Raw genomic sequence first — 243,793 nt, forward strand, 5'->3', positions numbered from 1 at the left:
GGGAACTTAAGGAGGAACTTCTGACTTACCATAAAAAGATTTAAACTGGACAGATTGCTCAGTATTCTACATAAGTATCTAATAATCCTGTGATTGTCTAATAATTATTATTGCATTTTACAGATAAGGAAACTAAGACTAAAAAGAGTTAAGAAATTTGTTCATAGTTGGGTAGCTAGGAAATGCTGGATCTGCAATGCTAACCTTTCTACAATGTCCACATTATAACATAGGATATCAGACAGTGTGCTGGTTTTGTCAGTGATTCCATTTCAGTCCCATAGGTTGCCCAGCCTGGGCATGATGTATGTGACCAGGTGATTCAGATCACTGGGCTGATGAGGAAGAGAGTCATTTACTGATTCAGCACAAATATTACTGAGCAACTACTATGTGTCAGGCACTGTTCTAGATGCTAGAGATATAGTAGTGAATAAATAGACAAAATCCCTTTCCTCACTGAGTTTACATTCTACTGAGGGGAAACAGACAAACAAGTACATGATGTCAGGAAGTGATAAGCACTATGAAGGAAAAGAAGGATAGGAGAAAAGAGAAAACTTCAGTGGGGGTGCCCATCAAGTTAGATGGTCAGGGAAGTGCTCTCTGATAAGAAGACATTTGAGGAAAGTCTGAAGGATATGAGGGGAGGGAGTAAAAAGTGAATCATGTCAGATGTGGGGAAAGAGCATTTCAGACAGAGGGAACACAAAGTGAAGGGTCTAACTAAGCAGGATGCTCCGTACATTTAGGGGAAAGCACCGAAGATCCCAGCGTGGCTGCAGCAGAGTTAGCAAAGAGAGTTGAAAGAGATGAGGTGGAATGGGTGGCAAGGAGGGAGACAACCATGAAAGGCCCTTTGGATCCTATAAACATTTTGGGTTTTACTCCATGTGAGATGGGAAGTCTTTGGGAGGTTTGCGGCACAGTGACATACTGGCTTATGTTTTAAGAAAATCACTCTTAATTAGCCAGTTGACTTGGATGCCTCTAGTCAGCAAGACCCCAAACTATAAACAGAATGAGTGGTAGAACAGTAGTGCAAAGAACACGAGCTTTGGAATTAGATCTGTGTCCAAACCTCAGCCTCCATCACTAGCTGGTTCTATTAACCTTGCACTAGTTACTTAACCTCTTTGAACCTCCGTTTCCTCAACTGCAAAAGGAGAATAATATAACCTACTCCACAATTATTAATTATATGAGATATGTGTGAAGCACCTAAAATATTACTATATTTTAACAGTCCTAAAAAATAAAAATAACCAGCCATTGTATTTAATTTAGTGATTAATTATTGAATTATTTCATCATTATTAAAAATAGTACAGGCAAGACCTACACTGGATAATATTTCTTCTCTGCTTCTAGAATAATAACAATAGAAAATTTTTTAAAAACTTTGTATTTTTGGAAACTTTCAAAGATACACAAAACTAATACAAGTAATCTAATGAAAGTCATGTATACGATTTCAATACTGAGCATTTATCCAATCTTATTTCACCTTATTTTTCTGGAATATTTTAAAGCAAATCCCAAATATATTATCATTTTCAACTATAAATACTTCAGTTTGCATCTCTAACAGAAAAGAATTTTTTTTAACATAACCCAATACAATGAACATATCTAATGAAACTAGCAATCATTTCTTAATATCCTCTGGAATCCAGTCCATGGTCAAATTTTTCAGCTACCTCTAAAGTATCTGTTTTACAAATGTTTTGCTCAAATCAGGATCTAAACCAAGTCCATAGATTGCCCTTGGCTGATAAGGCTCTCAAGTCTCCTTTTATCTGCGACAGTTTCTCCTTCTATTTTTCCCCCCATGATTTTGGATTTGGAAGAAATTTTCATTTGAAAGATATGCTCTATTAATGGCAGGTTAGTAATATTCCCTCCATATGCAAAGAACATCAAACCTACATTTTGCACTATAGCATTCCAAGTGCTTTCAGAGAGGAGAAGAATGTTTTCTGCTTCCAAGAGAGGAACTTAACACTATCAACTCTTGTAGAGAAAATGCCTTAATATGGTAAGGAGCTGGCCTTAGATTCTTTAACATGGACGGACATAAAGGACTATCATGAAATGGATCATAAGACCTGAGGGCTTTCTTCCAGTCCTAGATTTCTCTGGGACCTATCATTAGATGGGTATTTAGATGTTCAACATAGCAAAATGACCAACAGAATTTCCCATTTTGTTAAAGAGCAACCAAAAATTCTTCTTTGGGGTGCTGCGTGGCTCAATCAGTTAAGCGTCTGGCTCTTGATTTGGGTCCAGGTCATGATTTCGCAGTTCATGGGTTGGAGCCCCACATTGGGCTCTGTGCTGACAGCATGGAGCCTGCTTGGGATTCTCTCACTCCCTCTCTTTCTCTCTGCCCCTCCTCTGTTCATTAGCTCTCCCTCTGTCTCTCCAAATAAATAAATAATAAAAACATTAAAAAAATTTTTTTTAACCTAAAAAAAAAGTTCTTCTTTGTTGATAAGAAATGACAAGAGTATTTCTTGACCTAGTTAAAGGAGACAGGTCAGTTATTACTATGAAAGCCTATACTGCCCTTAAAACTGATGGCCCAAATGGGTTTGGCTAAATTCAACTCTGAGGTCCTAACTAGAATTAGTTGGCTTTCATCAATTCTTTCAGGTAATTCAATAGAATAATACCCAAAATAATTAAAGGGACACTGATAAATTCTGAATGAGCATAAGAGATTTTCTGAGATAAGAGGGAAAAAAAAAAACAAGGTAAATGTAGCCCCTGTTGATTCTGTATCATGGTATGAATAGGTTTTGTCAAAGGATCGCTTGAAGAAATAACTACCAAGGAGATAAACTTTCAAGATCTTAACCAAGAATTGACTTCTGGAAGCAAGTCAAAAACTTAAATTTAGATATTGGTTCCCATACGCATTATTTAGCCATCAAATATAACATTTTTTTATAGACTGTAATAAAAGGCCAAAATTATAAATGAGGTGTTTGTATTCATTACAAATTATTTTGGACTTGGGGATTCTTTTGAAATGTCCATGTGAGTCAACATGGAGTGGGAACTGGAAAAAGAAAGCACGGTCTCCCACTCATAGCTAATTCTGGCTCTGGTAATCAGGGAAACACAAGAGGCAGCCAAGTATGGACTGGCAACCCCAACTAGCTTGTTTTGTCATTTTGTCTTTCACTCAATAATCAACCTATCTTGGGCATTCATTAGAGTATGACCTCGTGCTAGGCCCACTGTGTTCTGAGTATAATAATTCTTCATCAAAATGTGAAGCCAGGGGTCTGTTTTAACACTGACATTCACTTTTAATTAATATGGATAATTCAGAAAGATGTTATTGTTGGCAAACAAACCACAAAAGGAAATTAGTGGTCTATTGAACACAAGGCAGGATGGTGGAGAGAAAAGAGAGTGACAAGAGAAGAAAACAGACAGGAGAAAGAAAATTTTTGTTTTGCTTTATTTTTAAATATCCCAAATATCTGATAAGAAGGAAAATAGAAGAAAGGGAAGAAAGAAAGGAAAGGAAATTATAGTGATTGTGTTATGTTCAAAGACATTTTTAAAAGTTGGCACATATAGGGACACCTGGGTGGCTCAGTCGGTTGAATGTCTGACTTTGGCTCAGGTCATGATCTCACAGTTCATGAGTTCAAGCCCCACGTCAGGCTCTGTGCTGACAACTCAGAACCTGGGGCCTGCTTCAGATTCTGTCTCCCTCTCTCTCTCTGCTTCTCCCCACTCATGCTCTGTCTCTCTCTCAAAAATAAATAAACTTAAAAAAAAAAAAAGTTAGCACATGTAAGACTGTGGGGTGCAGGGGGAAGCTCCAAATCTCCTACATGCTGGGTTGATTGTGGGGACGAGGGGAGAGATGAAGAGTATCCTAGTATGTGCTTCATCCATATGGATAGGAGGAGTGAAGGAGGCTCTGTCTTGGGTAAGGCCTTTCCTGCAGAAGCAAAAGGCTGAGCTGTTCCATTGGTCTTGGTCTTTGGGGTGTGGACAAGACAAGCCCAGTCCATTCAATCTACAAATGCTTTGTATAACTATTAGTGTTTGTTAAGGCCTAGAACTAAGAGAAAGCAGCACAATTTTTAATCCTTCAATTTCAAATCTCAAAAGACGGAATTTTGGTTAGATGCGATCCAGATTCTATAATAAGTTGCTTTAAAAGAAAAAAACCCTAAAAACCTGGCAACTGATAAGGGTTGTTCCTTGGAAGAAGGCATAATATATTGATTCTGTTTCCTCAAACTAGAATCATTTAGACCAGTGGGAAAGTACAAGAAGATAGATTTCAACTCAATACTCAAGCAAGAACATTTTTTAACACTTTTATCAACCCAATCATGAAACTCTTTGAACGGGTGAGATGCATGACACTGGAAATTGTCAAGAATAGATAACTTCCTATCAGAAAAACTGAACATGAGTGGTTTCAACCCTGGTAGGGCAATGAGGACCACTTTGAAGTTTAGTTATGACCCTCAGGTTAGCATTCATGCTCTTAGTATCCATTAAGAAACATGATGATTAATGCTACAGATCTGTCTATTTAAAAATCATTAAAATGGTAGGGGCGCCTGGGTGGCTCAGTCGGTTGAGCACCCGACTTGGGCTCAGGTCACGATCTCGCGGTCCGTGAGTTCGAGCCCCGCGTCGGGCTCTGGGCTGATGGCTCAGAGCCTGGAGCCTGTTTCCGATTCTGTGTCTCCCTCTCTCTCTGCCCCTCCCCCGTTCATGCTCTGTCTCTCTCTGTCTCAAAAATAAAAAATAAAAACGTTAAAAAAAAAATTAAATAAAAAAAATCATTAAAATGGTACATTTTATGTTATTTATGGTTTACCATAGTAAAAAACAAGAAACCATGATGACAAAATATTAATTTAGTAGTGCTTTTTATTTTTTAGTAGTGCTTTTTATTTAAAAAAAATTTTTTTTTAACGTTTATTTATTTTTGAGACAGAGAGAGACAGAGCATGAACGGGGGAGGGGCAGAGAGAGAGGGAGACACAGAATCGGAAGCAGGCTCCAGGCTCTGAGCCATCAGCCCAGAGCCCGATGCGGGGCTCAAACTCACCGACCGTGAGATCCTGACCTGAGCTGAAGTCGGAGGCTTAACCGACTGAGCCACCAGGCGCCCCTTTTTAGTAGTGCTTTTTAAATAAGTGTGTACTTTATTTATCATGACAGCATTCACATATATTAGAAAAATAATATTCATTATTCCCTTATTCATTTATTTATTTACAGAATGTCTAATGTGTCCCAGGCACTGAAGTGGGCACTGATGATACAAAAATGAGTGAAAACCAATATGGCGCCCAACCTTAGAAAGCACATATATATGCAAGACATGCTATTTATTGATCTACACACAGTGCTTTCACATGCTGATTAGAGAACCCTGTCTCTAGTTTCCCCAGTTTCTCAGGAGTCCTGAGCCCACAAGTTGAAAATTACTAGTATACAGCAACATTCTCCTTCTTTAATCTTCTTTAACTCTCTACTGTGTGACTATAAACAAAAACCCAAGTCAGGAATAATATTTGACTACAGGTAAGGTGGTAGAGTATGAAAACTTCATCCCATGCTGATTAGTCACAAGAAGACAGATTTAGGATCTTTTTCATGTAACCTAATATGCCCTTGACCAGAATAGGAAGGTGATTGATAACATGATGATTTGTCATTCCAGATTTGGACTTTTGCTCCTATTGTACAAAAAGGAAAAAAAAGCACTTTTAAAGTGTTTTTAAAAGGTCTTAGGAAGGAGTATTTAGGGGCATCTAAAATGGGACTATGAACCACTAGTTTAAAATAAAGAGGTTTTGCTTTAATATCACACTCAATTTTCCTCTTGTAAAAGAATAGTCAGATGGTTAACAATTTACCTGATATCTTGGGTGCCTGCCAAGGTACTTGCTGATTTCATTCTAAAATATGTCCTTCCAGGGGGTACAAAATGAGAGTGATTCCTCTAGTTTTGCATCTGTATTTGATATACGTTCTTCCAAGGACAGTCAGGGGAAAAGGGGGGATGTTTTATATTATTATATTTAGCTATACTATTTGACAACAGAGAGCCTCTGAATAATCAGAATTTTTTTTCTTCTCTACTTGGCCCCCAACTGAGCAGGTTGAAATCCTTTCCTACCTGGAGCACTGCAGGGGGTGTGACAAATGGAGATATTACTGGACATTTGCATTTAAAGAATTAATAAAAATTCCTCATTTGCCTGAAAGCCCCATGAAGTTTATGACCTTAACATTTTATAACCCCCTACACTGGTTTCTCTCCTGATATGGCCAAACAAACCAACATAAATCTGTATTTTAAAGAATGCAATTAGTAATGTGCTACTGGACTGCACACTGGAACTATGCAGTTCCCTGGCCACAGAATTTCACAAAAGGGAAACCAACAATACAAAACAGTGAAAAGCATTCCCTAAGCTATATTAACCTTTAGGTCACCCATATTAATGACAACTATTCCATGTGAACATTTCTTAACTCAAGCAAACAATCTATTGAGAACAAAAGGTCAAAACTGCCTTTCTTTGAGGTTAACACAGAAAAACTTCTTTTTACTTATTCTTGTTTAGAAATTGATATTTTTGGTGCTTCCTGGGGATGATTTTTGAGGTTTAGTCTGTAAATCTATCTTAAGGTTCTCTGAGATCCATCCCTAGACTAGTACCTGAGCCCAGTCTGTCTCTATGGTCCTGTACTTGAGGCAACACAGAAAGAGCTAATTAGGGCTGTTACCAAAGCCAACAGATCCCTGAGGATGTGCCAAGGGAAAGTGATGGGTTCTACTATCAACACCCTGCAGTGCAGGAAGAACACTGGGAAGGGGGTACCCATGGAAAATTCAAGAATGTTTCCTGAGCCAAGGGAGAGAAAGGGAAGCTGGCCCTGAGCCTGGCACTGAAGAATACAGAGAACACAGGACTGATTAGGACTCCACAGTCCTGCTCCTCTTGTGTAATCTTTAAAAAAGGAATTTCTTGGAAGAAAGTGGAATCCCTAACTGGTGAAGGCCATTCAGGACTTTGGTAGAGACCCAAGCGCCCTCTGGAGGTGACACTGAGGTTTCCAGTCACTGTGTTGCTTGAGGATGTTTGGGGAGGGGCGTGAGGGGTGGTTACCAAATACATAAACCTGAGAAAAGTCCCCAAGACCAGAAGTACCACTAGGAGCTACCAGGGAAGCCCTGGCTGATAGGAATGATTCCGAAGAGCAGCAGTGTCACACTCTGTCTTTTCTTCCTACTTGTCACCCTTGAGGGATACTGAAGTCAGTCTTTACTAGCTATTTAACATCTGGGTGTGGTATAGGGAAGGAAAAGGATTTCTTCTTTTGGAAGCCACTCTATGCTCTCAAGCCCTTTAACCCCAAACCATGTGGACCCTGACTACAAAATCATTTCCTGTTATTTTTTTTCCATGAAAAATTCTTGCAGACTTCAACCTTGCCACCTCCCCAGCAGCCTAAGTCCACTGCCTCCCATGATGTCCCTCATGAGACAGCTACTCTACTAAGCATGGCTTTCTTCAGCTTGGTCACCACCACTGCTCCTGCTGCTCTGGCCTTGGGGGTAAGGCATCACCCTCCCTTTTGCCACATCTTTTAAAGTATGTAACAGGCCCTTCTGGTATTCCATCACAGCAGACTAGCAGCTCTAACAAGACTTCAACCAAGGTTCAAAAGTAGCCAAATGGAAAGCAGCCTAAGATTATTTCCTAAAATGTGAACTAAATGCATTAGATTTATCTGGAATATTTGTTATAAACAAGGTTAAGGGCCCCACTTCACTCTTATTCAATTAGAATTTCTGGAAGTGGGTCTCAGATATCTGAGTCTATAAAAAGCTCCACAAGATATCTCTTGCACACCAATATCTGAATCACTGGCATGGGAAGTAATTTACAACTGCTATAAGTAATTTATAACTGCTATGGTTTCTCCCAGAACCTTCTGGACAGGGAGCCAACATTCACGGACCCTCAGGGTATCTCCTTGCCTAGATTTCAACCTGCCTAAATGTGGCAAGCTTTGGCTCACCCCCCACCACTGGCAGTGTACTGGCACATCTATACAAGAAAGCCTAGGCAAAATGCCAAAAGGTCCAGTGAGAGAAGAATTCTCTCTCTTGCCTTCAGTCTAAGGCTCACCCATGTCCTGCCTTTTTTTCCAGTCCCAGGAAATGCTTCTTCTGATAGGAGTGACAAGGGAATTCCCATTGTCATCATGGAAACCACTACTCCAACTCACAAAGGTATGCTCTTGCTCTGAGAGTCTCAAGGATAATCACTTCAATACATTTTCAAAAGTCTGGGTCATTCCTTTCCTAAATAACATCACAGCTTAGGAATTAACAGTCCAAACTCAGCATCACCAAGTCCAAGCAAGTTTTTTTAATAGTCTCTCCTCTGTTGTAAGATAAAGACAAGGCCTTGGGGCACCTGGGTGGCTCAATTGGTTAAGTGTCCAACTCTTGATTTCAGCTCAGCTCATGATCTCACCATTAGTGAGATTGAGCCCTGCCTCGGGCTCTGCACTGCCAGTGCAGAGCCTGCCTGGGATTCTCTCTCTCTCTCTCTCTCTCTCTCTCTCTCTCTCTCTCTCTCTCTCCCCACCCCCCAGCCTCGCCCTGCTCGCTCCCTTTCTCTCTTTCAAAATAAATAAATAAATAAACATTAAAAAAAAAAGCCTATACCCCTTTCCTGTAGTTCTCTGGGTCCTTAACAGCTCTTTCCAAGAAAAAGCAAGAGGTAGCAGACAGAGAAGTCTTGATCCATACCTGGTAAAGAGGCATTTCAAATTCTTTGATTCTAAAATGGCATCAGGGGCACCTGGGTGGCTCAGTCAGTTAAGCATCTGACTTCAGTTCAGTTCACGATCTCATCATTTGTGAGTTCCAGCCCTGTGTCGGGCTCTATGCTGACAGCTCAGAGCCTGTAATCTGCTTCAGATTCTGTGTCTCCCTCTCTCTGCCCCTCCTCTGCTTGCACTCTGTCTCTCTGTCTCTCTCAAAAAAATATATAAACATTAAAAACAGTAAGTAAGTAAATAAATAAATAAATGACATCAATTATCAGAGAGACCATCAATAATAATGCACTTTTTTAAAAAACCCAATATAGGAGTGTCTGGGTGGCTCAGTCAGGTGTCGCACTTCAGCTCAGGTCATGATCTCAGGGTTCTTGGGTTTGAGCCCCATGTCGGCTCTCTGCTGTCAGTGTGGAGCCCACTTCAGGTCCTCTGTCCTCCTCTCTTTCTGCCCCTTCCCCGCTCTCTCTCTAAAATAAATATTTTTAAAAAACTAAAAACTTAAAAACTCAGTATATTAAATGTACACAAAAATGTTTACTAAACATGTATTTATCCATACAATTACATTACGCTGTATTATGTAGTATTACAGTCAAAGTTAAAGACTTTTCCTATTCATATACTTCCAATTCACTTTTTACAGTGATCATGCCATGCACAATACATGGCATCAGTGACCTTGATTTGGCATAATACTTGCTGATCCTCTTTACCACTTTTAGGATTAACAGAATAATTTCAAAGCAGATTAATTAAAGAATACCAGGATGTGTTCTGCACTCTGCATTTGTTTTTATTTTCTTAGTTGGATGTTATCCAGAAAATTCAAGCTTCCCTTGAATATTATCCAGAAGATTTTGACATATATTTAGTGCCCAAGTCTTTCATGATATCTGAATCAGTCATACCAGTTTTTCCTATATATAGCAATTTCCACTGCCTGTAATTGCATTGCTAGGCCCACAATACATAATTCTTTTGCACACATCACTCACAAAATAAAACAAAGTATTTGTGGGTGGCTCCTTTTCTTAGAACCTGGAAAGCATGTGGTTTTTGCTAACCCAAGAAACTATGGACAGCAAGCCAATCTTAGAATGACAAACTTTTGTTCCCTGAAAAAACGTATATCCCATAGATCTATTTTCATGCCCTTCAAATACACACTAACTTTTCTTTTCAATGCCACATGAAAGTGTAATCTTTTTAAAATTATTTTAAGTGACACTAAGGGACCCAAATTTAAATTTAAATATTTATGGTATCATGCAAATAATTCAACCAAGTGACAATCCGATTATAGAAATTTGTATACATGGGTTAAGTTTCCATTTACATATAAAATGGTAACTATGTAAAAAATTATTTTTGATGCAGAGCTCTGATGGGTAGTTGGCAATTTCAGAATCACTAAAATATAAAAGGCGGGGGACTGCAAAGATACAACTCTACCGGTACTGTAAAGGATCTACTTTTTTATAGCTTTTTAAAAGGTTTATTTATTTTTGAAAGAGAATGAGTGGGATAGGGGCAGAGAGAGGGTGGTATAGAAGATCTGAATCAGGCTCTGCACTGACAGCAGAGAGCCCATTGCAGGACTTAAACTCATGAACCACGACATCATGACCTGAGCTGAAGTCGAATGCTTAACCGACCGAGCCACCCAAATGCCCCTAAAGGATCTACTTTTTAACACAAAGAACATGTATAAGTAGTTTTACATTTAGAAAAAATACAGCATACACACACACACACACACACACACACACACACACACACACACATACACAGTACAAATCAGTTCCAGGAAGTTTAAGAATTTAAATATGAAAAGCAAAACTTTAACACTCTTAGAAAAAAATATATAGGATTTTTTAAAATGATCAGTAAACGTATGAAGAGATGTTCATTCTTTTTTTTTTTTTTAATTTTTTTTTTTCAACGTTTATTTATTTTTGGGACAGAGAGAGACAGAGCATGAACGGGGGAGGGGCAGAGAGAGAGGGAGACACAGAATCAGAAACAGGCTCCAGGCTCTGAGCCATCAGCCCAGAGCCCGACGCGGGGCTCGAACTCACGGACTGCGAGATCGTGACCTGGCTGAAGTCGGACGCCTAACCGACTGCGCCACCCAGGCGCCCCGAAGAGATGTTCATTCTTGCTAGTTATCAGAGAAATGTAAATTTAAACAATGAATGAGATATAAGATTGGCATAAATTAAGAAATCTGATAATATCCAATGATATTGAAGAGGTGGAAAAAAATAGGAATTCTAAGGCACTATAATTTGTATAACAGCAATTTGGCAATAACTAACAAAATTAAAGCTACACCCCATTTCTTGATTTATACCATAGAAAAACTCCCACACATGTGCACAATGAAGCATATCAAGTAAAAACCTAAATATCCACCAACAGAAGACTAGATAAGTAAATTAAGGTATATTTAAGCAATAGAACACTATACAGCAGTTTTTTGTTCCATTATTACAGAAATTTAAATAAATGTATTGGAGCAACACCTGTCAACATGGATAAATCTTTTTATGTTAAGCAAAAAAGAAAAGTAATTGGAAGACTTTAGGTACAGTATACTGTTTATATAAAGTTTAAGGTCATGCAAACAATCCTACCTATTATTTATGGGTGCATAACTCATATAATAAAAAGAAGCGTAACAAAAAAATAAGCAAAAATAAAAACAAAAGCAAAAAAACAGGCATGGAATGATGAACACCAAATTCACAATAGTGGTTATCACAGGAGAGGGGCAGAGGAAGGCTATACAGGGTATTTCAGATATATATAGGTACTATATCTTACTTTTTGGTACTCTCATTCCAAAAAAATGAAACAAAAAGATACGAAAAAACTGTGGTAAGATGCTAAGACTTTTTAAAGCTGGACAGTGGGTATATATTACTTGTCATATGATTTTCTTTACCTTTTCTATATGCTTAAATTATTTTGTAAGTTTATAAAGGGGAAAGACTATATTATGAGATAGTAACAACAGAACTTAAAGACAACTGATGGACCAACTCCCACTGTTAGATGAGAGTTACTCCAAGTAGATAAATGCAAATAAGTCAAAAGTTTTCAGTGACATAGTACTTTAAAGAATCAGCACGTGTCAGTGGGTATTTTAAGTATATTGATCACTCCAACTGACTTGAATGATAATGGGAAGTAATTTTCTATTATTTTCATTTGACAATGAAGCCAAAAATTGGGAACAAGTAATAAAAGAAATTAGGTTTTCAAGAGTACTCTTCTCATTTTGAAAGTACTAGCCATTTCATGTCTTCAGAGATGCAGGAGAGAGAATGTTTTTAAATGATGTTTTTAGTGACTTAAACAGAGTTCCAAAAGGTGAACATATTGCCTTTTCAGTGCCAAATCAAGTCATCAAAATATTGGGGGGCGCCTGGGTGGCTCAGTCGGTTAAGCGGCCGACTTCGGCTCAGGTCGTGATCTCACGGTCCGTGGGTTGGAGCCCCGTGTCAGGCTCTGTGCTGACAGCTCAGAGCCTGGAGCCTGTTTCAGATTCTGTGTCTCCCTCTCTCTGACCCTCCCCCGTTCATGCTCTGTCTCTCTCTGTCTCAAAAATAAATAAATGTTAAAAAAAAAAAAATTAAAAAAAAAAAAATTGGAAGCAGCATGTTGTAACAAAAAGACCACAAAGGCAGAAATCAAGAAACAGAATCTTAAGGATGGTTTTGCTACTAACTAGATATAGGGAAAAGTATAGCCTCTTAATCAGTGCAATTTGGACATTGGATTAGTTAACCCCTAAATTCTCTCAATCCTGATTAAGAATATTTTCATTTATCTCCAACAGTAAAGTTAGATGGTGATTTAGTGAAAATAAAAAGTAAAATGTAACCTCCAAATGAAAGGCAAGCGTTTTAAAACTCCCAACCAGTGGCCTAACAGTCTAAATCCAGAGTACAATTTGCTAAGCGCCAAGTAATAATCAGATGGTCAATTGGATCGTGGAGGCATTTCTTTTTTTTTTTTTAATTTTTTTTACATTTATTTATTTTTGCTAGAGAAAGACAGAGCACAAGTGGGGGAGAGGCAGAGAGAGGAGACACAATCTGAAGCAGTCTCCAGGTTCCAAGCTGTCAGCACAGAGCCCAAAGCAGGGCTCAAACTGACAAACCACGAGATCATGACCTGAGCGGAAGTCGGACGCTTAACCCACTGAGCCACCCAGGTGCCCTGAGGCGTTTCTAATTTAACACTACCTGAATGATTTATTTGGGCTTTGAGGAAAATTCAGTAACTGAGAACTAAAACTATTAAAAGGAGAACGCTGTAATCAGTGGTTCTCAAACTTTCTTATGTATCAGAAGCACTCATATGTCCTGTGGCAAATACAGCTGCCTGGACTCCATCTGATTCAGGAAATCTAAAGTGGGACTCAGGTGTATTCTTCATAAGCCCCACTGATGATTTTAGTGTATAGAAACATTTAAGAATCAATGTTGTATGTGAACCATACCAACAGATTTACTGGTCATTTTACTTAGATATTAATTACAGAATTGTAACTATATGGTTACAATTGTATAATTATCATGTACCTTCTCACTTCAAAAAAAAAAAAAAACCTGGTGCAAACATGGTGATGATGATGATGATTATGATGACAATGACGATGATGGTGATGACCATGATGATGACAGCAACTAATATTTATCAAGCATATATTATCAGCCATACATCATGCTACATGCCCTACATATATAATCTCTTTAAAACCTTACAAAAACCCCAGAAGATAGGCATTATTATTATTATTATTATTATTATTATTATTATTACCATCACCCGGCCCAATATAACAGTTAATCAGTGGCAATGCCCGGATTCCGACTCAGGCAAATTGACTTCAGAGCCCAAACTATCAACCACTGCCTTATATTGCCTCTATAAATGGTACAATTCCCAACTATAGCTGCAATAACAATAGTTATCATTTTTTAAGTTTATTTATTTATTTTGAGAGGGAAAGAGAGAGAACAAGCAGGAGAGGGACAGAGAGAGAGAAAGAGAGAATCAAGAGTTGGATGCTTAACCAATTGAGCCACCCAGGTGCTCCACAATAGCTATCATTTATAGTGTACCTACTATGTGCTGAACTCTTTTAAATACATACATTATCTCATTTAATTCTCAAATCATTCCTGCCAGTTAAGTATCTCTATCCCTGTTTTACAGATGGGGAAAGTGGGACTGAGAGATAGGGTAACACAGCCGTGAGGTGGCAGAATTCAAAGATCAGATCTGCTGACTCTTAGCCTATTCTCTTTTGGCTATGTCATACTGCCTCTCAAGCTATCAGCAGCCAGAGCCCCAATTCCTATCCACTTCCTCCTTTTCCTGGCATTTTACCGTTGTCCTATCTGGATTGGCATTTTCGAAGATACCAATGACTCTAGAAGTATACTGTCCATTACATCTACTTCTGGAGGCCAACTTTCTTTTTGGATACCTGCCTCTTAAGGCTAAGTTTTAATTTTCCCTGCCTTATAAGGCAGTGGTTTCCAAATTTTGTTTTCACTGCTCAACCTTATCAGTAAAACATTTGAGCCTAAGTCCCACCATATGCATATTTATTTATAAATTATATAATACATACTTATATATTTCATAAAATACATGAAAAAGTAGAACATTTTAAATGAGATTTTTATTTTTTTTTTAAAATTTTTTTTTTCAACGTTTATTTATTTTTGGGACAGAGAGAGACAGAGCATGAACGGGGGAGGAGCAGAGAGAGAGGGAGACACAGAATCGGAAACAGGCTCCAGGCTCTGAGCCATCAGCCCAGAGCCCGATGCAGGGCTCGAACTCACGGACCGCGAGATCGTGACCTGGCTGAAGTCGGACGCTTAACCGACTGCGCCACGCAGGCGCCCCTTAAATGAGATTTTTAAAATATAAATATACAGGGGCCCCTGGGTGCCTCAGTCCATTGAGTGTCTGACTTCAGCTCAGATCATAATCTCACAGTTCCTGGGTTTGAGCCCCCGCATCAGGCTCTGTGCTGACAGCTCTGAGCCTGGAGACTGCTTCAGATTCTGTGTCTCCCTCTCTCTCTCTGCCCCTCCCCTGTCACACTGTCTCTCTGTCTCTCAAAAATACATATAAACATTTAAAATATATAATATATATTTTATATATTTATATTATTTATATATTTTATATATTTATATAAATGTTTATAAATATATAAACATTTAAAAATTTTAAATATAAATATATAAAATACTTCTAATATTTTCTTCTGACATCCCACTTTGGAGACTATCACTTTAAGAAACTCTCACTTAGGTCTGATGTCCAGCATCAGCAATCTCACAATTTAAAAGTTATAAAACTCCAAGACAGCAGCTCCTAATCTGACTGAGTTGAAAAACTTTTTTAAAAGATAGAATCTCAAGTCCCACTCCCCCAAATTCCAACTTAGAACATGTTAACACCCCAGTTGTGGCTGATGCTCAGATGTGGAAACCACTGCAGTAAGAGACCCAAGGCCTGCCCAGAGGGCCACAGGGTCAGTGAAAACAGTGATTACATCTGTTTGGTCCTAATATTATCACCTCTCCCTCTCTGTGCATTCATCCCTGACCATCTCATCCCTCTGATAAACTCTGACTCACAATGTTTCGATTATCCTTCTGATCTCTGTGTTAGAGAGGAGAAATTACTTATGCCTACTCTCTGGTTTCAGGTGGAAAAGAATAGTTTCAGAGGGATTTTTACCACTAGGGAAACTGTCCTAGGTAACAACAGACAACTTTCTTGGGTGGGCTGGTCCTCTATCTCTTAAAAAAAGAAAAAAAACTCCCCATTCTTCCCAAAGTAGCAATGCAAGAACAAAATAGCTTTTAGACCATCTCCCTGGGCTCAATGCAGAATGCCTTTGATTATTTCTTGTTCACTACCTTTGAGCTCAAAATACTACCACTTCTAAGATAAATGTTTTTATTTTTATTATTTTTTCAAAGTTTATTTTTGAAAGAGAGAGAGTGTGTGTACATGGATAGGAGAGGGGCAGAGAGAGAGGGAGAGAGAATCCTAAGTAGGCTCTATACTGTCAGCATGGAGCCCAATGCGGGGCTCCAACTCAAGAACCATAAGATCATGATCTGAGCTGAAATCAAGACTCAGAGCTCAACCAACTGAACCACCCAGGCACCACCCAGCAAAATAAATGCTTTTAATAATTAATTTTATTCACACAGCTACATTTTTGGGTATGTGTACATGCAGTGTGTGTGTGTGTGTGTGTGTGCTGTAAATGATTGAGGAAGAATACAACCATCCAATCTGTCTTAATGACTAAACTGTATCCACACTTGAGAATGGCTTATCAAATGTTTGTATAAGCCATTGTGTTTTGACGTATCAATAGGATGTTTTCACTAAGCCAGATGATTAGCATTCATTAAAACAGATTAAAGGGGCGCCTGGGTGGCTCAGTTGGTTGGGCGGCCGACTTCGGCTCAGATCATGATCTCGCGGTCTGTGAGTTCAAGCCCCGCGTCGGGCTCTGTGCTGACAACTCAGAGCCTGGAGCCTGTTTCAGATTCTGTGTCTCCCTCTCTCTGACCCTCTTCTGTTCATGCTCCATCTCTCTCTGTCTCAAAAATAAATAAACGTTAAAAAAAAATTTAAAACAGATTAAAGTATCTACTCTATTTCTCAGACCCACTCTGACCAACATCAGTTATTACCCTTTACTTATTATGTCTTTCTTGCCTGACTTGGTATTAATTCCTATCTATCTTTGGTCACCAGTCTTTGTCTCTTTCTCTACCCTCTAAACCCTTGCCCAAATGACATGAGTAATAATATCAGGTCTATAACTGCAAGTGGGTAGCTGTGAATGAAGCAATGGTGCATTCACAGCAGCAGGAGAAAACTCCATGCCAATTTGTCCCCCAAATATATTTACAATGCTTACAAAATCACAAACAAATGAAACTGATAATGTTTCATTTCTTGGACTACCCCAAAGAAACTTTCCTGTCTTAAAAGAAACAAAACTATTTTGTTAGACAATTCATTTCTCACACATAGAAGCTGAAAGGAACTATAAACTTGAAAATAACAAGTTTTTTCATTATTTCACCCATTAAAATTGAGGTGACCATAACATTGAACTCATTAATCTTAGATTTAGGAATTTATCCTAAGGAAATAAGATACATCTAAAATTTATGTTCCACTAGATTTATGTTCAACTGCTAGATGTTGTTATAAAATGGAAAAATTGAGGCCAATCTAAATGTCTAACAGTAGTAATTTGATTAAATTGTGGTATGTTCATTTGATTAAGCTTTAAGATCATGTTACCAAATAATATTTTAAGAAAGAATTAAATGTTGAAAATATATGGTGATAGGAAAAGCAAATAGTAAACACTGTTGGATTTATACAGACTTTGATATCAATTTTGTAGAAGAGAAAATGCTTGTGTGCATTTCTTTAGAAAGACTAGAAAGATTAAAAAAAATATTTGTAATGATCTCTGATACAATGTCAGGTGAAAATTTTCCACATTTTCTACAACAAGCATTCTCTTACTTATATACAGATACATACATATAGTTTGGTTTGTTGAAACACTGAGAAATGATTTTATTATGAAAGTATTCTTTGGTCCCTAAATCACTTTAATTTGAAAATCCATGTAAACAGAACTTTCCACATTTTTTTACAGAGACTACTAAGTGTATTTATATTATTATTCATATTACTAAATTATCATGTTTATTTAAGCCACATGCATTTACATACACATAAATAATATTCCTATGTTGTTTTTATTCTATCTGCCTTTCCTATTATTTGAAAACATGTGAAAATAATAAAGAGAAAAATATTCTCTGACATCCAGTACTAAAAAGTAATAATAGTAAACATTCAAAGGAGCTGGCTAATAATAATATTGCTTCTTCTATAGGAAAAGATAAATTTTAAGACAGTAAATCATAACCAACAGGTGGCCTTTGCTATGCAGTAATACAGCTCGGGTTTCCCATGATCCTGTATTATCTGTCTTTATAGTAAACAGTGTCATATAATTCTTTGGGCTATAAATTAGTAACTCTAAAAATGATCAAAAAGAGAGTTACAGCTTATTATATATAACTCCCCAAGTTCCTAAGTTTTTCAGAAACAGCAAAGAAGCAATAGAAATTTTCAAACATATTTTAAAGTGTTGACTTTTAGAATTCCTTAATGGCCCATCTCTTCATGGGATTTATGCCACTGAAAACACAGATAAATCACAGAAGAAAAGCACCATCCATATAATTATTCCAGTGAGGATGAGGCGGAGTAAGGGAGCTGAGAGCTTCCACCCAACAACCCAGATTTAAGCCTTCATGTGTTGTTGGGACATACAGCATGACCTGTTTTAATACAGCCACAAAACAGTATTCCTCTGACAAGGTGTTTAAAAGATTACTGACAGATATCAGAGGGAGGATGTAAGTGTGAAGGCTGAGTTTAGTTGGTTTCGTGTGGGTCTTTAAATTGAGCTATCATATAATAATAATATTTTTTCCAACTATGCAACATAGAACAAAAAGGGCAGGGAAGCTTAAAAGAGCTATTCATGAGAACAAAATCTGAGCTCTGAGTCAACTGTTTACACATCGCAAATGTATTTCATGAACTTTAACACAACACCACCCCTGGTGGTGATGCCTGCCAAGCTTCAGACTGTCTTCAGTTTAAGGACCCAAAGAAGTAGATCTTGGGCTTTAAATGTTCCCAAATGCACTGTTCTCCCAGGTGAAAAGGAAGCACTTGGATTTTGGACTAGCTCTTCTCAGAAATCTGCTATGATATATACTTCAAAATTGGAAGCTGTTCCTTCTACTTATACAGATGGTATCATAACTAGAAAGGGTTTCCCAGATAAAAAGCAAACATGATTCAAGGTTGAGACCTTATTAGCATTTCCAAAAGGCTGTGAAAAGCCTCTATTTCTCTCTCCCCTGCCAAGTAAATGTTGTTTTGCTGAGCTTTGGCACTGTTCCTCTGTTGTCATGGTGGGGCATTATTGTCACAGCTGTCTCAGGGGGCGCTGCCTTGAATATGTTTAGAAAATAACACACAAATAAGAAACATGACATTTGCACCACACCTACTGCTGCAAAACTCAAAGCTGGCAATATATGCATCACTTTGCACTTTTAAAACAATGGAGCCAAAAGATGAAATTAAGCAAATGAATGAAAGTAATTACTACTAAGAACATAAAGAGAGTAAACACAGATACCTTCACTAAAGAGAGAAAGCAAAACAGAGAAAGACAACTTTGAAGATCTACTTAAAAAAAATTTTTTTTCACGTTTATCTACTTGTTTTGAGACCATGAGTGAGTGGGGGTGTGGCGGGGGGGAAGGGGCAGAGAGTGAGGTAGAGAGAGAATCCCAAGCCGGCTCCTCACTGTCAGTGCAGAGCCTGATGCAGGAATCAATCCCACAAACCATGAGATCATGTCCTGAGCCGAAATCAAGTCAGCTGCTTAACCCACTGAGCCATGCAGGTGCCCCAAAGATCTACTTTTTAATATGAACAACTGATGGAAACTTTCTCAAAAATAATTATAAGCCATCCCGCAACTGCCTACTTCATTTAGTAATTTTGTTTTTCAAAATGACCAATTATTTTGTTTTGATTATCTTGCTCTTCAGAAAACAGTGGGCTGTCAGCAGCATGAAAAGAAGTATTGCAGTGTTCTCAATTTCATATTGATTATGAATAAAAAAATGTACTTAGAGAAGTTGATAATAGTACATACAATGCCTTGAATGATGGGTAAAATGTGAATATGTTATGCAACATACTGGAATTTCCTTTACAAGTATGCTGCCTTTAGGATATTTATGTTTAACCAGAATTGCAGGTAGGAACCTGCAACTAACATGCATTTAATGAAATGTTATTCATTCTACCTTTACTCGTAAATACATGGTTCAGCAGTCATTTAACATCTTCTAATCACTTTCGAAATGATTTTGGGTTAAAAACAAAAACAAAGAAACTTTATCTTAGTTGCTACTTCTAACGGACATCTTCAGAATCACGGGAAATGGGAGCATTTCCTCATACCATCACAGATTTGCCATGGGATTTTAAGAAAGTTACTTTTCCAATCATCACTTCTTTTTCTAGAAATAGATCGGTGATTAAAATAAAGTAATAATGCTTACAGTGGATCATTTAGGGATTTCTTCCAGTAAGATATAGTTGTATTAAGATATTGCTTTGAGCACCTTAATAGAATCCAACATAACAGTGACTTAAATAAGAATGAAGACTTATTGGGGCACCTGGGTGGCTTAGTTGGTTAAGCATCCAACTTGATTTCGGCTCATAGTCATGGGATTGAGTCCTGAGTCAGGCTCTGTGCTGAGTGTGGAGCCTGCTTGTTCTCTCTCCCTCTCTCCCTGCCCCTTCCCCTCTCACTCAAAAGAAGAAGGAAAGAAAGAGAGAGAGAAAGGAGGGAGGGAAGGAGGTAGGAGAGAGAAAAAGGAATGAAGGAATGAAGGAAGGAGGGAAGGAGGGAAGGAGGGAGGGAGGGAGGGAGAGAGAGTGAGAGAGAGAGAGAAATAAAGAAATAAAAAAAAGAAAGAGGGGCGCCTGGGTGGCTCAGTCGGTTAAGCGTCCGACTTCAGCTCAGGTCACGATCTCGTGGTCAGCGAGTTCCAGCCCCGCGTCGTGCTCTGGGCTGATGGCTCAGAGCCTGGAGCCTGCTTCCGATTCTGTGTCTCCCTCTCTCTCTGCCCCTCCACTGTTCATGCTCTGTCTCTCTCTCTCAAAAATAAATAAATGTTAAAAAAAATTAAAAAAAAATAAAGAAAGAAAAGGAAAGAAAGACTTATTTCTCCACATAAAAGTCTGAACTAGTAGATGAGGAAGAATGTAGGGTGGCTTTCTTCCATGAGGTCATCCAGGGACCTAGATTTCACCTATCTTATTGTTCCATCAAATCAGGGATAGAAAAATTATAGTTGGTAAGCTGGACACCTGTTTTTGTAAATAAAGTTTAATTGGAACATAACCATGTCCAATTGTATAAGTTTTATCTGTGGCTGCTTTTGAATTATGATGGCAGATTTGAGTAGTTATGACAGAGACTCTATGGCATTTAAGTCAAAGTATTTCCTATCAGCCCCTTTAAGAAAATTTGCCAGCCCCTGCAAAGAAAATTTACTAAATGAAGCTCCCAGCCACACAGTCAAATAATTTACTACCACATTGCAGGTTGTATGAAAGGGTAAAAGGAGAAGTGATGATATCTTCTTAAGGACATAGATCATCTCTTTTCACATCTCATTGGCCAGGACATAGCTTTATGGCCCACTTACATACAGCTAGAAAATGTTGTTTCTAGCTTGATAACCATGTGTCTAACTAAAATTTGAAAGTTCTATTCCTAAAAGGAAGATTGAGAGAATGGATATCATAGGCCAATTAGTAGGCTTTTCTACAAACCACTTCTCTGGCTGTCCAAATATTGATATATACTCTTTTGATATACAAGAACACATTCACCTCCATCCCAAGAGAACCAATATGACCTCCCACCAAGTTACCACACCCATCTCAGAGTCCAAGATCTCTGAGAATTAGTCCTCTCCATCAAGTTTGGATGTGGCTCCTTTTGGAAGAGTGACTCATAAACTAAGGCACCCAATATGCACTGGTGTGTGAGAAAGATATGATAACCATAATAAAAACTCCAAGTCAGAAAAGGAAAGAATGGGAAATATATAGTAGTCACTGGTCCACAGGAAATGCAAAGATTCCCTGCCCTGACAGAGAGTAAGTCTGCCCAATTCCCCGCCCTTCTGATCTACCCTGATTCTGCTATCTGGGAGGTTCTTTCATGCCCATTATCCTCTGTAACCACCTCTTAAATCAGTAATGAAGACTATGTCCTTCTTGGAGATTCAAAAATTTCTCAGCCTGGGGGTGCTTGTGTGGCTCAGTTGGTTGAGCATCTGACTCTTGATTTCAGCTCAGGTTATGATCTCACAGTTCATGAGATTGAGCTCCTCATTGGGTTCTGCACTGAAAGTGTGGAGAATGCTTGGGATTTTCTCTCTCTCTCTCTCTCTCTCTCTCTCTCGCTCTCTCTCCCTCTCTCTCTCTCTCTCTCTCTCTCTCAAAAATAAATAAATAGGGGCGCCTGGGTGGCGCAGTCGGTTGGGTGTCCGACTTCAGCCAGGTCACGATCTCACGGTCCGTGAGTTCGAGCCCCGCGTCGGGCTCTGGGCTGATGGCTCGGAGCCTGGAGCCTGTTTCTGATTCTGTGTCTCCCTCTCTCTCTGCCCCTCCCCCGTTCATGCTCTGTCTCTCTCTGTCCCAAAAATAAATAAACGTTGAAAAAAAAATTTTTTTTAAATAAATAAATAAATAAATAAATAAATAAACATTAAAAAAAAAGTTTCCTACTAGTGTGGGCTTGGACGCCCCAGAGGTTGTATTTGCAGTTACAAAATCATAGGTGTATAGCTTCTTGCAGACATTTAATAGGTTTCTGTGAATGATGCCCCTGGAGTGGTATAGTGCACAACCTGCAAGGCTGTTATGTGGTGACCCTGATTCTGACTAAGGTCAAATTACAGGATGGCAAGAGACCCATTAGAAGACAGGTAGAAAGAGTCTAGAAGGGTTTTCAAGAAAGGTTGTAAATCAGAGTGCTGCCCCTAGTACTTTGTAGGTAATATCAGAATCCATCCTGAACCAGTCACAACAGAGCTGTGAGTGTACCTGTGGGGGAAATGGCTTGGGGCTTATAAATTGAGTAGAGCTCTACCTTTTGGAATCCAGAGAGGTTTTTTTGTGCCAGAGTACAGCCCTGAAAGAGCATTATACAGAGAGAGGGACCATTTTCTCCTCTCTATCCCTCAACTTGCAGTTATATAAATATTGTACCCTCCCTCCAAGCAAAGTAAAAATGCCCCTTTTCCATGAGACCTTCTCAGTACAGGTCAGAATTATTCAATTCTTCCTCGGGGCTCCCGTAGCACTTACAAAGTATGGCCATTTAATGGCTGATCACTAGTTAATTTCCCTATGACCTACTTTCCTTATGGAAATAATAGTAAAGATTTCATAGAATTATTATGAGAATAAGATCTGTTAACATTTGGGAAGCATTTTGAACAACTCCTGTTACAGGGGAAGCACTTGATAAAATTTGGCTATGATTATTATCGTGAGCCAGTGAATTCCATTTTTGTATAAGCAGTTTGGATTGGGTTTCTATAACTTCTAACTTAAAGTGGCCTGATTCCAATTACTTTGTAAGAAACTGCTAAGAGACAAGAACCAATCCCTTCAACATAAGCTCATTTTTTTCACTTCTAATTTCACTGAACAGAAATTTGAGGGCATGTAAGATGGAGGAAAACTAAAATTTTAAATTGCATGCTGAACTTGTTTGCCTCTATGTTTAGCATGCGATGTGGACATTTTAGCTACCTAACCAGATCTATTATCTTCCTGACAGAACCCTGATTGGTTCAAGTATATATCCCCATCTGCCTTACACAAACCTGACTCACTCTTAGCTTAGGGAGTAATCCTAAATTATCTAAACAATAGCTTGCAGTCAGGATGATTTGCTTCCCAAGGGACATTTGGCAATGTTGGTTGGTTGGTTGTCACAACTGGTGGGAAGACGCTACTGGGTAAAAAAACAGGGATGCTGCTAAATATCCTACAATGCACGGATAGCCCTTCACAATTATGTGCAACTCTAATCCATGAAATATGGGAAAAGGTTTTGTAGGTGCTTTGGGGAAAACTTTCATCTCTCCTAAGAAGATCAGGAGTCCTGTACCCCCTCCCACCACCTCCTGCCACGTCACATGCCAAATTAGTATGCAGCCTAATCACTCCATCATCCATCCTCCAACCATAAGAGGAAACTGCCTGAGGATTAAAATAGAACAGAGCAGTATGAAGAACCTCTGGTTTTGATGATCTACTGAGACCATTGGATCTACCTTGCCACTGGAGTTCCTTTTATATAAAATAACACACTTCCTCATTTTTAAAGTCTGAGTTACATATTCCATGAGTTGCATCAACTTCAAGATTTTATTAAATGCCTACTATATCAAGGACAGTATTCAGCACTGAGAATATAAAAGTGAATAAGACAGCCAATTGGCCCATTGTAGAATTTTTATTCTAAAACAGGGCAGGTATCCCAAAAGAAATAATTATGATACATGTTATAATAGAGATAGGTACAATGTGAGCCTAATGGAAGAAGTATTAGTTCTGCTTGCCTGGGAAATCAAGTCTATCTCCCTCACTAGATTCCTTAAGGGCTAAGATTCAAATCATTTTAATCTTCTTGTTCTCAATATTTGGCATGACTCCTTGTACACAGGTGTTCAATATTTGGTTAATTTAATCTAAATACTTATCAAAAGAATCATTTTTACTAGATTCTCTGATGTGCCTAATGATTTTTATAGGATAAAAGTTCAAATGCAATACACATATCCATTAATATTTCTTCCTATTTGATAGAAGTCTCCACCCTTATCTAGTAATGTATGAGTGTGTATTTGCTGTACTTCCAAAATGTGTTTAAGGTACCTTGAAAATTAAAATACAGACATACCTGGGGCACCTGGGTGGCTCAGTTAGTTGGGCATTTGACTTCAGTTCAGGTCATGATCTTGCTGTTCGTGGGTTCTAGCCCCGCATTTGGCTCTGTGCTGACAGCTCAGAGGCTGGAGCCTGCTTTGGATTCTGTGTCTCCTTCTCTCTCTACCCCTTCCCCACTCATGCTCGCTCTCTCTCTCTCTCTCTCTCTCTCTCTCTCTCAAATATAAAAACATTAAAAAATTTTTTTTTAATTTTTTTTTAACATTTATTTATTTTTGAGACAGAGCATGAACGGGGGAGGGGCAGAGAGAGGGAGACACAGAATAAAAAAAATTTTTTTTTAATACAGACATACCTGAATAGATATTTTTCCAAAGAAAACATATAAATGGCCAACAGATATATGAGAAGACATTCAATATCACTAAACATCAGGAAAATGCAAAACCACAATGAGATAGCACCGCATACCTGTTAGAATGGCCATTATCAAAAAGTCAAAAGACAACAAATATGGGAAAGGACATGGAGAAAAGAGAACCCTTGTGCACTGTTGGTGAGAATATAAATTGGTGCCTCCATTATAAAAAACAATTTGGAAATTCCTCAAAAAATTAAAAACAGAACTACCATGTGAGCCAGCAAACCTACTTCTGGGTATATATCCAAAGGAAATAAAATCACTGTCTTGAGGAGATATCTGCATCCCTATGTTTACTGTTGCATTATTCCTAATAGCCAATGTGTGGAAACAACGTAAGTGCCCTTTGACAGATGAATGGATAAACAATGTGATGGAAAGACAGATATCATGGAATATTATATATACATATATATATATATATATATACATACATACATATATATTTCATTGCAATATTATAAAATATAGGACTCATAGAAACAGAGAAAAGAAAAATTGTTGCCAGGGGCTTTTTTTGGGAAATGTAAGTGACAGTTGTTAACATTTTAGAACAGAATTTTCATATAATTTCATACTTTTTCAGTAGGTGGAAGTGACTGCCTTAATCCAGACAGGTAGAGCCATGTTTGACAAGGATCTGCATCCTAATTTTTTTTCCAAAAAATATACTGCTACCCACTGGGAGGCTTTAGCCCAAGGAATATAGTTGTAGCTTCATTTTAGCCTGAAATATTAGGAATATAGGACCTAGAGAAATAAATGGAATTAACAAACCCTGGCCACCGTACCTCCTTAGGAATGCCTGTAGAGATAGGCAATATTGATTTTCAGTTGTGTTGATGATGTGATGAATGTGCTGAGCATGAGTTATTTTCTGATGGGTGTGTCAGGAACAGTGAAAAGGAGACTTCTAAGCCCAGATCAGTACACTTGTTTTTCATGCATCTCTAGCTGCCAGCTTTGAAATTACATATTTTTATCCTTACAAAGAAAACTAAAGTAATCCTTCAGAATTTTCAAAGTTTAAGACCATCTCCTCCTTCCTTCTACTACTTCCCTTCCCACCTTTTGGACTTGAATTTTATCTCCTCACTTTGATTAGTGATTTTCAGTTTAAACAATGTATTTTATTCATTCATTTTTTGATAAAAGTTGTAATATTTAAGTGTACAACATGATGTTTTGATACAAGTATACATTACAAATATGAAATGATTAGCACAATCAAGCTAATTAATGTATCCATTACCTCCCATAGTTGTGTGTGTGTGTGTGTGTGTGTGTGTGTGTGTGTGTGTGTGTAGTAAGAACACTTGAGATCTACTCTCAGTAAATTTCAAGTACACAATACATTATTATTAGCTATAATCACCATGCTGTACATTAGGTCTCCAGAACTTATTCATCTTATAACTGAAAGTCTGCACCCTTTTATCAATTATCTCCCCCTTTCCCCCACCCTTAGCCTCTGGTAATCACCATTCTACTCTGTTACTATGCGTTTGACCTTTTTTTTTTAGGATCCACATGTAAGTGATACCAGGCAATATTTGTCTTTTTCTGTCTGGCTTATTTTACTTAGTATAAAACCCCACCCAGGGTTCATCTATATTGGTGCTACATATATAACTTTCTTGATCCATTCATTTGTTGATCAATCAGTATCTTAGCTATTGTGAATAATGCTGCAGTGAACATGGGAGTATAAATATCTCTTCAAGAAAATGGTTTCATTTCTTTTTTTTTCTTTTTTTTAACGTTTATTTATTTTTGAGACAGAGAGAGACAGAGCATTAATGGGGGAGGGGCAGAGAGAGAGGGAGACACAGAATCGGAAGCAGGCTCCAGGCTCTGAGCCATCAGCCCAGAGCCCAACGTGGGGCTCGAACCCACGGACCGCGAGATCGTGACCTGAGCTGAAGTTGGACGCTTAACCGACTGAGCCACCCAGGTGCCCCATCATTTCTTTTGGGTATATATCCAGAAGTTGAATTGCTAGATAAGAAAGCTATTTTTATGGTTGCATAAATTTTCCTTAAGGAATAGGTTGCTATTAATTATTACTCTTGATTGCAAATGAGACTAACACAATTTAAATGAGTTTAAGCAAAAGAGCAAATGAGTAGATTGTCTGAAAGTTCAAATACAGCTGTATCCTGAGGCCAGACCAATATTGGCAACGTTTATTTTCTCTGTCTCCACCCTGCTCCCATTTGTTAGTTTTCTCCTAATATAAGACAGACTCCATGAGGTTTCAGAAAATTATCATGTGTGACTCCATGTTACATCCTAAGCTAGCAACTTCTGCAGAAGGAATCCTCTCTACCATCATTCAGCTATGGCCAGATGAGTGAGGCCCTTGTAATTGTAGCCCATGAGAATCATAGGAAGTGGAGGAGGAGGAGTTCCTGTAAAGAAGAGATGCTGGATTAAAAAAAAAAAGTTTAATGTCTAGTACAGTAGTAGAAAAACACAACATCAGGTAATACATATAGTCCCAGAAAGTTTTTAGACCTGCATATGGGGCCTTTGACAATTAGTACTCTTCAAAGGTTGAGAGGGTTGGTGGGAAGGGGAAACAGCAACCTTCTATCCTAGAACTAGTAACCTTGCATCATGGGAATTTGTATTGTGCCAACCTTACAGGCTACTTGTTCCACAGATCAACTCTTCTATTTTGCTGTTACCTCAGATAACATGTTTAGCTCTTATTCTGAGTATATCATGTATGAGACAGGATAAATGGGCCCTAATATGGCATGCAGTTCTTCTCTAAAGCACTCTGAAATCCTGGGAAGACTGGGGTTATAGCATATGCTCCAGTGAGCCTGTTAAGATTACTCATGATGACTCTAGGCTATGTTTGGAACTCTTTCTGAAGTGAATAAACAGATGGCTAGCAGTGGCTAAAATTGAAAGTAGTTTTTAAAATGCTGAGAATCAATTACTTTAATATTCTCCAAGCTTAAATATCCTTCAAAAATGAGTGGACAGTATTTACTAAGAAATATGTTCCTTCTGGAATGAATTCAACTCAAGGAGAGCAAATGTGCTGTAATATTCTTAGACATGAATTCAAAGTGATGTGAAAAAAAGAATTACTGGTTTCATACCCCTATCACAGAAGTCTTGAGGCATAATTAATTGATGATGATTGCTTCAGAAATATTCTGAGCCAAGACTCCACCAAAAAAAGAGTAGTACTTTTCTCATTAGCTTTCTAATAGCACATATTATTCACAAGAAATTCACAGGAATGGGCATGCTATGTCTTAGAAAAATGACCCATTTAGGGTATGCTTGAGCCAGAAACAGCAAAATGGTGGGAAAGGCAAGTTTATGAATCCTAGAAACTATGCCAGTAGGATTTTCTGAGGGCCAAAAAAAGATAATGAATCAGCCAGTCCAGCTGTGAGAATGCAGCTGTGAGACTGCTGAAGGAAATGATGAAGTAAAAGGCAAGCTCATGAAATGACATGCCACCAAGCTGAGAGCAGTGTTAGCATGCTGGAGGACAAAATAAGTTATTTCTAATGACTCTGGCAATTTAGAGATTTGGATCTAAGAAAAAAAATTCAACAAGACCAGTAACAAATTAGTATCAAATAAGCATCAATAAGGACCAACATAGGGCTGTAGGCAGAAGTTGAGCAGCAGTGGAGCAAAGTATACCACACTCTCTAATAGAGAGTTTATAGTATGTACAGAGTATCTTGTCCAACTAATTCACTTTGAACTAATGCACAGATTTAAAAAAATAAATAAATGAAAATAAAAACAAAGTCTTGCCCAGGGAGGATGTTTCCATTGTTTCTTGCTACTTAACAAATTACCCCCCAAAAATAGTGCCTTAAAATTGGTTATTTGCTCACAATTCTGTAAGTTGGACAAGCCTCAGCAAAGATAGCTTGTCACTGCTCCACATGGTGTCAGCTAGGGCAGAGCAACTATGACTAGATAATCTACTTCCAAGATGGCCTTACTCAGAAGCAGGCAAGTTGGTGTAGCTGTCGGTTAGAAGATCAGCTGGGCCTGTTGGCCAGGGTTTGGTTCTCCTCCTCATGGTCTCTCCATGTGGCTAGGTTGGGCTCATGGAGAGGCCATGTGGAAGACAACTGCTCACAGATGGCAGTTTCAGGGTAAACATATTACACAGCAGCTGGCTTTCCCCAGAAGGCTAGGTCTTCCTAAGGCTTAAGCCTGGAACAAGCACAGTGTCACTTCCTCTAAATTCTCTTGGTTAAAGTAGAGCCAGCCCAGATCCAACAGAACACCACACAGGTGATGAATACAGAAGCCATGGTTCAGTTTACCACAGAGGAGATGTGACTTATGCAAAGTTAACTATATGCTACTATTAATTAGAGGAAAAGTTGATGCTAATAAGCCTGTAAAATAAAGCATAGGGGAAAAGAGACAGACAGGCAGAGAGAGAGAGAGAGGGAGAGAGAGAACTGTTTTGTATGGCCAACATAGAAGAAAAAGAACAGAAAAAGAAGAAAAAAAAGACAAAGGAAAATAGGCAGAAAGAGTAAAATAATGATCCCATTATAAGGACCATGGTCAAATCACAGCTTCACAACTTAAAAGAAACCTAAAAATTTTAGAGATAAGTCAGAGGAGAGCAGTAATTAGGACTAGAGAATAGGAAAATAAAATTATGATGAAAACTTTTAAAAATAAAATTATATACCTGGAGAAAAGAGACTGGGGAGTGACTGAATAATGATCCTCAAAGCAGTCTATCAACATTCATCACCAATTTCTATGCTCCAAGAACAGAAAAAGAGGATGGCAGTTTAAAGTGATCATATAAGGGGTGCCTGGGTGGCTCCATTGGTTAAGTATCTGACTCTTGATATCAGCTCAGGTCATGACCTCACAGTTCATGGGATTGAGCCCCCAGTGAGATTCTGTGTTAAGAGTGTAGACCTTGCTTGGGATTCTCTCTCTCCCTCTCTCTCTGCCCCTCCCCTGCTTGCTCTCTCTCTCTCTCCCTCTCTCTGTCTCTGTCTGTCTGTCTGTCTCTCTCTCAAAATAAATACACACTTTTTAAATGTTAATAAATCAATCATATAAGATTTAGGTTGAAAGAATTTCCTGGAACAGATGATGGATTAGAAAAATGAGAAATAAAAATTTCTTTCCAAAAATCCTTGAGAGGCTACAATTAAATATATGAAAAAGGTTTTCTTCCCTGGAAAAAAGGAACCCTCCATGATGACCGTCTCCTATGAAACTGAAACTACTAGGGAATAGTGAAGTTCTCTATAGGTCACTTGTCTATACCTTTCCACCTGCATAACCCTTTTATGCCCCTGCTCTTGCTCCCTGCCCTATATCCCATCTAGACTGCAAATTTCTTGAGGGCAGGATTATGTCTTGATCTTTTCCCAGCATCTACAACTTGCTCTCAACGGAATATGTTCAATACAGAAAGTGTTTAGATACTTTTGCCCATGGCAACTGATTGTATGCTAAGCATGATGATTGAATAATTGTTCATTTATTCAATTCAACTGACATTTACTGTATATTGACTTTCTGCCAGACACTACACTACATGTAATGACATACTGAGATCAGTAAAACAAACATAGCTTTTGTCCTTATAGTATGGTAAGAAAATATAAATACAGGGGCGCCTGGGTGGCTCAGTCGGTTAAGCGGCCGACTTCGGCTCAGGTCACGATCTCACACTCCGTGAGTTCGAGCCCCGCGTCGGGCTCTGTGCTGACCGCTCAGAGCCTGGAGCCTGTTTCAGATTCTGTGTCTCCCTCTCTCTCTGACCCTCCCCCGTTCATGCTCTGTCTCTCTCTGTCTCAAAAATAAATAAACGTTAAAAAAAAAAAATTAAAAAAAAAAAGAATATAAATACATACATATGTATAGTTTTTGAAAAAAACTATAGGATGATATGAGAGATTAAAATAGGAGGACCACTGACCTGGGAGATAAAATAATGATTATGAGCACAGGCTCCAGAGTTGTACTCCCTGCAAGTTTCTTAAAAATGTAAACACTGGGGCGCCTGGGTGGCGCAGTCGGTTAAGCGTCCGACTTCAGCCAGGTCACGATCTCGCGGTCCGTGAGTTCGAGCCCCGCGTCGGGCTCTGGGCTGATGGCTCAGAGCCTGGAGCCTGTTTCCGATTCTGTGTCTCCCTCTCTCTCTGCCCCTCCCCCGTTCATGCTCTGTCTCTCTCTGTCCCAAAAATAAATAAACGTTGAAAAATAAAATTAAAAAAAAATGTAAACACTAAGTTTTTTGATCTGTAAATGGGGATAATAATAATACCTATATCATAAAATTGTTATAAAATTCAACTTGGTATAATGTCAGTGTCCACTGGACTCGTTTTTGGTTATTGATTTTCTTTTCTGCGCTGTTCTGTTTGTAAGGATTGATTTTTCTTTTTTTTTTTTTTTTTTTTTAATTTTTTTTTTTTTTTCAATGTTTATTTATTTTTGGGACAGAGAGAGACAGAGCATGAATGGGGGAGGGGCAGAGAGAGAGGGAGACACAGAATCGGAAACAGGCTCCAGGCTCTGAGCCATCAGCCCAGAGCCTGACGCGGGGCTCGAACTCACGGACCGCGAGATCGTGACCTGGCTGAAGTCGGACGCTTAACCGACTGCGCCACCCAGGCGCCCCAAGGGATTGATTTTTCATAGAGGTCTTCCTCAAATATTGACTTTTGTTTTATCTTAGATGTCTTCAAAAAACAAAGAGAAATTTTGCTTTTTTATTTTTAATAGGTTAAAATTCATTCTATTTTGCAACTACCATGAAGGTCCACTGGATCCTTTGAAAATCTATGATAAATTATGGAATCTTAGTGATCTTATTTTTCTTGTATCTTGAAATATTTTGCTATTTCATCAACCTTAGAATAAGTTCATCACTGCTAACCAATTATTCTCAACTGCGATTTTAAAAAAGACTAAACCAAGGGGCACCTGGGTGGCTCAGTCGGTTAAGTTACTGACTCCATTTCGGCTCAAGTCTAGGTCTCATGATTCATGAGATCAAGCCCCTCTTTGGGCTCCACGCTAACACTAGGGAGCCTGCTTGGGATTCTCTCCCTCTCTCTGCTCCTCCTCTGCTCTCATTCTATCTCTCTCTCTCTCTCAAAAATAAATATTTTTTAAAAAGAGTAAAATAATGGGGCACCTGAGTAGCTCAGTCGGTTAAGTGTCTGACTTTGACTCAGGTCATGATCTCACAGTTCATGAGTTCAAGCCCCAGGTCAGGCTCTGTGCTCAAAGCTCAGAGCCTGGAGCCTGCTTTGGAGTCTGTGTCTCCCTCTCTCTCTGCCCCTCCCCCACTCACACTGTCTTTCTCAAAAATAAACATTAAAAAAAATTTTTTTAAAGAGTAAAATAATAAGAAAATGGAAGAAATATTAAATTACCTATAGCAATAGTGAAAAAATGACCGCTTGCATAACATTCTTCCACTTCATTTTCCTTTTCTTCAGTTTCTTATTGTACTGACCAAAGTATTAAATCATCTTTCGGGGCACCTGGGTAACTCAGTTGGTTAAGCTTCCAACTCTTGATTTTAGCTCAGGTAATAATCTCACAATTGTGAGATCAAGCCCTATATCGAGCTTTGAGCTGGGCATTGAGCCTGCTTAAGATTCTCTCTCTATCGCCCCTCACTCTGCCCCTCTCCCACTAATTTGCATGAACAGTCTCTCTCTCTCAAAAAGAAAAAAAAAAGTACTCAAAAAAAAAAACTCAAAGTATTGAATCATCTTTGAGTCATTAGAGCAAGCAACTCTTGATCTTGGAGTTGTGAGTTCGAGCTCCATGTTGGGTGTAGGGATTATTTTAAAATAAAATCTAGGGCCACCTGGGTGGCTCAGTAGGTTGAGTCCTGACTCTTGATTTTGGCTCAGGCCATGATCCCAGGGTCATGGGATCAAGCCCCATGTCAGGCTCTGAGCTGAGCATGGAGCCTGCTTAAGATTCTCTCTCTCCCTCTGCCCCTCTTCCCTGCTTGCGTGCTTTCTCTCTCTCTCTCAAAAAGAAAAAAAGAAAAGAAAAGAAAATCTAAAAAAGAAGAAGAATAAAAAATATAGGGAAGACTATCTTTAAGTCTTTTTTTAAGCTTTTTAAAAAATACTTTTAGGAGATTTGAGAGTACAAGTTCAGGAAGTAAGAGCATTCAGAGATAGGGAAATAATACTTGATGTGGCACACATGACAACAAAGAAAAATAGTAAAAGAATAATTAAGGCTCAGGAAACACTCCCCTTGATTATCTTGAAACCCCTCAACTAGATTGTAAACATGGAGAGAGGGCTTTTATAATTTTATATTCTCCCCAAGCTGGACTGGGCTGGGCTCAGAGTATGTTTTCAATAAATGATTCATTAATTGAGAGAAATGGACTCAAATCAGTCCTTCATGTCACTAAAGTGGAATGGCTAGATGTATGAATCTTTTTTATATGAAGTTTATTTGTTTACTTTGGGAGAGAGGGTATGAAGGAGGGGGAGAGAGAGAGAGGGAGAGAACCTTATGCAGCTCTGCACCCTCAGTACACAAAGCCCAATGCAGCGCTCGAACTCACAAACCCGTGAGATCATGACCTGAGCCAAAATCAACAGTTGGGGGCTGAACTGACTGAGCCACCCAGGCTCCCCTGGCCAGAAGAGTGAATCTTGTAGTCTGATTATCCTGGGTTCTAATTCCTGCTCTGCCACTTAACTACGTTTTACTTTAACTTAGCCCTCTGAGTCTCAATTTCACAATCTATAATAGAGAGAAACTAACACAATCTACCTCATAAGACTGATACAATTCTTAAATGAGCTAATGCAGGTGAAATACTTAGAATGCTCAGTAAGTGTTAGCCTCTATTATTTTTTTCCCTAGTTAACAGATATTTTTCATCAGCACAGCAGTCAAATGTACAAAACCAAATGTCAACAGCATTAAAACAATAGTCTCATATGACTATTATTTTCTAGAGCAGAAGCCAGCTTTTCATTTATTGTTATGATTTATGATGGGATTACATTTGTCAAGGGAATGAATTTAAAATCTGGGCCTGGCTTTTCCCCTAATAAACCAGGAAAGAGAGTTCCTCAGGAATCATCGAATGACACTGAATTAGATCTTTTAAAAGCAAAAGGAAGAATAAAATTCCTTTTATCATGTGAAAAGAGATTAGCACTCATACCACAGGAAAACAACCTGTGAATTTGAAACTTCTTCAGGATCAACTTGATATAATGTATGCACAACAGAAATGTTATAATAATATTCATTTCCACTTCTACCAACTCTTCTCCATGCTTAATAAAAATGAAGCTTAAACTCTTAAAGGCCTAGAGATTATGAATTTGGAAAACACTTAAAACTGTAGTTGCTGGGGCGGCTGGGTGTCTGACTTCGGCTCAGGTCATGATTTCACGGTTCATGAGTTCGAGCCCCATGTTGGGCTCTGTGCTGACAGCTCAGAGCCTGGACCCTACTTCAGATTCTCTGTCGCCCTCTCTGTCTGCCCCTTCCCCACTCACACTCTGTCTCTCTCTGTCTCAGAGTTGCTATCTCTGAGATGCAGTGAAATTCTTTTAATTGAAGTATAATTAACATACAATGTTATATTAGTTTCAAGTGTATAATGTAATAATTTAATATTATAAATTGCAACTTTAAAGAATTAAAAAGAAATCTTTGTAGCACAAAATAATACTGTGTGCTGAAATACATGTGAAGTGAATATAAAATTTAATACTCTTTAAAAAATGAAGCTTAGGGGCGCCTGGGTGGCTCAGTCGGTTAAGCAGCCGACTTCAGCTCAGGTCATGATCTCAGGGTCCGTGAGTTTGAGCCCCGCGTCGGGCTCTGTGCTGACAGCTCAGAGCCTGGAGCCTGTTTCAGATTCTGTGTCTCCCTCTCTCTGACCCTCCCCTGTTCATGCTCTGTCTCTCCCTGTCTCAAAAATAAATAAAATGTTAAAAAAAAAAAATGAAGCTTAGAAAAAAACATTTTTCTCAAGATATCTGCCAACTAGGTGAGAACAATAATATTAATAATGGTATTGATAATAAAGATAGTTAGCACTTAATCAGTACCATAAGTATTCCACATGATTATCTCATTGAATTATCATGCTGATACATATTATATACGAAAAAAAACAAAAAACAAAACAAAAAAAAATACATGAACAGTTTTAAGAAGTTGATCCCAAGAATAAGAAGGGTGAATGAGATAGACATTATGATGTACCACCCAGATCTCTCATCACTGAAGGACTTGCTGCTCCAGCTGCTAGGAGAACTGTTGGCAGACAGCCCTACCATGTGTTAACACCTTTCAGAAATTGCCTCAATCAGCCAGCCGTCAGCTGTCAGCCAGCCCCTTCCAGGATTGTCTGAGAAGCAGAGAGCAGCTTTGCCGGAAACCACGCCCTTTCCAGGGTAGCCCATCTCCAATGACTGGCTGCTGCTGGAGTATAAAGACTTGGCTATCTAGGGCCAACTTAGGACACCACTGAAGGGCTAGTCTAGCTTCAGAGCTCTTTGTGGGGTCAGATGAGATTGTGGTTGGTACGCATCACAGCTGGACTTATCCCTCTGCTTCCTTCCCCATGTTTTGACAAGTTTTGATCCCAAGGGCCCTGCCTAATAAACATCCTTCACTCTGTCTCAGAGTCTGCTGCCTGGGAAACCCAACTTTCAACACTGCAAGTCAACTACTAACAAAAGACTATCTTTACTCACACAAAATATCTTATGTCTTTGATAATACATGTTCCTAATTTACTTCTTGTAAAATATGGAATCACAAACAAGTTATATTATTCTTAGTCTTATTCTGCACACTTCCATAGTCCACAGGATGTAGAGAAGATGGCCATGGGATAGCTATGCTCTGACACACAGAGCACAGAAATAGTTCTAGCATACAGTGTAGTTGAACATTGGGAAACAAAATTTGACAGACTGAAGGTGATAACTAATCCTCTAACCAAAAGAAAATAAAAATAAAGAAAAGTAGGGTCTTCCTCTGGAATAAAGGACAAATGTAAGTAATACATTCCGATTCGGAAATTTTTAATTATAGAAATTTTACAAAATTAAAAAGGAAAGGGGCACCTAGGTGGCTCAGTCAGTTAAGTGTCTGACTCTTGATTTCGGCTCAGGTCATGATAACAGTTGGTGAGTCTGAGCCTGGAGTTGGGCTCTGAACTGACAGCACAGAGCCTGCTTGGGATTCTCTCTCTCTCTCTCTCTCTCTCTCTCTCTCTCTCTCTCTCTGTCTTTCTCTCTCCCCCCCCCCACTTGTGTGCACTCACTTGCTCTCTTGCTCTCTCTCTCCCCCTCTCTCTTCTCTCTCTCTTGCCTGCTCTCTCTCAAAATAAATAAACTTAAAAAAGAAAAAAGGAGAGGCGCCTGGGTGGCTCAGTTGTTAAGCATCTGACTTCCACTCAGGTCATGATCTCAAGGTTTGTGAGTTCAAGCCCCAAATCAGGCTCTGTGCTGACAGCTCAGAGCCTGGAGCCTGCTTCGGATTCTCTCTCTCTCTGCCCCTCCCTGCTTATACTCTGTTTCTCTGTCTCTCTCTCTCTCAAAAATAAATAAACATGAAAAAAAATTAAAAAAGGAAAAAGAAAAAAGGAAGGATATACTCTTTCTTCACCTCAACTCTTGTCCCACTTCCCAGAGGTTATCACTGTTGGTGTGGTGTGCATTAATTTCAGAACCTTTTCCATGAGTATTTAATTATAGGTGTGTATATGTTTGAATGTGATTTTTTAAATAAAAATGGAATTTACAGTATGCATTGTTCATCAGCATACATTATGGAAGGTAATCTGCTTTACTCAAACCACTGATTTAAATGTCAATCACATATGGGCCTCTGGGTGGCTCAGTCAGTTGAGTGTCTGACTCTTGATTTCTGCTGAGATCATGATCTCACAGTTAGTGGGATCAAGCCCCACATCAGGCTACTCACTCTCAGCAAGAAACCTGCTTGGGATTCTCTCTCTCCCTCTCTCTCTCTGCCCCTCCCCTGCTCACACACTCTCTCTCTCAAAATAAACTTAACAAAAAATCTCAATAACATCTAAAAACTACCTTCACAGCAATATCTAGACTGGTGTTTGACCAAACATCTGGGCACCACAGATGTTGATACATAAAATTAATCATCACAAGACCACCTCTTGTCAACTTGGCACTCTTTAAACCATACTTGATATCTAAATAAATAAAACAAGTGTCTTAGGGGACCTGGTTGGTGCAGTCAATAGGATATGTGACTCTTGATCTTGGGGTTGTGAGTTCAAGCCCCACGTTGGGCGTAGAGTTTACTTTAAAATTTTTTTTAAATGTTTAAGACAAGCATCTTCGGGCTACTATACAAAAGTACCATAGACTGGGTGGCTTATAAACAACAGAAATTTATTTCTCAAGTTCTGAAGTTTGGAAATCTAAGAACAAGATGCCATCATGGTTGAACTCTAATGAGAACCATCTTCTGGTTGCAAACTGCTGACTTTTTTTTAAGTAAGATCTACACCTAATGTGGGACTTGAACTCACAACCCCAAGATCAAGAGTCTCATGCTCTACCAAATGAGCCAGCCCAGGCATCCCAGACTGCTGGCTTCTTATATCCTCACAGGGCAGAGAGCAGAGAGGGTAAGAAAGCTCTCCTATGACTTTTATAAAGGCACTAATGCTATTCATGAGGGTTACACCCTCATGCCCTCATCTAATCCTAATTACCTCCCAAAGGCCCCATCTCCTAATACCATCACATTAGAGAGACAGGGTTTCAACATAAGAATTTTCAGGGGAAACAAACATTCAGTCCATAACAATGTGGTTATACTTCTACTTAACATGATACAACTATCCTTCGTACAACTAAAAAAAACATTAAACTGGAGTGCCTCGGTGGCTCAGTCAGTTAAGCATCAGACTTCGGCTTAGGTCATAATCTCAAGGTTTGTGGGTTCAAGCCCCACATTGGGCTCTGTGCTGACAGATCAGAGCCTGAAGCCTGCTTTGGATTCTGTGTCTTCCTCTCTCTGCCCCCCTCCCACTCATTCTCTCTCTCTCTCTCTCTCTCTCTCTCTCGTCTCTGTCTCTCTCTCTCTAAATAAATAAACATTAAAAAAGAAAAAATTAAAAATAAATAAATAAAATTTAAAAAACATTAACCCTTTCCCCAGAAGAAAATGCAAAGTCCTTGGGTGATGTTCACTCTTCTTGATATCATATAACTTAAATACTATGATGTAAAGTCAAAGCATTTATATTATATGAGATGAGGATAAGAGGGAAAAAAACAAAGATACTTGCTACACACACACATACACATAAACATATTCATAACAAAATAAAGAAGAAATACTCATGATAATTCCAGACCTCATTATTACTGAATATAATACTGGTCATAGCTAGTATTTAAAATTATTCTTCCACTCTGTATTCTGTATTCCCTTTGTCCTTAGCAAGCACCTCATCTGCTCATGGTTCTTTACCAGGTGGGGTAATTTAACCTTCATTCCTAAAGGGTCTGGGTCATCTCTAGTCCTGCCTGAATTGGGTTGCAGTTTTCCATCAATTTCAACTGTGTGATAATAATAAAAGATAGCCAGGTGTACCTGGCTGGCTCAGTCAGTAAAACACATAAATCTTTTTTTTTTTTAATATATTTTCTTTTGAGACAGAGAAAGACAGAGAGAGAGAGCATGAGTGTAGGAGGGACAGAGAGAGAGGGAGATACAGAATCCAAAGCAGGCTCCAGGCTCCAAGTTGTCAGCACAGAATTCAATGCAAGCCTCAAATTCATGAACCACAAGATCATGACCTGAACCAAAGTTGGCCACCCAACCAACTGAGCCACCCAAGCACTCCTAAAACACACAACTCTTAATCTGGGAGTTGTGAGTTCAAGCCCCATGTTGGGTGTGCATATTACTAAAACAAATTCAAATTTAATTTAAAAAATAATAAAAGGGTGCATCAAACTCCTGTTTTGGGGTCAGGTCATGATCTCACGGTTTGGGAGTTCAAGCCCCAACATTGGGCTTCATGCTGTCAGTGCAGAGCCTGCTTGGGATTCTCTCTCTCCCTCTTTACCACTCTCCTGCTCACGCACTCTCTCCCTCTCTCAAAATAAATAAATAAACTTTAAAAAAATAAAAAATATAAATAAGTAATTAAAATCCCAGACATACCTTTCCTCCCCTCCACTGTGAAGTAGCAACCCAATTTCCCCTTGGTAATCAAGATCAATCACCCCAACCAGCACAGTAACTCCTTTCTTTTCCTGTTCAGAGGCATGGGGAACCTAAAGACCAGGTGGCAGTCTTAACTGCCAATTCAGTGGAATAATTGTTGTGTCTCCTAGTAAAGGCATTCTTCCATTTGCCACCAAGGCCTCGAGGCCAGGAGTGCATGAGGTCATAAGGACAGGAAAAAAATTTTACTAGTAGTTTACTAGGGCTAATGGTGAGTGGTGCCACTGCCACTCCTTGATTCCTAGACCCATGAAGCCTGGCTATGGGAGAACAGCAGAATATACAGAGCATATACAGCCTCCCAGAGAATCCTGTCCTAGCCCTGCAAGATATTGCCACCTTGCTGGCATTGTAACTGAGTCTTCAAAAGGCCATTCTATCATTCTATGAAACTAGCTGCCTCAAGATGATGAGAAATATGGTAAGACCAGTGAATTCAAGAGCATTGGCCCACTATCACACTTCATTTGCTGTGAAGTGAGTTCCTTGATCAGAAGCAATGCTGTGTGAAATACTAGTGATGGTGGATAAGGCATTCTATAAGTCTATGGATGGTACTTTTGGCTGAAGGATTACATGCAGGGAAGGCAAATCCATATCCAGAGTATCTATTCCAGTGAGAACAAAATGCTGCCCCTTCTATGATGGAAATGGTCCAATATAATCAACCTGCTAGCAGGTAGGTGGCTAATCACCCCAGGGAATGGTGCCACACTGGGGAATCTCTGCTTCTAGCAGATTGAGCAGTCAGCAGTGGCCTTAGCCTGGTCAGCTGTGGTGAGTAGAAGTCCATGTCATTGAGCCCATGAATAACTTCAATCCCCACTACCATGGCCACTTTGTTCATGAGCCCATTGGGCAATGACAGGTGTGGCTTGAGAAAGAGACTAACTGATATCCATAGAATATGTCATCCTATCCACTTGGTTATTAAAATCTTCCTCTACTGAGGACATACTCTGATGATCATTCACATGAGACACAAATATCTTCACACTGTTTACCCTTTCAGCAAGGTCTATCCACATACCTCTTCCCCAAATCTCTTTGTTACCAATTTTCCAATCATGTTCCTTCCAAGTCTCTGACCAGCCAGCCAAACTACTGGCCACAACCCATAAATCAGTGTATAATCACTAATCTGGCCATTTTTTACTTCCAAGAAAAATGAACAACCAGGTGCACTGCTTAACATTCTGTCCAGTGAGAGAATTTCCCTTCACCATTGTCCTTTATGTCCCAGAAAGGAGCTGTAGTACTATAGCTGTTCATTTTCAAGTGGTGCCTACATATCGCACAGAACTACCTATAAACCAGGCCTACGATTTCTTTTCCTCTGTCAACTGATTGTAGGAAAGTCCCCATGAGGCCAGAGGCACAGGCTGGGAAAGAGAAAGCAATATAGTAGGATTGGGGATACTTTCATATCTGCACTATGAATGTAGCTCATTCATTTAACAGCTGGATAGTATTCCATTTTATCCTTATACCATAAAACTATCCCATTGTAATGGGTTTTTAGCTTGCCTCCAATTTTTTTTATTTTGCTTTTAAAATGTTCCAGAGAATGAATGAATATATATATCCTTGTGCACTTGTGAGATTTCCATAAAAAATTTAAAAATACAAATAGAAAATAAGATATCTACTATGACAACTAGATTGGCTACCCTAGAACAAAGATGCATCAAGAGGCTCAAAGAACCATTCTGAAATCTATTACAAATATCTCCCACCAACCACTCAGAAAAGAAACTAATGAAACTCTTGAGAGAATGTGTGTATATGTACATATTTTACCACTTAATACTGTTGCACTAACATTTAAACCAATATAAGAGCAATTATTTTTGTCTACAGTTTTGAGTTGGCTTAGTACTGTCACTGAATAAATTTTGGGTATTCAATAGTCAGAATATAATACAAATTATTTAAAAGTCTTCTGTTGGCTGCTTCCAAAAATTACCAAGTATATCAGTTACCTATTCAGTATTTCTGATGATTACTTCCATCCCAAGAGATGGCCCAATCTTAAGATTAATTAAGGGCTTCACTTCAAATTCAACAGATAAGTTATTCTTACACCTCCACATAATAATATATCTTTTCTAACTTTGCCAAACTAGTGATCTTACAATTTATACTTCATAAATCAAAGAAATTTATTCCATTCCAGCCAAGAGTATAATTTTTTTCCAATTTCTTTTATGAAGGACTTCTAAGTTTCATACATTAGCAGTTGGTTATATTTCATCTGACTAAGCGGAGAATAGTCATCTCATACATGAGCAGCTAAAATGTGTATCTCTATTTACAGTCCTTAGTAGAGATTTTGTAGAGATTCCACCTCTGAATCACATAGCAGAAACTTCAGGCAAAGTTTTAAATCTTTGTCAGCTTCAAAAGAAACCAACTTTCTTTCAAGCTAAAGAGGGGGAGGTCTCTTCTTCGGTGGATCATCTACAAGCAGAGGCTGCTTGTTACTCACAAAATCTTAAAAGTGAACCACCTTGTGAAAATAGCTTAAATTCCATCATCTGAGATTTTATTTGGAGTCTTTAAAGACTTTTAGTCTTCTAAAAAAATCTCTTAAAATACAAATTCCTGGAATAGTTAATCCCTTAAGCCAAGAGAGCAACTACCATCTTCATTAAACAATTTAGAAATGAGACACAGGATTTGGGCAGAGATAAAATCAAGAGAAAAACAATTTTTTTTGCCAATTTTTCAATTTTATCAATAGTCTACTTTCATAACATTTCAGGTAATAAATGAATCAGAAATATAAATACATATTAACAGGTTTATATATTAACTTATCTTCTAAAACATTTCAAAATACCAATCTGATAAGTCTAGAGAATGACTTACTTATAGATATCACTTCTCTTAGGCACATTTTCTTTTTAACTCATGAACTTTCTATATCTTGTTCCTTCTAGAAATCATCAATACTTGCTAACTCTGAAGAATAGATCCTTTTTTATTCTCCCATCCCTCTTGAGCTAAGCATTATCTTAACTTTTATCATGATCCTGGATTGCTCTCCTTTAGTTTTACCACCCATATGTATATCCTTAAATAAAAGAATTTAGTTTTGCCTATTTTTGAACTTTATAGAAATGGAATCATACTGTACATACTCTCTTTTTCTCCATATTGTTTCTGATAGCTGTACTTTGTTCATTTTAATTTCTGGATATAAGTATACTTCAATTTATTCCTCCCTTGCACAGTTAATGGATATTTGTAATGTTTCCATTGGGGATCATTATGAACAATGCTGTTATTATAAGTACTGTTAAACATGAACTCTGGTAAACATAAGCACACAATATATTCCTAGGAGAATTGTTGTGTCATAGAATATGAGTGTCTCAGCTTTATTGATAATGCAAACTAAGTTCCAAAGTGGTTGTGCCAACTTACACTGTTACTAGAAGTGTATGAGAGCTCCTGTTGCTTCTTATCCTGACCAACCTCAAATTTTTCTAATTTTCAAAAATCTGGTATGTATACATTGGTATCCCACTAGTCTAAATAACCCTAATTAGGAAGGAAGCTGAATACTTTTTTCATATATTTTATCAACCATTTAGATATCCCTTATTATGAAATGGTGAAATGCCCTTCACTTTTCTTGCCCTTTTTTCTATAGGGTAGTCTTTTTTTTTTTTAAGAAATTCTTTATTCTGGATACTAGTATGTACTTGATTGATGTTACAGGTTGCAAAAATCTTCTATTCTGTGCCTTTTCTTTTTGTACTGTCTTTTGACACTTTAAAAAAAAAAATTTTAGGACAGGCTCTTGATCAGAAGAGAGCCTAAAGGCCCACCCTTGGAGAGAAAGGCCATCATGAAGGGTAAAGCCTCCAAGCGGGGAGAGAACAGCATTGGAGCTGGTACCAAGCGTGCCACGAAGCTGGCTGTGTGCTCAGCAAGTACTGGCAGAGCCTGGAGTGATGAGTGGGGTGGCTTTCTCAGGTAAGGGGCTGTGCTTCTGATTGTACTTATATTTGCATTTTCCATTCATGGCGATCAAGATTCCAGCAATGCACAGGAGCCCTCCAAAAATCATCCCACCCACCTGCAGGCTTTCCCTGTCATAGTAGAAGGGACTTTGGCATCCAAGGCCGGCAGCCCTGCCAGTGTGAATAGAAGGCCCCAAGTCACTCTCTTTATGACACAGCTGGAGGGTAGGGCTGGGAGCCGTTTTCCTGAGCTCACCTGAGAGCTGGGTGCAGAAAGCAGGTCTGAAGAGGTTCCTGGGGCTGTCTTGACAATTTGGGGGTAGTCAATTTTCCCTTTATGTTTAATGCCTTTTGTGACTTGTTTATAAATCATTTACTACCCTTGAGGTATTCTGCTATATTATCTCCTAACAGCTTTATAGTTTTGACTTTCATACCTAAGTCATGAATCTACCTGGTATTGATTTTTGTCTATGTTATGAAGTAGAACTCAATTTCTTTTTATTTCATATAGATACCCAATTGTTCCAGCACCAATATTCCAGAGCAAGAAGAAATTCTTCTGAGTTGTTTCTTTCTTTTCTTTTAATGTAGGTGTAGGAAACTTCTAGCCCTTAACTCAATTGCTTTCAGCTCATAGAGAAGGCAACAAGAAGGGGTTCAGTTTATTCCAAAAGTTGCTAAAACTCAAAAGAGTTGATTTCTTTAAATTGTTAGTTGTAGTAATATGAGGCTGAAATGTGGAAATGGGTTTTTCTATCTAAATTTTTTAACGTTTATTCATTTTTGAGACAGAGAGAGACAGAGCATGAATGGGGGAAGGTCAGAGAGAGGGAGATACAGAATCTGAAACAGGCTCCAGGTTCTGAGCTGTTAGCACAGAGCCCGACGCAGGGCTCGAACTCACGGACCGCGATATCATGACCTGAACCGAAGTCGGACGCCCAACCGACCGAGCCACCCAGGTGCCCCATGGGTTTTTCTATCTAAAACAGATATCTAACTTGCCTAACTTATAGTATAGAAAATAGGCTTAAACTATATTGAAAATAAAACAACAGGTAAAAAATATTCCTAGACTTATAACATTTAACGTAATTCAATTCAACAAACACTTAAGTAAAATATTTTATAACATTTATTTTATACCTAAAGATTATGCACATTTAACTCTTTATTTTTGCTATCTTTGTAAATAAATAGAGTTTTGAGACTTGTTTTACCCTCAAGGTTTGGGCAGAATTGAGGCCATATCTCTATCTCATAGACTCTATCCTATTGTCATGGCACCTTCATACTTGAATCTTCTCTGCAACATTATTGCCCAATGGTCAACTAATTTGAAGACTCAATATTGAATTTGACTGATCTGTACTTTTTCCATTTACTGAACAAAATTCGACTTGGAGTTCCACCCAGAAGCAACCTTCTTCCTCCTGTTGACTTTTCTAATCTTGCCTTCTTCACACTAAATAACACTAAGATTCTTTCATTCTTCTTGATGTCCTAATTTCATATCCCCTCATCATCCTAACTGACCAGCAGAAAGTAGAATAAACCATCACCTTCTTTACTTCACATATAATACCTCCATTAACGTATTTGTTTTTTGAGAAGCTACTTTTCATTGCTGCTTTTGCATGCCATCCACAACTAATCATAATAATGACATAAAATTAAATATCTATTTGTTAACACTAGCAAATAGCATTTTGTTCCTATTTTAAAAGTGATTGAGTCTAATATTCCTATATTTCTCTCATTCTTAAAAGTAACCTTAATTATGCTGCCTGTGTACTTACAGTTCATTTCAAATGGTTTAAAATTCACACACACACACACACACACACACACACATTTCTTGAGAGGAAATAAAATCACTTCTAGTAATACATATATCTAAGTGAGTTCTATATTTCACTCTTTAACATGTAGAGATTTTTTGGCCACTTTTTTTCTTCACTATTCTTTTTTTTTAGTGAGGCAAGGAAAATTCTGTTTCTCTGCTTAGTCACATTCTCAGCATGTGAATGGGACAACACCTTTGCCCCTCTCAGAAAGATTTTTTTCTAGCATAGCCAGTCATAATTATGAAGTCTTTCCTTTATTCAATTATAAAGGTTTCTTTTTCTTTTTGAAGAATTACGACTGATGCTCCAAAAAACTCAATTATGCCTGGCAAAATTCCATTATCTCATTTCCCAAGGGGTACTAGAGCCCTGCCCCACCAGCCAGGATACACAAGAATTCTGTTTTAAAGCAGTTCCACATGAATGCCTATTTCTCCCTTGTGTTCTCCATGGCTGGGAACCACCTCTTTGAAAAACACAATGCCATGCTGAATGTGCATTTTTCATTAAAATGTGACCTGTTTCCAGGCTGGTATCTGTGCTCCACATTCAACTAACCCTTTGGCCAAATTCACACCCACATATTTTGGACATTCTTCTGGCCTAAAACTGCACCCAGAGCATCTGTTCTGTGCAAAGGATTAATGAAAAAAAAATGTGTGTGCAGGTCAGAAGCTAGTCTAGTGACTGCACATCCCCCTTCAGATGCTTCATCAGCTCACAAAATGTATGAGACAACTATCAGCCATATGGAGTTTATGGCCTACTTTAAACCTTAAATCTTTTAAACTTATAGATGGGAAGGCCACGAGAAAAATGAAAAAACAAAAACAAATCTTGGAGAACATTTTCCTTCTGTTTTAGTTCTTGGCCGTTTGGTAATCTCTGATGGTGTCTAATATTAGACTCTTAAAGAAAATCTTTTCCTTAGGCTGTTCTATTATAATCAAGAGTCTAAGAAAAGATTGGGTTATTTTTTCTATGATTAGAAAAGAACAAGAAAAATATAATTTTAAATATCAAAATAAGTGGAGGGGAAAGCTTGTGTACATTTTCCTTTACTCAAAAGTCTTCATTTTCCTCCTTCCTCTGCATCACCTCTAGAAAGAAAAGCCATGAAGGCAACCAATTTGGAAAGTAGAACCTAAAACATGTTTGAGGAAAATGTATTTTTTAAATATAGATGTTTTTTAAAAATAAGTAAATAAAAATATAGATGATATGAATATATATATATTTTTTTCACTTAATGTAGTCTATAAAGAGTGCACTAAAGACTGATGTCTGGACATTATTCTCAAATAAAATCTCCCAAATTAAGGTGTGCCTGAGTGTCTCAGTCAGTTAGGCCTCAAGCTCTTTCTTGGTTTTGGCTTGGGTCATGATCTCACAGTTGCTGAGTTCGAGCCCCACATCCTACTCTACACTGTCAGTGTGGAATCTGTTTGGGGTTCTCTCTCTCTCTTTCTCTCTCTCTCTCTCTCCCTCCCCCACTCACTCTTTCTCGCTCTCAAAATAAATAAACTTTTAAGAAAATCTCACAAGTTATACTATACAAATCCTCAGCTAAATTTCCCTTTTGCATATAGAGAGTTAAATGGTCATAAACAGGACTAAAAAAGCCTCTCCTGTTTTTGCCTAAGGAGATGAGTTTAGGGACTATATAATCTTTCATATTCAAATATGTAACATTTCTCTTTATCCTTCTGCTATATGCCATGGCCATTTGCCACCCAGGCAGGAAGGAGCCAATGTCAACAGACATCTGCAGCAGAACCCTATGAGTTACTTAGACCAAAACAGTGAGGACCCTCCATTCTGGCCACCAGATGTTGTAGCCATTTCTCTAAATGTCCTGTTTGTAACCTTGACTCTTTAGTTCCCCTTCACAGCATTCTATACTTGGAAGAGCTACTATGATTGCCTCTGATTCTCCCTTCCAGTCTGAATACAGAAGGGAGTCTCCTCCTCACTGCCTCAACCCCCACCTCACCAACCTTAGAGAGGCAAGAATAGAACCTAAGAATTGATCAACAAATACTGCAGGGGTGACAGGGAAACTATTGCGGAATTCTTGGTTCCTAACCCCCTGCCTTAAGAATAAACTAATACAAAACACTGACACAACTTTGGAATAAAGCAATTTCAACTATATCACCACAGCATTGGCCAAAGACATAGTGAAAGTAATGCTGCAAAAAAAAACAAAAACTAAAGGAAACAGCAAATGCTAATCCCTGAGATATGGTTTTCATTTTCCAACCTAGCAGAACTCAGGTGCAGCTTTGGTTTATTGTGAATCAAATCCCTTAAAAGGTAACAAGGGTCTACAAAAAAAAAAAAAAAAATACATCTTCCAATGTCTGTCTTTTCCTTTGAAGCCAGACACTGGCTATTTACATTTTAAACAGTTTTCACGTTTTTAATTTAAATTGACACCTTTTGAGGGTTAGTTATGCTAACCCTCAGAATTAACAGAATTAACAAATCTATATGTTTGCTTTTTTTTCAGGTAGCGGAGCAGAAAAGATAGCTGTTTGCTAAAAATTATTATCCCAGAGCACCCCCTTATGGCAAACACACTAATGCAAGTGCTTCCGTAGGAAAAGTAAAAAAAAGTGTTTCAAACCTTCAGTATACGGAGGTAAATATTGCTTTTCCACTCTTAAGATATTTTCTTCATTTTTCTTTCTTTTCTTTTTTTTAAAATTTTTTTAATGTTTATTTATTTTTGAGAGAGACAGAGACAAAATGCGAGTGGGTTAGGGACAGAGAGAGAGGGGGACACAGACTCCAAAGCAGGCTCCAGGCTCTGAGCTGTCAGCACAGAGCCCAACGCGGGGCTCGAACTCAGGAGTTGTGAGATCACGACCTGAGCCTAAGTGGAGCTGAAGTCAGACGCTCAACCGACTGAGCCACCCACGTGCCCCTCTTTTTTTTTTTTTTTTTTAATATAAGCTCTATGTCCAGTGTGGGACTTGAACTCACAACCCCAAGACCAAGAGTCACATGAACTACTGACTGAGACAGCCAGGTCCCCCTTTTCTTTATTTTTGTTGGGAAATTAGAAATCATCTTGCCACTCAAAAGAACAGTCTCATTTCACTTCATAGATAGATTTATTTACTACTTCAAAAATAATTTCTTTCATGCTAGAACATGGAATCCTATACTTTAGATTCACCCAATAATGGCAAACCTAAATTAACCCAGTTTTTATACTTCTGTTGAACTTAATTCTCAAATGGCTTTCCTCTACCACCAGCTGAACTTGAAGTATTTTGTCAAGTGCCATCTTTCACTAAACCATGCATACCCACTAGCCTCTGAATTCCTCTTGGGTGTCATCTTCATAACCCATACATGTTACAAGTGCCATATGAGCTGTTATTTACTAAACAGAATCATTAAGTCCTATTGTTAAGATAGATCATGAACTGTCGCAGCTATAAGCGTGATTCTCTGGTGGGTTTTTGCTGAAGCTAGAAAGACAAGAAATGAGATAATTCTACCCCAAGCAGGCAAATGTTTATAATAATTTAGCACAACCAGAAATTCATACATAACTTCTGTTTTTCTAATCCATTATACATTTTTTTCTTCAAATGTTTATTTAAATTCTACTTAGTTACATATAGCGTAATATTGTTTTCAGGAGTAGAATTTAGTGATTCATCACTTACGTATAATACCCAGGGCTCAACACAACAAGTACCCTCCTTAATACCCATCACCCATTTAGCCCATCCCCCATTCACTTCTCCCCATCAACCCTGGGTTGTTCTCTATCATAAAGAGTCTTTTATGGTTTTCTAACTCATTAATTAGATTCTCCAAATTTTCTATATGTGTTAAGAATACATCTCTGTGTTCTTGTGTTAAACATTAGAAAAAAGCATTTAAATTTAAATGTATGATAGAATTTGGTTTAACAGTATCTTTAAATGCTAATCAAAAGAATATTCGATATTGAGTTTCTATATCCCTCTGAGAAAACATCCTCATTATTAATCTATAATCACCTTATTCTGAGGGCATGATATTAATCCCATCATAACAGAGTTCCAAAAAGGTCAGGCCTACAACCCTAAGTCCTTAGAAGCCTTAGTCCTAAAGCTAGATGAGACCTCAGTGTTCAACATAGGACCAAACCCAGGGGGTAGTGACTTGAGAAATAGGCTCACAGGTACAAGACTAAATACCAGGTAAGAGGGGAGCAAGGGGATTATTATTAGACAAAAGGCCCAAACAAACCAAATGTCCAAACCAGCTATTCCCCAGTGTAAGAGTGGGCCAGCTACCACCAGGGTTTGGATCCTCATGGACAGAGTTGGGGCAGAGTAACCTCCCTAAAACATCCAAGAGTTGGTACCTGCTGAGAGGTAAGTCCCAGTCAATGTTCTTGAAGAGTTCCAAGTAGCAAGCCAGGTAATCAAGATCAGTGCAGGTCCAGTGGAAAGAAAGCATGATCTAGAGCCAGTAAAGGAGCCAGGGTAGGCCCTGGGCAATGACCATATATGGAAATTGCCCATTTTTTGGCTGTTGTGTAGGGCTGGATAAAAGGTACAGGGTGAGAGTGGGAGAGACAGAAACAGAGAGACAGAGACTAACAGATTGACAGACTGTTTAGCTCCAAGTTGGAACTCTTAAAATGTTCGCTTCCTTTTCTTCCTCCCAACAAGAAGTCACAGCACTCAAAAAAGAACATAAAAGGACACCTGGGTGGCTCAGTCAGTTGAGTATCTGACTCTTGATTTCAGCTCAGGTCATGATCTCATGATTTGTTGGATGGAGCCCCGCATCAGGCTCTGTGCTGACAGCTCAGAGCCTGCTTGGGATTCTCTCTCTCCCTCTCTCTCCCCAAGTAGATAATCTTTAAAAAACAAAACAAAACAGGGGCACATGGGTAGCTCAGTCAGTTGAGTGTCCAACTTCAGTTTAGGTCATGATCTCATGGTTCACGAGTTCGAGTCCCACATGGGGCTCACTGCTGTCAGCACAGAGCCAGCTTCAGTTCTTCTGTCCTCCTTTCTCTCTCTGCCCCTCCCCAGCTCACACTCTCTCTCCCTCAAAAATAAATAAACATTAAAAAAAAAAAACAATAGAACATAAAGCTTTCCACCCCTGGATGCCACCAAGTAACCATCATTAAAGTCTCCCCTCCTACCACCTTCATGTCTAAGTCAGAGGCTCCCAAAGAGCCTGAACAGCTGCAGAAGCTCTTTATCAGGGGTTTGAGCTTTGAAACAACCAATGAGAGTGTAAGGGGCTATTCTGAACAATGGGGAATGTTTATGGATTGTGTGGTAATCAGAGATCCAAACACCAAGCACTGCAGACCCTTTGAGTTTGTCACATACGCCACTGTGGTGTATGCAGCCACAAATGCAAGGCCACACAAAGTGGATGGAAGAGTTGTGGAACCAAAGAGGGCTGCCTCAAGAGAAGATTCTCAAAGACCTGGTGCCCACTTAATTGTGAAAAAGATTTTTGTTGGTGGTAATAGAGAAGACACCATCTTCTTAGATGGTGATGAAGAACACCATCTAAGAGATTATTTTGAATAGTATGTGAAAACTGAAGTGACTGACATCATGACTGACCAAGGCAGTGCCAAGAACAGTTTTGCTTTTGTAACATTTGATGACTATAACTCCGTAGACAAGATTGTCTTTCAAAAGTAACACACTTTGGGGCGCCTGGGTGGCTCAGTGGGTTAAGCATCCAACTCTTGATTTCAGCTCAGGTCATGATCTCATGGTTTGTGAGTTGGAGCCCTGTGTTAGGCTCTGCACTGACAGTGTGGAGCCTTCTTGGATTCTTTCTTTTTCCCTCTATATCTGCCCCTCCCCGACGCTCACACATGCCCTCTCTCTCTCTCTCTCTCTCCTCTCCCACTCATGTGTGCTCTCTCTCTCAAAATATATATACCATACTGTGAATGGCCACAACTGCAAAGTAAGAAAAGCCCTATCTAAGCAAGAGGTGGCTAGTGCTTCATCCAGACAAAGAGGTTGAAGTGGTTCTTCAACCACCAAAGTGGAAACTTTGGTGGTGGTTGTGGAGGTAGTTTTGGTGGGAATGACAACTTCGGTTATGGAGGAAACTTCAGTGAGCTGGTGGCTTTAGTGGAAGTCCAGGTGGTGGTGGATATGGTGGCAGTGGAGACAGCTATAATGGATTTGGTAATGATGGAAGCAATGGGAACTATAATGATTTGGGCAATTATAACAATCAGTCTTCAAACTCTGGACCCTCGAAAGGAAGAAATTTTGGATGCAGAAGCTCTGGCCACTATGGCGGTGAAGGCCAATATTTTGCCAAACAATGAAACCAAGGTGGCTATGGTGGTTCCAGCAGCAGCAGTAGCTATGGCAGTGGCAGAAGGTTTTAATTACTGCCAAGAAACAAAGCTTAGCAGGAGAGGGAAGCCAGAGAAGTGACAGGGAAGCTACAGGTTACCACAGATTTGTGAACTCAGCCAAGAACAGTGGTGGCAGGGCCTAGCTGCTGTATACAAAGAAGACATGTTTTAGACAATACTCATGCGTCCATACACATGGGCAAAAAACTCGAGGACTGTATTTGTGACTAAGTGTAAACAGATTATTTTAGTTTCTCTTCTGTAGAAAATGTAAAGTATTCCAACAAAGGGTTTTAATGTAGATTTTTTTTTTTGCACCCATGCTGTTGATTGTTAAATTGCCTCATCATGTGTCTTTAAAAAACACACAAAACATAAAATGTGGAACACTTCCTCCCTCACTTTGCCTAAAGGTCTATCATGACTTCATATCATTCTTACTATTCATTATTTCAAAGAGACAACTTTTTTTTCTAAAATCAATCCAATGGGTTCGTCCTGACTCATCGTTCATAATCTGATCCTCAGTCCTTCCTTTTCTAGAGAAATGTTAGTTCCAAAGAACTCAAGGTCTCTTGCAGCCACTTTTACCAGTGATGAACCTTGCTTCATCCAAAAGTACCTCCCTCACCTGCCTCAGCCTTGGCATTGAAGCTTACCATGCATCCAACTGAACTTCAGGGCACTAGGTAGCTGAATAGCTAATCTAACTTCGGTGGACTGCCCCTCCAGCTCCTTGTTCCAGAATTTCTTGGAAACTACCAGAAAAGTCCACTAGAGGTCACTTTACTGCCACATGCAATGGATAGGGAATTTCAGTTTCATTTCCCCCAAAATGGTTATGAAATAAAGTGTTGATGTTAAAGTTCCAAGAAAATATGAAAACAACTTGGGAATTACCATGTCTTTCCATGCCACAGTGCAGAGTGCTCCCAGAATTTCAAACACAGGAGGCTGAAAGTGCTTATGGAAATTATAAAAAATTGAGAGGAAATCAATTTATTGCTTCCTAAAAGCCACATTCATCACTTATTCCTTCATACTACACCAGAACCCATATAACTCCACAAAGACACTAGAGCAGGCAGGGTTCCTAATTTGGAGATGGTGTATTCTTAGGTATTGGAAGGTCTGTGAACCTCTAAAATTGTGTTTTTCTGAGGATAGAACGATCCTCAAAGAAGTTTAAGAGATGAAAGACTCAGAAATGGGAAGAGCTGCTTTTTTTTCACCAAAGAAAATTGAAAGAGAAATTTGGGCTCAGAAACCCCCTCCAACACTAAGATTTTCTCAGCCAGCCAGAGACAGATCAAGGAATTGATATTTGAGCCTCTGTCCTTTAGAAAGGACCTGAGTGGCAGCAACTGAAAGGCTAGCAAAACTTCAGCATTCCCCACCAAACTAAAAGGTACAGAATAAACGATAATTATGGTTAAGGCAGAATGCAACCTAAAAACAAAGAGAAGATAACATGAGAATGGCTCCCCAGGACCCAAAACCCCAGGCACTAGGGACAAATGGGTTAGAAAAAGGGGTGGAAACCCTCAGTGTGATGCAGATTTGTTTGAAGTGGAGTGACCAGCTACTAAATAGGGGAGTCCCCACAGATCAGCTCACCCCTCCCCCACAGCCCTATGTGAGCTCATAATACCTACCCTTCTGAAAGCAGTTGCCTCATAGGGATTCAAACTGACCAAAATGGAAAGCTTTGGATGAGTGGAGCTGGGGTCTGCCATCGGTATAAAGTCTGAGAATTCAGAAAGTTCTGAAGTGTGGGCAGGTGAGCCTGAAAGAAAAGAGAATTCAGAGAACTGTGATTTATTTCTGTCCCATTAGGGATGGAAGATGCTTTGATATATACTTAAACCATCTCTGGGGAGTTTAGAGTTTAGGATATTTTGGAAAATAAAGGCTTTTGTTTTTGACGGTTACTCCTGATCCTTCCCATCTATTAATTAAATTTGACTTATTAACTTATTAGCAAAAATCCTGTCCATTTGAAGATGGTGCTAGGTATCCTTGTACCAAAATACTCTCCCTAATCCTCTGGGGAAATGACTATATTCACTTGTCTCAGCACTGGGCTTCTTCAGAAATGGTCACGCTTATGGAAAGTTTTATACTATGTCTTAAAAGCAGTCTAACCGGAATCCTAGAATGGAATCATCTCAAAATAGAAGCATAGTCTAATTTTGTAGCAGTATGCCATCCGTATAGTCCTAAAGATACTAAACAGGTTCTTTTTAAATCAAAGGATCAAACAGGCACCTCTGTGTACAAGCACTTAGGAAAAAATGAGCCAAATTTATATTTTCAAGCCAATAACATCCAGTAGACTACACAAACAAGTAGAAACAAAACCAAGATACACTGCAAGACTGATTCCAACTCCAAACAAATTCTGTGACCTTCTCAGGTCTCTTACCTTGCTACCACAGATATTCCACTTGATCTGATATTTAGCATATTAATTACAACGTAAAGTATAAGGATTCAAAGTCCAGGCATTAATCCCTTGGAAACCCTAAGATCTAAGTGCCAATGTAGCTATTTTCTAGTTTTGTGATTTTGAAATTATTTAACTTCAGTTTCCTTATCTGTAAAATAGAAATAATAAGATCTACTTTGTAAGGATTAGGAAAGGAGGTGTGTGTGTACTTGAGTTATCCCAGCCTCCTCTCAGATGACAGGGTAAGCCAAAATACAGTGTACTCTACAGAAAACACTTGGAGAAACAAAAGTCTCGTATAAAGAACACTAACTGATAAATCCATAATGATACAGAGCACACTGAGGGTTCACTTCTGCCATCACACATAATAAAAATAGACTAAAATTTGTTGCAGATCTATTAAAATTGTTTTTTCAATCATTTGTAGGACAAATAAAAAGCTACCAGAAGACTTGTTTCTACTCAACATCAGAAAAAGTTACCAACAGCAGTCCTAAAACAGAAGGGCTGCCTCTGGAAACTGTGAGTCCTTTGTTACTAGAATCATAGGACAAGGGAAGATGATGGGAGGGAAATGAGGAGGGCACTCAAAGATGTCCAGATGTCAACCACTTGGCTGGACTTTATCAGGTCTCTTCCAAAGCTGAAAACTTTTTTTTTTTAACTTTGGTTTTTTACTTTTGATTTAAGATATATTTAAAACGTCAGATTCTCTTTTTTTCATGGTTTACATACTATTGAATTCAAATTATTTGCATTTTATTTAAAATTATTTTTTAAATTTAAATCCAAATTAGTTAACATATAGTGTAACAATGATTTCAGGAATAGAATTTAGTGATTCACCCTTACCTACATGTTGCACCCAGTGCTCATTCCAACAAGTGTCCTGCTTAATGCCCCTTGCCCATTTAGCCCATCCCCACACCTAACACCCCACCAGCAACCCTCAGTTTGTTCTCTGTATTAAGGGTCTCTTATGGTTTGTCTCCCTTTCTGTTTTTATATTATTTTTGCTTCCCTTCTCTTATGTCCATCTCTTTTGTATCTTAAATTCCACATGAGTGAAATCATGATATTGGTGTTTTTCTGACTGACCTATTTTACTTAGCATAATACACTCTAGTTCCATCCACCTTGTTGCAAGATTTCATTCTTTTTGATCACCAAGTAATAACCGTTGTATATATATACCACATTTTCTTTATCCATTCATTCATCAATGGACATTTGGGCTCTTTCCATACTTTGGTTATTGTCGATAGTGCTGCTGTAAACACTGGGGTGTGTGTGCCCCTTTGAATCAGTACTCCTGTATCCTTTGGATACCTAGTAGTGCAATTGCTGGGTCATACGGTAGTTCTATTTTTAATTTTTTGAGGAACTTCCATACTGTTTTCCAGAGTGGCTGCACCAGTTTGCATTCCTACCGCAGTGCAAAAGGATTCCTCTTTCTCCTCATCCTCTCCAATATCTGTTGTTGCCTGAGTTGTTAATGTTAGCCATTCTGACAGGTGTGAGGTGGTATCTCATTGTGGTTTTGATTTGTATTTCCCTGGTGATGAGAGATGTGGAGGATTTTTTCATGTGTCTGTTAACCATCTGCATGTCTTCCTTGGAGAAGTGTCTATTCATGTCTTTTGCCCATTTCTTCACCAGATTATTTGTTTTTTGGGTGTTGAGTTTGATAAGTTCTTTATAGATTTTGGATACTAACCCTTTATCTGATATGTCATTTGCAAATATCTTCTCCCATTCCATCGGTTGCCTTTTAGTTTTGCTGATTGTTTCCTTCACTGTACAGAAGCTTTTTATCTTGATGAGGTCCCAATAGTTCATTTTTGCTTTTGCCTTGCCTGTGGAATCATGTCAGGTAAGAAGTTGGTGTGGCCGAGGTCAAAGAAGTTGTTGCCTGTTTTCTTCTGTAGGATTTTGATGGCTTCCTGTCTTATGTTTACTTATGAAACTGGACCACCTTCTTACACCATTTGAATTTATTTTTGTGTATGGTGTAAGAAGGTGGTCCAGTTTCATTCTTCTACGTGTTGCTCTCCAGTTTTCCCAACACATTTGCTGAAGAGTCTATCTTTTGTCCATTGCATATTCTTTTTTGCTTTGTCAAAGATTAGTTGGCCATATGTTTGTGGGTCCATTTCTAGGTTCTCTCTTCTGTTCCATTGATGTATGTGTCTGCTTTTGTGCCAGTACCATACTGTCTTGATGATTACAGCTTTGTAATACAGCTTGAAGCCTGGAATTGTGATGCCTCCAGCTTTGGTTTTCTTTTTCAGGATTGCTTTGGCTATTCGAGGTCTTTTGTGGTTCCATACAAATTTTAGGATTGTTTGTTCTAGCTCGTGAAGAATGCTGGTGTTATTTTTTAGGGATTGCACTGAATATGTAGATTGCTTTGGATAGTATCAACATTTTAACAATATTTTTCCAAACGATGAGCATGGAATGTTTTTCTATTTTGGGGGGTCTTCTTCAATTTCTTTCATAAGCTTTCTATAGTTTTCAGTGTATAGATTTTTCACCTCTTTGATTAGGTTCATTCCTAGGTACTTTATGGTTTTTGGTATGAAAACTGTTTGCTAGAGATTTACAGAAGGATATTCTATACCAAAACTACACTCATGGGGCACCTGGCTGGCTCAGTTGGTAGAGTGTGTGACTCTTGATCTCCAGGTAGTGTGTTCAAGCCTCACTTTGGGCATAGACTTTACTTAAAAACAAAAACAAAAATTATACTCTTGATCTACATTACTACTCTTGCTCAACTTTCCAAAAAAGCATCTTCCTACAGTGGTTACACTAACTGAAGAAAAAATGTTCACATTTTCTGCTTCTTTGCAATTACAGTAAAACTTTGGTTTGTGAGCATAGTTTAGTTTTGGAAACATGCTTGCAATCCAAAGCACTTGCATATCAAAGCAAATTTCAAGAACCATTGGCCCACTGTGATCATGTGACATTCAGCATCACATACTACTTGCATTGCAAGACATCACTCATTTATCAAGTTAAAATTTATTACAAATATTTGCTCATTTTAAGGAACACTTGCAGAACAAGTTATTCCAATCCAAAGTTTAATCCAAAGTCCTGTATTCCTAAAAACACTCATTCACAGGAGCTAGAAACCTAGCTCTAGGACACAGTGGCTTAAAAATCAAAAGCTATAGGAGGGCCTGGCTGGATCAATCAATGGAACGTGTGACTCTCAAACTGAGGTTGGAGCCATACATTGGGTGTAGACAGTACTAAAAAAATAAACTTAAAAAAAATAAGTGAAATAAAGTGTTTTTAAAAAGCAAAAGCTACACTAATGACTTAAAAAATGAATTTTATAGCATTGTTCAGCTTGTTCAGAAATGAAACAAACTTTTATGTATATATTTGAATTCAATTCTCTAGTTTATCTTCCTAATGAAATAATCACCTGTTTTCCGAAGAATTGTAAGAAAAACAAAAATATTATCAGAGCATCTGAAGGCTTTTAACATTAAAGTAAGTTATAAGCCACCAAATAGATGTTGTGTGTGGCATACCTAAAAGCAGACCTGAAGTTGAGAGCTGCCAGTTGTCTCAGTGTATGTATAGACCAAAGCACTGTACATAGTAGAAGTATACATAGGAATCTCTGGAGTCTTTCTGGATTCAAATCCTGGTGTTGCTACCTGTTAACTACATGACCTAAAACAAGTTACTTGATCTCCATACCTCAGTGTCTTCATTTCTAAATGGGAATAACAGTATATACTTCATGGGCTTAGTGTGAGGATTAAATGACAAAATACTTACAAAGCTGCATGCATAGTCCCTGGGCATAAAAGTGAGTGTTTATGAAATAATAGGTACCATTAACACAATAGCTCCCACTGGATAGGTGATAGACTTGTTAAATATTTTTAAATGAAATTTGTTTATAAAAACAATATATGCTTATTGTAGAATGTGGAAATGACTACAAAGAATTTAAAAAGGATATTAATCACCCATAATCCTAACAATTAAAGAAAGGACTATTACATTTGGCGTATTCCTTCTAAATATTTTTTTCTTGTATATTTTTCCATGGTTGAGGATCTTATGTTCACAGTCTGGTAGACTGAGGAATAGGTTTAGAGCTGCACCTTCTTCAGTGTCATAGGTGAGATGACAGATACCATGAAAAACTATATTTTCCTCTTTTTCATTATCTTTTTTTCCCAGGACTTTACTATCTACATAGTAAAGACAGAGCCCTGTAATCCCTGGCTACTTTTTTTTTTTTTTTAAGATTTTATTGGTAAGTAATCTCTACATCCAACATGGGGCTCAAACAACCCCAAGATCAAAAGTTACATGCTCTAGTTCTACCAACTGAGCCAGCCAGGTGCCCTCCCTGGCTTCTTAATGCAAACTTTCTCACTTTCAAATGTAAGCACCTCAGGAGGTGAGGTACCCACTTCTGTAACCCAAACTTCTCTTCTCCCTTTTTCTCCAATGCCAGACTGGCCCTGAAGAATTCCTCCCCTGGACTGTGTGGAGACAGATGTTTAGAAATGGAGTTTCTTCCCACCATGATTTCCTTTAACATTTTTTAACTATAAAAATTACATAAAGTGGGGCACCTGAGTGACTCAGTTAAGCATCCGACTTTTTTTTTTTAATGTTTTATTTATTTTTGAGACAGAGAGAGACAGAGCATGAACGGGGGAGGGTCAGAGAGAGGGGGAGACACAGAATCTGAAGCAGGCTCCAGGCTCTGAGCTGTCAGCACAGAGCCCGACGCAGGGCTCAAACTCACGGACTGTGAGATCATGACCTGAGCCGAAGTCGGACGCTTAACCAACTGAGCCACCCAGGTGCCCCAAGCATCCGACTCTTGATTGCAGCGCAGGTCATGATCTCATGGTTCTTGAGTTCAAGCCCCACATCAGGGTTCTCTCTCTCCCTCCCTCTCTGTGTTCCTCTCCTACTCACACGTGTGCACTCTCTCTCTCTCAAAATAAATAAAGATTTTTTGAAAATTACACAAAAATTCATAGAAATAATTACCCATTTGTCCCTATATTAGATGTATAGCAAACAGCAGCGTCTGGCTGGCTCAGTCAGAAGGCCATGCAACTCTTGATCTCGAGGTCATGAGTTCAAGCCCCACATTTGGTATAGTGATTACTAAAAAAAATTAATAAACTTAAAAAAAATTAAGAACAAATAAATAAAGATGTATGACCAATATAACTTTAAATTGGATCATCAAGAAATTGATCTCTATTCTATAATAAGGCACAATGGTTGTCAGAGTTACAAATCATCATCTGCTACCATCTAATCTAGTACCTTTTTTTTTTCAAGATTTTATTTTTGGGGTGCCTGGGTAGCTTAGTTGGTTAAACATCCAACTCTTGATTTCGGCTCAGGCCATGATCTCATGGCCATGAGATTGAGCCCCACATTGGGCTCTGTACTGGGAGTGGAGCCTGCTTAATATTCTCTCTCTACCTCTCCCTTTGCCCCTCTGTGTCTTGCTTGTGTGCAAGTGTGTACTCTCTCAAAAAATATATGTATATATTTTTTATTTTTAAGTAATCTATATACCTAACATGAGACTCAGACTTAACAACCCTGAAATCAAGAGTTGAATGTTCTACCAACTGAGCCAGCCAGGCAACCCTCTAATCTAGTACTTTTAACTCTGTAGTTCATTCTAACTATAGCTATTGCTATCTTCAGCAACAAAATACATCACCATAATAAGGTACTATCACCACTATCAGCAAACACATACCATTTATCATGCACCTAAGTAATTGGCTACGTCTATTTTTACATATATTAGCTCATTCAATCCTCAAAACAACTCTGTGAGATCACCCATTTCACAGGTAAAGGGAATCTGAATGAAGGTCTGTTTTGACTCCAAAATCACTGAAATTTTTTTCTAATTAATACTCTGAAAATCCTTCCTGGTCACACCTAGTTCCAGAGTTTTGACACGATAACATTTCATAATACTCTAACACAATCTTTTTTTTTTAATGTTTATTTATTTATTTAGAGGGGGGTTGGGGCACGGAGAGAGTCCCAAGCAGGCTGCACACCATCAGCACAGAGTCTGACTCAGGGCTCCATCCCACAACTGTGAGATCATGACCAAAGCCAAAATCAAGAGTCAGACACTTAACCAACTGAGCCACCCAGGTGCCCCTCTAATACAATCTTTTAGATTCATGCTAGAATATTAGACTTTTAGAGGGATAAAGGCTTATAAAATACAACTGTGTCTGGGAAGGCAGTCCTCTTTGAAAGAGAATAGTTTCTGGGGGAAGAAAACATGAAGTGAGAAACACGGAAAAGATGCTTGTCCAACCAGCCAAATTAGCTAAATCAATCCTAGAAGCAGCTGATCACAGACAGTACAAGCACAGCTTCACCAAAAAAAAGTTGGCCTTGAAGTCCCATGTGCACTTGTTTTAGCAATCTCCTACTGACTCTTTGAGAGTCTTTGTAAATGTCACCTCCTTGTCAAATATTCTGCTCCCCATCCTCATCCTCATCCCACCCCACATTCCCTCCACCATTTTCCCATAGCGCTTTGTAAATGCCTCTATTGTGACACTACATTGAATTTACCTATCCATACCTCAAGCCTGTGGGGGAAGGGGTTACCATATCTTATGTTTGTGTTCCCAGTGTACCATGTAGTGCCTGGAACACGTGGATGGAATGAAGGACTGATGAATGACTCAATGAATGAATGAAATGGAAAAGCAAAAATAGAACTAAAAGTTAGGAATAAAAAGAACAATGAGGGGGCACCTGGCTGGCTCAGTCCAAAGAGCATGTGACTCTCAATGTCAGGGTGTGAGCTCAAGCCCCATGTTGGGTGTACAGATTACTTAAATAAACGAACAAAAAAATAAATAAATACTTTTAAACAAAGCAATGAGTTTTCAATAACGAAGAAGTTCCTTTATTTAGTCATACCCCTTCATTTTACAGAAGAAAAAACAAACTTGTGGGGCACCTGGGTGGCTCAGTCGTTTAAAGTATCTGACTTCAGCTCAGGTCAGCCTGCTTTGGATTCTGTGTCTCCCTCTCTCTCTGCCCCTCCCCTCCTGCTCATTCTCTCTCTCTCTCTCTCAAAAATAAATAAAACATTAAAAATTATTTTAAAAAAAAGAAAGAAAAAACAAACTTGTTATCAGTTAAATGACTTGTCTAAACTAGTTACTATCAGGGGCACCTGGCTGGCTCAGTTGGTAGAGCATATGACTCTAGATTTTAGAGTCATGAGTTTGAGCCCATGTTGGGCATGGAGCCTACTTAAAAAAACAATAACAACAACAACAAATTAGTTAATGTCAGAAGCAGGGCTAGAACACAACAGGTCTATTAACCTCAACTTTTTGTTTCCCTGATCTTTTCTCATCATTATAACACTGATCACACTGTATTGCCAGTCTTCCCCGGCACATCGAGCTCCTTGAAGGCAGTAACAATGTCTTATTGATCTCTAATCTATCCCTTGATTATAAATGCTGAAGGTAATGAATATAGTCCTTTGTGCCATAAAAATGACCTCAAAATCAGATATGTGGGTTTGCAATCCCCTTTAACACCACTTCTATACTAATTTCCACACTGTCGGAGATAATCTGAATGAATTTTAGTGAAACAGTGAAATAACTCTGAGCTTTAAAACCAAACACACCTGAGTTTAAATGTCAGTTCTGAAATTTATTGTGATGTCAGGCATATTATTTAAAATTTCAGAGCTCAATTACTTCACCTGTAACCCAGATCAGAAAGGCTAAGAGGGCAGGTAATAACACCTATCCTGCAAACTAGCATATTATAGGTGTTCAATTAAAGGGTCGTTATGTTATTGTTGTTACTGTTAATTAACAAATTAGTGAATTCATTCATTACAACATGGAGCATTTTTTCAACTTCTCCCTGCATACCACCTGTCCTTTAAACCATTTCCAGGCAGATTTCTCTAGAAATTTTCTGAGTGATAACCGCTATTTCCTGACTTCACACAATACTGAGTGGCCAATACACAACTTTTAGCATTGGATTATAAATTCTATCTTGTGCTATTCTCTAATTTTTTATTATGCACATATCTCATTTTTCCCATCAAATTGTAAGGTTTTTGACAATGTAATGAGGGTAATATGTAATATGTAATAGGGTAGCACAGAGAGAATAGAAGCAGAGAATTGAGTATAGAGGCTAATTATAATAGCGCTGACAAGGAATGATAAGAATGAGAGCTGGGGCAGTGGCATTGAAAAGAGAAATAGGTCTCAGGGACACTTAAATGATAGAACTGGCAAGATTTGGCCCCTGATTCAATGTGATGGATAATGCTGGGTTGGGGAATAAAAGATGATCGTAAGGTATCTAAAATAAATGGTTGACTAGATGATGATTCTATTATCTAAAATAAGGAGTAAAATAAAAAGAAGAGATTGGAGACTGGGAGTGGGAGAAGGAAGGACAAAAGGTATTAAAGACATGTTAAATCTTCTGCAAGTAGGCACAAGTGGTCAATAAAAAGAGAGAGAAAAAGATCTAAAATACTGAAAACTCTTGGTTGGAGAAATTTCCTCAGGAAATAAAGCAGCTTCTGAACCTAAGCTGTACAAGATATAAAAGAGACTGAGGTGGGGCAGAGAGGGTACAGAAGCAGGTTGTCCAGTGAGGCCCTGCAGGGCAGAAATAGTCCCAGATGGTAAATATTATAAGTAAAGAAATTTTTATTTGCCCTAAGGAAGAATTTTCTAAAAACATGAGGTTTCTGAGTCACCAAATCTTGGAGGAAACAGCTGTCCTTTGGGATCCAGGGAGCTATGTATCCCATTGTATGACTCTGGACCAGTCATTTTGCCCCAGCTTCCACTGTCCTATCTGCAAATTTCAGACCAAAGCCATTATCCTTATTATTCAGATTCTAGTGCTTATTGGACACTTCCTGTATCACTGAGTATAACCAAAGAAACAGATTCGTGACCATCAATGCATTTCACATAAAATGCAGATGGAGTAAATAAGGATACAGCTCAGATCAGGAAGATGAGTAAAGTTTTAATTATGAACCAGTTGATCCCTACACCCATCCTACAATGAGTAGCTTAGAAAGCACATACATTTCTGGGGCGCCTGGGTGCCGCAGTCGGTTAAGCATCCCACTTCAGCCAGGTCACGATCTCGCGGTCCGTGAGTTCGAGCCCCACATCAGGCTCTGGGCTGGTGGCTCAGAGCCTGGAGCCTGTTTCTGATTCTGTGTCTCCCTCTCTCTCTGCCCCTCCCCCGTTCATGCTCTGTCTCTCTCTGTCCCAAAAATAAATAAAAACATTGAAAAAAAAATTTAAAAAAAAAAGAAAGCAAATACATTTCTGTTTCTTCTTTGAGACTGTCTTATCTGTTTTTCTGTCCTTTCTCCAAGGTCATGAGTTTACCTATTTATGAGTGAATACATTTTGGTGGAAGAGCTTCTATAATTATGATAGAATGACATCTCAGTTGATTTGGACACCTTTAAATGTAGGTCAAATTAGCTTGGCAAGGAAGCAATCTAGCAGGAAATAAACTACAGGTAAAATTCTCTAAATCAATTTTTCTCATTATATTTATACAAATTCTTCTTGGAGATACTAACACTATCTTCTGTTTAATTTAGACAGTCAGGTTTAAGGACTTTTTTTCAAAAGTAGACAAGTTGAGAGGTGGGAAGTGCTTTAATAACTATCTCTCAAAAGAAATCACTTCCATGGTATCTATAAAGTACACTGCAGAGAACAATGGTATCTATAAGGTACGCATGCTGTGAAGAACAATGGCTGGTCATAGGAAGATTTGTTTTCTAATCCCAGGTCTGATCAATGCCGTGTGGCTTCAGACAAGTCACTTTATATCTTAATAATTTCCTCAGCTATATAATGATAAATATGAAGAAAGATAATGTGAAAATTCTTTGAGATATAAATTGTCTGCAGTGAAAGGCTTTATAACTAATGCACAATTCCTCCTTTCCTCAATCTATTTATATAGATATGAGGTCCTTAATATATCTTTGAGATAACTCATAATCCTCTCCTCCCTCCATTAGATTTGTTAATCAAACGATTGAAAGTATTTTGGTAGATGGGGTGCCTGGCTGGCTCAGTCGGTTGAGTGTCCGACTTTGGCTCAGGTCATGATCTCATGGCTCATGAGTTCAAGCCGTGTGTCGGGCTCTGTGCTGGCAGCTCAGAGCCTGGAGCCTGCATTGGATTCTGTGTTTCCCTCTCTCTGCCCCTCCCCGGTTCATGTTCATGCGCTCTCTCTCTCTCTCTCTCTCTCTCTCTCTCTCTCTCTCACACACACACACACACACACACAAATAAAAATAAACAAAAAAATTTTTTGAAAGTACTTTGGTAGATAGGTAAAAAATTTAGTGGCAAAACCTGCTAAAAGAAGAAAGCCAAATGCCTCTGAAAAAAGGTAAGGGTATGTTAAATGAAAAAAATCAAAGACTATATATACATTTAATGTGTTTGTAAGACATACTCCGTCTTTATTATTTTTCAGATCTGTCAGTTAAAAAACAAAAGTAGTTGGGGCGCCTGGGTGGCGCAGTCGGTTAAGCGTCCGACTTCAGCCAGGTCACGATCTCGTGGTCCCTGAGTTCGAGCCCCGCGTCAGGCTCTGGGCTGATGGCTCGGAGCCTGGAGCCTGTTTCCGATTCTGTGTCTCCCTCTCTCTCTGCCCTTCCCCCGTTCATGCTCTGTCTCTCTCTGTCCCAAAAATAAATAAAAAACGTTGAAAAAAAAAAAAGTAGTGGTGTAATATACTCAAGAGGTTTAATATTATGTTAATCAAAGCTGACAACTGTGAAAACCATTTATTTTTGTATGTGAACCACTAATTTCAGATGAAATCTAAAATACTCAAGTCCCAGTTGTTAACACTGAAATGCCAACAAAAACCTTAAGGAAATCTTTTGTAGCTAGATTATACTGTTACGCATTTATTTGAGAAACTAAAACATGTATGTAACTAATGTATCTAAATCCTACTGTATCACTGCAAATGCTCCAATAAAATCTACTTGGTCAAAATTTGAGCAAATTATACTACATAGCTTAATTTAAAATCTATGTTGTCATTCATCAAATTCTGATAACTATACCCTGCAATTTAGTGTATGTGGTTAGAGCATTGCCTAGACTCAACAAGTCCAAAGTTGCATTCCCATTCCTACTGGAGCCAATTGACTTGAAAAGGAGAAAAATATCAGTAACCTAGCACAGCTTGCTTTCTATCCACTTTCTCTGATTTTGGTGAAAACTGAGTTCAAAGGACACTTGATAAAATTGTGGATGAATAGCCTGTGTAAAAAAACTACCTGAAATGCCACCTTCACAAAGTACAGTACTCCCTCAAACTATAAATAAATGGAAGAAAACAAACTTTCCTTCTCTAAATATAGGGAACAGAGCATGTCGTGATCCAGTTTAGGTCTGCCTCTCCACTGCTAAATCTAACACCTCCAGAGAAGATCCTAGTCTGATGTGTGAATATAAATAAATTGATTAAATCCTGAGCATGTTTCCTCCTCAACTGTAAAATGAGGATAATAATACTGACCTCCTTAGGACAATTGTGAGAATTACAGTAAGCAGTGACTATAAGCTAACTATTAAGTGAAAGCAGCAATAATAGTAGCAGCAGCAGCAGCAGCAGCAGCAGCAGCAGCAGCAGCAGCAGCAGCAGCCATAGTTATCATTCTGTCCTAATACATAGGGGATCATGTACAGGTCTAAGAATAAAATCTAAGAGTGTATTTTAAGAAGGAAAAGGTGATCAACTTTAGCATATTTTTGGTAAAGGAAGATCAATGGTTTTTGAATTTGACCAGGAAGAAATTGCTGGGGAGCTTGTTTTAAAAGAATACTTTCAGGGACACCTAACTGGGTGGCTCAGCCAGTTAAGCATTCGACTTCAGCTCAGGTCATGATCTCAAGGTTCCTGAGTTTAAGCCCCACATTGGGCTCTTGGCTGTTAGCACAGAGCCCACTTTAGATCCTCTGTCCCCCTCTTTCACTGCCCCCCTCCGCTCGTGTTCTGTCTCTCAAAAATAGACATTTAAAAATAAGTAAATGAAAGAATATTTTCAAAGCAGTAAGGTGAGAAGCCTGATTGTAGGTGGCTAATGAAAAGAAAATGGAGATGGCAGGTATAAACCAGGTATTTTCAACATCCACCAATCACTATCATAGAGTCATGATGATTTTTTTTAAATCAGAGAAGGACTTATATTTCTAGGCTTTTTATTATAGTTCTCATTTACAGAGAGTTTTAGGATTCAGAAAAATAATTACTAAGATTGTCCTGTTGCCATTGTTCTAACTCACAAAATGTTCTATTAGTGGTTGACAATGTAGAAAACTATTGAGGTTATTTGGTAAAGAGTACATTGATGATGAATTTAAAACTGATAGGTAAAGTGGGCAGGGGGAGGCAAACCATAGCTCTAAGTAGACAGGAGACTGAAGAAAAATGAATTTTTATTGATTGTAATGAAACATGGTTTCAAGGCAACTATTCTCGGGGTTTTGTAACTCGTTAGCATGCCGGAGTCTCATGCATTATTGGAATTAACCAGACAAATCACTCCACCAGCTAAGAACGGCCATGCACCACCACCCACAGAATCAAGAAAGAGATATCAATCTGTCAATCCTGTTCATGCCTTTGGTTTCCCGTGTTGAGTCAAATTAAGCAGTAGGTTCCACTCCTGGTGGCAACCTTCTGCCAATTCCTTTAAGTTTCAGCTTTGCAACCATACTCTCCCCCTGCCCCTCCCCTACTCCCATGCCCAACCAGAATCCAAAGACTTTGGTTTCCCAGAAGCTGCACCAGTGCATCACCAGTCGGCATCATTTATGTTCGGAACTATGGCAACTATCTCTGTGCCTTTGAGATCTACTGATATAAGCCTCTCATTGATGATATAAGGGAGAAGAGAAATTAAGGGGTTGAGACAGGAAGCTATACATCAAGCGATTTCTTTCAAGATGTGGAAAACTGGATGTTTAAAAGCAGAGGCTTAGGAGCCAGTGAAAAGGAAGAGAACAAAGAAATGTTAGAAGAAACAGAAAAGCTTAGCAACAAAGTACCTCACATGTTAGGATAGGATAAGATTCAATAATAATAATAGCACCTCACATTTATTGGGAACTATCATCATTTAAAAATTTTGTTATATCTTTGTGTTATGCATAGTAGCAGCTAGTAGAAATACCACAATTCTGATTTTTACTGGTGTCAATAAAAAATCTGCAAATTATATAGAAAGATCATTTATCTTAAGTTTTGGACTTAAGTTTTACCTTGAATTCATGTAGTACTTCATAGTTTACAAAAGCATTTACATAATCCTCAAAACGACATGAATCTGCTGAATCAGTTTTGTAATTCCCATTTTCAGAGAGAATCTCAAGCAGATTCCATGCCCTGCGCAAAGTCAAAAGTGGGGCTTGGTCCCCCAACCAGGAGATCATGACCTGAGCTGAAATCAAGAGATGGAGGCTTAACCAACTGAGCCACCCAGGCTTTTTTTTGTTTCTCTTAAGCTCACAGTTGATTATGAAGAAAGAATTCTTACATTTTCGGTAGATATTTAAAGGGTTGGACTTCCTAACTAGCATTCATCTTAAAATAAAATTGTGGGTTTTTTTTTAATGTTTACTTATTTATTTTGAGAGAGAGTGAGCGCAAGCAGGTGAGGAGTAGAGAGAGGGAGAGAAAGAGAAAATCCCAAGCAGGATCTGCACTGCCAGTGCAGACCCTGATGCAGGGCTTCAACTCATGAGCCATGAGATCATGACCTGAGCTGAAATCAAGAGTTGGACACTTATGCAACTGAGCCACCTAGGTGCCCCTTAAGATAAAACATTTTATGTTCATTCAGATTTCCTCTATTTCCCCAAAGACCCACTGAGTGCCTGATGCTGTTCCACCCCTAATCAGGCCTCTCCAAGGCAACACAATATCTATGTGTGTTTCCCATTTTCTCTGTCATCCCCCAAATTTAAAAACCTATTTCCCATTATCTTCACAGCACTGTTCATTTATCTAATTCACTAATTTGCAATAAGACACTAAAACTATTAGGAGCTTGGGGTGCCTGGCTGGCTCAAGAATCAGGGAACATGTGACTCTTGATCGTGAAATCATGGGTTCAGGCCCCATGTTGGGCATGGAGCTTTCTTGGGGAAAAACAACAACAACAACAAACTAATAGGAACTTAACAAATTATCCCCCTCTCGCCCAGATTTGCATTTTAACCTGGGGTCTTAAATTGTTTTAATAATATGGGCATTTCTGACCCTCATAATGGAGCCAAGGCAATTTGGTTTTTCCTGGCATCCCATCACACCAACACAACAAAGGCATACTTTATAGTACTTTTTGTACAAATAATGTACATTACATGTACATCAATATTAAACAAAAAGGGAGAAAACTATTCATAATGAGACTAGTCAAAATTATAATCCTCTTGCCCAGTGTGATTGACTAATAATAATGTTAAAACTAGATTTTGTCTTAATTCAATAAAATGTTATAAGCATAAGCAAATAAGTTAAATGTTTAAGTCATTCTTTAATATTATCATTGGTGTTTATGAAAAGAAGAAGTAACTTCATAAGTATTCAATAGTGAATTTATACAAATTTCCTTCTGTGATCAATCCCAAGTCATTTTAGAATTTTCATGCAAATAGATGAAAGAAAACTTCATTGTTGCTAAAAAGACTTCTTTATGCCACCTTTTGTTTTCAGATTGACTCATCTTTCATTATTTTTCTATAGGCCAGGAATCATGTGTTTAGTTTAAAAATTAAGAAACCTCTACCAAGCATCCATTCTGCTTAGTTTTGTAAATATTAGTTTAAAGACCAAAGATAAAATGAAATAGATGGAGGCTATCTGCCTTACATACAACCTCCTTTCCTTTTAAGAATTTCCTGTGGAAATGCGGTTTTCTAGAACTTCATCTCTGGTTAACCGAGCAAGGAGAAGCTTACAGACACAAACAGATGGCTAAACCAATGACTGTCACCAAGAGGGCCCTATGGCCTGAAAGGAAGTCACCTTAAGACAACAGAGAAAAGCAGGGTGATCATCCTAGCTCTTGCACATGAAGAATTATTAGCTTTTTTTTTAAGCTTTATTTTTAAATAATCTCTACATCCAACATGGGGCTCAAACTTACAACCCTGAGATCAAGAGTCACGTGCTCTATCTATGGAGTCAGCCAGGCACCCCAGAATCATTAGCTCTTTTTACTGTATGCATATATACTGAATCTACAGTATGAGGTTTCCTTTATATGATGCAGTACCTTACTACATTAATTGCTGCTTTATACTCAGCTTTCTGTTTTTTTGCAACACTAAAGGATTTCAGTTTCCAAAGGGTTTGTGAAGATATAAATAATTATACAAACAATTATGATTAACCACTTTTCTTAATTGTTTTTTTTAAATGAGTTTAGGGGTGCCTGGGTGGCTCAGTCCGTTAAGCACCTGACTCTTGATTTCAGCTCAGGTCATGATTTCATGGTTCATGGGTTCAAGCCCACATCAGGCTCTGCACTGACGCTGGGGAGCCTGCTTGGGATTCTCTGTCTTCCTCTCTTTCTGCCCCTCCCCTGCTGGCTCTCTCTTAAAAATAAACACTTTTTTAAAATTAAAAAAAAAAAATACGGGTTTAAAAATATGTACAGAGGCGCCTGGGTGGCTCAGTCAGTTAAGCACAGGATTTTTGGTTTAGGTCATGATCTCATGGTTTGTGAGTTCAAGCCCCACATCAGGCTGCCTGTTATCAGTGCAGAGCCCACTTCAGATGCTCTGTCTCTCTCTCTCTCTCTCTGTCCCTCCCCCCTCTCAAAATTAAATAAACATTTTAATTAATTAAAAATATGTACAGTATAAAATAAATTTAGATACCCCAATCATCTTCCCTCACGAAAGATTATTTTCCCTCATGAGGGATGCCTGGCTGGCTCGGTTGGAAGAGCATGTGACTCCTGATCTCAGGGTCATGAGTTCAAGCCCCACATTGGGTATAGAGATTACTTAAATAAAACTTAAAAAAAAAAAAAAGATTACTTTCCCTCATGAAAGATACTTTTAGTATCTTTTTGGCATGGTTTACTAAAGCTTCAGAAGTTAGAATTTCCAGTTCTAACCCTTTTCCTTTCTCTCTCTGCTTCTCCAGATCCTTTCCCTGCTTGCTATGAGAAAAGGAGGCTAAAACTTTGTTCTACATGTTTCTCATAATATCATAACTAATTTTAACCTTTATGGTATTTATCCTCCAATTAGCTATTACTTTAGTAAAAAGTAAACCTCAGGTTAAAGGGTTATAAATATGAACAAATCTCAGTTCCTGACCTCAAGGAACTTTACAGGGCAGTAATGATCCTGAGAGAAATAATGATAAGTACATTTACTTTTCTCTTTATACTTTAGGAAGGGTTTAAACATGCAAAAGTTCATTTGATGTTTAAAACATCCTTGTAAGGAAGATAGGACAGATACTATTTCCCTAACTTTACAGAGGAGATAAAAGTAAAACATGCAACACATTTAAAGAACTAAAAATATTTAGATAAACTGTCATACATTGTGATTATAACTAGATAAACATGTTATAACATTATACACACACATACATCCTTAACTTATCCTTAGAAAGGCATCCAGGCTTAAGAAAATATCTCATTTGTTTTCCACAATGCTTAAAATCTCATCTTTTAAATTTATTTATTTATTTATTTATTTATTCATTCATTCATTCAGATTTTATTTTTAAGTAATCTCTACACCCAATGTGGGGCTCAAATCACAACTCCGAGATTAAGAGTCTCTCACTCCACCGACTTGAGCCAGCATGGACCCCTATGGGGGTCCTCATGGACCTCATTTTATAATCCCATACTCAGTGTCTATAGGTTCCATTATAAATAGTCAGAAATGCAAAAAACATTACTAAACACTAGAATTTACTACATGATAACTGGGCTCCTTAGAAAATGGAAGTTTGGAGTAAAGAGTCCTAGAATAACGTGGGAAACGATTTATTGGGAAAAAAGAAAAAAAAGCCTTGATAAACTGATATAAAGCCCTGGGCACAAGCAGCCTGTGGATTCCTGAAAAAATTGAGTAGGATGGAGGTGGAGAAGATATTAAAAGGAGAGACAAAATGACTAGCTTTACAATTTTGCTGCTGTTAATGACAAAACCCCCGGGGTCCTTTTCAATTTCCAGTAGGCATATGTTGTACTTTTCAAGGTATAAGCTTCCCTCACAGGCCACTAAATAAACACTTACCAGCCCTTTAAAATTAAATCAGTTTGGGGGTCTTCTACTTCTTAACTTGCATTTGCCTCCCTTACCTGCCACCACCCTCATTCTTTGTTTCTTAGAATTAAAAAAGCCTAGGGGCATCTGGTTGGCTCAGTTGGTAGAGCATGTGACTCTCAATCTCAAGGTAGTGAGTTCAAACCCCACAATGGGCATGGAGCCTACTCAGAAAAAGAAACTAAAAAAAAAGAAAGAATTTAAAAGAGCTAATTCTAAAGCCATTTCTTTCTGCTCATGTTCCACTCTCTATATTCACCTACTAAGACCATATGTTGTCATCTGCTGTTCTAATATTTCTCTCTCAACTCTTTTCTTACATATTTGCCTCAAATTTAAGGTTTTTGGGTGACTCTATTTTTAAAAAATCAACATCAGGGTGTTGTTACACCTTAATCAAACTTTAGGTCTGAGTCTTTTAGTATTTTACCTACTTTCTCCATTCAATCCTTTATTTCTTCCTAACATTGAAATGAAGGTCATGGACATGTCAGTGCCTAGCATAGTGCCAGGCACATAGGTGTTCAAAAAATATTTGTCAAATGAATCTTTCATAGCTTTAAAATTATTGATAGGAACATTTAGTCTGTAAAACTGAAAATTCTTGGAAGCAGTTTTCTCAAAGTTAACAAAACCCTAAACTCTTCTTTAATAGACAATTAGGATTCCCAAGATATTTCTCATTTTAATAAAAGACTGGAATAGAAAATTCTAAAAATCAACACAAAGATTAAAAAGCAGCCCTAAGATTAACAAAATTTTGTGTTTTGTCTTCCTTTAATTCATTCGGACTCTGAGGATCCAAGAAACAACCAGTTAGTGTTGTATCTACTTCAGAAGTTGGATCTGGCCTCAGAGTGGAGGTATCAAAGTCATTAAAATTTTATCTTGTTAGGAAACTGTACTTACCTTAGAAAAAAAAGCAAATTGACGTTTCTCCCAATATAGGGACTGTGGAAACAAGGGAAACCACTACACATCATTTCCACAATGCCCTATTATGCGAGAGAACATCTAATTTTGTTAATTCATTAAGCATTTTAAGAGTATTTTTGGCCATCACTATACTAAGGAGCTGTAGAGAGACACACAGCGGAGCCAGTGCACATTCCTTCTCCCCAAAGAGGTTACAATGCAAAGAGAGAACCAGGCGCGGAACTCAGAACAAAAGCTGTGACTGCATAATAATGTATTGGGGGTTGGGGGATGGGGATCTGAAAGCCTAGTTACTAGGAAAGCAATTTCCAGGAGGTAAGAGCTTAGGCCAGCTCTGAAAGAGGTTGATTGTAATTTTGCAGGAGTGAAAGTTGGAGGGGCTTCTACTTAGGAGATAAACATCTGCGCAGATTTAAAGGTGGGAAGTGCCTGAAGTGTGCAAGACTGTAAAGAGACTGACCTCCTAGCAGTCAAAGGCCGATAAGGGGAAAGACTGATTTTGAGGATGTAGGTAAGTTTGGGGAAGCCTGTTGATGATGTGTGAAGGGAAGAAGACATTTTTTTCTTTGTTATAGTAAAAAGCTTAGATTTCATGACATGGGTGTAAAACAAAGAGGAAAATTACGTGAGAAAAATTATTAAGACAGCTATGTAAAAATGAGGTTCTGGTTCTGGAGCTCTAGAAACAAGTTAGACATGGCATAATTTAGGCCTACGTTGTTAAGACTCACAATAAGGAAATTTTCAAAGTTGGGTAAATAGTAATAACAATAAATATATATAAGGTTATGCTACAATCGATCTCTTTAATTATTAACACAATTAATGACAATCTCCAGATAATTTCTTATCTCTAGCTCATTCCTTCCCATCCAGCATCTCTCTCTAGCTTACATCTTTGTATTCAAGACCTTTTATTGAGGACATCTATTCAGTACCCTCCTCCTATGACTTACTCAACTTGTCTTTACTTTGTCTTCTTCCCATAAATGAAAAAATATCATCTTAGTCTTTAAAAGACCCAGCCTAAATACCATTTCCTTGAAGTCATTTATGACCTCAGGAAATTATCTGAACTTCTATCTGCTAGTCACTTTGGCCACATGCAGCTCATTTTCTGAACAATTTTTTTTAATGTTTTATTTATTCTTGAGAGAAAGAGAGATAGAGCATGAGCGAGGGAGCGGCACAGCGAGAGAGGGACACAGAATCCAAAGCAGACTCCAGGCTCTGAGCTGTCAGCACAGAGCCCAACATGGGGCTCACGAGCCATGAGATCATGATCTGAGCGGAAGTTGGACGCTCAACCCGCTGAGCCACCCAGGCGCCCCTGAACAATTTTTGAATACTGATGATCTTCATTCTATTTAACCCTTTAAAACAGTTTTTTAAAAATCATGGGGCACCCAGGCAGCTCAGTCGAGTAAGTGTTGGACTTCGGCTCAGGTTATGATCTCACAGTTCATGAGTTCGAGCCCCACATCGGGCTCTCTGCTGTTGGTGCAGAGCCCACTTCAGATCCTCTATCCCACTCTTTCCATGCCCCTCTCTCACTCATCTGCACGAATGTACCCACGCACTCTCAAAAAGAAATAAACATTAGGGGCGCCTGGGTGGCGCAGTCGGTTAAGCATCTGACTTCAGCCAGGTCACGATCTCGCGGTCCGTGAGTTCGAGCCCCGCGTCGGGCTCTGGGCTGATGGCTCGGAGCCTGGAGCCTGTTTCCGATTCTGTGTCTCCCTCTCTCTCTGCCCCTCCCCCGTTCATGCTCTGTCTCTCTCTGTCCCAAAAATAAATAAACGTTGAAAAAAAAAATTAAAAAAAATAAACATTAAAAAAATAAGTATGATCATTGCAGAACACATAGAAAATAAAAATTACTTGTGGAGTGCCTGGTTGGCTCAGTCAGTGGAGCGACTCCTGATCTCAAGGTTGTAAATTCAAGCCCCATGTTGGGTGGAGAGATTACTTTAAAAAATAAAATCTTTTAAAAACGGCACTTGTAATCCTGCCACCATTACTAAAATGTTGATGTATTCCAAGTGTCCAATGTGAATAGTATATACATTCGTTTTTAAATACAATATATACATTTTTGCATCCTGCATTTAGTTTTTGCTTTTACATTGTTATTTTACAGACTCTTGGCATCCAAACCATTCTACTCAGAATCTGAAGACCCCAGCTACTGCTTCTTTTTACCTCAGCTGTTAATCCTTATATCCTCTTTCTTTATGCCTCTTGCTTCCAGGTGTCCACTGTTTGCCTTCTCAATGTGCCTTTAATTAATTAATTAATTAATTAATTTTTATTTCAATGTGCCTTTAAATCAATATTCAACCCATCTCAACCCCTTTTACCTCAGTGTTTGAGAAGAGGTTTTATCTATCTATCTATTTATGATTTTGTTTTTAAGTAATCCCTATTCCCAATGTGAGGCTTGAACTCACAAGCCCTGAGATCAAGAGCAGCATGCTCCACTGACTGAGCCAGCCAGGTCCCCAGGGGTGAGCAGGGAGAGCTTTTAAAGAGCTTCCTACAGATTGATTGGTCTTGGGTCTGGTGTTCATCTCAGACTAATAAACTCTGGAAAAGAGGGAGAAGGGGTCATACAGTCCAGTAAGATAATTTATGAAGAAGGACCCTCTTTGAAGAATGGGAATGGGAGACACAGTTGACTTGACCTATAAATCCTTCATTTAATATTTGTAGAAAAGAAGATTTTTAAAAATTTTTATGTTTTATTTTATATTTGAGAGAGAGAGACAGAGACAGCGAGCAGGGGAGGTGCATGCAGAGAGAGAGACAGAATCCGAAGCAGGCTCCAGACTCCGAGCTGTTAGCACAGAGCCCAACGCAGGACTCGAACTCACGAGCAGTGAGATCTTGACCTGAGCCGAAGTCGGGCGCTTAACAGACTGAGCCATCCAGGTGCCCCGAAAATAAGATTTTTTAAAAGTAATCTCTATGCTGAACTTGGGATTCAAACTCATGACCCCGAGATCAAGTCACATGCTCTACCAACTGAGCCAGCCAGGCACCCCCTGAAAATAGAATTTTTAAAATAATTGTTTAAGTTTATTTATTTATTTTGAAAGAGGGAATGCATGAGCAGGGGAGGGGAGAGGGAGAGGGAGAGAGAGAGAATCCCAAGCAGTCTCTGCACTGTAAGCATAGAGCAGACACAGGGCTCGAACTCACAAACTGCAAGATCATGACCTGGGCCAAAATGAAGAGTCGGTCACTTAAGTGACTGAACTACCTAGACACCCCTGAAAATAAGATTTTTGATGACTATATAATATTCTGTCCTATGACTATATCAGATATACTTATCCTTTCCCATGGTACTGAACAGTTAGGTTGTTTCTGGTCTTCACTATTCTAAATAACACTGAGCAGAAGTAAAAAATTGTTTGTATTCCTAAAAGCAAAATTACTAGATCAGTGGCGGCAGATTCTTAATATTTGCCAAAGACCTTCTAGGTGGGTTTTTTGACCTTAAAAAAGGAGAGCAAGGTTTTTGAACTTAGTTACATTTTGCTTTCTAGGAAATGCAGGAAAAACTATATTGTATGCCAAAAATACTTAAATGAAATACTTCCTCTTAAGAGATACTCTCATGTAATGGATTTTAGAAATTAAGGTGATGGGAAAGATTACAAGACAGTGGTTTATGTGTTTCGAACTGGAGGACTGCACTGGGGACAGAAGTGAATTCTATATGCACTTGTATTAGAAAAAAAGAATGAGGGGCGCCTGGGTGGCGCAGTCGGTTAAGCATCCGACTTCAGCCAGGTCACGATCTCGCGGTCCGTGAGTTCGAGCCCCACGTCGGGCTCTGGGCTGATGGCTCAGAACCTGGAGCCTGTTTCCGATTCTGTGTCTCCCTCTCTCTCTGCCCCTCCTCCGTTCATGCTCTGTCTCTCTCTGTCCCCAAAATAAATAAAAAACGTTGAAAAAAATTAAAAAAAAAAAAGAATGAAAGGAGTATTAAACTATGAAAATTCATCCCTTATCATTTATATGTGCAAAACTACATTTTATGCAATTGAATCTTCAACTGGTACTTTTTATAATGTGAATTGATTAGACTGTTGCCATTTGTTATCTACATAAGAATTCCTGAGGTTAATATGCCGATGTTAAAATTAGCCATTTCCCTTCAAACTTTTGTTTAGATAATATGCTATGAATGCCTTTGTGCGCTCTTTTTTCCCCCATTCATACCATGGAAAGATATTCCCTGAAGTGGAGTTGTTCATATGCATAATTTTATAGCTTCCCTTATATATTGCAAGATCATGTACTCCACGGACACGTTATTAACTCTGCATGTTTGTCTTGCTGCTTCTACCTCTCCTTAAAAAGATAGGTCTTTTCATTTTAAATATTCCCCACAGGGTAGCGGAGGTAGAAACGGCACACAGCTGAGCACAGAGTACAAGCTCAAGAAATATTAACGGCTTAATTTTCATGTACCTGTGGGTTTGACCTTCTCTTCTCTAGATCTTTCTCTCTCAGCTCTTCTTTTCGGTATCTGTTTCATTACCTTAAATTGGCAATTTCAGGTAAATCGACAGCTTCAGGTTAATTTTGGACACAGGAGTCTCTTCGTGTCCCTCAAATTTATGTCTCAGTAAGTGTCCCATTCTGGAACCTTTCTTGCCCGACTGCTGTCTGAGGAAGCTGAATTCAAAGCAGTCACGATCCCCTTGAGGTCACACCTAGGTTGCCTCCTCAGAAAGGAAGCGTTTTCTCAACGAATGTCTATGCCAGTCCATTTGCGCTGATTTTGAAGACAACGGAATGGGCGCGCCTTCCTGCCAATTTGACGCTGTGTGAGTCGCAGAAATTCAGTGGAGGGGTTCGGACGCCCGCGGAATCTTTTGCATCTCACAGAATTGTAGTAAACCCTGGCTGCACCCTCCCGTGCCCGGGAGATGAGGACAGGTGCGAAGCCCGCCTGGGGAGGAAACGGCTACTATCCACTCAGAGCCACATGCCGCGCTGAGCAAAGCCCATCCCTGGACCACGACCGGAATCCGGGCTGCCGCTCGCCTCTCAGGGCGCCCCCGGCAGCGGCAGCCGAGCGGGTGGCATTAGCCAAGCGGAGCGGCACCCCCGGCACGCCAAAGGCCCGGGGGGCGGGGCGGCACGGCGTCACCTGTGACGTAGCCGCTCGACCGGGCCGCCGCCGCCGCCGCCGCCGCTGAACCGGGGGCGGGGGGCCCGGGGGTGAGCGCAAAGATGGCCGCTTCGGCTCGGGCTGGTGAGTGTGCGTGACGGACGCGCGCGGCTGCAGCGGTTGGCGGAATGAGGCTCTCTACCGGAGCGGAGGTCCGACCAGAGCCTTCGGGGCCTGGGGGCACCTGGCGGTGTTTTCCCGCCTCGCAGGGCGCGGGGAGGTCCTGAGGGAGGGAGAGGGGGGCTGCGGACGGACTGAGGGGAGCGGGCCGAGGGGCGCGCGGAGAAGGCAGTGGCAGTGGCGGCGGGTCCGGCGAATTTAGAATTGGCGCCTCTGGGAAGTTTCGGTGGGTCGTGCGATGCCCTGGCCGGCGTCCTGGTGGCTGGCCACCTCAGGAGTGCCCAGAGATGCTGCGAGCAGCCGCGCGTCCCGTGTGGCCAGGGTCACCGCGTAGCCACCCTGAGCGGGGCTGGAGGGGCATGAGTTGGGAGGAGAAGAGGCGGAATAGGAAGACTTTGGGGGGTGCGGAGGGGGAGATGTGCTCTGACCCGCGTTGGGGAGCGCTATGTAGATGTGATCATGAATAGGGATGCGCGCTGGGCGCTCTGCAGAGCTGGTACTGTCGAAATAAAACCGCATCCTAACCCCTGGCTCTGATTGCTGCCAGGTGATGCTCGAAATCCCCTGGGAGGCTTTGGAAGGGCATTTTCTAGCCGTCTATGAGGAATGGCTTGCTTTCCTTCCATCGATCGGGTCCCAGCGTTGCCAGCACCTGCTGCCACTTAGAGACACTTAGGATTTTTGAATACCAGCTTCCGCTGGCCTTCGGGGAAGGAATGCTAATGGGCTAAACTCATTTGGGGGCGTAAGAAACGTGTTAGCATGAGAAGAAAAAAATGTTCAAGTTTAAGAGGTGGTAGGAGACCCTCGTCCGCCCACTCCCAATAAAAAAGAAAGTGAAACGTAGTGGTTGTTTCAACTGCAATTTTGAGCTGTTGTACATTCTGCATGTAACCGGATAATTTCTTGCAGTTTTAATTTTGGAAGTAGACAATTTAGCAAGTCTTAGGAGAGTCGCTTTGTCCTTAAGCCCTCCTGATTTCCCCCACTTTTAAACTCTAATGGTCCTATCTTGCAAGTAACGGGATTGTGAAATTAGCATGGAAATAGGACCTTCAGACCCTGCACTTGAATTCCTTATTATCTGTGAAGTAGCCTGTGCGGGGCGGTGGGGGGGTGGGGGGGGGGAGTAGGGGGTGGTAACATAGGGCCTGGAATTCCATTTTGAGTTGTCTTTAAAATCAGTATTCAGTGTAAACAATGAAAAAAAAAATAGCTGTTCACTGTGATCAAATTCAGAAAGCCAAACATGAGTTAAGCACGTGTTTATAGAATATTTCATCATCTCAGTGAGATTCAATATTCAGTTGTCTTGAAAGAGAGGAAAACTTTGTGTTCTTGGAGCCCTAATCTTTTTATCCTTAATTTACCATCTCGGGATTTGAAAGAGATTTTTATTTTATTTAATTTCCAACCCCTACCCCCACACAGATTTGAAAGAGATTTTAAACATTTTGTCTTGTTTACCTTTTCTCCACCCTGCTCCGATTTCTCTAGCTTTTTGTATATTAGCCGTTCATTTTGCAAAGGATGGCAGATTTTTCATTCTAGGAATTTTCATGTAGTCTATCTATATTGAAATTTAGAGATATTCTAATATTGAACAAAGTTGAGCGCATACAGTGTAGAAAGTTGAAATGTTTTGGCTGTTTTCATTGTACATTCACCTTGTTTTTCTTCCAGAATATTAATTATCCCAGACTTTTTAGCTTAAAAACATTTAAGTGATAAGTGAATCTGTGTTGAGTATACTATACAGTGATACACTTTTTGGAATATTTAAATTGGAAAATCTGTTGAAGATTTGGGTTAAATATTTGAAATATATTGTTTCTACCTGTCTTTACCCTCCCCCCATCTTTTCACAGATTTTTCTTTCTGTACTACAGAAATTTATCATATATACCCTCTACCAAAATTTTCCTCTACATGCTTAAATCTTACTGAGTATTATAGCATTGGTGGTACGTAAGAGGATTTTCTGCTCATTGGGTTGTTTGAGGGCAGAGTCTGATTGTATTTTGTTTGTATCCCCAGCACCTGACTATCTGCTTATCATGAGGGAAAATCCCTGTAAGTGTCGACTTGTGGTTTTGAATGGTGCAGAGATATAGAGAAAGGCAACGTCTTGGCTTCTTATAGGCAGAAAAAGGGTGCTTTGAAGTGTTTCTCCTTCCTGTAATGTTAGGCAGAACAAACATGGTTGCCGGATTCTAATGGAGTTGTCTGGTTGAGGGAGATTAGACAGAGACTGGGTTAAGAGACTAATCAAGGTAGGAAATGTGTGCCCATCATTTTCTGGATTCAGTAATGGACAGTTTTGCCATTAGGCCTAATCGAAATAGAAAGTGACAGGTCACTAAAATATAGGAGGATTCTATAATACTGGCTTTCTGGCAAAAATTAAGATTATTGAAGTACATTGGTTTTTCACAGCGCTTTCAGAGACCATAAAACTTTACTTTCAGTGGAGTTTTACATACCATGGGAAAAGCTTATTTATAGTCCAAGAATATATTTGTTAGGCCAAATTATAGATGTGTTAGAATGATAGAGTCTAAGCATTTTACACAAAGTATTTGAACTCAATTTTCTAGACCCATAATAGAATGCTTAATTTTTTTTTTTTTTTTTTTTTTGAGAGGTGGGGTGGGGAAATGGGCAGAGGGAGAAAGTGAGATAATCTTAAGCAGGCTCCATGCTCAGCACAGAGCCTGACATGGGGCTCAGTCCTGCGACTCTGGGATCATGCCCTGAGCCAAAATCAAGAGTTGGGTGCTCAACTGAGCCACCCAGGTGCCCCACTCAATCTTTTTGTGAACATTTGTCCCATTGTTATGAAGTTAGCTGCAGTATGTTGATATATAAGTATGGTGATGTGACACTAATGATAAATATTTTGGAACAAAATTGCCCATGAATGAAATACCTGTAAGTAGTTATGGGTAAGGAAATCAAATAAACCTGGTGGCAGAACTTAATTTCCAGTTCTTTTTCTTAGAACATGAACTAGATTCAATCTCTGTGCTTCTGGGGAGGCAATGTCAGAGATGTGAAGAAGGCCCAGGGAAAAAGAGTATCCTTTTTTGTTTAATGAAGAGTTTCAAGCGAGATCAGGGTAATTATAGATTCTAGATTTCTAGAGGAAGGAAGAATAACTAGGGCCTTTCTAGGGATAAAGGAAAGGAAATACATCATGATTGATAAGAGGTGCCAAAGCACTTAAGAGGCATGATAGCATACCTAAGAGTATGGGAGAGTTTGAGAGGCCATTTTGTTAATTCATTCAATCATTTGTTCATTCAAATTTTTGAACCCCTTTGTACCAGGCACTATACTTGACCCTTGGCATTTTGCAAACATCTCCTAAGAGCACAGGTTACTATGGTAGTTCCATGGAAATTTGGAACCTGCTTATAAGAAGTGGGGTAGGATTTGCCCTAATTACTATGCATAAAGGTTCTTTTCATTCTTATCCAAATGAACGCAAAGATTGGTGTGGTTAGTAATTCCTAAGGCCAACTTCCTATTGAAATTGCCATTTCCTCCTATCTTTTATTATGGAAAATAACAAATCTTCCTACTTTTAATAGCTTTTAGAGGATCTGTTTAGGTTATTTGGTACTGTTAAAAGAAAATTAAATTTTGTTATAAAAATTATCTTTATTAAAATAAAGATTCAGCATATGTTGAATCTTTAATATCTATCCCTCTAGGAATTCTCAAATGAGACAAAGATGATTACTGTGATGCAATTTTATTTAAATATTCTTTATGCCCAGTGTTATGTATGTATATAAGTATTTATATAAAATGTGCACACCCATTGCCTTTGAAACAGTAGTAAATACCCCAGTTACAAAAATTTTTCATTCACAATATGGTCATTTGTATATAAAAACATTTTAATAAAAGATGTGTGAAAAGTGGCTGGTCATAGATGAGAATAGAAAAGTATGTATTGTGCCACAATTTGAAGGCAATTTGAAGGCACTTACAGGCCATGGTAAAGAGTTTAGACTGATCTTGTGGTCTTTCAAAACTTTTAAACAAATTTTCAATGATTGCAAAGCTGTTCTATGAGACACACTAGAAATGATGTAAAATGCAAATGTTTTATGACTCTGAAAAGGGAGAAGCTTTTTTTGAGGGGGAGGGGGAAGAGCGCAAGTGGGGGAGAGGCAGAGAGAGGGGGACAGAGGATCCTAAGTGAGCTCACACTGACAGACTGACAGCCGCAAGCCCAATGTGGGGCTTGAATTCACGAACCTGCAAGATCGTGACCTCGGCTGAAGTCGGAGGCTCAACTGACTGAGCCACCCAGGTGCCCTGGGAGAAGTTTAATAGAGCATAATGATCCTATTTTAGTGTCTGTTCAGATTTTTAAATATAGATTTTCTTTTAGGAGTGTATATTAGCCAGTTCCCTCGTTCTGTGTCACTTTTTTTTTAAGCTTTTTTTTTTTAAGTTTATTTATTTTTGAGAGAGAGACCAAGTGCAAGTGGGGGGAAGAGCAGAGAGAGAGAGGGAGATACAGAATCTGAAGCAGGGTCCAGGCTCTGAGCTGTCCGCACAGAGCCCAGTGCAGGACTCAAACTCATGAACTGCAAAATCATGACCTGAGCTAAAGTCAGACACTTAACCAACTGAGCCACCCAGGAGCTCCCTGTGTCACTTTTTAAAATAGTAATTTAGTTTGGCTATTTTTGTGTGTTTATTTTTCATGGTAACTTCCTGTTTTTTCATGAAAACATTTTTTAAAGCAAAGAATATGGAAACTGTGCTGCTAATTGCACTGGTGAGAAGATCAAGATTACTTTTATGTGAATGATCTTTAGTACCTGTCCTCCTCTAGGAACTTCCAAAGTTTATACTGTCATTGTACCTTTCCATATTTTCTTTCTAAGTGTTTTAAGATAAAATAGGTGGAATGGGGTGGTCAGCTGAAAAGACCATTTTGTTGAAGGTAACGAATTTATAGAGGAATGTTAATTTTTGAAGTAAAAAAATTAGCTATCCTTCTAAGTTTTCAGTGATTTTTGTAGTTCTTAGTAATATTTGTATTTGGAGCACAAATATTTATTTAAAGGGTCACTGCATATCATACCAAAATTTAACCTTTTTGTTTAACTTTGTTGTTTATTTTTAATTTTTTTAAAGATTTTATTTGTAAGTAATCTCTACACCCAACATGGGGCTCAAATTTAGAACCCCAAGATGAAAAGTCACATGCTCTACCGACTGAGCCAGCCAGGTGCCCCTGTTTATTTTATTTTTATTCTTTTAAGGATTTTATTTTCAAGTAATCTCTATACCCAATGTGGGGCTTGAATTCACAATCCTGAGATCAAGAGTTGCATGCTCTACTGACTGAGCCTGCTAGGTGCCTCTGGTTGTTGTGGTTTGTTTGTTTGTTTGTTTGTTTGTTTGTTTTTAAGTTTTTATTTTGAGAGAGAGAGCATGAGGAGGGGAGGGAGAGAAAGAGAGAGAGAGAGGAAGGAAGGATGGAAGGAAGGAAGGAAGGAAGGAAGGAAGGAAGGAAGGAAGGAAGGGAAGGAAGAAAGAAAAGAAAGGAAGAAAGAAAAGAAAAAAGAAGGGAAGGAAAGAAGGAAGGGAGAGAGGGAGGAAGGAAGGGAGGGAGGAAGGAAGGAAGAAAGAGAGAGAGAAAGAAAGAAAGAAAGAAAGAAAGAAAGAAAGAAAGAAAGAAAGAAAGAAAAGAAAGGAAAGAAAGAAAAGGAAAGGAAGGAGAACCCTAAGCAGGCTCCTCACTGCCAGTGCAGAGTCCAATGTGGTGCTCAAACTCACAAAACTGTGAGGTCATAACCTGAGCCAAAACAGAGTCAGACACTTAACCAACTGAGCCACCCAGGCACCCCACCTAGTTTTTTTGTGTGTTTGTTTTGTTTTGTTTTTTAATAAATTCTACTCCCAACATGGGTCTCCAGCTCACGGAATTGAGATCAGGAGTCACATGCTGTATCAAGAGTTGCTTGACGTACCAGCTGAGCCAGCCAGGCACCTAAAATAATTAGGGTTAGGGAAGTATATCTCAGTTTACTTTTGTATAAAGTCTGTTTGGGGTGTCTGAAAGCACATAGAATGGTACTAGACACGTGGTAGGCTGTGGTTAAGGATGGAGAAATAGGATAATGATATCACAAAATATCAGGAAACTGTTCCTTAACTGACCTTGAGGGAAAAATAGCCACTTGGTTGAGGGTGGGGGGGCAGTTTGGGTCACTAGTAATCAGTGACCTCCTATTCTTTCTTTTTGTCTAAGTATAATTGGCTTCCTATTCTTAACCACTTATTCAAATGTCATAAAGAGAACTGAAGCAAGACCTGCATTCAATACTAGTTGTTTGTGCCAAGAATTTGGTAGCCTAAAACAACATGGCTATCAAACCTATAGGATTTTTTTTTTTTTTAAGTAAGATGGCTTTTTTTTTTTTTTTTTTTTTAACTAAGACGCTAAAAAAATGTTTGACATATAGTCCCTCCCTGGCCATAGGGAACCTATCCAACAGTTCAATGGCAGTAAGGATGTATATACAAACAAAGGATTCACATTTGGCACAACCCAAGTCCTTTAGGAAGTTAGACATTTTTTAAAATTTGCTAATTTATTAATTGATTTTAATCTCTATACCCAACATGGGGCTCAAACTCATGACCCTGAGATCATGAGTCACATGATCTACCAACTGAGCCAGCCTGGTGCCCCAGAAATCCTCTGTTTTATTGAACTATGGGGAACAGAGGATTCTAATAGTTAAAGGCTCAAAGGAAACTTGGAAGATTAGTTTGGCAGGATAGTACTGTGGAGGAGAATGAGAGTCTGGAGGATGGGAAACCAGTTTGGAGGTTACTGCTGTACCTCAGGAATGATACAGTAAAGTCCATAATAAGAATGATAGCTCTGCAAATGAAAAGGAATAAAGACTTGGGGAGTGATAACCTTTTATACATAGGTGATAAGAATGTTTGAGTAGAAAGGATGGGAGGGAGGAGTAAAACCAAAGACAAAACAAAACAAAATAGCCTGGGTACTTAAATAATACTACTCTATCTTTAATAAGAGAATATTAGGGGGGTCTGGGTGGCTCAGTTGGTTGGGCGGCCAGCTTCAGTTCAGGTCATGGTCTTGGAGTTCATGAGTTTGAGCCCCTCATTGGGTTTACTGCACAGAACCCCCTTTGGATCTTCTGTCCCCTTCTGTTTCTGCTCCTCCCCTGCTCACGTACGCTCCCTCAAAAATAAAACATTTAAAAATATTTTTAAAAAATACGAGAATATTGGAAGAGAAACTAACTCTGTGACAGCAAGATGTACAGGTAAGCTGAGTTTGCAGTGTGCCTGAGACTGGTTCAGAAAAGTTCTGGTGGTCAGCTACCTACATCTGTTATTGAACTTCTGCCAATAGGATGAGCCATTGAAATAGATGTCAGAAGGGTATTACTACATGCTGAAAGCCTGAATTGTATGTTGCAAAGGGCTATCATTTGAGTAAATGAAAATCAATTTCAGAGAGTCTCCACTGGGTGGTAAGTATAAGCAGTTTAGTGCTGTTAAACTGTTACAAGTTAAATAGTTTACCCATGTATTTGATACTTGTGTGTGATGTAAATTTTTAACTAAAAATACCATATTTAATAAGATCTTATGTTTTCTTTCTCTTCTAGTCATTTTAGTTTTCTATTTTATAATTGCTTTTGTTATATGTTAACTGTATAAAATAATTAGCTTTCAATAAGTCAAATACAATTATTAAACTGTAGAGATTTGCTATATAACAGCAGTAGCAGGGAATTTTAAAAATAAAAATGTTCATCAGTTATATGCCATGGAAAGTTTAAATAGCTTGATGGTTTTCTTTGAACCAATTAAAAATTTCATTGTCTTTAATCAGTGAAGAATAACAGAGCTTTCAGAATATTATAAATCCATCTGTCTTTTCAAATAAAGGTAGCATACTTGGTTAAAAAAACATTTCATAGGGGCGCCTGGGTGGCGCAGTCGGTTAAGCGTCCGACTTCAGCCAGGTCACGATCTCGCGGTCCGTGAGTTCGAGCCCCGAGTCGGGCTCTGGGCTGATGGCTCACAGCCTGGAGCCTGTTTCTGATTCTGTGTCTCCCTCTCTCTCTGCCCCTCCCCCGTTCATGCTCTGTCTGTCTCTGTCCCAAAAATAAATAAACATTGAAAAAAAATTAAAAAAAAAATTTCATAGATATTAATTGGAACTTTAAGTATGAAACATTTTTTAAATGTGTGAGAAAATGATAGTATGGATTATTTTAATCCTTGTATATAGATTCCATTCAGAACACCTTGACTAATTGTGTGTTGCTATTATATAAGGTAATATTTTATCAGATTCTACATGGAGTATGCAAAAATATTTTGTTTTCTCTCTTTAAAGTGAACATACTGAGGGGCGCCTGGGTGGCGCAGTCGGTTAAGCGTCCGACTTCAGCCAGGTCACGATCTCGCGGTCCGGGAGTTCGAGCCCCGCGTCAGGCTCTGGGCTGATGGCTCGGAGCCTGGAGCCTGTTTCCGATTCTGTGTGTCTCTCTCTCTCTGCCCCTCCCCCGTTCATGCTCTGTCTCTCTCTGTCGCAAAAATAAATAAACGTTGGGGAAAAATTTTTTTTTAAAAATAAAAAAAAAAAAAATAAAGTGAATATACTGATAAAAATTACATAACCAACCTGCTGAAGCTAAACAGAGTTTAATACATAGCTTCTCCGCAGTGGATTAGCAAATGAAAAGTGCTCTGAACCCAATAGAGGAAAATAGGAAGTGTCAAGGAAATACTCCCATACCCCTTAATTTTCCTCCAAGCTTTTAGATCTTGTGTGATGAGACCCCTTTGGGGATACCTTTTTAAGTGTCTCTGAGCTTTGACACCAGGCAGCAGAGCAAACTGGAAGCCTCAGGTGGCAGCAACCTGGCTTTCTAGTTTCTGCTTACCTCCCTGCCCCTCTTTTGGTCATCTGCCCTCCTGGTTTCTTTCATAACTTGACCGGGTAAGTGGACCCCCTGCTCTAAAATATTAATCTTATTGGTCATTCAACCATTCTGGTTTCACTTCTTGGTGGGTTTTTTTGTTTTGGTTTTTAAGATTTATTTTTGGGGCGCCTGGGTGGCTCAGTCGGTTAAGCCTCTGACTTCGGCTGAGGTCATGATCTCGTGGTTTACTGGTTCGAGTTGTGTCGAGCTCTGTTCTGACAGCTCAGAGGCTGGAGCCTGCTTCGGATTCTGTGTCTCTCTCTCTCTCTGCCCCTCTCCCCTCACGCTCTGTCTCTCTCTCCTTCAAAAATAAATAAACATCAAAAAACATTATAAAAGATTTTATTTTTAAGTAATCTCTACACCCAGTGTAGGGCTTGAACTCACAACCCTGAGATCAAGCAAGAGTCTCTGGTTCTATCAACTGAGGCAGCCAGGTGCCCCTGGTTTCACTTCTTCAGATTTTTTTAAAAAGATTTTATCTTTGAGAGCTCCCCTTTTAAAAAGTAAATACTCCTGGGAGAGGTTAGACCTTAGTTCTCAGCTAATACCTTCATTTTCAGTTAGCACCTTAGTTGGGCTCAGTATACATTTGGCTGAGAAGAATGAATCCCTGGCTAAAAGTGATAAAACTAGAAGAAAATTAGCCTATATAATAGCAGTAGCAGTGGCAGTAGTCATAGTAGTATTGTCAACTAAGATACTGAGAGCCACATAATTAAGTGCCAGGGTTTATTCTAAGTGCTTTATGGATATAAATTTCTCCGATTCCCTCAACAACCTTATTGGTGTTCTTACCACCGTTTCTTAAAGATAAGAAAACTGAGGTAAGTAGAGCATAAATAATTTGTCTAGGTCACTTGGTAAATATAGCTAAGTGTTAAACTCAGTCATTTGTATTCTAGAGTGTCCTTTCTAACCATTTTGTTGTGATACCTCTCCACTGCTATATTGCCTCTCAGAGAGATGGCATCTGATCAGCATTTCTCTTTTTTCAGGGTTTTTCATTGAATGGAATCACAATGTTCAATTTTAGGCCACTTCCTGTTGAAGGGCCGTGAGAACCTTGCCATCATCATGTAAATAGATTTTTTAGTAACAATTAGGAATGTATTTGCAGAACAGAGAAGAGATTAAAGAGGCTCGTGTATAATTTAGCTACATATGTGCTAAATTATATACTAGTATGCATATTTAAAATTTATTGTATAAGTAACATGCTTATTTAGATATTTGAAAATATGGATAACCCCAAAATAAACTATATTATACATTCTTTCTAGAAGTTTCTTTTCTTTTGAGTCTTCTTTTCTGAATGTTATGCAAGGTGTAATTCATACCACCTCTAAAATTTTAGAATGAAATAATTTCCCTTGAGTAAATAAGCAGCATTTCCATCTTCATCTCAAGAAGTTGAACTAATCATTATTGTCTGACTTTCCAGAAAGGAATGTTTAAATTGTCTCTGTATTCTTTATATGATCCTTTTTATTTTATTTTTTATATAATCTTTTTAAAACAAAAGTAGAGGGGGCCTGGGTGGCTCAGTTGGATGAGCATTTGATTCTTGATTTTGGGCTCAGAATTGACCCCTGCACTGAGTGTCGAACCTGCTTAAGTTTCTCTCTCTCCCCCTCTGCTTCCCTCCCCAGCTCACATGTGCTCTCTCTCTCTTAAAAAAACAAAACAAAACAAAACAAAACAACAACAACAAAAAACACATTAAAGTAGATAGAAGAGAACCCTAGATTTTTCTCTTAATCTCCATATTGAACCAGTTCTTTAAGCCAAAGTTTGTTTGACGCTAATCTACCTCTGCTCCCATCTTTCCTTCAACACTTCTGCAGCTTTAATTTCCTTATATCTGGAGTAATAATCTCTTTTAATCATTCATCCTTCCTCTGGGTCTGCATTTCAGATCCATCTGTGACCTATATATCTGATCATGTCATTCTTCTCTACAGTTTTTCAGTGACTTATTGCCCATAGTTCCTGGAAGCAGGCTTGGGGATGATTAGGGCAGGGAATTTTCTGGGTCTTAGGTACCCATGAATGGATCTAAAAGGGAAGTTGGGATGTGTGCAGGCTCCAGGTGACCACCTCCCCCTGACTCTGCGGACTGCACATAATGGGAGAGGGTTAGGGCAGGGACCCCCTTAAGTGTCAGGTCTGGGCCCTGGTGGTCTAGGTTTATAGGAAGAGCATGCTGTTGCTGTGTAAACTTTTGCTGGCAACAAGGATCAAAGCTGGGAGACCATTTAGGAGCCTTATTGCAGTAATCCAGGTGAGACTTGATTGTGACTTGGACCAGGGTGAGAGCAGTAGAGGTAATAAATTGTCGGGTTCTTGATATATTTTTAAGATAGAGCCAACCATTTTTTCCTGAAGGATTGGTGTAGGGAGAGAGAAAAAGGAGTCAAGGATGAGATATTTAGCTTCAGTACGTGGAAGGATTTAGGATAATGGAGCATATTAATCTTTGATGTCTTAATTTTGCCATTAGCAACTACTGTTGAATGCTAGGAGTTCTAATAAAATACTGTATTTGAACAGATTCTGGACCTCAGGAAATTTTGAAGGAAGAGAAATAAACTTGAAATATGAGCCTGAAGGGGTGTCTGGGTGGTTCAGACGGTTAAGTGTCCAACTCTTGATTTTGGCTTAGGTCATGGTCTCACAATTTATGAGTTCGAGCCCTGCATCAGGCTCTGCACTGACAGTGTGGAGCCTGCTTCGGATTCTCCCTCTCTCTCTGCCCCTATCCCACTTGTGCTTGTTTACTTATTTATAAATAAATAAACTTCAAAAATTTTAAGAAAAAAATGTGTGCCTGAAATGTGTACACATGTGAGTGTTGGGACTGGTCAGCCTTAAGTCCATATTCAGGATACACCCTACATTTGAAAGTTAAGAAATGAAGGGGGAGAGGCTCTCTGATTGCTAGGAGATTTTACTAAAAAAAAAAAAAAAAAAAAATTGGTGAGAAGGAACCAAAAATCAACTTCACCTTTGCAGCTTTCTTAGATGCCTGGAGGTGGCACCTAAGTACCATTGAAATTCATATTGCTGTCCTAAAAAAATGTATTTTTTATTTATCTTTTCAAATTTATATTTAAATCCTAGTTAGTTAACATAGTGTAATATTGTTTTCAGGAGTAGGATTTAGTGATTCATCACTTACGTATAACACCCAGTGCTCAACACAAGTGCCCTCCTTAATCTCCATCACCCATTTAGCCCATTACCCACCCATGTCCCCTCCAGCAACCCTCAGTTTGTTGTCTGTAATTTAAAGAATATCTTACCATCTGCTTCCCTCTCTTTTTTTCCCCCTTCTCCTATATTCATCTGTTTTGTTTATTAAATTCCACATACAAGTGAAATCCTATGGTATTTGTCTTTCACTGACTGATTTCTTTCACTGAGCATAATACAGTCTAGCTATATCCATGCTATTGGAAATTCCAAGATTTCATTCTTTTTTTTTTTTAAGAGAGAGACAGAGAAAGAGAGAGAGAGCGAGCACACGCACACATGCACAAATGGGGATGAGGTAGAGGGTATCTTAAGCAGGCTCCACGCTCAGCTCAGAGCCCAACTCAGGGCTCCATCTCACATGAGACCGTGATATCATGACCTGAGCCAAAATCAAGAGTTGGACATTTGGGGTGCTTGGGTGGCTCAGTCAGTTAAGCATCTGACTCTTGAATTCAGCTCAGGTCATTATCTTACTCATGAGATTGAGCCCTGAGTCAGGCTCCAAGGGATCCTGTTTGGGATTCTCTCTCCCCCTCTCTCTCTGCCCCTGCCCTGCTGTGTTCTCTGTCTCTGTCTGTCTCTCTCAAAATAAATAAATAAACATTAAAAAAAAAAAAAAAAGAGTTGGATTCTTAACCAGCTGAGCCACCCAGGTGCCCCAAGATCTCATTCTTTTTGATGGCTCAGTAATATTCCATTGTTACCTATACCCCACATCTTCATTATTCATTCATCAGTTGTTGGACATTTGGGCTCTTTCCACAATTTGGCTATTGTTGATAATGCTGCTATTAACATTGGAGTGCACATACCTCTTTGAACCACTGTTTTTGTATCCTTTGTATTTACTAGGTAAATACCTAGTAATGCAATTGCTGGATCATAGGGTAGTTCTATTTTTAACTTTTTGAAGAACCTCCATACTGTTTTCCAGAGTGGCTGAACCAATTTGCATTCCTGCCAACAGGGCGAGAAAGCTCCCCTTTCTCCACATTTTCACCAACACGTGTTGTTTCCTGTGTTGTTAATTTTAGCCATCCTGACAGGTGAGAGGTGGTATCTCATTGTGGTTTTGATTTGTATTTCCTTGATGGTGAGTGATATTGAGCATCTTTTCACGTGACAGTCATCTGGATGTTTTCTTTGGAAAAATCAATTCATGTCTTCTGCCCATTTCTTAACTGGATTGTTTGTTTTTGAGGGAGGTTGTTTGATAAGTTATTTATAGATTTTGGATAGTGTCCTTTTATCAGCTGCCCTAAAAGTTTGAAAGTATTGATCATACTACATAAAATGTTCTGAGTTCTGGAACTCAGAACTCCACTGCTTACGCCTGGAGCCTGACTCAGGCCATCCCATGACCCTGGGATCATTCAGCTGAAATCAAGAGTGGCTCAACCAACTGAGCCACGCAGGCACCCCTACTATCTTTATTTTTATTTATCTATTTTTAAGATTTTACTTTTAAGTAATCTCTATACCCAATGTGGGGTCCAAACTCACAATCCTGAGATCAAGAAAGAGTTGCACACTAAAGCAACTAAGTCAGCCAAATGCCTCTATTTTTAGATCCTGTAGCAGAAGTTTTCCTGACTCTTAACTCATAAAGGAACGTGTTTCTGGGTCAAAACCACATAGGTTTTGTTTGTTTTGTTTTTATTATGTTGGGATGGGGTTTTGTTTTTGTTTTTGTAATAAGCTTATAATTTCAGATAGTCCATAGGCCCACCAGAATGTAAACATTTATTATATTGCCATCCACTTCATATTTTTCTTTTTCTCTTTGCTTATGTATCCTTGTACATTCCTAAGAGGCTATTCAAACACAAAAGCATGTCTCTGTCTTTCTCCCTCCCTAAGGTAAACTGTCAAGTCTGTCAAATTCAAAGTATGTTACAGAGCCATGAATTAAAAGGTCATTATTGATTTACTAGTGGAAAGCTAAATTTAAAATGGTAATTAAGTAAATATCGATGTGATTTATTTGAATAAATAGAATATAATAGAATGTTAAGATTTGTTCATCTTAGGGGCACCTGGGTGGCTCAGTCAGTTAAACATCTGATTTAATCTCAGCTCAGGTCTCGATCTCAGAGTTCAAGCCCCATGTTGGGCTCTACAACTGGGCGTAGAGCCTACTTAAAATACATATTTTTTCACTGTAGCTACCATTATAGCTACCATTTATTGGGGGTTTACTGTGTGTTAAATATTTCATATTTTTTCAGTTTTTCATTGAAGTTGGTATGACTTTTCCCTGTTTTACAGAAATTTAGAGAAGTTAAAATATTTGCTCAAATCAGACATATAACAGTATGTTGCAGAGGTAGAATTCATATCTCTAAGTGTTTGTTTCAGAACTCATGCTGTTAAATATGATTATGCTTTAGTAACAATTTGGATAGGGGTCTCAGAATGTAGACATTACTGAGATATATTTGAGTCTTGCCGACCCTAATTTTTAAGAAAAGGAATGTAGTTCTTTAAACTGCCCTCAACTATTGGGTGAAAGGATGGATCTTATTCTAGTTCATTGAAAAGAGGGCACTACCCCCTTTCTACCAGTAGATGGTGGCAGAAAATTAAAAACAGTTTTTAAAGGGAACCTGTTGGAGAAAGTTAAGTGTGTATTTTTTTAGAGGAAGGCAGATGAGAGATTAGAGAGCTTCGGAACAAAAGAAAAGTAAGAACTGCCTATGGTGTTATGACAGGCAGCCCACAAATTGGGAGCAAAGGAAGCAGATTTATAAAAATTTTTCTTGGAAAAATACCTTATAAAAAAGAAAAATATTGGCTTTTATTAAAAATTGATATTGTTCTGCTTAGTTTTCAGATGTTTCAAGTATCGTGAACAGAGACTTGTTTGGATTATGTGTTTCTCAGCTAGACTGAATAAATGTTAACAATGGATAAGTGCAAACACATTGGGCAGTTGCGGCTTGCTCAAGACCATTCCATCCTCAACCCTCAGAAATGGCATTGTGTGGACTGCAATACAACTGAGTCGATTTGGGCTTGCCTTAGCTGTTCTCATGTTGCCTGTGGAAGATATATTGAAGAACATGCAGTCAGGCACTTTCAAGATAGCAGTCATCCTGTTGCCTTGGAGGTGAATGAGATGTATGTTTTTTGTTACCTTTGTGATGATTATGTTCTTAATGATAATGCTACTGGAGACCTGAAGTTACTACGAAGTACCTTAAGTGCAATCAAAAGTCAAAATTATCAGTGCACGACTCGTAGTGGAAGGGTTTTGCAGTCTGTGGGTACAAGTGATGATACTTATTACTTACACGATAGCACCCAATCTCTGCTTCAAAATGAAGATCAAATGTATACTGCTCTTTGGCATAGAAGAAGAATATTAATGGGTAAAATCTTTCGAACTTGGTTTGAACAATCACCCATTGGAAGAAAAAGACAAGAGGAACAATTTCAGGAAAAAATAGCAAAAAGAGAAGTGAAGAAAAGACGACAAGAATTAGAGTATCAAGTTAAAACAGAATTGGAAAGTATACATCCAAGAAAGAGTTTACGTTTGCAAGGTCTAGCTCAGTCTACCACAGTAGAAATAGTTCCTGTTCAAGTACCACTGCAAACCCCAGCATCACCAGCAAAAGATAAAGTAGTACCTACCTCAGAAGATGTGAAATTAAAAAAAGCCAATGACTCCTCAGGTAAACAAAGGCCAATAGTAACTCCTGGTGTAACTGGATTGAGAAATTTGGGAAATACTTGCTATATGAATTCTGTTCTTCAAGTGTTGAGTCATTTACTTATTTTTCGGCAATGTTTTTTAAAACTTGATCTGAACCGATGGCTGGCAGTGACAGCTAGTGATAAGACAAGATCACCTTATAAGCATCCACCAGTCACAGATACAGTATATCAAATGAATGAATGCCAAGAAAAAGATACAGGCTGTGTTCCCTCCAGACATCCAAGTTTATCATTAGGACTAAGTGGTGGAGCATCAAAGAGTAGAAAGATGGAACTTATTCAGCCAAAGGAACCAAGTTCACAATACATTTCTCTCTGTCATGAATTGCATACTTTGTTCCAAGTCATGTGGTCTGGAAAGTGGGCCTTAGTCTCACCATTTGCTATGCTACACTCCGTGTGGAGACTAATTCCAGCTTTTCGTGGTTATGCCCAACAGGATGCTCAGGAATTTCTCTGTGAACTTTTGGATAAAATACAACATGAACTAGAGACAACTGGTACTAGGTTACCAGCTCTTATCCCCACTTCTCAAAGGAAACTTATCAAACAGGTTCTGAATGTTGTGAATAATATTTTTCATGGACAACTACTTAGTCAGGTATGGATTTGTTTTTAATCTTACTTTCATCTTGGGGAATTCATAAAACGAAGCCTAAAAAATGTGTATTCTCTGTTTATCTAGTGTGTTAGAGAGGACTGTTTTCAGGTCAAAATAGATTGCTTTTACAAATACGTGTCAAGAAGTCAGCTTATTCATTTACAGTGTTTCACTCATTTATGTGTTTCCTTCATGAATCACTGGAAGTAGTTTTTCATCTATGGTATCAAAGCTTTTGGGGCATCTGGCTGGCTCACTTGGTTAAGCATCCGACTCTTGATTTCAGCTCAGGTCATGATCACACAGTTCCTGAGTCCGAGCCCTGTGCAGGGCTCTGCACTGACAGTGTGGAACCTGCTTGGGATTCTCTGTCTCCCCCTCTCTCTCTGCTCCTCGCCCACTCTTTTGCGCATGCACACGCACACTCTTTCTCTTTCAAAAATAATGGGGCGCCTGGGTGGCGCAGTCAGTTAAGCCTCCGACTTCAGCCAGGTCACGATCTCGCGGTCCGGGAGTTCGAGCCCCGCGTCAGGCTCTGGGCTGATGGCTCGGAGCCTGGACCCTGTTTCCGATTCTGTGTCTCCCTCTCTCTCTGCCCCTTCCCCGTTCATGCTCTGTCTCTCTCTGTCCCAAAAAAATAAATAAACGTTGAAAAAAAAAATTAAAAAAAAAAAAATAATAAACATTTTTTAAAAAGCTTTTTTTGTGGGAAGAGGGAATCAGGAAACAAAGCTTCTTAGGTTGATAATATTAAATTCATTTTCTGAGAGATTGAGAAGAGAGGGTTTAATGCCTTAGGGAAGGAACAGATTTGAAGATGCTGCGGTACTGGGAATGGATTTGGTACACACTTGAATAATTTTAGGAACCAAGAGGTAGCCCTGGAAGACTTTCTATAAAATCCACGAGGGCAAGGTCTGAAAGCTTTAATAAGTAGGTAGGGAAATTTTAAGTAAGTGTGATTTCATTGAAAATAATCCTAAATGATTTTCCTTTATTTTAATTACTGTTGTAAAAGTTTCCCTTGTTGTGAAAAGGAATCACAAAACCAGGATCTTTAATCCAATTAATAACTCTAATGACTTGTTGGTAAACTATTACTAGACATAAGGTTCTCTACTTTTCCATAGCATAGATCTTAAATTTTTTTTTGTTTTAGGCAATTGGCTGTTAGGTCATTTCCTTCCTCTTGCACACCTGCCTCTGTTCCTCATTTCAACTTTCACAGTAATGATACCACCTTTTGTTTTTATAACATTAGCATACTTTGCTAGAATGTAGCTTAAATATTAAAAAAAAAATTTTTTTTTTGAAGCTTGGGGCACCTGGGTGGCTCAGTCAGTTGAGCGTCTGACTTGATTTTGGCCCAGGTCATGATCCCAGCGTCATTGGATGGAGCCACGTGTCAGGCTCTGCACTGACAGCATGGAGCCTGCTTGGGGTTCTCTCTCCCTCTCCGCCCCTCCCCTGCTTGTGCATACACTCTCTCTCTCTCTCAAAATAAACATTAAAAAAATTTCTTTGAAGTTCTGTGCCCAAAGTGGGGCTTGAATTCATGATCCCAAGATTAAGAGTCACATGCTCTACCAACTGAGCCAGCCATGCATGCCTGTAGTTTAAGTATTTCAAATGTAATTATTCCTTGGGTGTATCTGTGATCTTTATTCCACTTAATGTTTCAGAAATGTAAAGATTCTACATTGTGCCAAATAGCAAATTAGAGTTGTTTCTTGTGTTGCATGCAATTTTATTTTTCTGCCATTTTTATGCAAAAGCTTAAAATGCACTATTAAGGGTGCCTGGGTGGCTTCGTTGATTAAGAATCCAACTTCAGCTCAGGTCATGATCTCATGATTCATGGGTTCAAGCCCCACATTGGGCTCCACACTGACAGAGCAGAGCCTGGTTGGGATTCCCTCTGTCAGCCTTTCCCCCATCTGCACACACACTCTCTCTCAAAATAAATAAATAAACTTAAAAAAAAGAGAGAGGAAAAAAATAATAAAATGCACTATTATAGGAGTGTCTGGCTGGCTCAGTCGGTAGGATATGCAACTCTGGATCCTTGGGGTTGTGAGTTCAAGCCCCATGTTGGGCCTAGAACTTACCTAAAAATTAAAAAAAAAATTTTTTAATGCACTATTATAAATAGAGGTAATATATAGTCCCCAAGGACCTATATGATACAATAAATCTATGCAGTAAAAGAAAAACCATCCCCTTATCCCATAACCCCACAATCCACATATAAAAACTATTAATAGTTTGGTATATTTCCTTCTAGTTTTTTTTCTTCTGCACATTTATACATATTTTCCCCAACTTGTGTGGTCATGATGAATTTATCTCCTTTCTTCATTTTTTTTTTTTTTTGTTGTTGTTGTTGTTGTTGTTGTTGTTGAGAGAGAGAGAGGGAGAGAGAGGGAATCTTAAGCAGACTTCATGTTCAGCACAGAGCCTGACTGGAGCTCAACATTCACAATCGTGAAATCATGACCTGAACAAAAATCAGGAGGCAGATGGCTAACTGAGCCACCCAGGTGCCTGTAGTTTTTCATTATGATGTAAAGATTTTTCAGTCTTGGGGCGCCTGGGTGGCGCAGTCGGTTAAGCGTCCGGCTTCAGCCAGGTCATGATCTCGCGGTCCGTGAGTTCGAGCCCCGCGTCAGGCTCTGGGCTGATGGCTCAGAGCCTGGAGCCTGTTTCCGATTCTGTGTCTCCCTCTGTCTCTGCCCCTCCCCCGTTCATGCTCTGTCTCTCTCTGTCCCAAAAATAAATAAACGTTCAAAAAAAGAAAATTAAAAAAAAAAAAAAAAAAGATTTTTCAGTCTTTAAAATGTTTTATCCTTTTTTTGTTTTTTACAGCATGTCGATGTCCATTATATGTATATACCATAATTTATTTACCCATTCCCATATTGTTGACTTGTAAAATAGTTGCAGTTTTTCTGTTATTATAAAGTTATAAGACATTTTTTCTAATGATTTCTTTAAGACAGAACCCTAGAAGTAGCATTACTTTGTCAAAAGGTAGGTCTTTCGATACTTGAGTACAAATTTCTTTCCAGAATTTTATATTTTATATTTTGAATAGTGCAAGAGTGCCTGTGTGTTTATTTTTCTTTTATGGATGACTTGAAATTAATAAAAATTTTTATGCCAGCTTTTTGCTCTCTTCCTTTAGACATGTAATAAACTCTTAGGAATATGGTTATCTCAGGAGATTCAGATGCTTGGTTCCTTTAATAAACTGTTCTCAAAAGGTTAAAACCTGGCCCAAATGAGTCCCCAGACAAACACCAAGAGTGTTCTTTTCTTTGTGTCAATTTGTTAAATCTAAAATCTACATTAGACCTGGCTTCTTTATTTTGTTGCCTGTTCCAGGAATGTAACTTTATGAAAGAGTTTAGTAATCTATCATGTGGGGATTATTAGATTTGTAGTCTGTCTTCAACATTAAGTCCTGCTGAGTGTTTCACTGAAGTTATAAGTCTTTCCCTTTCCAGTTGCTCTATTGCCTATGTCAGTTGTTAGAACTGCCCCGTATTCTTTGTAGTTCCTATATTTGGTGAAGATTTTGATGTAGTGATGTTTGTTTTAAGTGAGAGTGTGATGACACCATTTACATTAAATGTATTGGCTTTTGAAATTATCAGTTGGTAGGGCTTCAAAATCTACACGTACTAATATACTATATATAAAAATATACAAATAGTATTTTATTTGTATCATGGTTAAGAGGTTATAGGGATTTGGAGAGAAAATTAGTGAAAGATGAGGAAGGAAAAAGGACAAAGAACAAGTCTAATAATCTAAACATATTAAATTAAATGCACATAAATCTCTCTCTCACATACACACACATATACCAAATTAAATGAGTCCACAGTTGTCTTTTTTTTTTTTTTTTTAAACCTACATTCAGATTTGACTAATGGCCTTGGAGTTTTTTAAATGCCTACTGGTTAAAGCCCACCAGTACATAATGGGTTTAATGACAGTCATTGAAAGGAAAAATTATAATAATAAAAAAAATCCCTGAAAATAATACAAAGCAAATTATTCAGAATTCTGATGGTGCATTTTCATAAGAAAAACTAATTTACTGACCTCTATAGTGAAAGGAGTAAGTGTTTTGACAGAAGGATTGTAATCTGAGGAACTAATATTTTTATTTTCAGGTTACATGTGTTGCATGTGACAACAAATCAAATACCATAGAACCTTTCTGGGACTTGTCATTGGAATTTCCAGAAAGATACCAATGCAGTGGAAAAGATATTACTTCCCAGCCATGTCTGGTTACTGAAATGTTGGCCAAATTCACAGAAACTGAAGCTTTAGAAGGAAAAATCTACGTATGTGACCAGTGTAACTGTAAGTAGAGACTATATATTCTCTTTGCTTTTCTAAGATTAGCAAAGAGAAACACAAATGAGAGGAAGCGTAAAAAATTCCTCAAGTAGTAGTTCTGGAAATAAAGTTTGGTAGTTCATCAAAAGAAATTGGGATAGATGTTTCTACTTTATAATTGGCATTTGTGAACTATGTGTTTGTTTTGCCTTCTGATGATATTAAAAGAATTTATCCTATAGTCAATTGTGGAGAGAAAGAATTCATAAAATAAGAAATTTAAACTTAATATGTGAGACAGAATAAAGTAGCAACGGGGAATAGTCAAAGAAGGCATATTATTTAGTACTGAATGTAATGTTTGCTGAGTCTTTTAGCTACATATCAAAACACTGATCTATAGATAATATATGCGTATAAGTGTGTGTATGCATAGCTAGATAATAGGACATAATATATAGGCGGACTGCTGTATGGAAATTGGTTTCATGAAAACAAAGAATTAGTCAAAAACCATCTACTGTCTCTTCTATATTAGTCATTGTTCTAATTGCTATGGATAGAAATAAAATACTTTTTAAGGTACTTACATTCCTAATGGAAGAAACAGACAATTAAGATCTATTATGAGAAACTCTGTCATAGAGGTGAGCACAGGAACCCAGCACTGGGGGATGAAACAGCCATTGCAGTTAAAGAGAAGCATCATCCTCCAGGGAAATTGTATATAAAACCATGACAGATCTGTTGTGTCTTTAGCTGGTGTCTATCTTTTCTATCAATGTACATGTGGCATCTTAGTGTTTATACCATATATTTTCAAGTATTCTTTCTAATTTCCATGTCTGGAAAAAATGACTCTAGGGTTTTAGATACTAAACTTCTAAGTAATATAAAAGAAATATTGGATGTTCCAGCATTGAAGAAATGTCACATCAATTGATGGTTTTCTTAGAATGGCTTATGCTGACATTTTCTGAGTGCTGTCTAATATGAACTCTGTTATAAATATATAACCCTAACATTTATGAGGTTAGAACAAAATAAACCTTATCAAATTCAAATGGTGAAGTATTTTTTTTTCTTGGACATAAATGTGAATGGTCCTAGATGCTTTCATCACCAAATCTGGGAATAGAAAGATACTATGAATGAATACAGAATATGATTTTATAATATGTTTGTGTGTGTGTGTTGGGCCTAAAAGAGCTACTCTAATTTAATACATACAGGCAAGTGTTTAAAATTATAAGTCAGGGAGTTGACATCACTTATCTAGCTATACATGGGCCATATATTCAGGGAGACAATCCAAATGTAGGTCTAGGACATTCAGCAGCGCTGGATTCCTGGATGTCAGGAGCAGAGACTTGGAGGAAAGTCTTCTGGTGGCAAGTGGAGATGGCTTAGAGGATAGCCTCATAGGGGACTGGTTCCACCCCCTACAGGAGAAGCAGCTATTGCTGTGACTGGAGTCAGAGCTGCTGTATAAGTTGAAGGACAGCTCCTAGGCGTCCAGAGCAAACTTGTAGATAATGGCCCAGCCTGAAGCTGCAGGGTACAATTCATAGGTGAACCTCTAAGAGAAGCAGAGGAGACAACAGAAAGAATCTAAAATGCCACCTGTTTTAAGATTTGTACTAAAATAGCAAAAGCAAGACACCGAGGGAGTCCTCAGACACAGAGCTGGTAAAGGACTGCTGTGTCAGGAAGTGGGGAAGGGTGTTCTGAGCAATTATGAACCTGTCCCCACTGGGATTCTGATTAAATTCAGTAAATGAACTGACCATGATAATTGTTTAAATGAAGAATTTGGGAAGTGTATATTAAAGTATGTTTAGGGAAAGTTTTCTTATTAATTGGCATAGCCAAATCCATTTTTAAATATTGTAGCACTATATCATTCTGTTGCCTTATTTGCAGGATTATATTAAATCATGTACTGAATTGGGGCGCCTGGGTGGCTCAGTTGGTTGGGCGTCCGACTTCAGCTCAGGTCATGATCTCATGGTCTGTGAGTTCGAGCCCCGCGTCGGGCTCTGTGCTGACAGCTCAGAGCCTGGAGCCTGCTTCCGATTCTGTGTCTCCCTCTCTCTCTGCCCCTTCCCCGCTCATGTTCTGTCTCTCTCTGTCTCAAAAATAAATAAAAACATTAAAAAAAAAAATCATGTACTGAATTGTGTACATATCTACCTTGACTAGCTCTTAAGTTGTGTGTATGCATGTTTGTACTTACAAGTTTTTTTTAGAGCAAGTATGTCCTTATCTCTAGCGCAGTACAATGCCTGTGACAGAGAAGATGTTTAATAATACATGTCTAAAGTATTTACTCAGCATTTCTTTGTATCTTTAAATTTGATTCTCATTCTGTCTTTGATATCACAGCAAAACGTAGAAGGTTTTCCTCAAAATCAGTTGTACTCACAGAAGCACGAAAACAGCTTATGGTTTGTCACCTACCTCAGGTTCTCAGACTACATCTCAAACGATTCAGGTTAGTAGTAGTGGTATTATAACTACATGCTTCATTTGTTTGTTTGTTTTAAAGATTTTTTATTTTTAAGTAATCTCTACATTCAACGTGGGGTTTGAACTTAACACCACCAAGATCAAGAGTCACATGATATACCAACTGAGCCAGCCAGGCTCCCCTCCAACTTTACACTTCTCATTTAATCATTCCTTGTGCTTATCATGCTTTAAAACTTAACACACATAATGAATCAAATTTTAGTAGTATATACTGGGCTAGCAGATGACTTAGTAACATCTACCTACTTCTGCATTCACTTATTTATTTACTTACTTTTTAAATGTTTACTTATTTGAGAGTGTGTGTGCATGGGGCAGAGAGAGAGGAAGAGAGAGAATCCCAAGCAGAGCTCCAGGTGGGGCTAGATATCAGGAACCATGAGATCATAACTTGAGCCAAGATTGAGAGTCAGATGCTTGACTGACTGAGCCACCCAGGCACCCCTACTTCTGCTTTTTTTTAAAGACAAAAAAAATCCTGTCATTATCTCTAGCCTTGACCAGTAAACACTACATTTAATAACTAAACTTCTGATTTGCTTCCCTTGTAGAATACATTGCTAATGAGTCGACCCCTCCCATTTTGGTCTGCTCAGTAATCTTATTCTCCATGTAAGTTTCTGCTTATAGAGTTTAAAATATGCTCAGTGAGGGTATAAAAGTCTTTATAACTTAGAGGATTTGGCTCAATTGCTTCATTCTCAGAAAAATAAGTTCAACTAAGAGCAGTTAACAAAAACAAAAAAAAAATTCTAGTGTTCAGAAATATGTTTAGTCAGGTGAATTAGTTTGCAAAACTGTTGGTTAAGCAAAGCATATGGTTTCATACTTTGTAATAACCATGTTAACCTTAAAGCTTTCTTATTAACCTTTCTTAATAACCTTAAAGCTTATTCTAATCTCAAATGACTTTATGTGCTAGGACTTGAAAACTACTGAGACCATGTTTTTCATACATATTGGGTTTTGCTTGTTTAAAGTTTTTTTAATAATTGGGGCGCCTGGGTGGCTCAGTTGGTTAAGGGTCTGACGTCGGCTCAGGTCATGATCTCACGGTTTGTGAGTTCAAGCCCCACATCGGGCTGTGTGCTGACAGCTCAGAGTCTGGAGCCTGCTGTCTCCCTCTCACTCTGCCCCTCCCCACATCACACTCTGTCTCTCTCTCCTTCAAAAATAAATAAACATTAAAAAATGTAAAGTTTTTTTAATAATTAAAATATTTATTTATTTTAACATTTATTTACTTATTTTTGAGACAGAGGCAGAGCATAAGCAGGGGAGGGGGAGGGAGAGAGAGAGAGAGAGAGAGAGAGAGAGATACAGAATCTGAAGCAGGCTCCGGGCTGCTCTGTTAGCACAGAGCCCGACGCGGGGCTCGAACTCACGAACTGCTAGACCATGACCCGAGCTGAAGTCAGACACTCAAACAACTGAGCCACCCAGGTGCCCCAATAATATATTTTTTTAATTCAAACTTTACAGAAGGTAAAGTAAAAGCCCAAAATAAGTACCTCTTTCCTCTCAGTCCCACTTCCCAGAGATATTCACTGTTAACTCTAGTCAGTTATTTCAGTTACTTATTGAAGCTGTTAAAGGTACAGTAAGCAAATAACATGTGAATGCTGGTTAATGCAAGATGTTGTTCTATATTCTTTGGGGACTATAAAGTAGGTTCCTTTTCTCAAGATTATAATCAGGCATGCACAGAAATAGTGGTGAAATAGAAATACTAAGTATCACAAATTATATACAAATTGATTTATCAGAGACTTAGAAGAGGGAGTTAGCTGATGTTCCCAAAGCCTCTCTTATGGCATAGGGGTCTTTATATTATTCAGATCTCAGTTTATATGTCATCTCTTTAGAGCAGACTTCCCTGACCATCCTACTTAAAAGTAGCACCACTCAGGGAACCTGGGTGGCCCGTTCAGTTAAGGGTTCGCGTTTGGCTCAGGTCATGATCCCTGGGTTGTGGGATCTAGCCCTGTGTCGGGCTCATGCTGAGCGTTTAAGATTCTTTCTCCCTCTGCCCCTCACCCTTGCTCAAGCTCTCTATTTTTTTTCTAAAAAAAAAAAAGGTAGTACCACCCAACCCTCATTATCATATTACCCTGTTTCTGCTTAAATGACAGAACCCATCACCTGCAATTAGTAGTTTACTTATTTCTCTTCCTCTGCTAGTGGAACAGACGCTCAGTAAGGACAGGAATGTTGTCTATTTCATTCCTGTATCCCAAGGCCCAGAACCAAATTCTGTGCATAGTATTTGGCGGAAAATATTTACTAAGTGAACGAATGGGGCATGTACAGAAGGAGGAGCACTTTAGCCTAAGGGAGCAACATGAACAAAGGTATGGAGGAAGGAACAGGGAAGGGTATAAACAAAAGGTTTAGTGGAGTCAGGCAAGACCTGCCATTGTGCATAAAATCAAGTGGAGTGGAAACTGGAGGACTAATTAGGAGGTTAATGTTGTATTCCAGGGCCAGGGAGCATGGAGAGGTAAGAACATAAATGAGATTCTGTAAAGAAAAAACTGAAAGGACTCAAATTTTGGTTACATAAATTGGTACTGAATCGGCTACTGTAAACTGTTAAAGAACTTCCTGTTCTTCATAATTGCTGCTTTAACCTGGTATTTGAAGCTTTCCTTAGAGTTAAACCTGTTTGACTCCCTTTCCATCTTCTGCCCAAAACATTTTTGACCCTTCATGCCATATTTATTTCTGATTCAGAGATTTTGTTTATGCTGCCTTTACCACTTTGTCTTTCTGCTTTTTCTTCATCTTTGAAGATTTGCCAGTGTATAAAATATATAGGATATATAAAAGATAAAAGGGAGAATGGGATTGCAGAGGGGCATACAGGAGCCTCTGAAAAGGCATAAGAAATGGAACGTTTCTAGTACCGTAAAAGCTCCCCACGTGTGCCTCCCAGTCTATTCTCTCCCTTCTCTTTGAAGTAAACCACTGTGCACTTAGGGTATAGTGTTATCTTGTTATCATTTTACTTTATTTCTTTTTTTGTGTGTGTGTTTTATTTATTTTGAGAGAGAGCATGAGTGGGACAGAGAGAGAGTGAGAGAGAATCCCAAGCAGGCTCCGCACTGTCAGTGCAGAGCCCAAAACAGGGCTCAAACTCACAAACCTCAAGATCATGATCTGAGGGGCGCCTGGGTGGCTCAGTCAGTTGAGTGTCCGACTTCAGCTCAGGTCATGATCTCATGGTCTGTGAGTTCAAGCCCCACGTCGGGCTCTGTGCTGACAGCTCAGAGCCTGGAGCCTGCTTCCGATTCTGTGTCTCCCTCTGTCTCTGCCCCTCCCCCACTTGTGCTCTGTCTCTCTCAAAAATAAATAATCATTAAAAATTTTTTTAAAAAATCATGATCTAAGCTGAAATCAAGAGTTGGACACTTAACCCACTGAGCCACCCAGGCACCCACATTTTACTGTATCAGCAGAAAAAAACTGGGTGCCAAACTTATCAATAGGAATCAATTGTCTATTTAGATGGCATACAAGTGTTTATTGAGCATTATTAAATAATGTAAGGTTTGAATTTTATGGTTAAATAAAATATAAACTTGTGAATGATAAGAATTATAGGAACTTACGTTAAGCAAGTCCCTTTTTTTTTTTAACGTGCTTGGTCTTCCATCCTGACTAAAGGTGCACTGGATGTAGGATTTTTCATACATTTCATGGGGAAGGATTGGGATATGAGTCTTAGTCCATTTAATTTGCAAGTCTCACCTTTAGTTCCATACCAGTTTATATTGTACTGATAGCATCTTCACATATTTGGACTTCACAAAACCTATCTATATTCCTTTCTCCTTTGTCTACTTATTTTTATCTATTATAACTTCATGTTTTAGTACTTTAATGCTATTATATTTTCATCAATGGCTGTCTTTTGTCCCTGCACCACAGTACCCAAGCTGCATTATAATCCCTTCTAAGAACAACCGTGTATTACATTATTTTCCCTTGTAGCACCAGCTCATACTCTGTGTATGATAAAAACATTGTTTGCCATGTTTTGATCTAGTACCAAGAAGGATGACCAACAGGCTGGGAAAATGACAGTATAGAGGCACTATTAGAGTTCTATCCCTAATGAGTATTTTGCTGACCTACAAGGAAGGGTCACAGTTCCTTTTTTTTTTTTTTTTTTTTTTGAAGAGCTCTGAAGTGTTCTGAGGAATTAGAGGTTTTGTTCTGTTTTTTTCTCCACATCTGGCCAAGAAGGATCCAGAGTATGTTTCCCAAGTACAAACTCTAGCTTCTGGGGTATCTCCCTTATGGTGTGACAAGGCAACAGAGAATTAAAAACCTTTTGGTGGGCACCTGGCTGGTCAGTTGGTGGAGCCTACAACTCTTGGTCTTGGGGATGTGAGCTCAAGTCCTGTGTTGGGTGTAGAGATTATTTAAAATCTTTAGGGGTGCCTGGGTGGCTCAGTCAGTTGAGCATCCGACTCTTGATTTCAGCTCAGGTCATGATCCTAGGTTTGTGGGTTCCAGCCCCATGTCAGGCTCTGTGCTGACAGTGCGGAGCCTGCTTAGAATTCGTTTCTCCCCTTCTCTGCCCCTACCCCACTCATACTCTGTAAGTCTCTTTCAAAATAAATAAATAAACCTTTAAAAGATTTTTTTAATGAAAAATAAATACAATCTCTAAAAAAAATAAATAAAAATTTAAAAACCCTTTGGTACTTTAATCCATTAGAAGGGGGAAACTGCCATAGGGCCGTAATTTCCTTCCTATATTAATTTTCTTCCTATATTATCATCTAACTACAGAAGGCAAATACTTTAAAACCTGACTAGACCTGTTTAATAAGCCTAAATTCTTCCATTTATAGCCACCTTCAGCATTGAAGGGATTTTATATTTACATTATTTTACATATGATACTTTGTATTCTATACTGAGACCTATTATTATGACTGTCTGAACCTGGCACATGTTTATATTCCATTGATTTTTTTTTTTTTTTTAATAATTTTACCCTGGTTTGTTCACAGGTGGTCAGGACGTAATAACCGAGAGAAAATTGGTGTTCATGTTGGCTTTGAAGAAATCTTAAACATGGAGCCTTATTGCTGCAGGGAATCCCTGAAATCCCTCAGACCAGAATGTTTTATCTATGACTTATCTGCTGTAGTAATGCACCATGGGAAAGGATTTGGCTCAGGACACTACACTGCCTACTGCTATAATTCTGAAGGAGGTATAGATGGGTAGATGGGGAAAAGTATTTTATCTTGGGTCAAATTTGGAAGCTGGAGTTTAGGCTTTACAATTTCTAAATTGACCACTAAATCATCTTAAGTGAAGCCACTTGACCTTTTGTTTTCTTTCAAGAATACTTCTATAGTTCATAAAAAAAACTGAGAGTTTGTGCAGAAAATGGATATTTTCTGCAGGATTGTAGTAGTTTTGACTTTCAAAGGCTGTAGCAATAAGATAGTAAGAATGGTTGCATTAATTCAGTGCTATCTTTTTTTATATAGTTTTTTTCACGTTTATTTATGAGAGAGAGAGAGAGAGAGAGAGCACTAGTGGGGGAGGGCAGAGACAAAGACACAGAATCCAAAGCAGGCTCCAGGCTCCCAATTGTCAGCACAGAGCTTGAACTCACGAACTGTGGGATCATGACCTGAGCCGAAATCGGACACTTAACCAACTGAGCCACCCAGGCACCCTAGTGCTATCTTTTATTACAGGCATATTTCTAAGGGCAAGTCCTCTGTTTACTGGTTTCATCTAGTTAATTTTGCTAGAGAACAGACCATCTAATAAACTGGGATCACAGATACTTAGAATAAACCCTGAGTTTAGGTTTTAACAAAACTCACTTTAATTTACTGCCTCCATGGACCCTCAAGGACAGTCTTCATAGGTAACAAGTGACTTAGGGTTTTTTTATTTCCCTTCCCTACCTACTATTGAACGACGACTGAGCCTCCGCATTCATACCATTTCCCTTCACCCTACACAAAATAAACACAAAAGACGTGTGGACAGAAAGCCCACATAATCCACGAAGGCAATTAATTTAACAATAAACTACCAAGAGCGAGTTGTACACTGTTTGCTTTACAGTATGACTAGTAGCAAAAGCATTAACTGGTAAAATGATACCTGGAATTAAAGATTGTGTCAGGTGAACTAATCAGATTCTTTAACTTAAAACTACTTGTAGAATAAAGGTAGATAAATCCAGAGTAACATACTGCCCAAACTATTTAAAAGAAAGGAGTTGGCTAATTATTTTCCCTTCAAAGAAACTTTAACTCTTACTGAAACTAATACCTTTAAATCCATTTTAATTTATACTAGAAACTTCTAAAATTCCTTTATAAACATTAAGGTATATTTCTGTGCTTCACTCTAGGGTTCTGGGTACACTGCAATGATTCCAAGCTAAGCATGTGCACTATGGATGAAGTATGCAAGGCCCAAGCTTATATCTTGTTTTATACCCAGCGAGTTACTGAGAATGGACATTCTAAACTCTTGCCTCCAGAACTCCTGTCTGGTAGCCAACATCCCAATGAAGAAGCTGATACCTCTTCTAATGAAATCCTTAGCTGATCCAAAGACAGTGGGGCTTTCTTCTTGTGATTTTATATATACTTTTTAAAAGGGCTTACAATTTTGAGCTTCATTGTTTTAATTTTTTACTTAGGAATCAGTGCACAGTTTATACATTTTGTATCCACAACAAAACGGTTTTTACAGAGACAAAACTAGCATAAACATGTATATCAATGACAGCAGGTAACTAAACTTTTCTCAAGTACTTGGGAGTTTTAAACTTTCAGTGTTTACTTCATACTGGCATTACTTCTTTTATATTTTCATGTCTTAATTGGCTCAGATCATGAATTTGTGCAATCTTTTACTGAAGTTCAGGTGGCATCATTTTATACATTTTTTATTTAGCTTTTGTAGGTATTTTCTATACAAATTCTTATTAGGTGGAAATTAGATAGTCTTCACTAATGATATTACCAAAAAAGAAAAAATTTCTTTCAGTCCATTTGCATAGTGAAGTTACCTTTGCCCCTTGACGGCAGTTAAACTACTACATTCACTGTGAAATACCAAGGTATTACCTAAATACTCATCAGTCACACTAATTGATACTCCTGAGGCTTTGTGTGTTACAGGACTCAGAACATTCCTTTGATTAAAGGAACTTCATTTTTTTCAAAAATGTAGTAAGTTTTAATAATTGTTCTTTATTTGGCATAGTCAAACTTCATACAAATGAAAATGACAGCTTTATAAATAGTATATTTAAATTACTTCAGTACTGTGGACATGAAAACAATGATAGCTCGGACTTATAATGATTTGTTTGGCAGCAAACAGGTTTGTCCAGATTCTAATAAAGCAGTCTTATCAAAAATCTGAATTCAGCAGTGTATTATGGTAAGCAAGTACAGTTTAACTTGGATGTGAGGTTTTTTTGTATGTTTAACATTAGATCTCTTAAAAGCTTTGTACTGTATCATATCTTGAGATTTTTAAAGGAAAAAAATAAGTCTTCTTTAAGAGAAAAAATTGCTTAGGACAGAGAAGATAATTGTTCAAAATTGGCAACTGGGCAATATATTCAGCATCTCATTTTTTCTAAATAATTTTTCTAAATCTCATTTTCTAAATAGGCTTGGATTACTCACTCTTGCTCCGATTATGTGAAGACTAGGAACCTCAGATGTTCAAATACTTGGCCCTTTTAAAAAAACTATCTAAACTTCCATTTTATGATAAATATGTTATGAAATACTCTTTGCTCTTCCCAAATAATCTTACTAGATCTCTTTAAATTCCTACTGCTGCTAATTTATCATCCGCTAACCTCTATAGATCAGCTATTTCACATCTTGGCTCAGTGTTAACCCCTGGAAGATCATTTATTCTTTTTAGGTTTGCTTGTAGGTTGAAATCTTCATGAAAGATAATACCCTATAGAATGCTGTTTTTTGCCAGTGTTCATCTATTAAGTATAAGCTTGAAAAGGACCTCTATTAGCAAATTTTCCTTAAATTTCAGAGAGCAAGTTGCTGGGGCAGCTGATCATGAAGTGCAATGAGAATTTATCACTGAACAGACAAGTCATTTATGCCAAAATACAGCCTGAGTATTAAATGGCTAAAGTTTAAAATCTTTCACTTAATTACCTATGCAAGTTGTTACCTCAACTGTTAATGTAATTATACCTCATTAAAGATTTATGTGGTCAAGATACCTGAGTCTAGCCTTTTTTAATTTCAAGGATTACTTTATACTTGGGTAAACTGCTACACACTTTAGCACCTGGTTTTAGGGAGATAATTTAAAGACAACTCTGCAAGATATGCTGTTTGTAATGGTATAGATGTTTCAGTACTTATTTCAATATAAAAATATATGAGAAAGAAAGTGACTTACCCTTTTACTTTTTTTTTTTTAAGGTATACACACCTATATGTATGCACATAGCTTTTTTTTTTTTTTTAATTTTTTTTTAACCTTTATTGATTTTTGAGACAGAGAGAGAGAGCATGAACGGGGGAGGTTCAGAGAGAGATGGAGACACAGAATCTGAAACAGGCTCCAGGCTCTGGGCTCTGAGCTGTCAGCACAGAGCCCGACGTGGGGCTCGAACTCACGGACTGTGAGATCATGACCTGAGCCGAAGTCAGACGCTCAACCGACTGAGCCACCCAGGTGCCCCGACCCTTTTACTTTTTAATCCCTCAAAACTAAAACCTAAGGGGAAGACTATGTGTGTGAGGTCAAGGGGGTATATGGGAATCCTGTACTTGATGCTCAATTTTGCTACAAATCTAAAATGGATATAAAGAGGTGTATTAAATTTACAAAACCAAAACCTAGCCAATGAACAGAAACTTAAATTTCTTATTGTACATCTTAGTGTAGACTTCTACATTCGGCTAAGTTGATCTAACAAAAAACAACGTGTTTTGGTTGTAAAATAATTTACTAAAGGCACTATTTGTTAAACATCAACTAATAATTTGTTACTAATAAGGTACATCATTGTAAACATAACAAAATGATTTCAAGAGATACATGGCTAGTAGGTAAACAATACAATGTTTTTAAGTGACAGCTTTCCTATTTACAAGATCATATTTCTTCCAGCTATTCCAGGGGCATGCAGCGATGCTACTGCTCACAAGAGTTACTAGGAAGAGAGCTTGGAGGTCATAACTGGTTTGAGATCCCTACTGCTAAAGAGAGGTCTTATAATGCTCCAATATTCTTCATTCACAGGGTAAATTATAAAACTCTTGAGCATATTAATTGAGATACTTTATATCTTCCACCAAAACACATCAAAGTAGTATGGACTCAGAACCCCAAGAGAACTAGCTGGAGGGCCCAAGCCCTATAACATGTCTAAGCATGAGCTTGTGAGCTCTGCCACTAGCACATCACAGAAACTGGAGAAAATAATTTGAAAGTAGCTATTGAACATTAGCACCATAATAAACATGGCTCATATAACTGAAAACTAGATTGTTTACCCCACAAGACAACATTTATAGCTCTAATGCTATATATATAATAAATGATCTAAGTACAGAAATCCAGTTTTTCTTCCTATAAGAAAAACATTAAACAAAATACAAACTAAACAGCATCCCAGAGGCAGTGAATCTTATTGTGCTAAAGCATATACAAATTAAGGCTTTACCTTGGTACATAAACAATTTTGAAATTGTGTTGGAACATTCCCAACAAATCGGTTACAAAGAATTCAGGCAATTTGTTCAAGAATCTGTAGTGGGACTCAGTTTAAACAAGTAAGTATTAGGTATCTTACATTCAACTTACGCACTTAGCTGCCATAATTAGTGTAACTGAAATGCCACTAGTTTTTAATTCAAGCCAGTCAAGGGGCAGGGTGAATTTGATTCATTAATGGAAAAGCCTAATAGTTCAATTTAACTTTTCTAACTATAGCAAGATCCAAGTATGGGAAGTTTTCCTGTTCTAGTATTTGTAGTTTTAAATGCCCTTTTGGTTTATTGAGCAAGCTGAATACATTTCCTGATAAAAACTACCACTGGATAAAGGATCTAAATGTTGAGATTTTACTAAATCAAGGTTTCAAGTTGGTACAATGTATCTACCAGGTCATGTTTCAATTAATCTTCATAATGTCATGGGAAAAAAATGAAAGACAAAGACTAATATGGTTCTAAAAAGAAAATAAAGGCAAACCTTTCCTAAAGCTTTGTATTAATTTGTGAAGATTTTCCCACATTATGCATGTGTAGATCTTGTTTTAGCCATTATGTCAGAAGAAAAGTTTCAGTGTAGAGGTCTACAATCCAGATAAAAGGCTCTACATTTCCCTACGTTAAGTTCAGCTATTTCCTGTGCAGAATTATAACCACAGACATTGAAATGTAGCTCTCAGATCTGAAAATGTCTTTATTTTTTAGAAAATGGATTCCAGGAAGGTTAAAAAGCAATACCAGAGGGTATAGGTGCAGAATTGGATGTAGTCATTCAAAGCATTCAATTAAGAATATGGCAATATAAATATTGAAAAGCATCTCTTAGGTGTTTTAAAACAAAAAATGTGTAAGTCATTCCTAACTAATTTGAGCTTTATAGCATTTCCTAGATGGGAAAAACAGTTAACATTTGAAAGTCCTGAAAGCTTTTTCCTTGGCTAATTACATTAGATGGTTTGCATTTGATCAAAGTCCTTCCTTTTTAAACATGGATAAAAGCATTACATAGGTCCACTGTTAAACAGACAAACATGTTGCAAATTAATTGTGGTATAATGTACTCCAACAAAGCTTAGAAAATAAAAGATGTTGAGGCGGCTTTGGACTAAGTTTAATAGTCATCTCCTCTGCTGACAACTTCTTTACACGTTGGACGCAACAGTATGGTATGTTCAAACTGTGCTGTATATGATCCTTTAATGTCACATAATGGTGGATATGGATCTACAATGCCCAAGTCACACAGATTCTTCAGAGCCATCAAGTATTTACTTTCTCCCAAGCGATCCAGCCATCTGCGGCAGAAGGCAAGGGTGCCAAAGTTTTCATTGATGACATTTAACAAGTGTTTTGTTCTTGGAAGCCTAAGAGGAGAAAATCCAAAATTAACAGGTGGCTAAAAAGTTACCAACTCATTTTCCCCATTAAGGAAAACTCATATGGTAGCTGTGGTTTTACTTGGTAATTAACTTCAAAAAACTTTTTGTCTCTTTCAACATTCAAAAGTCAGAATGTATAACAGCCCATACCTAATTATAGATGGCAGCTGAATGGGAGACCACCTGAAGACTATCTTACGTATTTATTTATGTGTCTACATATGTGTGTTAAATTCCCAGTAGAGAGACTCATCAACAGTATTATGGTGGTAATTTCCTTTTTTGTGCACCAAGCTGAAAGACCTGCACATAAAGGAGGTATAAATCCATCCTTCAACCATCTTCTCCAAAAAGTTTAAGGGGGAAAAAAAGCTAAAAATAGAAAGTTTATCAATAGGAAAATATTAAGAACAAAAACCTAGAAATGCCAGCAAAATGATTCTGAAAGTATTAACAATTATTAGAAACTGGATCTGAAGAGAATACTTGCCTATATCATTTTCATTTCAGTTAAGATTTTTAACAGGCCAATTTCCTTGCTGTATTATAAAAATCCACACAACTTACTGGTAGGCTATAGAACTGTACATTAATGAATATACCACTGTGAATGTTTGTCACATTTTTAAAAATGCTACTAACTGGGAAAAGAAGCTTAATACTCCTATAAAAACTACAGTCTCTCACCTTATTGGCACATGTCCAACATCAAAATTTTTCATATAATGTGAACATTCCATATCATCATGAACAACGCCTTTTCCTGTGCTTCCAAAGGTTTCAATGGCATACACTTCTCCTTCCTAAAGAATATGTAAGGTCAAGGGGAGAGAAGAAAAATTCAGAACCAATTAAAATTGCCATTTGTTAACTTCAGGCTGAGGTTATTATTTACTTCATATAAGAAACAACATGAAATAACCCCCTGGTAGTCATCCACCCTTCCTTGCTTTATCTCCTTAGCACTTTTTGGTCTATGTCCTCCTATTGGAATGTAGGCTTTATACAGGCAGGGAATTTTATTTTGTTCACTACTACATCCTCAGTGACTACTAAAGAGACTGGCATCTAAGAGATGCTTAGTAAATACTCATTATGTGTTGAATGAACAATCCTCTGACATACCCAACTTCCATAGCTGACTGAGCCCTAGCCTGACCAGACACAATTTGCATACTCACACAGACCAGTAAAGATGGCAAGTTAATTTTGCTCAACATACTATATACTCAACTATCACTAACTTTAGTTTAGGGAAAAAAAAAAAATCAGAATGCTTCACAATAAACACTTTGTATGTATGGCATACATACCTCCATTCTTGTAGCCTCTCCTCCTTTCACGATGGGCACTGTTTTCCCAGCATGTATTCTATACGGCCCAATTGAATGTCCGTTTAGGTTACGGATTGGTTTCACTGGCATAATAGGAAAACAGTTATTCAAGGTTTCCAGAAGCACAAACAGATCTCTTGGCTTTCTAGCACAGAGTTCAAGCATTGATTTAAAAACGATACTGCACTACTAAATAACCTCGCATTGACATAGTTAAATACAAACTGGAAAACTAGCAGAATACAGAAAAGATGTTAATTGCAATTTACTAAAAACTAGAACGGAGTAAAGGGGGATGATGGGAAAAAAAAAAACTATGTGATGAGGTAACAATGGGGGGTCATCTAAGGAGGTATTGTTTTTCATTCGTTTTTAACTTTTTTTTTTAATTTAATCTCTACACCGAACATGGGGTTCAAACCCACAACCTTGAGTCACACACTCCATGGACTGAGCCAGCCAAGTGCCCTTAAGGAGGTACTGTTAATATAAAGTTATATTACACAGTACATGTCATGTACACAGTGATTACAAACAAAAAATATTTTTACAGTTATGGACCAAAAGGTAATGTGAAAATGTGGATACTGTGTCGAAATGATAGGATGTAAAACCATACATTTTTTTACTTTTTTCACAAACCAACTCATACAGTTTTTTCTTCAGTTGACAAAGGGGGGTGTTGGACTTCCAGTCCTAGGGCTTGAAGATCCCAGGACACAAAATGAATCTAGCAGGACTGCCACCAGGGTGTAGAAAATTCCAGAAAGCTTTGGCCTACATAATGGAATCCACACACCTCCCAATCTTAAATTTTACAATTATAGCACATTCCAAATGTTAATAAGGAAAATCCAAACAACTCCAAGGTCTTGAGACCAATTACAGAACAAATTGTGGTATATTCACACAATGGAATACTACTCAACAATAAAAATGAAAGGTTGGGGATACACTGAACAACAAAATAAAACCTAAAGAAAAAAGAACAACAGGCACAATTATATACATGTTGTTTTATTATTATATACGTAAAAGTTAAGCACAAATATACTGTTGTTTAAGGACGCATAGTTAGATACTAAAGACATAAAGAAAAGCAAATGTAAATACTTTAGCACTCAAGACTGTGGTTTGCTAGAGGAAGACTGCTGTAATTCAAAAGAGTATACAGAATTGAAGGGCTTTTGGAATGCTGACAATATTCTATTTCTCAAGGGATAAAATTACATAACTTTTACAATTGTTTAACTGAATTTTTGTGTTGCATGTATTTTCAGTGATATTCCACAATAAAAATGGTTTAAAAAAAATCTATCTCTGCAGTGCTAGAATTCCAGTACAAGTTGCCTTTCTTTTAAGGCAGAATTAGGTAGCAAGGTTTTTTCAACTCTACAACAATGAAACAATGACAATTATATTGATTGTACTGTAGAAATGATTGATTTGCACTGATGTTCACAGGATTATGGATTTGTGAGCAACAAGGACATACACCATCAGGTTGCAGAGGAAGAATACCTTCTGCAGTTGGTAGACACAGTAGTCTATCAGTATCAACAAGGTCAGGCAAAGAATGCTAAATAAATCATGTGAATTTACAGAGGTCAAGGAGGTATGAATGTCTCTGCTCAGATGACTACAAGGGAGAGACAGGATTTGGTTAAAGGAAATGTGGGAAACACTCCTTATGAAAGTTATTAGAATAAATATACTCACTAAAAAATAAAAATAAATAAAAATAAAATTAAAAAGTTATTAGAACAGTAGTTACAGAGAGCAGTGAGCACAGATCAGGAAGGAGGACAGTGGTTAGACCCTGAGAGCTGGGAAAGCAGCACAAAGCACAGGTGACTCTGGGACTGTGTACCTAAGGCAGTGGCTGGGAAAGACCAAGAGGCAAAGGGAATAAAGATTAAAGAAAAAACACACAAGGAATTAACTGGGCTCTAAATTCTGAACTCAACTTAAAAAAAAAAGGTGAAGGGCTCATCAATGGAATGAGTCCCTGGCTTCTTTTTAAGCCTCAATTTGACTTAGTCACAGAAAACCAAGTCTACATTTTGGCCATTCTCAGATAAATCCCTGGGTATCTTACCAGCTACCACCGCAGCTCGGCAAGAGTTCCCACCTAGTGACCAGTTTTCCTAATAAGATGAAGTTATTTTCCCTCCGTTTTCCCTCTTTATATTCCCAGGAGATAAAGAAAGCACTCAATACTACTTTGTAAAATTAATTCTGCAAGAGGTCACATGCATTTCAAAATAATATTCATTTTTTAAAAACATACCCTGATATGTCTTCCCATCTATTTCAACCTCATAGGATTCCATAACTTCTTGGATGGCCTCACCAACATCACACAGACGGACATCAATTCCAGCACACTAAAAACAAAATGATATATATACTTGTTACTCAAAATGCATAATTTTATTACAATTTATTAGTATTCTAAAATAAAGGGCAATTAGATAAAACTGCTTTGTATATTATAACTTCCTTTATAAAACCTTGGTATATTATACTAGAATTGTCCACTTAAAATCCTAAGGGCAGTGGACCAGTCTTACATAATCCAAAGACCTTTAACAGGCTATAAAATGCTCAAAATACATTGAATGAAATTGTGCTTCCAGTTCACATACCTTTATTCCAGTGTTAGTGGCATCTTTTACAGCTTTTAATAATGTATCATATTTGGGATTAAAAGTAACAGTAAAAGCACAGTCAATAATCCTACCTGAAAGAGAAAATTCTTTAAGTTGTTGTATCAGCTAGTCAATTTGTCTACTTTATTGCATCTATTCTATTAATCTGCCTAGTTAACATGCAAATAAAACGATGGGCTCAAATGAAGGCAGCAGTCCAAGTACCCACACAGCATTCAAAATCAAAGTGAAAAGAAGTATAAATAAGTTATATAAAAGTTTTAGAATGCAAAGACTAATTCCAGGGTCAGTATGTAACATTTCAAGATAGCACCAATATAGTACTAACCTAGGTGGATAAGCAAAATATAAACAGAAACAAATCAAAAAGAGAAAAACCTGGGGACTAAGGAGCAGTAATGTGGGCAGAGAAAATGTAAAGGTCTACAGACACCAATCAGTGCAGCTGCTGCAATTTAGCAAAACCTCAGGTAAGTACTTTATCTGAATTTTATTTTCTTTATCTGAACTTTATTTTCTCACCTAAGTGAGATAAAAGGTACTCACCCAACAAGGTTTGGGGGCAGAATTTAGAAAAGCTAGCAAGTGTATAAAGGTTGGTAAACTTAAACGTTCTAAGTAAATGTTTGTTGTTCTTATTAACAGATAAATTTCTGAAACAACATGAATAAACAAGATTAATTTCTTCTCACCTTGATACAAAGAGTTATAAACCTCAATTACCCAATGGTTTGCATTATACTCAATGTAGTAGGATACTTAAAAGTAAATCTCAAAAACTGGCTCAACACAACTCTACTGAAAAGTGAGGCATAGGGGCGCCTGGGTGGCGCAGTCGGTTAAGCGTCCGACTTCAGCCAGGTCACGATCTCGCGGTCCGTGAGTTCGAGCCCCGCGTCAGGCTCTGGGCTGATGGCTCAGAGCCTGGAGCCTGTTTCCGATTCTGTGTCTCCCTCTCTCTCTGCCCCTCCCTCGTTCATGCTCTGTCTCTCTCTGTCCCAAAAATAAATTAAAAAAAAAAAGTTAAAAAAAAATTAAAAATAAAAAAGTGAGGCATAAAGAAGAAAATTAGGGAGTTCAAGTACCTGAGCCCCATCTAACAGAGAGAAGACTACTTTTTTCTGGAGGTGGGGGGGGGGGAATTATTTCCAAAAACTCACCACTTATATGTGTTCCAAAGTCTATCTTACAGATGTCATCATACTGTAATACTGTTGTGTCACCAGCATTTGGAGTATAATGGGCAGCACAGTTATTTAGAGAACACCCAGTAGGAAATGCCAGGCCTGCATTTAATCCATTCTCTTTAATTAGCTTTCGTGAACAGTCTTCCAACTTTTCACTATTTAAAAAAAAAAAATTATTTACATTTTTATCTTTATATACCTTAAAGGTCATCAGGTCCAGAGAATTTACTAAAACTCTTAAGTTACTTTCTGGGAAAGATCTGAACAATTCCTGGATGTGAATGACTAATAGTTCTCTGATGCTATGAAAATAGTAGCTCATTTCTAAAAGATAAAAGATTAAAAAAATTCAATTCCACTAGAAATCTGGAGAAACAGAACCACACAATCCACTTTTAACTTAGTTACTAGGAAGTGAGATTCTCCACTCAGACTAATATAAATGTTGATTACATTTTATTTGCTCAATGTTGCACATTTAAAAAACTGTCTGAATTAGAGAACTGTTGCCTTTTATAGCTAATTACTACTCGAAAGGAAAACTAGAGACAAAGTACTTTTATTGGTTTCTTCATTGCATTGTAACCGTTTTGTGACCAATAATTTTAATACAAATTGTTAGTGAAGTAATAGACTTCCAAACAGAAAGTAAGAATCAGAGTAATGTGTGCATTTGCACATATAAGTGTACAAAGTACAAAATAGGGTTGTTGAGGTATAAATGTCCTCTTATGGTTTCCTCATTACATTTACAGTATAAGAACTCATATTTCTAGAACCCTCACTTCAAGTTTAAGCAAAGTAGTAAGAAAGCCAAACATTACAACTGGACAGTTAGCACTTAAAAAAAAATTTTTTTTTATCACATTCTTACAAAAATATATTCCTTTTACCAGATTTCTATCATTGTCATCCCAGGCTTGATCCAGCTCATAACATATTTTCTAACTTGTCGATGTGCTTCTGCAGCTTCTCGAAAATCATTCCAAATCTCTTCACTAGCTTGATCTAATGCTTTCTTTTCTTCACTTGTAGTTCTCCAAGCAGCTGTTCGCCTTTATAGTATGTATAGCATAGTATTAGTCACTTTAGAAACAGCAGATAAGCATAAAAGCTGAGAGATAAAAATACACTAATATAAGACATTTTAGATAAAAATGTCACACATTCAATTTCTTATATTAAACATCAGCAAAGTTTCTGAAATACGAGTAGTCACACACTTGCAATCAAGCCAAATCAAGTTAAACCTTTTTTGTAAGACTCTCAAAGTCCTCAAGTGAAATTTCATTCATAGTCAGAGACTAAAACTTTGCCACACAAAAATAACACAAAAAGGAAAAAAAAAAAAAAAAAACAGAGAAGCCAGAAAAGAGTCCTGGAAACCAAGCAGTGGAAGAAAAAAAATTATCCTTCCACTCAAGGTTACTCTGAGAGACTTCAAAAGACCACACCAAAAATTAACGTTTAATTTCATCAACAGGGTAAGTACTAATATGAAAACTTGACCAGAAATCTACATACACTTTCATCAAAATATAAAATATTATGTGCTTTTGCAGGATCCTTCTAATGTAAGAGGCAATGCTCCTTGAAGGATATGGCTCATATTTGAAAACTGCCAGGGATAACAAATATTTTTTATTCAGTATCTGGGAAATGAGAAGATACACGGACTCCCTTTAAGCAGCACCTTTCAAAAATAGTAACTTTTCAAATGAAAATCTTTTAAAAAGTTCTTATAACTTTCATACATTACTGGCAATATTGAATACACAGTTCACAACTCAGTGATCACTGAGGTATAAATTATACTCAGTATAAAGCGATGCCTTCATTGGGGCGCCTGGGTGACTCAGTCAGTTGAGTGTCCAACTTCGGCTCAGGCCATGATCCCACAGTTTGTGGGCTGGAGCCCTGCATCAGGCTCTGTGCTGACAGCTCAGAGCCTGGAGCCTGTTTCAGATTCTGCGTCTCCCCCTCTCTCTGCCCCTCCCATGCTCATGCTCTCTCTGTCTCTCAATAATAAATAAACATTAAAAAAATGTTTTAATTTAAAAATAAAAGAAATAAAGTGATGCCTTCAAGATTACTATTTTCCTCAAACTATGGCTTGCAGGCAAATACAAAATACAGCCTGGTACGTGTCTCATAATCAAAATTTTACTGCAATACAACTATGTCTATTTGTGTACATACTGTCTATAGGTACTTACGTGCATGCTATAAAAGCATAAGTGAGTAACACTCATGGCCTGAAATATTTACTACATGGCTCTTTATAGAAAAAGTTAATATAACTGCTCTAGAGTATGCCCCTAAATTGTTTCCAAATACTGTGAGTTCTTGGTCGTTGTCAAGTTATGATTACTTCCTACCGCAACAGCTACCTGTGTGCCAACATCTAGCACCTCTAATTTGCTACAATGACACAAAGGGGCCGTCCTATGTCATTTTAGGGATACTTAAGCATCACAGAGGCTTCTTTGGTTTATTTTCTGTTTGGAAATGTATTTTGGATCTATATACTGACATTACAAAGAAATGAAATATTGCAGCACCATCTGTTAAGGTCAGTTTTGAACGCCACAAATACTTAAATGTGTATGAATTACTTTTAATCGGAATAGTGAAGATTCAAGAGACAATTACAAGTATTCAAAGGAACATCCTCAGACTAGAAGGTTAACAGGATACGATCCTTTAAAAAGTATATTCTCAACATGTGGCCCAATCTTTTTTAGCTGCAATACACTTATAGTTGCTCACTCCAAGATGGGACAGACAAGCCACAATCTCCTGACCTCCAGATATAACTCCAGTTTATTCTCTCCCATGAATCCAAAAATCTTTCCTGGAAACCAAGAACCCAAACATTCTAAGAATCAATCATTCCAGGCATAAGAATACTGGCTAAAGACATCAGTTTTTAAACAAAACATATCACAGTTGTCTCTTACATGGGCCATAATTCTGGCACATATACAATAGCCATACCATTATTGCACCCCTTGCCTCAAAAGCCAAACATTTTGTGAAAAACAAAAATATCCCCAAATGTTTTTTCTAGAATGGCTAAGACGAAAGACTATGTCCACAGGGAATTGATGGATATCATGCAGTGGGGCCATGAAAATGAAATTGGTCATTATCAATTCCCATTTTTTCTCTTCAATTCTTCGAATCCATTTCTTATAGATTAAAATGCTAAGTATAATTAAATTTCAAATGCTATCTAACTACATTTTAGAATCAGAATATGGCACAATAAAGATCTCCAATAATGAAATCAACAGGTCTCAAACATCTTATACTTCTGAAGCTGCATAGCTGATTCTTAGAAGCAGTAATTCTTCAAAAGGTTATGGAATGTTCTACATTGTTGCTAAAGAGGTACCAATCAGAAGCTAGATTAAAGAAATTCTTTTCCTAAGTCTTGAGTTCAAATTGAAAGCCATTAGTAATATTCAAGAAATACACTGCCAGCATCTAAAATTAGAATTCCAGGTTCGTTCTAAAGACAAAAAATATTATCAAGGAGACTGTCCTCTTTCCTAAATTTGATATTTTGACGTTCAGTCTATTTAGCAAATACATAGAAATCAATAAAATGAAAAAAACATTCTGAGCCAATAATTATTTGAAAAGGCAATTAATTCATCCAAGTGACAGAGGTGGGTTGGAAATACTTTTTAAATAAATTATGTATGTACAACAAAACTATCAAAATAACTGCTCGAAAGAGAATCTTTACAGAAGTGTTTACAGAGTATGTAAACTTCCCACACCTCTTTCATATTTTGGAGTCTTTTCAATATTTCATCATTTTTACTAGATGTGTTAAGAGCATAAAATGTAAGTAAAACCAAAAGATACAAAGGAATCTGATTATTAGTTTCAAACAGTTGTAAACATTTCTGAACTCACTGCATGGATAACTTGAAAGCTACTTACATTTGTATTTTTAAAGCACCAAATACCACGTTTATAAAAATCATATAAAAATGCATGTCTTTAACCTAGAAATTAAGATTGCATGTAGATCAATTCCTTCCTCTGAAACTGGTAAACAGAAAAATAAAGCATGTTTTAACTTTGCCTATAAGAAACTACAGTTAACTGATAAAGTTAATTGAGACCCAGCTGATAGAGGAAAATTCTTCTTATAGAAAATCAGCTAATAAATGTAGAAAGAACTACAGAATTAGAAATTCACCATTTTGCAGTCCCCAATGAAAAAACTGATAAAGCATGAATGGATATTAAAATAATTAAGAAAAAGGCTGTTGAAAGAAAGGATATTCCAATGGTACCAAACTACCCACAGATTACTTGGAAACTGCAAAAAGAAAAAAGTACCTTTAAAAAAGAAACAGCTGGCTAGTATCACATTAACCAAGTGACCACATACAGTAAAACTAGTAACAGAACAATCTGACATTGTATCTGATGCAACAGACTATGATTCAATATGAAGAACACAGTATCGCTTATATGTCCCTGTCAAAATCTAAATATAATCTAAGCCTTTACAACTAATTCCAGGTTACAGAAAATAGAGCGAAATCACTAATAAAATTATACTAGATACAAAATAGAATATTATACTCATTCAAAATTGGTTTAAAAATTTTTACTAACATAGGAAAGACACAGAGAAAGTCAGTTTTTTTAGAAGTGCAAATTACTAATTATAAGAGGAAAAAATAGTAATGGCACACTAGAGAAACTAGATACACCTTATCCAAGTGATAAAACCTGATATCATGTGTCTCCAGATGTGACAATCCTTCAAAGGACATGATATCTACTTGTCTAGTATTCCATCCAAAAATACACAAACTACTTTCAAATAATTCAGAAAAAGTAGATGAATAGAGATTCACCAATATAACATTTTCCACATCTGCCCTCTATCTTTCTGTCTTCCAAGGAGAAAATGGAATGTTACTGGTATATTATACAGAATATATATATTCGGTGTAATTGTCATATTCCCCTGAGAAAGAGAACAATAGATGAGGCAAATGTTAAAGAGAACCTGAGTGAAAGGTATGCAGGAATTCTTTCTCTTAAGTACAGAATTATTTTAAATAAAAAGCTAAATAAAATGCTGCACTCAACCTGGGTGGTAGTTACACAGGCAAGTTCTTTGTGATAATTCATGTAATTTTTAGTAAGTTTATTAAAAAAAAATAATGAAGGAAAAAAAGAGACAAGCAAAGAAACAAACCCTATAATGTAGAGAACAAACTGATGGTTACAGGAGGTAGGAGGTGGGAGGTGGGGGGAATACATGAAACAGGTGATGGAGAGTAAGTGCACTTGTTGTGACAAGCACTGGGCGATATGTGGAAGTGCTGAATCACTATGTTATACACCTGAAACTAGTATTATGCTGTGTGCTAACTAGAATTTAAATGAAAACTTAAAAAAAAAAGGGGTAGATACAAAACTGTATTTAATACTTTACCAAACCTGTAAGAATACTGATTCTGATCTATTTGCAAATAGTCAAAACTGGTTATATGAATGTCAAAAAATATTAAAACTTGGGGCGCCTGGATGGTTCAGTCGGTTAAGCAGCCGACTTCGGCTCAGGTCATGATCTCGCGGTCCGTGAGTTCGAGCCCCGCGTCGGGCTCTGTGCTGACAGCTCAGAGCCTGGAGCCTGTTTCAGATTCTGTGTCTCCCTCTCTCTGACCCTCCCCTGTTCATCCTCTGTCTCTGTCTCAAAAAAATAAATAAACGTTAAAAAAAAAAAAAAAAATTAAAACTTACTAAAAAGCAAACATAACCACAATAAACTTCTTTTTCATTTCCCCATAAATATTTAAAAGCATACAAGATTGCTTTTAAATATTTAAGTATTACTTAAGAAATATAACATATAATTAATATCTTCCTCTATTGTTTCAAAATCAGAGGTTATTCTACCTCTACAATGTTTAATTTGCAACAGATGATAGTAAGGAGGGAAAGATAGTTTTTAAGGTTTATAAAATCTCAATTTTCTTTGTATTAAACATTACTTCAACTGTTCCACTATATTCACATTATTAAAAATATTAATCTATTTTTTAATAAGTATAGGAAATCAATGGTTTTCTTCCACTTAGCAATAAACACATAAAAATGGAAACATAAAAACATCCTGTTCACATCAGTAACAAAACCATAAAACACTTAACAAATTTAACAAAGGGATGGGACCTACCTGAAAAGAATCAGAATAAGTGGGAAAATATACTATGACAATGGATAAGATAAAGTGACACAACTGTCAATTTTCTGAAAAAAGATACATAAGTATAATGCAATTCTGATCAGAATTCTAATGAGAGCATTTTTCTGTGGGTATATGTGTTAAAACTATTATGACTAAAAACAGCTTAGTATAAAAAAGAACTGTGTTTGGGCGTGTATGGCAGAGGAGAAAGACTTGCCTTATTGAATTATCAACATATAAAGTTGCTGATAAATCTAAATACTAGCACAGGAATATACAAACAGATCCGTAGAATAATAGAAATTGGTTGACTAAGAAAATATAGTTCCATAATATGAGAATATAGTATATGGCAGAGGTGGTTATTCCATTGAGTAGAGTGAATTATTTCATGAATAAACAATTCTAGCACAATTGGCTGTCCATTTGAAATAAAATAAAATTAGCACTCCCAACTCTACACAAAAAAAATTCCAGACTAACTAAAGACATAATAAAACACAGAGGAAGAGTTTGAAAAAAATCTAAGAGACTGCTAGGAATCCAGAGGTATAATATACCATATTCAAAGTTTTAAAACTTTTAGAAGAGCAAAAGAACAAAGCCAACAATCAAAAAATGCTCACAATCATTAGCAGTTCGAGAATCATAAACTAAAGTATTAACATATTCTTTGATTCAGCAGTTCCACTCCTGGAAAACTATCACACAGTAAAACTGCCAGAGTGTAAGGAGACACATACATAAACACGTATACATAAATACATATGTGTATCTTAGAAATACTTATTACAGAATGGTTTATAATATGGCAGAAAATATTAGAGACAAAGTAAATGCTCATCGATTAGAAAATGGTGAAATACAATATAGCATATTCATTCTATGGAATATTATAAAGCCATTCAAAAGAATAACAGGTCTTCTGACTGACTTGGAGAGCCTTCCTGAATGAGAAAAGGTGAGGAAAATGTGCACAGGATTCCATTTTGGAAAACAAACAAGACCAAAACACTCCCCCTACATAAACAGACATAGATGTGTACATATAGGAGCATATAAAAATATGGAAGGCTACCTGCTAGGTGGTTACATGGGTCTGGAAGGAAGGGAAGGAAGAGGGAACAAGCAAAAAAAAAAAAAAAAATTAAAAAGATTATATTTAAAAAATAAATGTTGATTATATCGTATGTACTACAAAAAGTTAAATTACATGCCTGTAACATTTCAAAAACAGATGCTTTAAGATAGGGATGGTGATTGATGAATTCAAATCCAAAGAAAAGATGCTCATGACACAAAATTTCAGAACTTTATAGACTTATTCCCTATAGGTACTGGGAATTAAGGAGGGGGATTAAAATATAACAATATCATGTTCTTTCCTAAATTTAAAGAAAAACAATGATGTCTTTACAGGTCAGTGAAACAAGGCTACAGTAGAAGCTTTCTTAACCAACTATGGCAACCACTGGATTAACTGATGGTCTCAATTCCCTCTGTAAAATATACTGACCAATGGCCACTGTATTCTGAAAATTAGGGGCTGACAGGTTCCTGTTCTGAATAATAATAGCAGCAACTAACAATGCTTACATGTGTCTGTTACCCTCCTAAATGCTTTACATATATTCTTCACAACAACCCTATGAAGTGCTTATTTTATGGATGAAGAAATGAAAACAAAGACATGATAAATTACTTGCCCAAGTCACAAAGCTAATAAGCATTAGAGTTGGTATTCAAATGAATCCCAGCTTCCATGTTCTTAGCCAGTCAACATAATGCCACTATGAGTGTCTCCTGACCAGCGGAAATGTTGCCTTTCAGAACAATCAGGTGATTTGCTCACAAACCGGTGTAAATTATCAGTTACTATAATTCTGTAATTTTGTTATATAGTACATAAAAAAAATTATCCCTATGAAAACTAAATTGACTACTCAGAAAAGTCTAAATAAAGGCAAGTCATCAAAAAAAAAAAAAAACTTGTCACATTAAGTGTAGATAAGAACTGCAAATGGTTTCAGGAAAAAAAATGTAAACTTACAAGTATCAGACCTCAGACTACATAGTTTCTATTCACAGCAGCTCAAAATGGAATACATTCAAAGACAATGCATTATGGCTATAGCTTATGAGGAGAAAAAACATGTTCAAATATCAAGAATGATAAAAAACAAATGTTTAACTTTTATCAATAAAGATTTTTATTTTTTGTTATTCCCCACTTTAACATACTTTTTTGATTAAACTATGACCGGTCCCAATTATTTTGGATAAGAGGGCTTCTACTGTATTTTTGGTTAACAAATTCACAAGCTTTTATTAAGGTGGTGGACCAAAGCTCTGAGAAAAATCAAATCTGCTTTATTGCTAAGCTACAATTTTCAAAAATCAAACTGGAAGTTATTTTATGATCCTTACCCATCTTGTGTGGGTGGGTACTCGCATTCTTGTCCTTTGGGAAATACACCGTTAGGATACAGGTCACATATTGGAACTGAGGGAGGGTCTGTTTGAACTTTTGCTGTGAGATACAAATAAAGCATTAACTCCTGCAGTTAAAAATAAAATTAAGCACTTATCATTACAGTTTTTCTCAGTTCCTAATGGTTGTTATATGACCTAATTTTAAAGAATCTCCTTGCTGTCTTACAGTTAAAAACAGAAGATATTTCACCATGCTGGCCACCTCCTCTCCGATGTACTGCTGCTTGGGAATAGAAATATTCAACTCCTTAGAATTCCATTATGTATTTAAATAGTATATGCCTTGGCAGAAAGCACATTCTAATGTTTTTGTCTTCATTTACTATACTGGAAATGGAATAGCATAAAGGCTGTTTTTCACAAATAAAAATCAAAGAAGCAACAAGAAAATATGAAAGAAATCCTATAAGGATGAAATAAAAATATAAAACTACTATGTATTAATAAATTAAGTGAAAAACTTATTTCAAGTAAATAATAAGGTATAAAAGTTAAGCATATACATACCCAGGGCTAAAAGAATTTAGGTAGCCATACACAAATTTCCACATACTTAAAAAAAGGTAGAGTTCTTACATATGTTTTAAGAGCATTATTTCCCAAACTATGTTCTAAAACACACCAGTGTTCCAAGATGACTTTCAAAAATATCTGGAGATCTGTCTTCTGAAAAAAATGTTTAAATACAAAAGAACTATTTACATAGTTCTTATTATATGAAGAATCACCTTTTAGTAATGACTGCTATTTCCAAAGACTGCCAGGAAGTTGAGTTAATTTATGCAGTGATATAAGACATTCAATGTATATCTGCAGCATTTCAACTACTGAGGTGAAATATGTGGTTTTCTTTTGATTATAACTGGTCTTATGTTACAGATTTTTGTCTTCAATTTTAACACATATTTTGCTCTCTTTGTTCTGCAATGGGGGAAAAAACTATATAAATAAAAATATGACTTTATTGAGCCAAATCATTTATCTATGGAACCATGTTCAGTTCCTTCCTTTAACCCAAATAGTATCTCATGAGCACCAAATGTTTTTCTGTCTTTACATAATGTTTAAAAGCGTCCTATCGGCAAGTAAACTTGGAAAACACTGTTTTAGGGCCCTCCTAAAAGGGAACATTTAAATTTAAAATAAAAAAAGATCTTAGAGGTCAACTAATTTAGCTTTACACTTAAATCTAGGAATCCCCTAATGCCTCTGACAGATGGCAGTGAACTCCTAACAATGAAGGCAGTCTTTATCTCCCAAGCAAAAATCCATTCATTTTGAAAGAACTGTAACTATTAGAAACCTCTTCCTATACTTATACTGTTAGTTCCAGCTTTATTCTTTGCAGTTGAAAACATTTTACTTTTCATTTCAACTGATTCCTTCCTCTCTATGATAAGAAACCACTTTAAGGGAAATGGTTCTTAACACTTTCACCCCTATGTGCCAGCCTTGAATTTGTCAATGTTCTTTGTAAGTTGGTATCAGAATTGATTTATATTAATAGTCCAAATACGGTATAATTAATATAAGACTATACTTTTAATTCTAAAAATCTTAGGGCTATTAAATAGTTAAGACTCCCTGCTTTTTGGCTCACAATGTACTAGCACTCAAAATCCTTAGATCCTATTACCCTGTTCTAATTTTATGTACATCTATAAAAGTTCAGCTTGCTAATCCTAGTATATTTCTCAGTTTTTTTGATCTTTTGAAATCCTGAGTTTATCAACAAAAGTATTACCACCCTCAGCTTTATTTCATCTACAAATCTGACAGATGCCTTTTATACTGTCCATAAATTATTAAAGCAAAAGACTCAAAAAGAACATTAGAGAAAAAAATTTGTAATAAAAATATGACTAGCCTTAACCACTTATTAACTGTGACTTGGACAAATGGCCAAATGTGCCAAGCCTCAGATTCCTCATCCACAAAATGAAGAACCAGATGAAATCTTGGATAACCTTTGAAAATACTAATGTACCCTGCCCAAGTTTTATCTAAAACTATGAATAATTATACGATCTGTACTACGGTTATCATTACTATCATTTGTAATTCTCTCACTTTATAAATGAGGAAAATAAGGGCAGTGAATGGCTCGTTATTACATTATTTGGCTTATTCCAGAAGTGATTTATGATAGCCTACAAGGAGATCAAAAATAAACAAATAAGAAACAGTAAATAAGAGAAAATCAAAACATGGAAAGAACATAAAGTAGAACCTGAAATACAGCCAATACAAAACCACAGATTTGGCTCTAAGCCCTCTAGTAGTCAATATATATATTTTTAAAGCTAGGTTATTTGCATATAGATCATGCTTATGAGATAAATACATAAGTACTCAGGAAAAGCACAATTATTCTTGATACTAAGACCAAACAAAAGAGTGTCTCTTACAAGTACTCATAAAGAAATGTAATGAACAATAGGTTCAACAACATCCTCAGAGGAGGCACAATAAAAGCTGATGGCATCATAGTAAAACATCTGTCAGTGGAAGAATTCTACCAGTGGCATATACAAAGTAGCCCCTTAACATTACTCCCTGTTTATCTACTTCTGTTAGGGAGTAATTTAAGAGTATTGGGAGAAAGAGTTATCTCTCAAACCATTTCCAGACAATACCTTGTCTCATGGGCACACTTAACAATTTTTGAACAGAAGGAATATGATATCATAATCCCTGGAAGACTTCTAGAACATAGGTAGCCTATGCTCATTAAATACAGACTATGGGGGCACCTGGGTGGCTCAGTCGGTTGGGCGGCTGACTGCGGCTTAGGTCATAATCTCGTGGTCTGTAAGTTCGAGCCCCGTGTCGGGCTCTGTGCTAGCAGCTCAGAGCCTAGAGCCTGCTTCCGATTCTGTGTCTCCGTCTCTCTGCCCCTTCCCTGCTTGCTCTCTCTCTCAAAAACAATAAACTTAAAAAAAAATTTTTTTTTTTAATACAGACTATGCTAGGGACAGAACTGACATCCTATGTGTAGAAGGACCTAACAAAAGTAGATGCCTGAATAGAAAGAAGGCTATCCTATCTTCATCTGGAGACCCATCAGGAAAAATACTGGCAGAGCCAAAAGCTTTCTTAAAAAAGTTACGTATTTCTCTCAACACAGAGATAAAAATGAGTCAAGCCCCAATATTCTAATTCATAAAATTTTCGCCTGAAAGATTTAAAGAAAGGTGCAACCAGACATTCAATGTTCCCTAATAGCCCAAAGGGCATCCAAGATTAGAACTTGTTCTGATTCTCAACCCAACCCAACATTTATTCCCCAATACTATACATTCTCCCCCTGGTCTCCCTAATAGAATTCCAGGTCCCTGAAGATGTTGATTTGCCATTTAAAATAAGACAAAACGCAAGTAGGATCATATTTTAAGTAATATGAAATCGTGCAATACGTCATTAGTAACATTTTACCATATGCACAAATTTTAAATAATGGGAATCCTCATTAAATACTCATCAAGAATCTTGTAATTTCAAAGCTGGCAGGTGAACTGCCAACTATGTTTACCCTATTACCACACAGTGGCATCACTTTAGTCATCCCTGAAAGAATTGTTATTTGCATTATTCAAGTTTTAAATGATAAACTCATCCCTAAATTATGGTAAAATGCAACCAACTTATTATTAACATCCCTTATATCAACAATAGGTAAAGAAAATACCAACAGGACTATTAAATGAAAGAATAGTTGTTTCATTAAATTCTACCTCTGTTAAGCCTAAATTTATTTCCCTGACATACACTAGGATCTTAAGCAACTTCAAACCTACTCTTCAAACCAGCTGGTTAACAAACACTTCAAGTTTTTTAAGTAAGACCAACTTAAGATACTAACGTCCTCTCTTCTTCTTCTTCTTTTTCTTCTTCTTTCCAGCTGCTCCATCTCCATCCCCATCTCCATCTAAGAAAAGACCATTTCAAGTACACATTTATTTAAACCTCAGAAACAGAGAGACAAAACAAGCATAAGCAGACAAGTAACACACACACAAAGCACCTTAAATAGCATACAACAGAGTTGATCCAATATTCTTAGAACAGAATTCTATATAATGCTAATGTATCAAAATTTGGTTTGTATAATCAAAAGCACTAAGGAAACTTTGACTCACTCTAATAAAAGAATTTTGAAAAAGGTATTTTTAAGAATAAAAAGTATATTAACACTCTTTTTCAAAAACTAGGAAAAATAACCAGTGTTAGTTTAATGCTAATGACTGGGTGACTTCACCTAAAATATTAATAGTTTGTTTACATATGCTTTGCAGGTTAGTATTTCATGACCTCATGTGATCCTCAAAACAACTTTATGAGGTAAAACAAAGAATGTTTAACGGACATGCCCAAGGTAATCCTAACTGATAATGGCAGAACTGGACCAAGAATATATCACCTGATTCCTAATCCAGGCAGGGATATTTAGGGGGTCTTATTTTATTTTATTTTTATTTATTTATTTATTTATTTTTTTCTGGTTCATGCTTTTCTTTTTTTTTTCCTCAGATCAATTTTTTTTTATTTATATATGAAATTTATTGTCAAATTGGTTTCCATACAACACCCAGTGCTCATCCCAAAAGGTGCCCTCCTCAATACCCATCACCCACCCTCTCCTCCCTCCCACCCCCCATCAACCCTCAGTTTGCTCTCAGTTCTCAACAGTCTCTTATGCTTTGGCTCTCTCCCACTCTAACCTCTTTTTTTTTTTTTTTCTTCCCCTCCCCCATGGGTTTCTCTTAAGTTTCTCAGGATCCACATAAGAGTGAAACCATATGGTATCTGTCTTTCTCTGTATGGCTTATTTCACTTAGCATCACACTCTCCAGTTCCATCCACGTTGCTACAAAAGGCCATATTTCATTTTTTCTCATTGCCACGTAGTATTCCATTGTGTATATAAACCACAATTTCTTTATCCATTCATCAGTTGATGGACATTTAGGCTCTTTCCATAATTTGGCTATTGTTGAGAGTGCTGCTATGAACATTGGGGTACAAGTGCCCCTATGCATCAGTACTCCTGTGTCCCTTGGATAAATTCCTAGCAGTGCTATTGCTGGGTCATAGGGTAGGTCTATTTTTAATTTTCTGAGGAACCTCCACACTGCTTTCCAGGGCGGCTGCACCAATTTGCATTCCCACCAACACTGCAAGAGGGTTCCCGTTTCTCCACATCCTCTCCAGCATCTATAGTCTCCTGATTTGTTCATTTTGGCCACTCTGACTGGCGTGAGGTGATACCTGAGTGTGGTTTTGATTTGTATTTCCCTGATAAGGAGCGACGCTGAACATCTTTTCATGTGCCTGTTGGCCATCCGGATGTCTTCTTTAGAGAAGTGTCTATTCATGTTTTCTGCCCATTTCTTCACTGGGTTATTTGCTTTTCGGGTGTGGAGTTTGGTGAGCTCTTTATAGATTTTGGATACTAGCCCTTTGTCCGATATGTCATTTGCAAATATCTTTTCCCATTCCGTTGGTTGCCTTTTAGTTTTGTTGGTTGTTTCCTTTGCTGTGCAGAAGCTTTTTATCTTCATAAGGTCCCAGCAATTCACTTTTGCTTTTAATTCCCTTGCCTTTGGGGATGTGTCGAGGAAGAGATTGCTACAGCTGAGGTCAGAGAGGTCTTTTCCTGCTTTCTCCTCTAAGGTTTTGATGGTTTCCTGTCTCACATTCAGGTCCTTTATCCATTTTGAGTTTATTTTTGTGAATGGTGTGAGAAAGTGGTCTAGTTTCAACCTTCTGCATGTTGCTGTCCAGTTCTCCCAGCACCATTTGTTAAAGAGACTGTCTTTTTTCCATTGGATGTTCTTTCCTGCTTTGTCAAAGATTAGTTGGCCATACGTTTGTGGGTCTAGTTCTGGGGTTTCTATTCTATTCCATTGTCTATGTGTCTGTTTTTGTGCCAATACCATGCTGTCTTGATGATGACAGCTTTGTAGTAGAGGCTAAAGTCTGGGATTGTGATGCCTCCTGCTTTGGTCTTCTTCTTCAAGATTACTTTGGCTATTCGGGGCCTTTTGTGGTTCCATATGAATTTTAGGATTGCTTGTTCTAGTTTCGAGAAGAATGCTGGTGCAATTTTGATTGGGATTGCATTGAATGTGTAGATAGCTTTGGGCAGTATTGACATTTTGACAATATTTATTCTTCCAATCCATGAGCAGGGAATGTCTTTCCATTTCTTTAAATCTTCTTCAATTACCTTCATAAGCTTTCTATAGTTTCCAGCATACAGATCCTTTACATCTTTGGTTAGATTTATTCCTAGGTATTTTATGCTTCTTGGTGCAATTGTGAATGGGATCAGTTTCTTTATTTGTCTTTCTGTTGCTTCATTGTTAGTGTATAAGAATGCAACTGATTTCTGTACATTGATTTTGTATCCTGCAACTTTGCTGAATTCATGTATCAGTTCTAGCAGACTTTTGGTGGAGTCTATCGGATTTTCCATGTATAATATCATGTCATCTGCAAAAAGCGAAAGCTTGACTTCATCTTTGCCAATTTTGATGCCTTTGATTTCCGTTTGTTGTCTGATTGCTGATGCTAGAACTTCCAGCACTATGTTAAACAACAGCGGTGACAGTGGGCATCCCTGTCATGTTCCTGATCTCAGGGAAAAAGCTCTCAGTTTTTCCCCGTTGAGGATGATGTTAGCTGTGGGCTTTTCATAAATGGCTTTTATGATCTTTAAGTATGTTCCTTCTATCCCAACTTTCTCAAGGGTTTTTATTAAGAAAGGGTGCTGGATTTTGTCAAAGGCCTTTTCTGCATCGATTGACAGGATCATATGGTTCTTATCTTTTCTTGTATTAATGTGATGTATCACGTTGATTGATTTGCTAATGTTGAACCAGCCCTGCATCCCAGGAATGAATCCCACTTGATCATGGTGAATAATTCTTTTTATATGCCGTTGAATTCGATTTGCTAGTATCTTATTGAGAATTTTTGCATCCATATTCATCAGGGATATTGGCCTGTAGTTCTCTTTTTTTACTGGGTCTCTGTCTGGTTTAGGAATCAAAGTAATACTGGCTTCATAGAATGAGTCTGGAAGTTTTCCTTCCCTTTCTATGTCTTGGAATAGCTTGAGAAGGATAGGTATTATCTCTGCTTTAAATGTCTGGTAGAACTCCCCTGGGAAGCCATCTGGTCCTGGACTCTTATTTGTTGGGAGATTTTTGATAACCGATTCAATTTCTTCGCTGGTGATGGGTCTGTTCAAGCTTTCTATTTCCTCCTGATTGAGTTCTGGAAGAGTGTGGGTGTTCAGGAATTTGTCCATTTCTTCCAGGTTGTCCAATTTGTTGGCATATAATTTTTCATAGTATTCCCTGATAATTGTTTGTATCTCTGAGGGATTGGTTGTAATAATTCCATTTTCCTTCATGATTTTATCTATTTGGGTCATCTCCCTTTTCTTTTTGAGAAGCCTGGCTAGAGGTTTGTCAATTTTGTTTATTTTTTCAAAAAACCAACTCTTGGTTTCGTTGATCTGCTCTACAGTTTTTTTAGATTCTATATTGTTTATTTCCGCTCTGATCTTTATTATTTCTCTTCTTCTGCTGGGTTTAGGCTGCCTTTGCTGTTCTGCTTCTATTTCCTTTAGGTGTGCTGTTAGATTTTGTATTTGGGATTTTTCTTGTTTCTTGAGATAGGCCTAGATTGCAATGTATTTTCCTCTCAGGACTGCCTTCGCTGCGTCCCAAAGCGTTTGGATTGTTGTATTTTCATTTTCGTTTGTTTCCATATATTTTTTAATTTCTTCTCTAATTGCCTGGTTGACCCACTCATTCATTAGTAGGGTGTTCTTTAACCTCCATGCTTTTGGAGGTTTTCCAGACTTTTTTCTGTGGTTGATTTCAAGCTTCATAGCATTGTGGTCTGAAAGTATGCATGGTATGATTTCAATTCTTGTAAACTTATGAAAGGCTGTTTTGTGACCCAGTATATGATCTATCTTGGAGAATGTTCCATGTGCACTCGAGAAGAAAGTATATTCTGTTGCTTTGGGATGCAGAGTTCTAAATATATCTGTCAAGTCCATCTGATCCAATGTCTCATTCAGGGCCCTTGTTTCTTTATTGACCGTGTGTCTAGATGATCTATCCATTTCTGTAAGTGGGGTGTTAAAGTCCCCTGCAATTACCACATTCTTCTCAATAAGGTTGCTTATGTTTATGAGTAATTGTTTTATATATTTGGGCGCTCCGGTATTCGGCGCATAGACATTTATAATTGTTAGCTCTTCCTGATGGATAGACCCTGTCACTATTATATAATGTCCTTCTTCATCTCTTGTTACAGCCTTTAATTTAAAGTCTAGTTTGTCTGATATAAGGATGGCTACTCCAGCTTTCTTTTGGCTTCCAGTAGCATGATAAATAGTTCTCCATCCCCCCACTCTCAATCTAAAGGTGTCCTCAGGTCTAAGATGAGTCTCTTGTAGACAGCAAATAGATGGGTCTTGTTTTTTTATCCATTCTGATACCCTATGTCTTTTGGTTGGCGCATTTAATCCATTTACATTCAGTGTTATTATAGAAAGATATGGGTTTAGAGTCATTGTGATGTCTGTATGTTTTATGCTTGTAGTGATGTCTCTGGTACTTTGTCTCACAGGGTCCCCCTTAGGATCTCTTGTAGGGCTGGTTTAGTGGTGACAAATTCCTTCAGTTTTTGTTTGTTTGGGAAGACCTTTATCTCTCCTTCTATTCTAAATGACAGACTTGCTGGATAGAGGATTCTCGGCTGCATATTTTTTCTGTCTAGCACACTGAAAATCTCGTGCCAATTCTTTCTGGCCTGCCAAGTTTCAAAAGAGAGATCAGTCACGAGTCTTATAGGTCTCCCTTTATATGTGAGGGCACGTTTACCCCTTGCTGCTTTCAGAATTTTCTCTTTATCCTTGTATTTTGCCAGTTTCACTATGATATGTCGTGCAGAAGATCGATTCAAGTTACGTCTGAAGGGAGTTCTCTGTGCCTCTTGGATTTCAATGCCTTTTTCCTTCCCCACTTCAGGGAAGTTCTCAGCTATTATTTCTTCAAGTACCCCTTCAGCACCTTTCCCTCTCTCTTCCTCCTCTGGGATACCAATGATGCGTATATTATTTCTTTTTAGTGTATCACTTAGTTCTCTAATTTTCCCCTCGTACTCCTGGATTTTTTTATCTCTCTTTTTCTCAGCTTCCTCTTTTTCCATAACTTTTTCTTCTAGTTCACCTATTCTCTCCTCTGCCTCTTCAATCTGAGCCGTGGTGGTTTCCATTTTGTTATGCATTTCATTTAAAGTGTTTTTCAGCTCCTCGTGACTGTTCCTTAGTCCCTTGATCTCTGTAGCAAGAGATTCTCTGCTGTCAGCTATACTGTTTTCAAGCCCAGAGATTAATTTTATGACTATTATTCTAAATTCACTTTCTGTTATATTATTTAAATCCTTTTTGATCAGCTCATTAGCTGTTGTTCTTTCCTGGAGATTCTTCTGAGGGGAATTCTTCCGCTTGGTCATTTTGGATAGTCCCTGGCATGGTGACGACCTGCAGGGCACTTCCCCTGTGCTGTGGTGTATAACTGGAGTTGGTGGGCGGAGCCGCAGTCTGACCTGATGTCTGCCCCCAGCCCACCGCTGTGTCCACAGTCAGACTGGTGTGTGCCTTCTCTTCCCCTCTCCTAGGGGCGGGATTCACTGTGGGGTGGGGTGGCCTGTCTGGGCTACTTGCAGACTGCCAGGCTTGTGATGCTGGGGATCTGGCGTCTTAGCTGGGGTGGGTAGGCAAGGTGCACAGGGGCAGGAGGGGCAGGCTTAGCTTGCTTCTCCTTAGGTGATCCACTTCAGGAGGGGCCCTGTGGCAGCAGGAGGGAGTCAGATCCGCTGCCGGAGGTTTGGCTCTGCAGAAGCGCAGAGTTGGGTGTTTGCGCGGAGCGAGCAAGTTCCCTGGCAGGAACTGGTTCTCTTTGGGATTTTGGCTGGGGGATGGGCGGGGGAGATGGCGCTCGCCAGCGCCTTTGTTCCCCACCAAACTGAGCTCTGTTGTCAGGGGGCTCAGCAGCTCTCCTTCCCTTTGTTCTCCAGCCTTCCCGCTTTCTGAGCAGAGCTGTTAACTTATGACCTCCCAGCCGCTAAGTCGCACTTGCTGTCGGAACACAGTCCATCAGGCCCCTCCGTTTTTTGCAAGCCAGACTCGGGGGCTCTGCTTGGCCGGCGAGCCGCCCCTCCGCCCCGGCTCCCTCCCGCCAGTCCGTGGAGCGCGCACCGCCTCGCCGCCCTTCCTACCCTCTTCCGTGGGCCTCTCGTCTACGCTTGGCTCCAGCGACTCCGTTCTGCTAATCCTCTGGCGGTTTTCTGGGTTATTTAGGCAGGTGTAGGTGGAATCTAAGTGATCAGCAGGACGCGCGGTGAGCCCAGCGTCCTCCTATGCCGCCATCTTCCCTCTTCCTCGGGGGTCTTATTTTAAAATATCTTTTCCTGGGGCACCTCGGTGGCTCAGTCAGTTAAGCATCTGACTTTGGCTTAGGTCACGATCTCACGGTTCATGGGTTTGAGCCCCGCGTTGGGCTCTGTGCTGACAGCTCCAAGCGTGGAGCCTGCTTCAGATTCTGTGTCTCCCTCTTTCTCTCTCTGTCCCTCCCCCACTTGCGCTCTCTCTTGTTCAAAAATAAATTTAAAAAATTAAAAATTTTTAAATATATTTTCCTGTATAGTTGTTATTAAAGAAAGAGTTCTTCTGGGTCAAATGTACACAAAAATCAGAGGGTATATATGCTTTTCCTAGGTTCAGTTGTCAGGTTCTCAAAAGAACCTGATGCCCAAAAATGGAGATTAAGAACTATCTGAAAAAATAGTTGGCAAAAGAGTAACTAAAGTAACCACTATCTGTTAGTTTTTATAACAATATTTTATGAAGCCCATGCCATTCTCTTGGAGAAAAGATAAAGGATACTATTATGGCCAAGATTAAATAAATAGTGACTTAAAACATTTCAAATAAAGGGTACCAAAAAATAGACTGGAATTTCTGAATTTCTAAAAAAGGCTGCTCAATAAATTTCAACAGTCATGAAGTATGCCAATCTACCCACAAATCACAATGCTATGAAACAGGGATGAATAGGAAGCTGTGGCAACAATTAGAAGTTGACAGTTTAATAGTATGTTCACCATATAGTCTTCTTTTAAATGTTTCCCCTAGTGGCAGTAACTCATGGCTAGCATCAATAATTTTAGATCACGAAATCCACACTCATAAAACAATGTCAAACGAATGCTTAAATTTTCTACTCCCAGAATGATAAGCAGGAGTCATAAATTATCTCACCATGCTACCACCTATATTCTTCTATTATAATTATCACACAAAATTATAATCTTTTTTTTTTTTTTTTTTTGTCTGCAAAATGATAAGGGAGCTACAATGACCCTGCTTGTCTGTGAGCTCCTTAAAGATTATACACCATTTCTTAAACTAAGGCACAGGACTAAGCATATGATAAATATTCACTCTATTCAACAAATGAATGTTCTTTTCGCTTATTTTATCCTACTTATTTTCACCTAAATGAGAAATAGGAAACAGCAATTTAACAAAGAAGGAGGTAACATGATATAGGGCTTTAATGGATTGAGTGATAGAAAACAGCCAATATTTGACAATTTTTGACTTAGAAATTTGCAATTTCTTTTTTTTTTAATTTTTTTTTTTTTAACGTTTATTTATTTTTGAGACAGAGAGAGAGAGAGAGAGAGCATGATCGGGGGAGGGTCAGAGAGAGAGGGAGACACAGAATCTGAAACAGGCTCCAGGTTCTGGGCTGTCAGCACAGAGCCCGACGCGGGGCTCGAACCCACGAACTGTGAGATCGTGACCTGAGCTGAAGTCGGATGCTTAGCCAACTGAGCCACCCAGGCGCCCCAGAAATTTGCAATTTCTTATGTTCATTCAACCTCATGAAATTGGGTACAGGAAACATGGAAACACAGTGGGAACACAACATTGCCAACTTATGCATTACTGGTTTCTAGATTCAAAAGCTCAAGAAAAATAACAGTAAAATAATTTTTTTATTTTTATTTATTTTTAAGACATATGAGACATATTTATTTTTGAGACACACACATATGAGCAGGGGAGGGGAAGGGAGAGAATCCCAAGCAGGCTCCACGCTGTCAGAGCGGAGCCCAACGTAGGGCTTGATCTGATTAGAGATCATGACCTGAGCCGAAATCAAGACAACAAACTGAGCCATCCAGGAGCCCCTAACATGAATTTTTTTCTTTTTTTTTTTTTTTTTAGAAAACACAACTTTCAGGGTGCCTTGGTATACCTCAGTCAGTTGAGTGGTTGACTAGTGATTTCAGCTCAGGTCATGATCCCAGGGTTCTCCCTCCTTCACCCCCTTTCCCCTCCCCCTCCACCACTCTCCCCTGCTTGCAGGTGCTCTAAAAAAAAAAAAAAAAAATTAATTAAAAAAGAAAACACTAATTCACATATTCTGCACTACAATTTTAATAGTAACTTTCATTCATTCAATAAACATTTGCTTAGGGATTGGTGGCTTGGTTAAGCATCCGACTTTGGCTCAGGTCACGACCTCATGGTTCATGAGTTTGATCCCCATGTTGGGCTCTGTGCTGACAGCTCAGAGCCTGGCACCTGCTTTGGATTCTGTGTCTCCTTCTCTCTCTGCCCCTCACCAACTCATGTGTGCACACGCTCTCTCTCTCTCAAAAACAAACATTAAAAAATAATAATAATAATTTGCTGACTTCTCAAATAGGTAAAAGGAGTAAAATAGCAAACAAGATGGTCTTTATTCTGGAAGAACATTCAATGTCTAGCATACTGGTACATAACACTACACTCAACCTAAAACAAATGCTTCAAGATATATATCCAGTTTTAAATACACCCTAAAAGTCCTTCCAGCTGTGTGATGTTAGGCAAATTATTTAGCCTCTCTCTACCATGGTTTCTTTATCTTGAAAATGAGGTAAGAAGAAGCTCCTCCTTTGATACTCATTCTTCTGAGGCTAATTACTTTATCCAATGTTCAAGGTCTGTATTCGGTATGGAATAATAGCTACTGTTTATTGCCAGAAGGGTAGTAGAGCCTGGATCTGAATACTCAACTATATATGTTTATACTCCCATGCATTATACCATGCCACAATTTATGTTTTTTTTAATGTTTATTTATTTTTGATTTTTCGTTTTTTAAATTTTTGATTTTAATGTTTATTTTTACGTTTTACGTTTTAACGTTTATTTATTGAGAGACAGACAGAATGCAAGCGGGGGAGGGGCAGAGAGAGGGAGACACAGAATCGGAAGCAGGCTCCAGGCTCTGAGCTGTCAGCACAGCACCCAACAAGGGGCTTAAACTCATGAACAGTGAGATCACAACCTGAGCTGAAGTCCGACGCTTAACTCACTGAACCACCCAGGTGCCCCACAACTTATGTTTTTGTAAGTCTTTCACAGCATCCCAGGATATTCTTAACAGGTATAGACTGTTCATATTTATTGCTGGATTAGCACCATGTCCAAATCAATTAACATTTGTTGAATGACAACTGGACATCCATATGCAAGAAAAAAAGGTACCTTAATTCTTACCTTCCACTATATACAAAAATGAATTCTAATGGATCATAAACCTAAATATAACAGCTAAAAATATATAAAACTTCTTGGGGTGGCTGGTTGGCTCAGTTGGTTCAATGTCCCAACTCTTGATTTTGGCTCAGGTCGTGATCTCATGGTCTATGAGTTCGAGCCCCACATCCGGCTCTGCACTGGCAGTGTGGAGCCTGCTCAAAATTCTCTCTGCTCCATCTCTACTCACCTGCATGCTATCTGTCTCTCAAAAATAAAGATTTTAAAAAAAAACAAAACTTTCCATTCTTTAAAATAAAGAAATAAAAATAAAAATAAAAATAAAAATGTATAAAACTTCTTGAAGAGAACGTAAGAAAAAATCTTCATGACCATAGAGACAGCAATTATTTAACTTTTTGGATAACACACAAAAAACATGACCCATAAATAAAATGGGATTTCATCAAAATTAAAATCTTTTCTGGGGCACCTGGGTGGCTCAGTCAGTTGGGCGGCCGACTTCGGCTCAGGTTATGATCTCACGGTCCGTGAGTTCGAGCCCCGCATCGGGCTCTGTGCTGACGGCTCAGAGCCTAGAGCCTGTTTCAGATTCTGTGTCTCCCTCTCTCTGACCCTCCCCCATTCATGAGCTGTCTCTTCCTGTCTCAAAAATAAAGAAATGTTAAGAAAAAAAAAAATTAAAAATTAAAATCTTTTCTGCTGCAAATACTAACGTGAAAGAAAATATTAAAACATTTATCAGATAAAGAATTTGTATCAAGAATAGAGAACTACTATAACTCAGTAAAACAAATAACTCAATTGAAAAATGGACAAAAGATGTGAACATTTCACCAAAGATATATGAAAGGCAAAAACATGAAAAGATGTTCAACATCATCAATCATTAGGGAAATACAAGTTAAAACCACAATAACATACTACTACACACCTGTCAGAAAGCTAAAATTTAAAAATTAACAATACCAAATGCTTAAGAGATTCAAAGCACTTGGAACTCTCAACCACTGCTGACCAGAAAGCAAAATGACACAGCTACTCTAAGTAACAGTTTGATAGTTTCTTATAAACATATACTTCCCATATGACCAGCAAACCTACTCCTAGGTATTTACTCAGGAGAAATGAAAATGTCTACACAAAGCCTTGTATACAAATGTTGACAGTAACTTTATTCATAAGGCAAAAACTAGAAACAATCCAAATATCCATCAACTAGTAAGTGGATAAACGAATTTGGAATACTATTCAGCAATAAAAAGTAATGAACTACTGACACATATGCAACAACTGGATGACTCAGATTATCATGCTAAGGGAAATAAGCCAAACAAGCCACACACTACAATAATTCCATTTATATAATATTGTAGAAAAAACTACAGTAACAGAAAAATGTATCAAAGGTTTCAAGGGATCAGGGTATAGAGCAGAGAACAGACTTCAAGGGGTACAAGGGAACTTTTCTGTGGAGATGGAAATGTTAAATGAAAATGGTCTACATCTTGAGGTGCCTGGATGGCTCCATTGGTTAAGCAATCGACTTCGGATCAGGTGATAATCTCACAGCTCCTGAGTTCAAGCCCTGCGTCAAGCTCTGTGCTGACAGCTCAGAGCCTAGAGCCTGCTTCACATTCTGTGTCTCCCTCTCTCTGCCCCTCCCCTGCTTGCACTCTGTCACTCTGTCTCTCTCTCTCTCTCACAAAAATAAACAAACATTAAAAGAAAATGGTCTACATCCTGGTTGTGGTAACACAAATGCATACATTTGTCAAAACTCACCAAACGATATACTTACCATTTTTTTTTAATCTTTTTTTTTTTTTTTTGAGAGAAAGAGTGTGAGCAGGGGAGGAACAGAGAGAGGGAGATACAGAATCCGAAACAGGCTCCAGGCTCTGAACTGTCAGTACAGAGCCCAAAACGGGGCTCGAACTCATGAACGGTGAGATCATGATCTGAGCCTAAGTCAGATGCTCAACCAACTGAGCCACCCAGGCGCCCCATCAAACGATTACTCATAAAGGGCAAATATATAGAACGTACAACATCATGAGTAAACCCTAATATAAACTATGGACTTTGCATAATAATGATATATCAGTGTAGGTTCATCCACTGTCACAAATGCACCACTCCAGTGGGGGATGTTGATAATGGGAGAGGCTGTGCATGTGTAGTGGTAGGGGGTACATGGGAAATCTCTGTACCTTCTGCTTGATTTTGCTATGAACCCCAAGTAAAACTTCTCCAAAACAAAGTGTATTTTTTGAAAATGGTGAATATAGTCCTAGGCAAATTATACCTTAATAAACTTGACTTAGGGGACCCAGGTGGCTCAGTTGGTTAAAGGTCCAACTCTTGAGCTCTGTTTAGGTCTTGATCTCAAGGTCATGAGTTCAAGTCCTGCGCTGGACTTAAATACTTAAAATTTTTTTTAAAAAACTTAACTTAAAACTTTATTGAATTACTTCTAAAACATTGCCAATTGCCCATGGGACTAACTTTTCACACCAATACTCCAGTGTCAAATTAAACACATCTAAAATTAAACACAATACCTTCTCCTTTGCCTACAAATTCCCTCCTCCAATCCCCACCCACTCTCCCTCTCTACTTCACCATTTCAGTGAACAGCACCAACATTGTCACCCATGTTCAAACCTCTAGAATCTACTAATGCCTCTTCTTCCTTCTCCCCAGTTTTAAAGTCTCTTGCATCCTTTGAATTCTGCTTCCACAACCACTATTCCAATGAACCGTTCCTTTCCATTCTCATTTATGCCCACCAATTTAAATCATCATTAACACATGCCTAAGCTGTTAAGTGCCCTCCAAAATGATTTCCAAGCCTTTCCTGTATATTTCTTCTAGCAACCCTGCATATATATAAAGATTAAATTATTTTTATAACATTCTTCTCTTTTCTTTAACATTTTATCTTTTAAGTAAGCTCTATGCCCAATGTGGGACTTAAACTCACGACCCCGAGGACCAAGAGTCACATGCCCTATGGCCTGAACCAGCCAGGCTCCCCTATAACATTCTTTTAAAAATGCTCCAAGGCTCCTTGAACAAATCATCTCATATGGCTGGTCTGCACTATTCACTACATCTTGAATACATTCTCAGCATTGTTCTGACCCAAAGTGGCCTCTTCTGTTTGGTTTCATTCACTCAAGTCCCACTCCTTCCAAAGAGTGTTCCTTCATCATTGAGCCCGTAATTCCATCTCCAAATTCCAATAAGCTTTCAGTGTATCTTTTCCGCTCTTTGTCTCTCCATCCCACTATCAGTTTTTCTTTAGTACAAAGATTCTGAAATACTAACTTTCTATCCTCTCAAACAACTCTCACAATAGATAAGTAGTATTAATCTATTAATTGGTACTACTAATTAGTATGAATTAGTACGAATTATTAATTCATTTCAATAATTACTATTATTGAAACGAATTAGGCAAACAATTCAATTAGAGAAAACCAATACTCCAAAAATTGTCTTTAAAACATTGATGATTTCCAATCCGACAATCAAAGTTTTCTCCTTCAATGTCAAGAGATTCACAAAACTTTGCAGAGGTGCAATGAAACAAGGAATGCTCTTCAAGATTAACATTTTGATATTCTACAAAGGCCTACAGCAATCTATTATATAACCTTGAATTTAACAGTTTCTTTCTTGCTAAGAGCTCAAAATATGGTCATAATTTGAAGCACAAACCAAGGTAAAATGGACAAGAGATTTGCTTAAGGAAGAGCTAACTATTCCCTTGAACCTTGGCATATTTTCCACCAAATTTTGACTATAAGCTCCTTGAAGACATAGTGTTTATCTTTCTAAAGGAGAGACAACTACTCGGCCTTATCCTAACACAATAATTAAAGTACAGCAAGCTTTTGTGTTGCTAAGGATTATAAGGCACAAGCCCAAGTTGGCAGTGCTTGAGGAAGAGCAGCAAGTCACAACGGTACAATTAAGAATGGGAAAATCTCATCTCCCTTTCTGCCAAAAAAGCTTGCGGAATAAGTTCTCTTAGCAAATACTGCCTCCACTGTCTTACTGATAACATCAATTGTTAGAATCCCAACAGTTTTTGTCTTTAAAGAAATTTTATAGGACCAACATACGGCAAGAAGCTAGGGTTGGGAAATTTGTAATAGAGTTTAGAGGCACTCCATATAGTCTTTGAAAATAAAAAGAGGGAGCTTTCATACAGAGTAAAGGAATAGACTTGGAATCAGGTGCTAGGTTTGAAACTTTTGGTTCTACACATAGCTGTGTCACACTGGGCAAATGACATAACTATTATTTCCTGAAAAGAGCACCTACTTTGCTTGGTTTTGTGAAGGTAAAATGAGAACACATGTGAAAGTATTCTAAGACAGCGCCTTGTACATATTAGTTGCTCAATAAATGTTAGTTGAATAAACAGTCCTTTTATTTCATCTTGATACCCACTACTTAGTATTTTACCAAGTACATTATTAAAAGTTGAGATCTGTTTTTTGAGCAGTCATTCAGCCTATCCCACTTTTTAAGTTACTTATAAATACCTTTTCTTTTTTATCTGTGATACTGAGGCTTTAATGTCAATTAATTAAGTAAAACATCAGAGAATCAAAAACTATATGGACACAAGCAGATTTTGTTTAAAGAATATCATATTTCCTTGCTTTTCTAACCACAAAAATCAAATTTACCATTTACCTTCATCGTCATCATCTCTTTCTTTCTCTTCCAATGCTTGTCTTTCCAATTGTCTTGCTACCTCATCAACTGAGGCTCCTGATTCTTTATCAGGTTCCTGTTGCCCTGCTGATCAAATACAACATAAGTCAAATCTAATAAAGATACTTTCCAATTTGAATATGTTCTAAGGATCCTGGAGAACACACAAGTCCTTTCCCGTCTGATAAGTATTCAGGAAACAAAAACAGAAACGTTATTGTGAACATAATCGAATTTACTTAACAAAAATCTGCCACATCTAAGTAGCATTGTCCATTCAATAAACTATCCATTACACCTTCTTTGTACTAGTAACTAAACAATAAAAGAAAATGTGAGTTGGTCCCTAGCCTTAAGTTGTTTCACTTTTTAAAGTACTTAACAATTTGACTACAGCAAACACTTTATTAACCAAACAGGTACTTAAGATAGGTAGTAAATGCTGAAGGTCTTAGCAAGAGGAGGATTTGTACAAGACACTGGGAACTTCAAATCTTCATGAAGAAGTTGCCAAGCCAGGATGGGTAAAATCAAAACAAGTAGGAAAAGATAATTCCATTACTATAAAACCTAAATTCTTGAACAGCACAAGACCAGCTCCCCCCACCTCACCCAAGTGATTACAACAATCTAGCTGTAGGAGCAATAGCTGTGTGTATAAAGGGATAGTTTTCCCACTTAGCACATACTGAAGTGATATTCTGGCTACTGTAGAGGGTTCATATTGAGAGATACAACTGCTTAAAATATATTAGGGTCAGTCTACTGAACACCTGAATGGACAAACTGAAGAGTTTGGATTTCATCCGAAAGCCAGGAACAGCCGACTTATGTCCAGGGATTAAACTTTCTCTTGAAGTGTCTCAGCACCCACAACTTTCCCTTTACAACTCCCATTTAATCAAAATTTCATAAAGTTATAGATTAACCCTTTCCAACCTGTCTCAACTTCACCTTCATCACTTGTGGCCTCTCCATTGGTCCCTCAATCTTTGTGTGGCTGATTTTAGAAACAGGTACAACATTTTTTTCCCTAAAATGAAGGACCACGTACAACAAAAACACCAACTTCTCAAAATATTTTAAGTTCCTAACTCATAATGTAATCCAAGTGTAAACTTTCAGCTGTTTTCCTTACCTTGCCAATGGATTTAAAGAAGTTCAATTCCAACCCACAGAATATTCTACCTGGACTGCCGGCAAATGGCATCATAATTCACACCTAAAAGCCTTGAAGCTTGGTGATGCTAGGGGATGAGGCAGGTGAAAATTCGCACCACTATCATATATTCTGCAATTACTACTCAGTGACATGAGCGCGTGGGCAAACACACATATACACACACCCAGAAGTGCAGCCCGCAACAAAAATCCTTCTGTAAACCAGGAAGGTGGGGGGAGGCGCAGTCAAGGCACTAAGATTTGCCCACTCCTCTCCTATCCTTGACGAAAATATGCTCCAGGTTGCTTCAGCAAAGAGGCGACAGTCCGGGTCAGAACGGATTTTTGAGGAAGGCACACCGCGAGGAGGGTAGTAGAGCTCGGCCCTGTGCACAGCTTCAAGTTCGTTGCACGGTATGTATGGGTGGGAGCTGAGTTCTGGCAATTATAAGGGCCCAGCAACCCCAGAACTACCTCACCACAGGCTGAAGCACACTTTTCTCCCCCACCCCACCCCCACCAACTCTCTGAGAGTCCCAGCTAAAGAGAAGCCGCCTCCCCCCGGGATTGGGAATCTGTAGTCCGATTTCAACACACATTCAGTCCTGGGAATCAGTCCAGTGCAGTGTTCCGAGTCCCCCAGTCTCTTGTCACCCCTGCCGGGCCTGGGCCGAGCCGTTCGGCAATCCCTGGCGGGGACTGGGAACATACAAAACTCCCTTTACCTGTGGCAGCCCCTTTACTCTTCTTCTTCTTCCGTCTTTTTTTCTTGGCTGCCTCCTCAGCCGTAGAGACAGCTCCCTCTTCTCTGTCTTCTGGATCCAGGTCGCCATTCAGGTGGCTCCCGGAGGACGCTGCCTCCTCCACACCCGCCATGTTGCCCGAGAGAGCGCGAGACAGTGAGACAGAGCGGTGAGGGCCCGCTCCTTCTTCACCCACCTACACGAGCGACGCCGGAAGCTGCTCTCGATGGTAGGAGCGCAGGGAATGCTGGGATGTCGGAGGACTCGACGGCGCGAATCGCGCGCGAAGAGGTGTTGGGCGAGGCTGCGAAGGAATGCTGGACTGTGGCTGCTAAAGTAGTGGGGCTGCCTCATACATCTTTTTTGTCCCGCGCCTTGGGCATTCCCCCGGCACATTGAATGGCTGTGCTTGCCCAGCGCTCAAGAGAGAGGGACATCTGTGGTGAAACCGAAAAGTCATATTAGCGGATTTATGAAGCGTGCCGAAAGCGAGAAGAGGGCCCCAAAATGTGTTCACTTGTACACCTTTTTTTTTTTTTAGGACTCAGAAGGACTGCGTTGTTTTTCACAGTTACAGTTCACGACGAGGCTGTCCAAGCACTTACGGTGATGAACCTGCAAAGGAGACTGAAGAGGCGTTTATTATTAGAGAAGGCAAGGGAAAACAGCGTTTCACGGAGGGAGTGATTAACCGCAGAGTGCTGCTAGGAAGTCAAGTAAGAGGACTGAAAAATGTCTGTTGTATATAGTAACATGGAAGACATTGGTGACCTTAGCAACAGCTACTTAGATAGTGAGAAGTATAGTCTGAGCTCAGGAAATAGTCATTGTATCAATAGCACTTTAAAAGCTCCAAGTACTTTATTTTCTCATTTTATCCGCTTCTGAGTTGAGGAAATTAGAAAGTTTTGTGAACTTAGGTCACACAGCAAGTGAATAGAATCCAAACAGGCATCAGGCACCAAAAGTTAAATAATTCTGTATTCTGCCTTCCCAAATGAAATTTCAAATCAGTAAACATTTATTGATTGTAGGTTAGAAATATTTTTTCTTGATGGGCGATAAAAAATGAAGGACAAATCTGTACCCTCAAGAAAGTGTAGCATTCAATGAGACAAAAATTTAACTAAATAAGAATAAAATAATACTTACGCTAATACTTAAGTCATTTAATTCTTTTCTATTCCAAGCTAATCTATCACAAAGGTGAGGAATTTTAAAACAGTCTAGAAGATATTCAGACTAGGGGCAAGGATGTGACTAAGCTCAGGAGAAATCAAAGCTCACCCTTTTGAGGTGCAAGGCTACTGCAGAAGATTTTTTAACATCCTTATAGCTAATACTGCTACGTCAAAATGCCTCCAAAATTTTTTTGTAAATCTTCCCGGTTTTTCTGTAAATTCTGGGAATACTTGTACTGTGGCTACTATCTCAGACCCAGTTGAGGAGACACAGGATCCTGGAGGACAGAAACTGTAGGGTTGATAAATGAATTTTCACAAAGGGGTGCTGGTATAGGTTGACAGAATTATCAACGTCAAAATAAAATTTGTTCACTTAAAAAAATAAGCTACTAAAATGCAGTAAGACAAAATATTCTTTGTTGGAAAGGGATTGTACTCTACTTCTCCCCCTTTTTTTCCTGAAAAGAAGCAAGAAAACTAAACTTCAAGGTAGTTGTATAAAAACAATATATATCTCAACAGTATGGTAGTCGATATTTGTTGGATGATTGTTTTCCAGGAAATTCCAGAGTTTGAGATAACTGAGTGAGTACTTAAAATAATAGCCCGTTACACTCCTTATTTCCATCATTTTTCTTCATTTAGTTTCTCTACAAGAGGAAATTGAATAGGATAAAGGAATGAGAAATGTTGAAATCTCAAAGAATCTAAGAGAACTAAGAATCTAAGTAAATAATGTAACTCAATACCAGTACAGGCTAAAATATTTTTCCTAGCTGACTACATGAAGTAATTTTGTCTCAGATGACTAACTAGATAAGCAGATAAAAATGTATTTTTTCCTTAGGGAGATACTTTTCCATTTATAAAGTCAATGCATTATAATAAGACATATATTTTTTAAAGATTTTTAAGTAATCTCTATACCTAACATGGGGCTCAAACTCACAACCTTGAAGTCAAGATTCACATGGTCTACTGACTGAGCCATCCAGGTGCGTGGATACAATAAGACATATTTATTATTTTGTCCAGAAATGTATTTTTTGCTAAGAAAACCTCGATTCAAAAAATGGACATTTTTAGTCCCAGTCTTACTTTTTATTTTGAAGTCCTTGATAGTGGTATGGCTTTGGACAAGTCACTTAATTTCTCCAAATTGCACTTCTCTTACTTGTGTTAACTAACATTAACATTAACATACGTTTCCTTATTTCTAAAATGAGTATAATAATAGTACTACATAGAATATGGAAATTAAATTTCAATATGGAGAGAAAGCACTCATGGTAGCATAGTGTCTTACACAATAGTGATAAATGTTAGCTAACTTTACTGTTAGTAAGCCATGCTCCTAAAAATTTTACATTTGTCTGGATCATTTGATGGCCTAGATATCCTAAGGCACTCTTATGTTTTATTGACCTCTGGCAATGGGTTAGCAAGAAATATATTAGGAAAAAAATTGAGAAGGCTTGATTTCTTAATGTTAAGGGTAAGGATATTTTTTTCATATCTTTATGTTTAAAATGTGATATAACTCTTTAAAAATCTATAGATGACATGGCATATGCCGTGTGTGTGTGTGTGTATACACGTACATGCCAGTCTCCAAGTACAGTCACATAGAGGTTAGGGCTTCAACATGTGAATTTGGGGGGGGGAACAAAATTCAGATCATAACACAGACATTGCCAAATGCCTTCTTATAGAAGGGTGCAGGGAGTTATTCCCAGCTGAGAGCCACTGGCATAAAGGCATGAAAGAATATGGAATGTTTATGGTAAGTTCTTGCTGAGGAGTAAATTACAACTAGATTGTAAAGGGCCTTTTGTGTTACCCTAGAGGATAGCTTGTATTGTAAGGCCTGAAGGTGATATGTCACAGGGACGTTTAAAGTTTATTATTTTAGAAAAAAGTCTAAAATAGAAGGCCATAATAGACATGTCAATAACATGTAAATAAAATGATTACTATGTGCCATTAAAAGCCAGAAAAGGATATGCATGTAGATTATATGGATAAATTTAAATGGTTATGTAACAGAGATTTTCAAGCTAGCTAAAGATCACTGTGATGGCAGTCTAAATTCTAGAGCAATGGTTGCCATCCAATAAACGGTTTCATTTAAAAAGCCAAATAGGGGTCGGCTAAGTGTCTGACTCTTGATTTCTGCTTAGGTCACGATCTCATGGTTTGTGAGATCAAGCCCGTCAGGCTGTGCACTCACAGCACAGAGCCTGGTTGGCATTCTCTTTCTTCCCTCTCTCTCTGGCCCTCCCTGGCTCACACACTTGCTCTTTCTCACTCTCTCTCAAAATAAATAAACTTAAAAAATAAAATAAAAAGGCAAATATATTTAAAGAACTGTTTTCAACGAGGGTATGGTACTTTCTATTTTTTGAAGTTGAATAGTCTTTTAAATTACTATGAAATGGTAGTGAGAGTAGATGATGTTGGGTTTTGTGCCCTGACAAAATTTTTAAAAAAAGAAAACCATACTATGTCAGTTCTCAAAACCATTTTTTAGACTTTTTTGAACAGTGAGATCTCTAAGTCTAATGGCCTCTATCCTAAAGAAAACATTGGAAATGACAGAGCCTTGTAGTAGAGGAGACTTGCTAAGATGTTACTGTTGATAACAGTATTGATAAGAACTTACAGAAGGCTGTTGGGGGGCCAGAGAGGAGAGGTTGGATTGCAGAAACATTTTGAACATAGATTTAAAAGAACTTAATGGTCCATTAAATGTGGAGAGGTAGAAATTGAGGATCACACCCAGGTTTCTGGCTTGGGTTCCTGGGTGGATAGTGGTACCACTCTCTGAGATAGGGAATAAAGGAGGAGGAGGAGGTTTTGTAGGAGTTGGAGGGGAAGATAAGCATTGGGCATTTTAAGTTTGAGATGCCTGCAGAGCATCCAGACAAAGATATCTAGTAGTCAGTTAGAAATATGGGTCTGGAGATATAGACATGTGAGTTATTAGGACTTGGGTAGAAGGCTATGAATGAGGTAATTCAGGGAGAAGAGAACAGGACCCAAAACAACAACCCAGAAGGACACTAATGTTTGAGGATTTTGTTTACAACAAACAAGAGTGGAAAATTCTGTTAAAAAAAGTACAAAGAAATAATAGGACAAGAAGGAGAAAATGCTTTAGAGAATAATCACATAGAAATAAGGAGAAAAAAAGGGTTTACAGAATAAAAGTTTGGTCAACTATATCAACTGCTGAAGAAAGATTAAGTAGTATGAAGTCTCAAACTAGAGCATTGATTTTAGCTATCAGGAGGCTACTGGTAACTTTAGTGACAGCAATTTTGTTAGCACCAAAAGAGGGATCCTCACAAGAGATTGGGATGCACTATCCTGAACGCCAGCTCAAAGAGCAAAGGATCCTTTATCCCAAACTTACTTTATTAGTGACTCTTGCAGTGTTCTCCTCTTTTGTTCTAGAGAGAGTGTTTCTTGAAATTACATGTGGCTCTGTTGCCACGTACTCTGGTATAATTCCTTTCCTATTTTAGTTCTGTCCAACAACATCCTATGTCTTCAAACATATTATTATCTCTTTTTGTAACTGGAGAATAGATACTTAATAATAGAACTTTACCTTCCCCATAATCTCTATGTAGCATCCATGTATTTAGGCTGAACTTTGGGAAAGACATATATGGTTCCAAGAAATATTCCTATGGCCAAAATGTCAGGAGTATCATTACCTACATGGAAGTTTCAAGTGTTTATTAGTCAGGGATACATAGGAATCAATATTAAGAGTTCATAAACGAAAGATAAAAACTACATGAAATACTGGAGGACAAATGACAGTACCATTCATAGACTCCCTCTTCCCATCTCTCCTGATCATGGTTCCCTACTACTTATAAAAGAACTGAAGGTTGTTTTAGTGTTGAAGATCAAGGTGGGCTGAGTTGAACTAGGAATATATTGTGAATGAGGTTGTAATGAGCCCTCATGATTAGGATTAGTATTCTTATAAAAGAGGCTCCAAAGAGGTCCCTTGCCCCTTCCACTATGTGAGGACACAGCTGTCTATAAACCAGGAAGGTGGACCTCACCAGACACAGAATCAGACAACTTGAAATTGTCTTATTTGGTTGATTTTGATTTTTTTTTTTTCTCTTTTGCTTCAGTTTGGATGGTTTCATTGCTTTGCCTTCAAGGTCACTTTTATAGTGTCTAATTCCGATGAAGCTTATCTGGTTACCTTTTCATTTCAGATACTATTTTCTTCAGTTCTAGAATTTCCATTTTGTTCTTTTTTTATAGTTTCCATTTCTCTATTGAGATTTTCTATTTGTTGTTTTACTACATTTATGTTTTCCTTTAAATATTTAAACACATAATAGCTACTTTTAAGTCCTTATCCCCTATTTTCGTCATCTCTTTCATTTCTGAGTTTACAATTTTTTCTCCTGGTCGAGAGTCACATTTTCCAATTCTCATGTCTTGTAATTTGCTATCTTAGGCTAGAAACTACAGACACTACTCTGAAAGACTTTTATTCTCTTTCCTGATGGAGTATTGAATATTGCTAAAATAGTTAATTTACTTGCATCTCAGTGTGATACTTTCAAGGTTTGTTTTTAAGTTTTGTTTTTAGAGCTAGAGTACCCCTTACTCTAGGACACCAGTGTTCAATATGAAATCCACTAACCACATAGGGCTATTAAATAATTGAAATGTGACTAGTCAAAATTGAAGTGTGCTGTAAGTGTAAAATGAACACTGAATTTCAAAGACTTAGTATGAAAAAGATTGTAAACTATCTCATTAATAATTTTCTGTGTTGAAATGATCATTTTTGGACATATTGGGTAAAATATTTTATTTACATTAATTTTGTTTACTTTTTTTCCAAGAGGTTACTAGAAAAAGTTTAAATAACGTTTATGTCATTATATTTCTCATGAAGTATGCTACTGTAGTGCTAGTTTAACCCCATTCATAAAACCTAGGCTTTCTGGGATTTCTACTAAATTTCTCGGATAGTTAAATAGACTTTTCCACTGTGGTTGGTTGGAACACCAACATCTCCCATTCCTGTTCAACTTCTGATCATTGTTCAACCCATAGTTTCTCCATAGTTGTTCTCTTCCTAATAGTTGCCCTTTGCCTAGTCTTGCAGAGTCTTTTCCTGTGCAGACTTCTCTGTGCAACTTCCTTCTCAATGATATCTGGTCTCCATCTCCTCAGCTCAGATACACCACCATGCTTTATTTGGCCTTTCCAGTGGAAGGTGCCCCCAGACAAAAGCCACTGCAATCCTGAAGCTTGTTCATTTGTTTCTCTTTTGTAGGGATAATAGTTCTGTGTTTCCTATTGATCAATGTCTAAAAACATTTATTTTGCCTAGTTTGATGGTTGTTTTTGGTGGAAAGGCTTATATCCAGTATCAGTTGCTTTATGATGATTGAAAGTAGAATTCTTTATTATGATCTTTCATTTTCATGTTGGACATTTTCCTTACATGTCTGATGGGTGTTGCTTACGTGTTCGTATTTTACAATAATGCAGTGGGAGAACTGTGACATCTATGTCCATGGGCAGAGCTTTGCCAACTGGGAAGTTTTGCTTTAATGTGAATGGATGAAAAAACTAACCATAGACATTGGATGCCTGTAATGGACACTGTTGGAAGTCTACCCAGAATTCATTTTCGTTTTTTCCTTGCTAACATAACCCTGCTTTTGGTCAGTTGTCTTTGCCTAACCATGTGCCTGACCAGATGAATGTATCCTCCAGGGTACACCCTGATTGGGCTAAGCTAATACACAACAATTCTGATCCTTCCTGTGACTTGTTTAGGAAGGACATGTGTCACAATTTTGGTCAATGAGACATGAAGAAAAACCACTGAATGGTAGAAGATATTTGTAAATGATATATTAAATAAGGGACTAATATCCAAAATATATAAAGAACTATACAACTCAACACCAAAAAAACAAACAATCCGATTAAGAAATAGAGGATCTGAATAGATATTTTCCCAAAGCACATACACAGGTGGTCAACAGACACATGAAAAGATGCTCAACATCACTAATATCAAGAAAATGCAAATCAAAACCGCAATGAAATACTACCTTACACCTATCAGAATTGCTAGAATAAAGAACACAATAAAAAACAAGTGTTGGCAAGGATGTGGAGAAACAGGAACTCTCCTGCACTGTTGGTGGGAATGTAAACTGATACAACCACTGTGGGAAACAGTATGGAGGATCCCCAAAAAATTAAAAATAGAAATACCATATGATCCAGTAATTCCCCTACTGGATATTTACCCAAAGAAAATGAAAATACCAGTTCAAAAAGATGTATACACCCTTATGTTTATTGCAGTAGTATTTAAAATAGCCAAGATATGTGGCACAAAAACAGACACTCAGATCAATGCAACAGAACAGAGAACCCAGAAATCGACCCACAAATGTATGGCCAACTAATCTTTGACAAAGCAGGAAAGAACACCCAATGGAATAAAGACAGTCTCTTCAGCAAATGGTCCTGGGAAGACTGGACCACTTTCTTAAACCTTACAGAAAAATAAACTCAAAATGGATGAAAGACCTATTTGTAAGACAGGAAACCATAAAAATCCTAGAGGAGAAAGGTAAAAACCTCGTTGATCTCGGCCACAGCAACTTCTTACTCAACACATCTCCAGAGGCAAGGGAAACAAAAGCAAAACTGAACTATTGGGACCTCATCAAAATAAAAAGCTTCTGCACAGAGAAGGAAACAATCAGCAAAACAGTATGGAAAGGAATGGGAGAAGATATTTGCAAATGACATATCACATAAAGGGTTAGTATCCAAAATCTATAAAGAATTTATCAAACTCAACACCCAAAAAACAAATAATCCAGTGAAGAAATGGGCAAAAGACATGAATAGACACTTCTCCAAAGAAGACATCCAGATGGCCAACCAACACATGAAAAAATGCTCAACGTCACTCACCATTAGGGAAATACAAATCAAAACCATATTGGCTACCACCTCACACCTGTCAGAATGACTAACATTAACAACTCAGGCAACAACAGATGTTGGCGAGGTTTTGGAGAAAGAGGATCTCTTTTGCATTGCTGGTGGGAATGCAAGTTGGTGCAGCCACTCTGGAAAATAGTATGAAGATTCCTCAAAAAAATTAAAAATAGAACTACCCTATGACCCAGCAATTGCACTACTAAGTATTTATCCAAAGGATACAGGTGTGCTATTTCGAAGGGGCACATGCACCCCAATGTTAATAGCAGTGCTATCATCAATAGCCAAAGTATAGAAAGAGCCCAGATGTCCATCAGCAGATGAATGGATAAAGAAAATGTGGTATATATATACAATGGAGTATTACTTGGCAATCAAAAAGAATGAAGTCTTGCCATTTGCAACTACGTGGATGGAACTGGAGGGTATTATGCTATGTGAAATTAGTCAGAGAAAGACAAATATCATATGACTTCACTCATATGAGGACTTTAAGACACAGAACACTTGAACACAAGGTAAGGGAAGCAAAAATAAAACAGGGAGGGGGACAAAATGTAAATGACTCTTAAATATAGAGAACAAGCAAAGGGTTGCTGTAGGGGTTGTGGGAGGGGGTGATGGGCTAAATGGGTAAGGGGCATTAAAGAATCTACACCTGAAATCTTTGTTGTACTATATGGTAACTAACTTGGATGTAAATTTTAAAATTAAATAATTAACTAAAAAAAAGTGATGTTAAAAAATAAAATAGCCAAGATATGGAAGCAACCTAAATGTTTATTGACATATGTGTATACGCACACACACACACACACACACACACACACACACACACACACACACAGTGGAATGTGATGCAGCCACAAAAAGGATGAGATCTTGCCATTTGCAACAACATGGATGGACCTGGAGGATATTAAACTAAGCGAAATAAGTCAGACTGAGAAAAAGAAATACCATATGATTTCACTCATATGTAGAATCTAAAAAACAAAGCAAATGAATAAACAGAACAAACTGAAGGTTGCCAGAGGGAAGGCGGGTGGAAGGAATGGCCAAAATGGGTGAAGAGGAGTGGGAGATACAGGCTTTCAGTTATGAAATGAATCAGTCCTGGGAATGAAAGGTATAGCGGCACATGGCTGGCTTGATCACTGGAGCATGCAATTCTTGATCTTGAGGTTGTAAGTTCAAGCCTCAATCGCAAGTAGAGATTACTTTAAAATCTTTAAAAAACTAAAAAAAATAAAAGGGTACAGTATAGGGAATACATATCGTCAATGATATTGTAATAGCATTGTATGGTGACAGATGGCAGCTACACTTGTGGTGAGCACAGCATAATGTATAAAGATGTTGAATCACTATGTTGTACGCCTAGAAATAATGTAACATTGTCAGCTATACTCAAAAAAAATTTTTTAAGTTTATTTACTTATTAGAGAAAGAGAGAAAAAGAGGAGAGAGAATCCCAAGCAGGCTCTGTCATATGATATGTCATATGTCATATGAATAATGCTACTATGTTGTTAGTGCAGAGCCTGAGGCATGGCTTGAACCCGCGAACTGCAAGATCACGACCTGAGCTGAAACCAGGAGTCGGACACTTAACTGACTGAGCCACCTGGGTGCCTCTCAAAAAAATGCTTAATATAAATATATAGTAAATAAATAAAAATTTTAAAAAGAAAAACCCATTGAGAACATCTGGAAAACGTTTCCTAAGTTAAAAAAAACACACACACACAAAAGAAGATATGGTCCCTTCTTTTAGGTGTTTTCAAAGCTGAACATGATCCTTGGGGATGAAATCTGAAGAACACAGAACAGAAAGATGGGATGATGCTGGATCCTTGGTGATGTCATTCAGCCACTGAATTGGAATCCATAGGCTACTTATTCTACCTCCAAACATCTGAGATATCATATTTCTGTGTTGTTAAATTTCTGGTAATTATAAATAAAGACATTCTAACTTTATACAAATTCCAGAATGTAGACGACTTGGTGCTTAACTGGCTCTCTTAATCCAGAAATTCCAAGTTTACATTTCCAGTGACTGAGGATGACCAAAATAAAAGACATGAATGGAATCAGTTGGTCTTGAAGTTCTGAACGGAACTCTGGTACAAAGTTATTTTGGAGTCAGAACCAACAGATCTCTAATATTCCTTGGGTCTGAAAATTGCAGCAACTGGTGAGACAGAAGGTTGGTACTTTTTAAGGCACTCAGATATTTTTGAGGGCTTGAACTTTGGAATTTGATATCTTTAGGTTGTTATGGGTAGAAGTTGGAACTGGCAGAGACTTTTGGGTACTCTTTTTTTTAAAGTGGTAATTTACATGTCACAAATTCATCATTTTAAGGATATAATTCTGTAGTTTTTAATATATTACTACTGCTATTTAATTATAGAATATTTTTCATCCATCAATTAATAGACATTTATGTTGTTGCTATTTTTTTAGCTATTATGAATAATGCTACTATGAACATTCCTGTACAAGTTTTGGTGTGGACATACATGTTTTCATTTCTCTTGGATATATATCTAGGAGTACAAGTGCTGAGTCATATGGGATAATTCTATGTTCAACATTTTGATGAACTACCAGACTATTTTCAAAAGCAACTGCAGCATTATACAGTCCTACCAGCTATGTATGAGGTTTCTAATTTCTCCATATGTTGTCAACACTTATTATTGTCTTTTTTTAAATTATAATCATCCCAATAGGTATGTAGTGGTTTTGATTGTAATTTAGCTAATTACTAATGATGGTGAGCATCTTTTCATGTGTTATGGGCTATTTGCATATATTCTTTGGAGAAATGTTTTTCCAAATCTTTGGTCCATTTTTAAATTGAGTCATTCATCTTTTGTCTTTTTGTTGAATTTAAGAGTTCCTTATATATTCTAGATACTAGATTCTTATTACATAGGGTATGCTTTGCAATTATTTTTCCCATTCTCTGATTCATTTTGATTTTTTAGAGTTTGTTTGTTTTGAGAGAGAGAAAGAGCACATGTGTGCATAGGAGGGACAAAGAGAGGGGAGAGAGAGAATCCCAAGCAGACTCCACACTATCAGAGCAGAGCCAGTGTGGGGTGAGATGATGACCTGAGCTGAAATTAGGAGTCAGGTACTTAATCTACTGAGCCACCCAGGCACCCCTTGAATTGATTTTTGTATATGGTGTGATGTAGGGATCTAATTTCATTCTTTTGTATGTAGATATCCAGTTGTCTCATTACCATGTGCTGAAAAGACTATTCTTTCTTTCATTGAATTATTGTGGCACCTTTGCCAAAAATTAATTAACAATAGATGTGAGGGCTTATTTCTAGACTCAGTTCTAATTCATTGATCAACTGCAGTTGACCTTTGAACAACACTGGGGGTAAGGGCACTGACCCCTGACACAACTGAAAATCCACCTACAACTTTTTACTCCTCAAAGCTTAACTAATAGCCTACTATTGACCTGAAGCCTTATCAATAACATAAATAATTGATCAATACTTATTTTGTAGGTTGTATATATTATATACTATATTCTTACAATAAAGTAAGCTAGAGAAAAGAAAATGTTATTAAGAAAATCATAAGGAGAAAATACATTTATAAGGGCACCTGGGTAGCTAAGTTGGTTAAGCATCCGACTCTTGGTTTTGGCTCAGGTCATGATCTCACTGTTCATGAATTCGAGCCCCACATTGGTCTCTGTGTTGGCAGCATGGAGCCTGCTTGGGATTCTCTCTCTCTGCCCCTCCCCTGCTAGCTTGCTGTCTCTCAAAAATCAATAAATAAACGTTAAGAAAAAGAAGAAAATACATTTATAGTACTATAAAATCTCTACATTATAAGTAGACTCATACAGTTCAAACCCATGCTGTTCAAGGGTCAACTGTAGCATGCTTGACCACAATTTGTGTTTTTATAAAGCAAATTAACTAATAATTATTAAATGAGAGACTGATCTCAGCCTAGCATGGAATTTGTCATCCTCAAATTTTCATACTTGATTTTTCTTTTTTTTTTTTTAATTTTTTTTTCAACGTTTTTTTATTTATTTTTGGGACAGAGAGAGACAGAGCATGAACAGGGAAGGGGCAGAGAGAGAGGGAGACACAGAATCGGAAACAGGCTCCAGGCTCCGAGCCATCAGCCCAGAGCCTGACGCGGGGCTCGAACTCACGGACCGCGAGATCGTGACCTGGCTGAAGTCGGACGCTTAACCGACTGCGCCACCCAGGCGCCCCCATACTTGATTTTTCTAGTGAAAGGAGGCCACAGCAGAGGTAATAGAATTGTAACCTTTATTAGGGTGGGAAAAGGCCTTCAGCTCAGCTGCGACACAGGCAAGAAATCTTTCAACTCTTAAAAAAAATAAAAAATGAGCACTAGTACCCAGGATGCCTCCTCAGAAAGGTACTCTCTCACACTGTAGCAGGTTTCACTTCTCTCTGTGCATCCCTTAAAGCAACCCCACTGGCAAGGAGCTCTACTTCATCTACATTATTTCAGTACCCATCAGTTTGAATTTCTACTCTTAACATTTTTTAAAAAATATATCCCTGAAGCAGCTTCTGCTACAAGCGCCTGCTAGGGTCGTTTAAGTTTCTCCTCAGGTGCCAATTACTGGCGTGTGATTTTTTTGTGCTCTGGTTCCAAAGTAGCATGGATTTTAAGTGGTGCACCATAACCCTGTTTTTCCCATAAGCCCTATTATTTCTAAGTGCAAAATATTGCAAGACATAAGGTTTTTCATGAATGTACATAACATGTTACAACATAAATGCCTGTATTTTTACATTTTAACCAAGGATTTTTGAGATACTGGATTCACTTAAAGTGGAATCTTCAGCTACAGTGGCAGGACAATGAGATGGAGATGTGTAGATAAATAGGAGTTTTGCTGTCCTTCAAATCTTCATTTTAAAGACATTCTCCTACTTAAAGGATAGGCTAATCCAATCTGGGCCTCTGAAATTTTTCTTTATTAATAATAGTAATAGCTAATGATCCTCAGTCCATCCCATTTCCCAGTCCATTGATGTTGTTGCTGCTACTCAGTCCTCCACTGTGTGCTCCTTCATCCTTCTACTACAAATCCATTAGGCCAGTTAGCTATGGTTTAGCCAGCCCCAGACTCCCCCCCACTGCCCCCAGTCACAAGTGGGTTTTCACAGCCTACTAGGTAAAATGTGTCCTCTTAGTCCATGCTTCCCAAACTTAGGCATTTTTCAGAATCACCTGGAGGGCTTGTTCAACCACCGGTTCTTAGATGCCACCTCTGGAGATTCTGATACACTATACATGAGGTCTGAGTGAGGATTGGCCTTTCTAACAAGGTCCCAGGTGATCCTGAGGCCCCACCTCCACAGACCATATTTTGAATGGCATTGCTATAAATGGCCCTGTCATCAGCAGTGTTAATTATCTTAACCAGTTCCTTCCCTGTCAAACCTTTTTCCCTGGTCATTGCATTGGCACAGCCATTCACAACCAGGGGCAGTTTTGATCCCCAAGAGATATTTGACAATGTCAGGGAACACTTTTTGTTGCCATAACTGGGAGGGTATGCTACTGGTGTCTAGTAGGTAGACACCAGAGATGCTGCTAAACATCTTACAATGCTCAAGGTAGCTTCTTACCACAAAGAATTATATGGCCCAAAATGTCAGTAGTGCCCAGGTTAAGATACTTGGCAGGGATGTGCTATTGCTTTGTTTGCCCATAGCATGCAATCCTTCTGATTGCATCTATGTCAAGTTGATAGCCTATGAAGCAAAGATAGAGATAAAAGAACAGTTGCATTTCCCACCCCAAATTTTTTTACATTTCATTGAAAATACAACATCTAAACTTTCAAAGTGTAAAGTGCTTTGAAAAATCACCTATAAACATGATAACTTGTCTTCAGAGTTCTAATTTCTCCTTCTTAGGTCTCATGGCAGAATGGAAGACTTTACTGCAGCCAAATCTTTGGATATTGGGCCCATCTATTTCTTTGATCGGGTAATAATATACCTCAGTCTCATCAAATTGTAGTTTGCATTTCTAAAAATAATTAGCTTTGGACCAGTATTTTTCTCTGCTTTTTAATCAGAAAGTTTTCTTTCATTTTAGATGAAACCAAAAAGGAAAATATGGGAAAAAAGAGAACATGAAGGCCATTTCCCCCATTTGAAATACACCTCAAGAGCTATTTATAGGTAAAATATTTGGAATTACTTTTCAATTGCTGGGATCACTTTACATTTTCAAAGAGTTATAGGTGCTCAGGACAAGAGCTTCCTGTTCCCCATCCCTTAAGAAACTATATCAAGGAATTTCCTATTTCAAAGCTGACCATGAAGCCAATCAAAGAACTTTATTTTAGCTAGATCAGTGATTAATTGAAGCATAATTGGTCATATCTGACCAGTCACTCTGTTTGCCGCTTTCCACACAAACCCAGCCTCAGTTTTGCTTTACAGGGTTTGTACTAGATGCACCCTTTGGTTTCTGCATTGCTTACTTTCTGTTCCTTTTTCTTTTTTAAGTTTATTTATTTTGAGAGAGAGAGAGCAGGGGAGGGGCAGACAGAGAGGGAGAGAGAAAATCCCTATCATGCTCCTTACTGGTAGCACAGAGCTTCCACATCGGCTCACAAACAATGAGATTGTGACCTAAGCTGGTATCAGGAGTCAGATGCTTAACCAACTGAGCCACCCAGGGACCCTTCTTCCTGTTCCTTTTCATATTTTACTTAAATATTACCTTTTTGATGAGACTTTTCTTGATTATCCTATTTCAAATTTCTACCCTGGCCTCACTTTGGCATTCCCTATTCTTCTTCCTAACTTTCCTCATGCATTTATCACTTTCTATAACATTATAAATGTCATTCCTATTTCTTTGTTTGCTCTCCCTCCCCTTGTGAGAGTATCAGGTCTATAGGGAAGGATTTTTTTTTTTTTTTTTTTTTAAATTTTTTTTCAACGTTTTTTATTTATTTTTGGGACAGAGAGAGACAGAGCATGAACGGGGGAGGGGCAGAGAGAGAGGGAGACACAGAATCAGAAACCGGCTCCAGGCTCCGAGCCATCAGCCCAGAGCCTGACGCGGGGCTCGAACTCACGGACCGCAAGATCGTGACCTGGCTGAAGTCGGACGCTTAACCGACTGCGCCACCCAGGCGCCCCGGGAAGGATTTTTTTAAATCTACTTGATCACTTATCTATTCCCAGTCCTAAAAGCAATGCTTAACACACAGAATGGGCTTAATACAGATTTGTGTCCGCCCTTAAATATAAATGAGATGATGGAACTAGTCATTTCACAATGTTTTTTACCCGCTAATTACTACGTTTTTTAACTTGGAAATTAAAATATTCCAACTCATCTTAGAACATGTATCACAAGGTTGTATAAAGTTAAAAGCTGTCAGTTATACCAGTGAGTTCTTGAGCAGGGGCAACTTTGCCCCACAAGGGGCATTTGGCAATATCTGAAGACATTTGTGGTTGCCATAACTAAGGATGCAACACTAAACATCCTACAATGCACAGGACTGCCCTCCACAACAGAGAATTATCTGGTCCAAAATGTCAATAGGGCCAGGGTTGAGAAACCATAGTATACTCTCATGTGGTAGAGTTTGTTTGTTCGTTTGTTTGTTTGTTGTTTTGAGCCTGCTATAACTTTTCTCAAGACCACTGCAAGTTGCTGCTCTTTTCAGAAGTCTGTTGTCTTTTTATTTCCAACTCTTTCTGTTTGAAAAACAATTCGACATAACTTGGTTATTTTACATTCACAGTAGTTGGCTTATAATTGGCACTCAGTAAATGAGTTCAGGTTGTCATAGGGGCAATAAGTAGGTCTGTTTATCATAAGGCTCCAGGGCTTTATTGGCTGCCCAGCTTTCTTATTTGATGCATGTCTTAAGCATTGCTTCTGTTCATTCCAATTAGAAACACCCTGTTTCTTCCACTGGCTATCCTACTGCTGCCACTGTACCAGGAGTAAAATCCACACTTTTTACCATGAGCTGCAAGTCCTTCTGTCATTTCCTCTCCTACCTGCCCTCTGACTTCCTTGCATGCCACTGCCTGTCACTTGCTCCCCAGACATTATGGCCTATCTATTCTTTTAACAACCAAGGCCACCTGCTTTTGGTTCTTTGCATCTGCTGTACACTCTCCTTTGAATGTTTTTCTGCCATATTGTTTTATGCTTGGCTCTTCCTCCTCATTATTCTAGTTTCATTGCAAATGCCACCTCAGAAAGGCCATCCCTGATCTCCCAATCCAAGGAAGCCAAACATACACCACCCCCGTCACTCTATTACAGTGTCTTGTTTTATTTTCCTTATTGCAGTTATCACCATCTGTAATTTTCATTGCCTTCCTTTCTCTCTCCCCTCCTTCTTCCTCCTTTCATTTTTCCTTCCTGTCTTCCCCATTAAGGTCCATGAGGTAGAGTTCCGTTCTCTTTGCCATGTCTCTCTAGCGCCTAGAACTGTGCTGATGAATATTTCTTGAATGAGTGAGTCATTTCTTCATATGTGCTGTTCCTAGAGAAATGGGGCTACTTTTAACACTGAGCCAGGTGCCAAGACCTTCATTGTTGTATATCTCCTTAAGGTTTTTAAGTCTGGTTTTGAAATGGGTAGTCCATTATTTGAGCTTCTGTCTGAGAAATAAACCAGACAGGTAAGTATTATTTTTAAAATGCACATTCAATTTCTCAACAACCCTCTGAAGGAAGTAAAATTATTGACCTTATCTTACATATAATAAAACTGAGGCAATTAATAAATGGTAGGTGTTAATATTATTATTGAAATAAGTAGTTTTTATCATTTCATTTGAGCAATAGGTAAATCTGACAATTATGAATGCATATTTACAGGATGTTAACAAAAAAAAAATACCTTAAAGTGAAGATAACACAGTATGGCTCATACAGTTTGTATTGGAGTTTAGTAAAATGATGTTTATGAAAGCAACTTTAAAGCTATAAAGAGATATAAAAATTTCATGAGTTATTATATTTAAAGTTTTCAAAAATGGGTCTTCCATCTTTTAAATATCAGTGAAAATATAACTAATGCCTGAAGATCAAAGATTTAAGATCTACATTTAGAATTCTTATGCAAATTAAAATACCTTTTCATCTTAAAAACCATTCCCTTTTACTTTACTTAAATACTTAGTTGGGAAAGTACTGTTATTTTTCACATTATGTGAATGGAATTATTATTTAGAAGAGAAATACAAGTAACTCTTTAGTGCTGTTTACCATTTTTTTTTTTTAATTTTTAATGTTTTATTTGTTTTTGAGAGAGAGAGAGACAGAGACAGAGTGTGAGCAGGGGAGGAGCAGAGAGAGAGGGAGACACAGAATCTGAAGCAGACTCTAGGCTCCAGGCTCTGAGCCATCAGCACAGAGCCGAATTCAGGGCTCAAACTCACAATCCCTGAAATCATGACCTGAGCCACAGTCATTTAACCAACTGAGCCACCCAGGTGTCCCAGTGCTGTTTACCATTTAATAAAAACTTTATGCAAGTGAAATTCCATCGAGTGTTGATAATGTTTTACCACACTGACTTGGTGGAAGAAAACACTTTGAAATTGTAATGACTTGGTTAGCTGTCTTAGAAGTCTTTGAGCAACTGGTTTAGGGAACATTTCAAAGGACAGCTCGTTTAAAGTACTTTTGTTCATACCTCTGATAGTGTAGTGAAATCAGTTTTGGTTTCTTATGCAATAGATACTGATTGAATAAATGAGTAAAGATAGTAGCCAGATTATAGATTTTAAGCTCCTGAAAGGGAAGGACTGTGTCTTCTCTGTGTATTCTGTGTAACACAGTGTCCATGCAATGTATGCTTGATTGTCCTCCTAGATTTTATTATATCAACTATCAGAGGCTTGAAGATACCTTTGATGTTGCTCAGTAAAATATGTGCTTGGGATATAAATGTTCTATATCCAACTCATGGCTCCTATCTTTTTAAAAAAAATTTTTAATGATTTTATTTATTTTTGAGACAGAGAGAGACAGAGCATGAGCAGGGGAGGGGCAGAGAGAGACGGAGACACAGAATCCAAAACAGGCTCCAGGCTCTGAGCTGTCAGCACAGAGCCTGATGCAAGGCTCAAACTCATGGACTGTGAGATCATGACCTGAGCCGAAGTCGGACACTTAACTGACTGAGCCACCCAGGTGCCCCTCATGGCTCCCATCTTAAAGAAGGATCACATCTGAGCAAAGCCACTAACCCACTAACATTGCTATCTGGACCTAAATCTATCTTTTTTCTCTTTATACTAATATTTGTTGAGCAAATATGTGCTAGAGAAACAGTAATGAACAAAACAAAGCCTCTGTTTCATGGCTTTCATTGGAGCAAAAGGAAACAAATTAAAGCCAAATAAACAAGTAAATATATAGAATATCAAATAGTGATATGTGCCTTAGAGAAAAAAACAGGTTCAAGGGGAAGAGGGTGATGCTATATTGTATAGGGTGTTCAAAATGGCTCCATTTCTATAGTAATATTTGAGCAGAAGATGGATGTAAGGGTGTATGGTACATAACAGTGAGAAGCATCCTTGGTCTATTTGAGGATAACAAGGGGGCCAGTGTGGCTGAAGAAGAATGAATTGGAAGAGAGTAGTAGGAGATAAGATTATAAGAATAAGAGGAAAGGGAGAGGCATCTATGTGTCTCAGTTGGTTGAACATCCAACTTCAGCTCAGGTCATGATCTCAGAGTTCATGAGTTGAGTTCGAGCGAGCCCTGCATCAGGCTTGCTGCTGTCAGCACTGAGCCCACTTCAGATCCTCTGTCCCCTTCTCTCTCTACCCTTCCCCACTCACTCTCTCTCTCTCTCTCAAAAATAAATAAACATTAAAAAAAATAATAATAAGAGAGGTGCGCCTGGATAGCTCAGTCGGTTAAGCATCGGACTCTTGATTTCAGCTCAGGTCATGATCTCATGATTCATGGGTTCAGGCCCCTTGTCAGGCTCCATGCTGATAGCTGTGGAGCCTGCTTGGGATTCTCTGTCTCCCTCTTTTTCTGACCTTTCCTTGCTCACTCCCTATCTCTCTCTCTCTCTGTCTCTCTCTCTCTCAAAATAAATAAATATCTATAAATAAATAAATAAATAAATAAATAGCAAAAAAAAAAAAAAGAGGGGACGGAGAGGGTCAGATCATGAAAGACCTTGGGTGCCACTGTTATGCAGGCTTTTATACTGAGTGACATGGGAAGCCATTGCAGAATCTGAGTGTAGAGGGGTCACTGGACCTGATTAAATGACTAGGCTTGTGTGTTGAGATTCAATTTTAAGAACTGGGGGGAAAAGCAGAAGATTAGATAAGAGCCTATCTATAGTAATAATCTAGGCAAGGGATGATTATAGATCATCTAGTGTGATAGTTCTGAAAGAGGGGCAATAAGGTTGAGATGACTAGGTTTGTTATGGAACGGATATAGAATGTGAGAAAAAGATAGGATAAAGATATCCAAAGATAACACCAGAGCCTTTGACCTGAACAGCTAGAAGAACGGAGTTGCTATTTATTGAAGTAAGTAAAAACTAAGGGAAAAACAGGTTTGGTGGGAAAGACCAGGAGTTCATTTTTGGACATGTTGGATAAATTGACCTTGAGATGCCTTTCAGAGATGTTATGTAGAAAGTGGGTATAAAAGTTTGGGGGTCAGGTGCGAGGTCAGATGTAGATATGTACATTTGTGAGTTGTCAGGGTCTAAATAGTTTTTAAAGCCTTTCAAATGGGTAAGCTTACAAAGGGAGTATAGGTAGAGAGAAGAAGGGAGGTGTGAGAGGGAGAAGTTAACTCAGAGATGAAGAGAAACCAGCAAAGGGTTGGAGAAGGAATATCCAGTGAGGGAGGAGAACCAAGAGAAAGTGATGTTCAAAAAACCAATGAAGAAAATGTTTCAAGAATGTTCAGTTATGTCAAATGCTGCATGGGAGTTGTATGAGTTGAAGACTGAATAGTGACTGTTTGGTTCAGTATGATCAAGATTTTGGTGACTTTAAAAGAGGCTTCTCTGTGGAGAGGTGGGGACACATAGAGTGGGTTGAATAGAGAATGGGAGCAAGTATAAACAACTTTCAAAACTTTGCTTTTTCAAAGCAAAACCACTTTTACTGTATACCACTTCACACCCATTAGGATGTCTATTAAAACAAAAAACAGAAGGTAACAAGTATTGGCAAGGATGTAGAGAAATTGGATTGTGCATTGCTGGTGTAACTGTAAAATGATGCAGTGACTGTAGAAAATTATATGACATTTCCTCAAAAAATTAAACATAGAGTTACCATGATCTAGCAATTACAATTCTAGAAGTGAAATCAGGGACTTGAACAGGTAGTATATACCCATGTTCATAGCAGTATTATTCATAATTGCCAAAAAGGTGGAAGCAACCCAAGTCCATTGACAGATGAGGGGATAAACAAAGCGTGGTATACACGTACAATGGAATGTTACTCCTTAAAAAGGAAATTCCAACACATGCTGCAACATGGCTGAACCTTGAAGACGTTATGCTAAATGAAATAAGACAGTAACAAATGAACAAATATTGTATGATTCCTCTTATATGAAGTTCATAGGGTAGTCAAAATTGTAGACACAGAAAGTAGAATGGTGGTTACCAGGCCTGGGGGTGGAGTGAGTGATATAGGGTATATAATGTCTCCTCTACCTTCTCAGGATCTCCTACCGGGATGGATATAAGACAGATCAGTAGGAGAAAAACATTTTTATCTAGTAATTTTTAAGTGTAGAACAAACACCCAATGGAACAGAGTTGAATGCTTATATGCTAGGTCGGACAAAATAATAAACTGTGAAAATGTGAGAAGACAAAGGGGTAGGCTAGAGCAATTAATCCTTGAGAAATGACTCAGAAGGTAAGAGTTTAACAAAATTTGTTTGTACAGATTTTTCCTGACCTCAACTTAATCTTTAGTGGTAAGAATGTTTCTTCCTCCTGGTATAGGGAGGGTATGTTTCACCAGAGGGTTTTAGCTCCTGCTTTCAGGAAGAAAAAGGAAGGTCAGAATGCACTTCTTCCATTTGCTGTTTTTCAAGTGCCTTTAACTCAATATAATCAATATGCTAAAATGGCATATTTTGGGGTGGTATGCTCTGAACCTCCACAGGAGGGATGGAGAGTTAGTGTTAATGGGTACAGAGTTTCATTGGTGAAGATGAAAAAGTTCTGGAGATGAATGATAGCAATGTTTGCACAATAATGTGGATATACTCAATGCTTTAGGACTGTACACTTAAAATTGGTTAAAATGGTAAATTTTATGTGAATTTTATCATAATAAAGAAAAGGAATTTTGCCATTAAGGGGGCAGATAAATGATTTGTAGTTGGCAGGAACTGTATCAGTTCCTAAAAGTGTGTGGAGAAAAACACTGAAGAAATTTGTAAAACTAGGCTGTTGGTAATGCCTTGTAAGAGAGAGTCAGCTGAAGTCTGACCTTCCTTTAGTCTCTACCCCCTAGATTCAAACCCTGTGCATTTTAAGGGACCAGAGATGGGGTAATCAGCACCTGGGATATGGACTTATCAACCAAAAATGTCTGTGGGACTGGGCAGGGCGTGGGGGTGCCACTAATTTCTAGTTGTTTTGGAAGAATTCCTCTAGGAAGCAATAGACTTAAATGCCACTTGATCAGCAGTACATTCTCTCTCCTGGTAGTTTAGATACATGGTAGGCCAAATCTTAACCATAATCACTTTGGTAGTAGAGTTAAAACATTAAGAATTCAGACGGTCTTATCAAAGGTGAACAACTTTGGCCCAAGAGAGTGCCAAACACTCTCTCTCAGGGTAGCAATGGCCATGGAATTGTATGTTCCCTTTTATATACATTCCATATTAATATAGATATTAGCATGAAATACTAGTATACATACAGTGTAGCTCTACATCTTTAGAAGTCAATATGAGGGGCACCTGAGTGGCTGAGTTGGTTAGTGTTATATATATAAATTCATGGGGTGAGTCAAATAACACACATGTTTTAATTTACCAACAGGATCCCCCTCCATTTTATCCTTTTATTTTTTAAATTAATAGTAAATTTTGATGACTATAAACAGATGGTATTTTATGATCTTACTTCTGCTCAATTTTATCTTTCGATACTTCATTGTGAAGATTTTCTTCTGACTTGTCTTTCGTTTAACTAATTTTCTTTTCAGCTTTGTGTCTAATATGCTGTTAAACCCATCTACTGAGTTCTTAATTTGGCTTATGATATTTTTCAGCTTTATAATTTCTATCTGGTTCTTTTTCAAACATGCTCATGTGTGTATGTGTGTGTGTGTGTGTAGCTTTCAGTTCTTTGCAAACATTCTCAATTTCCTTGGTCATCGTAAGCAGAGTTATTTTAAACTATATATCTCCCTATGGTTCTATTTTATTAGTTGCTGTTTCTACTGGCTCTCATTTCACGTTCTCTTGATTCCTTGTAAATCTTGTGTTTTAAAACACTTTGTGTCACATATTGTATTTGAAAACTATTTTTAAAAATAGTTTGGGGGCGTCTGGGTGGCTCATTCAGTTAAGCCTCTGACTCTTGATTTTGGTTCAGGTCATGTTCTCACGGTTTGTGATTTCAAGCCCTGCATCAGGCTCTGCACTGACAGTGCTGAACCTGCTTGGGATTCTCCCTCCCTCTCTCTCTGCCCCTCCCCAGCTCTCTCTCTCTCTCTCTCTCTCTCTCTCTCTCTCAAAGTAAACTTCTAAAAACTTTAAAAAAACTTTTAAAAAAATTATTTGAGGGCTAGGATGAAGTCAACTTCTACTGGACGAGATTTACATTTGTTTCCGTCAGGAGTTTGTGGATAGCAACACTTAGGGGTCACCTTAATTCAATGTCAGGAAATGAGATAATTTGAAGCTGTGTTATAATGTGCTGATCTAGGTGTACTTCTGGAAAATCCTTACTCCTAGGCCACAGCCTTTCGAGTCTCAACCAATAACCTTGCCATGGAAGGCCCTAGATTCCAAATTTTGAACACTTAGCCCCCACAAAGCTATCAAAAGTCCTGACCAGTCTTTAAGCCTCTCAGATGCATCTTATAGAATTGGTAACTTTTCCTTCCATACCTCTGACCTTCCACAAAGGGGGAAAATATGGGGTTTTTCTCTTTGGATTTCAATCTTCTTCCAGATACTGATAGTAACTCCTCACTATCTTGTTAGCTCTCTGTAGCCTTTAAGAAAAAAAATTTTTTTTTGGTCCAGCTTTTCTAGTTGTCTCCAAGAAAGGGTTACTTTGAATTACCTAGATGCTATTACCAAAAGAAGTAGATCACTTGCAAGTTTTAAACATGGTATGCATAGTTGTTTTGTAAACTGTGGCTGAAAATTCCAATATATGAGATATCTAGACCTTTGCAGATCTGTTTCTGTTGCTGCTTTGGAATTTCAGTATAATGTAGTAACATCTGATGGGATGTGTAGGACAGGCTAAGGGAACATACAACGTGTTTGTAGTCTAACCTAAGAAATTCAGGGAAGGCTCTTTGGAAGAAACGACCTCTGTCTTGTCTTATAATTAAGGTAATGAATAAGCAGTACACACACATACTGGTTTTTATCTTCTGTTCATAAATGTAATAAATATTAATTGTAGAAAAGTTAGAAAAGTATAAAGTATAAAAGAAGGCAAAAAAAATGACTTATACAATCCCATAATCAATTTACTTTTTTGGAGGATATTTGCTTAGTTTCTGTACTAGCAGATATATGGTGCATACATTTACATTTGAGATCATTCCACATATATAACCGTGTATAATCTTTATATAATATTATAATGTAAGCATTTTCCCAAATTATTAAGAGCAATTTTCCAAACAATTCTTCATGCTACCCATTGTATGAGCATGGCACTATTTACTTAGCTATATCCTTATGGGCCATTATTTTTTTTTTTCAATTTTTTCTAATATCAACAAATAATGTTACAGTTAGCAATTTTATTCACAGATATTATACATCCTTTTTATTACATTTTAAGATGGATTTCCAGAAGTTGAATTACTGAGTTAAAGAAAATAAAATATCTTTTAAGGCTTACATATGTTTTTTACAGTCATACAAACAGTACAGTATCTAAAGAACAAAAGGAAGCAAGACTATCTACAGTATCTGAATGTGAGAAGAAAGATGAATTCCATTCATCTGGGATCTCACAAATTTCTGGTGTTTCCAAGTTTTCATCTAACCTTCGATTCACCAAAATATACCAGCAAAAGAATCTATTTGAAGAATATAAACTGATTGCTGCTGAAATACTGAGTGAACTTGGGGAGATATTGCAGAAATATGCTGAGTATAACATTACTTTCCCTGCGGGAATTGTAAATCTTATGAATTACAGCTGGCATGATCTTATTGAAGGTGTTTGTAAGTGTGCAACGAAAAATTTGAAGAAAAACAATGCCTTAAAAAGAGATTCCAAAAACATGACCCAAATCAGCACCTGTGCAAAAGAGGAATATCATAAGGAAAATCATCTTGTGAAAGCAAAAAAAGACCACCCTGTTTCATCGGGTGAGTAGAAGTTAATTAGATTTGTAAATAATCCTCCAGGTTTCTTTTTTTTTTTTTTAAAGGAATAAAGGGGCGCCTGGGTGGCTCTGTCAGTTAATCGCCTGACTTGATTTCAGCTCAGGTTTGTTAGACTGAACCCCACGTGGAGCTCTGCACTGGGTGTGGAGCCTGCTTGGGATTCTCTCTGTCCCTCTCTCTCTGCCTTTCCCCCCTCACTCATGCGCACTCACTATTGCACACTCTCTCTCTCTCAAAAATAAACAAACATTTTAAAAAAATGAATAAAAATAGCAAGTGAGTGAGATGTTGACAAAACATTATATTAGTGATATATATTTGGTTTGTGTTAATAATTTTAATAAGTGTTAGTGACTGTCAGGAGAAAGATACAAAAATTTATAGTGCTTTCATTGTAAGCATCTGTTACACTTTACATTCATGTGATATGAACTCTCTGCCTTAAGGGATCCTACAAATACTTTTACAGTGGCAGGGTCCAAAATAAATATGATGCTAGCCACATATGTAATTTTTTTAATTAACTTTTTATTTTAAGATGATTGTAGATCCACATACAGAGAGATACCATATACCCTTACCCTTTCTCTATATGACAACATGTTGCAAAACTATAGTACAATATCACAGCCAGGATATTGACATTGATACAGTCAAGATTCAAAACATTTCTATCAAGGCAAGAATCATTTCATGGAGTCCTTCTGCAACCACACCCACTTCCCTCCTTCTTCCACCCCCTCTTTAATCTTGACAACCACCAACGTGTTATACATTTCTATATTTTTGTCATTTCAAGGATGTTATATAAATGGAATCATGCAATGTAGAACTTTTGGTGATTGCCTTTTTTCAGCAAGCTTAATTCTCTGGAGACACATCCAAGTAGTATGTATCAGTAGCTTGTTCCTTTTTATTGCCCAGTAGTATTCCATGGTATGAATGTACTACAGTTTGTTTAACCATTCCTTCCTTGAAGGACATCTAGGTATTTGGGTTTGTTTGTTTGTTTGGGGTTTTTTTCCTTTAGTTTTTAGCTATTATGAAAGCTGCTAAAACATTTGGGTATAGGATTTATGTAAATATAAGTTTAGATTCCTCTTTGATAAATGCCCAGAAGTACAATTGCTGGGCTATGTGGCAACTGCATGTTTACTTTTATATGAAACTTTCAAACTATTTTCCAGAGAGGCTGTACTGGTTTTTTGTTTTGTTTTTGTTTTTGTTTTTGTTTCTAAGTTTTATTTAAGTAATCTCTACACCCAACATGGGGCTTGAACCCACGACCCCAGGATCAAGAATCACATGTTCTTCTGACTGAGCCAGCCAGGCACTCCATGGCTCTACTGTTTTACATTCCTACCAGCAATGTATGAGTGATACCATTTCTCCATATTCTCACCAGCATTTGGGTATTATCACCACTTTTTATTTTAGCCATTCTTGTAGGTGTGTAGTAATATCTCATTATAGTTTTAATTTGCATTTCTCTAATGGCTAATGATATTGAATATTTGTCATCTGTATATCCTCTTCAGTGAAATATCTCCCATGTCTTTGCTTAATTTTCTAATTGGATTGTTTTTTTAATTGTTGAATTTTGAGAGTTCTTTATATATTCTAGATACTAGTCCTTTGTTGTATATGTGCTTTCCAAATATTTTCTCCCAGTGTCTTCTCATCTTTTTAATAGGGTCCTTTGCAAAGAAAAAGTTTTAAATTTTGATGAAGTCCAACTTTTGAAAAATCTTTTTATGAACAGTTTTTTTGGTATCAAGGCTAAGAGTTAGTTCTCTGCCTACCCCTAAATCCTGAAGGTTTTCTCCTATTTTTTTCCCTAAAAGTTTTATAGTTTTACATTTTAGTTTTACATTTTACATTTAAGTCCATGACCCACTTGGCATTACCTTTTGTATAAAGTGTGAGACCTACACTGAGGTTCATTTTTTTGCCTATGGTTGTCCAGTTGCTTCAGCATCATTGTTGAAAATGCTGTCTTTCCTCCATTGAATTGCTTTTGTATCTTTCTCACAAATCAGATGGGCATATTTATCAAAAAAAAATTTTTTTTAATGTTTATTTATTTTTGAGACAGAGACAGAGTATGAGCAGGGAAGGGTCAGAGAGAGAGGGAGACACAGAATGTGAAGCAGGCTCCAGGCTCTGAGCTGTCAGCACAGAGCCCGACGCGGGGCTCAAACTCACGGATTGTGAGATCATGACCTGAGCCGAAGTCGGATGCTTAACCGACTGAGCCACCCAGGCGCCCCCAGATGGGCATATTTATGTGAATCTATTGTGGGGTCCTCCTTTTGTTTCTGCTGGCTCTCATTCATGTTCTCTTGATTCCTTGTGAATATGATTATTTTTGTCTTGTGTCAGACATTGTTTTTAAAAATAATTTGAGGCCAAGGGTGCCTGGGTGGCTCAGTCGTTTAAACAGCCCACTTGGTTTCAGCTCAGGTCATGATCTCATGGTTTGCGGATCGAGCTCTGCATCAAACTCTGTGCTGACAGCTCAGAACCTGCTTGGGATTCTTTCTCTACCAATCTGTCTCTCTCCAAATAACTAAATAAACTAAAAAAAATAATTTGAGGCCTAGAAGAAGTTATCTTCAACTGGAGGTGATTAGAAGCAGGGACTCAAACAGATGTTTGTATACCAATGCTTATAGCAGCATTATTTACAATAGCCAAGAGGTGGAAACAACTCAAACGTCCATAGACAGGTGTATGGTTAAACAAATTATGGTATATATATACAGTGGAATGTTATTCAGCCTTAAAAAGGAATGAAATTCTGATACACATTATAATGTAGATGAACCTTAAAGATATTATACTAAGTGAAGTAAGCCAGAACAAAAGGACAAATATACCATGACTCCACTTACATGAGATACCTAAAGTAATCAAATTTGTAGAGACAGAAAGTAGCATGGTAGTTGCAAGGGGCTGGCAGGAAGGGAGGATAGGCAGTTACTGTTAAATGGTTATAGAATTTCAATTGAGGAAGAAGAAAACTTTCTGAAGATGAATGGTGGTGGTGATGATTGTACAACAATGTAAATGAACTTGAATGAACTTAATGCTTCAAAACTGTACACTTACGAATGGTTAAAATGGGGGGCACCAGGGTGGCTCAGTTGGTTAAGCATCTGACTTCATGTCAGGTCAAGATCTCACAATTTGTGAGTTCAAGCCCCAAGTCGGGCTGTATGCTGACAACTTGGAGCCTGGAGCCTGCTTTGGATTCTATATCTCCCTCTCTCTCTGCCCCTCCCCCACTCACGCTCTGTCTCTCTCTGTCTCTCACAAATGAATAAACATTAAAAAAAATTTTTAATGGTTAAAATGGTAAATTTTACATTATGCAAATTTAACCACAATAAAAATATCTTAATGGTTAAATGGTAAATTTTTGTATTATGTATACTTTATCACAATAGAAAACAAGATGGGGGACTAAGCTAACTGTGAAAAAGGAAGCTTTCCTTCTTATAAGGTGGTAAATAAAAGGAACTGAGTGAAAGGGCAGGTATATATACACAAGGGGGCATTTAATTTCAGAGTGAGAAGAGTTGAGTCTGTAAGCCTAAAACCAGGAACTTGTGATAATATGATATATATGTGAAATAGTACAAAATGGCCCATTTTAGAGACACTTGAGTTGATGCTGCTTCCACAGTTCCTTTCTGCCTACAATCACATTTGTGTTCCCTCACTCCCTGGGCCAAATTAGGGCTTTTGTGGGCTCTGGTGCTTTTCCCTTCACTGTGTCCCTTACTTCATAGAAGTTATTAAAAACTATATCTTACGACTGCATTATTACAAAGATAAATCTAATCCAGCTAGACTCACTATTATTTATTCATTATTGTCTTATTCAGTTTCTTCTTCTGCTTTAAAAGAAACTAAAATTAAAACATTTTGGGGGGCTTCTAGACATGTCATGTGCCTCTTGGAGAAATCAATTCTGCTTTCTTCTTCCCTCACTTCTGAGGGACCATCGTCCTCTCAGAATGTTGCTCTCTCCTGCCACCTGATCTTTGCCTGTTCTTAGCCTCTAGATTTTTCACTGTTAAGATGAAGTTACTGGGGTGCCTGGGTAGCTCAGTCGGTTAGGCGTCCGACTTTGGCTAGGTCATGATCTCATGGTTCATGGGTTCGAGCCCCTCATCGGGCTATGTGCTGACCGCTCAGAGCCTGAAGCCTGCTTCCAATTCTGTGTCTCCCTCTCTCTCTGCCCCTCCCCTGCTCATTCTCTGTCTCTCTCTCTCTCAAAAATAAATGTTAAAAAAAATTCTTTTTGATGAAGTTACCTATTTAATTCCAAGACATTGATGCTCTTCTCAGATGCTGAAAACATTTGCAAGTACCAAACCCAAGAATGTTAAAAATAATAATAAAGTCTTAGGGGTCTGAAATTTTTGCTGATAATAATTTCAGAAAACTTAATAGGGAGATATGAGTGACTGGCACAAACATGCAATTTAAAAAGGATGAAGAACCTCACCAGAGCTTAGCACTACATTCTGGAGAGTACAGGTAGACCCCACTTTTACCCCCAGAGTGAAGCTTTATTTTCAGTACTTTTAAGATTTCTCACTTTAGCTTCTATTGTGTTGATATATACAAGCTAGTTTCAACATAGCAAAAGAGCTGATATTTTAAATATTAAAATCATATTCGATTATAACATTTTATAGATCATAGGGATCTTTCTAGCTATTATCTAATTTAGTTGTCCAGATATCCCTGTCAGGCAGCTAATAGGGTTTCTGTTTCACTAAGAAGAAAACTGAGATTCCAAAGGGCTGAGTAACTTGCCCAAAGTCATACAGTTTCTGATTGAGCCGTGATCCCAACCCTGGTCTTCTAACTCCCAATATAGTAGCCTTTCTGCTATCTTATCCCTAATTCTCATTCTGCTATTGTAATAGTGATAATGATTTTGACAATGAGAATAAATAGTAGTGGTTGCTATCTCTACAATGACCCCTCTGAGATAGAGAAGTAAACTAGTGTAGTGATTAAGCCTTTGCTTTTAGGATTCCTGGGTCCAAATCCTGGCTATTGCATTACTGCTTATATAACTTTGAGCTCATATAATTATGAACACACTTCATAACCCCTCTTTGTCTCAGTTTCATTATCTGTAACATCGTACTAGAAACCATATCTCTTTCCAGGGTGGTTCTGAATATTAAATAAGTTAACACTAAAACACTTGGAAAAGTATCTAGATATAGTAGATACTACTTTTTTTTTTAAGTTTTTATTTAAATTCCAGTTAACATACAGTGTCATGTTAGTTTCAGGTGTGCAATATACTGGTTAAACACTTCCATTCATCACCCAGTGGTAGACACTACTTATGTATTTGTTATCTTATTATTTTTTTAATGTTTATTTATTTTGAGAGAGAGAGAGAGAATCCCAAACAGGCTCTGCTCTGATGGCAGAGAGCCCAATGCAGGGCTTGAACTCATGAACCATGAGATCATGACCTGAGCCAAAGTCAGATGCTTAACTGACTGAGCCACCCAGGCACCCCTGTTATTTTATTATTATTATTTCCATTATCTCATATTATCCTCAGAGTAACCCTTTGGTATATAGGTATTATTACAGGTTCCTGATGGTTCATGAAGCCTAATGCATTTGCTTGAACAAGATAATTCTAGCAATACAATTTTTACTCTTTAAGAACACGTGATTGCTGTTAATAAAAAGATTGGAATGCTCTGTAGCAGTTTTCAAAGTGTGGTTCCGGAACCAGTGCATCAACATCACTAGGAACTTAGAACAAGTACTAGCAAATTTTCTAGCTCTTATTCTAGACTTACCTGAATTCCTCCTCTGTAAAATGAGGATGATTAATTGTAGAATTTTGTTGAAAGAAATAAACTAATTTATAATGCATGTAATGTGCTTAGCATAGTGCCTGGCATATGGTAAGTGCTTAATAAATATTAGCCATAGTTATTGTGCATATTCTTACTTGTACCCTTATTTCTTTTACTTTTATCATTGTAATTTTCTCATCTTTTTACTTTACTTTACTTTAATTTTTATTTTTTTAAATTTTAGATGCAGACTATTTGTATGGATTCCTGGAAATAAGGACTTCCCAATTCATATATAAAGTTTAAGAAGCTACCATGAGTTTTGCTTTCTTTTCAAAATATCCCTAAATATTTTATTTTTAGATAGATTTTAAGATCTAATTTTATTTTATAAGATGACTTCATTCCACTTCATACACTAATAGAATTTCTTGTCTTAATTTACATTTTGGGGTGCCTGGGTGGCTCAGTCCGTTAAGTGTCTAACTCTAGATTTTGGCCCAGGTCATGATCCCATGGTTTGTGAGTTCGAGCCCTGCGCCGGGCTCCACAATGGCAGTGGGGAGCCTGCTTGGGATTCTCTCTCTCTCTCTCTCTCTCTCTCTCTGCCCCTCCCCAGATCACTCTCTCTCTCTCTCTCTCTCTCTCTCTCAAAGTAAATAAATAAACTTAAAAAAAAATGAATTAGGTTTACATTTTAGCACAAAACTTAATGATACAGAGAGGCTTTGTGTCCATGTAGCCTTTTTTTTTTTTTTTTTAACCAGAACAGGCTGCTAACTATTATCCCATTGCTAAAAAAATAAATGAAAGTAAAACATGAATTTTTTTTAGTGGTTCTCATGTGACAGGGCAACTCTTAGAACAAAGCATAAACACAATCTTTTAGTAAATCAAGAAGTTATGCAAAGATATTTAATTTTAAAAAGCGGTTTCATTTCTAGAGCAAATTAAAATATTTCATGAGTCACTATGGGTACTTATGGAAAATTTTGCTAATGCCCTCATAAGAATATTAAAATATTGACAACTGTTTTTTGTGTTGATGATGATTTAGCAAAATATTCACTTTCTCTTCTCTTTCCCCTCTGCCCTCTCATCTTCTTCCTCCTTCCTTTTTTCCTAGCTCTTGTCAAACAAAACCAGTATTCACAGATCCCGCAGGATAGCCATTTACCTGTTGTCATCCACTTCTCCCTGCTATCCAAGATCTGTTTAGAAAATGGTAAGATCCCTTTACCCACCCAAATTAGGGTCGACTCTAATGAGCAAGCAGAGAATCGCTTACATTCCCTGAATTTGAAAACTCTCTCAGTCATCCTCACAGTATAACCTCAGTCAGAGCCAGACATTTAAGTTCATGGATTCCAAGTCAAAAAGTTTTCAAATGCAGCCCCCACCCCCACCCCACCCCCAGCCTTCCCTGATTTCTCCACTCTTGTATCTTAGGAGTTTTTTCTTCATGGTTCTGAGAAACTAGCTTCAGGAACAATGACATGCCTGTCCCCCCAGAAGAGCACCCAGGGCCTTCCATCACAAAAACATACTAACTTGGACTAGGAGCCAAACCTTCTGGGTTAAAAGGCAAAAATTGGTTCTTAAATTGTTTAAATGTTACAAAGGAGACTTCCCAAGGAAGATTATGGTTACACAAATCTAGGAAGAATACAGATGATCCCTTTATGAGGTTATAAAAGGGATAAGATATAGGTTGTTAGGAAAAGGGAACCTCGTCATCCCTTGAAATACAGACATAATATAGCTGTGTGGCTCAGGGAGTGAGTAGGAGTTGGGGCTGACTGCCATGGGTCTCATAGATTTGCTTCTCATAATCTTTTCATCATAATCTAAGAACTTTAAGACCTGTTGAAGTTTCTGCTTTTAGGGAATATGCTTTTAGGAGTCCAGTGTCCCTCCCATACTTCCCCATTCCCTACATATGCTTCTGAATTTGATGTATTTAGGAATCAAGTTAGGACTGGAACTGTCTCACTGAAGAGGGATAGATATTGAGGAAATACGCATATGCTAAGAATAAGCACAGTAAGTAGGGCAAAACAGCAAATAGGAATGAAGTAAATTATAAGGTATCCAGAGAGTTCTGCATGAAAATGCCCAGGAGTCCAAATAGGTAGGTAAAGTCAGTGACAGGAAATCCCTCAGCAGGAAACTGAATGACAAGCAGATAGTCTGTGAGCAAGGAGCCAGCCTTTAGTCATTAAAAGGCAGAACTGAAATCCCACAGTGGGAGGCTGGCAACAATGCATTATCTAACCCTAAGGAAATGAGGATAGAATTTGTTCAGCCTTTCCAATCTGAGGTAAGGATGGTTCTCTTGATCCAGTGATGATGAACCTGAATGTGATTGATTATGTTAGTCAGGAATCTTTAAGCTGTAGGTGACAAGAACCCAACTCACACTAGCTTCAGCAACAGGAGAATCCTGTGCTCGTGTATTGGGGGTAACTCACAAGATTAAAGGAAGAACCACAGGAGCAAAGGTCCAAGGCAGGATGTATGACTCAACACTTGCAGGGATTCTTCTCTGTCCATCCCTGCTTGGCAGATTTCTATGGTTAGGCTTGCTTCACACAGTGAAGATAAGGAGATGGTCACTGCCCCTAGAGTCACATGCTCCTTGCCTAGAAAGAAAGTGCTTCTTTTCCTCCAGTGTCCACAGAGAAGACTCAGGAACAGAACCCACGTCTACTGACTACCAATAAAATATTCTCTCTTGAGAGATGGGATTCTGTCCCGGGACTGGGGAATGCTGAAGAATCTGATCTGTAGCTCTACGGGTATGTAGGCATTTTTAAAAGGCCCATACTTCTTCAGATGTCATCATAGGGATTTAATTCCTTGGGGTTAAAGCTTTGATCCCATTTTAGTTAAAATCTCCTGAGAAGAGGTAATTCTTAAGCTAATTGCTTACACTTTAATATGAATGGATTTTGGTTCCTTTTTCAAGTAGGCTTGGGTAGACTGATAGCTGAGCAGGATTTATCTAGTGAGTACTGACGTGGAGATAAATTTTTAAATAGCCATTTTGAGTTACTATGTGTGTTGTTGTTGTTTTAAGGTTGGATCTTTCAACATCCTCACTCAAAATTGGAAATTCTGAAATGGAAGACAATCCTCAATACTGCTGTGAAGAGACTACAAGAAGCCATAATTCAAATGTAGGGAGCCCTCTGAAATCTTTAGAATCATATACTTTTATGAGGCGTGTGATGCATAGATAGGCAAGAAGAGATGCAGAGCCTGTGGGACCCTGGGCAAGTCACTCTATTGCTTTGCTTGTCGTGTTTGTAATGTGAAAAAAGTATGTACATACATGCACACACAACCCTTCTTTTCCTGGTAACTCACGGAAATAAGTCAGTCTGTGCTACCCGACTTACCAGTCAATCAGCCTTGTCAGGTGACCAGCACAGGATCCTGTGTGAAAACAGTGGAGAGGAGGGAGAGAAGAAAAGAAGTCAGGGAAAGAAGCGCCAGCCATAGGGAAAGCACTGTTCCAAGGAAATATGAAACTAGTCCCCGTGTACCTCAAATGGGAAACTAAACATTTCAGCAAGTTAACTATCAACAATTAGGAGGTGGTAAGAATCAAACAATTAGGAGGTGATAGTAACCACAGCAAGCATTGACAAAATTTCTACTCTGGCTAGACAGTGGAGCTGATGCTTTACATTTATTATCTATACTACTTAGAACAACTGAGAGAGAGAGAGAGAGAGAGAGAGGGGATTATCATCTCCATTTTACAGGGGAGGACACTAATAGTGCCACAAAATGTGGCAATTTGTTTAGAGTCATACAGCTAGAAAAAGGCAGAGCCAGGGGTGACCCCAGGTCTATCTGACTCCAAAGTGCACCCAGTTTCAACCATGCTTTATTTTCACTCCAGGTTCCCACCTGGACTTCGGTGAGAAAATAACTACTATTGCTTTGTGGGTTATGTTTTAAATGGGATACATACTTAGTATTTAAAACATTTCTTTAAAATTACATACACACAGAGGCACCTGGCTGGCTCAGTTGGAAGAGTATGTGACTCTTGATCTCAAGGTCATGAGTTCGAGCCCTATGTTGGGTGTAGAGATTACTAAAAAATAATAATAAACTTTAAAAAATAAAATAAAATTACATCAAAAAGGTAAATTGCAAAATGAGAAATGTTTAGATCAGAAGCAAATAAATTTTAATACTATTGATAAATCTAAATTAAGAGAGATTTTATAATGTAATGTCAAATTCTTTATTAGATTTTTCTAAAATACTGCCTCTGGGGCTCCTGGGTGGCTCAGTGGTAAGTGTCCGACTTTGGCTCAGGTCATGATCTCATGGTTCATGAATTCAAGCCCCACATCAGGCTCTGTGCTGACAGCTGAGAGCCTGGGGTCTCTTTCAGATTCTGTATCTCTTTCTCTGCCCCTCCCTGCTCATGCTGTCTCTCTCTCTCTCTCTCTCTCTCTCTCTCTCTCTCTCTCTCTCAAAAGTAAATAAACATTAAGAAAAGAAATACTGCCTCTTTCCTGCTCTGGATGAGAATTGAGCAGCTTGTGCAATGACTGGGAAAGAAGGACCTGCAATCATCTTACTCATTCTCTTTAATGGTGTCTTTCTCTTTAAACCCCTTTAAGGATTAGGAAAGGCAGAGCAAGCCCAGAGCTCAGGCCACAGTGGTCATGTTAAATTGTTAGATCTTGTGCTGAAAATTCCTGGTGATTTAATCACCATAGAGTAATTTCTAGTGAATTGTTTTAAAAATTGCAATTATTATTGTATTTAAAATTTTAAACTTAGTTTCACTAGAAATTACTCTTTATTGGTTGAATCTCCAGGAATTTTTAAATTTAAATTAGTAAATTCAGTATACTGGTAAATTTAGTATCTAATTTTACATCATATTTCAACTGTTTTAAAACACCTAGGCATAGTATTTAAATTAACTTTTATTATTGTACAAATATCAATATTTTGTATTAAGATTTTTCCCCTTGTTTTTATAACTAGAAAAATTTTCCTCATGCTAAAATTAGATAGACCTACTCTATTTTTAACTTCTTTTTTCTCCACTTACTGGAAATTGTGTATGGTATGAAGATCCTAGCTTTAATTCTCCCATGCCAATAATAATGACAGCTAGTGTTTACTGAGTGCTAATAAAAATAGCTAATGTTTATTGAGTGCTTCTTTTGTGTAACACACCACACGAAGCAATTTACATGCCTCCATGAGTAAGTCACTGCTTTTATGCCAAGGTCAGAAAGCTAGGGAGTGAGTGAGCTGCTATTTACTCTTAGATTTGTTTGATACCAAAGCCTGTGCATCTAACCACAGCACTCTATCATCACTCTGGAGCCAGGTATTGAATACAGTCTGTGTTATCCACAGATTTGAGTTCTCAGCTTAAATTAATCTTCAGTCTTATATATATTAGAGTCTTCTTCTGAGCTGTCTGTTCTATTTCATTGATCTACCTGAGTTTTCAGCTATTTTAATTATTCAGATTATATAATATGAGAGAAACAAGTATGGTGTTAAGAAAGAGGGCTTAAAGTCAAATTGATTGGTCTAAAATCCCAGCTCCATCCATGCATGTGACCTTGGAAAAGTCACTAATTTCCCTTTGCCTTATTTTCTTCATCTGTAAAATGAAGGTAATCATAGTAGCTACCTTTTAGGGCAGTTGTAAAGCTTCCTAGTACAACTAGGCATTCGGTAAATATTAGATATTTGTATCTTAATTACTGGTACAGCAAACCTCCTCTGGTTACTCTTTCTTTTTTTTTTTAATTTGTATTCTTATTTAATTTATTTTTTTAATTTACATCCAAGTTAGTTAGCATATAGTGCAACAATGATTTCAGGAGTAGATTCCTTAATGCCATTACCCATTTAGTCCATCCCCCCTCCCACAACCCCTCCAGTAAGTAACCCTCTGTTTGTTTTCCATATTTAAGAGTCTCTTATGTTTTGTCCCCCCCACCCTATTTTTATATTATTTTTGCTTCCCTTCCCTTATGTTCATCTGTTTTGTCTCTTAAAGTCCTCATATGAATGAAGTCATATGATATTTGTCTTTCTCTGACTGACTAATTTCATTTAGCATAATACCCTCCAGTTCCATCCACATAGTTGCAAATGGCAAGATTTCATTCTTTTTGATTGCCGAGTAATACTTCATTGTGTGTGTGTGTGTGTGTGTGTGTGTGTGTGTGTGTGTATACACACACCACATTTTCTTTTTTTTTTTTTTTTTTTATATATGAAATTTATTGTCAAATTGGTTTCCATACAACACCCAGTGCTCATCCCAAAAGGTGCCCTCCTCAGTACCCATCACCCACCCTCTCCTCCCTCCCACCCCCCATCAACCCTTAGTTTGTTCTCAGTTCTCAACAGTCTCTTATGCTTTGGCTCTCTCCCACTCTAACCTCTTTTTTTTTTTTTTTTTTTTGTTCCCCTCCCCCATGGGTTTCTCTTAAGTTTCTCAGGATCCACATAAGAGTGAAACCATATGGTATCTGTCTTTCTCTGTATGGCTTATTTCACTTAGCATCACACTCTCCAGTTCCATCCACGTTGCTACAAAAGGCCATATTTCATTTTTTCTCATTGCCACGTAGTACTCCATTGTGTATATAAACCACAGTTTCTTTATCCATTCATCAGTTGATGGACATTTAGGCTCTTTCCATAATTTGGCTATTGTTGAGAGTGCTGCTATGAACATTGGGGTACAAGTGCCCCTATGCATCAGTACTCCTGTGTCCCTTGGATAAATTCCTAGCAGTGCTATTGCTGGGTCATAGGGTAGGTCTATTTTTAATTTTCTGAGGAACCTCCACACTGCTTTCCAGAGCGGCTGCACCAATTTGCATTCCCACCAACAGTGCAAAAGGGTTCCCGTTTCTCCACATCCTCTCCAGCATCTATAGTCTCCTGATTTGTTCATTTTGGCCACTCTGACTGGCGTGAGGTGATATCTGAGTGTGGTTTTGATTTGTATTTCCCTGATAAGGAGCGACGCTGAACATCTTTTCATGTGCCTGTTGGCCATCCGGATGTCTTCTTTAGAGAAGTGTCTATTCATGTTTTCTGCCCATTTCTTCACTGGGTTATTTGCTTTTCGGGTGTGGAGTTTGGTGAGCTCTTTATAGATTTTGGATACTAGCCCTTTGTCCGATATGTCATTTGCAAATATCTTTTCCCATTCCGTTGGTTGCCTTTTAGTTTTGTTGGTTGTTTCCTTTGCTGTGCAGAAGCTTTTTATCTTCATAAGGTCCCAGCAATTCACTTTTGCTTTTAATTCCCTTGCCTTTGGGGATGTGTCGAGGAAGAGATTGCTACGGCTGAGGTCAGAGAGGTCTTTTCCTGCTTTCTCCTCTAAGGTTTTGATGGTTTCCTGTCTCACATTCAGGTCCTTTATCCATTTGGAGTTTATTTTTGTGAATGGTGTGAGAAAGTGGTCTAGTTTCAACCTTCTGCATGTTGCTGTCCAGTTCTCCCAGCACCATTTGTTAAAGAGACTGTCTTTTTTCCATTGGATGTTCTTTCCTGCTTTGTCAAAGATGAGTTGGCCATACGTTTGTGGGTCTAGTTCTGGGGTTTCTATTCTATTCCATTGGTCTATGTGTCTGTTTTTGTGCCAATACCATGCTGTCTTGATGATGACAGCTTTGTAGTAGAGGCTAAAGTCTGGGATTGTGATGCCTCCTGCTTTGGTCTTCTTCTTCAAAATTACTTTGGCTATTCGGGGCCTTTTGTGGTTCCATATGAATTTTAGGATTGCTTGTTCTAGTTTCGAGAAGAATGCTGGTGCAATTTTGATTGGGATTGCATTGAATGTGTAGATAGCTTTGGGTAGTATTGACATTTTGATAATATTTATTCTTCCAATCCATGAGCAGGGAATGTCTTTCCATTTCTTTAAATCTTCTTCAATTACCTTCATAAGCTTTCTATAGTTTTCAGCATACAGATCCTTTACATCTTTGGTTAGATTTATTCCTAGGTATTTTATGCTTCTTGGTGCAATTGTGAATGGGATCAGTTTCTTTATTTGTCTTTCTGTTGCTTCATTGTTAGTGTATAAGAATGCGACTGATTTCTGTACATTGATTTTGTATCCTGCAACTTTGCTGAATTCATGTATCAGTTCTAGCAGACTTTTGGTGGAGTCTATCGGATTTTCCACGTATAATATCATGTCATCTGCAAAAAGCGAAAGCTTGACTTCATCTTTGCCAATTTTGACGCCTTTGATTTCCTTTTGTTGTCTGATTGCTGTTGCTAGAACTTCCAGCACTATGTTAAATAACAGCGGTGAGAGTGGGCATCCCTGTCGTGTTCCTGATCTCAGGGAAAAAGCTCTCAGTTTTTCCCCGTTGAGGATGATGTTAGCTGTGGGCTTTTCATAAATGGCTTTTATGATCTTTAAGTATGTTCCTTCTATCCCGACTTTCTCAAGAGTTTTTATTAAGAAAGGGTGCTGGATTTTGTCGAAGGCCTTTTCTGCATCGATTGACAGGATCATATGGTTTTTCTCCTTTTTTTTGTTAATGTGATGTATCACGTTGATTGATTTGCGAATATTGAACCAGCCCTGCATCCCAGGAATGAATCCCACTTGATCATGGTGAATAATTCTTTTTATATGCCGTTGAATTCGATTTGCTAGTATCTTATTGAGAATTTTTGCATCCATATTCATCAGGGATATTGGCCTGTAGTTCTCTTTTTTTACTGGGTCTCTGTCTGGTTTAGGAATCAGAGTAATACTGGCTTCATAGAATGAGTCTGGAAGTTTTCCTTCCCTTTCTATTTCTTGGAATAGCTTGAGAAGGATAGGTATTATCTCTGCTTTAAACGTCTGGTAGAACTCCCCTGGGAAGCCATCTGGTCCTGGACTCTTATTTGTTGGGAGATTTTTGATAACTGATTCAATTTCTTCGCTGGTGATGGGTCTGTTCAAGCTTTCTATTTCCTCCTGATTGAGTTCTGGAAGAGTGTGGGTGTTCAGGAATTTGTCCATTTCTTCCAGGTTGTCCAATTTGTTGGCATATAATTTTTCATAGTATTCCCTGATAATTGTTTGTATCTCTGAGGGATTGGTTGTAATCATTACATTTTCATTCATGATTTTATTTATTTGGGTCATCTCCCTTTTCTTTTTGAGAAGCCTGGCTAGAGGTTTGTCAATTTTGTTTATTTTTTCAAAAAACCAACTCTTGGTTTCATTGATCTGCTCTACAGTTTTTTTAGATTCTATATTGTTTATTTCTGCTCTGATCTTTATTATTTCTCTTCTTCTGCTGGGTTTAGGCTGCCTTTGCTGTTCTGCTTCTATTTCCTTTAGGTGTGCTGTTAGATTTTGTATTTGGGATTTTTCTTGTTTCTTGAGATAGGCCTGGATTGCAATGTATTTTCCTCTCAGGACTGCCTTCGCTGCATCCCAAAGCATTTGGATTGTTGTATTTTCATTTTCGTTTGTTTCCATATATTTTTTAATTTCTTCTCTAATTGCCTGGTTGACCCACTCATTCGTTAGTAGGGTGTTCTTTAACCTCCATGCTTTTGGAGGTTTTCCAGACTTTTTTCTGTGGTTGATTTCAAGCTTCATAGCATTGTGGTCTGAAAGTATGCATGGTATGATTTCAATTCTTGTAAACTTATGAAGGGCTGTTTTGTGACCCAGTATATGATCTATCTTGGAGAATGTTCCATGTGCACTCGAGAAGAAAGTATATTCTGTTGCTTTGGGATGCAGAGTTCTAAATATATCTGTCAAGTCCATCTGATCCAATGTCTCATTCAGGGCCCTTGTTTCTTTATTGACCGTGTGTCTAGTTGATCTATCCATTTCTGTAAGTGGGGTGTTAAAGTCCCCTGCAATTACCACATTCTTATCAATAAGGTTGCTTATGTTTATGAGTAATTGTTTTATATATTTGGGCGCTCCGGTATTCGGTGCATAGACATTTATAATTGTTAGCTCTTCCTGATGGATAGACCCTGTCACTATTATATAATGTCCTTCTTCATCTCTTGTTACAGCCTTTAATTTAAAGTCTAGTTTGTCTGATATAAGGATGGCTACTCCAGCTTTCTTTTGGCTTCCAGTAGCATGATAAATAGATCTCCATCCCCTCACTCTCAATCTAGAGGTGTCCTCAGGTCTAAAATGAGTCTCTTGTAGACAGCAAATAGATGGGTCTTGTTTTTTTATCCATTCTGATACCCTAAGTCTTTTGGTTGGCGCATTTAATCCATTTACATTCAGTGTTATTATAGAAAGGTATGGGTTTAGAGTCATTGTGATGTCTGTATGTTTTATGCTTGTAGTGATGTCTCTGGTACTTTGTCTCACAGGGTCCCCCTTAGGATCTCTTGTAGGGCTGGTTTAGTGGTGACAAATTCCTTCAGTTTTTGTTTGTTTGGGAAGACCTTTATATCTCCTTCGATTCTAAATGACAGACTTGCTGGATAAAGGATTCTCGGCTGCATATTTTTTCTGTCTAGCACACTGAAAATCTCGTGCCAATTCTTTCTGGCCTGCCAAGTTTCAAAAGAGAGATCAGTCACGAGTCTTATAGGTCTCCCTTTATATGTGAGGGCACGTTTACCCCTTGCTGCTTTCAGAATTTTCTCTTTATCCTTGTATTTTGCCAGTTTCACTATGATATGTCGTGCAGAAGATCGATTCAAGTTACGTCTGAAGGGAGTTCTCTGTGCCTCTTGGATCTCAATGCCTTTTTCCTTCCCCAGTTCAGGGAAGTTCTCAGCTATTATTTCTTCAAGTACCCCTTCAGCACCTTTCCCTCTCTCTTCCTCCTCTGGGATACCAATAATGCGTATATTATTTCTTTTTAGTGTATCACTTAGTTCTCTAATTTTCCCCTCGTACTCCTGGATTTTTTTATCTCTCTTTTTCTCAGCTTCCTCTTTTTCCATAACTTTATCTTCTAGTTCACCTATTCTCTCCTCTGCCTCTTCAATCCGAGCTGTGGTGGTTTCCATTTTGTTATGCATTTCGTTTAAAGCGTTTTTCAGCTCCTCGTGACTGTTCCTTAGTCCCTTGATCTCTGTAGCAAGAGATTCTCTGCTGTCCGCTATACTGTTTTCAAGCCCAGCGATTAATTTTATGACTATTATTCTAAATTCACTTTCTGTTATATTATTTAAATCCTTTTTGATCAGCTCATTAGCTGTTGTTCTTTCCTGGAGATTCTTCTGAGGGGAATTCTTCCGCTTGGTCATTTTGGATAGTCCCTGGCGTGGTGAGGACCTGCAGGGCACTTCCCCTGTGCTGTGGTGTATAACTGGAGTTCGTGGGCGGAGCCGCAGTCAGACCTGATGTCTGCCCCCAGCCCACCGCTGTGTCCACAGTCAGACTGGTGCGTGCCTTCTCTTCCCCTCTCCTATGGGCGGGATTCACTGTGGGGTGGGGTGGCCTGTCTGGGCTACTTGCAGACTGCCAGGCTTGTGATGCTGGGGATCTGGCGTCTTAGCTGGGGTGGGTAGGCAAGGTGCACAGGGGCAGGAGGGGCAGGCTTAGCTTGCTTCTCCTTAGGTGATCCTCTTCAGGAGGGGCCCTGTGGCAGCAGGAGGGAGTCAGATCCGCTGCTGGAGGTTTGGCTCCGCAGAAGCGCAGAGTTGGGTGTTTGCGCGAGGAGCAAGCAAGTTCCCTGGCAGGAACTGGTTTTCTTTGGGATTTTGGCTGGGGGATGGACGGGGGAGATGGCGCTGGCGAGCGCCTTTGTTCCCCACCAAACTGAGCTCTGTCGTCCGGGGGCTCAGCAGCTCTCCTTCCCTTTGTCCTCCAGCCTTCCCGCTTTCTGAGCAGAGCTGTTAACTTATGACCTCCCAGACGCTAAGTCGCGCTTGCTGTCGGAACACAGTCCGTCAGGCCCCTCCGCTTTTTGCAAGCCAGACTCGGGGGCTCTGCTTGGCCGGCGAGCCGCCCCTCCGCCCCGGCTCCCTCCCGCCAGTCCGTGGAGCGCGCACCGCCTCGCCGCCCTTCCTACCCTCTTCCGTGGGCCTCTCATCTGCGCTTGGCTCCGTCGACTCCGTTCTGCTAATCCTCTGGTGGTTTTCTGGGTTATTTAGGCAGGTGTAGGTGGAATCTAAGTGATCAGCAGGACGCGCGGTGAGCCCAGCATCCTCCTACGCCGCCATCTTCCCTCTCTCCTCTCCACACCACATTTTCTTTATCCATTCATCATTGATGGACATTTGGGCTCTTTCCATACTTTGGCTATTGTTGATAGCACTGCTATAAACATTGGGGTGCATGTGCCCCTTCGAAACAGCATACCTGTATCCTTGGATAAATACCTAGTAATGCAATTCCTGGGTCATAGGGTAGTTCTATTTTTAATTTTTTGAGGAACCTCCATACTGTTTTCCAGAGTGGCTGCACCAGTTTGCATTCCCACGAGCAATGCAAAAGAGATCCTCTTTCTCCACATCCTCACCAACATCTGTCATTGCCTGAGTTGTTAATGTTAGCCATTCTGACAGGTGTGAGGTGATATCTCATTGTGGTTTTGATTTGTATTTCCCTGGTGATAAGAGATGTGGAGCATTTTTTCATGTGTTGGTTGGCCATCTGGATGTCTTCTTTGGAGAAGTGTCTATTCATGTCTTTTGCCCATTTCTTCACTGGATTATTTGTTTTTTGGGTGTTGAGTTGGATAAGTTCTTTATAGATTTTGGATACTAACCCTTTATCTGAGATGTTGTTTGCAAATATCTTCTTCCATTCCATCGGTTGCCTTTTAGTTTTGCTGATTGTTTCCTTCCCTGTGCAGAAGCTTTTTATTTTGATGAGGTCCCAATAGTTCAGTTTTGCTTTTGTTTCCCTTGCCTCCAGAGACATGTTGAGTAAGAAGTTGCTGTGCCCAAGGTCAAAGAGGTTTTTGCCTGCTTCCTCCTCAAGGATTTTGATGGCTTCCTGTCTTGCATTGAGGTCTTTCATACATTTTGAGTTTATTTTTGTGTGTAAGAAAGAGGTCCAGGTTCATTTTTCTGCATGTCACTGTCCAGTTTTCCCAACACCACTTGCTGAAGAGACTGTCTTTATTCCATTGGATATTCTTTCCTGCTTTGTCAAAGATTAGTTGGCCATATGTTTGTGGGTCCATTTTTGGGTTCTCTATTCTGTTCTGTTGATCTCAGTGACTGTTTTTGTGCCATGATTACTCTTTCTACATCAAAAACATCTGAACCAATTTTACCAATTTCTTCTTCCAGGTGAGCTTACAATTAATTTTTCAAGTTTAAATAAGTCCTCAAGTGATGTGGACCAGGCAGCAAATTTTAACGAAAGAAAAAAAAAAACTTGTAGGGAGTATATGAGAACTCCCTGTATTTTCCACTCAATTTTGCTGTGAACCTAAAACTGCTCTAAAAAATAAAGACTAAAGCAAAAATTGAAAGAAAAAAAACTGGAGTCAAAACATCTAGGTTCATTAGTCAATGGGTGTGGGATCTTGTGTAAGTCAGTTGAACTCCCTGAACCTCTGCTTCTTTAGTCATTTAGGGATAATAACAGGTCTTCTGCTTACGGCAGGTTGTTGTGACTATATATATATATGTATATAAATGTACTTTGTAGACACTAAAGCACTAAGCAAGCTAAAAGCATTTTTTAATAATAACCCAGTACTGTCAGAAGTGGTTTCTTGAGACAAGTCAGTTTAGACTGAAGAAGAGATGGCTTGGCAGAGTAGATGGAGGAGGTGAATTTAGCTGGCACACAGCACCAGGGATGAGTCTGATGCTGTTACACATTACCCATAGTAATAAACTATCTCAAGGGAGTGGGTTTTTAACAATGAAAATTTGTTCCCAAGGGATTTATCATATACAGAATCCAAGCTTCAAAAAGAACACATGTAACTTTACATTATGTGCATTACAAAACATTTCTGCAAGAAAATCAGCCAAATCTTAACATCCCTTGGTTCCCAGTGTGAGTGATTAGTAAGTAGATTGAAAAAAAATGCTTGTTGGATGAAATGCAGTTTTTGGCAAATCATAACTATTGGCCTTTGTACCCTACCAAATTTCTACCACATTTGCTCAATACAGAACATTATATCAAGTCAGACTCAGGGAAATGAGAGAAGAAAGAATCTTCTCTAACTCTGTTGGCAGGTGCACACTTGAAATAGACTCTCTTTTCTTGGCACAGGAAGTCTGGTCTGACAAATGTAGTGAACCCTCCCATCCCAGACCAGAACCCAAAACACTCCTTACAGCAAAGCACATCCTCCACACTGGGTTTACCTAGACCTTTTGTCTGGGCCTGAATCAGAGAATCAGATCTTTGGGCTGTAGCTGGTAGAGTTCTAGTCTTCTGATTTTATTCATATGTACTATTAGAGTATGGTGGTACAAAAGCATTAGACTGGGAATCCAGACTCACTCCTAACTCAGACCCTGCCATTTCTTAGCTGTGTGACCTGTGTTACAAGAGGCTATGTCTGTAAAGGGGCAGAACTTCAAGCTTTGAAGTTCACAGAAGTCTTATGCTCCCATTTGCCAACCATAGTATTTGGGGCACTTATTCTGCTTCTCAAAACCTTATCTTCCTCATATAAAATGGAGGTTCTACTAGAATTTACCTTATAGGGTTATTGAAAGCATTAAATGAAATAACCCAGTTCAATAACTTAGCACAATCTGTAGAATATATGAATGCTTAATAAACAGTAACTATTATTTAGCAAGTATCAATTCCCTTTTCTGTACTTTGGCTCCTTCATCTGTAAAATGGAATTAGATATTGCCCAAGCATCCTTCAGTTCTGACATTCAGTGAATGTCCCCACCATATTGAATTTAGCTTAGATTCTTAGGCAAATTTGATTTGAGATGATTTGAAATGCAGTTCCCTTTCTATTCCAGCCTCTCTTAGAGTGGTCCAGATACCAGAGGGCTAGGATAATTGGGTAACTTCTGACTTAGAGAAAAACTCTTTTGTAAGCCCAACAATGACTTTTCGTGGGAATGACCAGCCACCCAAAACTTTGAAGAAACCTTTTATGCAAGTATTAGGGCTCCTTTGTTGAACTAATCAATTTGGTGTTAATTATCACCTGCTGGAGAATCCAGAGTTCAACTTCTGGTTCTCAGGCAAGAGGAGAACAAAACTACTGCCATTGCCAATTCCTCGAGAAAAGACAGTGAAGGGCAGCCTTTTTTTTGGCAGAGAGACTGATTGGTCTTTACACAATAATCAAGACTCTTTGTCTAGGGACTTTTAAAGGGGTTAGAAAAAGAAGAAGAGTTATGGGGAACTTCCCTGAATTATAGTTGCCAACTCTGAGTATTTGAATAATGTAACATTCAGATAAGGTAGGAGATTTTGCACTGGAGTTTTTTGCACTAGAGCTTTGTTGTATCTCGATTTTTGGCCTTGCTAGTAAGAAGGGGGAGCATGCCTTTTCTTCTCCCAAAGATTATAGGTATTTACACTTTAGAGGCATACTTACCTTTCTTAAGAATAATCCAAAAGGTCCATTTGTAGAGACTCACAGAAAAATAGAATCATGTCTAGGCGTTGAATGAAAGAGCCCAGATGTGGGCTTGGTAAATGGTAATTAGACTCAGGTTTCCAATTGGTCTATAAATGTGTGCTCTTAGGCTGAATTCCTGCCAGCGTTTGATGCTTATAAATGGAGTGGCGTGTGTGTGTTCTGGTGTGGGGAAGAGTGCAATTTATAAGGGCTCCTTTTTTTGTCACATTGCTCAAAAATTCTGCCTACTCATCTCATTTTTGACAATGGGATACATTTTCATGAGAATGTGAAAAAGAGAAGAAGGAGTGGCAGGAGGAGGAGGAAAGCAAAAGAAAAAACAAATGTCAAAAGAAACCAGTTGTTTTAATCAGGCATTTCCATTTTTGAGTGGCAGATCTGGCCCTTGCCCACCCTCCTGGCTCTGGTTCCTTCCCCACAGAACTTACTGAGAAGTGCCCGCTCCTGTTTCTCTTAGAGGGGCCAGTGAACCTTGCTAATTGCTAGGGACTCCCACCCCCAATACCCCCGAAGCCAACAGCAGTGTGGCTATATACCTCTCCCGCCTTTCATTAATCAGCTATATTATTTCCAATTACTTTTTTTTCAAAATTGAGTAAGTGTACTCTTATCCCCCCATCCCCTATTTCCCATATCCTGTCACCCCCTTCCCCTCTGGTAACCATCAGTTTGTTCTCTATAGTTAAGAGTCTGCTTCTTGGTTTGTCTTTATCTCCCTTTTTTTTCCTTTGGTGGTTTGTTGTGTTTCTTAAATTCCACATATAAGTGATATTATATAGTATTGTCTTTCTCTGACTGATTTATTTCAATTAGCTTTATACTCTCTAGCACCATCCATGTTGTTGCCAAACAAATTTCATTCTTTTTATGGCTGAATAATATTCCGGTGTGTATATATCACAACTTCTTTATCCATTCATCTATCGATAAACACTAGGGTCGCTTCCATAATTTGGCTATTGTAGATAATGCTGCATAGGGTTACATGTATTTCTTTGAATTAGCGTTTTTGTATTTTGGAGGTGAATACCCAGTAGTAAAATTACTGGATCATAGGGCAGCATTATTTTTAATTTTTTGAGGGACCTCCATGCTGTTTTCCACAGTGACTGTACCAGTTTAGATTCCCACCAACTGTGCACAAGGGTTCCTTTTTCTACACATCCTTGCCAACACTTGTTATTTCTTGTGTTTTTGATTTTAGCCATTCTGAAAGGTGTGAAATGGTACCTCATTATAATTTTGATTTACATTTTCCTGATGAGGAGTGATGTTGAGATCTTTTCTGTGTCTGTTAGCCACCTGTATGTCTTCTTTGGAAAAATATCTTTTCAGGTCCTCTGTCCATTTTTTAATTGGATTGTTTGTTTTTGGGACATTGAGTTATATCAGTTCTTTATATATTTTGGATACTAACCCTTCATCAGATATGTCATGTGCAAATATCTTCTGTCATTCCATGGGTTGTCTTTTAGTTTTGCTGATTGTTTCCTTTGCTGTGCGGAAGCTTTTTATTCTGATATAGTCCCAATAGTTTATTTTTGCTTTTATTTCTCTTGCCTCAGGAGACACTAGAAAAATGTTGCTACAGTTGATGTCAAAGAGATTACTGTCTGTGCTTTCTTCAAGGATTTTTATGGTTTCAGGTCTCACATTTAGGTCTTTCATCCAGTTTGAGTTTATTTTTCTGTATGGTATAAGAAAATGATCCAGTTTCATTCTTTTGCATATGGCTGTCCAGTTTTCCCAACACCATTTGTTGAAGAGACTTTTTCCCATTTTATAGTCATTCCTTCTTCATCAGAGATTAACTGACCATATAATTGTGGGTTTATTTCTGGGCTTTCTATTCTATTCAATTGATCTATGTATCTGCTTTTTATGCCAGTACCAGACTGTTTTAATTACTACTGCTTTGTAATAAAACTTGTAATCTGGAATTGTGATACCTCCAGTTTTGTCTAATTACTTATTTTTTAAGTAAACTCTACACACAACATGGGGCTCCAACTCATGACCCCAAGATCAAGAGTCAGGTGCTCTATTGATTTATCCAGCCAGGCACCCTGTCCAATTTCTGGGTTTTAATCATTTAAAAATTTTTCTTTCAGCATAGCTCTTACACCCCAAAACCCACACTCAACCAATAAATGTCACATGTGCATACATACATACACACACACACACACACACACACACACACACACACACGCACGCACACAAACCAATTCTTCTAAACATTTCAAGACCCTTATTGAGGTATGCTCAACTTTAGCACTTTTCAAGTGCACCTTAGAATGTGAAACATTGAGGATTCCTGTTTGTATGTATTCTGAATCTGAAGGGACTTGCTGAGGGCAGCCTTAAATATTTTTTTTACCCTGTTGCTGAAGCTTGTTTGTTTGTTTGTTTGTTTGTTTGTTTGTTTTGCATTCCACTCTATACCCATGTTAGAAATGCCCAAATGCCTAACTCTTCTCTGAAAAGGTAGCTACCATTTCCCCTAATTAGAGTCCTGACACTTCTGGTTATTTTCAAATGTTGGTTATAGATCTACCTACCCAATTCCATCCCCGCATTATGTCTTAAACCCAGAGGCCCTGCAGCCCACTTTTAGTAGCTGGGACCATGGAGTAAAGGCAAGCCATCCAGTCCATGTGGATGTTAAACAGGTGGTGTTGGTCTCCTAGAGGGCCAAGAATGTCTCTGCTCTTCCAGCCTGATTCTGGAGGCTTCTTCCAATGGCATGTTGCCAACACCTCTAATCTGGCATGCTTGAGTGCACGAGTATATGTGCATATGTATGTGTATGTATGTGCACATGAGTGTATATGTGTGTGCATAGCTGTGTGTGCATGTGGGTTGTGGTCAGGAAGCTGGGCAAGAACTAGGACGTTCTGTTTCATTGGCTGACCCTCAGATACAAAGCCCTGGTCGGTCTACATTTTTTGTTTGTTTGTTTATTTTTATTTTTTTTAATATATGAAATTTATTGTCAAATTGGTATCCATATAACACCCAGTGCTCATCCCAAAAGATACCCTCTTCAATACCCATCACCTACCCTCCCCTTCCTCCCACCCCCCATCAATCCTCAGTTTGTTCTCAGTTTTTAAGAGTCTCTTATGCTTTGGATCTCTCCCACTCTAACTGGTTGGTCTACATTTTATAGTATGCCCACAACTCCTATAGCTCCTGACACTTAGAAATATGGGGAACAGTCTCATGAGGTGAAGAAAGTAGAGAGTTTGGAGCTGATATACATGATGTTGCATCCTGGCTTTACCATGCAGCTGCAAAATTCAGGGACTTTTTAGAATGGGGATAAATAGCACCTATCTCATAAGAACGTATGAATTTTGCCTGTGGAAGATACCTAGTGAATATCTGTGAATAGTTAAATGACTGTTCCAAGGGGCCTGCCTTAATTTCAAGGTCTCTGTCTGAAATGCAGAACATATGTAGTTTCATATTCACCTACTCTTCCCCTCTACCACCTTATTATTAATGAACATGTATGTATGTATGTGTCACTAACTTGTAACAAAAACAACTAGTATATTTAGAAGGCATGCTAAATACTGGGGTCCATGCCTAGAGGTCTGTGCGTATTAATTAACCAGAGATTCCCTATATTTCTGTGAGGCATTGTTACCCCCATTTTACAGATGAAAAATAACTAAGACTCAGAGTTTAGTATTTTGCATACTTTTTTACAGTCCCAAGTGTTAGCACCAGGTTTCACCTCAGTTCTCGTCCAAGGTCTACGCTGAATCATGTTGCTCCTGTGGGGAGAGAGGACTCCTTACTAGTCCTGCATTTTCTGCAGCTTCTGGTCCAGTGCTTCACACACAGCAGGTCCTCAAAAACTGTTTACAAATGATAGGCACTCAATAAACACTTAGCTAAAGATTTCAAAATCCAGCTGTCCAGATCTAAGGAAGCCTCTTAGACTGGCAGTAAAGGTGAGGTCACAGAGGCCAGAACAGCCATTGCCCAGCCTCTAGCCCTTGATAAGATCAGGAAATTAACTACTTCTGGAATTTTTTTCTTTGAACAGAAAAGCAGAAGAAGCAAAGCTTAAAAAAGAAGGATTCAACAAATGTCTTATCCTGCGCCACTATAATGATCCTAAAGGCATGGTGAAGGTAGACAACAGTCCCAAAGTTTCCCAATGTTTCTGGCTAGAGCTGCTGAAGAGGAAGCCTAAGATGCCAACAGTCAAAGAGCCTGATCCAGAGATGAAAAAGTTCCATTATGCCCTGGTAGACGGTTCCTCTTTGACCTAATATCCTTTTGAAATCCCAAGAGGAAAGGAGGATGGAAGGGGCTGGGCATGATGGAAAGGATATCTCGAGAGGTAGGGCATTTCTGTTTCAACAGAAAATCGCATGAGTATTGGAACAGGAAGTCTGATGCCTTGCCTCAATCTTTTGCTCTCAAGGGTCCACTTTCCCTCCTGCTGGAGACAAGAGAAGTCAATGCAAGAAAGAGGTTGGGGCAAGTTCTCTAGTTTGCAAGACTTACTTCTATTTAAGGGAACCTCTGGTTGTAGCTGTTAGGCTACAACAGCTCACATGGTTCTGAGAAAATGAGTTCTCCTTCATTTTCCTGGTTAGTAGAGAGAACCACATGGGCATTGAGCATCAAGAGGATCTAGCTTAGAGAGAAAAGAGATTTTGTGATAAATTCCTGCAAATCCAAAATGAAAAAGACCTCAAGAGGTTGGTGCAGCTAGGTTTTGTGAACTTGTTCACATATCCATAATTATCCCTCAGCCTTCCTTTGCTCTCATCTGTCCACAGATGTTGGCAGGGAGACACAGTCCTCCTGCTGCATGCTGTCAGGCCATACTGGGTAGCAATGGGCAACTTTGTTTTCTAGTGACTCTTCCATTAATAGAACCAATCTGACCAGACTTCCTTGCTATTATCCACAAGACTGGTTTCAAAGAGTTTGGGACTAAAATGGGCATGTAAAAAACTGATGTTTACAGAGGGGAGGTGGGCAGGGGGTATGGGTTAAATGGGTGATGGGTATTAAGGAGGGCACTTGTGATGAGCACTGGATGTTGTATGTAAGTGTTGAATTATTAACTTCTACACCTGAAGCTAATAAATAAATAAATAAATAAATAAATAAATAAATAAATAGTAAGTAAATAAAAATGAGGGTGCAAGTAATGTGAACGTATGGGAAGAATATGGAAGTGGGAGTCAGGGAACCCGGCATGGCCTGGCACCACCATTATTGTACTCAGTGACCATGGGAAGGCGAGTCACCCCCTCTGGACTTCTGTCGGCTCATCTGTAAATAGTTGATTAGAAAAAAATTAAATATGGGGCACCTGGGTGGCTCAGTCGGTTGAGCGTCCGACTTCAGCTCAGGTCATGATCTCACTGTCCGTGAGTTCAGGCCCTGTGTCAGGCTCTGTGCTGACAGCTCAGAGCCTGGAGCCTGTTTCAGACTCTGTGTCTTCCTCTCTCTGTCCCTCCCACTCATTCTCTGTCTGTCTCTCTCTCTCTCTGTCAAAAATAAATCAACATTAAAATAATTTTTTTCTAATTAAATAGGATAAGAGTTAACATCATTCCATATAAGAATAATTATTACCATTGTTGTTGGTTTTTATCAGTATCAGTTCCTTAACCTGGATTTTACCTATCCTTCTGGCCGCCTCGCTGTCTGCCAAAGCTATTCAGCTCTCCCTTGGGGTGGCATGTACACCAACATATTCAGTGACCTGCCCAATCAAGTTATCCTGGGAACCTTTACACCTTTTGGATATGGTAGCATTTCTTTTCCTAAAAGGTATGTGAGATTCCAGACAAATTAGAACTTGTGGGTAAGTTAAGGGGTGGAGAAAGAGCTACATCCCAACGGAGGCAAGGACAGGAAAGTAATCGTTTAAATGGTCAATCTAATTTGGAAACTAGGTAAGGAAAATGAAACATACGCATGTGTTCATGGCTGCTCCAGGTTGAGACTTCAAATTTCAACAGGCCAGAAGACCATAGGTCTCAAAGAATCCATTTGCACCATCCACATGATAATGCTGTCTCTCAGGAGCAGAGGGACCTATACGAAGGCAAGGCCCCAAGAATACAAAGGCTGGGAACTGAAACAGGAAGACTGTTATTTAGGTGGGCCAGGGGTCAGCTGGGCCTCTCTGCCCCCTTAAGAACTGGTTGCACTGGCAGTACCACCATCCCATACCCTTACAAAGTCTCACATCGGGGGCTGGGTGGCTCAGTGGGTTAAGCTCCCGACTTCGGCTCAGGTCATGATCTCACGGTTCATGGGTTCAAACCCCACATCAGGCTCTGTGCTGACAGCTCAGAGACTGGAGCCTGCTTTGGATTCTGTGTGTGTGTCTCTCTCTCTGCACCTCCCCCTCTCGTGCTCTCTCTCTCTCTCTCTCTCTCTCTCTCAAAAATAAATAAACGTTAAAACAAAATTTAAAAAAAAGAAAAAGTCTCACATCCTTCTCAAGATTGCTGCAAAATTCTCAGGGGTTATAATCTCACGGTCTCCTCTGACTTTGACTCCCTGCCTCCTTTGAATCTTGTTCTCCACTCTGCCTTGTAACTGTGGGTTTATTTTGGCTCTCTTTTATTTGAGACAATTGGGAAATTTGCTCCTTTTTTTGATTTTCAAACATAAAAACCCCTCTGTGAGGATGGCCACATTTGTTGGTGGTTTGGGTCACAGGAAACTTACTGCATGCTGCATCAAACATCTCAAATGAAGTGTAAAATATACAAACATGTTTTAAAAGTGCTTCATGTCCACTTTTTCATTTTCCTCTCCAGGATCCTCTTTTATTCTTATCCCTTCTATTTTAAAAGCCCCTGGTCCCTTTTCATTCCCCACCCTCCAAATCTGTTCATTTTCCTATGAAAGAGAAATTCAGCTCTTTATAGCTATATGCCCCATCCAACTAATTTTTGCATATTCAAGCACTTAGCTAACAATCTGGATAAGCCATCCTGGGAGTAGGGGAGGAGATGAGAGAGGGATCAAAGAAGAGGGTGTGAGGTTATTTTGCCACCTCACACTGCTGTCAATCAGCCACACCATTGCTACCACATGTCTTATTCATTCATCTATGCATTTCTCCTTTCTTTTTGTTCCTTTAGTAAATATTTATTGAGCATCTATCATATGTCAGATTAGAGTAGAGAGGAATATAAAGTTCCTGTTTGTCAGGAGATTTGTTACAGGGAAACTGAAGAGCAATATTTAGAAAGGGAAATGAATGCAGAACATTGAAACAAAAAGGTATCTGTAGAAAATATTCGTTGAGGGGCGCCTGGGTGGCTCAGTTGGTTAAGCATCCGACTTCAGCTCAGGTCATGATCTCGCGGTTCATGAGTTCAAGCCCCGCGTCGGGCTCTGTGCTGATGGCTCAGAGCCTGGAGCCTGTTTCGGATTCTGTGTCTCCCTCTCTCTGACCCTCCCCATTCATGCTCTGTCTCTCTCTGTCTCAAAAATAAATAAACGTTAAAAAAAAATTAAAAAAAAATATTCGTTGATTCAACAAATATTTGCAGAGGACCTACTAGCATGAACACTGTTTAGTCACAGGGGATATAGAAGAGAACAAAACAAAGTCCTTAAGTAGCTTACATTTTAGTGAAAGGAGACAGAGTAAACAAACAAATATATATCATATCAAGTGATGAAAGAGGCTTTAAAAAATAAATGAATAAAGCAGGGTAAGGGGAACTGAAGAGTGGTGGGAATGGGGAATTGCTATTCTATATTGGATGACCAAAGAAAGCCTCTTTGATAAGGGACCATGTGAGCAGAAACATATGGCAGTGCAGGGCAAACCGTGCTGTGGACAGGAAAAGTGTTATAAGCAGAGGGAAAAGCCAGAGCTAAGACCCTCAGCTGTGAGTGTGCTTAACAAATCGAAACTAAATGGTGATCTCTGGAATGCTGGAAATATCCGAAAAAATCCCCGAAAATATCACCAAAATATCAACCTGTTGATAAGACAAAGCTAAGTTTGTTCTAACCAAGGCAAGGGAGAGCACTACCTTGATGGAATCTCACTTCCTGTGAGTAGAGAAGCCAACCCAAAAATCTACTGGTTGAGGAATAGTAGAGTGAGCTACAAGGTTCCGTTATCATGGATACAAATTTCAGTCCACATGTTCAGATGAGCAGGAAATACAACTTTATTTTTTCAACACTCAATTTAATTTCTAGATAGATTCTACCAGAGGGTGGCAGAAACTTAGAACCCTGGTATCCTTTCCCCGAGAGTTCATTTCCATTCCAAGGAGCTGATAAAATGAGAAAGCATTAGTGGCTGGGGAAGTGTCGTTTGGTTCTCAGGCATCTTCATTCTAAATGGTCTGTGTGATTGGTCTCTGAAGCTCATGGGTGCATCCCTCTGGCTCCAGTTGCAAGGTCTTCCAAGGCCAGGCTTTTTCTCAGCTACTCCCACATCTTTATGAGCACACAAGAAACATTTGTCTGGCTTTGTCTTACCCTGAACATGGGGAAATCAAGGCTGTTCCACTCCCGTCTGTGTAGAAGCCTCATGCATCTATTCTCTTACTCTTGAGTTATGTTGGGCCTGAGGTCAGCCCCAAGGCTCACCACCTACCCAGGCTTTCAAATCCCTCAAATTCATATGGGATTTACTACTCTACTAAGGGCTCCACCCCACCCACCCCACACCCACCCTGCAACTGGCCTTAGGAGGATGGCACAGAGCTTTTTCTCTAGAGGTTTCTTTCACTGAGCTTCCTTACTTAGCCTCTGATACTCCTTTCCACCCCCTACTCCTTTGCGGTAGGAAAGTCTGCTCCTGACAGATTACGTATTCTCCCATATCCCTATTGCCATGTGTCTAGATCTCAGCTTTTCAATCTCAAAAGTCAAGAATTTGACACTGTTATTCTCACAACACTTTCCTGAAGCCACAGGTGCTGTTCAAGATCTAGGTGAGTGGGAGAGGGCCATGGGTAAAAAGGAAAGACTGGGAAGAGAGCAGTGTGAATTTCTCCCACTACATTACATAGCATTCCCATTAAGGATGACAAGTACAGGAACAATGTAAATACTTGGAATTTATGTGTGTGTGTGTGTGTGTGTGTATGCATTTGTGTGTATACATATACATACATATATATTATATATAGTACTGTAAAAAAAACTAGCAATCTATACATAGTATTTATAGTCATTTAGCAAGAAATATATAGGTATTATTGATTTTATAATAATAAAAATGTAAATATTATTTTAGAATTTATATATACATTGTAACTACCCTATTGTGTGGTTATGAGACCTAAATAAGACAAATTACCATGTCGGTTTTTAGTGTGTTCTAAGACAGGTAGGCTAAGGCAGATATAGATAATTTTGAATGTGATGGATATGTTTATGGCATAGAATATGGTGATGGTTTCATGGATGTATACTTATCTCCAAAATCATTAAGTTATATGTATTAAATATGTATAACTTTTGGTATGTCAGTCATACATCAAAATATTTTTTTAAAGAAAGACAGATGAGTGGGTGGATGGATGGATGGACAGATATGGAAATAGGTAGATAGGTAAAGATCTGAAAAGTTCTAAGACAGAGATACTGAGCAGCAGGAAGTGGGTACAGAGGATGTATGGAGTGGGGAGTTTTGAGACTACCAAGGCTGAGAATGTGTGCACATGTGACAGTAAACAGGCAGGAACAACACTGAGAGATGCCATCATAGGGATCATGAAAGTTGGTGTTTTAAAAAATTTTTTTTTCAACGTTTATTTATTTTTGGGACAGGGAGAGACAGAGCATGAATGGGGGAGGGTCAGAGAGAGAGGGAGACAGAGAATCGGAAACAGGCTCCAGGCTCTGAGCCATCAGCCCAGAGCCTGACGCGGGGCTCGAACTCATGGACCGCGAGATCGTGACCTGGCTGAAGTCGGACGCTTAACCGACTGCGCCACCCAGGCGCCCCGAAAGTTGGTGTTTTAAAGTGTTATGGCTCTATAATGCTTTAGGAAACATGCCTCAGCTAAATGTTTCTTTGTAAAGTCAGAGATGGTTAAGTGTAGAAATAAAACACTGCCCAAGAATAAGGACTGACCAGGAAGACCTGTCCTGTTCTCTATAATTCTGGAGTTTCTCTTTGTCCTTGGAAACTGCTCACGAGGATCTTGACCTCAAATTCTTATCCCAGTGGTATTCCTGAGCCTAACCAGTACCTGACCCAAATCTTCTCCTGATTTCCACCATATCCTGCAGCCTTCCCCAACTCCAATCCCTCTCCATCTCATATTTCAGAAGCTCAGGAAAAGGAGGGTAAGGTATAGCACTGTCAGCAAGGATCAGGGTGAGGTCAAAGGTGGGCTAAAGGAATCAGGTGACAATGTCAAAATGTCCACAGCCAACTAACTGCAGGTAACAGATGCTGCAGGTCTCTTCAAGACCACCTACACCATGTGTTAATTTATTGTTAGCTGCCTGTGGCTGCCATTACAAATTGCCATAAACTGGGTGAGTTAGAATACCAAAAATTTATTCTTTGGAGTTCAGGAGCCCAGAAATTAGAAATCAGGGTATTGGCAGTGTTGATTCCTTCTGAAAGCTCCGAGGGAGAATCCATACTATGCTGCTTTGCTAGCTTCTGGTGGTTGCTGGCAATCCTTGGTGTTCCTTGGCTTGTAGACACGTCACTCCAATCTCTGCCTCCATCTTCATATTGCCTTTTTTCTCTATGACCTCTTCTCTTCTTATAAGGACACTAGCCATTGGATTTAGGATCCATTCTAAATCCACCTTGAAATCTTAAGTACATCTGCAAATGCCCTATTTCCAAATAAAGTGACATTCTGAGGTTCAAGGTGAATATGAATTTGGGGGGAACAATCCGGCAGACACAATAATTACTGTTCCTCTATATTTACCCTTCTTTGGGATATTACTTACCCCCATACCTCTGTCTGCTCCTCTCCCATGTACTTAATTTCAATTTAGTTGGTGACTTTAATATTTAAAGCACCACAAATGGAAAATTTGCACCAAAGGTACCTTAAGTATATAAATGTAGCAAATAAAAGAAAAGCATAAGATGTGGCCTTAGAAAAACATTTTCTGGCCTTTGGAGTTTTAGGAAGAGATTTACATTGTAGTTTATTCATAAGGCAGCCTTTCAGTGAACTAAGACACTATGTGAGTAAACTCACCCTCCCAATTTGCTGAATTTGAATTTTTTGAATGAGTCCTGATCACATATTTTCCCATCCTTTGTATTTTGACTTCTCTTGATTTCAAGAAAATGCGAATTGAAAGTTAGGTTATGTAGAAAGCAAGAACCCCCTCGTCCGTTTTTTAAGCTCTTTCAGAAAAATGCTTTTGTGTGTTTCTGCCATGGTAAGCATTTCATATGTGCTGACCATGCTTCTGGTGAAGCCCCTTCCCTGGCTGTTTTTGTAAGCCAAATCACCTGTTGAATGTGTCAGAAGTTTACTAGCAAAAGAGTACAAGTAGGTAAAAATCTAAAAGAAATCAAAAACTAATGCTTGATTCTCAAGATGCAGGTAGAGAGAGACAGATTTATGGGGTAGCAAAGTGCCTTGGTGAGCAGCATGTGAGCACCTGCCCTCCCTGTGGAAGAGACTTTCCCAACTTTGATGTTGAGATGAAAAGATGATGACAGAATCTGGAAGCATTTCAAAGGTTGAGAAAGCACATACTTTCAACAAGTCTTTCCCCCTCCCAACCCTAGTAACTCAACAGTTTCAAAAGAAAGATTAAGAAACACTGCATAATTCTATAGCATTTTAATTGAACATTTTATTCTGTGACATCACAGAGCAGAAAACTAACAATTGCTTTCATGAAGAACAAACGTATTTTCACTTCATTTTTCCAGGGATTGTTAAAGTTAGATTCTTTGGAAACTGTTTCTGGTGAGCTCAATTGAAACATCTCAGCCTATTACTGCTAATGGGTGTCACTTTGTGTTGAGAGGGCACTTTTTTCATGTTATTTAATTTTCCCAGGAACCGTCTTGATTAAATGTAATTCCTAGCTGAGACAAATTGAGGCTCATAGAAAATGGAAACCTTTTCCAAGTCTGCATGGTAGAGAAAAACATTGGAGCCAGTTTGCACACTCTAATCCCAATGTGTAATTTTCACCTTTCCAACCCTTAATGCATTGAGACAGAGGTCTAGATCTGAGCACACAATATATGAGCAATAATAAGAGTAGTAATAATCATAGTCATAATTGTGACAATGAGCATGGGCTTTGGGGTTAGATGTATCTGGCAATAGGCTGGAGCAACAGAGAAACTGGGCTATGTGTTTCCAGTATCTAGCAGACTAAGCTCAGGCTTCTTGACTGGGTGGCTGGGTTCTAAAAGCAGCAAGAGTAAAGACAAATCCCAGTGCATACACACGTTTCAAGCCTTCTCTAGTATCATGTTTGCTAATGACTCATTTGATCAAAGCAAGTCATGTGAACAACCCTGCATTCAAGGGGTGGAAAAATAGAACTTCTACTTTCCTTGGAAGAAGTTGCAAAAATATTGCAGCCATTGTTGCAGATGATCACAAGGGCAACACTGAATCTAAATTATGACTTCTGTCTCTCTGCCTCTCTTCACCCCCTGTTCTATTTTGATCAATAATGTATAATAGAATTTGAGAATTATAAGTACATAAGATGATCACTTAACAGTATTAGTCTGTTAACCACCAATCCCTCCTCTCAAGAGTGTTCATGAAAATTTGCAAGGCTTGGGTGTCTTCTTTCTCCTGCTTTCGGTCCAGATATTCTTACATTTTCACTTAGAATTCTGTGTCATCCTCTGATTCCTTTCTACATTCTGTGTTGGTCCAGACTGGATTGGTCATGTCCTTTTATTTCAGATCTCAAGTATGACACTGCACAACTGCACACAAAGTTTAGACACTATGAAATCTGTATTTGTATTGCTTTAGTGATTTCTTTTCCTGCCTGATATTCTATAGGATCCCTACTTTCTGAACTATTTGGAGATGGGAATTCTTCTTGTGCTCCCTGGAATGTGAATATCTCCTAGAAATTGATATTTATGACAATGGTGAAAGTAATTTAATGGAATTCCCCAGTTATAGGCTAATTATTGCTTTAAATACTTTTCCCTTTTAACACTTAATACTTCTTTTCTTCTTAATAAGGTGTTTTGCAGCTATATGGCATTTGGAATTAACAGCTCTCCATTTGTGGCCTTATCCATGGGTTTCACTGTTAAATATTTCATGAGGACTGCCATGTAGATTATACTGCCTAATAAGAGTATGTATCAAAATGGAACTTGGTGACTTTGAAAGTTTCAGAAAACCTTCCCTGCTCTGGCCCCTTTCCAACCTATCTCCTATCTCTTACCCCCTTGTTTACTAAACTTCTGTCTCTCTTCATGGCCTTCATAGCCTTTGTTCCCTGTGACTGAAAGCTCTTGTCCCAACTCTTTGCACAACAGGTTTCTTATCTTTAAGGTCTCAGTTTAAATTTTTTTTTCAACGTTTTTTATTTATTTTTGGGACAGAGAGAGACAGAGCATGAACGGGGAAGGGGCAGAGAGAGAGGGAGACACAGAATTGGAAACAGGCTCCAGGCTCCGAGCCATCAGCCCAGAGCCTGACACGGGGCTCGAACTCACGGACCGCGAGATCGTGACCTGGCTGAAATCGGACGCTTAACCGACTGCGCCACCCAGGCGCCCCAAGGTCTCAGTTTAAATATCACCTGCTAGGAGAGATCTTTCTTTTTTCTTTTTGTTTTAGATAGCTTTATTGAGAAAAAATTACATTCCATAAAATTTGCCCATTTAAAGTGTACAATTAAATGGTTTTCGGTATGTCTACAGAGTTTTGCCACCATCACCATAATCTAATGTTAGAACATTTTTGTCACCTTGCGGTGCCTGAGTGGCTCAGTTCATGATCTCGCAGTTCGTGGGTTTGAGCCCCACATCGGGTTCTGTGCTGATGCCTCAGAGCCTGGAGCCTGCTTTGGATTCTGTGTCTCCCTCTCTCTCTGCCCTCCCTACCCCACTCCTTCTCGCACTCTGTCTCTCTGTCTCTCAAAAACGAATAAACGTTAAAAAAAAATGAATAAACGTTAAAAAAAATTTTTTTTAAAGTACATTTTTGTTACCTTGAAAAGATACCTTGTACAATTAGCATTCACTCACCATTCAACACTCTCACCTCTAACCCTAAGCAGCCACTAATCTACCTTCTGCCTCTACACGTTTGTCTATTCTGAACATTACACATAAATGCAGTCCTATAATCTGTGGTATTTTGTGACTGGCTTTTTTCACTTAGCATTAGGCTTTCAAGTTTCATCCATGTTGTAGCATGTATCAGTACTTCATTTCTTTTTATGGCCACATAATATTCCATTATATGGATATACCACCTTTGATTTCTCCATTCCTGAGTTGGCAAATATTTGTGTTGTTTCCATTTGGGGGCTACTATGAATAATGCTACTGTGAACATTCACAAACAAGTTTTTGTGTGGTTATACAGTAACTCGATTTAAAAATTTTTAAGGAACTTCCAGACTGTTTTCCAAAAGATGCCTCTTCTGACCATTTATTTTAAGAAGGCTTATCCTTTTCGTTATTCTAGTGATGACTGTATTGCTTATTAGCACTAATTATAATATGAAATTAAATGTTCATTTACTGTGTCTGTGTAACTAGAATGTGAGCTCCATGATGGGAGACACCACTTATATCTCGTTTACTGCTTTATCCCCAAATACTTAGTATGTGCCTAGTACATACTGAGTGCTTAATAAAATGTTTGTTGAATGATTGAACAGTGAATTAACAAGACTCCAGGAAATATTTGTATCAGGCTATTGGGAATAGGTGGTGGGGGGAGGCTAGATCTGCTGGGATTCTAAGACAGACAGCCATAAAAAATATAATCAAAAAATTTGTAGCAGTTATATATATTCAATATATATGTATATTGCTTTACTATAGCAAATAACAGAAAGTTCCATTTCAAATTATAGAGAAGATGGGCTCTAGATGCAGTATAATTTGTGACTTAGTGATGTCATGTGAGATCCAGATTCTTTTCATCTTTCTACTCAGCTATCCTTGGCATCCTTTCTTCTGAGGTGGTTCCCCTGGTGGCTACCAGTGACACTGGCTATGTGCTCCTTTTTATGTCTAGCAGGAAAAATTTTAAAACTCTTTTTTTCATGGATCAAGTATATGTCCTTCCTTTGAGTCTCTTCAGACCAACAGGCCTACCCCTGAATTAAAAACACCTGTCAAAGGAATGCCATGCAACTATGGGCTTAGATACTCAACATCTACCCCTGTAAATGGGGGTAGACTCAGTGAAGGGTGAAGAGCTGAATAAACAGAAATTTGTTTGAAAGGAAGGAAGGGATAGAGAATGGATGCTGGCTAGGCAACCAACAGTGGAGCAGATAGAACTTGATTTGGATCAGCAATCTCTAAGGGTCTGATCCAGTAGGAAGGGGCATGGCAGCAGCAGAATTTCTAAAGATGTGGTGATATTTATTGGAGGGAGGGAGGGAGAAGTACCTAGACCCAGGGACTGGCAAAAGTTTTTCCATAAAGGGCCAGATAGTAAATATTTTAGGTTGTTCAGGCTATACAGTCTCTGTGGCAACTACCCAACTCTGCCATTGTAACATGAAAGCAGCCATACCCAACACGTAAACATGTGGGCATGCTCTGTTCCAGTAACATTTTATTTACAAAAACAAGCAGCAGGCCAAATTTGGCTTGTAGGTTGAAGTTCACCTCTTTCTGACCTAGACCATGGCTAACATAATAACATTATGCTCATTATTGAAAAAACAACTTAGAACCCATGTTTCCCTAAAGTTGGATCAGCCTTTTCATTCTTATATATACTCTTACATAAGGATACTGGTTGATTCTCCTCTAAGTTTGAAGATTTAAATCATAACTACCTAATATTTAGTGAGTGCTTACTAAGCGTCAGGTCCATTTGCATTTTATTCTTTCTCTAACTGCTCTCTTGCTGCTTTCAAGATTTTGTTTGTCATTGGCTTTTAACAGTTTGACTGTAATGTGTGTAGGTGTGGATCTCCTTGAGCTTTGAAATACTGAGCTTCTTGGATGTATACATTAATGTTTTCCAAAAAACTTGGGAAGTTTAGGCCATTATTTCTTTAAATATTTGTTTTCTGCCCACTTTTCTCTTCCTGGTACTCCTGTTTAATATATGTTGATGTTTTTAATGGGATCCCATGGGACTCTGAAATTCTGTTTCTCTTCACTCTTTTTCCTTTCTGTTCTGCAGACTGGATAATCCCTACTGAGTTATCTTCAAGTTCACTGATTTTTATGCCAACTCAGAGAGGCTTTTGAGCCAGTCTAGTGAAGTTTTCATTTCCATTATTATATTTTTTAATTCCAGAATATCCACTTAGATTTTTAAAATTCCATGGGGCGCCTGGGTGGCTCAGTCAGTTAAACGTCCAACTTCAGCTCAGGTCATGATCTCACGGTCTGTGGGTTCGAGCCCCATGTCGGGCTCTGTGCTGACAGCTCAGAGCCTGGAGCCTGCTTCAGATTCTGTGTCTCCCTCTCTCTCTGACCCTCCCCCATTCATGCTCTGTCTCTCTCTGTCTCATAAATAAACATGAAAAAAATTTTTTTTTAATAAAATTTCTTTTTGTTGATAATCCCTACCTGATGACTCATTATAATTGTATTTTTCTTTAATTGAAACACCGTTCCCTTTATTTTTTTAAATTAATTTATTTACATTGAAAAAGAGGAAGAGAGTGAGTGGGACAGGGGCAGAGATTGAGGGAAAGAGAGAGAATCCAAAGCAGGCTCCGCACTGTCATCATGGAGCCCAATGCAGGGCTCAAACCCACAAACAGTGAGATCATAACCTGAAGTTGGACGCTGAACCGATTTAACCACCCAGGCGCACCCTCCTTTAGTTTTGTGGGGTTTTTTAACATATTCATATTAGCTGCTTTAAAGGTTTTGTCTGGCCCAACATCTGCACCCGTTAAAGATAGCTTCTATTTCCTGATTTTCTTCCTGTGTGTCACATTTTCCTGTTTCTTTGTATGTCTTATAATTTTTTACTGAAACTAGATATTCTAGGTAATATATTGTAACAACTCTGGATTCTGATCCCCTTCCCCTTCCAGAAGTATATCTTGTCTAATTTTGTCTCTCACAAATCACCCTATTAGGTGATATAATATATAACTCACCCAGACAAAAATAACCCCCTTTAAGACATAATTCCCTTATGGGAACTAGTTTTTCCTAGTATTGGCATCTGAATACGACCCTTAGTCTGATAGGGTCAACCTCATTTAGGTATCAATATATAATAACACTTGGGACAGTGTGGAGATAAAAAAGAATTGGTTGAGAAGGTGTAAGCTTATAGTCTATGGTGATAAACTCCAAATAAACCCCTATAATATATGGATATAAAAAGAATGCAAAGAATGTTCAGAGGCATGTGAGATCAGTGTTTGGTTTTACATAACTAAGAAGGTGAAAACATCTAACTGGCAGGACTAGGGCTGAGTTCACTGCAGGCTGGACCCTATTGCACCGACTCTAGAGTATTAGGTTCTCCTGAAATGCCTGTTTTTTGCATCAGTGTTCTTATAACTGAGTCAAAGTCTTTGCTTAAGTACTATTTATTAATGTTAAATCCTTATTAATTGACTCCTGTGTGAAACTTCACTTTCCTCCAACAAACTGCAAATACTGGCTCTGGCTAAAGGTTGTTGAAGCTTTCTGCAGCTCTAACCAGAGAACTCACTATTTACAGCTTCCCAATGAGAAAGCTCACTATGAGGTAGGAGTGAGAGTATATTGTTATTTGTGTATGAAAGTAAATTCATGCACATGAAAAAAAATTTTTGCCAAGTAAAATTAAAATCGTATTGCATGGAAATTAAAATTTTCTCTTCCTCTGAATCTCAAATCCCTTCTGTCAGTGTATCCACAGAAAAGAGTATTTGTCTATTCTACAAAATACATCCACACACACATCCATACACATGTTTGCTTAGTTTTCTCTTCTACTTTTTATGACAGGCATTTTAAATTCCTAGTGGAAAAAAAAGCATTTCTTGTCCTGAAGTCTGAGCTAAAATTAGAGTCCCCATTTGTGAGCCCCTATGATAATTCCATTGCAACACCCTTAACACATTTTCAAAAAGAGAGCTCAACTGACAAATAACTGATAACTAATAAATAAAACGTAGTCTATCCATAAAACAACTTGAATGCATTATTCATAATAGCCAAAAGTAGAAACAACCCCAATGTCCTTCAATTGATGAATGGATAAACAAAATGTGGTATATCTGTACAATGGAATATTATTCAGTCATAAAAAGGAATGAAGTACTGATACATTCTACAGCATGAATGAACCTTGAAAACATTATGCTAAATGAAAGAAATCAGTCTCAAAGACCACATATTGTATGATTCCATTTGTATGAAATGTCTAGAATAGGCAAATCTATAGAGACAGAAAGTAGATTAGTGGTTGCCAGGGGAACTAGGGGAGGAAAGAATGGGGAGTTACTGCTAATGGATGGGCATGTGGGTTTTTTTGAGGGGGATGGAAATGTTGTAAAATTGGCTGAGGTGATAGCTGTGCAATTCTGCAAATATACTAGAAATCATTGGATTGTACATTTAAAATTTTTTTAATTTAAGTTTATTTATTTATTTTTGAAAGAGAGAGAGAGAGAGTGAGCAGGGGAGTGGGGAGGAGCAGAGAGAGGGAGAGTGAGAATCCCAAGCAGGCTCCCATGAACTGTGAGATCATGATCTGAGCCAAAACCAAGAGTCATAAACCACCCAGGTGCCCCTGAACTGTACATTTTAAATAGTGACTAGTATGATGTGAATTATATTTTGATAAAGCTGTTATATATAAAAGAAAGAACTCAAAATATCAGTATATAATTTGCTGTCCTATATTGCATCATTAAAGTATATGTCATTATTTCCCTTTTACCTACAACAAAACTGGACCTAAATGTGGTGTTTACTGTTTGCAAAAATTTTATGAAATATTTAAAAAATTCCCCTTGTCACTTAAATAATATTAAATTTAAAATAAAAGCTATAAAGGGACGCCTGGGTGGCTCAGTTGATTAAGCATCCAACTTTGGTTCAGGTCATGATCTCACTGTTCGTCTGAGCCCCACGTTGGGCTCTGTGCTGACAGCTCAGAGCCTGGAGCCTGCTTCGGATTCTGTGTGTGTCTCTCTCTCTGCCCCTCCCTGCTCACGCTCTGTCTCTATCTCTCTCTCAAAAATAAATAAACATTTAAAAATAAAATAAAAAGCTATACATAAAATATAATAGTGGTTGATACAAAAATTGGGCCAAAGGATTTTTGAGATCTCCTTTAGGACTAATTTACAGGTAATTTTACAGGATTATAAATCAACAAAGTTAAAATTGAAATTAAAATACATCCCAAATCTTTACATTCTGGGTAGAAGCCAGAATATTTAGTGCCCTGATCAAACTTTAATATTGCTCAAGAGTTAGGCGTACACTGGGAAATTGCCCCCTTGATTATTTTTTAAATTTATTTATCTCTTTTAAGAGAAAGAGAGAGAGAGAGAAGGAGAGAGGGAGTCCCAAGCAGTTCGGCACTCATAGCATGGAGCTGGACTCGGGTCTTGAACTTGAATTCACAAACCATGAGATCATGACCTGAGCCAAAATCAAAAGTCAGATGCTTAACCAACTGAGCCACCTAGGTTCCCCCCCCAACTTCAATTATTTGTTACATAAAATTAAATGTCTAAGATGAGAATTATATTCATAAAACAGGAGGTGATTTCCCTCCACTTGCAGCTCTGGAGTGGTTGCTTCCTCATCCTCTTCCTGTCTTCTTTGCTAACAGTAACTAAGCAAAAGAATACAACACCATCTGCTGATGATATTTTGGGAACTTTTACAGAAGCCCAAAACACTAAGCCTCATGGCTGAATCCTGCCCCTGTTCAATTTCATCCTGGGCACCAGAAACCATTCCTTGGAAGAGGATACAGAACTGAAGCCTCTGAAACAGAAAAGGCAAAAACAAAACAAAACAAAAAGCTGTCTTCAAAGGGATTTCATTATTTAATCATTAACAATCTTTTTTTTTTTTTAAAGTTTATTTATTTTTGGGAGAGAGTGGGGGAGAGGCAGAGAGAGAGGGGAACAGAGGATCCTAAGCAGGCTCTGCACTGACAGCAGAGAGCCTGATGCGGGACTTGAACTTATGAATCATGAGATCATGACTTGAGCTGAAGTCCGACACTTAACTGACTGAGCCACCCAGGTGCCCCCATTAACAGTCTTTTAAACTAATCCTCCTTTTGTGCACCTGTCATCCCACCAAAGGGGTGTCTTGGTGAGAAAGCTCAGCAGCCCATACTAGCAGGAAGATGAATGAAAGGGGATGTAGGCTGGGACCCTTGTTGCCACGATCCAGTGTGTAGGGAAACGCCAAGCCTGTGGGAAGAGAGCTCCTACTGTAGTGCTTAGGTAGGCCTTTAGGGTCTTCCCTGGGGCCCCTCCAAGGAGTGAGAAGAGCTGAAGGCTGGACTTCCCAGGGGAGTGAAAGGGTAGGCTGTTCAGGAAAGGAATGCACTCCAGGTGTCCAAGGTGTGAAAGTTCTATTTCTGCTTTTTTCACTGGGTTGGTGGCTTTGTTCCTCCTACCCATCTGTAGGACTGCAGGCTTCTCGATTAAGTCAAAAGCACCCCTTTTATACTGTGAACTATTCTTATTCTTTTATTAGATAGTGACCACCCCCCCCCCCATTGAAATTTACATTAGGCTGCAGGTATTCTATTAACCAACCTCCATCAGTCTCTGTTTCCTCATCTGGGAAATGGGACCCATAATACTTATAGATGGAATTGTGAGAACTTAATAATAATAAAAGCCAACACTTCCAGAGAACTTACAAGGTGCCTGACTCTGTCAAAGTGCTTTACATAATTAATTCATTTAGTCCTTACAACAGCTCTGTGACGTAGAGGCTATTGTTATCGCTATTTTTAAGACAAGGAAACTAAGCCACAGAAAGATTAAGAAATATGTCCAAGTTCACACAATTAGGAAATGGAAGAGCCAGGTTCAATATCATTAACCATCTGGCTCTACAATGTTTGTAACCATTAAGTAACACTGCCTACTAAAAGCAGATATTTAAGGCTTGGCACATTGTAGGCTCCCAGTAAATATTATCTCTCAAAATAATGAATGTCACAAGACTGAAAATAAAGATAGCACCTCAGTCTGGGGCATCCCTCAATGTTTAACCATGCCTAAATAGTGTCTTGCATCCAATAATTACCCAAAATGTATTTGTTAAATTGAATCCATTTTGTCAGGGCAGTTATGATTTTTTGTTGTTGTTTAGTTAATTTATTTTTGAGAGGGGCTGGGGAGGGGCAGAAAGAGGAGAGAGCAAGAGGGAGAGCGAGAGAGACAGAGAATCCCAAGTAGACTCCGCACAGGGAAGTTCTGAGTTTAAGTCCCTTCTCTGTACCAGGTGCTATGCTGAGAAAAGAGAAGATACAAAGATAATCGAGATATGAACACGTAGTGTGATGCTACTGATCCAGAAAAGCTATAAAATGCTAGACTGCATTAATAGACATAAAGTATAGGGAAGATAAAATTGACACCTCCTTGTTCTTCATCGCCCAAATCCCATCCTTCCAAATCTGTATGTTTCATAAATCTACACACATGTATCTCCCATCTCTCTCATCCCTGCTCCAGTCCAAGCTGCCATCTTCTCTCTGACCTCTTAACTGGTCGCTAGCACTTACTTTGGTTCCTTAGCAATCTGTTTGATCCTGTCACCTCTTTGCTCTATTATTAAACCCTTCTATGACTTTTTGCTCCTAAGATAACCTTTATGGTACAGTGTAGGAAGCCCTGCACGTCTGACCTCTTCCTGCCAATTATTCTAGTCTCATCTATGCCACTCCAGACTCTAACTACACTGGCTTTCTTTCAGTCCCTTGAATGCATTATGCCCACCACCTTCCTCATGGCCTTTTGTATGTATTGTTGCAACCATTTAGAACACATTTCTGGGCAAATGTCCACCCCTGATCCAATGAGCCACAGCCCAGGCAGCGGTACCACATGATACAATAATCATGGCCAGCAGAGTCATCTATATGACTGTATAGATGGGAGGTGCTGAAACAAGAGGAGGTGTGTCTCAGAAAGGGGAATCCATCAGATTCTGACACCAGCCTTCCCTTTAAGAATATTCAAGCAGAGGGGCGCCTGGGTGGCGCAGTCGGTTAAGCGTCCGACTTCAGCCAGGTCACGATCTCGCGGTCCGTGAGTTCGAGCCCCGCGTCAGGCTCTGGGCTGATGGCTCGGAGCCTGGAGCCTGTTTCCGATTCTGTGTCTCCCTCTCTCTCTGCCCCTCCCCCGTTCATGCTCTGTCTCTCTCTGTCCCAAAAATAAATAAACACGTTGAAAAAAAATTAAAAAAAAAAAGAATATTCAAGCAGATATATACCAACCTTCCCTTTAAGAATATTCAAGCAAAGGCAAGGTGACCGTGTTCCAAGAATATGATGGGAAGGAGTCCTTAATATGACCTGGTGACTTCTGTCGCCTCAGCCAAATCAATGAGTCCATGAATTTTTCTTCTTCTAAATAAGTCATATTTCTGTCTTTTTTGTAGCCTAATAATATCAATGATGTTTAATCAGGATGGTGGCATGGTGATCGGCAAAAAAGGAAACATTATAAGGGAATGGATGTGGCCTTCAAAGGGAAAACTTGATGATCCAGTTGAAATTTGGGTATTATTTTACAATTTTTTATTCTTATGTCTATTTCTTATGCCATACCAATAATTTACTTTGAGTTTTTAAAATATACTGTTAGGGAAAAAGAGGATTGGGAAGACTGAATTATTCAGTTTGGCTGTGTACACTAGCCAATTAATCTGATAAATCTTTATTTCAGTTTTTTACTACTTGGTTCTTTCTTGATGGGCTTGTCTTTGCTAAGCAGCAGTTACTTTAAACAGTAATTTTTAAAAATTATTAGAAAAGCATTTTGTTTATCATAGAAAATATTTTAGAAACAGGAAAATATATAATGTTCAGAGTAAAAGTCTCCTCCTCCTCAGTCTCACTTCGCACAATTACCTTTGTCAATAGCTTAATGTGCATTTCTGTCAGATCAAGGATCAGAAATTCAGATAATGTAAGAGTGAGCCTACCAATGGGAACTTCAGTGAACTGGAAAGTATGTCTCCCCTAAAGGAGACAGCCTTTACTCAGGGCAGAAGACTGTTGCCACATGGGAGTGTGGGCCTCGGCCTGCTGTATTTTATGATTTTTTTTAAAGCCATGAATTCAGATTTTTTTTGATGAAATATCCTGATATTTCAGATTTGCAATTAATTCAAACTCTGACAGGACTAAACCAAATACTCGTAAGCTGCCAGGCTGTAACCTCTGTGCTAGACTTCACTGATTTACAGGTAGTTACTTTATGTGTATGTGCGTGTGATCACGGGCTATATTTTGTGTCCAGGGCCACTGCATAGGGCTGTGCAGGTGCACTGTACAGTCAGCCCCAGAGGTACCAATTATAAAGAGCTGTGCTGTCCCTGTATGGCAGCCACTAGACGTCTACCCTGTGGTTATGGAACCCTCGAACGACACTGTAGGCATAAAATACACACCAGATTTCAAAAATTTAGTACAAAAAATGAAAATATAAAATATCTTATTGATGTTTATATTATTTATATTGTTTACATTGTTGCAATGTTACTATTTGGATGTATTTAGTTATAAAATGTTATTTAAATTAATTTCACCAGATTTTACTTTTTTTTTAATTTTAGAGAGAGAGCATGAGTGGGGGAGAGGGGCAGAGGGGGAGAGAGAATCCCAAGCAGACTCCGCGCTGTCAGCGCAGAGCCTGACATGAGGCTCAAAATCAAGAGTTGGACACTCAACCTACTGAGCCACCCAGGCACCCCCACCTGATTTTACTTTTCAATGCAGCTACTGGAAAATGTAAAATTACTTATGTGGCTCACATTTGTGGCTCACATTGTATTTATACTGTACACACTGTTGTGTGGAAGTTACCTCCAGGTCTCTGTTTTATACAATTTACAAAACCATCCATGGTGGCCATGTATCCTACATATACTATTTGGATTGCCATTTTTAAAGAAGTAGTGCTTAGCTCTGAAAGGTTAGGGAAGTAAAGAGTGGGTAGAGAAACTGTGCAGCAAACCTGTATGTGCAAGTTTCCTGATACTCAGGAGTCAAGAGTTTCCTCTCCTAAAAAAGTCAGTATAACTAAATGGGATAGATTTTTCAGTTCAGCTTACCTCAGCTGGCAGCCTTCAGGAAGCAAGGGAGTGTAACTCGTAACCCAACAAGTTGCAGGCTTGGAACAGTTGACTTAATTAGGATGCTTTATCTGCAGCAAGCCTTTTAAAAATATGCTCTGCAAATCTGCAGATGTTCATTTGAGCTTTAAAAGTTGTTCATCATTACTTTCCTATCCTTGTCATTTATAAAATCTCTCCAGCTTTAATAAGTTTCACAGTAATAGGAAGACTTGTAAAACTTCTAAGCACTTGACAGCCATTAATGACTTTTCTGATCATCAAGGGAGTCAGATGTTGTCAGCTATATTTTACAAGAGACACTGTCTCAAGAGCTAGAATTAGAACTCAGAAGTACCTGCAAATTGACCCAGAATTTTCTCAGTCTAAAGTGAATCTGACTTTCCTTATAAGACGTGACTACATTAATTGCTAACAGTCTCTCACCATTCCTCTTCCTTCCCTTAAGAAGCCCGAATTTGCAGCATAAAAACCTAAAAGCCACTCCTGACTTTAATGGAACCAGACTGAAACCGTGAATGTGGATCTCAAATTTCTTTCCATGTGTCGTGCAAACGTCTAAGATTTCTACTTGAATTATGAGCATGAGAATTCTGTGTAGGAAATGACAGTCCTTTCTGTTGCCCCCAGGTGAACGAGTTCATTACAGTGGAGATTTCTGGGCGCTTTGCCATAACCTTGGTCTACAAATGGCATCCCCAAAGCCTAAAGCTATCTCTGGCACCTGTAAAATGCAAGTTTTTCCATCAAGGCTTACCTGAGGAGGTAGGTCCGGAGGTTTCTTTAATCATCTTCATGGCACCACCTCAGTGCAGACCAGAGGAAGAGCAATGCTGACTGATTTTAGATTCTTTCTTTCTTTTTTTAATGTTTATTTTGAGAGGGAGTGACAGCAAGTGGGGAAAGGGCAGAGAGAGAGGATCTGAAGTGGGCTCTGTGCTGACAGCAGAGAGCCTGACGCGGGGCTCGATCTCACTGAGAGATCTACACGGGGCTTGTCCTAAGTGGAAGTTGGACACACAACCAACTGAGCCATTCAGGCATCCTTGATTTTAGATTCTTGCAGTATTTCCTGGCAATTGCTACAGTAAGGATGCTGGAATCTTGGCTAATTAAAAATCCTGCCAGGGCTGTTACTGGACATTACCTGTGAAGTAACTGGAATGAAGAGAGTTTAGAAGGGGAAAGTAGACTTAGGAGAAAAATGAACACCTGGTTTCTTCTAAGGTCATGATTCCTAAGCTTCGGTGAATTAATTTTCTGTCTCCTATTTGGGTGAATTGTTTGCATTTATATAATCATGATTTCTTAAAATGGAGTGGGGTTCATATATTGTTTTTAACTAAAGCAAAACTAAATTGATTTAAAGTCACTATTTTTCAGCATAAGTAACATTCTAAAGACACTTGAAGATGAGCATTGCAAAAACTGTGGCTCAGAAGAGTGTTTCTTAATCACTTGACACTTGCACTAACTCTCTATTGAAGAATTTTATGCTAAAACTTTTGTCAAGAGATGAGACATTAAAACGTCAGTATCTCTGGGCGCCTGGGTGGCTCAGTCGGTTGAGCATCCGGCTTCAGCTCAGGTCACGATCTCGCGGTCCGTGAGTTCGAGCCCCGCGTCAGGCTCTGGGCTGATGGCTCGGAGCCTGGAGCCTGCTTCCGATTCTGTGTCTCCCTCTCTCTCTGCCCCTCCCCCATTCATGCTCTGTCTCTCTCTGTCTCAAAAATAAATAAACATTAAAAAAAAAAACCTTTAAAAAAAAAAAGTCAGGGGGCGCCTGGGTGGCGCAGTCGGTTGAGCGTCCGACTTCAGCCAGGTCACGATCTCGCGGTCCGTGAGTTCGAGCCCCGCGTCGGGCTCTGGGCTGACGGCTCAGAGCCTGGAGCCTGTTTCCAATTCTGTGTCTCCCTCTCTCTCTGCCCCTCCCCCGTTCATGCTCTGTCTCTCTCTGTCCCAAAAAGAAATAAAAACGTTGAAAAAAAAAAATTAAAAAAAAAAAAAAAGTCAGTATCTCTAATATCGTGTAGTCAAATAATGGGCTAGCTTGACTAATTCTAATAAAACCTTTGAAGATTTTTAAATTTTGAGTGTGTTTATGGGAATGATACACATATTACAGAACATGTATGAATCTTTAATAAAAAATCTCTAGTTTTAGGGATGGGCATCAAAACTGTGTTGCTCTTGGTTATAGCATAGAAATACCATGTTTATTTCACATATGCTGAAGTTGTATAATTTTTGCCATAAATAAAGCCTTTACATGAAGCTATCTTGCCTCCTTGGTTTTTTATGACCATGTCCCCATCTGAAAAGAGCTTAATACTCTCTCTCAGCCATTCCCTGATGTCAACCCCATCTCCAAAGAAGCCATGGAGTTATTCAAGGCCTATAAAGTGAAGTGCAAACATATGAAATCTGCAACACAGGACAAAGATGTAAGTGTTAAACAGTCACTATTTTGATATTGCAGGCAAAGGTAACTTTTAGTTTTCATATTATTCTAGAGTTATTTTCCTTTTCCGACATATGCTGGATTTGTTATAGAGAGCTGAAGAGTCAAGCAATTGCACACAGATGGGCCTATTTGTATAGTTACTGGAAGGAGCATAGAATGACTTTTGTTGTTTGTTGGTGTTTAACTTTCCTTAATATCTTAGCCATTTTTAAGTGTAGAGTTCAGTAGCTTAAGTTCACAATTCACAGTGTTATGCAGCCATCACCACCATTCATCCCCAGAACGTGTTCATTTTGTAAAACTGAAGCTCTGTACCTAGTGAACAACAGCTCTGTTTACCTCCCTCTCCGAGCCTCTGACAACCCCCATTCTACTTTCTATCCCTATGAATTTGACTATTCTAGCTACCTCACATAAGTGGAATCATACAGTATTTGTCCTGTTGTAACTGGCTAATTTTACTTAGCATAATGTCCTCAAAGTCCATCCACATTGTATAAGGTGTCAGAATTTTCTTCATTTTTAAAACTGAATAATATCTCATTATACCACATTTCATTTATCTATTCATGTGTTGATGGACACTTGGATTGCTTCCCTATTTTAGCTATTGTGAATAATGCTGCTATGAACATGGGTGTATAAATATCTCTTTGAGACCCTACCTTCAGTCCTTTCGGATTTGTTTCCAGAAGTGGAATTGCTGGATCATATATGACTACATTTTTAATTTTTTGAGGAACCACCGTACTGTTTTCAGTAGCAGCTGCACCATGCAACATTCCCATTTGCGGTGCACAAGGATTCCAGTTGTCTGTATTCTTAAAAATACTTGTCATTTGCTGCGTTTTTTTTTTTTTTTTTTTAATAGTAGCCATCTGGGGTGCCTGATGGCTCAGTCGGTTAAGCATCCCACTTCAGCTCAGGTCATGATCTCGTGGTCCATGAATTTGAGCCCCACATTGGGCTCTGTGGGGACAGCTAGGAGCCTGGAGCCTGCTTCAGATTCTGTGTCTTCCTCTCTCTGCCCCTCCCCCACTCACGCCTCTGTCTCTGTCTCTCTCTCTCTGTTTCTGTCTCTCTCAAAAAGCAAGGGGCGCCTGGGTGGCGCAGTCGGTTAAGCGTCCGACTTCAGCCAGGTCACGATCTCGCGGTCCGTGAGTTCGAGCCCCGCGTCAGGCTCTGGGCTGATGGCTCGGAGCCTGGAGCTTGTTTCCGATTCTGTGTCTCCCTCTCTCTCTGCCCCTTGCCCGTTCATGCTCTGTCTCTCTCTGTCCCAAAAATAAATAAACGTTGAAAAAAAAAAATTTTTTTTAAATAAAAAAAATAAAAAAAAATAAAAAAAAGTAAATAAACATTAAAAGAATTTTTTAAAATAAAAATAAAATAGTATCCATCCTATTGGGTGTGAGGTGGTGTATTTAACTTTTTAAAAATTAACTTTATTTAAGTATGATTTGTTTACAGTTTTATAAAATGCATCCACTTTTAGTGTATACTTTGATGAATTTTAACAATATTTAGTGGTCCATGAAATCCTGAATCTAGAAATCTTTGTTTCTCAAGGAGGCATTAATGGCATTTGGGGCAGGATAATTCTTAGTTGTTCAGGACCATTACAGAATACATCCCTGGCCCCCACAAACTAAATGCCTGTTGCGCCATCAGTCAAAAGGCCCATGCACACTTGTGAATGCTCCCAAGGTACTCACTTGGTTTGAGAACTGTTTCATATTATAATTATTCCTGGGGGAATATTTGGGTATACGGTATGGGGAGATCAATCATCAGATTATTGCGAACCAACACTTAAGGGGCAGGTAGAAAGGTAGGAGGAGAACCATGTTACTGTGGTGGACATGGTAAGATCCATGTCCTTTCCCCTCCCTCTTGTATGACAGATTCTGTACTGCTGGGTTTGGAAAACTAAAAACTGTATTTCCAGACTCTCTTGCAGGTGGATTTCTAGATGCATACTAAGCCCTATTAATTAGACGTATTCATATGGGATTTGGAAGATGGAAATAAGGAGAAACAATTTTCTTGCTTTTGCAAACAAGATCATGGAGAAGTTGGGTTTTCTCACAGCAGTACTGTATTATCTAGTCACTAGCATCATAGATAATGAGACACAATTGTGGCAGCTTCCTGGTTCTAACCTCACAGCTTTAGTAGACTGTTCCAGAGCCCCACAGCTCCAGTGGCACTTCCCTGACCACACCTGCCTGATAACAGGTGGAGGCAGCACCTCACCTGGTCAGTCAGTTGGCATTCTGAGAACAGCTGGAGACTGCCATTTCCCCTCTTTCGGTGATTTTATAATCAGATACTTACAAAAGGGCTAGAGAGTTTTCTGTTTCCTACAATTGATAATAACATACAAAACAAAGTGAATTTCAAAATGAGGGAGGGGTTATAGAATGAGCCTTTGAGAGAAGCCAAACAAATGAGAAATAAAAAGCATCCATTGCGTTTGTCTTAGGAGGATCAACAGTGACTTCAGCAAGAATGATTTCAGGGTACAGGTGGAAGTGAGAACCTTTTTATAGTGAGCTGAAGAACAGATACCTGAAAATGTAGAAACTTTTATGCTATTACTGGCATTTTCTCGTGCTTTGGATTTGTATAGTATGAGAAAAGAGGAGTGGGTGCCCCAAACCTATGTTTTAGGTCCTTGCTCTCAAGCTTTCCTAGACCAGTTAATTTCTTAAGTGTCAAACCACTTAACTGCTCACTCTGCACTGGGGCAGCTTTCTGCCATCCCAGATGATAGTCACAATAGTCCAGATTCTTCTTCTTCCTCATTGTGGCAAACTTAGCAGCATCCTTGTGGTTTGGTTTTGGGGTGTTCTGGATGGGAACAATCTGACAAGCTTGCATTGAGGTGACATGATCTCTTGTATGTGGAGCCCAAGTCTAATTTCCCCTATTTGTTCTGCTAGATCCTTTTGGAGTGTCTCCCTCTCCCCATAATTCCCATGCCTCCACTACTCGATGCCATGTAAGAAGGCCCTTGCTGGTTTCTGTCTCAGATGGAGGAATGCAAATCCACACCCTCTGGTCCAGGCCTCTAAAGCTTCTCTAGCCTAGAGTTGGATGATCTTCAGCTCTTAAGTTTCCAAGAGAACTTGGTACTATTAAACTGGTGATCATTTATTAGTTACTTACTATAAAATAATATTTAGAAATGATGCTGTTTATAATATTTATAAATTGATTGAAGTATGCTTACCATCATCATTTTCCAATATAAAAAAATTCATGGTCTTTGGTTTCTAGGGGAAGTAGTATCACAAAATCCCTTTGATATTCATAGAATATTGTTAAGTGTGTGGGGGGGAGGGAATTAAATGATGAAATAGTATGATCAAAAGTGGAACCAGACAACACAAAGAAAAATATACTCTTTTTTTAAAAAGAAAAATATATTCTTATTATGTATTTTATTTATGTATTTTTAATTCTTTTAATGTTTATTTATTTTTGAGACAGAGACAGAGTGTGAACAGGGGAGGCAGAGAGAGAGGGAGACACAGAATCTGAAACAGGCTCCAGGCTCTGAGCTGTCAGCACGGTGCCTGATGTGGGGCTCAAACCCATGAACCACAAGACCATGACCTGAGCCAAAGTCTGACGCCCAACCGACTGAGCCACCCAGGTGCCCCTCTTATTATGTATTTTAAAAGACTAGAAGGATGTATGACTAATTTGGGGGGTTGAGTACATTACTTTTGAAATAAGAAAAAAATATTTTTGAAATGTGTGAAGTTCCCACAAAGATGAAACATTATGAGTAATATTACCAAGGAAAATCAATCGGAAAAAAATTGTTATTGCAGTTCTGAAGGTTTGACACCATAATTTATATTCATTTCTTTCATGAAACCTACACTTTCCAAAGACTTAGAACGAGGACACCTTCTTCTCAAGGCATGGAACGGCTTCTTGTGTTACTTTCTTAATAGAGAACTGATGTATTTATCTCTCGCATTCACAAATAGCACAAAATAATCAAGAGAGTCCCTTTTTGTAACTTCTCTAAATAACTCCTACAATCAGCAATTTTCCCAGATATCCCCTCCCTCCAAAATAAATGTTCAAGGTCGTGCAAGCAAGAATAATGAATCATCTTTTCAACTGTGACAACTTAGTCCTTTTTCAAATCTTCCTGAAAGATGAGTTCTTTTGTTTTTTAGATGTTTCATATGCTCTTTGAATAGTATTTCCAGAGAAGAATGTTAAGGTATGACCTTTCAAAGATTTATTTTTGTTGTTTAATTTCTTCCCAATAATTTGAGTTTTCACATGAGTGGTTGATGAGCTAACTCTAGCATACCAAAACACCAACAATTTTTAACAAGTGTACTGTTGAGTTTCCTACTTTTGAAGCTGTACACATAATTCATAGACAGATGTCTGACACTTTTGGGAATTATTTGTCTCCATCAAACATTTCTTGCAACCTGCTTTCTTTGTGGCCTGACATGAAAGAAAGGCAAGCTGCTTTCAACTTCTTTACCCTTCACAGGTTCCTCACTCTGCCCAGTATGTTTGCAAATTAAACTAATCTTGAAGATTAAAAAAAAAAATGAATTGGGAAAATGTATTTAAGATAGAATGAATGATATGAATCCAACTCAACTGAAAAATCCCAGTAAAAAATGAAATAGAGGGGTGCCTGGGTGGCTCAGTCAGTTAAGCACCTGACTTGATTTCTGCTCAGGTCATGATCTCACAGGTGGTGAGTTCGAACTCTGCACAGAGCCCATTTGGGATTCATTCTCTCTCTCTCTCTCTCTCTCTCTCTCTCTCCCAGTAAAAAATGAAATAGAGGGGTGCCTGGGTGGCTCAGTCAGTTAAGCACCTGACTTGATTTCTGCTCAGGTCATGATCTCACAGGTGGTGAGTTCGAACTCTGCACAGAGCCCATTTGGGATTCATTCTCTCTCTCTCTCTCTCTCTCTCTCTCTCTCTCTCTCTCTCTCTCTCTCCCTCTCCCTCTTTTACTCATGCATGTGCATAAGCACATGCACATGTGCTCTCTCTCTCTCAAATATAAATAAATAGGGGCACCTGGGTGGCTCAATTGGTTTAGCGTCTGACTTCGGCTCAGGTCATGATCTCACATGAGATCAAGCCCCACATCCAGCTCTGTGCTGACAGCCTGAGCCTGCTAAGGATTCTCTCTCCTCCTCTCTCTCTCTGCACCCCACCCCCAACTCTCTCTCTCTCAAGCAAATCTAAATAAATAAATAAAACATTTAAAAAATGAAATAGAAATGTGTGATACATAACCTATCCAAAGAATGTATAACTGAATGAAACAAAAATATTGATAATCCAGAAATGCCTATTGCTCCCTCATCTCCCTTTTTTAATCTCATTGTAGGCAGAGATAAGGAGCCAAATAGAAATAAAGGCATTTATTACTTTAAAAAATTTTTAATGTTTATTTATTTTTGAGAGACAGAGACAGAGCATGAGGGCGGGAGGAGTAGAGAGAGAGAGAGGGAGACACAGAATCCGAAGCAGGCTCCAGGCTCTGAGCTGTCAGCACAGAGCCCAACGTGGGGCTCAAACTCATGTGCCGTGAGATCGTGACCTGAGCCGAAGTTGTACGCTTGACCAACTGAGCCACCCAGGCGCCCCACTTGAAATTTTTTTTAATTGAAGTATAGTTGACATACAATATTATATTAGTTTTAGGTGTATGACATAGTGATTTGACAATTATATACATTATGAAATGCTCACTGTAAGTGTAGCTACCATCTATCACCATACAATACAGTATTATTGTCTATATTTCCTATGTTGTACTTTTCATCTCTGTGACTTATTTATTTAAAACTAGAAGTCTGTGGCTCTTAATCACCTTCACCTAAATCAAGGTATTAATTGGTGAAAGAACAGGCTTCACTAGTAGAGCTATATTGGAGAAGCTGGATTGTAGGTAGTTTGGACCTGAGACTCCCTAAATGGAAGAAAACCAGTTACCTTACCCATCAAAGTGCAAGCTGGAAAACTTGAACAGGGGAGAGACATGCCTGTTGGTAGTCTTATCACACAAGGATTGGATATACAAGGAAAACTGTATAAGAAGTGGTCAATGAGAGCAATCAATGTAGCCAATGGGGAAAGGTGGTCTGGTGTGGCAGAATTTCACCTGCCCTCCCTGGCTGTGAGAAAGGTACATAGCAAAAAGGCACCACCTTCTGATGTCTTCCCTATTTGTTTCAGAGTCTTTCTGTCACACTGCTTCAACAAAGTCTTTTTCATTTTAGTCACAGGAATTGCCTGAACAACATATTATCTTTAAAACTGTTGGGGCGCCTGGGTGGCTCAGTTGGTTAAGCGTCCGACTTCATTTCAGGTCACGATCTCACAGTCTGTGAGTTCGAGCTCCACGTCGGGCTCTGTGCTGACAGCTCAGAGCCTGGAGCCTGCTTCAGATTCTGTGTCTCCCTCTCTCTCTGCCCCTTCCCCGCTCATGCTCTGTCTCTCTCTGTCTCAAAAATAAATTTAAAAAAAAAACATTAAAAAATAAAAAATAAAAAAAAACTGTTGAAAAGGTGCCACTTTAGAAAATATGGTCAGTTAAGTAACTATTGTCTGCTCTTCCATTAGCTGAATTCTGTCTTTCCCTGTAAAGAGCAATGAAAGGATGGAAGAAGAAAACAGACATGCCCATCCTCATAAGACATCTTGAAGAGAAGAGATGAAGGACCCTTCTATGGAAATCTGAGGAGATGGAGATAAGGTCTTCACTTAATAAAAAATTGGCTGAGCTTCCAAGAAAATTAAAGAACAGATAGTCTTTTCAACAAATGATTCTGGGAAAACTGGATATCTATGTGCAAAAGAATGGAATTGGATCTCGTCCTTAAACTATAGACCTAAATGTTGGAGCTAAAACTCTGAGAAGAAAACACAAGTGTAAATATGCCCGATCTTGGATTAGACAGTGGTTTCTTAGATACCACACCAAGCACAAGTGAAAAAAGAAAAAAATAGATCAATTGGACTTGATAAAAATTTAAAACATTTGTGCTACAAACAATACCATCAAGAAAGTGAAAAAAACCCTCACAAAATGGAAGAAAATATTTGTAAGTCATATGTCTGATAAGGAACTTGTGTCCAGAATATATAAAGAAATCTTACAACTCAATAATAAAAAGGAAAATAATACATTTTTTAATGAGGAAAAGATCTGAATAGACAAGTGTCCAAAGAAGATATATAAATGGCAAATTAGCCCATGAAAAGACATTCAACAAAATTAGCCATCAGGAAAATGTACATTAAAACCACAATGAAATACCACTTCACACCCATTAGGATAGCTAAAATTAAAAAGACAATAACAATTGTTGGTAAGCATATGGAGAAATTGGAACTCTCATTCCTCACTGCTGGTGAGGAATGGTACAGCGACTTTGGAAAACAGCCTGGCAGTTATTCGAAAAGTTGAATATGGAGTTACCATATGACTCACCAATTCTACTCCTCCATAAAGAAATAAAAACATGTCCACATAGAAACTTGTACTTAACAGCATTTTTCATCAATTTATGAATGGATAAAGAAAATGTATTATATTCAAATAATGGAATAGTATTCAGCCATAAAAGAGAATGAAGTACTGATACATGCTACCACATGGATGAATCTTGAAAACATTATCCTAAGTGAAAAAAGCAGGTCACAAAGGATGACAGATTGTATGATTCTATTTATATGAAATATACAAAACAGGCAAATCTTTGGAGGCAGAGGGGAGGTTAGAGGTTGCCTAAGGCTGGAGGGCCAGGGAGAAATAGACTCTTAATTGGTACAATATTTTTGGAGTGTGTGGGGAGGGAGGATACAAAAATACTCTAAAATTAGATTGTGAAAATGATTGCACAACTCTGTGCAACTCTGTGAATATACTAAAAACCATTGAATTCTATACCCTAATTGGATACATGGACTGATATGTGAGTTATATCTCAATAAAGCAATTTTTAAAAAATCTGGCTGTATAGCAGAAGAGATATTCTGTGAAGCCTTTTTACTGCAAAACACCTATAACTGAATACATTATAACTAATAAAAATTTTAATGCATTACCAAATTCACAAGAAAGTAAAGGACATTGTCTTATTATTTAATAATCTGTACATGTGAAATGAAATTATATGAAAAGCAACAGAATAAAAACACCAAAATCAAAATAGTACAAATACTTTCCCTTGTGGGGAAGAGGGAAATACAAATGGGGAGGAGTTCACAGAGAGCTAAAGTTTAATTGCATTGATAATGTTCTGTTTATTTAGCTGGGCAGTGGGCAGATGAGTGTTCCTTTTACTATTCTTTATACTTTATTCTCTAAATTTTAATTCTAAAATACACATATACCCTGTAAAACATGACATTTCCGTGCACAGGAAGATCAAAAGTAAAAATTTAGAGTGAATTTAATAAAAAGTCAGGCTTCAGCCAATTTAAATCACTTTATGGAACTATGAAGCTTCTTCGTACTTGACCCAAAGCAGCAGCTATATACTTCATTTCCTAAAAAGCTTCAGGGAACAATTTGACTTTGTCAGAATTAAAATCTTTGAGTGATACCAGAAAGAAGATGAAAAGACAAGCCACATAAAGGCAGAAAATATTTATAATATACATATCTTACAAAGGACCAACACCCAGAGTATATGAAGAACTCCTACAACTCAATCATAAAATAATAAGACAGCCCAATAAAAAATGTGCAATAGATTTGAAAAGATATTTTGAAAACTAAGATACAGTTGACCAAAAAGCACGTAGAAATATATGCAACATCTCCAGTCATCAAGGAAATGCAAATTATAACCATGAGTTACCACCTAATGCCCTTTAGAATAGCTATAAATGAAAGATTGATAATACCATGTGTTACCAAGGACGTGAAACAACAGGACTTTCATACATTGCTGGAGGAAATGTAAAATGGTATAGCCAATATGGAAAATTTTTAGCATTCTATAAAATTATACCTACTGGGTGACCCAGCAATTCCATTCCTAGGTATTTATTTACTCAAGGCCAGCCATCTATTTTCACATAAAGACTTCTACATGAATGTAGCATCTATATTCATAATTTTAAAAAACTGGAAACAACCCAAACATCCATCAGCTGATGAATGATATATATATATATACAATGGAATATCACTAATAAAAAGGAATGAGCCACTGATACACAAAAACAGATGAATCGTAGAAAAAGTATGCTGAGCAAAAAGAATCCAGAAATGAAAGACTGTATACTATATGACTCCAGTCATGTGAAACTCTAAGACCCTCTGGGTCCGGGGGGGATTGCTTACAAAGGGGAAGGAGAGAAATTTGGGGGGTGTTGGAAATGCTCTAGATTTTGATTATGGTGGTGTTCACATTTGTCAATACTCACCAAATAATACACTTTAATGGGTGCTGTTTATTATATTTAAATTATACCTTAAAAAAGTTGATAAAACAAAAAAAATGTCAAAAAAGAGGAAGGTTCAGCATAGGGTCAAGTAGAAGAAGAGATCTGCAGAAGAGTCTCACTTTGAACATCAAATGGATACAGCAAGCAACATGAATTTGAGAGGACTGGAATATGTTGCCAAATCATCCAATTATGAGCCCTTATTCTTTGAAATGGTACAGAAAGGGGAAATGCAGGGTTTATTTTTTTTCATGTTATTTTATTCATTTTTATCACCTATTTGTTCTTCTGTCTCAGTCTGTTATACAAACTCAAAGAAATAATTCCTCCGGAGTCTATGTTCTTGTGAGAGAGACAGGATGTTTTAGAACTTTTAGGTTCATGTGTTACTTACCTCTTTAGTAACACATTTACTAATCATTTGAAAAAAATGCTTCTTTCTCCTTCTGCTTTTACATTTTCAAAAATGTATTTCTCACAGATGTTGGTCATGCCTGTGAACTATCTCATTTCATCAATTCCATTTATCATCTTCCCTTGTTAGCAAATTCTGGTTTTTAACAACTCTTGGGGAATTTTGTCAATTTTATTCTATTAAAAGAAAACCTCTAAAGAAATTTGCTTTGCTTGTAATTAACCAATTCAGTAAACATGTGATAGGGAGAAGTTTTCAAAAGCGAGGAACCAGGGTGAAAGGTTTTGATGTCTAAGAGATTTTTGTGAGTAGAAAAATGCAATCACTTGGTTTTGAAATTAATATTCATTTTATTAAAGTGACCTATATAAAAACCCAGTTTGCATTAAGGTTTAAGGCTATTAAAAATCTAATTATTTTATCTATAAACTCTACTAAAATAACAATTGTCCATGTTCCCAGAGAGACCTGCAGGCCTGGGGCCCCTCCTGTTCCCCTTCCATTTGGGTGCACGAAGAAGACCCCGAGACTGGGCCAGTGCTTCAGGGCCAGAGAGGAGGAGGTGGGAGAGGCCTCCTGCCCCTCAACCTGTAAACACAATAAAATTGTCGCCAGCAAAAATAAATAAATAAATAAATAAATAAATAAATAAAATAACAATTGTCTTTACCTCTTCTTAATTAATGTTTGATTAACTCAAATTGAACTGACTATAGTTCCAAATTAGACTCACATACAACTTAATGAAAAACAATCTCATATATTAAAATTTTTTTTAATGTTTATTTTTGAGAGACAGAGAGGGACAAAGCATAAGCAGGGGAGGGGCAGCGAGAGAGAGGGAGACACAGAATCTGAAGCAGGCTCCAGGCTCTGAGCTGTGGGCACAGAGCCCGATGCGGGGCCCAAACTCATGAGTCGTGAGATCACGACCTGAGCGGAAGTTAGACGCTTAACCAACTGAGCCACCCTGGTGCCCCACAATCTCATATATTTTAAAGTGTTTATATTTTTAATATATCTTGCTCCCCTTTACCTCAAATGCATATTTATAACACTAAGCAAAATATTCTCAAGTTATTAATTTTTGTAAAGCAAATTAAATTGGGGGAATCTCAAGTTCTCTTAAATATTCTAATTATATTTTTGAACTTAGTCAAATTATCTTCAACTTTAAAACTTAATAATCACAAGTCTAAAATCAGTTGACTCAATTTAAATTGAAAGCCCAAGAGTCACCTTAGATTCTCTAATTTACCAAAATTTCTTTAATATTTCAAATGTAACAAATACACAATATTATCCCAATGATTCAAAATTCACTTACACACATTAAAGTTTTAACATTGTCAGATTACTTTATCTCTCTATTTGAATTCTAAACTTTTCTAGGGATTATTTAATCCACCAAATTTTTGAGACTGATACTCAGGACCTAAGACATATGTTTTCAGGTAATTTTTATCAACATCTCAGGTGGATTCTCTCAGTCCTTTTTAGAGTCATTGTAACAAGGGAGTTCAAGCCTGAGCCCTTCAGATAGGGTTGATTTTTCCCAGATTCAAATTAAAATCTCAACTTTATTATCTGATTTCTGTAGACCAAATTTCTTAAAACTCTTGCTACTCACTTCATTAAATTTTTCATGTCATTGAATTCTGTACTTTCTTCAAATTCTTCCTGGGTAAAGGGCACCTGGGGTACTCAATCAGTCAAGCGTCCAACTTCGGCTCAAATCATGATCTCATGGTTTGTGGATTCAAGCCCCATGTCAGGCTCCGTGCAGACAGTTCAGAGCCTGGAGCCTGTTTCAGATGCTGTATCTCCCTCCCTCTCTGCCCTTCCCCTCTCATGCTCTGTTTCTCTGTCTCCCTCAAAAATAAACATTTAAAAAAATAAATTCTTCCTAGGTTCTGCTCATGTTTCATATCTTCATCAGGCTCTGTCATAACACACTAAAATTAAGCAAATGACAACTGGATAATGAGTTAGGTATACAATTATGTACATATTTTATATGTAAATATGAACATGTCCATATAATTATGTATACTTAATTAATATATATATAACTGAGTTATCAACAATTTTCCTAGTCACATAAGCTCATCCAAACCTAAGTAACTATATACCCAATTATTGTGAAAAGATCACATATACTTCTCACTATAACTGTATATTTTAAAGTTTAATAGCCTCATGATGTACTTCTTTGAAACTTTCTTCTGCTAATTAGAAACTCAACGTTACAAATGTTAAATTTCCTACTTAAGCTTTTGTAACTTTCTGTGCTTCTAACCATGCCCTTGTGCTGTATTGTAATTGTTTTGTTTTCATTTTAATATAGCTGACACACAATGTTACATTATTTTCAGAGGTACAACATAGTGATTCAACTTCTCTATGCCTTATGCTATGCTCACCACAAGTGTAGCTACCATCTGTTACCATACAACCCTGTAACAATATCATTGACTATATTCCTTATGCTGTGCCATTTGTTCCTGTGACTGACTCATTCCATAACTGAAAACCTGTATCTCCCACTCCGCTTTACCCACTTTGCTCCTCCCCCACCCCCTTCTCTCTGGCAGTCTTCAGTTTGTTCTCTGTATCCATAGGTCTGATTCTACTTTTTGTTTGTTTATTCATTTGCTTTGTTTTTAGATTTCTTTTTTTTTTTTAATTTTTGTAAAATTTATTTATTTGAGAGACATAAGAGAGAGTATGAGCAGGGGAGGGGCAGACAGAGATGGAGACACAGAATTCGAAGCAGGATACAGGCTCCAAGCTGTCAGCACAGAGCCTGACATGGGGCTCGAACTCACAAACTGCGAGATCATGACCTGAGCTGAAGTCGGACACTTAACCGACTGAGCCACCCAGGCGCCCCTGTCTTTAGATTTCATATATAAGCAAATCATATGGTATTTGTCTTTCTCTGTCTGACTTATTTCACTTAGTATAATATTCTCTAGGTCCATTCATTTTGTTGCAAATGGCAAGATCTCATCCTTTTTTATGGCTTCATAATATTCCATCGTGAATATTATCACATCTTCTTTATCCATCCATCTATTGATGGACACTTAGGTTGCTTACATATGTTGGCTATTGTAAATAATGCTGTAATAAACATAGGGGTACATATATCTTTTTGAACTAGTGTTTCTATTTCTTTGGGTAAATACCCCATGGTGGAATTATTGGATCGTATGATATTTCTATTTTTTTAATTGCAATCATTTACCCATCTACTTCTTCCACAGACTGTGACCTCCTTGAGGATAGGGAGTACTGCTTTTTCTTACCCATTTTTTGGTGTGATAAAATATACATTACATAAAACTTAAACCATAAAATTTTAACCATTTTAAGTGCATAATTCAGTGGCATGAAGTATTCTAACAAGGGAACATGACTTATATGTATCTGTAATCCCAGTTTCTGGCAGTGCCTGATTGTAAATGTTACTTGATAAACATTTGTTGGACAAGCTACTGAATGATGAATAAATAAATGAACAAATGAATGAATTAATGTTTTATAACCATATAGTAAGTGTCTATATGAATTATACTATATATGTAATTTCCTGTTTTGAAGCCTTCAAGTTTAACGGACACAATGAAAATAGCTACGTTTGATCCCGTAATGGACATAAGCCCTATGTCTGACATCACAACAGTTATTAAATTAAGAAGACTGCAGAAAAAGGTCAAGCACATCCTACTTCACTGGCTGGATTACTACAGATTTGCTTTAGGTCAGTTATGGAATCCACTGAATTGCTCCATATAACCTGTTCCCATCATTCAGACTTCCAGAGGATCAACATTTGAATGCCTCTTCCTTCCATGGTTCCCAAGGTAGTAAGTTTGTAAACTGTAAAGCACTATACATATAGATTCTTATCTCGGGTCCAGGTGATTAGCCATAGCAAGAAAATCAAAGGAGCTGACCTTAATTTTATTTCCTTTTTCTTTTTATTTATTTTATTATTTTTTTTTAATTTTTTTTTCAACGTTTATTTATTTTTGGGACAGAGAGAGACAGAACATGAACTGGGGAGGGGCAGAGAGAGAGGGAGACACAGAATCGGAAACAGGCTCCAGGCTCTGAGCCATCAGCCCAGAGCCTGACGCGGGGCTCGAACTCACGGACTGCGAGATCGTGACCTGGTTGAAGTCGGACGCTTAACCGACTGCGCCACCCAGGCGCCCCTCCTTTTTCTTTTTAGAGAAGATCATCTATTTGATCACTTCTGTATTTTCACAAGGGAAGGTGCTTTCATATTCATATTTTGGATCAGAAGATACTCTTACTCATCAACCACCATAGTTCAGTCTCCCCACCAAAGCCTCAGTCCTTGCTAATGTCTTCTGTTCATTTGTTGTGTTGAGAAGAAGCCTGTGTACTCCATTAGAATGTACTGTTGTAATGTCAACTCATAGCTGGTGTTTGATTACAGAGTCAGGTCACAGCCAATTCTCATTATTCACAGTAGTTGGGTTCTATAAAATCTCTACAAACACTGAATTAGCCAATCTTGAACCATTGCTCCTAGGATAAACACAGGATGAGGTTCCTTTGAGCCTCTGGTCACAGTATTTTTGTCAGCCTATCATTATGTAACCTTATTTTATGTGTGTCTGTCTGAAGACACCTTATTTAATATATTTTCTTGATACATTAACATTGAACTCATGGCCAATAGCACTATAACTCATGCCTGAGCTAAGCTTATTTACCACATGTATATTCTCTATAAGGCCCATCATAGCCTTCTTGCCACTGGAATGCTGTCTTGCACTTTGGAATGATGACTACACCTGCAGTCCATTTTAAATAGCAAAATCACCAACAAAAAGCACAAAAATGCAAGAACATTGGCACTGAATAGACCACGTAAAGGACACTTGCTTACAGCGTGAGAGTGGAAGCAAGAAGGCAGAGCATCACCTTGTTCAAGCTCAACTGGGAAAATGCAAGATACAACTTAAGTTTTGCTTAGCTGTATACATCAACAAGTGACTGTGAAAGTGCCGCAGGTATTGATTTAGGGTTACAAATAAACTTTAGCAAGTAGGCAAATTCATAAGCACAGAATCTGTGAATAATGAGGATTGAATGTAAGCTACATCCAAAAAGTAAGCTTCTCCATTTGAGGAAATAATTTGCTAGTCATTATTATATACAGTAGAGTTTCCCAAAGGATTTGCCACAAATGTTTTACACAGGTACTAAGAAGTGGATATCCTTAGCCCTTAGGGAAGTGGCTGGGCTGGGGTGATTGAGCCCCCTGGGTAGTTGATTCCACCTGCCATGCCATGTTTACCACAACGTGCCATACCAATACATTGTATTTTCTCTTTTATATCATATTTCCTGTGATAAGAATCTACATGTATAGGGGTCAACAGTTTACAATTTTCTGTGTGACTTTAAAAAAAAGTTTAGGAAGCACTGGTCTATTGCATGGTCAAAGCACAGTCTTCAAAATTAAACAGATCTGTTCAAAGCCTGGTTCTGGCTTTTTCTAGCTGAGTGTACATGGACTTATCTGTGATATCATGAAAATAAGAGTACTCACCTCAAGAGGGAACTTATTTCAGTCAGATAGTGCATTTAAAGTGTTTGGCACATTATCTGGCACAAGATAAGCACAGACAATCAAACTCCCATGGATTAGATTTGTTGATAACCTAGACATTTTTCTGATTACATAGATGCTATGTATCCCCTGGGCAACCAAGAAGTACATTTAAAATAAGAGAAACAACAGAAAGGCCCTTCTGTAAATGGATGAAGGACCATCCAGATTATTGAAGCCAGTTTAACCCATACAGCTCAGCCTACACATACCCTGGTCCACTAAAGGTTTTCAGTGATGTATATTCTGTTTACATTTCAGGAATTGAATCCCTGTACATTTGCAAAATACCCAAGTCGCCACAAAAAGTGATCAAGAAACAAAAAGTCTCATCAGCAAAATTTCCTCTGAAACAAAGTACAAAGGAAAAAGATGAGAATAAGGAGTATCTTCAATACCAAAATACCTTCCTAAAACTGAAAGGTATCTTTCAGCCTTCGCCTCTCTATTGCATCCGGAAGACCCCAATCAGCAATCAGTACCTCAGGTACCAGCCTCATTTGTCTTAACTCATAGTCCAGGTTATGTTTGAAAGAGCTTCAGATGGATGTCTCATTTAGTCCACCTTCAAATGCTGAGCAAGAGCTGTTAAATTGCTTCACACAAGAGTTCTTTCTAAGCAGGGTGGGTTAAGCTGTTGCCACTTACATGCTATCAGTGAAACGTTTTTCCTAAACGTGGGACACGTTTATATGTCTAGATTCAAGCATTTGAGTTTTTTCCACCCTGCTTCCCTAGAGGCTGTCCACTTAGTAGAGGAATTTGAATCTATCAGGAATCAAGACTCAGTTTGTTTTCACCTCTTTGGTGAGTACATGTCTAAAACCTGACCCTATATTTGGGTTGAAAACTCTTGACTCTCTGTGTGGTGATGGTAAATGAGGGCCAGGAGTTACTGCTTCCCTTGCTGTCTCATGCAGTTCTCCTGAGAGAAATGTGCCCTTGTTTTCTTCATCAACATAAAAAGCCAGGTTCTCTTTGCATCTGTATCTCTGGGACTAGCTGCCAAATAGGGATGCTTCTCACCTCAGGTGGAAAAGGCCCAGCCATCACCTCCATCCAGGTCCAGGTGGCAGGGGAGAGGGGAGGGCTTGTTGGAGGAGTGGGCTGGTCTCTATACTGGAATCTACACTGGGTGGCAGCCTTTGCAAGCCACAGGAGAAGCTGCCTCCCCTACCACCGAGTGAACTGCAGGCCAGCTGGGCTGATAATCTGCCAAGATGGCCAGGAGCTGAAAATCCCTAGGGTTCCCAATCCTAATATTGCTTCAGTAACATTAATGAAAACAATAAATTTAAAGAAAAGTGGCAATGGGGCACCTAGGTGGCTCAATTGGTTGGGTGTCTGACTTTGGCTCATGTCATGATCTCACAGTTCGTGGGTTCAAGCCCCGCGTTGGACTAGAGCCTGCTTCAGATTCTGTGTCTCCCTCTCTCTCTCTCTGCCCCACCACCCCCTCAAAAATAAACACTATTGTTAAAAAAAAATAAAGAAAAGTGGCAAATACCATGAGGGGGACATTTCTTGTATTTGCAGCATTGTTAGCAGACTTCACGAGTGCCACTAAGCAAGCCGTGCTGCCTGACACCTGGGCACGGAATGAATTCATTCTACCAAACACTGTCATCTGCCACCTATAGGCATGTGGGCAATCAGCAATACAAAGACTTGGTCCTTGTCCTCCAAAAACTTCAAAGTATTAATTTGTACCACTAATCAATGGAAACTAAGGAAGAAAGTGCTACCAGAGCAGTAGAGATAGAATGCTGGAGTTTTGTGGAGGGAGAGATTTTTTTAAAGGACTTTCTCCAGGAGACTTTGAATAGGGTCTGGAGTGATGGGGAGAATTTGGATATGCAAGTAGGGAGAGATGGTACTCTAGGGGGAGAGACATGTTATAAGGACAGTGATGGTACTGATAATGTCAGGAATGGTTAACATTTACTGAGCACTCACTATACAGTAAGTACCATGCAAAACACTGTACTTGCCGGATTTAACTCTCATGACACACCTAAGGGGTAAAATTATAATTAATCCCATGCCGCCATCTCCACCCCTCAAAGACACAGCTAGCGAGCAGGAGAGCAGAAATTTGACCAAAGGCATGTAGAGAGAACAGTGCAGGCAAATCAGAGGAATGCTGAGCACTTTGGTTTTGCTCGTGCTTCAGGTGTGGAAGATAGGATAAGCAGGATTGGGGCTAGATCACAGAGGGTTTTGGCCCCATGCCAGAACTGGGTATAAATAGCAAAATTAAGTAAATGCTTTAAAATCTGCAGTGATGCAGCAAGCAGACACTATGTGAGGTAGGTCTGAAATGTTTATTTAGACTTTCAAATTTGCTGTGAAAAGTCAAAACATAATCATTTCACATTTAAATGTAGAATTATTTTTATGGCTCAGTTATATGTTGCAATGACATCTGAAGAGATTAATATTAATTTAATAAAGACCCCATTTATTTCTGTAAAAACTTAATGGAAACTTTTAAATCTGTCGTTGAACTCTAAATCCTGAAATAAAAAAGCCTAAAGGCTTAAGCACTGTGCATGAGAAAATCCGTGTTATTATGTCCATCACTTCTACATATGGTTTCCATGCTCCAATTCAATTTCCAGCCAAATCCTGTGCATGGAGGACAGGCTGACACCTGGCAGAGGGAATACAGCATAATGTCCTGATAACACATTAGCAGAGTGTACAAGCTATGAGACTTTGGTAATCACATACCTCTCTAAGCCTCTGTTTTTCTATCCGTAGAATGGAGGTAATAATACCTACTTCACAAGATTGTGAAAGACTTAAAGATAAGAATACACATACTCAACACACACTCAATACACAGATACACACACATCACAGAAAGAGAGAGGAAAAAACGTTCCACTCAAGATGAGCCTAGAATCCAAAATTCCAAAACATATCAAAAAAGCTAATTCTGGGACGCCTGTGGGGTTCAGTCAGTTGGGCATCTGATTCTTGATTTCAGCTCAGGTCATGGATCCGGGAACATAGGACCAAGTCCCCTGTTAGGCTCTGTGCTGAGCATGAAACCTGCTTGGGACTCTCTCTCTCTCTCTCTCTCTCCTTCTCTAAAATTAAAAAAAAAATTTTTAAGAAAGCTAATTCTAACAAAGACAATCCAAAAATCAATAGTCAAAAGATGGATTCAATCTAGACAAAATTAAAATAATAGAGCAAATCTATAAAGTACTTAAGAACAGGTACGTTTAGAATCCTCAGGGTGAGTAACGATGGAATAAATAATTTAAAAAAAGAATTCGAAGACATTCAGTTAAGATATAGTGTATTGAACACACTCAGGTTTACTTCAACTTTGCTAACACCTTACTATAATGACTGTAAAAACCTCTAAGGCCTATTACATTACATGTTATGTTAATTAGAATGCTTTCTTTGGGGGGCAAGTAACAGAGAATCCAACTCAAACAAGGACACTTATTACACATTTGTAAATCGAGAGGTAGAGCTACAAGGGAAGCATTGGGCCACTCCATCCCCCTTTCCCTCATTTATGCATCAGCTTAGTCTGTGAGCAGGAAAAAGATGCTCGAACAGTTTCAGGCTTCATATCTACTCAGAACAACCACCATGGAAGAGAGGGGGACTTTGTTCCCAGCACTCCAAACAAAAGGCCTGGGATAAACTATGTCTGGTGTCACATGTTTCTGACCTTCTCCCCAATGGCCGTGGCTGGATAAATGAAAAAATTCTCACTGCCTTAAACCATCCAGGGCCCATCCTTGGAGCTTAGCATGGGGTCAGCTGGTCCAGAGGCAGCTGGGCTACAAAAGGGACAGGCAGATATTAAATAAACTTGGGGTCTTATTAGGAAGGTTGAAGATGAAAATGACTCCTGGTATTCAACTAAAAAAAAATTGTTCACTAATGTCCACCACAAATGTCATGATTTAAAACGTAGCCTTGGGTGGCTCAGTCGGTTAAGCGTCTGACTCTTGATTTCAGCTCAGGTCATGATCTCACAGTTCCTTGAGTTCAAGCCCCACATCAGACTCTGCACTGACAGCACGGAGTCTGCTTGGGATTCTGTCTCCCTCTCTCTCTGCCCCTCCCCTGCTCTCTCTCTCAAAAATAAACTTTTAAAATATCTTTTAAAAATAAATAAAATATACATTTTCTGCAAAATTAGAGACAAAGCATAAAAAGTTAGGGAAACGACATATTAATATTAGCACGCTTATAAACTGTCATTCATACAGACTGCTACAGTAGGTAAACCTACAGTGGGACACTGCTTATATGCTGCCTCACGCTATAGCCGATTTCATCTCTTTTGTCAAACAGCACTTATGCAGACAGTGCTCAAAGTAAGTTCTGGAGTTGAATTCCATTTTAATTTATAGACTGCTTTAGCTTTAGCAGCATTCTATGCAAAATACTGCACTATGTTGCACAGGTACTACTCCACTCATATTTGAAATTTTGTTCTTAGAGCGTCTGGGTGGCTCAGTTGGTTAAGTGTCTGACTTTGGCTCAGGTCATGATCTCGTGGTTCATGAGTTCAAGCCCCACATCAGACTCTGCTGTTAGCAGGGAGATTGGATCCTCTGTGTCCCTCCTTCTCTGCCCCTCCTTTGTCTGCTCACTCTCTCAAAAATAAACACCTAAGGGCCACCTGGGTGGCTCAGTTGGTTAAGCAACCAGCGCTTGACTTCAGCTCAGGTCATGATCTCAGGGTTCCTGAGATCAAGCCCTGCTTTGGGCTCTGTCCTGACAGTGTGGAGCCTGCTTGGGATTCTCTCTCTCTGTATCCCCCCACCCCCCACTCATGTGTTCTGTCTTTCTTGCTCATAATTAATAAATAAACTTTAAAATTCGGTTCTTACTCTTTGAAGCACATTGCATACTTTCCTGATAAGATGGATGGTCCTGTGGACAAAGGGATATGTAAACTTACTCCTGTAGTTCAACCCCATCAGTAATGACTGTGAACCACACTGTAAAGGATGTAGCAACTTGCTTGTGCTTAACAGGAGAAATTAGAGCTAGAATGTGACTCTATGGGGACTTTATAGGTTTGTTAATTGACCTATAGCTACACCTTAATGCGTTTGTGTATTTTTTCATTTCTTTCAGCATTTCGGGACATCCAAACATTACTATACTACCAGCATTTTCCTGTGCATTAAACTCTGCATGTGAAACCTTAACAGTTACTAAAGTTTATAAATACACACATTTAAAAAATTTAAATGGATGTATTGTTTTAATCTGTTTACTGCTCTTTTCAGCTTTATTCAATAAATTACTATCTGATGGTTGCATTGGCGATTATAACTTCAAATGTGCATCATGATAGAAAGTGCCGACTTATTGGGAGGGAATGGAAAGACAAAGTTACCACGAGGAAGGCCCAGAAACCATGTGCTAGAAAGAAATCAGTTCAGTCCTCTAAGAATTGGGTCTGTGGGCTAGCTAAAATAGAAATAAGCTTGTCAAAAAGTAAGGGAAATTACTAAGACTCTCAATATATCAACAGGTATAGAGAGCCAATCTGAATTTCTTAAGCATAAAATAAGATAGTATATATCTCTCACTGACAGCCTGGTTTATGTTAACTGCCTCACATTGGGGAGTTATGGGGTGGTAGAGAGTGCTAAAACCTTGATGCGTGTGCATGTGTGTGTGTGTGTGTGTGTGTGTTTACCCCTCCCTGCCTAGTGGGTTTTCAGTGGCCAGTACTCAGAACCCCAAGGCCTCACATTCATAATCAAGTCCAATAATGGTGGGGTGGTGTCCTGCCCCATGAATATTAGGAATATGAGCAGACCAAGTCTCCAGGCCACCAAGCAGCTTGGTTGGTAGGCACACTAGCTGACACATTAGAATTACTCAGGGATGCTCAAAATGCCTCTTCAGAGCCTCTGATGTTGGTATGCTCTGTGTTCACCTGTTATAGGGTCCTTGCAGGTGAAGCTGGGGATGAAGGAATAAGTGATCATGTGAAAACAAGAGGGTGTTACTGGGTCTGGGAATTCTAGCAGCCTATTCTTTACAGGATGGAGATCAGAACTTTAAATCCAAACACGCCTGAATTATTTGATGGTAGCTCCCTGTCCTGCTCTCAGAGCTCTCTGCTACTGTCCAGCCACTTGCAATGGTGGTATCGTTAGGTCTCTTGTTACTCTTTAACACTCATATTGTATAGCAAATCATACGTGCTAAAAGTTTTTTTTTTTTTAATCATTGTGTTCTTTGAGGTATAAGGTAGCTAACTGTAGAAATAGCATTAATACATTTGAAGAAGAAAAACAAAGTGAAAGGATTTGCCTGACCAGATTTCAAGGCCTTTTAGGAAGTGATAGTAACAAAGATATTGTGGTATGGGCACCAGACTTGTTAGATCAATGGAACAGAATAGAGAGCCCCAGTTCAGACCCAGGCACATATGGAAATTTGATATACAATAGAGATAGCAATACAAACCAGTGAGGAAAGAATGGATTATTCAATCAATGGTGGTGGGACAATTGGTTATCTATCTATCTACTTACCTATCTTATATTCCTACTACCCATCATAAACTCCAAGCAGATTAAAGAGCTAAATATGAAAAGCCAAATAATAAACTATTTAGAAGAAAACATAAAGAGGATGTTTTTATCACCTTGAGATAGAAAATAAATTCTTTTTTTATATGTTTATTTATTTTTGAGAGAGAGAGTGTAAGTGTGGGATGGGCAGAGAGAGGGGGGACAGACGATCTGAAGTGGGCTCTGTGCTGACAGCAGGGAGCCCGATGTGGGGCTCAGACACAATAAACAAACTGTGAGATCATGACCTAAGCCAAAGTCAGGGGCTTAACCAACTGAGCCACCCGGGCGCAGGAAAATAAATTCTTAAACCAAACACACAAAAAAACACAAAAATTAGGGAGAGGGATGATAAGTTTAACTACATTAAAATGAAAGTCTTATGTACAAAAGAAGGAAATGCACAAAAATTTCACTGAAGCAGTTTGCAACAGTGAAAATAGGAAACTACCTAAATGTCCATAACCAAGGGGATATTTAGATTTTTTGTTGTGGACAACTGCCATTTGTTTTGACCATCCAGCCTCTGAACCAACTTTCTATCTTTGAGAACTCCTCTACTTGCCAAAGTGGAGCACACTTCCAGTATAGATGACCACAATGCCAGATTTTTGCTTTCTCAGTTCCCTCTGAAACTGGGGCCTAGGCACATGACCCAGTTTCTGCCAATCCAATGAACCTGGCCCAGATTTCCATGCAGCTGCAGGGGCTGCCCAGACCCTCCAGGCAGGAAGGGGCATCAGCTCTACATGGCTCCCAGAGGCTGTGCCGGCTATTGTTCTCAGGACAGTGTTCTGGGTCAGCAGGGTCCCCCAGCAGAGTCAGCCCAGCAGCTGTGGCTGTGGTGTCCGAACTGGACAAGTTCTACAGCACGACTGGGGACATTTTCCCTGGCAGTGGACCCCGCAAGCCTGATTCTTCCACCTTTCCAAAGATTTTCTAAGCTCTTTAGTGCATTCCTTTGTTTTTGTGCATTTGCTTAAATTGGCCAGTTTGTTTCTGCTGCTTGCAACTAAAACCCTAACCCTGATAGATTATGAATTATGATATATTTATGTAACATACATGGGAATGGCATACATCAAAATCAGAGTTAAAAGTTGAGTGAAATCAGGAGATGTCCTTGGGGCTATAAGTTGTATCTGAAATTATAATAATGAAAAAAAATATATATAGCAAATGTAGTAAAATACTAAGATTTGATAAAGCTTGGTGGTATGTACACAGCTGTTTGTTTTCTTTTTTTAGTATGTAAAGTGTTCTACGTGCACACACTGATATGCATATATATAAACTTTTACTATAATGAATACAGAAGCACTCAGATTCTGAAGGTTTCAGAGCAACAGTATTCTATTGAAATTTTTTGCCTCTCTTTCCAAAAAAAGAAGGTCCATTTCTGAGTTGGCCTGTTTCTAAATTCACTAGTAAACAATATGGCAGGAAAGGAGGGGAAAAAGACGTGACATTGAAAATAGGTTGGGTAGAACATGAAGGCAAGAACTGAAATAACATACTATATTTACATGTGTGGGTTTTATTATCACAAGGAAATATATAATCATCATTTCTCAGAAATGTGCTTCTACCAAGGGGAAGAATCAAGATATTTTGAAAAGCACAACTTCAAAAAACACAACTGGGCATTTATCACATTTACTAAGTTCCTCAGGTTCAGCATAAAGAAAATGAAGCCAACATGGCACAGAAACAGACACTCAGATCAATGGAACAGAATACAGAACCCAGAAATGGACCCACAAACATATGTCCAACTAATCTTTGACAAAGCAGGAAAGAATATCCAATGGAAAAAGTCTCTTGAGCAAGTGGTGCTGGGAAAACTGGACAGCGACATGCAGAAAAATGAAACTGGACCACTTTCTTACACACACTCAAAAAAATAAACTCAAAATGGATGAAAGACCTCAATGTAAGACAGGAAGCCATCAAAATCTTTGAGGAGAAAGCAGGCAAAAACCTCTTTGACCTTGGGCACAGCAACTTCTTACTCAACATGTCTCTGGAGGCAAGGGAAACAAAAGCAAAACTGAACTATTGGGACCTCATCAAAATAAAAAGCTTCTGCACAGAGAAGGAAACAATCAGCAAAACTAAAAGGCAACTGATGGAATGGGAGAAGATATTTGCAAACAACATCTCAGATAAAGGGT

The 243,793-nt window shown here is 38.4% G+C and overlaps 3 protein-coding genes, 1 long non-coding RNA gene and 1 pseudogene across 9 annotated transcripts; 2 read left to right on the forward strand and 3 right to left on the reverse strand.

Moving 5' to 3' along the window:
- Positions 1-27,116: 27,116 nt before the first annotated feature.
- On the reverse strand, positions 27,117-77,447 carry LOC147578972 (uncharacterized). Of its 2 annotated transcripts, XR_015253423.1 has the most exons (4): positions 76,699-77,447; positions 53,067-53,197; positions 52,312-52,374; positions 27,117-27,357 (listed from the first exon to the last, which is right to left on the reverse strand). It is a non-coding gene; the product is annotated as an uncharacterized LOC147578972 (long non-coding RNA). The 2 variants fall into 2 exon arrangements; XR_015253424.1 differs by lacking the exon at positions 52,312-52,374.
- LOC112863307 (FXYD domain-containing ion transport regulator 4 pseudogene) lies at positions 42,656-43,570 on the reverse strand (annotated as a pseudogene).
- On the forward strand, positions 53,085-109,253 carry USP44 (ubiquitin specific peptidase 44). Of its 4 annotated transcripts, XM_086712619.1 has the most exons (8): positions 53,085-53,191; positions 54,291-54,385; positions 72,579-72,727; positions 92,617-94,111; positions 98,293-98,488; positions 100,850-100,958; positions 106,021-106,226; positions 107,394-109,253. In XM_086712619.1, the coding sequence occupies exons 4-8, from the start codon at positions 92,687-92,689 to the stop codon at positions 107,591-107,593; spliced, it is 2,136 nt and encodes a 711-aa protein (XP_086568745.1). In that variant the 5' UTR covers positions 53,085-53,191; positions 54,291-54,385; positions 72,579-72,727; positions 92,617-92,686; the 3' UTR covers positions 107,594-109,253. The 4 variants fall into 4 exon arrangements, with proteins under 4 accessions (XP_086568745.1, XP_086568744.1, XP_086568746.1 ...); XM_086712618.1 differs by lacking the exon at positions 72,579-72,727; XM_086712620.1 differs by lacking the exons at positions 53,085-53,191; positions 54,291-54,385; positions 72,579-72,727 and adding an exon at positions 77,391-77,488.
- A 2,183-nt stretch (positions 109,254-111,436) lies between these two features.
- On the reverse strand, positions 111,437-146,550 carry METAP2 (methionyl aminopeptidase 2). 2 transcript variants are annotated; one of them, XM_025926558.2, is made up of 11 exons: positions 146,320-146,550; positions 144,413-144,517; positions 129,917-129,982; positions 125,989-126,091; positions 118,226-118,387; positions 117,306-117,487; positions 116,122-116,216; positions 115,764-115,860; positions 113,453-113,556; positions 112,827-112,942; positions 111,437-112,124 (listed from the first exon to the last, which is right to left on the reverse strand). In XM_025926558.2, exons 1-11 carry the CDS (start codon positions 146,468-146,470, stop codon positions 111,872-111,874), a joined length of 1,434 nt encoding a protein of 477 aa, XP_025782343.1. In that variant the 5' UTR covers positions 146,471-146,550; the 3' UTR covers positions 111,437-111,871. The 2 variants fall into 2 exon arrangements, with proteins under 2 accessions (XP_025782343.1, XP_025782342.1); XM_025926557.2 differs by having other exon boundaries at positions 144,413-144,520.
- LOC112863915 (uncharacterized) lies at positions 146,494-242,562 on the forward strand. Its single transcript, XM_086715101.1, has 16 exons — positions 146,494-146,566; positions 146,879-147,053; positions 160,499-160,571; positions 160,683-160,768; positions 170,707-171,167; positions 178,161-178,259; positions 180,114-180,213; positions 196,648-196,875; positions 198,249-198,398; positions 215,347-215,467; positions 217,675-217,809; positions 219,387-219,488; positions 232,995-233,154; positions 235,303-235,528; positions 240,163-240,247; positions 242,266-242,562. Exons 3-16 carry the CDS (start codon positions 160,512-160,514, stop codon positions 242,560-242,562), a joined length of 2,310 nt encoding a protein of 769 aa, XP_086571227.1. The 5' UTR covers positions 146,494-146,566; positions 146,879-147,053; positions 160,499-160,511.
- Positions 242,563-243,793: the final 1,231 nt, after the last annotated feature.

Source organism: Puma concolor, chromosome B4 (assembly GCF_028749965.1).
Source record: "Puma concolor isolate L17-30 chromosome B4, mPumCon1.1.hap2, whole genome shotgun sequence".
NCBI lineage: Eukaryota > Metazoa > Chordata > Mammalia > Carnivora > Felidae > Puma > Puma concolor.

Bases quoted from the DNA above. Each gene is read 5' to 3' on its own strand.
- USP44 (XM_086712619.1), top strand. From the start codon at position 92,687: ATGTTAACAATGGATAAGTGCAAACACATTGGGCAGTTGCGGCTTGCT. The intron at 94,112-98,292 runs GTATGGATTTGT...TTTTATTTTCAG, and splicing joins ATGGACAACTACTTAGTCAG to GTTACATGTGTTGCATGTGA. The intron at 100,959-106,020 runs GTTAGTAGTAGT...GTTTGTTCACAG, and splicing joins CTACATCTCAAACGATTCAG to GTGGTCAGGACGTAATAACC.
- METAP2 (XM_025926557.2), bottom strand. From the start codon at position 146,470: ATGGCGGGTGTGGAGGAGGCAGCGTCCTCCGGGAGCCACCTGAATGGC. The intron at 129,983-144,412 runs GTAAATGGTAAA...GTCTTTTCTTAG, and splicing joins AAGAGATGATGACGATGAAG to ATGGAGATGGGGATGGAGAT. The intron at 113,557-115,763 runs GTATGTTTTTAA...CTATTATGCCAG, and splicing joins AGATGGGAAGACATATCAGG to TGAAACCAATCCGTAACCTA.
- LOC112863915 (XM_086715101.1), top strand. From the start codon at position 160,512: ATGGAAGACTTTACTGCAGCCAAATCTTTGGATATTGGGCCCATCTAT. The intron at 196,876-198,248 runs ATATCCTTTTGA...CCTGGATTTTAC, and splicing joins GACGGTTCCTCTTTGACCTA to CTATCCTTCTGGCCGCCTCG. The intron at 235,529-240,162 runs GTACCAGCCTCA...CATTTCTTTCAG, and splicing joins ATCAGCAATCAGTACCTCAG to CATTTCGGGACATCCAAACA.